This window comes from Apostichopus japonicus, chromosome 13, assembly GCF_037975245.1.
Source record: "Apostichopus japonicus isolate 1M-3 chromosome 13, ASM3797524v1, whole genome shotgun sequence".
NCBI classification, from domain to species: Eukaryota; Metazoa; Echinodermata; class Holothuroidea; order Aspidochirotida; family Stichopodidae; genus Apostichopus; species Apostichopus japonicus.
Window position 1 is genome coordinate 500307 of NC_092573.1, and position 231417 is coordinate 731723.

Below are 231417 nucleotides of genomic sequence, written 5' to 3' on the forward strand. Positions count from 1 at the left end.
CCATTTCCTTCGGTAAGCGTATCAAAACGCACAACAATAACATTATATAACAACCGTATAACACCACAATCACCACAATCACCACAACCACCACAACTACCACTATCGTATAAGGTACAACAAGTATTACAGTAACAGTGGTTGGAACAGTTACAACATTGATTACAGTTACGGCTTAGCGTTCTCTTTAAAAAAAATTTAAAAAAAACAGTAACAAAAGTAGCAACAGTACTACTCACAGTAATAACTGTACAACAACAGCATAATGCCACAAAGGACAGTAACAACAGTATTCACAACATCAACTGATATGTTTGTATTAACAACAGTATAACAACAGTATAGACGAAAGAGCAATAATAACACTGGCATCGGTAACAATGTTAAGAACCGTCACTTACCACTATAACCATATAGTCACAGCAGTGAAAGGTGTGGACAGGTGTACAACATGGACAACAATGACAACAGGAATTTGTGTCGGAACAAGAGTAACCACAGTTCTCACAGTATATACACTCTAAAAAACGGGCAAATGTTTTACCCAATGCTTGATATACGTATGTAACCAACCAAGTTTGGGTACATTTTTGCCACAAACAAATGAAAGTACTCTTGAATTGCCAACAGTGATTGGCTTGTCAAAATTGTCTGAATTTTACTTGTGTTGGGGCAAAACATCACCCAAAGTTGTTCGGATATAGATACCTATAGCGTTGAGTAAAATATTTGCCAACAATAATGTCAGTAAACGGTGTTAAGGGCTGTAAACAATATTCACAACAGCATAACCAGAGCTGTATCAACGGTAAATGCAACTAAAACAAAATGAAATAATTGACGCGGTATCCTCTCATTAATTAATTACCCGTGTCAAACAAGTAGTAGCCATTTTGTATATTTTACTCAACGTTAACAGGCCTACGTCTTTTTTAAAAGGTGTTTGATGTTTCTATTATCCGTAAAAAAAAAATATGTAAAACGATAAATCCAAAAGAATTTTGTACTTGGTAGGTTTGTTTTATCAATTCCATTTTTAATCATCGCCAGAGTTCTTCTAAAGACTCTGGCATTCCTCCTAATTGTTTTAACTGAGAAGTTTAGTTGTATTGTTTTTGTTTTTTAATAGTTTTCAAGTTTTTTATTATACTTTTTTATTAGTTTTTTTTTATTAAAAGCGTATGTACACCAGTATTTCTAATGCATCGTCTATATCTTAATCGATCTTCTTTTGAAATGTTAAGACTTCGTTAAATAAGTACGTAGTGAGATATCTTCATGCTTAGATTTTGATCATCCAAATTAACGATATTTTTGAAGTTAACGTTTTTAAATTTTCATACACTAGCATCCTTAACCACCGCAAGTACTTTTACCTCCTAATATACTGTTAGAAGATTTTTTTAACACATTGTTAACAAATTCATCAATGTAGGCATAAATCTCGAAAGGACTATTAGTAGAGGTGAACTGAGAGACCCAGCGTTGTATTTCAAGAAGGGTAGAATAGTAAATATGTTTGTAAGGTTGGTAGAAGCTAATTGGTCACATATGACGTCATATCCGCAATATGACGTCATACTGTGCTGGTCATTTGACTTATACCGTACATGATGCCCATCACTATAACAGCAAATGATATTGTGTTGTAGCAAAGCAGTTTATGTATTATCTAGGTAGACACTACAACGATGAACTTTTCTATGATAATTAAGCAAAATCAGTTTTGCTCCTGATATCTATAATCCAACTGTATACAATAAATTTGTAAAGGATTATCACATTGAAAATATCAGTTTGTGTTTCAATTATTTTCTTTAAATTTTTTCATAATTTTCAATATATTAAATCAACCACATATATGCAGCTAAAAGTTGTGTTCATTCTTACTCACGATTAATGTAAATTGATACAAAACTGGAAATATGACTATTATAACTAAAACTATATCATATACGTTTGGAGTACATCTCACAACACATAATAGTGCCAAATGACTACTGATAATTCCAACTGTGGCGTTAAATGGATATTGGTTAAGATGATTTTCTAACCATACAGTCGTTAGAGAATAAAAAGTTCATGTGCTTTTAACAATATGGCATCCCTTTAAGTGTGGGCATGCTTATAGATATCCCATCTTTTATGGCGGTAAAAAGAAATGTTTTATGCGAAGTATTGTATCTATTTTTTTTGTCGATGATAATCTAGTTTTATATTTATTTGTTATTTCTTGCTCTGTTTGCTAATTGAGAATGTTTCCATAGAAACAAGAAAAAAAATTACCTGTACTCTAGATTCTGTCAAACCAACTCGCATTGCAATTTCCTCTCTCATAAATATATCTGGGTAATGTGTCTTGGCAAAGTTTCTCTCCAGTTCATTCAGTTGTGCTGGAGTAAATCTTGTTCTATGCCGCTTCTGTTTCACAGGTTTGTCCTGGTCTTCGACCTTAGAATCATGATCACTTCCGGTCCCTTTGACAGCATTGTTTTGGTCGGTGTGTTTGTCGTTGTTGTTTAGGTTATAAGGTTTTCCGACACAATTCACGTCTGTTGATAAAAATAGAAGGAATAAAGTAAATAAAATGGAAAATTAATGACTTGCTAATTTTGATCATATATTTATGTAGATGGATTTATTAATAAATATCGCCCACGACGGGATTTCAAAAATATGGATTTCTGGAATCGAGCACGTCCGTTTGCTCGATCCCAATAACCAACAATTGTTGTATAGTCATGGAAAAGGGTGTCGTACAATACACAGGTCCATATACTCAGTGCAGCTCTAACGGTAACAGTATCGATGAAATGGGTTCTTAATATGAGGCCCGAATTCAATCGGCACACAATATTGATTGATTAGGTATGTGGGCCCACAAATCCTGAGATTGAACACCATGAAGCCAGTAGACAAAATTCTTAGTGGAGGGCAACAGATAATGTGTCTCGGCCTGGCTATACGGGCCTGTTGAGCACCCTACCGGAATATAACCCGCAAATAGTTTATTTTAGATGTAATGAGAGTTTGGTTCTCTATGACACTTTTTCTCTAAGCAAAATCCCTCATTGGCCCTGGTAGAACCGCTGCCCTTTGATATCTAAATTGTGTTTGTAATTTCATTTGAAATAATATCTAAATGCGATAGCTGTGACGTCATAAGCAATGCATTGTAAATTATTATGTAAACATGCACTTACTATGGGTTCTTCTAACAACTCTATCAACACCCTGGTTTAACTAAGAATTACTACACCTCTATGCGATCTTTTATTATGATCGTGTGTGCAACAGGTTTTTTTTGTGTACATTCTTATTGTAAACATTAAATGGCCGACGTAAACACCAATTGACCTATAGGAAAGGGTTGCCAATATATTTTCTTTTAAAAATGTGAATTAGTTTTCAGACACATTCCATCAATTTCAGCACCACAAGTGATTCTGTAAAGAAAGAAGAAGAAGAAAAAAAGCTACACAAAATAATCAAAATCCCGTCGTCTGTTGCCTTTTCTTCTTCGTCTTCTTCATCTTTACGACCTAGAGAAGTTTTCAGTGTGCTCTAAAACTCTTTAAGCTGAGTTAGATGTATTTATATTCACCGAATTTGTTTGACCACTTTTGCTTACAAAGAATGTCCTTCCAATCGAATATATTTATGGTCACCTTTGCTAGTGAAGTGTTAAGTGCTTGAGCTATTTCCAATGCTTGTTTACAACATTTCCACCTATCGTGCAATGATTTTCTTTACAGCTTTTTCTCATCACGTTAGCTAGCTGTGTCGCATTCCCCCATTAGGGCAATAAATATGATGTTGCTACAACAGCGAGAAGATTCGGATACGTCTGCACAGAATCCCATGCAACTTCAATATGACTTTATAGCCCTGTGTGTATCTTCAGATATATAATGTTTAAATATATGAACATTTGTTTTCTTTTCTAATCGATGAACATTTCATTAGGGGATCTCATAATTGTGATGTATATATATATATATATATATATATATATATATATATATATATATATATATATATTTATATATATATATATATATATATATATATATATATATATATATATATATATATTTATATATATGTATTGGTGTTTATGATCTTGTACATTTCGTTCTATTATTCTGAATTACGACCTGTTTGTTTGTTTGTTTAATTAGTAAGTTGGAAATAATTAAGAAAATCAAACACCGGTAATGTTGATGAGTCATATTATTTCGAAGTAAGCAAAGGTGTTTTTTCTTGTATGAAACACAACTTACGTCATGAACATGTTTACCATGTATGCCCTGGAATGAAATTCGGACAACCCTTAACAAGACTTCCCGAAAATTGGAGGCCTTCATTAGTCTAAATGCTGGTCAGACAAGATCACACGGAACTATATCAAGTAAGGATAATTTTTCACGATTAATTGTTTTTCTTTTTAATACGTTTTCTTTATCAAGTTTATCCAGTTCCTTGTAAAATTCTTTTTAATATGTAAAGCTAAATAATCTGTTTAATTAATCGATGACATATAGTATGTATTACATCCACATTTATAAGAAGTCGTAAAATGTATATTAAACATTTATTTTCATGTTTTGGTTTATAATCTAGATGTGTTTTCTCTTCTAAAGACAGATTTTAAGATGCATGATTTTGGTCCAAAAGACCGAAAGGTGATCACGTTATTAACTTTGGCATGAAATTTCTAGCAATAATATATCCAGATAGTTTTAAATAACAACAGTTTTCAAGTAACACATATAGTTTCTAAAGAGTTGCTAGGGTAATGTGCTTCTAACTAATGAGTTATGAATTTTCTATTGCATTAGTTTTTAAGTATTCACTGAGTACATTTATTAAAATATCTCCTCACATAATGATGATAGATGAGAAGGAGAAGGAGGAAGAGAAGGAGAAGGGGAAGGAGAAGGGGAAGGAGAAGGAGAAGGAGAAGGAGAAGGAGAAACCACCAAGTGATCTGAAACTATTCCTGGAGAGAATTTTCAGCTGAATATGGCGTCTGCTTGAACTTTTTTCTTCTTTCTTTGGATTATCTATTCTGTCCTAAAATATGTACGTCACGTGTATTTTTCGACTATTTTTGTAGAGCGTCTTCTGTATCAAAAGTAAATCACAATAATTAATCATGGCATACTCCTAATGTAGCGAAAACGTCATGGTGTGGCAAAAACATCCCCCTCTATATTGTCAGGCTCCCAACGCCACAAAGGGAAACGATTTAGAGGATATCAAGAAAGCTTACATGGTACATTGGCAGCGGACTGAGCCGCGGAGGAGCGCGAGGGAAAGACGAAAGATGGAGAAAATTTAGATAGATTGTCATTTGAGAAGATGTTGGAGGTTCCCTTCGGAATAAGAACCTTTTTGTTCGAGAAATTGATCCGATCAAGCAATTTAGTTATCATGGATGGGAGCGGGTTTGATGACAAGTAAAGTGACAATAGAAACAAGAAGTAACACATCTTTGTAATGCCTTTTAGATGAGTCCCGTTCACTCATTACTGCATCGCATAAAAACTTCTCGTGCATGAAAGAAAAACTTTCTACTTCTCTCAATTCTTATTTTATAAGGTTTACTAAAAGAAAAGAAAAAAGTTTTCATTTACCAATTTTATGCAGTTCTTCTTCAATTATTGCAAATCACTCTCGTAATAAAGAAAATATATTCGAACGATTTATTGACTTTAAAAAAGAAAGAAAGAGAAGAAAACGGTTGACAAGTTCTCAAAAATACTGAACGAGTGCCACAAATTGACCGTTAAATTACATATTTTGTTGTTGTCTTTATTACGGTGTATTTGTAATCTCTTCGGAATATGAGGCTAGTTCCGTCGATTTCAAGCATGGAAGTTTCATGAAAATATTAATAAAAACAATAACACAAGAAGAAAATCACAAATTTTAGCATTTTTACACGAAGATAAATTTGTTTAATGAATTTGTTGTGACGATTTTACCGTGATGAGGCCATCAGTTTCAGAGATTCACTAAGTGGCTTTATATCTTTTTTTTTTCTTTTAACACTTCTTACTCTACCAGAGGCTGCGTTTCTATTAAATCGCTAAACTGATACATGTACAAACAGTATTGATGGGGTTAGGCCTAGATATGTTATAAACAATCATGGAATAGCGTCAAACGATATATATAACCGCTTTCTTCTATATTCACCAATCAGAGTACGAGAGGGAACAGAAAGTATACGCGTTTTTGAAGCTGCATTATGATATAATTTTGGAATCTGATAAGATCATCTGAAAAAAGGGCCCCAAACTATACTTTTGATAGTATTATTTTTTAAACTTCCTTTCAATAAGTGAAACTGTAACTTGTTGCTTGCTGAACGCTCCTCTAATTGGGCATTAACGATGATTGCGTTAATTGAAAATGTGACACAGTGTTTGCAATATTATAGTGCATTTCCACCAAAACCATTTACATCGATTTAACAATTAAACTTTGTCGATATGTCTCATGCTGGTTGCAGGGGTAAACTATTTTTTGAATAATATGCTGAATATAAAACGCTATGCATTTTGCATTTGAGACAGACTTACTAGGGCAAATTTGTAAGCAATTGTAAGTGACAATAAGATAATTAGTATATTTTATAAATCGTGATTTTCCAATTGTTTGCAGTACCTTGTTGATGATGTAATCAATCTCATTTGTAAGGATTATCTCTAAAAATTAGAAGATTGATAAACAGAAAGTTAATAATATTAATCTAAGCTTACTCAAGATTATCCATATTTGACTCATTTGTCATAAATGTTCCAAATTAAATAATCATTAATTTAGTTCATGTTTTCCCATAAAGTCACATCAAAACTTTATTCAATGAATACACTTACATATCGTTGGCTAACAGTAAACTTGTTGAATACTTAGCAACGATCAACCGGCTTCTGCAACTAGACAATCCAACGTCTATGTCAGAATTGTAATAATAATTCTAAATAATCATAATCTATAATCAATTCAATATAGTTTTCCCACGTGAGGAATAGTTTCGAAGGTATTAAGAGCAAGTTTTAACTTCAAATAATAGAGATAAAAAACTTCATTTTAAATCAAATACATAATGGAAGAACAAAATAAATAGAATTTTAATTAACAAAAGCAATTTTCATCCCAGGTTATTATGCAAATTGGATGAATTCTGTTGATGAGATGGGGAATATCTGTTACCTTCAAAATTCGGGAAATTCATCTCTTTTGCAAAAGAATTAAAAAAATATTCCCAAGAATTAAACCTGAATACAATTAATAAGCAATGAATATTAATGATGTATGCTCAACTCAGGAAATGAAAATAGGGAACCCTGTTAATTATAATGATTTTAAGATTCGTTAACAATCGATTTGAATAACAATAACCTTTCAAGTTTGATGAAGCCGTTAGGCGGCGGTGTACCATGCAGCAACTTGAGATCACGATCACGCTCTGAATTTCAAGAATATATATTAAGTCACCTATCGATCGATTAAATGAAACTTGCAACATTGCTTACAACTAGCAGATCTTAGAGTTGTACATGTATAGACAAAAGTGAACTATACTTGTTCGAAAACATATATATAGGTAGATATATTTTATATATATTTATAGATAGATAGATATATATATATATATATATATATATTGTGTACGTTGTTTTACGAACAAGTATATTTCACATGTGACTACATGTACAAGTCACTATTGTCTAAATGTAAATGTATACGAAATAAATATGTTCATATCTTCCTTGGATGATCCTGATGTTTCACGATACATTTCACATCAGTATTCAAATTACATTGTTATTTCTTTAAAAAGATAAATTTAATACCTTCCAGCATGAAACGCAGTATAAATGTGATGTTATATCAGTAATTAAATTTAATTGAAAACAAGGTATTCCGTGATATTGTTCCTGTTTGTTAATTTCTCCTTGAAAAAGATATATATAAATACCATATCTAATTCTAAAGAAAGTTCCTCAATACTAGAAACAAGACCAAGACTAATATTTGAAGATATATTTCGTTTTTTTTTAATTTCAAGAGTAGTAAGTAATTATTGAATTAATTTGAAATCAAGTATTGTGTCACGTTTTAATCATTTACGTAGTAGAAACGTCTTTTATTTTATGCGTTTTTTAACGTTTTTTATTTTTTTTATTTTAACGTATATTGATGTCGGATAACAATGTATTAATTAATTTCCGATTATTAATTATAATTACCGAAACATCTCCTTAACTTTGGTAGATAACTTAAGATGCCCAGCATCTTTATTTATTTATTGACGATGATGATGTAGAATGTATAATATCTTCTTTGACAATTATACAAATAAATAAATAATAAATAATTTTAAGAGTGTTATCCATTATCTGGTGCTACCAAACTCGACCGTTAAACTAAAAATGTGTCCATCAAACTTGCACCAGTAATGTATGTAAGTATGGACAGAATAGTTTGCAAGAGAAACAACAAAGCATTAGGTTGAAATTTCCAGACCACATCATGTTCTTTAGCTTAATTATAACGGTTGGCTAATTAGAAAGCAGCTAACTGGTTGCAACCTCATATAGATCAATCTCTAATAGTAAGAATGAGGAGTATTCAACTATGCATTTGTGAATATATATATAAATAGGTGTGTGTGTGTGTGTGCATATATATATATATATATATATATATATATATATATATATAGATTTAAATGTAGATATATTTGTATACTTGAATATGTATAAATATTACTGTATTAATGGTTCTATCAGAATGATGCAAGTACAGTACAAGGCAAAATATTGCAGTAATACTTTTGCAGATAAGATTAATGCACCTAGAATGCCGCTATATATCTATATAAGTAAATTCTATTTTATTTACCAAACAATATTGTAGAATATTCATTATCTTGAGAGAAATTTGTTGTACCTCTCCATACAAGAGTAGGTGAAAGTATATGTAACTGATGCGTTAATGTTTATATGACATCACTCAGTCTTAGCTTAATTAATGATCCTAACTTGCATACTAATTCAACGGTCCTTACTGGTTGATTTGTTGGTGCTTTAGAGATGTTGAAATAGTGTAATTCGATGAAATAGTATGACGAAGCCATTATGCAATTTCTTAATGCTTTTTTTACGAAGATACCATAATTTAATTAAGTTTGCACCAATATACCGGTTAGAAAAATTGAATAAAATTCCTTTGTAAAGAATTCTTTATTATTTCTTTTAAATAATATCAGAGTTAGGTTCAACATCTTTTTGTATTTTGCCAAAATAACCACCTCAAATAAGTAGTACGGATAATATACACAGTTTTAAGCCAATGGAAACATCAACGAATATTAATGAAATATAATAAATGTGATATTTGAGTGGTTTTGTAAGCATTTCTGTGGATTGCAGTAAGGTATTATGCAGGGGAAATGCATGATTGAAAGTAATACAACAGTAGTTGGAACATATTATTTCTCAAGAAAAAACTGCTATGGAACGAATATTAGTGTAAAGATGTGAAAGAAACGTGTGACATAACAATGATCTAACAATACATATTAATATCTTAATTAGAATAAATTAATTGCTAACTTGCACATTTGTAGCAATAAAAACCCCTCCGCCCAGAAAAGTCACTCTTAACAAGAAGTGACGAAATGCACATTTAGCTTCAGCAATCGCAAACTATTTCCACCATACATTGTTAAAGAAAGAGTGAGATATATCATCTTGGGCACACTGAAAGAGAGAATTCACACTTTCAATAGTTAAGACTGATCATCGAATCAACCTTCTGAATCACTACAGTTGATTCATGGTTTTTACTAATGAATGACAACAAGCTTTCTTCAAACTTGACAATGATTCCAAACCATACTAGATTTGAGGAAAATCCTATTCACAAAAAAAGAAATTCCAATAACCCTGAACCCATACCTCCTACAACATAACCATATAAACACTAGCCCTATAATCCCATACCACATAACTCCCTTTGATTCAGTCATAAGTATTATATTCTCCAGCCAAACAGTTTACACAATTCATATAAATATAAAACTAAGATTTGTTTCGTCATCGCTCTTTACTAAAGGTTTAAATATATCTAAATCACAGACGAACTAAATGGGATAATCGATAGAATTTGATTTATGCCATATAAGAAGCAAATTGTTCTAATTATCAATGTCAACAACTGCTGCGATAGTTATGCAATAACATTTCCGCAAAAGGACGCTGTGGGAAAGAACCACTTATTTATAATATTTTGCTTACAGTACAGGGATTGTTTTTTCTGTTTTTGCTGACTGGTTACGAGTTCCTAATATTAGGACTGTTATTGATTAAGTCATACCATAAATTTACGTTAAGATGGCAACATTTGAATGTAAAGACTTGCCTTTGGAATATCGATCCGCGGTATAATTTTAGTTACCCTTTCATAATTTTAGTTACCCTTTCTCATACCAACCTATGAAAACCCATCTTGGTACAAAAATAGCCATCAATAAGGGCTTATAGATACAGTTAGTAATTGCTCACATAAGGGAAAAGCGAAAATGTGAAAATTAAAAGGCAGGTTTCTCTGTAAAGGTGTGAGGTAACTAGATTAATCAAATGTACAAAATTGATCAAAGTGATTGAACTGCAAGAGATGAACGAAATAAATGAAATAATTCATAGTTTTCACTTTTGGAAGAAGCACTCAATTTTATAATGTGTCCCAAAATATCAGGTATGAAAACTTTTATTTGCTCTATTCCTGCAGTTCCCATATGAGTTGAATTCATATTTTACTTGATCATGATTTTGATTTGTTAATTGTAATATCAACTAAATACCAATGGTTGCTTTAAGTTTGGCTATATTATCGATCTTTGGTTACGTCTATTTCTTCAGGTTTAATGTATTTTTCGTTTTTCTTTATTTTGTTTTTGGCAAAGGAAGTATCCTAATAAGATATGTTACGTCACATTGATGCAACAACTTTCAAAAGGTGTTTTCCCGTTTTCTTCTTCTATACCAAACACACACTCTGTGTCTTTGTGTGTCGAGGATATGGTAATTCTTCGTGTGAATGTTCATTCTCATTCAAATTTTGAATCATTGCAATCAATCGATGAATCAATCAGTCAATTAATCAATGTTAGGAAACGATGTGGTAGGGTGTGAGGGAGATCGAAGGAAAGTTACTAAATAATATTAGTGATGAAGAAAAACGTTTGTACATTATTGGTAGAAAAGCTGTAAAGAACGCAATTGAAGTAAATTTTATACAAACCAATCGCCCAGTTACGGTATCGAATATGATCATTTCCCATAATAGATATATTTTTATTTTTTATCAAATTGTACTATCTGAAGACTTTTAAAACTTACTTTAACAACATTAATAGAATCATCTACTGAAGACGAACTAACTTGAATGACACGACTCCTAGAAAGAAACATTCCTCTTTACTTTATTTTCAAATTACTGTTTTTATATCATATAAGTGAAACAAACGTCTCCATGTTGGTAACAAGCTTAACCATTTCAGACCAGACTTGCCTAGATATACATTTGTTAAAGAAGATTAGAAGTATATAGTTTTAGTGTTGATATTCATTTCAAAACCCTGTCAGGTTTCTCTAGATATGAAAGAATTGTCGTGATCATTTATGTTTCTGCATTGTCACTGTGGCTGAAGATGAAATATGCCCTATTCCTTGAAGTATATCAAGCTTACTATTATGTATGTAATTTCCTGCCTTTGTCACTTCATTATTATGTCACAAATTACGTCACATCCTATTCTTCTTCGAATCATAAAAACCTATAACAACCCAGACGTATCAAATAATAATAGAAATTCTGTTCTTTTCATTTATTTTTTACATTTCAAGCGACGGAATCTTGGGATACAAAATCGATCACTGTAGCTGATCAGGGTGATTATGCTAAAGAAATAAAACATTTTTTAAAGAATCAGAACAAGAATTAAAAAAAAGGAAATGTAAAATACCCTCAGGCAGAAATGATATTTTAACACCCAAGGACCATAAACCACTATGTCGCCCAATTTAAGCGATTTTATTTTTTGGGTGTCAGGATTTTTATAATTATATTAACCATGCCACGCGACATCCCATTCGTAGAAGTTGGGAAGTCTCTTGCATTATCCAATAAATAAAGGCATAACTATCTTCTCAGCACGGTTAATTGCCGCTCAAATCTCGCGTAACCATTACCGTCTGCCAACAGAGACCCCACCAGCCAATGAATCAGGCTGCTTTACAAATTGGTAAGTGTAAACAAAAATTTGTCAGCGGCATAAAACGTTGGCAGCACTTTGGAGTTTATTAATCTCACCGTTTCTAAATCACGTTGTTGAACGCTATCTTTCTTTCTAAAGCGGGGTTTTCGAAAGTATCATGACCTAATTTATGGTCTTCAAGAACTGACTCAGCCGTCCTAACTTTTTTTTATGGAGTAGATTGTAACCAAATGCAGTACTTAAAAGAAAGGACAGAAACTAATGCGTTACACTGCAAAAAGAGTGAGACATTAAAACAAAACTTCCACTCGATAGAATGTGATCACATTCAGCAGGTCAGTTTCAATGATTAAAACAAAAAATGTAAACATAGACAAATTGAGAACTTATTTTTGCTTCAAAACATTTTCTTACTTACTTTACAAGTTATTTACAAAACTGATCTGGTTAGTAATTTATCGCATTTAGGAAAGGGAGACTCTTTGTGTGAAACAATACCTGACTAAATTTTTGGGATTACTATTTTGAAACCGGAATTATTAAACGATTTGATTTGAAATCTGATAAAAACTGATCAGAGTCGAACAGCTGAAATTTGACACGGTAACTCGCCAAGTCTTATATAAGCAATGTAAAAGACATCTCCGAGATTAATTGATAACCTAACATAATCAATAGTTTCGATAAATAATTATTTCACAGTGACAATAATATTAATAAAGAAAGGACGATTTATGTTGTCAGATTAATTTTTAAAGGATTTGACGAACGTAAACGGTTCTTGAGAGATAATAAAACCTAACATTATATCATTGAACTAAATTCAAATTAACGGAAATATTGTCTATGTTTATACTTTTTGTTTTGTAAATAACCTAACTAAAAATTGGCAATAATTTATAGAACTGTGGTTAAAAAGGTGACTTGGATATGGACAAATGTATATTTATACGTGAATTAGAGAAATAAATAAATTTTAATTTTTAATAAATTTAGCTTTTCCTGAAGGAAACAGATTATATGCAATGAATTATCAAACTGTTACTCGTAATTGTTTGTGTAACATGATCTTCTTTGGAAGCAAATCTTGGATTTAAAGTTTAATGCTGTTATTTTGTGAGGTAAAGTTATGATCAATGTTTCATTAGCTTGTGACAAGTATTCTCTAGATCTAAATATAAAGAAGAAGTATATTTCAACACAAAAAGTAGATGTATACCAAACTCTAAATATTAAGAACATATATCAATTGCACGACTAACGATTGTTACATAAGGTATAGTTATTGTCACGTTTTTCTTTACATTTCGTTTTAGCTGAGTTCTGAGTGTATCGAAAGCTTAGTTGACTTGTCTTAGTGTCCCATTAAGTAATTAATATAAACTGTAAGGTTTGGCAAGTAACCTCAAGACGTCAACAATCAGCCTGATGCGATTTAACTCTAATAGTTTGATATTTGATTTTCATATTGGTGTAAGAATTTTTTCTGCTCCGCTGTGTTCTCTTTTATAATTTATTTATTTTGGTGTTTGCATTCCTTTTGGGGTTGCTAAACAAAGTTGATTTTATATGTTTTGCATATCGTATATCAGTAGTCTACAATAAAAAAAAATCACATTATACAGTCTTCAATTCCAAGTAACGAAAATTCACTTTTTGAGAGTGTCCACAATGGTGACTCTTCGAAAAGAGGATTCAGCCTTCTGAAATTAAGGTCTGATAAAGTTAAAAAACAAATAAAAAGAAGTACTCGTTTTAGAGCTATAGTGAACTGATGTCACACTTTGATACGATTTTTTTTAATTCTCTACAAGTGTGAGCATCCTAGACATTCTCACGGAGTGGAATCAACAGCGTAAGATTTGGTGAAAAGAAGAAAAGAAATAGAAAACACTTTTTAAACCTGACTTCTCTCGTTTGATATCGATCTGCTCATATAAATGCATGCGTATACGGGAACAAACAACAGTATACACACCGCCGCATCGACATCCCTATATTTGTACGTTGCATGAAAAACATTTTTGACACAGATTTAATTTGACATACTTAATAAGACGAACGAAAGACAGCCCGGTATACACAGGTGAAATACACAGGTGATTCATTCGTTCAGCCACACCGTGTCAGTAGCAGAGCTTGTATAGGACACTCAACATACACACTTTAATATTGACAACAAAAGAAAGTAAACTACATTTTGAAGATACTGCGTGGAAATATTCCCCCAAATAATATATTCCCAGCAATTTGTCAAAAGCAAATTTATAACCAGCGTAGAGTTTGAACTGGATTAGGGAACGGACTACACAACAGGTAATCAATTTTCTAATTATAAAGAAAAGAAAATTATGTAATATCAATCTAAACTTTCCTTTACCTTACTCAATTAACGTGGTGATATATATCATGACCAATTCTGTTGGAATAATCAAGACATTCTACACTGTTAATGAGATTAACAATTACAAACCTACTTATTTTATAACCTCCCTTGACTATGTTACTCAATAATTGCTCTTCTAACTTTCGGATTGTGGAATTGTAATATTCCAGACAAAACTATTTAAAGAAAGCACAACCAGGCTTACTTGATTGTATAATTTACAATACTGAGCTGTATCAAAATTCATAAAATGAAAACAAACAACGGTACTTACTAAAGCGTTTTCTCTGTGTTGTTCTCATTTTAAAGTACAATATTACCTAAATACTGTCAATTTATATTATTTTCCTTTCTGCTAAACTCTATTAGATGTTACCTTGATATTGGTCATAGATCGAAAGGAAAAGAATAGCTAAATAAGTACGAAAACTTCAAATACATTCTGGAGTACGGTAAAAAAAAATTCGAAGAAAATTAATTTTATCGAAAATTACGAAAGTCCATGAATTAATAACTAAATAAACAGTATACATACATTCTGGACTACGATATATATTTATTCAGCAAAAATAATTGAATTGCTCATCACTAAAATCTATGAATTGAAAGATACATTTGTGTTATATGTTTGTATTTCAGTTTTGAAATAAACATTTAATAATTTGAATGAATTGTTGACGTTTGTTCAATGCGAGAATTCGTTGTACAGTTTTAATAGCAAAGGGAATCAAACTTACCAGCATTCACGGCGGTGACTCGTTCATCGCCGCGGGCGGCATCCCCTCGGAGGAAGCCTATGTTACCTCGTCCATCGATATTTAGCTGGTCACCGGGTAAATTCATTTCTTAATATTAGGATTAGTTCATTTGATTAGAAAAGTTCAACTAATACCCAAATGATTTATTATCTTTGTTTTCGTGTTTTGTTTTGTTCCACTCTTTGCGTTCACAAAATGTCATGTCACAAGAGAGCGTACTTGCGAACTTGCCATAGTTCTTCCAGAGAGATGGACAAACAAAAAACACGTTTTCGAAGATTTGCACTTTCCTCCTTTTTGTTAAAGTTGGACTAGACTCTTCTTTAATTTTCAGTATCAGACAAAATGGAGAAGATTACTACGATATCTCCTTTTCAAAACGTAAAAATAACGTTAAATGACAGCTAAAATGAACGTTATTGATTAACTGCTTTCCAAAAAGAATGAAACTATTTCATTATCAAATTAACAATGCAAAAATGGCAATTTGAAGATGACAAAGTTTGTTTACTAAAGCGAAATAAATGTGTAAATAGTTGGAAACGATGACTTAAGTATTGATTTAAGATAAATAGAAATTAACGAACGAACAATTTGCTACTTTTTACCACACAAAAAAAAAATTGTTACAACTTGTTGCTCCTAATTTCCGAAAGACCGTGAAAATTTCGTAAGATGATGATCCTAACGTATGCTGGTAAATTTTATCCAACCTTTCCCCAACACGGCGAAGATTGTCTAATTCTAACAAATTGTATCACTTTGTCTTTAAGTCTACATAATCATTAACACTGATTTAAAATCTCTTACCTAGGACCAAAATTAAATATACAATTGCATCTACAATTCCCCTACGCTTTTTTCTTTTCTTTCGATATCACTATTCGCGATATGTTAACAATTTGTCCAATCAGAAGGTTCGTACCATGTAATTCATATTAATCAAGCCAATCACAGCCAATAAAAGAAACTCAATTGGTTGAAGTCGGCTTGCATGCTCAACAAGTGACATGCGCTTGTGAATACTCATATAATGAACGTCAGATAATCACAAAAGGTGGAAGACACGATATGTTGGTCCGAACTAGCAATCTTTGGGGGGAAAAAACAGCGAAGATCAGAGAGAAAAAATTGCTGTTGGGTATCCGTTTCGAGTTGTCAAGAATAATATCAAAAACAATCACACACGTGCGAATCACGATAGGAAAACTCATTAGACAAACCAACGAACTGAAATATATAGAAAGGAAAAAGTAACAAAAGTAAGAAGTATATATATATATATATATATATATATCTAAGGAGGGATTTTATATAACAATAAGAACCAATGCTTGACGACAGAGAGTTACATCAAAGTAATTTGAAAAAAAGAAACAAAATTAAACAAATAAATAAGCAAATAAAGTAATACTTTTAAAATAAAAGTGGGAAGAAATACATAACGATTTAAAGGTGTACTTATATTATATATATATATATTTTTTTTATACACACAAAACAGTTTTAATTTTATATACCTTACGTATTATGTTTTGTAGAGGTTCTTATAAATAGCAATAATAAAAAACAAATATTAAAACATATAGTGAACAAAACTGCTTAATTTTCGAGTTCCCAAGTCAAGTTTCTCCAACAGCAGCCTCAACCCCCGCCCCTCTTCGGTTCCCGATTCAAATGATTTATCAACCCATCAACTAACACAATATACAAAGTAGGACGCCATTTAGCGAGGAATTAAGGATTCAATCGACTTAAAAGAGAAAAAATATCACATGACACTTTTGTGTATTAATATTGATCACGTGCAATTAGCAAAACAGAAATGTTCAAAATTTTCTTTGTTATACTTTTTTCTTTTTCGACATAAAACGGGCTAATTAAGCTTTCATAAATATATGGTGCATGGGATTTTAATATAAAATCGCCAAAAGCTATTTTAAATGCATATTTTTCGAAACAAATATTATAGATAGACAAACAGACAGATGGATAGACAGATATATACAAACACACATATAAATATAGATAGATAGATAGATAGATAGATAGATAGATAGATAGATAGATAGATAGATAGATAGATAGATAGATAGATAGATAGATAGATAGATAGATAGATAGATAGATAGATAGATAGATAGATAGATAGATAGATAGATAGATAGATAGATAGATAGATAGATAGATAGATAGATAGATAGATAGATAGATAGATAGATAGATAGATAGATAGATAGATAGATAGATAGATAGATAGATAGATAGATAGATAGATAGATAGATAGATAGATAGATAGATAGATAGATAGATAGATAGATAGATAGATAGATAGATAGATAGATAGATAGATAGATAGATAGATAGATAGATAGATAGATAGATAGATAGATAGATAGATAGATAGATAGATAGATAGATAGATAGATAGATAGATAGATAGATAGATAGATAGATAGATAGATAGATAGATAGATAGATAGATAGATAGATAGATAGATAGATAGATAGATAGATAGATAGATAGATAGATAGATAGATAGATAGATAGATAGATAGATAGATAGATAGATAGATAGATAGATAGATAGATAGATAGATAGATAGATAGATAGATAGATAGATAGATAGATAGATAGATAGATAGATAGATAGATAGATAGATAGATAGATAGATAGATAGATAGATAGATAGATAGATAGATAGATAGATAGATAGATAGATAGATAGATAGATAGATAGATAGATAGATAGATAGATAGATAGATAGATAGATAGATAGATAGATAGATAGATAGATAGATAGATAGATAGATAGATAGATAGATAGATAGATAGATAGATAGATAGATAGATAGATAGATAGATAGATAGATAGATAGATAGATAGATAGATAGATAGATAGATAGATAGATAGATAGATAGATAGATAGATAGATAGATAGACAAAATCCGCGACATGAGCGCGCCCTGTTAAAGGTGTGAAAAACTATCCCTGGTGCAAAACGTCAAGACCAAAATCAACATTTGTTTAATATCTCTCGTGGGAAAAAGATCTTCCTTCTCTTAATGGAACAAGTACTCACAGATAATAAATTTACATTTACCGTAAAAGTTTTCGACAGCCAAAAGCAAGACAATTTGTAAAAAAACATATGGTTGTCTTGGTTTTCAATTTTAACAAATAACATGAGATCTTTTGTAAATGGGAATTTTAACTAGAGAATTTAATGGTAAAAACTAACAGCACATCGCAATAAATTAAGACACATTGCAGATTTACTAATGAACACAAAAACTGCCTCGATTATACCATCAGTTTACAATCGACAAACAAAGTCGACGGTTTTCTCTCTTTTCTTTCGTCAAATGTGAGAACAGTAAAATGACTTCCGCTTAAAATGGGTAATAATCGACAGAAGTTACTTAACCGATCGTAAAAGATAATGACTCCATTTGCGTAAAATGTTACACGAACGGGGAATAAGAAAAGTTCTGCCCGTAGAAACCCCACCGAGTTAAGCACCTTGGGTGCTGGGGTTTCATCTTAAAACCCATTTGATTAGAAATTTAACGAATTTTCCATTACGCTGGGAGTATGCTTAATATCATCGTCCTAGCGATCGTGAACTTCCACAGACTGCCTTTAAACTTCGGGCAATCTTTGATAATAGGTTTCATTTCACTTCTATTTTTTATTTATTTTGTTGTGTGCTTCTTTTGCCTTTAACTCTCCTCAAAATGTGACTTTATTTGTAAGTTTGTGCGAGGAAATGAAAATGCGGTATCATCTAAAATATAGCGATATGAGTATATGCTTTGTTACCAGGGAAAGTTAATTGTATTCTATCCCAATCTATTTTAAATTTGTCCAAATTTTCACTCTGAGGAAGATAACGGAAGGCGAGTCTTTGGGTCCTGAAGTTAAACGGAAATGAATCGTTCCTGGAAGGGTTCGAAATATCCTTCGGGAGAGACAAGTCGTCTCCGAATGTCACAACTCATACCACAGAAGATTTATCGATGCATTAGCTATCAGATCAAGGGAGAAGAAGGCAAAAAAAAAAAAAGCTTCTCCAGCTACTTTTATGCTTCTTTTTTTTTGGCTTTCGGTAATCGTAGAATTAATTTCGATACGGTCATATTCTAAAGGGAAAGGAAATCAAACGCATTAACTGCGCTGACATACGCCATCTTCTACAGTACTACTACGGTCATGTTTAAAAAGGGTTTGCATAGGGATAAATTTGCCAAAACAAGAAAACAAAACGACAACGATTGGGAATGATACATTGATTTCCGGCTGTGGCTGACAAGAGCGACTCCGCAAACAGAGAACGAGTTGGCTCGAGGCGATTCGGGAAGAGGAGAACCGAGCCGATGCATACACGTCCCTACCAAACAAGATCTACTTATTCTATGCCCTCAGGTGTTAACTGATAAACGTTGATCTAACTTTAAAACATATGCATCGTGTACCGCATTTCCACAAGTCTTATTTGAAATTTATCTTCTTCAAGAGAATATATATATATATATATACATATATATATATGTATATGTATAAAAAAAGAAGGAAAAAGGGCCGAGGTTATGGTTGAGGGGGGGGGGGATACAAAAATACGGATAAACGTTTTTATTGAGACGTGTTAAAGCGAAGAAGATGAACAGCATAAATCTTGCAGTTGAGTTTTTCCTTTTTTTTTTAACGTGAAAAACTGAATAAGAGAGAAACGAGGATGAAATAAGAAGAAAGGTCCTCATCTTTATTCATCACCCAGCGAACTGAATACGATTCCGTCAGTAAACTGTGAGTCTTATACGACGTGACACAAATTGGATACAAATTAGCCGGTTAAATCAAATAGAAAACATTCCGTCCATTTGAAAGAAACGTTTTGGAATAATTATCATTGTTTTAAAATAATTTAAAATCTCATTCAGCTTTGTTAGGGCATATACTTGATTTTAATTTGATAGTCACTAGTGGTTGCGTCTGTACATATAACTGACTGAAGCAGCAAAGTTATGTGTTTTTCCATGCAATAGTTCAATTACCATGGCGTTAGACTCTTCATCTTAGAGGATCACAATAGTCAGAATTTGAGTGGCGATATGTCATAGTCCAAGAAAAAAGAAACATATGAGTAGCTATTCAGCTTTTCAAGATATGCACCTTTAAAAAATTATGCTCAATCTATGGAATGCCCCTTTAAGCTTAAGAGATGATGTCGTCAGATCCTCAAAGCAGGCCTTAATGATAATGTTAATCCATTGTTTCATGAAATCTTACAAACTTAACCGAAACATGTTCTTTAAGATGCATACAAACAACAGCGGGTCCGTGGATGACAGTCAACACCATTTATGCTTGAAACACCTGTAACATGTATAAGCATATGTTATCGTATGCAATAACATTCTTGTATTTTCCAATTTTTGTGTTACACCTTCGGAACTGACATAATTGGTTGCATGTAATGTATTAGACTAAATACTCCTGTCACTTTAAATGATAAAGCACACCAGCTTCAAGGGTCATTTCTCATCAATTAAAAGCGTTGTCGAGATCTAACCTGGACTATTATGTTTTATAGGTCAATATTAAAATTTAATTTGGTGTCTAAAATCATCATTAAAAATATGGTTAACTAGCTATGAGATTTAGAGAAATATAATGAAGAGCTTGTGACAAGAACACATATTGATACCTTGTTCTGTTCTTGAGATATAAAAGGTTGTACGTTATTCACTTTATTTGGATAAGTATACATTGGACAATAACCTGTGATGTCATACATGCATGGACTGTTATTGCTTCATTTCTTCTTCTTCTTCTTAATGACAATATAAAAACCCTTGGAATATAATTTAACTGTGTGAAGATATGATAACTTATGTTGGTATTAAGTAGGATCGTGTGACTTTTCAAAATAAAACTGGTGATGGAAAGTTAACAAACCAAATTTGGAGGTTTTAAATAATGCATGGTCTGTTACGTCAAGTTTTATGTATGCGTTCGGGCGCTAATTGTTTAAACGGTTTAACGACTTGGAATAGGTGTACCTCTCGAGGGTGTGGTCCTATAGTATGTTCGTCCGAGGTGGCAAATGCATGGCTTGTTTCGAGTATCAAGCGTCCCCGATAAGATCACTGCAACCCCAGTAGAGATTTACCCCCCCCCTCCCCCTCACCGACCGGCCGTGATCCTATTAATGAACAATGTGAGAGCCGTCAATCATGGGTGAGATACCGGTATGAATATTCATCTTGTAAATGATGTCATAATAAAATCGTCATAAATATTGGTTACTATTTTCTTAATAATATATGCATATATATATATATATATATATATATATATATATATATATATATATATATATATATATATACATATACATATATATATATATATATAAACATAAATATATATATATATATGTATATTTATATATATAACAAAAAAATAAGTTTTACAATATGTCAGGCGTATGTACTTATGCTTGGTTTTTAATTTCTCAATATTCAATAAAAACCCGCACAAACTGAAAATATAACATAAACAAAAATTGGGGAAAGAAAGGGTTTTTCCTTTTTTCCGATGTTTTCAAAAGAACTAGGAGACAAACATAATTGATCCAAACTTCTTTTCTTTTGTTTCGCAAGTTTTTGTCTATCTGTGAATCATTACTCGCAATTTCCTTTGAAATTAAACACATCCATATTCGATTATATTATAACTTTGCCTCACTGGTCTTTATGCCGTACGCTGTAGTTTGCTTGTTGGTGTGTGGATCTTAATTTAGATCTAGTAAACAAATTAAAGTTACAGCCGGGAAATCAATCCAAACCTTTGTAATTGGCAAAAATCAACTTTTCCAATATCCGCAGTGAGCGAGTGCAATTTCCTCCCTTTTGCCGGTGTTTTGTATTCTCGCAACATTTTTTTCTCGGGTCCGGCCTTTTGTTGTATCATTGATTGTTTCATTGACTGATCATGTCTCGCTTCCAAAAAGAAACCAGCCCACGGGCTGAATTGGTTTACCTAGCTACCATTTTCTTTTTTCTCTATCCTTTTGGTTAGCCAAAAAAAAAAAAAATTGAAGAAAAAGGGTCTCTGATTTAATATGTTTTTTTTTCTCGTGACTTTCTATTGTTAGAAGTTCAAACAGTGTTTTGTTCGTTAATTCTTGTTGTGTTTGCTGAGTTCAGGTCGTTCTTTGAAACTGACAACCTGCACGTACGTATACGTATTTGTTCAGGTTTAGAATACAAGACTGATACCAATGATCGGAGGGCCAAAAGTCATATTACCGGAGATATAGTAGCGAGGGGGAAAAGAGATGTGTGTGTATGTAATGGAAATTTTAATTTAGGTTTCTATTCTGCACTTTTTCACCTGTATTTATGATAAAAAAGTTAGAAAAAGAGAAAAGAACTGAGAATTTGTGTAATTTTTTTTATGTTCATTAGTTTAGAGTACAAAAACCTATAGCTAGAATGTATCTTATAAATTACAAAATGATCGTTGGGACGGTGGCCTTTTTTCAATAAACGAGCAAAATTTATTTAACATAAGATGAACACCAAGACTCTAATCTACTATGTCTTGGTAGGAAAGATTAAAGAAGATGGAAAAAAAGATGATTAAAAAAAAAGACAAAAATAGTAATGATAAAAAGATTGAAGGAAAGAAGATTGAAGAAGAGAAGAGAGGAGAAGTGGAGAGGAGAGGAGAGGAGAGGAGAGGAGAGGAGAGGAGAGGAGAGGAGAGGAGAGGAGAGGAAGAAGAAATTAAACACATCCATATTCGATTACATTATAACTTTGCCTCACTGGTCTTTATGCCGTACGCTGTAGTTTGCTTGTTGGTGTGTGGATCTTAATTTAGATCTAGTAAACAAATTAAAGTTACAGCCGGGAAATCAATCCAAACCTTTGTAATTGGCAAAAATCAACTATTCCAATATCCGCAGTGAGCGAGTGCAATTTCCTCCCTTTTGCCGGTGTTTTGTATTCTCGCAACATTTTTTTCTCGGGTCCGGCCTTTTGTTGTATCATTGATTGTTTCATTGACTGATCATGTCTCGCTTCCAAAAAGAAACCAGCCCACGGGCTGAATTGGTTTACCTAGCTACCATTTTCTTTTTTCTCTATCCTTTTGGTTAGCCAAAAAAAAAAAAATTGAAGAAAAAGGGTCTCTGATTTAATATGTTTTTTTTTCTCGTGACTTTCTATTGTTAGAAGTTCAAACAGTGTTTTGTTCGTTAATTCTTGTTGTGTTTGCTGAGTTCAGGTCGTTCTTTGAAACTGACAACCTGCACGTACGTATACGTATTTGTTCAGGTTTAGAATACAAGACTGATACCAATGATCGGAGGGCCAAAAGTCATATTACCGGAGATATAGTAGCGAGGGGGAAAAGAGATGTGTGTGTATGTAATGGAAATTTTAATTTAGGTTTCTATTCTGCACTTTTTCACCTGTATTTATGATAAAAAAGTTAGAAAAAGAGAAAAGAACTGAGAATTTGTGTAATTTTTTTTATGTTCATTAGTTTAGAGTACAAAAACCTATAGCTAGAATGTATCTTATAAATTACAAAATGATCGTTGGGACGGTGGCCTTTTTTCAATAAACGAGCAAAATTTATTTAACATAAGATGAACACCAAGACTCTAATCTACTATGTCTTGGTAGGAAAGATTAATAAAGATGGAAAAAAAAGATGATTAAAAAAAAAGACAAAAATAGTAATGATAAAAAGATTGAAGGAAAGAAGATTGAAGAAGAGAAGAGAGGAGAAGTGGAGAGGAGAGGAGAGGAGAGGAGAGGAGAGGAGAGGAGAGGAGAGGAGAGGAGAGGAGAGGAGAGGAGAGGAGAGGAGAGGAGAGGAGAGGAGAGGAGAGGAGAGGAGAGGAGAGGAGAGGAGAGGAGAGGAGAGGAGAGGAGAGGAGAGGAGAGGAGAGGAGAGGAGAGGAGAGGAGAGGAGAGGAGAGGAGAGGAGAGGAGAGGAGAGGAGAGGAGAGGAGAGGAGAGGAGAGGAGAGGAGAGGAGAGGAGAGGAGAGGAGAGGAGAGGAGAGGAGAGGAGAGGAGAGGAGAGGAGAGGAGAGGAGAGGAGAGGAGAGGAGAGGAGAGGAGAGGAGAGGAGAGGAGAGGAGAGGAGAGGAAAGGAGAGGAGAGGAAAAAATGATATTCTTTGTACTATGACTGTTTGTTTTGGTGATGACCATTATCGAATGAACATCAACTTGTATGGTTAAGCTGTTATTATTTGCACAATATATTTGTTTTCCCTGATCAAGATAAAGAAAACAAAACTGATACTTATTTGTACTATGTAAACCTTCTGTTTGATAAAGACAACATTTTACAGTCAAATTTGTATCATTTGCACATAATTTGTTTCTTAATTTATCCACATTTTTTTCAAAAGCAAACCATTACCTTTGTCACGGTATCCATTGTCTGTTCGGTCATACACAGTTTATAACAAACTTGATACCAATTGACTGCATTAATAAGACAACAGATCATAAGACAATTATAATAATTTTCATTCTAGCTACTTTTATATACGGGTGATCAATATTTCCCATTTTTTTATTCTTTTACTAAACAGCATAATTTTGCAAGAATTAGACCGTCGTGTAAATGACATCCAAATACACTATGATCTTGAGCTTACAGGCGCGTATCCAGGGGGGGCGTTGGGGGCGCGCGCCCCCCGGGTAAGAAAAAGAGGAGAGAAAAAAAGGGAAGAAAAAGAGGGGGAAAAGAGGAGGAGAGGAAGGAATGGAAAAGAAAAAGAAGAAGGAGAGAAAAAAGAGAAAAGGAGGGAGTAAAAGAAAAACGCCAAGACACCGGGAAGAGAAAGAGGAACAGTGACATCATTACAGCGCTGATCCCTATTATATATACATGGCCGGGTAGCCAGTGACGGATCGAGGATTTCGGAAGGGGCGTGCGCCTCACCCTACCCCTTACACCGACAACTCCATTTTGACGTTTCCACTGATTTTTCCTCTCTCACTATATACTATATATGGTCAATCATAACGCGTGTGTGTGTATGGACGCCTTAAACAATTGTGCTATGAAACCAACTGTGGCTGGCCTCGAACTCGACCGAGTCGTCGGGGAACATGACGCATTTGAGCATATTTTTTATGATATCGCTAGTGATTTCAAAATAGAAAATGCTTAGATGCAACTTACAAGGCATGGGAAGTGTCATATCCAGCGATCTGGGAGGCATTTTCGGCCAAAATTTTCTTGTACGCTTCGCGCCAACTCGTGGTGGCGCTACGCTCAGATAGTTTGCCTACAGGCTTCGCCCCTCCCTTGGCAAATTATTCGCTACGCGCCTGTTCGAATTTGTAAAGCAAACAGCAGATATCACATCATATCAGTGAGCACGAAAATGGAGGTTCCAGGATGAACAGCCTCAAAACTGTCGATGTGTGTAGTTATAGGAACCCAATTTGATTTGGGGGGCTGTAACTACTTGCCCGAAAAATATAACCAAAATTTTATGACATCGCATGCCATCGTGTACCGTACGGTCCGTGGAAATTGCGCATTATACCGCGGGATGCTAATGTAAACAACGAAATGTCTTATGTAGATGGAGAAAAAGCATGGAGGTCCAATTATGTCAAATTCTCTTTTACATTAGTAATGGCGAATTAGTCGGCCAAACTTAGAACTTTATTTTAATTATCAAGGACATATTTTTAAACTATTCATTTCCTTTAGCTACATCATTGCAATTTATTTTTCTTTCAGTAGGAGCCCCCCCCCCCCGCCTCCTACGCCTATGTGTGTAGTGTTCGGTTTCGGAAATATCTGGTATTTTTTTCATTTCCTTCGACCAAGTTTTATCATAGCCGTTATAAGAGGGTTTAATATTTGTACACCAATAAATTAACTGTGTCTGAATTTTCGAAAATGTCCTTACCAACATTAATTCTTCATCATACTTCCCTCTACTCGTGTAATTTTGACCGGTCTGTTAGGGGTTCAAGGAGGTTTTCTATATTGGTTGTCCATAGATGACATTTTTCGCAACATTATGGGTATGTTTTGAAGTGAGTTTATTCACGAGAAATGTGAATTTTCAAATTCTGAACAAAATAATGGGCTGAAAACCTTGTAAAGTGGGGCTGTCGGGTATTGTGGGCCGCGACGTAGAATCACCTACAAAAGCAATGATCCACAGGACATGCGATGAGGTCGAACATGATGTGTGACAATCTTCAAAAAGGTTATGGATGGGGAAAAAACTATTGGGAAATACTTGGTTCTCAGGCAAAAGAGTACATCTGGTTGGTCATTTTCAAGCCCGAGAAGTGCCATTTCCGGTGATCTGGGGGGTATTTAAACCAGAAATTTTCTTGTACGCTGCGCGCCAACTGATGGTGGCGCTCCGCTTAGATAGTAATTCGCGCCCCCCGGGTTACAAAATCCTGGATACGCCCCATGGCTTATGTGACGGAGATCTTTGTGACAACTCCCCCAAACAGCTAAGGAATAGCTTATTCCTTTTTAGAGATATCGCAGTGGAAAAGTCGTTTCTGGAGCTGTCACGTTGGAAGTCAGTGACATCTGTGACAACCTGTTCACACTGAAATCACTTATGCCATCAATAGGTCGCGCAAGCATCTTCAATACAACAGATTTAACATTTTCAACTCCCGTTTCCATTGCAGAAGATAAACATTGTAAATTCAAGAAAAAAATTGCATTCAATAAAAATTGCATTATAATAAAGAAACTTAAAGCACGTGTGGCTCTGTAATGTCATATTTCGACTTGATCAAGTCTTCGCCTTGTGGTGGCATACTCCTATTAGAGTCTTTATCCATCCGCCCGATTGTTCTCCTGTTTCAGGAAAAGTGCCCAAAAGCAGCAGGAGAACATCTTTTTTGACCTGTTATCAATCTGGATCTAGTTTTTTGTGGCTTGCATGTTGAAGAGCATGAATGAAAGTACATGTGGTGCAAACATTGTGTCAAATGAGTCAATTTCAGACCCCTTTAGGCCTCCCAGGAGCAACGTACGAAAATTGTTTACTATACTAAGTGAAGAGATTTCTTTACAAGTGACGAAAACTTCAGGCTCTGATAGCAAAATAAATTGCATATAGTCATGATATGGAAAATTGATAATGCCATGAAAGGCTGACTTTTCAGCTATCCAGTGATGGGTAGCGTTTAGCTAGTGAGAACTTTTATCTAGACTTAGAGACCACAATACTTTTGTGATTCAGTGTGTAAGTCAATCGGGCTTTTAATGGGCGTATACTACCTTGTGAGCAAATTAAAGGTGACATACTCCTATTAGGAAAAGTGTCAAAAAGCAGCAGGGGAACATCTTTTTTGATATGTTAATCAATCAGGATCTGCTTTTTGTTGCTAGCGTGTCAAAGAGCATGTCTGGAAGTACATGTGTTACAAAACTTGGGTCAATTGAGGCAATTTTTGACCCCTTCAGACCTCCCAGGAGCAGCGTACGAAAATTGTTTACTACTAAGTAAAGAGGTTTGTTTACAAGTGACGAAAACATCAGGCTCCTATAGCAAACAATGTGCATGGTCATGATACGGAAAATTGACGGTGCCATGAACTTGTCAGCTATCCGGTGACGGGTAGCAGTTAGCTAGTGAAAATTTCTATCTGATCTTAGAGACCACATTACTTTTGCGATTTAGTGTGTAAGTCTACGGGGCTTTTAATTGGCGTATACTACCCGAAGCCGCATTAAATTTGTGACATCTCCCAGATGTAATAAGATCTCTCTTTATCTGTCAGGGAAAGTTGTCCATAACAGTTGATTTAGGGGTTTGTGTTTCCTTTAATGAATTGTAAGCCGTAAGTTATAAACAAATACAGATTATTATGTTTTTTTTTTTAAACACCAAACAGACGTTGTTTAATTGGTCGGGTTTCAATTATACCTTAATTTTTTTCTTTGTCATTTCAAAGTCTTTAGTAAGCAAGCTAGATCTAAAGTATAAACGGAGACGGATACAGTGCATGCAAAGACCTCATTAATTCTTGAAATTTTGTCTACATTCTGTTCTTAGTTGACATTGTTAGTTGACATTCTTGTTTGACATATTTTGTTTTTATATATCATTTGTTTGATATTTAGTACCAAGCCTTCACAGAGTAAAAATAGAGACAGTTTTAATGGCTAGACTGCAGGAGACAATCAGACAATAGCGTATTTTGTTGACTTTATTGATTATCGGATAAATTCGAAGTTGGAAAAAAAACTAACATATTTTCTTTGTATGTTTTTGTGTTGACAAAAGGTTCATTAAATATCGATTCCCCCTAGTTGTTTATCAGATTGCTGTTTTCTGGGAGAAATCAAAGGACCAAAAGAAAACCACAGCATAGCATGTTATTGTGTACGTCATCTAAATTGATTGGAACTTGAGCATGAATGTGAAAGAAAACCCATTAAATGCTGGCGAACATCTATATATAATGACGGGGGGGGGGGGGTACAATAATATAGTAACTAACAAGACGTAACTTCTAACTCCCAGCTTTATTGGTTTGTCTCGTTCCTGAGATGCACAAATATTTACTATATTTCCCATGTATTTGGTAAAATGAAAGAAAGATAAAAACATTGCACCTTTTTGTAACGTCACTATGAACTTTATTTCACCTTTGTTAAAGTGAACTGACAGCTTTGAAACTGCAATTTCTTTTTAATGTATATATATATATATATATATATATATATATATATATATATATATATATATATATATATATGCAGTTTTACTACTCAACTATGCTGATAGTAATGTTGGCTTGGGTTGTACAAATGTGTTATAAATGAAATGTCCTAGGACCCATAGGCCTAGGTGATAACATTTTACAACTCGCGAGGTAGAATATGGATGTAGTTTCAATCCAACCATGTTCATTTAAGCGATTTTTTCATCGTATTTTACGAGATGATCCCTTAAAGATGAAGTCCTAATTTCCTGGTAAAATCTAAAGAAATAACGAATCTGGAACCAAATTTCTACCATGTTTTGCGTTAGATTGATATTGTTTCCGAATAAGTTCGACAAAACCATCCGTTTGTGCTCAAATGAGGTGAGTGGGGTGGGCTATTGATTTTTAAAGGGTGTGAAGACTCGCGCAAAAAGTAACGTCTAATGCCGGTAATCTGACCTAGTTTCGAATGAGGTGTAACAGAAGTGTTAGACACCACCATCGATCCCAGAAAATACACACACAGCTTGCTACCGTCGGTAATTAGACACTAGTGTACAGTCAGTACATACAGCTGCGGTCAATACCCACAGCAGTGTATAAACGATACACATCTGAGGTCCAGCTAGAGATAACAAGGTATCACGTTTCATTACTGTCTGCATTTCGTAGCGACACGAACAAAACGTCACTTGCAAGCAACAGAAAGTTAACTTTTTCAGATGCCCGCACGCGGTTTGGGGGGAGTCTTCAATGCCTTTAAGCTTCCGATGGCCATCTCTGCCTCTATCACCGCGGATGCTCAAAAAAGCTGGCGCTCTTCACCTATCGAACGCAGAGCCGTATATACGGCTCTGATCGAACGTTCCCAACATCTTTTCCAGTCGTACAGTAGCTTGGTCAGACAACAATTCCATACTATAGAAAGTGCACGGCGACTGGCGGAACTACGATTGGCCCAGACATGATCAAAAACAAATTAAACTTGATTGCTCAAACGAAATACATCATGTTTTTAATGCATAAATTTTGTTAGTTTTATTCTAATTTACCCCAAAATTTCGAGAAAATATGTAAGATTTATTTAATAGCTCGAAATGTAGACTTAACTGATTCACAATTCGTCCCGTCTAGGCCACCATGGGGAAGAACACATATATACGTGTGTAAGCTTGGGAGATGATCTGAGGGTATACCGAGGTAAACATTGATTTAGTAAGGTTAAGAAAATTAAGGATCTCAAAATTAATGTTTATCACTTTTTAATTTCTTTGGAATGATATAACTGAGAAGTATAAATCATGCAATTTACTGAAGATATTTTCTCACACAAAACGGTACAATCAAGGTGGTTCATTTTTCTATGAAATTCCTCCATCCAATCACAAACTAGGTCCATTTACTTGATGCAGGTTGAAGAACACCAGTCAAAGGTCAATATCAATAACAAAAACAGTCAGCACTTTAAAATTTACATTAGACATTGCCCAGTTATACCATGAGAATGCTAATATGATGTGGTCAAGTGGTTTCAGTGATGGGGACTGTGGCCTTGAAGGGAACACCACATTTGCAAGGGAGAGGAAATCGGTGCCTTCCTCACCTAAGCAACACAATATTATCTTTAACGATACCAAATTACCAAAATTAATGAAAGAAAAAAGTTGTAAGAATAGCTGTTCTCTTTCCAATAAGGTATATCTGAGACAAGCACCTTTATTTCTTCCCCCTTTCCCTTCCATTCCTCCCCCCCCCCCCTCACAAAGACATCAAACAAGCCTGTAGACAGGTTTTCAGAAAGGAAAGTGAGGATAATTTTACATTGATCAACAAGTAAGTCAGGTTTTAAACATTTATTATTTTTCCGATAAGTCGTAGATTTATCTGTAAATTATATAAATTTAGCCCAATATATGGGAAGAGACCGAGGAAACTTTATTAGCTAGGAAACGTCTGGTAAATTACTGACCTTAAACCCTAGTACTTTGCGACCCAAAATGTACCCCCCCCCCCTAACTGCAGGTCAGTCTACACCATTACTAGACACCAATTGCCCAAAATATGCTAGACATTCCAAAGAAATGATCCACTGATTGCTGACTGGAAAATGGATTTTGTTGAATAATCGAACTGGGAAATCTGAATAGTGGAAATTTAAGCAATTAAATGTCAGTGAATTTCTTTGAAAAATTAAAGCCTTGCTTAAATGCACTTTGACAATCAGTGAGAATCTCTACTAACCATAGATAAGCATTGATAAGATGTTGCATCATACTGGTGGGTACCCAGGTAGATCAACTGTGTGACATAAACATAATTTGCATACAGAAAATAATACTAAGTTCAGCATGAATAATTCTCATAGCCTTGTAAATCTTTCACGATAAGATCCATGTAGAAAGACAAAGGACACTCGTGACATTGCATACTACACACTAACAGCAGAATATGATTATAGAAAGCCCAAGAAAATTATAAACAACAAGAGAGACCAGTGAGAAGCAAAGATTGTCTAAGAGGACAGTTGTTAAATTCAAACAAAAAAGGTTGATCTACTGTTTAATAGTTCCAATAACAGATGAAACTTAGCAACCTTTGAATTTTTTTTCCAACATATGAAATAAATGTTAACAAAAATCTCACGATCCAGCTTGACGACCAATGTAGGAGTTCATATACAAAACGATTTGGAATGAAGAATTATATATATATATGACCCCCAAAAAATGCTATTATGTAACAATATGTTGATGAATCTCAAAACCCAATAGCCAAAAACTCAAACCTAAACAAACACAATGGCCATCATTGTTAGAACCCACTTTTAATGAACGTAGCTATCATATTTAGACTGGACATCACGTTCAAAGCAAGGGGATAAAATAATGCAGGTGTTGTTGTCAACCATTATTTTTTATTATGCTCAAAATCAGACCATAAATAATGGCATGAAACGTTATTGGAATTTAGGTCATGTCTTGGTGTGATATGTAACTGAATTAGGTTCCTAAATTTCAAGCTTTCAATTCAGATCAGGCACTTGGATTCCATATTAGTGTTGGTAACTCCGTGACTTGATCTTACATACTCTTACGAATCTATATTGTTTCATCGTCCAAATTCATTCATTCTGCACCGGCAACTGTTCCATACAGTACTACTCCTGACCGGTCCTCCTCGTCAGTTCATCATATACAAAAGTTTAAGGCTTTATAAAGTATACAAACATCTCCAGCAATTTAATTTTTCAATTTTCTTCTTCAATTTCTGTCAATGGAGTCTTTCTAAACTGTTGAAGGACATGTTATTCCTTCAGAAATACACTAAGGTTGCATGTTACCCGCAAAATACACAAAGCACGACAAACAATGAAATAAAGAGAGATGAGAGCCCTCTATGTGGCTGGTACGTTAGCCTCGAGTAGCTCCAATGCCTCCTTAACCTCCTTGGATGCTAGAACCTCTGCATCAGTCTGGGCATCCTGTAAAACAGAAGATGGATTAAGGATCAAATTTGAAGACATTTAAATCAAGAGGAAAAAATCATTTGGATGATAATACTGTAGTCGTTTGAGAGAAGCTTTATTTTATTGGAAATGAGGTATCTCTAGTCGTAAACGATAGCAAAGTAAATATAGAGAGAAGAAAAGAAGAAAAAAGTTTATATAGCAAACTGCTTATCTACTGCAAGAAGGCCTGTGATGTAAATATGTAAAGTAAGTGGGCCTGACTTTCTGAACCTAGCAGGATCTTCTGAGGCTAAATGTGAGCCTCTGACGAAGTTAGTGTCTGAAGACTATCCTGCCAAGATTTAAACATCCGGCCCTTTAACTTTTACAATGACAGCTAATGAATGAAAACATGAATCCTGAAGTACAGTAACTTCCAAATGTCTGAATTTACATTCAAACACAAATATCAACCCTATCAGTAGCTTTCATATTGTACGGTAGGTGGCTAGGCTTACATAAATTTCCATAGCAGTTGTATCTTGGCAACTGTTAATTTGCACACAAAGCTCTAACGTGTAACTTGTTATTTATTCTTGCCATTAAGTGATAAGGTAAATTACCACCCTTTCTTAGCACTGTTTCTTTGAGGTTGCTGTGGGGTGGGGGAAGGGTGGGGAGGGGAAGTGAAATGCCTTAGTACAGTATTTCCACAGATACCTACCAGCTTCTTGAGTGACAGAGTAGAGTATCTAATGGAAAGTGTCATATGTCATTTGTGGCTTCACATTTCCAGTCGTGAAATGATAACACGATACTTCAAATTGCATGGAGAAACATAAACCACATTTTTATTTTTTAAATTTATCTAAGACACAACAAAGTAAATCTGTTGATGTCTGAAATTGCTAAACTAGTCTGCCCCATCGTCTCACCTATTGATTTACCTAACATATTTTCTTACCAGTAGATTCTTTAGCTCATGATATGCTGCTTTTATTCTCTTGTCACAGTCAGGTATCATCATCATTGATTCACCTAAAACTTCATGCTTGGATGGGGAAGAGACAGAAAACACAATCATCCATTTTTTAATTCTCAAAATGAAACAAAGTACAGTAAATGACAAAGTTCAAACTACTGATTTTCATATTCAACATTATTTCTCCTAATATTTGGATCTACAGCAGCCTATGTGGTGGAGAGTGGAGACCTTCCAAAAGAGTTACAAATGCTCCAACTTTCTGCATGGATAACGTTACTCAATGTTACTGTACCCATGAGCAATTCCATGATAAACAGATCTTGTAATGGAAGTACACCATGTTCAGTTTTTATAAAATGAATATAAGCAGGTGTTTGAGTTTGCTCTCCATCACAAAATTGCTGCATGACTTAAAATAAGACAACTGGCCAGTCATTGAATTTAGACAAACTAAGAGTTTAACATGTCCAAATTTTCCATTTGATTTGTTTCTGACCTGAGGATAATACTCAATATGAAAAAGAGTTTGACCGAAACAAGAAAACAAAAACCATTATGATTGCCTTGGCTGATTCCAGTAGCAGGAGAGCACAACTGTTTTTCAGCTTTCAAATGGGCACCAAAGAAAATGCCAAACCTTTGATAAATGTACCAAGGCATTTTTTTTCTTCAAAATGACAGAAAATAGAACTGATACATGAGTTTTTATACATAAACACTTGAGTTGTGGACAATCTTTAAGCACGAGTTAGTGTGATAGTTAACTTTAGTGATTGAGATGACAATGAGGGCACTATGGCAACCTAAATTGAGGGACAGAGCAGATGTTGCCATGGGGAATGGATGAGCTTGAGGAATGAGGGCTTTATGCCAAGCAGTAGGGGTGTATACCTGTTTCTTAATATCATACTCATCCTTTCCTTCTTGCTTCATCCTCTCTATTCTTGCCTCTTGATCTACTGCTTCCTTTTGGTACATTAACTTTTCTTTGCTGCATCTGTGTATGAAGAAGATACATTCACTACCTTATCAAGTATTGGCAAACATCAAAATATCACAAACTTCAATTGTAGTATTGACTACAGATGCAGTTTGCAATTGCACATGAGACCCTTGTTTCATTATTTAAATAAAGTACAATCAAATTAGTAATTTCATAGAAGCACTGGCATGTTGTTACTGAATACACTGGCTTATCCTAACTGTCAGATCAGAGAGCATTCGTTAGAATAGCCTTTACGTTAGGGCCATGTTTAATTCTGTAAATGTCATGATCTTGACTAGGCTACTGATGGCTACTACATTCTTCAATAGGCTATACATGCACTTCAAATTACAATGGCAACTGAGTTTTTGAGCGCTGATGAAAGTGTAATAATAGTGTTAACCCTACCTGCATATAAACAGAAGCTAGCCTCTGCATTCTGAGCCAAAGTGTGAACATTTCCTTATTATATATATATATATATATATATATGTTATGCGCTATCGACCGATTTGCGCAATCGATCGATAGCGCTGCGCTATCTATGGATCCGTCGTTAGCGCAAGCATCGGTAGATCGCGCTGCGCTATCAACCGATAGTTCGTGGGTCGTGTAGGATGAGATTTAAAGGGGAACTGCAGGCATCGTCTACGTGAATACCCTTGACATAGACTGAGTTCGTCTACGTGAATACCCTTTACGACATCGAACACGTTTTCAGCATTGACAACTCGCAGAAACTTTGCGCTTCCCTCAAGGCCAGGAAGGTCGACAATCTGAAAATTCCGTGTTTTGACCCAATGTCGGAAGTGCGAGTCCACCTTGATGCTTGGATGAAGAAGATGAGATTTTATGGCATCGTACTTCTCCGCGCTGATGACTGGGCTCTTTGTTGAAGCAGCTTGGTGGTCGACGGTCTCTTGCATGTGTTCTCGAAAAGCTGGCTCTTTTTCCATTTTTACGAATATCGTCACTATATATCAGTACTATATGAGGTCGATAGTCACTGTTGGCCCAATCACATCAGTAATTTAGCAGATTTCTTAGAACCAAGGCCTGAAGTGATATGATACAACCTGATATATATGTCTGATTCAGCAATGAATTTAGATTATCTCCGTGAAACAACCAACTTATTGGAACTCATTGTATCACTATCAATTGATAAAATTTTATTGAATTTATCATAAATATTTACATAGAAAATAATAATTAAACGGGCAATTTTTAGAAAAATCGGTGATGTGTCTATTAAACAGCACTTGGCGTCATCCTGAAGTTTAAGAAAAAAACATTGTCAATATCAAATATAGACATACAATCCGTCGATCTGCCTGCGCCATCGATCGATAGCTGCGCGATCTACCGATGCTTGCGCTAACGACGGATCCATAGATAGCGCAGCGCTATCGATCGATGGCGCTAATCGGTCGATAGCGCATAACATATATATATATATTAATCAACGTAGGCGGCACAAAACTGCATCCTAACGTTAGGGTCAACTCAATGAACAACGTGGAACATTATTGACAGTAACTAAGTAGAAGTAGCACTAACAACACTAACGTTGCAGCTGATAAATAATAAAGTTGAACATTTCCAGCTCTGTGCATTACCTTTTGAGAACGCCACTCTTTATGGTTATGGGCCTTAACTTTGGGTCTTTACTTGCCATTGTGAAGTTCTTCAAGGATCACAGTTCGGTCGTCGTTGTGATATTAGCCCGGGATCGGAACGTATTTGTTTAATCCACGATGTGATCATGTGAGTCACCGGCTTGAAGCTAGCTGATAGCTTCTAACAGGCATGTTGACATAAACATTCAGAAAGTTGATAAATGTAACCAGAAATCTATTAACAGTAAAAATAGCTATAGGCTAGCGGTTTTGATATATCGGTCAACCATATTAGCAAAACACGTTAGCTCATTCCGAACCTACGAAAATTAAATTACCCATTTCCGAAAGTAAGGTGCTCATGCGGGCTATTTACTCTTTCACTGACATTTTGTCATTCTGCAGGACAGGTTGCCTCCTGTCGACAGAATTTATCTTTCGGGTGCACTGAAAGGGACTTGTGTAGCACTAGTACTAATAACTAGTACTAGGCCTAAGTAGTATAGTACAGTAATACTGGCCTAATCCTAGGTGTACACAGACCCTTGTCTAGGCCTGTTACCGTAATTGTTACTTGTTAGGCCTAGGCCCAACTGCCACGAAAGTAACGAAACCCCGATCGACCACGGCATAGGAAATTAGTAAGTCTCTTTCTACTCAAACTTGATATAGGCTAAGTTAAATAAGAATGTGCAGCCAATCAAGTGTAAAACTAAATTTAACGTTAGGCATAGGCTAGATAAGTCTAGCCTAGGCAACCTAGTGTTAATATTACTTAGCCTGTCCTTAGGAGGATATGGACGGGCCAAAAAAAGGAAATTAGCCAATGGCGAAGCCTGCATAGGACCTATCTTAGGCACATAGTTTGCGCATAAGCATAGGCGTAGGAGCCTAATTTGATTTGGGGGGGGCTGTAACGACTTGCCCGAAATATATAACCAATTTTTTCGCGCGTTTCGCGCGCGTTCAACATGTCAATGTGCATATTATATATAGTCGTTAATCGGTTATTACATCACATGCCACTAACCGATGAATACTATATGATATGCACATTAAGATGTTGAACGCGCGAAGCGCGCGAAAAATTTTGGTTATATTTTCCGTCTTATTACCCTTCCATATTGGTTTTAATTATTGGGGAAGTCGTTACAATAATAACGATAATAACAATATCAGTTTAACTATTGAAAAACACATTGCAAATTACTCTTCTTTCAGTAGGTGCCGAAAAATTCTCAGCATATTGCCCCAATTTTCACACAAAAAATTGAAACACACAACTGCAAATTTTTCTTCTTTCAGTAGGTGCCCGAAAAATTCTCAGCATATTGCCCGAATTTTCACCCAAAATTTTGGTTGGGGGGCTGCACCCCCCCCAGCCCCCCTGCCTCCTACGCCTATGTGCATAAGCCTTCTCTGAATGGGTTGAAATTTGTTGGCATTTTTTGAATGATCATCAAATGAATTCTAAAACTTTTATTGGACTAGCCTGGCCTTTTATTTTATGTATGTTTTATCTACTGTAGTCTAGATCTAGCTTAGGTGTACAGCATGTCACATGTGTACTGTAACCCACACATACTGTATGTCTGGGCCCAAATTGATTAATATGGATAAACCTTGAAAGTTCTACTAGGATATTAAATTATTTCCAGCTGTATTTTTATCACCCTTTGTAGCAATGCCTACCATTGTGCTATTAGACGTTTCCCTGTCGATGAGTCGACCCCTTTCCAGTACTTCTACCTGTGATGCTCCATCTGAGTCTAGACTGAGCTTGGCTAAGACTGGATTGCAGACTTTCTTTGATTACACTGCAACAAATAACAGGCTGGAGTTCTCCTCATTGGTCATCTTTTCATCGTTATGGGAGGTGAAAAAAACATTTACTCGAGATTATGGACAGTTAAAGGTACAGTATGCCTACTTTCATTTATTATGATAGCTTGGATTGATTACTTGCAGGTTGAGTAAAGTAGTTTTTTTTTTTCAAGTTTGGAAAAGATATGTCAGAGTGGGATAAGGTGGATAAGGAGGATGAAAAAGTGTTCCTCTCCACCCTTGGGTCCTATGTATATGAGTTTTAATGTACTGTACCTCTCTCTACTAAATTTTGAAAAGTACGGTAAAATTATGTGCCTGACTCTCCCTTTCTTCATCCTACACAGCAAGCTCTGGCTCCTATTGACGTGTTTGATAAAACAAACCTTGAGATTGGTCTGTTTGGGCTGTCAACGGTTATTCTGGAAGAATGGGGCTCAGGAATGCCATGCCAGGTGAGAATCTTTTTCTAAAGAACTTCTTGTCACATTTATGTTTAACTTTGAATCCAACTTCTGTAATAATTCAAATACTGTATCTCTGTTGACAGAATAGTTTTACGTACATTATGGTAGATATACGATGGCTTTCTTTTAAACAGAAGGAAAAATGTTTCTTCATCTCAGTCCTTGGCTGAACAAACTCAGACTATAACAAGATGCATTAGTATTGGGAAGCCGATACTGTAGAATGATACAGTAGTTCATTTTTCCACTTCTGTCTCATTTCTTTAAATGAAACTCCCATTGGACGGTACTTGATTACATTGCAAACTGTGTGAAAACAAAACCATTGCAATTTAATAGTGAAGCAAAGTGCTGAACTCAAAGAGTTAACAGATCAATGCAGGAAATTTATTGTGCTGTATAAACTTATACATAAAGGAGTTACTTTTGTTTCAAACTGTTATAAAATTAACATTCACATCAGTTTCCGAGTGTCCTGTTGGTGAAGTTTATTAATCACAAATCCCTTCAAATACTGTATGGTAATCTGGACTGCTGTGTTAATTCCTGTGCTTTGGTTTTCAGGTAATTATTGTTACTGATGGCAGTCCAGGCAGCGGTCCAGGTTCCCTCACTTACCTGATGCAGTCAGAATCCACGGCCTTGCTCCCGCTTCCATTCGAACACAGCCTTCATGTGGTCCTTATGGCTTCTGCTAGTGAAATTCAAGATTCCATTCATCTTTACCAAGAACTTGTGAAACTCAACGGGAGAGGAACCATTCACACAGTTGAAGGTCAACCATCAGTGAAAAATGTGCAGAACCTCTTTCTCAAAATAGCTGAGAAGTGCCACGAACCGTTTAAAGTGACTCTAAGTTGTGGGAATTTGAACTCGGTAGTCCAGATGTTTCCACCTCCAAATTTTGACACATTTGCACTACAGTCGCAAACGTTTTGGGATGATTTTAAGATTTGCGGTTTCTTAAACACAGTAGATGTCTCCAGCCCGCCAACCTTATCAAGGCATTTGGTTCTTCCAGTGTCTGTTTCAGGTAAACCCCTGTAAGGGATTATTGAGTAGCAGATAATGTGACATATATGTATGGAAGAAAAGATTCATCCCTCTTAGATGGGGATATTCCACCTTCAAAGTTCAAACATCGCTCTGCAATTTAGACTATTTGTGTAACGGTTTGTGACTTTGTGAGGTCCTCATTAAACTCTATCAATTTAAAAAAAGTGACTCTTAGCCTTTAAAGGTCATCCATATCGCTTCCCAGATATGCTAGAGAATCAGATAATGGTCACCCTTGCTCAAAATCTCAACAAGCACGTTACTGTCACTCTCAAATGAGTCATCCACACTGAGGCACTAAATTGTCTATTTAAATAGACCTGTAATGGCTGAGAATAATTTGGAGGATCAGGGCCTTAGAGAAATTACTGTTGAAAACTTCTAGCAAGTTTGAGCATGCTAACATTTTGGGGCCAACACTAATGACATTTTTAAGTTGCACTGTACAATATAAATATAAGATAAAGTCAGTCACTCTATTGAATCTAACGTTTGACAAATTGTTCTGCAGAGAAGCTTTGAGCTATTCTGAGAAAACAAACAGAATTCTTGCATTGGATGTGTGGAAAAGTAGAGTGTTTCTTTTAATGGCATGCACTTTGAAAGTAATAACACATCTCTGCTGTGACTATGTTTCACCATCTCTGATGTTTGGAGTTTTACTCAAATCTTGCCTGGAAAGAGCATGCATGTTGGTTTCACTAAGTGTTGGCATTAGACATACATGTACAGGTAATAGCAAATCAAAACAGAAAACTGAATGGGCATTTTGAGATATAAGTGTAACAAACTTATCAATTGGGTTGATGGATTTTTGAACTTCCAACCTCAGGAATACAACTCCTGTGGTCAGCCATTTCCTTCCTGTCCGTGTCAGAATGCCCGGTATAGTTCAGTACCTTGCATGCTGTGTCACCGAGAGTCATGGGTTCCTCTTAAGGTCATATAATATCAAGGAAAAAAACGAGGATACTAATAAAAAAGTGGTAACTTTTTTTTAAATTGCAGACAAAAAGAAAGGAGCGGATGACTCAGGAGAGGGTGTAAACGAAACAGACAGCAATAATGAAGATGGAAGAGCTCCATCTTTCTGTGTCTTATTACACGGCAGTATCCGAGTAGAAAATATGGTCGCAGTCGTTCAAGTTGGGTGAGATGCGAATTGGATTCCTATACATTGTATTCACATTAACATCTTCTGCTATACACTTTTGTCCAGCTGATTGCACTGCTTGTGAAAGTATCGTTCTAATGCGTTGTGGAGGGGGCGGCTTGGATGAGTGTCTTGGTCAAATGATAGCTAAGGCAATGCACCTGCGATCTAAGGATAGCAGCTTTGTTTTAATGGCCAGAAACATATAGTACATTGTGTCCTTGGACAAGGCACTTTGTCTCCAATGCCTCTCTTTACCCAGATGTATGAATGGGTACCTGCAAGCTAATTAATATAGTTGCCTGCGCTGGGATGTGGCTGCACTCTAGCCCACAGAAGACACATTTATGTGGCCCACTGTAGTGCCCTGGCAGCAACTGTTTGAATCGTGCACACTCGGGTATTAAGTGGGTGTGACAAGTTACCAATGACCAGGGGTAAATGTTTCAAAGTCACATGTTGTAGAAGGCCTTGCCTTGATACAAGTCTGTAAACCTTGAAACTTTTAGTACTTGCAACATTTCTGACAATAGTCTCAAATTCATAGCAGCCTTACTTATGGTTTCATTCATAGCATTTCTGAAAGAAATTGGCAAATTCATGCTGTTTGACAATTTTGATGATATATAATATGAACTAATATTTGCATATATAATTTTTTTTTTTTCAGACCAATTTGGTATGGCATCATGTACTCATGGGCCGACACTAAGAAGAAAGCCAACTTAATTCTTGCCCTTTTTGAGCCTGGCCTTGATTCAATACCCTGGCTTGGTAAATTTGACCTGCTTGGACCCTGTTCAGGTAAGGACATCCTACTATACTGTACTGTGTGTAATAATGATCTAAAGGGCTCATGTGACAGGGGTTAATTAAACAGGGCAAGAGAAGTTTGACATTGCATTTTGCAAGGTTGCATATATTTTATTCTTCAATAAAATGTAGAGTTAGTCTTTACCGCTCACAGTAACCTCAGATAATACTTAAAGGTATGCTGTATTGGCCCCAAATATGTTAGATATTCAAATATGGTCACCTTGGTCAAAATTCCTAGACTGTTTTAACTTTTTATTACACCCTTTGAGAAAGTTTTGCTCACTGAGACATTCAGTTATGTTGTGTGTTCTTTAACAATGTCTGAGTACAATTTGGATAGTAAAGACCTCCAGGAAAGTACTCTTTGAAAACTTCTAGCAATTATAGTGTGCTATTAGTCAACTGTGCCTAATTGGTTTATCCAGATAACCCATCTTTAGTTCTCACTGGTTTGAATCATAAGTTTTATCCCAATTGCTAGTGTTTTCCTGATATGGATAGACATGCTGCTCGTGAGTTTAGCTAAATGATTAAAAGTGATCTGAATAACAAATACACTGAGGTTACAAGATGTTTCTTGGTTTTGTAGTATACAAATTTATCAGAGAGGAATTTCCAATTCCATTTCCCCCCTTATTTTTCCCTCTGTTTTCTTATTCTCATGTAACAGCATTTGAATTTAATCCATACGGGGAGAATGAAGCCCAACTAAGCCCATTTCCAGTGAGGCCAACCGATAAGAGGAGCTATTCCAGTAATCCTGTGGTGTGGATTAAATCAGGCAGTCTTCAGGTAAGCAGGTATCTATGCATTGATGCTTAGCAGAAGCAGGGGATGATGATAGGAGTTGGTTATGGGAGATCCCTCCTCCCCCACCCCCTTCGCTGGTGGAACCACTCATTGTCAAGAACTACATGCAGATCGTTGGCATTAATTTGGATATGATTTTGCAATCAATTAATCCCTATCACAGACTTGAAATGCTGTTGTAGTTAAAGAAATGTTATTGTTTATCTTTTTGTAATCTTGTTTCAGTCTGATATTCAGAAGGTCCTGAGATATGCTAGGAAGCTACCGGACAAGATGGGTCTGTTTTACAAAGTAGGTCTTCTTCATTTCAAATGAAAGGATAATTTAAATTCACTCCACTCTGTATTATTGATCAAAGTTTGAAAGTTTAAGAAAGTCCAAACATGTGTGTTGTAATTAAATATGTCTGGTTTAAGCATTTTGTATTAAGTAGAGAATTGGTCACATATCACAGAAACAGTATACCCAATTCATGTGAAATAGCTTGAAAGGAATACATCTTTATACAGTTATTTATTTATTTGTTTCATCACATAGCATAACAAGATGAACTAGACAATATATACTGCAAATAAGTAAACAAATGTGAAAAGTAAACTAAAAAGCCCAATTGGGCCTAATCGAATAGAGCATTCCCATAGTAACAGGGTCTGTTACAACAGTAACAGACCCTATATGTTCTGTATATGCAGCTACATGCACTTGGCATTTTAGCAAAGCACTTTGCATGAAATATGAGTCCTGAAGAAGCCTCATCTTGATTGGTATGTAATATCTAATGCCAAAAGTAGACATTGTAAAACTATACTAGGTATGTGCAAGTTTCTTGTAAATATCATCTTTGATCTCACATTATAATATTATGAACAAAAGTCGTTGAAATGGCTTCACATTCAAACTTGACAAAAGCTATCTCTCTCTCTCTGGTTTTCCCAGGAATTAAATCGTATTCGGAGAGCTGCTATGACTCTGAGTATGATGGATCTGCTGCAAGGGTTGTCCGAAATGCTGGAGAGGGAATGCACGTTACTCCCCGGTACCGCCCATCCCGATGCGGCCCTCCAACTTACCCATGCGGCTAGGATGATCACTCTGTCCTTCAGTGAGGGTTATAACTACAGTATAAGTGCACTGACTACCAACTTTACTTCTGGCACCTGAGAGATACTGTACCTTACAGTGAAGACTGTGAAGAGTTGTCATTCGAAGCTTCCATAGGAGGAAATGTTGCAACCTCCTGCCAGCAGTGATTGCAATGGAGGAGAAGATGCTGTCATACCACTATTGATATGACTATGATAGTTGAAAGGATGGTTTCTGAAGTTATAGTTTATTGCATAAGTGCCAAAAAATATGGTACCGGAATTTTTGCTCTGATAGATGTGTCACAGTGTTTATCTGTGATCTGATATCTAATAGATGTGTCACAGTGTTTATAGCCTAATGTTATAACTGTAACACTTCTACAGCAGATAGGCTGGGGTGTGTAACCAAAATTTCATGTGAGATTGAATGCCAGCATTGTGGTATGGCTTGGTTAGGCATGGCTTGAGTGGATTGTGAGTCTTTTGACAGGAAATACACTCCATGTGGAACATTGCAAATGTCAGTGGAGTGAAACAAAAAGGAAAAAAGAAGAAGTGAGAAGTGCTTTGGACTTGTATGTAGGGCTACCATATGTCCCTGACTAATCAGGATTATCCTGTTTTTGCATTGAAAATGTATGATTTCATCAGCAAAGGAAATTGTCTCGATTCTCATAAGGTCTTGTGACGTTCAAAAATACCAGTTTATTTGATAAGCAAGCTAAAATTGTTCACCAATTGTATACATCATTACTCATGACCTTTTTGGAAGCATATAACCGTTTTCAACACACAAATATGATTGGATGGTCGCATACTAGCCCCACAGGCTCAGCTGGGATTAGCTGCATTGATCTGCTTTAAATCTGAAGTCGAGGGAGGGATGCAGTGTCCCACTTTTCAACTACTGATCTATGTCAACACAAGCCAAGAGGGATGAGATTATATTCGGGAAATAAAAGGTAAAGACAACTGTATTAAAAGGCTAAGCAGAGTAACATGTTATTTACAGACTTTTTATTTCAATGATTAAAATTCTGAGATGGCTAATTCATGATGTTTGAGTGAGAAGTTGTTCATATACTGTACGGAGTAGTCCCTGGATAGTTACGAAAATTACCAAAGCATGCAAGTGTCAATGTTAAATTGAATGAGAAACAGTACCATGTAATATGAATAAACTCCAGTAAGTCCTTTGGTTGTTTTAAAGTACTGTATACTCAATTTTATCTTTGTCATCTTTTTATTTCCGTCCAGTTCCTATTTACTTCGTCTCATGAAATTTTGATTGATAAAATTTTTAAAGTTAGTGTGTAATTCATCGGTCTTTTATAGTTCATTTTCAAGTGAGGATTTAACCGCGAAAAATCAAAATGCCAAGGTCAAAAATTTTTATCCGGAAATGTATGTTAGTGTTGCAACTAGCCACTTCATTGAGTTCATCCATTGCCATTGATTTCACTGTATTATCTCTATGACTTGAATCAGGACTACTGCAGTGTGACCACTATGTTTTATAGAGGTGCGTTCATCTGATGAAATGTAGAGCATAACTAGAAAAATAACTAGGAAAAAAAAAATGAATGAGACACTGAATCAAACATTTTTGTTTTAATATATTTCCTTCAACTCTTTGGAATGAATTTTCTTTGAATTAAATGCTGAAAACATTAAATGCTGTTGTGTCTTGAAAATAGAGCAACGTTAAATTATCTAATACATATGACCAAGGTGAAATTGTCAAGGGTTTTTCAAGTGACCTGATACAGAGCTTGTTTTCATTAAAATGATACGATCCGAGATTATGACATGATATTGAACAGTATCAGTAAAATCCCAGTCACTGATATACAATTCATATGTATATCTTGATAAAGAATATATATTATCTACACATTATAGCAAATGACCTTAATCTTCGCTCTTGCTTAAGACTTTTGTTAACAGGAATGAATGACATTATCAAGCTTTTTGACTCCCGACAAATCTAGATTAGAAATTAATCATCAAAAAAATACTGACTTGATGGCAGACAAATTGTCAGTTTTGTCTCTATTTTTTAAGGCATTTTAGTATCCATGGTAACATTGATGAGGTAACCTTCTTGTAGGAATCCTTATGAAAGGTTAGGTTAAAAGATGTTAAACACTAAAAAGGAAGACTACAGCATCAACGCTGCAATATACATCGCTCAGGGTTAACTAAATAACCTTACAACCATGATAGGAACTTTAACCTTGGACAATACCCTATAAAACTAAAGAAAGTGTATCATCCTTCATTTTTGCATAATCATATCAATAAATATAAAAATATGTGTTTGTAAACTTTGTAATTGCCAACTGAGTAACCTCCATACAAGGTTTGTCACATGTATAATTAGCAAAGACCAAGAGAAAGACCTTAGCAACCACAGGTTTGAGACTAGGAAGCGGCTAGGAGATAAGACACATGTTCAGTGGTATTGAAATAATTGCTTGCCGGGACATCAAAATCTTGAAAATCAATGACGTGACAATCAATGGGCCATACCCTCCCCCCCCCCCCCTCTCCCTGTCCCTGAAAGATACCTGTGTCATGGGACCTGAGAATGAAGCATCAGGTTTGGGGCTAAACCAAACTTTATTTCCCAAATTATGAACATGTCTGTATCCATCTCTACAGCCTCAAGATACACTGTGTAGGTTACTGAGCTTGATTGTATTGCTGTGAATGTTGTTAGATAACTTATTTCATCTTTGCAATCAGCGATGGATATTAACCAATATTAGCACAAACAAAACTTGTATGAACTAGCAATGATGATTCAAGCAATTAATGTTAGAGAAAACTGGCCGATATTATATTTTGATAAACAATTGCTGGTAACCCTTCACGTAACAAAACTATCTAAACTAAGTATCCCGCTTTCTAGGCTAATCCTGTCAAAATCTCTCGTAGTAACATCATTTAAGTCGACGGGAGATCCAGGAACTTGGCTTTCCTTTTTCACTCCGACCAACGGCGATAACTTTCTCAATTTCTTTTGAGGCTTCTTCCCCCTGTGCAAAGAATTACCGGAAGTTTCTCGAGACGAACTGGCTGAACGTATACCTGTCGGTGAGAGACCATTAGTTCCTGCTGATTCGTGGACATTGGCTTCATCAACAGCTGTTCTTCTAGCAAAGTTCCAATTTCCATCTTTGGAATGATTAGAATGCGTCAACCTGTCCCGATCCTCGGGATGAGACAATAATTCATCAATTTCATTCCTATAGCTACCACTACTGCTTGATAATTTAGAGTTTCCATCTTTAGCTGATGACAATCCTGGAGGCCTAGATGGATTACAAACTTCTCTTTCCAAATCTGAACTCTTTGACCTTTCAGTGATATCACTGCCAAGTCCTGATTTGAGTTTTGACGTTTGCTTTCGGGACGAAGATCCTTTGGTGTTTCTTTGGTCCGTTTCTCTGTGTGGATCACGTTGATAGCGACTCATGGATGATGAATACTCTTTTGTATGTGTTGTCCGACCTTTGTCCCCTGCCGAGAAACTTCTAGTACCAGATCGGCTAGAAACAGACTTTGACTCCAGCAAACCATCTTTAATTCTTAGCTTTTCTGTCAGGTCAAGGATGAGTATCTCTTGTTGACTGACCTGGTTTGAGAGTTCAACGATTAAATGATTCCTGGGGTCACCGGAGGACGAGTCAGCCTCCTCGTCCTCTTTGAGAGCAGATCCAGACCTCTCAGAGGCAAGCGATGTAGATGAATGTACCTGGTTCTCTGTAGAGTAAATGATATGAGGAGGATGTAATGATTGAAGTGTAGGACATGAGCAGGGGTATTTACTTGTGCACTGGTTATCATTAAGAAATTTAACTCCAGGACCGAGCATCTCTATCTCGTGATAAGGATCTGCCTTTTGAAATGGTCATGATCTGATGGTTACACACTCAACCATCAAAGAAAAAACACAGTCTGTAATATTTAGTCCAACGAAATCAGTAGAATGATGAAATTATGTAAAAATGTACAATTAGACATTTTACTGAGACACACATTTCCTATGCTATGTTAAATAGTAATAACTTGGTAATCCTGAGTATTTAATGGGTGGGTGGTAACCACACAGATCTCAGAGTTAGATTGGTGGGGGGGGGGTGGTGTAGGGTAGTGAGGAAAGGGTGTTGTATCCAATCATGGTGTGATAATAACATGGCTTGACTAGAATCACTGAACGTCAAAAGCTTTAAAGAGAATTAAATCAAAGGAATTGATGGTGAATACTTCAAGAAGAGCATACATATAATGAGAAAATACATATTATACTGTATTGTGACTACAAATGGTCTATAATTATCATATTCACTATGACTGTAAGTTTTACATTCAAACATGACATATATGTTATGTACATTTCAAAAAAGCCAAAGATATTGCCGGCCATTGAGGCCACAGACCTGATAATTTCCTATTCTCGTCTTCCATCATCCTCAGTTCTTCTTTCATCTGGTAAATTCGCATGGAGTAGTCTTGTTTCGATTCCACTAATTTTGATTTCATAGCCTTCACTCGCTCTTTGCATTTTGCTTTCTGCAAAAGGACAAACATTTACAAGAATTAAAACGAGTATGTTAAAATACTCCACTAAAGAAAATTGCATATATTTTGTTAATATTCTTTTCACATGTATTGTAAATTTTCTCGATTATTGCCATACAAAATACATGCCTGCCTGATATAATAAATGATGTAATTTTTTGTGCGTGATACTTGAAGCTGAGTCAATCCCTGATTCCTTTATTCAATTTCTAAAATCCAATTTTTTTAATGACACATTACCATTTCACGCTACAAACTAAACTTAGTCCTATTTCTCTCTTTCATAATAATGAGATAGAACCTGAAAAGCAGATGAAAGTAGCAAAACAAAGAGGGTAAAAAGAATGTATGATATCTAGAATTACTATTCACAACCTACATGGTATCTGCAATGCCAACCAACCAGCAAATGTGTGATTTAGAATAATACACTCCTGTACTTCTCCCAGTAATGGAGCATAGCTATGTTGTCTTCATGCACAGCAGATATGACAATTAATTACAATCTTTTCTTTCCAGACAGATACCGGACACTGAGCACAAATAACCAGAAATTTATCCCAGAGTTTGGTTTGTCTGTTGCACTTAATCAGCTTATTCTATTTCAGTCTAATTTTACTGCACTAGATTTCAAAAGTTGGTCAAATTAGATCTATCATGAAGAAATAAAAACATACCACAATGAAAGAAAAAAAATACTTATTTTGACAAGAACTGTTTCAACGCAGAAAATAAAATTAATTGAGTAAATATCAATTATGCTGGTTTTCTCGATGGAAACTTTGAAATTTAATGCCTATCGATAGCTCTACGGACAACTGTTTCTTTTTATATTTTCTTTTCATACTTACAACAACTTTGATATCCCTAGTTAGTTTTTCCACGTTAGCTTGAAGACTTTCTATTTCCTGCAAGGAAAAATTAAAGAGGGGAAAGGTTAATGAAATGGGCCTCCCGGTTACCTGTGAGCAATAACTGTGGTGAAGAGGATCTTACAGCAGTTCAACTTCAACGTAATATATCAATAAGAATTAAATAAAAACAGACTCTAGCCTCTAACAATCATCCATCACTGAGACAGTTTATACAATAAAGCCCCAGTGAGATTATGACAGCATTTTGCAATGAATCTGAACAATGCTTTCATGTTATAATCTCAATAAAATGCATTTACATTAGCTCAACTGCTCAATTTTCACTTTAAAAACATAATTTAGAAAAAGTTGTACTGTCTTTGAATTGGGCTTTATTCTTTTGTCAGTTTAAAATATTATATTATAGTTGGGTTGGAGGGAACTTTGTATATATTGAATGGTGTCATATTTGGCATAATACCAAAAGATTTGGTGAAAATGCTGTTAATTCGCAATAACAGGCTTAAAGGCCACTTTAAGAGGTCCTATAGATCATTTCAATTTGATATACTAGTGCTATGGTACCAAAAGATTTGGCAAAAATGCTGTTAATGGCTATGACATGCTTAAAGGTCACTGTAAGAGGTCCTACAGATCATTTCAATTTGATGCACCAGTGCTAGGGTTGAGTGGATCAAAAAAAAAGCCACTTTAAGAGGTCCTATAGATCATTTCAATTTGATATACTAGTGCTATGGTACCAAAAGATTTGGCAAAAATGCTGTTAATGGCTATGACATGCTTAAAGGTCACTGTAAGAGGTCCTACAGATCATTTCAATTTGATGCACCAGTGCTAGGGTTGAGTGGATCAAGATGGTGGCATTTGAAGCAATCTGGGAGGCTGGGGGTTGGACACCTAGCCAGCCAAATTAAGTTGAGTTTTTTTCATTCAGTAGATATTCCAGGTATTTTTGCATCTGAAAGGGTCTTCCAAAAAATGTGCTGAAAGAGCTGTCAATTGATAGCCACCAGACGTGTAATTATATAAGCCATTCTGCTTCTCCCACAAGCCTGTGTGACTGGTTTAACGTCGTAAAGTAACTGCCTTTCTCTCCGACATTATTACAGTTCAAATATTTCATGCATCTTGTCATACAAACAGAACAATTTTTAGAAGTCGTTCTGTGTGTACATCAGAATTTCCGCACAGCTAATCCTGACATTGTCAATTCATTTCTGTAGTCTGTAAAATGCTTTCTTAGGGTTATCACAAAGAGTCACTCGCATTCTGTGTATATGTCACAGTGTATGACTTGTGAATACCCATTTAAAAAACAGGAAGAATAACCGGGTATTGCTTACTTGGTCTTTCTCTTGAATAAGCCTGGATAATTCCTGCGACGAGTCGGCCTCTATTTGACTTCGGAGGTTATTGATCTCATCCTCCAATTCCTCCATCCTATCCATGATTTCAAGTTTTGCGGATTCCGTCTCCGACAGCTGGCAGTGAACACAAAATAAAAAGAGATCTAAAGTATCAAGATATCCCAGATTCATATAAATCTGCCTGTAGTGTAGGGCAAAAGCAATCACATGTACAGTACAATTGAGAAAACTGATTGCTTTGTTTTCAATCAAGAAGAGCTCTTATTTCATGATGAAGAGCTCTTACATGAATTGTATTTGTACATTTTCATTTCTACGATTTTCAACTGGAGGATCATTTCAGATGGAAAACTTATTTAACCGGTTGCTACTGAACTTAAAATGCCAAACTATTGTGGCAGGCCAATGCGTGTATTCAGCTTCCAAATGATGGATTTTGGAATGCTGCCATCTTTATCTGCTCCAGCAGAGCAGCCAGTTGTGCAGATCAGCTTACAATGTGTATTTTGTCATAACATGATTGAGGGTTAGGAAAGGTAGACATAACTGAATTGCAACTTATTCTCCACTAAAAAATATTAATTTCACAGCCAATGATGTGGTGTTCATCTTTGTTGCTAACAGTGTTTATCAACTAATTGACAGTTAATCCCAACTGCTTTGAGATATCTGGATTTCCCCCAAAAAACTACTTTGTTTACCTCTTCTTGATTATTTGATGAGCAAACATCATAGAGCACATTAATGAAGTGTTAAACAATCATATAGTTAAAAGTAGATTGTAATTTACCAAATCAAGATGACACCCAGCCCCAGGGGTTTTTATTTAAATATTGAACTAACCTTCATAAATAAGTAAAATGAATTCATTCTGTCCTGATAACATTTTATCCAAACTCTTAACAATCAACATATTGATTAATTGATTGCCTCAGAACTGAACATTTCAAAATTCTACTATGTTTTATCACTTTATTTGAAATCAGACAAGAAACCTTCTGAGAAACCTGTTTTGAGTTTTAATGAATTACAATGTAAAACATAGGACAAGACATTTTTAGACAAAGGACAATAATTTATAAAGCACCTTTTCTGCAATCGGCACTTATTAAACATATCTTGCATTGAGAGTTTGACACTAAGAACTGAATGTTTCACTAACATAGTGTTGCTCTTGGTACTTCTATTAAATTCATTATACCTATAAGAAAATGATAAACTTACCTGTTTCTTAAATCTGTCAGCTTCCCTTTGTGCCTTGCCATAATTTTCTTCAGCCAGCTGCAGCAGGTCCCTGTATTCATCAACTTGTTGCTCTAATAGATCAACCTTTACAACGAAAAGATCAAATTACAGGAATGTTTATTTCTTTTCTTCAAATTTTGAATGACCTTGTTACATTTTCCCATGGAAATATAGCAATCCTAGAGCCTACAGCATTTTGTATTTTTCCCATGAGCTACAATATGACAAGTTGCTTTGAGCATTTAATACAGGTTCACATTTTCTGATGTCCTAACTAATTTTGGCCATTATGTTTAAACATCTGAAACTCTTCCCTAATGATTGACTTTAAGAATTGGTTTTTTGCTATGGGGGGGGGGGGGGGTGTTTAGGGGGGGTTGGTCGTAAGGGTACCAGTTTTCTCAACAGGGTAGCAACATACAGTAACTGGCCATGAGTATGATAAAATCAACTTGTATTGTTTTGCAAGCATATATCAAAGCAGTGTCCTATAAAAACTCTACTAAAGTTGCTATGTTGCAAAACATTCTTTGCTGAGTTAATCAATGAACAGGGTATCCACACAAACAATCTAAATTTATTGAAATTTATGCAATGTAATTAAAATTCTGGAAAGAGACACCTACTGTACCTTGGTTCTACTTGAGTTTAGCGTTTCCACGATACATCCATCTGAATTGGATCTGTTCCTGTAGGAGGATAATCATATTTAGATTGTTGTTTGTTGTTGTTTCTTATTATTTATTTTAAACATGCCACATTGTCATTTACACTTGATTATCTTTGATTGTCCCTTAACTTTGATTTATCATGGTCATTAGAACAGGTCTGTTAAGTTGAATTTGTTATTATATTATTGCTTTTAAGTCAATATTTACAGTTCTGAATATTGCAATTTGTTCTGATGTTGAGCCTATTTGCTATTCAGTTGATATCCATGTAAAAAAAAGTTATGTATTTGGACTTAGTACTGTGGCATTAACAGTTGAGTACGAAGCAGGAGATGTGAGCATATTCTCGTCGCTCCTAATAGCTGCTTCAGACTTCTGAGTTGTACATGATGGTGGAGTATTGTGCAATAAGTCAATTGGTGAAAGTAAAATACTTTCGGTTACAGACATTTATGTGATCCCACCCTCTACACAGTGACAAAATTTTCCTTTGGGTCGTAGTAAACTATGTCGTGTCTTAATATGTATCTACTGGCAAGTGCTTTGATAATGATATAATAATAATAGTATTACAGAGTTAGCATTCCCATAGGAGTATTAACCTCACAGTCACAGTGTAACACTTCCATGGTTTTACAGTACACACTTACTGCGAACCTGTGCTGACGTTTATACTAGTATTTGCGAGGATACGTTAATGTTATATCATGCTATCAAGGCCTAGCCTCAGTTGCCTATAATAGACCTTGCCTAAGTATTATTAGGTTCTGGGACTAAGCCGCGCTTACTGGAGGTAACAGTGTAAGAAGTTTAGCTTTAGACTAGACAAAAGTACAATAGATCGCTGATATGAAATATTACCACACAACATTATCGATCTGTGTAACATCGTTTGCTTCGATTCTAATTTTCTTTGTATCTGTGCTCGCCCCATGACCCATTTCATATGAATTTGCTCTTTAAAAAAAATGCAAAGTTTAACTTTAGCCTAGGTGACTATATTGTCTTTAAACCATAGTGCTAGACTATCCATGAAGTCACGGAGGTTATTTGTAATTTATTTATCGCTGAAGTTTTTAAGAACTTTAGATATGTATTTTATGATGTGAATAGATATGGCAGCATAATTATCTTCCATTTCCGAGGCAATATTGTTAAGACCAGACAGTTTAGATACCAATACGAGTTTGCTAAACACCGGAAATGGCCGTTCTAAGCATTCGCGTCTATTGCCATGGATTCAAGATTCCTCATGGAACGCCAAACAGGAATCCAGCCGAATAAGTTTTCAACAATGGCGATGAAGAGCACCAGTTTCAGTCAAAATTACATGTCTTCATGATGGATAGAAACTAACACACGAGTCTTAAATTACAAAATTAATACATTAGGAAAAACTTAGTAAGTCTTGTTGAAAGAAATTGAAAGGATGACACTGTCATTGTACACTGCTTTTAACTCGAAAAGCTTACGAAAATATAAGGTTCAGCTAAAGCAATTTACGATACAATTATATAAATCATTTTTTAGCCTCATATGCTCTTCAAGATTTTTCAGTGTATTAGTACTTTCCATGCTGTATTATTGCATTGAAGATTCCCACCCTGCGTTACCTCGTTCACACTTGCTATGTATAGGTGGTATTAAAGAAGCAACAAAAGGTAGCATCTGGGAGTGCGCGGGTTCGAGCCCTGGATATAAATTTACCATCTTTTGGCCTCATGTTCTCTTCAAGAGTTTGCAATGCAAATGTCTTGTCCATGTTTTATTATTATACCCCACTCCCTCCCACCCCGCCTTCCCTCATTCACACTTGCTATATGTCAGTGGCATTATGGAAGCGACAAAATCTAGCATCTTGGAGGACGCGGGTTCGAGCCCTGGTCACACAAAGTATAACTAAAGATAGGTTTGCAACCAAGAGAAATCCACGGTTTTTTCAACTGAATTATATTTTCGGATTTGCAAAAGAAAAACAAAGAAATAACCTAAGTGGGCTTAAACAGTGAATAGTTGGATAGCCACCCGACGTAAAGGTTAACTTACTTGCAATACGCCTTCTCCCACTTGCACGTGTGGCTGCTTAGCATTGTGAAATAAACGCTTATTCCAGACCAAATTCGTAAAATATGACGCTATATATTCAATCAGATAGCTGCCCATGTATTTATTGACAATATTAACGATCTAGTTTTTCGCAATCTATTTCTACCACTCCTCGAAATGCCTAAATCCCTTTTTGCTCTTGGGACGTGCTGGTGGTTTTTTTTTTTTTGCTCTAATTTCCTAGCACGAACATCCAAGCTTTAATGACGTAGGTATAACAATTAATTACTACAGCTTGCACAACAGGAAATCTTGTTGATTAGTCGCGATAGAAGTAAGGGTGAGGTGAAGGTGGTACAGCTAAGTTGTACTATACTCGTTATTCATTAGCTTAACAAGCTCCGACTAGGTAGTGCACAAATTGTCGTCTAATGTTACTCGTTAGAGAAACTAAAGGATCTTTGAGAATGTGAATTTTCTTTTAGTTCTTGAGAACAGTTTTTGTTTGTTACATATTCTCGTAAATCATGAGACAAGATATTATTTTAAAACTGAAAATTATAAAGGAAGTATAGTCACTGTCAGTTATTTTCGGAGTAAACTTTGTACCTACTTCTTCTCAACTAAAAAAACATCGATCTTCTTCGCAATACCTTTCAAGTGAGTTTGCGCTTCGGACCTTCAGGTAAGTTAGTTTAGCTAATAACATTAATCGTACATTTGGAGGGAGAGTTTATGAACATATACTTGTTTGTGTGTGTGTTAATTTGTGTGTGTGTGTGTCTATAGTCAATGCCAATACCGACGCTACTGCGTGAATGTATGTGTCGGGAAGGGAAGGGGTGGGGTGGGTGACAAGGAGCGGTGGCGAGAAACATACCTTTCCCCTAGATAGACCCTTTTTTTGTACTAGTATGTTGCCTCTATAGCGAACCTTGTCGTTTCCCTTCTTTGCCGAAAAATTTCTCTAAAGTAACTATAATCAACCTGCTGAGAAATTACAGACTCGCTGAAATAAATAGTTCTCAATTATTGGAACTATTGACTTGATGCTATTTAAAAATATCCTACCTACAATATCGATTCGTGCTATATGTACTATACTGTCGCAATATGAAGTAGTGATATACCACTCCCACCTCCCTCACACGCATCTTCCACAATTTGACAGTATCTAAACCGGAAAACAGAGAATCACAAAACCCTAAACATTTATCATATTATGCAAGTCGGCTCACGTTTCTAGGAATGTAACTCCCAAGAACAACATGTTTGAAATGTGTAATGTGTTTGGCGCTAATTCAATGCCACCTTGGCCTCATTATTAGACACGCCCCTAACACTCCTATCAACTTCGGAAATGTACCTTTATTTGACTATGAAATTGTAAAATATGATAAGGAAATTCTCCAATTTACTTGTTAACTCAAGTAATTGCAGATTTTAAAAAACAAGTTAACAATGCTCTATGATCAATTCCTTCATGTTATTGTTAACTAGCTGACTATAATTTGGCAATCAGCCTGACAAGACCAGGAAATGATTTCATTAAACCTGGAAGTGATTTCATTGGAAGTGATACAAAGGCTAAATATTGGATACAAAGGCCGTGACGTTTGCAACCTGCATCCTCAAGTGCAAGCTATTACTGACCTCTCATTAAATGTGTAAAATTTAGGTGGTCATGACGTTTCGATCCTATCAGGATCTTCTTTTATAGGCTAACTAAAACGACTTTTTCCCTCTCTTTTTATTGCACGTTTTCTTCATTTAGCTGTGTGTCCATCTGTCTGATTTTACACGTGTCCTTAGTTTCAATTTATCCAAAATTAACTGCAAAGAGAGGCATGAGGATAATAATATAAGCTTAGTAAAATGGTCGCCATTCATCATCGATTTATTATTTAACAGCTGAAATTTCTCAACATTTTACGTATACAATTAATGGTGCTTACGAAGATTCACAATGCGTATGTCCACAGCCGTATTTCCTCGTTATTGTATTGCATGAATAGGAAGCCTATAGGTGGCCCCGTATTTTCAGCCAATGTTTTTACGCTGGTGTATAATAGAGCCCTGGATATTTTTATAAAGCCAAGTCAAATTTGTTTCACATGAACGAAACAACAATAACTTGGCAAATTACCTAAAATATCTTGTTTTATGCAAGTGACACCTTCTGTAATGGGTTCATTACCTTTACAACAAGTATTATAACAATTATAACTTGTCTACTGACAGAAATGATGGCAGCTTCTGCAAGATTTACTCTCTTCGTGGTTCTCCTATCTACGATTTTATATGGTAAGCAGAAAAACATGCATTTGTAGGTGTTTTCATTTCTGACATTGTGATTTAGACATGCTCACGGTGTGCAACAAAACCAGAGAGCATTAAATCTTCACACTTGTGTTTGTAATAAACTTTGTACAACTGGTCGATGTGATGCCGTCAGTTTCACTAGCACCCGTATACGCTTATATAACGACAACGCGTCGAAGTATCGTTTCGAGGTATAGTTCAAAGTTGAAACGTAGCAGTTTAGTTGTTTGTTGTGCATTGAATGTCAGGGGGAAATTAGCATATGAAAAGATCAATGTTGTTCTAATTCATCGTCTTTTTTCAAATTCAAAACTGGAAAATTTTACCTATACTTTACTGTACTGTACTGGAGATGTCTACATCGATACCCTCAGAATCGATAGTATACTAGTGCAACTTAACATTGAGATAGTCAGACTCTTGACAGATGAATATGTTTCACAACAATGTCACTCTGGTATATTTACGTCACCATTCATCTGAAAGAACTTTTTATAACTCTACTTTAGCGGCTTATGAGAAGCAATTAGCATAATCCTAAAATTAAAGTCAAGAAAAAACATTCGATGCTTCGTCAGAATATCACCCTTAACCATCTTTCCTTCCACAATCCTCGAAAGAAGACTAATTCAAAATTAAAGACGTGATTGGTTATTTTTGACATATGATGTGCTAAAAACACCAAAGTTTTGTGTAATTAGGCATATATATAGTTTTGACTGTTTTATCCATTTTTCACCCTTTAGCATCAGCGATAGAATGCTATTCTCAGATAGAAGCTGGATGTTCACCGCCTGGCCTGGCATGCGACAAATTGAAGAACCAACTGGTGGTATCGCCCAAAACGTTAACACCCTGCCCAGAGGGTCGGACGATGTGTGCGTCTACCAATGCGAGCGCTTTGGGTAAGTACTATTGAATGACTAAAGTGATTCCCAATTAAAATGTATTTACAGGTGTAACAGTCGACTGGGTAAGTCTCAATATTGGTAAATTTTCCATATCCCTTTATAGTTCAATACCTCAAAAGCACATCCTTATACTTCCCATGCACTGACTAATCTCCCACCCTCACCCGACCCCATCCCACCCCAATTTTTCCTCGGAGGGTTATCTGCAGAATTGGTTTTCTCCCCCTTCCTCACATCCGTAAATAGTCGGTCTAACTGAATATTTTCACTTAGATATTAAGACTGAATATCAACAGATTTCATTCACACGATAACATAAAATAGGATCCACTCTGAAAATATTGTCCGAACGAAATGATTTATTTTAAACGAGAAGTGTATCAGATTAGACAAATTATGAGATAATTCAACGCTTGCTTATACTTTACTTGTCAGATTTATTCCTTCCTTTTTTTTGTATCTTCATGAATAACATTTCCAAAAAAAATGTCTTTCTTTTCTTTTATAGAACAAGGAGCCAGGTTAATATCGACTGTAGCTGGCTGTTTGGCGGCAGTAGAAAATTTCGGCAGTGGTTGCTACGGTAGGAAGGACCTAAAGAAAATCGATCCTGCTACTGCAAATAACTTACTCGAAGCAGAGAAGGCCCTTGGTATAAATTACGATTCAGTTGAGATATGTATCTGTAAGGGTAACTTGTGTAACGGTGCCGAAAAATCAGCATTAAATAGCCGAGCAGACGTTTTGTCGTTTAGTTCATTAGTGGTACTAGTTCCCATGGCAATATTTATATTAGCTTTTCAAAGTCAAATCTGAAACTCTCTTTTAAAGGCAGCTGTAGTGTAATATATTCCGTCATGGAAGTATACACATAATTAAGCTATGTATTGTTGCATATACACGAAAATCAGTTTAAAAAAAAAATTGATGATCTCATTTCTTGAAAAAACAAAATGTAATACTATGCGAACTAACTTAAGGCCAAGCCTTATATTAACATACAGACCATAGACAATACTTATTCATTTCATTAAGCTCCTCGATTTAGCATTTATCTTCAAACGTTGTCGTTATCTCAATTGCTTCATACTTGTCACTAAATTGAGTTCTATTTAGTTGATATATAATCAGAGAAATCACATGAATCAAGTCTTTTGATATCTGTCTTCGATCGTTTCGTGTAAGTTTTGTATTGATGTAAATATTAATATTTTAGATCCATTAGTGTTCTTTTTGCGTAATAAAGACATACATTGATTATACTACGTGTTAGCTTCCAAGCTGTAATGTAAATAACACTCCGTAATTTGAATAAAATCATGAAATGATCATAGATATAATGCTAGTTGATGATGAATGAACGTCTCATGTGCTGAAGTGTATCCATGTCGTATTTTATAGATAATCCCGCAGTGTTTAAAGAGCAAAAAAATAATAACAATAATAAGGGGAGGGGTGGGGTGGGGGGGTGGTTGGGGCAGATGGTGGTAACATACAGTCTGTTAAACTTGAAACTCTCTTATTTCCATGAAAGTTTTACAATTCTTTCAAGTTTACTGATTAATATTTCCATTTCAAATACAAAGAAAGAAAATCGCATTTATTTTGAAATATCTTCTTTTTTCTCTATTATTTATCTTTCTGGTCTGAATGTTATATATGTGGCATTCATTAGCAATACTACTGACGTGGTCAATGTACGGAATGTAAAGTCCGACGCTTTCGTTTTTCACTGCTGCGTTACGCTCAATGTAACATCTCTATGACTCAATTTCCGCCGGATCAGATATACTTCCTAGCTATTACAGAGCTGACAGTTCTGGTCACGGAAGTAATTATATATTTTTCCATGCAAGGAAGTAATTTAATTTACCCTAATTTTTACATTTCATTTAATCTTTCCTGGTGTTCTCTACACCTATAATCAACCTACACATCCAATATCCATCCTTGGTTTTATATATTTTTGATTTTACTGCCCTGTAGACACATATGTGATCAGGCCATAGTGGGGTGCGGTTGGGGAGGGGTTTAGTAATATACAGTCCGGAGACTGGGGTCAATGAAGGGCCCGGAATAAATAGTAATACATTATTTATTTTCCAAACAATTGTTGAAATGCCCATAGATGTACTAGGAATTTTTGAAAACTTTTAAAACGTGATGGGGGAGGGAACGATGACAAAGTTGTTCCCACTCAAACCACCTGTCTGTGACAGTAACCAAAAGCAGTTACCTTGCAGAACGTTCTAACAAAATTGACGAGTAGGGTGTAGTTCAAACAATGGAGAAGTCAATACGAAATATTGTATCTAATAGCTTAACCTAACTGTCTTGTAAAATCCATAGAAATTTGTAATTGTCCTCAGTATCGCAATTTAATGATACCTTCACTTTTCTTAGCAAAATTTCATACTTGACCGATAAATAACATAATAATAATAATAATAATACTTATTAATATAGCGCATTATATCGACGGTCTCAAAGAAACAAAATGAGTACAAACATACAGCATAGTAGAACAAATTAAAGATACACCGAAAAGATCGATTAATTACAAGGTCCAATGAGAGTAGCACGTGAATAAGTGAGTTTTTAAGACGCTTTTTAAAATTTTCTATGGTAGGGGCATTGCTAACGTTACAGAAAAAGTTCAGTTTCATAGCTTACTGCCCCACATGTCTCTCTGCCACACCCCTCATTCATTTCCCCACCCCCACCCTGATAGCTCCAAAAGAACAAAGTTCGTACCGTCACGCCATATAATCTTACATGGACACATTGGTCTTGCCGAGGTATGATTTCATATGGGAACATGTTGACGAACATTTTCACATAGTTTAATTAAAAAAGAGTTTTAATAAGTTTGCTTTACCTTCCTGAATGTTTACACACCGATATCAGAGGATTCGTTTTTTAATAAATACATATGTAAATGCATAATTTGGAAACTGATCTTTTATATTTTGCATACAACAATTAAGCCCCGCCCCCTTTTTTATACACCCCATCACAACTAGATTTATAATATAACAGACTCTCCATTGACATCCTGAACACTCTCATCTATTCTTGTTAGTAACATCAGGTAATTTGCAGGATATCGCCTTTCATTGATTCATGATTGTAAACGCCTTCTTCTACTAATCAATTTGTCACACTTCATTTCCCCCATTTTGAAATGTGCATTGTGGGAATACTATATCCGGAAAATCCTCATTTCAAACCGAATTCGTCTTTCAGTTCTTGTCTTAAAGAAATTGAATTTTCAAAGCGGATATTGAGACGGGATTCACTAATCAGTTAAACGCCTAGACTATTTAGAATTGACTCATCTACAGATCAGCAATGACTTACCGTACCTGAGCTTTGACAGAAATGATTAATTTCCAGAATTTCATAATTTGATATTTACGCTGCGTCTTATGTTAGTTCCCATTTCCAGAGTGGACAAACTGCGGGTGGGCAGTAGGTGTATACTATGGCTAGATCGCTTGTAATTACTGACCCAGCTACAAGTGAGCTGAAGGTCATAATATAACTCGTTCGAAATAGATAGTGTATCACTTCACTCCCTTCCGCTCCCCCTCCCCCAACCTGCCCCTATATTTTCCTCAATAGCCTCGTACTTATATATCAAAAACAATTTTATTTCTTGTTCACATTTGTACATTAACATATTTCGTCACAACAAGACATATGTTTTATATTGCTTTAATATTCAGATGATATTTTAGTAACGTGAGCTCTCCCGCCCCCCCCCCCCTCCCACCGGCCCGAACTACACTTTGGGAGGCTACATTCTTGTGTACTTTCCAACAACTGGCAGAATCTTCAGTCTTTATAGTGCTCACTTACAATGACCGGCTTTCCACGTTACGACGCTCGTGTGGAGACGGATCGCGTTCAGTTGGACAGTGTATACTTGCTTCACCTAGAACATTTCCATCAGTAGTTTTGTCAATCCATCGCAATGATCTCTTCTCGGCCTTTTGGCTAAGACCATGTGTAGTATCTGTTCCCCTTCGAAGGGAATCGTGATACACACCTGACGATGATGTGAGGGGACTGGGGTTGAGAGCGGATCAGTTGTTCGGTTGTTTGGTTTTTCTTTCCTGGGTGACTTTTCTTAAAAAGTATCCATCCAATGATGCTATGTATTAACTTGTCAATAGACTTTCCCTGCGTGTGCGTTAAAAGGTACACGGTAGCTGAATTCAGTTGATAAGGACGCTCTGTATTTCAAGTGTCGAGTATATTCGGATATATAAAGGATTTTATGACGGGACATTGCAAAGGCTATAAAACGAGCCACGCGGATTTATGGGCTGGAGTTGTCCACCTATGTTTTGGGGTGTCGCGGAGGAAGTGATTGATCAATTGCAAAGTAAAAATCGTCGTCTCACCCAGGACCACATATTTACAGTAAGAGTAGTTGATGCGTAAGATGTAGAATAGGCTCATATATACAAGGCGCGTATCCAGGGGGCGTTGGGGCGCCCCCCCCCCCGGATAAGAAAAAGAAGAGAGAAAAAAAAGAGAAGGAAAGATGGAAAAAATAAAGGGAAAAGAAGAGGAGGAAGGAGAGGAAGGAAGGGAAAAGAAAAGAAAATGAGAGAAAAAGGAAAAAAGGAGGGAGTCGAAGATAAACGCCAAGACACCGGGAAGAGAAAGAGGAAAAGTCATAATTACAGCCCTGATCCTTATTATATACACAGAGTAGCCAGTGACGGATCGATTTCGGATTTCGGAAAGGGCGTGCGCCTCACCCTACCCCTTACACCGACAACTCCATTTTTGACGTTTCCATTTTCCCTCTCTCACTAATGTTTATATATATATATATAGGCTATATATATATATAGGCTATATATATATATAGGCTATATATATATAAATATATATATATATATATGTATGGTCTATCATAACGCGCGTGTAATGGACGCCTTAAACAATTGTACAATTGTGTTATGAAACCAACTGTGGCTGCATGGTCTCGAACTCTAGTGTAATATATGCCGCTATGGAAGTATACACATAAATAAGCTATGTAATGTTGCATATATAATACACGAAAGTCAGTTTAAAAAAAATTATGATGATCTCATTTCTTGAAAAAACAAAATGTAATACTATGCGAACTAACTTAAGGCCAAGCCTTATATTAACATACAGACCATAGACAATACTTATTCATTTCATTAAGCTCCTCGATTTAGCATTTATCGTCAAACGTTGTCGTTATCTCAATTGCTTCATACTTGTCACTAAATTGAGTTCTATTTAGTTGATATATAATCAGAGAAATCACATGAATCAAGTCTTTTGATATCTGTCTTCGATCGTTTCGTGTAAGTTTTGTATTGATGTAAATATTAATATTTTAGATCCATTAGTGTTCTTTTTGCGTAATAAAGACATACATTGATTATACTACGTGTTAGCTTCTAAGCTGTAATGTAAATAACACTCCGTAATTTGAATAAAATCATGAAATGATCATAGATATAATGCTAGTTGATGATGAATGAACGTCTCATGTGCTGAAGTGTATCCATGCCGTATTTTATAGATAATCCCGCAGTGTTTAAAGAGCAAAAAAATAATAACAATAATAAGGGGAGGGGTGGGGTGGGGGGTGGTTGGGGCAGATGGTGGTAACATACAGTCTGTTAAACTTGAAACTCTCTTATTTCCATGAAAGTTTTACAATTCTTTCAAGTTTACTGATTAATATTTCCATTTCAAATACAAAGAAAGAAAATCGCATTTATTTTGAAATATCTTCTTTTTTCTCTATTATTTATCTTTCTGGTCTGAATGTTATATATGTGGCATTCATTAGCAATACTACTGACTTGGTCAATGTACGGAATGTAAAGTCCGACGCTTTCGTTTTTCACTGCTGCGTTACGCTCAATGTAACATCTCTATGACTCAATTTCCGCCGGATCAGATATACTTCCTAGCTATTACAGAGCTGACAGTTCTGGTCACGGAAGTTAATTATATATTTTTCCATGCAAGGAAGTAATTTAATTTACCCTAATTTTTACATTTCATTTAATCTTTCCTGGTGTTCTCTACACCTATAATCAACCTACACATCCAATATCCATCCTTGGTTTTATTTATTTTTGATTTTACTGCCCTGTAGACACAACTGTGGCTGCATGGTCTCGAACTCGACCTAGTCGTCGTGGAACATGACGCATTTCGGTATTAGACCAGGATCTACATGCGAACTGCACTAGACATATGTCCTTCGATGCAACACTACCATCCAGAGATAAAATGTTATACACTCCGACCTGAATGCTAATTGTTACCCCAAACCTAGTACCGTAACTCTTACAATGAATCTAAAAATAAAATTCCGCATGCGATTGGAGAATTAGCACATCTCCTGTAAATATCATGAAGTTGATCGAAGGGCGTATCATGGGAGGGGGGGGGGCGGACGCACCCATCACTTCTTGAGATTGTTCACATCTGAATGAAAACGCGCGCCCACAACCCTACGCCCTATCCCTCTAATCGCTTCCCGATGAGTTACGAAACTTAATTAATGACCATCGCCGTAGTACCAAGACCTTGACAAAATCCGGCAACACACCACTTCATCGATAACAAGTGATCGGGGTTGTGTATTAGTGACGTATAGAGGTCGTGCACTGACCTACATGGAGTGTGACCACTCCCGATTTTGCAATTTCCCAAGATCAGGCGCCGAAAAATCCCAAGAAACCCCACTGGCACTGTACTGTATGGATATCTAGCAATGTCTAGGGATGGAATCACGAGATCTTCCCTAAACTGATGGCAGATGGAGAATCGAAGCCTTCAGTGTGTAATGAACATAGAAATTTATTTCTATGGTAATGAACTTGAATTGAAACTGTGCGTCTTTCGAAATGAAAAGAATGTGGGGCACAGTAGCGTAACTCCTATGGGCTCGGACCGTGCTGAGGCGGGTTATGTATCGAGCTAGTTGTGTTATTTATTATTATAATGAAAACAAAGTATATAATTTAAAACCCAATTCCAGCCAATGTTGTACTGAGTACAACATCGGGACATGATCTTTTGAACAATTCTAAAACAATAACCCAACACACCACAGACTTGAAACTGCGTTCATTTGAAAAAAAGGCAGTGCTTTCATATAAATATAATAATAAAAGGTAAAAATAAAGATGCCTTCGGTGTATCTGGTAACTAAAAAAAGCACATGAAATTATGCTTATATGGAGACAAAGTTTCAGCCGAAGTTAGGCCTATGCTTAGATTACTGTAATTTGTACAGTAGTCTCCATTATACTCCATACAGTAGGGGAGGGGGGGGGGGGGAACAGATCAAACAAAAGTTAAGCATTTGACATTCCAAGGATTTCACCCAACCAACAGTTCTCTAGTTATGTTCATTGCATACGGACCCATAAGGCATTACTGAAATTATTGAAAGTCAGCAACATAAGAAGTTGAAGCAGAGACAGTGTAGATAAGGCGGCGACAAAATAAGTGCAGGCATAATGCGGTTAGACACTATGACATACGGCGGCATAGTATGTTGGCACAAAGAGGCGCCATACTAAGTTACAAACAACATTCACTGTAGCACAATGTCAGGTTATGTAACAGTTAGCCTACGGATGACCCGCCATGACACGAGTCGCTCTCGTGGAAGGCCAATTTAATTTTACCACTTGTCCAGCTATATGAATATATTACGTTTTTTTTTTGTGTCAAATTTGTCAACATACAGACTGCCTAACACATGATTGTTTTTTTCACCGGGCTCACTGTGAATAACGATGGGCATAAAAAAGACTAGTAAAAGATTTTTAATATTTATGGTATTCTTTGCTAAAAACTGTGAAATTCTTGTAAACAAAGTAACATAAAGGAATGTTCGTTCCTTAATCTCGGATCAAATGAACCTTTACAAAACAAAACCGAGAGAAAAAACACATTGCTTGTAATGATTTCATAGCTATTTCAGTATGTAAGATATTTTCAGAATTAAGGTATGCTAAGTCATGGCCCCCTGGTCACGTCACATAAGGGTTGTAGACAATCGCTGAAAGGTCGGGGGGGGGGGTGTAGTCGATTTTCAAAACAAAATTGTCTAAATAAGCATTTCGTAAAAATAAGTTGTCTTTATTTCACTGTTTTGTTTTTTACAATTTTCCATTTTCTCTTGTGTTTCCATATCCGTATTTTTTCCGCTTGAATTGGATTATGTTGTTTTGTTCAATTATAATTGTATATGAGAAAGTCAGATGACATATAATTTAAAAAAAATGTTGTACATAACGACTGTTCTAGACTGCGCGCTGACCGACAATGCACAGTTTATGTTTTATACGATCCGCAATATATGGTGCGCGACCCACATGTGGTTCGCCAAAAGCTTTTGCGGAAGGTCGAAAAGTATATTTAACAGTTTTTTCGGAGCTTGCAGATGAATATCAATTATGTTTGTACCATCAAGTCTAAGCAGTAGCTCATGAGCATTGCTTTTGTGGGATGGAGCTCGTGTGTGGTCGTCGCCTAGGCCTCATGGAAAGTCCTGAGTCGCTGATCAAAACGTTTGTAGACCGATGTCTTATAAAAAAAAATACAATACATAAAATGATAACGACATCGATAAAATTGCGATTTGATACTCGATACTCAATATTGCATACTGGTCGTGTAGGCTGTGGACCATACATGTTTGAAATAACGACGAGGCCCGATTGTGGTGTTCTGGTCGTCAAGACAAAGGCATATTTGGTATCGGCGGAAAGGTCACGAAATATGACCCGTTTATCATCTTCAGCTTCTTTATATAATCCCATGACTGAGATGACAACGGTTGATAAAGTTAATTACCGAATTGATTTTTTATTTCAAATCTGTGCCTGTTTAGTCCTCCTCTACCTCATTCTCTCAGATTCTTTTTCTTTCTTTTGTATTGTCCCCTGTGGCGTCCCGTATAAATTGGCTTAAGCTATAGCAATACGATGACGCCTCCTCTAGAAATACTGTATGTAAGGTAAAACGAAAAAAGAACAGAACAAGAAGTAAAATGAACTAATGCAGTGCTTGTTTACAGGGGTGTCAATCATGTGTGTGTGTGTGTGGGGGGGGGGGGGGGCATAGCCAACACTTTCTGAGTGGGGTAGACAATATCAAATGTCCTCCCCCCCCCCCCAAGTTTAGTGACTGAGTCGTGAAGGCGCTAATCCTATTAGGCTAATAATGTCGTTGCTGGCCAAAGTCTTCAGCTTTCAGTACCGTCTGGTATGTTGCCGTGTTGGACGGATCATTGAACTATAATGTATTTATGTAATTACCGGCTTTATTATTTATTTATTCATTTAACTTTGAGATCCGCGATTATTTAACTTTGCGATCCGCGTGGTAGTCATTGCTTAATTTGCAATCCGCCGTGCCCTTCACAAGTTGTCAAGGTCGGTAAAAGTGATCCCATAGTTTCCCTTTCGGGGAACCCTCACCCTCACCCCCCCCCTCCACCACCCCCAACATAAAAATGGGGGCGGGCAGTGTGTTGAATTAGGTCTGTGGTGTTGGCTGGCGGAGGCGATACTTAGTTCGAAGAGGTTGAACTGCTCTGATTGAAGACATAAAATAACCCAAATATTGTCTTCAAATGTAGTCTAAATGGGCAAAAACATGGCAAAATTTAAAGAACGAAAATTCTATTATGAAGCCCACTTCTCTGTTGGCCTTCCAACTATTCGCTATTTAATCCGGCATGTACATTGTTAAGCTATATGAAAGTGGGATTTTGTATATCCTCCATCTGTCCACCCAAGGAAAGAGGACAAAATTACAATCACAAAAACAGTAGAATACACTCAAAATGTTGTACGATCTCCGTGTAATTCATAATATATTCCTGATAGAATCTTTTATTAAGAAGCCGAAGTCTTCTTACATCAACATGTTTGACATAAATTTTGACCTAAAATCTGGCCTATCGTGTCTCTGTTTTGTCCGTAAAAATAAAAGTTCAATTTTTATGGTTTTGTCCGAAAAGTGACCTATTTTCCATTGATTTTGGCCGACGCCAAAATTGTAATCTAGCAGCCCTGGCCGATGAAGGAGTGGACACGGTCATTTCTGTGATGTAGGACTGTCCAACACCAAGCCTGTAAGCTGTTAGGCTACATTGTAAAAAGCATTATCTCCTTGTCAACGGGAAGCCACCACAGATAATTTGTATTTATCTCTGTGGAAGCCAAGCAAAATAACTTGTGACATTTGGACTTGGGGTCAGCGAAATTGAAGTGGATATGAGAGCGACAGTAGTAACAGTTGCATTATTTACCAGTTGAATTCACTGTAATCGTCTACAATTATTTTATTGATGTTGTAGCAGTCCCTAGCCTTACACAAGTTACAGTTACACTACTGTACAGTTCACTTACAGTAGCCGAGTGCAAACCATAGCAAAAGTCACAAGCCTATCCTAAGTTAGGCCAGCCTTAATAACACCCTTGGCCTTAATGAGGCTAAGCTAAGATAGCCTCATGTGAATGATACCGCTAGGCCGGACAATTAGGGACTAGCCTTCTCAGTTATAGCTACAATATGTATGACAAAAGAGCAGGCTTTGTGGTTGCCTTTCAGAGACAACTTAAACTTAGGCTTAATACTAGTTTCCAACAAAAATCAAAGTGAATCAAGTAACTGCAGAGGAAGTGAGACAACTAGCCTAGATGTTATCTTTAACTTTAAGTAATAAGTCTATAAATTAATGGTTATACATCCTTACCTAAGCCTGAAGGTTGTAGCCATGTATAGACTGAAGCTTACATCAGTAAAGTGAATTGTAACTGGTATAGTCAAGCCTTCATAATTGACGCACCCCTGTAATTGACGCACCTTCAATTATTACTAGCAACGATACAGCAGGCCACCTAAACTTTTTGCAGTCAAGCAGAATTACATATTCTATGAGTTTGAATCCATTTTAGCTATTTGCTGACTAAATTTCGGTATTTTTTAAGCTTTTAACACCCTCCCCCCAGTTTTGCACGTTTTTTGGGCATTTGGAAATCTTACATCCTAAAAATAACCAACAATACCTCAATATGATAACACTATTCTCTAGGACCTAACCTGTCTGAGCTTAGAGGCTCAGAGCATAGTAAACAGCATCTAAAGTCAATGGATGTATACTAAGGCCTAAACTACAGTTAGCTTATCGACGAATGTGTCAATTTAGGGGTATGAAAGAACTTGACACGGCAGACATTTTGTGGTCAAATTCTGCCCAATTGTACGGTGCATATAGCACAGAACCTTAAATATTTTGATTTCATAACATTTCTGAGGAACTACACATATGAAAAACACATACAGTTGAGTGATTTGGATTTTTCCTTGATAGACATCGTTGATCAAATCCTTAAGTGCGTCAATTATGAGCCCACCATGCTACAGTAAGTATAGTAAAGGCTTCATAATTGACGCACCCCCGTAATTGACGCACCTTCAATAATTACTAGCAACGATACAGCAGGCCACCTAAACTTTTTGCAGTCGAGCAAAATTACATATTTCATTAGTTTGAATCCATTTCAGCTATTTGCTGACCAAATTGTGGTATTTTTAAAGCTTTTAGCACCCTCCCCCTCAGTTTTGCACATTTTTGGACATTTGGAAATCTTACTCCGTAAAAATAACCAAAATTACCTCAGTATCATACCACTACTCTCTCGGACCTGACCTGTCTGAGCTTAGAGGTTCAGAGCATAGCAAACAGCATCCAAAGTCAATTGATGTATACTTAGACCTACACTACAGTTAGCTTATCATCGAATGTGTCAATTTAGGGGTATGAAAGAACTTGACACGGCAGACATTTTGTGGTCAAATTCTGCTCAATTGTACGGTGCATATGCACAGAACCTTAAATATTTTGAGATCATAACATTGGGGAGGAACTACACATATGAAAAACACACACAGTTAAGTGATTTGGATTTTTCCTTGATAGACATCGTTGATCAAATCCTTAAGTGCGTCAATTATGAGCCCACCATGCTACATGTAACTGTTGAATTATGAAGTTTATTAAGTAGGTCTATGGTAGGCCAGTACTAAGTTACCAGTGTCTAGGAGTAATACTAGTACAGCATCAAGGATCCCAGATTCATTCACCTCCTTATCAGCATACAGTGGGCCTAATAGTGTTTGGTACTATTGTGCTTGAGAAAGTTTTGATGAAGCACAACAGCATTTTTTACCATGACGTGTTAATACTGTTCTATAGCCTGCGTATGTAATATCTCTCCGTAGTTGTTAAAACACTCAACCTTTGCACACAGCGAACAGGCTCAAAAGTCAATGTGTAGGCTCCTGTATCGAGTTCATTCGGATGATCCCAACCAGAGTTGTGCAGTAACTTTCTGCAGTTTAAAAATCAAGCATCATGTGATTGGTCCATTATTACTCTCAAAAAGAATCCATCCTCATTAAGTAATGCTCAGAAATGACTAGTATTGTTCCAGATCAATAACTAGTCTTGCAGCTGCGCAACCATGAGAGAGAACTGGTTGGAAAGGAACATTCCTAGTTCAAGTGTATGATATTGGATGCTGTTTAAGGATATCTCATTAGTTTAGTTTAGTTAAAAGACCCAAGGATCAGAAAGCCTAACAGTAGCTTATTTGCGACCCTATCCGTGTTAGATCGTGGATGAACAAAGGCTTATTTCAAGCCTTCTCTTTTGCATTAGTGTTCAGAGGATAACGAGGCAGGGGTGTGAATTCGCTCCCATTCCTTCTCCCGGGACCACCATTTAACTTCCCAATCTGACAGACGAGAGTGTATGCCCCAGCATCTGACCACTTCCTCAATAATGAGGTAGGCAAAGGCACCCCATTCGACATCACTGCAGTGCAGAGTTAGTGATACTATTTGCACACGTTATGATAAAGGTAAACACTCTTTTGTGTCTGTATATACTGGAGTCAATATGTTAAGAAAAAATATGTCATGTATAAAGGAAACTGGTATCAGTGAGTAACCTTTACCAGTACAATAAAGTACAAATTTTTGTTTGTTGTTACAGGTAGCATCACATGCAATGTAGTCCCTGTATTCTATGCTATGAGTAAAGGGAACACCAAAGTTGTGATGACTTCAGTGTGAGTATTGATATTGTCAAGAGATACTTGTACAAATTTGACGAATTGTACTCAAGTCATGCCAGTGTGGTTGCAAACTCATGTACTTATGCAGGGTAATAATATTTGTGCTCAAATTTGTATGTCCAGAGTAGTTTTGAAGGTTCTGCAGTTTGTCTCCTATAAAATAATATATACTTCCTATCTAAAAAAATTGCTTTGACTATGTGCATCTTTGCACTTGCATAGCAATTCTTGCCCATTTCGTATAGCATTTTGCGAAGTGATACCAGATGAATTATTCCATACTTGTTTTCTATAGCACTTGATGACCAGTACTCTTACTTTATTTGACAAGCAACAATGACCCCTTCCTTCCAATGAAGTACGAGTTGACCCTGGCTCTAAAGTGGTTTAAGATTAAAAAAAAAATTTACAATTTGGCCTATTCACATGTGAGACAATGGAAGTTACAAGTGGTTGGTACATGCCTCATGTTCATATTTGAATGCAAGAATTTTGCTTAGAAGCCCTAATTAACTGTATTTTCTCTTCAGGGCTTATTTCATCAACATCAAATCAAGTTTAACAAAAAATGTGTTTTCTTTCAAGATGTCTTCCCCTTCCTATTTGTCATTCCTTTGTTAATCATTCCATTTCAAATTTTTGTAAGGATGTTTTATAATCAAGTCCAACAAAATTCCTTAGAGTTGACTTCATTTAAACTGTATGTTTTTCAGTTCTAGGGTAAGTGGCCACTTGATGGCTCTGGACAAACTCAACACCGGCAATTCAGAGGATCTGGAGCAGTATCGATATCTGACTGGCAGGATATTAGCCTGTGTGAAGGAGCATGGTAAGAATATTAGGAATATGGTTATGTTGGTTTGACTTTTGTACTTTGACTTGCGTACTGGTTTCCCCTCCCTCCCCTACCCATTGCAACAGCCCCTCGCGACATTCATAAACAAATGGTCCAGTATACTAAGTGAGTCACTGGTTCAATGGTAGGAATGACTTTGAATGACTGTGAGGTTTGAGAGAGTCACTGCACTGTTAAGTGTGACTTGGTTTGTGCTCACCCTGCCCCCCACCCCCACCCTCAACTTTTACTCCTTATCATAGACGTTTTGATGTCGTCATTGGCACCAGACTTACATATCGGTGACAGCATTGAGACTTAATATAAGTCAGTAGGTTTCTAATGGCATACAGGACTGGATACAAAGCTCAAAAGTAAATAAAAGGCAAACCTAGGCATTAAGAGCTCAAAAAGCAGCGAGAAAACTGAGTCCCTATGTACATCATAAGTAACAAATTACTTATATGTGAAGAAATGTAGTAAAAATATAATGTAAACTAAATCATTAATATTCATAAACTAACACAAAATGTACCACAGTAGCATGCTCAAGGTCATACATACAGGTCATAGACTGCTGCCGGCAATTGATTTGATTGGTGTATCAGAAGCAGGTTACAAAATCACATGTACAGTATGACCATGTATATACTGTACTAAGGTGAAATGGAAATACCAAAGAGTTGATATTACTATACTGTGTTTTGCCTTGTAGTGTGAGTGAAAATGTTTTTACTGTAGCATTGCAGCCTGTGGTAACTTCAGTGTGAAATGCTCTTAAAATTTATATTAAACAAAATATTGGGATATTTAGCTGGCTATAGTATGGTACAGTAGATGTTTTTGTTTTTTGGGGGAAGTAACCCTTATGAATAATGACTCTCATTAAAAACCTACAGAAAAATCTTGCAAAGAAGTGGCCTCAACACCGTATGATGGTATTGATATACTCTTGGCTACTTTGGAGGTAAGCTCTCTACTTTCATCTTATTAATATAAAAGGAAAGAGAAACCCACAGCAAAGCTGAATCAAGAAAAGCTGTAATTTTCATCTTCATAAATGTAATTTGGTATTTTCTCGGATCGACCGCGAGCAACCTCGGATCCCCGTTCATGATCACAAGCAGTAAGTTTGTTAAGCTGTTGGTCCAACTGCGATGGAAATTGCATTGTGATGCAATAGAATAAAATACAGAATGAATCTGATGATATGATCTAAGTCTGCCTTACAACCACAATGGAGGAAGCAAGTTATACAAAAGTCTTCCCACATGGAGAGATTCAGTACAAGCTTACAATCTGATTTAACGCTTCAGCAAATCAATACAACAGATCACTTTCTAAAGAAATTTCTCTGGTATTCTTTGTTTTTATTTTGTGGCTTCATTTCCAACCTTACAGTGATCAAATGCAGAGAGACTAAGGGGGACCACCAGAGCTCATCATTGCTACCAAACATGACAAATTAAGCATTATTTACAAATTTCAATGGCTGGAGGAAAATGAAATGTCAGGCCAAACAGCATTTTGGGGGCATTTTATTAATGGCCTTCCAATTTAAGGGAAGTGGTTGCTGAAAATTGTTAAATTCCCTCAAAGAATGTTGATTTCAACCATTTCATGTTGTTCAGTCCAACTCAAGGTTGTATATAGGCCTACACACCAGTGAAAAAAAGTGGAATTGTTTACCATGATTAATCCCTGTTAATGTTCATCTATGAGACCCACATTGCAACGAATTGTGAACCCATGCAGTTCTTATCCATATACAGGGTCAATTGTCATAAAAGAACAGCAACTTTGTGTTTGGCAATTTTCACCCATTTTGGCCTCCAAGTTGGTCCGTTGCACCACAGCAAAAAGTGGCAAACCTGGAACACCTTAAACATAGAATTGAGTTAAGTATTTAATTGACATAATGATAAGGAAAGTCATAATTGATACTTTTAGACAGTACAACATGGATTTCTAGCTGTTTAATTGTATTGCTTTTTGGTCACTTTTAGAGCTCCAATGACTCCCAGCTCTCCCTGAATGTGACGCACAGCCTCCTTGAAATTTTGAACCTTGAAAAGAAGATTTCCGTTTTGGTCTCTCGAGGGACAACCCAAATCGTATTTTCTGCAATGGGGGCAGCATACCGTGAGCAACCAGTCAGCGAATCCCTGATGAAGAGATTACATCAACTGCTGGGTAAAATTGGAGCCAAAGGTAGCTAGATAAACTAGAGAGGAGATGAATGGATATTGAAGGGATATAAATAGTAGTTAATTTATTCTGTTTTGGTAATTTTGCTATATTTGATCATAGCTAGGTGATTAATTTTGGTGTTCTCCCTTTAGTGCATCCTTTCAAAAGTAACCCAGATGTAGGTTTTCCAATCAACCAAGTAATCTTAATTAGTATATTTATTGAGAGGTTACACACTGTAACACACAAGTAAAAGGTACACCGAACAGATTTTAAAGAGCTTTGATTATCTGACGAACTTTTGTAAAAATAAAACTGCCAACAAGAAGATCTCATGAGAAGCAAAACATTTTGTATTCCTTGCCGAACGTAGAAGGAATCTATGCAATGGTGATGGTGTGTGTGTGTGACACTTTCTTGTAAACATGTACCATCAAAAAGTTCATGGTGGATTAAATTCATATGTGAGATGTGGATCCATCTTATTGAGTACAAGAACCCTATTCTTTTCTGTGAAGGTCAATGGTCATTTGGGGTCAACAGAGGTCAAAGTCTGAAAACTTTGTAAACAATAACTCAAATAGTAAATCTTTTGTTGAACTTCATACATGGTATGCAGATCCAGCTTGGTCAACAACAAACCTTTTAAGCATAATAACAAGTAATCTGTAAATTCTCCAATGCCATGATTTTGTTTTGGTGAACACAGTTTGGTGAAATTCAGTTAGTTTGGTTTTATGAAGGGGCTCTATACAGTAGGTCTGCAACAAAACATACAATCATCATGGAAATAAAAATCAGCTTCAGAGAGTTGATAGTCTTGCTTTAAACACACTCAAACTGGCTATTATCAGTTTTCACCCTTCAAGGGGTCAACAGGTTATCTCGGATGGTCCCAAAATTGGCCTTTTTCTCTGCGATTGATACTATATCACTTTTGCTTTGGCAGTTGGTTGTGAAAATATTTCACAGTGTATAAACAATGTCATGTAAATCTCATTCATTAATAACAATTAGTAAAGGGATGGTTGGTAGCAGAGTTGATTTGCCAGATCAAAATTGGTAAAAGAAAGTAATATCCTGTTATTCATACATCTATGTGTCTATATTGCAGATAGGAAGACTGTTCTTTGTGGATATTGAAACATTTTTAAATAAAAATGCTATCCTGTAAAATCCTTACCAGTGAATGAAATGGTTGATGCCACAAGGGAGTGCTACAAATTTGAGCAAGAAATCTCTGATCCTTTCTGGTTTTCACTTAATTCTTGTACAAATTTAACTCACTTGCTCTACATTAGTCAGATAGTTCTGTGGAATTTGAGCAAATTGTATGGCATGAATACATTTCATTTCAAGACTTTCTAAATGCAAAGAAATACAGCTAACTGTCACTTTTATGGTAAGTTTTTATCATTTAAACCAGATGCCTGCTCTAGTAATACAATTATAACCATGCAATTCATGAAATGAACATATAAAAAAATTAAGTTTCATCCAAGGACACTTTGATGTGACAAGTTAACCATTTATAGCCTTTGCATCAACAGCATATAATCCTAAATGAGAAATGAACTAGCAGTGACCCTTGTTCAAGTTCTTACCCTGCAATGTAATCGCAACGTAAAATTCATTATTCTACATAGCCTACTGATTTCTTCAATGGTTTTGTAGCTCATAGTTTATAACAGGATGCAAAACATCTTTAAACCTTGTTTGCACCCTTTCTCATCTTCTTATAATAGAAAATTAAAAATCAATTTTAAACTCACTTTGTCTTAAAAATTTTCCTCTTTCCCTCCTTTTCTCTTTCGTGTTGAAAGAGATTTTATAATTTGCTACTAATGTCGTTCTCTTTTCCAATAATTTCAGATCGAAAATTTGGTGTGAAAGCCCGGCTAAGTGGGGTTTTACCTATCACCCTTAGCCTTATCCGGACTAACTCAGGAAATTTTGAGTATCTCCTGCCTCTTCTTCAAGTCATGAAAATTTATTGTTCAAATTGTAAGTGTATGGCAGGAAATATGCAGTGGCTACGGTTTCCTTTTACCTCCCCTCCAATGAATAATACCGAAATTAGCCGATTAAATGGAAAAGCAAAAACAGTGGGAGAGTGGAGGAGTATTGAAAATTGACCAGCCAGAAATGTTTTGCAAGAAGAATCTGTTAACAAGGAAGCAGCAACTAGAAAGAAAAAAATTGACAAATGTGCAAACTACCAACAGTGAATAAAATAAAGATGCTTAAAGCTATGTTAAGCTTAGCTGCGATAAATCAGCAGAATTTGTTTACATTCTTACAGAATGTGTACTACTCCTACCTTTAGATTACTGTAACAATTCCTTTCTCTGAGGGTTCTGAAGGAACTAAGGTATTTTTTAATGCAAACCTTTTTAGGAATTTCCTTTCACTGTGATAAGGTAATGGAATTGGCCGGTTTGTTTTAGACCATTGGGTGAAATCAAAATAAAAAAAATCTAAACATATAGCACCCCAAGTAAATTTATACCCTTGTGTTTCTATTTGCAGCCGTCAATTCGTCCAATCTGGGTAAGGCTGGGGGCGTCAACTCCATGCTGAGGGTCATGGCGACGTGCGGTAAGAAACACCACACGATATGTAAACTGGCCATTGATACTCTGTGCTTGCTGACAAAATCAAGTAAGTAAACATGATTTTTGATTCCTTGGCGGTAGCCGTAGGAATCTATGCGGTCATGACTGCGCGTGTGTGTGTGTGTGTGTGTGTCTGTGTGTGTGTGACGCCAAGCTTGAAATTAGGTTTCTCAGCAATCCCAAGGTAGATTGATCTCATTCTTGGTACATAGGTTACCCATCATGAGTAGACGATCCCTATTTATTTTGGTGCTAATATCATGAATATTAATGAGTGGGCGGGGCTTAGAGTGATTTTCAACAAATGTCAATATCTTCGCAACCGTAAGATTAATTTTCATGGAACTTGGTTTGGTGGTACAAGAGGAAGGTCCTCTATATGAATATGGTGACAGTTTGTCCAATCTCATTATTATTCATGAGGGGCGGGGCTAAGTGTTGTTTTTTGCAAAAAAAGCTTGAAATTAGGTTTTCTCAGCAATCCCAAGGTGGATTGATCTCATTCTTGGTACATAGGTTACCCATCATGAGTAGACGATCCCTATTTATTTTGGTGCTAATATCATGAATATTAATGAGTGGGCGGGGCTTAGAGTGATTTTCAACAAATCTTCAGTATGACCCGGCCAGGAGTCGAACCCCTAACCTTCCAGCTGCAAGTCGGAATTCTACCCCAATACTATTAATGAGGGGGCATGAATATTAATGAGTGGTAGAGCTTAAAGCAAATTCTTTAAAATATCAATTTGTTCATCAAACTTGAGCTGATAGCAAGGAACAACATTTGTGTTGATGCTACATTAATATTCATAAAAGGTCGGAACCAAGTGTACACAATGAACCTACAGTAATATTTAGATGCCAAGGAATCTCAAAACCTCTTGGTTTTCTTGTTTAATATTGCAACGTTTCCATTAATTATAATTTGGGATGAATAAATTAATTTAGTTAATTACAATCAGATGTAATTGGGATTCAGTCCCCTTCGTGTATTAGTCACTGTGACACACAGTCTGTATTTGTCAACAAGCTTGCTTATTCCAGAGAGTCATTCAAGGAGAGTAGCAGTGTGCCTAAAATTACCTAACCAATCAGAGATATATAAATATTTATTTTTGGGTCATCAACTTTTCAGCCACTTGATTGACAAGTCATATCTTCATCACAGCTAATAGCATTGATTCACGCAACCACCCCCAACCCCCGCCCCCCCACTCCTCCCCTTATCATTTCCTGCTAAGTTGAGCCATTCACAAATTGGTAACACTGAGTTAAATCCATGACTGAAGTAAATGAAGTCACCATTATTGCCAACTGGACCTAGAGTAGAATTAGTAGCAAATGCCTGAACTAGAAATTCAAAGTCACTCTGATTTGTGGTAGAGCATGCATTGTGCTCCAGTATTTTTGAAAGAACAAGAAATTCAAAGTCACATTTATTTTGTGGTAGAGCATTCATAATACTCCAGTATTGTAACGAGAACAAGAAGTTCAAAGTCACTGTTATATTGTGGTAGAGCATGCATAGTGCTCCAGTATTGTTGAAAGTACAAGTTTATCCCTCTGGAATTTTTGGATATGCCATTCTAGTAATTACCCAAAAATTAGTCATTCAGTTTATAGTCAGTTTTATAGAAAATATTTACAACTTGCAAGGTGAATTCAGAAAATGGAAACGAATCTACAAGGACTGACCACTGTGTAGACATTTGCAATTTCTTGGCCAAAATGCACCAATACTGATATGATTATTATCAAGCAAGTTGCTCAAAATTACAAAGTCTCTTGGCTGTAACAGCTCCCTGGCAAGCTCAACATCTCCAGCTGGTGATTAATTCCAAAGACTTTACAAAACCAAAACACCTCTTTGTTTTTCAGCCGAGACGGATTTGTACTTTGTAAGCAATGAATAATTATGCTTGGTCAATAGTTTAATCTAGAGTGGTCTTCATTTTGGCAGGAAAGGTAACTTTTAGCAAATTTGAATATTCATTTTCAGTATTTTCAGTTTCTTCTGCTGATTTTAGGGGGAAAATATAAAAATTGTGTCAGTTGTTGTCATAAAATAGGATCATCTCCTCAGACAGCATGCTGTGTTAATGGTCAATGTGAGGCACTTCTCAAAATGGAGAACTCTACACATTTTTCCACTAATGGTTAACTCTATGCACTTTCTACAAACGGGTTAACACTACAGACTGTGATAATGATTACTCTTGTGTTCACTTTGGTACTGGTTAACTCTGTAAGTTGCCTAATAGGGAACCCCGCTACACTGTTAATTTGTGGCTCTAGTCACTGCGCTTTTTACGGTGACACTTCTCTCTTACCCTTGCAGAGAGTAATTCTGCTCGTGCCCTCGGCCAAGGAGGCATCGCCATCCTTCTGTCGTTATTCTATGAGTGGCATCGCCACGATACCAGGAACAGACACATCGGGATCCGTAAAGCAATTCTGGGTGTCATCAAAAATATCACTAACCTCAGTGAGTATGTTACCATGAATAATACCGAAATTTGTCGATAAAAAGGAAAAACAAAACAGTGGGAGAGCGGAGAAGGATTGACAAGCCAGAAATGTTTTGCAAGAATAATCTGTTTAAAGGAAACAGCAAGTAGAAGAAGAAAAAAAACGACAGATTTGCAAACTACCAACAGTGAATGAAAAAGAAGATGCTTAAAGCTATATTAAGCTTAGCTGTGATAAATCAATAGAATGTTTTACATTCTCACAACGAGTAGAGATAATCTTAGAATGTGTAATCGCCAGAATGTGTAATGTCAGAAATGGACACATTGGAATCGGTAAAGAAATTCTGAGTGTCATTAAAATTATCACTAACCTCATTTAGGTATGTCTTCATGAACGACTTTAATAAAAAGTGAAACAAACTAGCTCCAAATATGCTAGAACAACATTGAGTGGTCACCAAGTGCCAAAACTTCTATAGCACTGTTTTCTGGCAACCCCAGGACTTCTGTTCCTTTTGCTTTGTGAGATTAACCGGAGTGTGGCTTTACAAACGTGACGATAAGAATATTCGATAAGACCTAACCTGGTCACCCATCTCAATGAACTATTTTCTAATATGATAATGTGAGTTAGAAATGAGCCACTTCTTGAAAGCTCTCTACTGTTCCAGGGGAAAAGAATATCCACAAATATCCTCAGGTTTTCATTCTCTGCAGTTTTTTGTTTCTTTCTTTTCTTAACTCATAAAGGTATTTGAATTTTATCCTTAAATGGTGATACATCAATGAATGTAGTCTGACTTCAAAAGTTTCGTGGAATTGCGACACGGTATTAACCACACCTTCTACTTTGGGGAAAGTAAAGAATAAACTTTCCATATGCAGTTTGTGTAAACACTGCGATACCAATTACCATACAGATCAAAAAAAGGGAAATTCATAACATGAAATAATTTACCTTTTTTGTTCACTTTCGTAATACCGATTGAGATAAAGTCACCACTGGTAAAACAACCAGCAATTAGTTTAAATAACCATGTTCGTATGTGCAACTTCTCTTACTTTCTGTCTCTCTCTCTGCCTCTCATTTATCAGAATCCGGTAGAAAGGCCTTCATCGAAGCTGACGGGATTAAGATCCTGTACGGAATCATCTTAGATATGCCGAGTAGTTCAAGTGAGTTTGATACATCCATCAGACTTGTAGTTAATTCTGTATTGATGCTCGTATTCTAGCATAGTTGCCTGTATTTCTGTACTCGGGGGAATTTTGGCAATTAAGTAAAGACACCATACTACAAGATTATTAAGTTCTCGTTATTGTACTTAGAGCCTGGTACTCATTCCAAGGGGAATTCTTCTTGTACTCGTATGCTAGCATAGTTGTCTGTGCTCATATCTACCTCCATAGATTTGAACTTGTACCAGTACTCGAATTCAGGGAATTTTGAAATCTAGCACAGGTACCTGTGCAAGGTTATGTACTCATACTCTCAAACTTAGAGCCTTGTACTCATATTGGTACTCATACTATATGGAATTGTACTTGTTCACATATTCCTGCTGTTGTGCTGGTACTACAAGTCTGACACTACAGCTGTAGCTTGTTCATATGTCTTCTTTTGTACTTCCAAGTCATTTTATGAAATATACACTGATACCTCTGTACAGCTGTTTGGTTTTGAAATTATGCCACTCGTCTGGTACTGCTCTGTGACTCAAAATCCTGATCATGCAGGTTACTTTGTTATAGCACATCATAGCTTTGTTTTCTGCATTGTTGGTGGGTGTAAGAAGTGTGGGTTTAATGGGGCAGTGGGTGTGTGGGTGTGTGGGTGAGTGGGAGGTGCAGTAAAACCCTCCACACCCATCCACTTGTTTGATTTAGGGGTAAAACATGTATTAGAAACATGTGGCTAATGTGTCCACTAACGAGGATGTTCAAAACCTGTTTCTTATAGAACTCTCTTGAATGTAAAGTAACCATTAGACCTCTCATCTCTTGGTCTCCTTTTTTACCTCCAGCCAAAGATCTGGATGGTATCATCAGTCTCATCAGCATCATCCTTCGTAAGTGCTTTCCAAAGAATCGACTTCCAATCCCAACGATCAAGAGCTGCTTCCATTTCCCGATCCCAGACGGAGATGGAGGCTCCGTGGTTCTACCAGACGGTGAGTCAACAAGAAAAAAGAAAAAAATCGAAAATCCAATTGACTTTTTTTTTCTCACTACCTCATTAAGACTACGTGTTGTATCCTGTCCATCCCATTATGTTGACCTCCTTCCCTTCCACCAACATCAAGTTATTATAAAGTTGTCTCACCATTAACTCCAAAGTATCATATTGCTGACCCCTTCCCTCCCTCCCCCCTACCACCACCCCAAACCAAGAGTGTGTTTGGTTGTGTTGCTCATCATGGTATTTTATAGTAATATATGTTTAGCTATTTCAAATTTAATTAGTTTCCTGATAAGTAACATAATCAAACACTCCATCTATTCTTGGATGGGTTTTTTTTTCCACAGCGGCGGATGATGTCATCGACGACAGCGATGACGGTGACGATGATGTCAGCAGTACCGACGAACCACCTGCAAGCAAAGAGGTCAGAGGTCAATTTGTGTTTTCAATTACTGAGGTACCTTGAGGACTTTTTCCCCATAGTGAGGAACAGTTCATATTGTTTCTTTGATGGGTTTTATAATCCAGGTGATTTTTAGGTAGCTTCTAACGTAAACTACATGGGCAGCTTCTGTCTATAGGCAAAACAACAGAGGTGTGTTTCATCTGTTGGGTTTTCATTCTGTTCTGCATTAATGGCATTTTATGTAATATCTTCTAATCTAACCTCGTTAGATGATTGTCGTTCAATATTCCAGAGGTTCCTTAAATGTCCAAAAAAAAAAAAAAAATCCAGTGGAATTGCCACTATTATACATTGCTGAGAATTTGAGTAGGTTAGATTCAGCTTTCACGAAAAAATTCACGTCTATTAGAGAAAATGGACTTTGTAATAAATAAAAGAAAACCATTAAAAATTTCAAACATTTGTGGCTTTGATGATGTCATGTTTAATAGATTTGCTCTCAAGTCATTCGTCATTTGTGTAAAGGAACATTAAAACTGTGATATCTTCTATAAATGGAAGAAGATTTGATCTTAGCTGTTTGGGAAATTGTATCTCTACTTCAATGAGCCAATGATGATGGTTTGGATTCTCCCTTTAAACATATTCATCCCACGCAGGCTGATCCAGAGGAAGAGGATGAATCAGCCGATACTAGTCAAACACGGACAACTCAAGATCTAGCCATGTACCAAGATTTTTTCGTGGAACTTACCGATTTTGAAGAGGTAAACATTGTCTCAGTAATCTTAAGTTTGTATGCGTTGTTTTATGTGCATTGGTTTAGAGTCCTATCTCGCAGTGTGTGATGCATCCACATGCTTCTATCCAGGGTTATAGAACTAATGGTGGGAAGGGTGTAGGCCTGTACGTTTTAGAATGTCTCCACCAATGTCACTTTGGATAGCAATAGATCCAACTCTCTTTAATCTCTTTTCCCCTTCAAGGCAAAGCACTGCTGTAATGTGTTTTACAACCAGGCCCTTAATTGGATTTGCAAAGGTGTATTGTGGGAGATGATTTTTACACCCCAGTGTGTGAGTAGTGACAAACTGTGTTTCCGGGAGCTAGTCAAATTCTCATCAATGTTTTCTTGAAAAGAATAACTGACAAACACAACCTGCCTCTTTCCTTTGGTTCATATTAGTAAAGATTCACAAACTTTACTCACAGCTCTAAGAAATGAGGAGAAAGGAAAGAAAAGGGAAGGGAAGGGAAAGGTGGTTCCTCTCTTGTGTATTAGTTTTATTTTCACATGTTTTGGAAGGCCTGGCCAGCATCTAGTAACCATGCAGGACCATAACTTTCTCTCATAATTGGCCAGCATCTAGTTACCATGCAGGACCATAACTTTCTCTCATAATTGGCCAGCATCTAGTTACCATGCAGGACCATAACTTTCTCTCATAATTGGCCAGCATCTAGTTACCATGCAGGACCATAACTTTCTCTCATAATTGGCCAGCATCTAGTTACCATGCATGACCATAACTTTCTCTCATAACTGGCCAGCATCTAGTTACCATGCAGGACCATAACTTTCTCTCATAATTGGCCAGCATCTAGTTACCATGTAGGACCATAACTTTCTCTCATAACTGGCCAGCATCTAGTTACCATGCAGGACCATAACTTTCTCTCATAACTGGCCAGCATCTAGTTACCATGCAGGACCATAACTTTCTCTCATAATTGGCCAGCATCTAGTTACCATGTAGGACCATAACTTTCTCTCATAATTCTCCAGCATCTAGTTAAAATGCAGGACCAAAACTTTCTCTCATAATTGGCCAGCATCTAGTTACCATGTAGGACCATAACTTTCTCTCATAACTGGCCAGCATCTAGTTACCATGCAGGACCATAACTTTCTCTCATAACTGGCCAGCATCTAGTTACCATGCAGGACCATAACTTTCTCTCATAACTGGCCAGCATCTAGTTACCATGCAGGACCATAACTTTCTCTCATAACTGGCCAGCATCTAGTTACCATGCAGGACCATAACTTTCTCTCATAACTGGCCAGCATCTAGTTACCATGCAGGACCATAACTTTCTCTCATAACTGGCCAGCATCTAGTAACCATGTAGGACCATAACTTTCTCTCATAATTCTCCAGCATCTAGTTAAAATGCAGGACCAAAACTTTCCCTCATAATTGGCCAGCATCTAGTTACCATGCAGGACCATAACTTTCTCTCATAACTGGCCAGCATCTAGTAACCATGCAGGACCATAACTTTCTCTCATAACTGGCCAGCATCTAGTTACCATGCAGGACCATAAGATTCTCTCATAATTGGCCAGCATCTAGTTACCATGCAGGACCATAACTTTCTCTCATAATTGGCCAGCATCTAGTTACCATGCAGGACCATAAGATTCTCTCATAATTGGCCAGCATCTAGTTACCATGCAGGACCATAACTTTCTCTCATAATTGGCCAGCATCTAGTTACCATGCAGGACCATAAGATTCTCTCATAATTGGCCAGCATCTAGTTACCATGCAGGACCATAACTTTCTCTCATAATTGGCCAGCATCTAGTTACCATGCAGGACCATAACTTTCTCTCATAATTGGCCAGCATCTAGTTACCATGCAGGACCATAAGATTCTCTCATAATTGGCCAGCATCTAGTTACCATGCAGGACCATAACTTTCTCTCATAATTGGCCAGCATCTAGTTACCATGCAGGACCATAAGATTCTCTCATAATTGGCCAGCATCTAGTTACCATGCAGGACCATAACTTTCTCTCATAATTGGCCAGCATCTAGTTACCATGCAGGACCATAAGATTCTCTCATAATTGGCCAGCATCTAGTTACCATGCAGGACCATAACTTTCTCTCATAATTGGCCAGCATCTAGTTACCATGCAGGACCATAAGATTCTCTCATAATTGGCCAGCATCTAGTTACCATGCAGGACCATAACTTTCTCTCATAACTGGCCAGCATCTAGTTACCATGCAGGACCATAACTTTCTCTCATAACTGGCCAGCATCTAGTTACCATGCAGGACCATAACTTTCTCTCATAATTCTCCAGCATCTAGTTAAAATGCAGGACCAAAACTTTCCCTCATAATTGGCCAGCATCTAGTTACCATGCAGGACCATAACTTTCTCTCATAACTGGCCAGCATCTAGTAACCATGCAGGACCATAACTTTCTCTCATAACTGGCCAGCATCTAGTTACCATGCAGGACCATAAGATTCTCTCATAATTGGCCAGCATCTAGTTACCATGCAGGACCATAACTTTCTCTCATAACTGGCCAGCATCTAGTTACCATGCAGGACCATAACTTTCTCTCATAACTGGCCAGCATCTAGTTACCATGCAGGACCATAACTTTCTCTCATAATTGGCCAGCATCTAGTTACCATGCAGGACCATAACTTTCTCTCATAATTGGCCAGCATCTAGTTACCATGCAGGACCATAAGATTCTCTCATAATTGGCCAGCATCTAGTTACCATGCAGGACCATAACTTTCTCTCATAATTGGCCAGCATCTAGTTACCATGCAGGACCATAAGATTCTCTCATAATTGGCCAGCATCTAGTTACCATGCAGGACCATAACTTTCTCTCATAACTGGCCAGCATCTAGTTACCATGCAGGACCATAAGATTCTCTCATAATTGGCCAGCATCTAGTTACCATGCAGGACCAAAACTTTCCCTCATAATTGGCCAGCATCTAGTTACCATGCAGGACCATACCTTTCTCTCATAATTTTGACACTGAAAACCAAATTGATGTTATCTCTTCACTTTATTTCTGTGTCCAGTTCTTTCAAGATAGTCCTAACACTGAAGATGAAAGCTCTGATGGTTACATCGGAACGGATGCCTCGGAGGTCCATCACAGGAGTAGTAGTCGCGTCAGTTCCATTCTTCAGGGTAATCTGAGAGAAAACAGACTCAGCCTGCCTAACTTATCGTTGTATTCAAACTTTTCTGCCACGAAGCACTGTAATATGGAAGTCTCAGATTCAGAAATCCAACCAATCAGAGCACCCGGTGGTAAGTCCAGCCGTTGTAAGTCATCGTCACGGAAACAAGGCAGACATAAATCTAACGATAAAAAACCAACTGCATCGAAAAAGGCTGCGAAGAATTCAAAGTCGTCGCCGAGTCTAAGACGGAGCGCTCCTCCAACCAAGAGCGGGGGCGCTAAACTCTCAAAGTCCTTGACATCGTTAAGAAGTCTGGAACAAGCGGGTCCATTCAAGGCCGGGGCCGAAGAGTATTGGGACAGACTGGATGCTCTGAGGTCATCCATGAGTATATCGCAGATGACCATCCAATCACAGACTGAATCTGGACAGTTACCTCTGGGAACCACAGAGAATGTCTACCCAGATGTGGATAACGTGTCTCCAGAATTTTACATCACTACGTCAGCCAGAACCAAGAGGGTGCAACCCTTTCAGCAGATCGCCCATCCCGACATGCTTGGACACGTGTCCCCAAAATGGAAGGAATTTTTATATGAAAGGCCAGTGAAAGCTCAGAGGTGATTACTTTCGTAAACAAACAAACTAGTTGGTTGTCTTTGTCAGTCGCTAGAGGTTTTGAACAGAGATTGGAGGTTGAAGTGTGGCTGGTTTTTTACGTTCTTCAATTTACACAAAACTAATGTACCAATGCCAGGATGCAAGTGTGACTTTCCTAGTAGCTCATTTTCCTCAATTAAATAAAAACTGTTCATCTATGATCAGATTTGTTTTATGTACAGTAAGCTTCAAGTAAATAGTTTTCAATAGTTTTGGGTAGAAACCTGGCAATTTTTTATACCTTCATCTTTTCCAGAGCTTTTATATTTCAAGACATAGATAGATGTATACGGATGGAGTCCGTGTCGGATAGAGTTGTCTTCGACTTGGACGGTATGACAGAAAAGATTGATAAATCAAACTATGGAAACTTATCAGCGTCCCTCGTGGAATCAACTTTACAATCAAGTCTGTAAGTAACAGGCAAAGCCAGCAGATCACTCTAATATATTTGATCATCAAATTTTGTGTGCAAGGCTGACAACAAATCCATTACCTCCAGTTATCTGCAATGTCATACAACAGTAGTACTTGTATTGCATTGTATGGCAGTGCCTTGTATGGTATTGTGTGGCAGTGCCTTGTATTGCATTGTATGGCAGTGCCTTGTATGGTATTGTGTGGCAGTGCCTTGTATTGCATTGTATGGCAGTGCCTTGTATGGTATTGTGTGGCAGTGCCTTGTATGGTATTGTGTGGCAGTGCCTTGTATTGTAATGTACTGTGTGGGAGTGCCTTGTATTATATTGTATGGCAGTGCCTTGTATGGTATTGTGTGGCAGTGCCTTGTATGGTATCGTGTGGCAGTGCCTTGTATTGTAATGTACTGTGTGGCAGTGCCTTGTATTGTAATGTACTGTGTGGCAGTGCCTTGTATTGTATTTGTGTGGCAGGGCCTTGTAAGGTATTATGTGGCAGTGCCTTGTATTTTATTGTGTGGCAGTGCCTTGTACTGTATTGTGTGGCAGAGCCTTGTATGGTATTCTATTGTGCGGCATTGTATTGTGCCTTGTATGGTTTTGTATTGTATTGCAGTGTCTTGTATGGTATTATTGTGGGCAATGCCTTGTATTGTAATGAGTGGCATACCAGTGCCTTGTATGGTATTGTATTGTGTGGCAGTGTATTATATTGTGTGGCAGTGCCTTGAATTGTATTGTGTGGCAGTGCCTTGAATTGTATTGTGTGGTAATGCCTTGTATTGTTTTGTATTGTGTGGCAGTGTATTATATTGTGTGGCAGTGCCTTGAATTGTATTGTGTGGCAGTGCCTTGTATGGTATTGTGTGGCAATGCCTTGTTTTTGTATTGTGTGGCAGTGTATTGTATTGTGTGGCAGGGCCTTGTATTTTTTTGTATCTTGTGGCAGTGCCCTGTATGATATTGTGTTGCAGTGAACTGTATTGTGTGGCAGTGCCCTGTATGATATTGTGTTGCAGTGTATTGTATTGTGTGGCATTGTATTGTGTGGTAGTGCCTTGTATTGTGTTGTGTGGCGGTGCCTTGTATTGTGTTGTGTGGCAGTGCCTTGTATTGTAATGTGTGGCAGTGCCTTTTATCGTTTTGTATTGTGTGGCAGTGCCCTGTATGATATTGTGTTGCAGTGTATTGTATTGTGTGACATTGTATTGTGTGGTAGTGCCTTGTATTGTGTTGTGTGGCGGTGCCTTGTATTGTGTGGCAGTGCCCTGTATTATGTTGTGTGGCAGTGCCCTGTATTATGTTGTGTGGCAGTGCCTTGTATTGTATTGTGTGGCAGTGCCTTGTATTGTATTGTGTGGTAGTGCCTTGTATTGTTTTGTATTGTGTGGCAGTGTATTATATTGTGTGGCAGTGCCTTGAATTGTATTGTGTGGCAGTGCCTTGTATGGTATTGTGTGGCAGGGCCTTGTATTTTTTTGTATCTTGTGGCAGTGCCCTGTATGATATTGTGTTGCAGTGTATTGTATTGTGTGACATTGTATTGTGTGGTAGTGCCTTGTATTGTATTGTGTGGCGGTGCCTTGTATTGTGTGGCAGTGCCCTGTATTATGTTGTGTGGCAGTGCCTTGTATTGTAATGTGTGGTAGTGCCTTTTATCGTTTTGTATTGTGTGGCAGTGCCTTGTATTGTATTGTGGGGCAGTGCCTTGTATTGTATTGTGTGGCAGTGCCTTGTATTGTATTGTGTGGCAGTGCCTTGTATTGTATTGTGTGGCAGTGCCTTGTATTGTATTGTGTGGCAGTGCCTGTATTGTATTGTGTGGCAGTGCTTGTATTGTATTGTGTGGCAGTGCCTTGTATTGTATTGTGTGGCAGTGGTTGTATTGTATTGTGTGGTGGTGTATTATATTGTATTGCAGACCTGTCAACTCTCCCAGTTTCAACGGCAGTTTGCTGGTATTTTAGGGCAATCTCACAGTCTCCTAACTTTATTTGCTAATATCCCAGGAAAAATTGGTTTCTAATATGTTTCCTTAATTTAATCATTGTTTTTACCCAAGTTAAAACATGGAGACACCTATTTCCTGTTTTGGGAAATAATTGCATAATATGTGGCAATATGCTATCTTGTCCTGTAGCACTGATCTTAGTGTGATAACTAGTTTTTTGTAGCCTTTTTAATTGCAGAGGTGATGTGTTAAAACCCAAATTGTTTCTATGTGTTGATTTTGATATTGTTATAATGGTTTCTTCGCTGGATGTTTGCCTAAATTTCCCCCTATATTACCTTAATCTCTGGGAAGACAGGTTGGCAGGGAATTAAGTATTGTATTGTGAATTAAGTATTGTATTGTGTTGCATTGCATTGCATGGTATTGCATAGTATTGTATGTAATATGTGTTGCATAGCAACGTACAGCAATGTACTCTTATCCTATCGTATTGCATTGGTATGTATTCCATTTCAGAGTACTGTCTTGTATAACATTTAACAGGACTGAATGCATGTCCCTTAGAAATTTGGTGTTTTGTTTGGTTGTTAGTTAATACTGTATGAGTAGATAGATGAATGAATGCCTCTTCCTTTCATTAGGTGTATTACCGAATCAGACAAGATTCCAGAAGGACCACTTATATTTCATTCATTATTTGAATGTGGAAACCTCAGGAAAGCAGTGCAGGTAATACACAATAAATGAAATAATATAAATAAAAAAAAGCTACAGCAATTAAATCTATGAAAATGATAAATTTTGATAGCAACTCCTAACAGCTGCTCTTTTGACTTATTTGGCTAGTGCACTGATTTGTAGCTATGTAACGAAGTACATTAAAACCTGTGTTATCAGGACTTGTCGGAAATGGGTGCCAGGCTACGAATATTGGAAAATTCTGGAGAATAGAGTTATCCGCATCCTTTATGTAGTTGGTTATAATTGTGAAAGACTTTGCAATATGTTTCATAACAGATGTTCACAGAGCTGGACATCTCTGCTCATCTGCATATCTGATCATATCTATGGTAACGGTGAACAAACAAATACAAAAACGTTACCGAAAAAAAATAGCTGTGCAATATTACGCAAAGACAGAAAGGAAGGGTAGGGGAGGGGAGGATTTGTAGATGTTAACAAGGAGATGATGAAAAGAAAACCAAGGCCAGTTGTGGATTATACAGATTCAAATTTATCTTTGAATAAGATTTTTCAAGCGAATTTGCGTGAAAAATATTAAATTATGGACGGTTAGCAAACTCATGGTGTTTGTTAATTAGATCATTTAATGAATTAAATGCAACAGGCAGAAGCCCCCTCCTGGGCCCACAATGTTTCCATTGGTATTTTGTAAAGAACTATGAAAGGTAGCAGACCCCAGTGATTAGACTATAATTTGCACAGCCTCGTAGGACAAACTCTCATCTCTTAATGCCCTATCCCCTGCCCAAATCTGATTAGGAATTTCTTTCATTTGTAAGCAAGTAAATATTAACATTTTACTCCAAAGGTTTATATGAATTCTCTATGCTTCAACGTGAAAGGGCTCACAAATCTGCCTTGTTTCAGACATCTAACAGCAACCATCACCATCAGTGGTTTTAATACTTCTCTGTTTCTAACACCCAAAAATTTTCTCCCCCCCCTTTTACCCTCCCTCACCCAATCCCTTTCCTCCCCTTCCCTGCCCCAGTCTGATAATGACTCACTTTCTTTCATAAGCAGTGAAAGGTTAACGTACATTGCAACGATTATAAAAGAATTCTCTAAACTTTGTCAAGAGGCTGACAAAATCTGTTTTGTCTTCTTTTATAGGTGAGAAAGCATGAATATGATCTGATTTTGAACTCAGACATCAACAGCAACCATCACCACCAGTGGTTCTACTTCTCAGTATCCAACATGAAGGCAGGCGTATCGTACAGGTTCAACATTGTCAACTTTGAGAAATTAAACAGTCAGTTCAATTTCGGTAAGTCTCCAATTTACCAATCACAAATTATCGTTCTGCGATATGATTTCATACCTTTTTTATTTATTTTGTTTGTTTATTAACATGATTTCATAACATAATAGTCTAACCCTAAGAATTATGCCAATTTCCAATAACATGTTTAATTTGTGTGTGTATGTGTTGGGGCACTTGAAACTTGGTAGTCCTCAGACGGCATTTGAAAAGAATCACCACGTCCTCTGAAATATTCTATTGTTAAAGGGTATTGTTAAAGGTATAACGGAGACAGGGATCAAAGACAATTTATATTATTCAGTTACCTCAAAACCTGACGTCATCAATATGGAATTTCAGGCGTATTACGTAATCATTGGCGGCTTACTGTGAATTGTGGTGAGGCCTTAGGAGCCAATGTTCAAAGCGAGCGTATTTAGTCAAACAGGAATCAGTTAACTTAAAATTGCATATCAGAGAGTTTTTAGGTTGCTGAATAATATAAATTGTCTTTGATCGCTGCCTTTGTCATTCCTTGAAGGTTAGGGTACCTGGACTAGAATGACAGAAAGAAACAATGGAGTCCTCAGTCTGAATATAAAACACAATGGTGTGTTTGTGTATTTGTTAAAAAAAATATCTTGTGTGTGTTTTGATTTCAACCAAATTGTGACATTGACCATTAAAGGGTTAGGTAGCAGTGTGGAGTGTAAACAAAATATTACTATCACCTTAAAATTATTATTGCACTCAATGTTTGAACTCAGTATAACCTCAACATGGAAAACAAGCTATGAGAGTGCTAAGTTAGACTGTATGATAAATTTTCTATACTTTACTTTGATGTGGCATTGCTTTGAAATAGAAACTTCAGTATTCTTTAATATACATGTTACATTACTTTTGCCGATTTTAGTTTTCTTTCTCATATCCCCTCTTTTGATAGGAATGCAGCCGGTGATGTTTTCAGTGAAGGATGCCTTGGAGGGCCAGCCTCAGTGGGTACGGGTTGGTCATGATGTGTGCTATTACAAGAACAATTACGCCCGGAGCTTTGCTGCCTCAGGTTCTAAAGGGAAGAGTTACTACACCGGAGCATTCAAGATGGTGTTCCCATACCACAATGATACAGTCTACTTAGCCTACCACTACCCCTATACTTACACAACTCTCCAGGTATGTTTGCAAAAATTAAATTTTTGAAAAGAGTCAAAGAAGGGAATTCACCAGAAATGAGGGTCAAACCAGATTTCTGTGGGTGACAAAATTATATGCTTCAGCATTTAATCTCTCAGACCTTCAACAGGGCAAAACTGTTTAAGCCTTTTGGAAGGCTAATATGTCATTGCTCTCACTGTCTTGGTATACATCCATGCTCTCATCATCCTTAATTGGTAAAGGTTTGAGATGCTGTTTAAGATGTTATTTCTATCTTAGTCAGAAATGACTGCACAATATATTAAACAGCTGAATTCTCAATATTAAAGATCTCATGGATTTATCTGACAGACCACTTGACGGTATGCCATTGCAATTGCCCTTTAAGTGCTTGGAATTCCAAAAGGACATTTAGTGACAGATATTGTACAAACATTTACCCAGATATGGGTGCTGATGGACTGTCACTTGAAGTCTCAGCCATTCCACATGAATGACTTTTCTATGTCAGGATTTGACCTTTCCTCTTTTAAGTGGCTGAGAGGGTTTTCCACTTCCACTAATGACTGTTATATGTCATCAACTTTCAGAAGGGTCTTATCTTTGCAATGATCAAGAACTGATCTGGAACTCTTTTCTGATGTTTTGGTACTTGACTTTAGGACACATTTTCCTTAGTTGCTATATCAGTCAGGTGATTCCATGTACAGATAAGCCAATGAATCACTGAGCTTGCTGGATTTCTGTGTATTTTTCCTTCTTGAAATAACGGCCCAAGTTATGATTTAATCTGGAACGTTATATAGAGAATAATAGTATCTGTCAGTTTTCATTATCAGATTAGGAAACCTAGGACAGTCTGCCAATGGTTTATATAGCACATTATATACCACCATAGCCACAGCGCAATGTCTATGTAAATGAACAGGGTAGATATGTTCCAATCCAGTATTTAGAAACACACAAACAACTGTCTGTCCTGCAGCATGGATGTATTTATGTTTAGAAAAAAAATTCAAAACATTCCTCAAAAAATGTGTTATGATGTATTTTCTTTTCATTCAGGTCCATATATCCCGGCTTGAGAGTAGTCTAAGTGAATTCAGCCAGATCTACTATCGTCATGACGAATTCTGTGAGACGCTCTCAGGGAATCCTTGTCCTCTCCTCACAGTCACAGCTCGACCACTTTCATACGACTCTGAGGGAGTTACACAATTCAGTAAGCTTATTTATGACACTTTTAACATTTTGTTTTGTCTCAGCATCTGTTATTTTTCATTTTAATAATTGTAACAGTTCTGCCGACCAGTGAAACATTGTTTGAACAGAATTAGTGAAGAATGAAGTGCCAATTGCTTTCTGCTAATCATTTCAGATAAAAAGGTTATTCAGTATTTATCAGTTGGAGTCTATGCTGCCAAAAAAGTTACCTTGGAAGTCTTCCATATGATTATGAATTGTAGCCCTTATACTGCACTACTTAGGAGGGAAACCTCTTTAAATGTAATAAATATTCCACTGTGTGGTATAACTAACACTGTCCATATCTATCATCGTTCTTGTAGGAAGTCGTCAGTTTATTTTCTTGTCTGCCCGAGTTCATCCGGGCGAGACGAACAGTTCGTGGGTGATGAAAGGAGTCTTGAAGTTTCTGTTCAGTCTTCATCCGACAGCCCAACATCTCAGGGAAGTTTTCATCTTCAAGATCGTTCCTATGTTGAACCCAGATGGTGTTATTAACGGCAGGTAGGTTCAGATATTAATCATACTTTCATTTGAAATTGTAGTGAGATATTTTTTTTCTAATGCTGATAAAAAATCCTTCAAAAGTAGCACTTTGCAGTACAAACTGAAGTCTTATTTGGCAGAAATGCATGGTAGCAAATATTCTCTCCCTCCCACCCTCCCCCCCTCTTTCCCCCACCTTGCACCCTCCTCCCAGTGTTGTAATTTGAGTATTGATAGTATGTTTAGTAATATCGCTAACTTAAGTTTCCCTTCTCCATGTCACCCACCCAAAACTCCCCCTCATGTACCCTGCTCTTTAATATGGTTAAAAAAACCAATGTTACGTCAGTTAATTTGTCTTCCTTTAATCCATTCCCTGTTTCATATGAGTTGCGAGTTATGATTGTTAAATATGAAGCCCTGCATCAAATATATCCTTGGTATACTGCATGAAAGAATTCTTTACATACTTAGCTTGAATTTTACAAAGTATTTATGATCTGTTGTAAATCCCTAGTCTATTTGTAGTGCACTTCAAGAAAGAAACATTAATTTTAATTCTTTACTTCTAATAAAAATTATATATAAAAATATAGAAACGGATGGTTAAACAAAATAAAACAATACTAATTTGAGAAAAACAAACATTTTAATATTATCGACATGAGAAGTAAATGTTTAGGTTTCAAACATTGTAGCACTATTGGGAGAGGAAGAAGCGAGCACTTTCAAACTTTGCTCTTTACCGAAGTATCTGTAAATGACTCCCTTTCTTCATTACAGTCATCGCTGCTCGTTGAGCGGGGAGGATCTGAATCGTAAATGGGCCAACCCTGACCCTGATCGTCACCCTACCATCTACCATACCAAGGGACTGCTGCAATACATGGCCACAATAAACAGAAGACCACTGGTAAGAGATTGAATTTTGTTTTGTTTATCGGTGTTTGTATCTGTTTATTCTTGTATTTAGGGGAAGGATTGTTTCCGTCAATTGAAAGCGGGTATAAAAAATTTTCAATTAAAGGATTATTTTCACAATTCTTATGATGCTCTTTGCCCTGTTTGTTGAAAATTTGTTGATCTGAGGATTTTGAAAGAAATGGCTATTTCCGATGAGAGTGCGTACTGTTTAACATGACTTCTGATATTTTGGCAGGTATTCTGTGATTTTCACGGCCACTCCCGTAAGAAGAACGTCTTCATGTATGGGTGTAGTGCAGGCATGTCTTACACCCCAGAGGATATGGACCAGTACTCCTTGAACGGTAGAGATGGCCGCAAGGTCGAGGATACAAGTTACAAGGTAAGGCCAGCTTTTGTCACCCGCCCCCCCCCCAAAAAAAACCGGACATCTATGGGTGTCCTGAAAACTTACGATACCTCTTCCAGATCTTAAGGGTTCCTGTATTTACTTAATGACACTTGAGTTGTACCTTTTAAGAAGATTTTCCTGAGTTTGCTAGGTAATGATAAAACATTACACCTCAAATGTTTGAGTTCATCTACTAACCTATACTGATAAATTGGTAAAATGCATGCAACACTGTAGGGGGACAGGATGGGTTAACATATGCACGGATATCTCCCGACATATCCTCTCTTGCCTGTATCACCTGAGTGCCTATGGTAGATGTACACAATGTCTGAACTTTTAGTAAGTACCAAAAAAGAAAGAGAGATTTGTAAAATGAACAGTAGAAGAGCTTTCTTTTCCAACAGTAATTTGGCCAACAATCTACTCCAAAGATGCAAGCTGTTGATAGCATCAGACCTTCAATGAATCTGATTTTACAATACACATATCCCATTTTTAACTTCGCAAGTTTGATAGTTTTTGTAATTTAGGAACCCTTCAAAATCCTTTCGCCCACAAATAGAAAGGGAGAAATGGGAACCTGTAACTAAAGACCCCTTCCCAAAGCTGGAACAGATGTCCTCCCTTCCCTACTCTTAGGCATGTCTAAGACACCACTGTCTCATGCTGTGTCTATTTGGAACAACCTAATGACGAGGTCAGTACTATAGTGGGTTTCTAGCAGATAGAATTCACAAATTCCAGTCTAACTCCAGCCATGGTTAACATCTTTCTTGTGTCAGAGATCTCTCCATTTTAAGGTTGAGATTTTCGGACAGTTTTAAAACAAATTTTTTCTTTTGGCTGTAGACACTTCCAAGGATTCTTAGCAATCTGGCACCAGCTTTCTGTCTGTCTAATTGCAACTTTGTGGTAGAGAAATCCAAGGATGCTACTGCCAGGGTGGTAGTCTGGCGAGAACTGGGAGTTGCCCGCAGCTACACCATGGAGAACACTTACTGTGGCCTTGATCAGGGTCCTTATAAGGTAAGCGATATTCTATATGGGGCTCACATGTAATACAGCCCCGAAACATTGACGAATGCTTTCCTTCTATCAATATTCCGTGCAACATTTTCCTTGTAAGTCATTATGATGTTGTGAGAGGATGAGTCGAAGGTAAACGAGGGGATTGATTATTTGACATTGGACGAAAACCAAAAGAAGTATCCAATTTTGGGACGTCTAGTAGATTTAAGGGCACTATGGTTTTTACAATTTAACAGGCTGAGCAGGTTAGTGTAAGAGGTACATTGGTTTTGTGAAAATCCAAGAATTGTCAAAAGGCAATTTATCGGTAATTTATAATTTTGGTTACTTATTGGTAATTTTATTGCCAAAAATTGAAGAAGTTGGATCTTTTTGTTGATATTAGCAATATATGTTGAATTTATTTACATGGAATCAGTTTTATTGTAAAATCTTGTAGACATAATTTATTCTTTAATCTATTCAAGTGCATGGAGAACCTTGGAATCATCTACGTAACTGGAAGCATAACTTTTAAAGAGGATTTCTCCAAATATCAAACCTCATTTAAAAATGAAAATTCTGCCTTTCTTACATGTATCTCGTTCTTTATTTACAAAATCAAATACAAGGTTCAAAGTTGATAGTGGAATTGATCAACAGAAGTAGATGTTGATGTGAAGAAAGGCAAAAATAGAACTTTCCTCCTAACTTGTCATTTAATCTAATAAGTTTTTCATAAATGTGTTGCTTTATGTTAACCTATTTCAGTACTCATCATTCCATGCTTTGTTTCTGCATCTAGGGTCGTCAGGTCACCACGGAGATGCTTGAAGAAATGGGTCAGAAGTTTTGTGAAGGTTTATTGAAGCTTGCCCTCAGGGGGCAATCTCCGACACCAGGTGTGGTGAAAGTGCCGTCAGCTGGTGACCTGGAGGGAGGGAAGAGATCAGGAGAGTGTGAGAGGTAAGACAATAGGAAAGAACAATAGCTTGTTATGTTCTTAGAAGTGAGGAAGTCTTAATTTCATCTTCAGATGAATCCAAGTTGGTTTTTAAGGAAAGTGTAGTATGGTGAGATGACCAATGTTTTGTTGAATCAATTGGAAACTGTTGCTGAGTTAGTCTAATGAATGAACATGTCATTAACAGTAACTAAGTCACAATTCAAGTTCTACCAAGTCACAATTCAAGTTCTACCAATCACAATTCAAGTTCTACCAAGTCACAATTCTAAATTCTACTAAGTCACAATTCTAAATTCTACTAAGTCACAATTCTAAGTTCTACTAAGTCACAATTCTAAGTTCTACTAAGTCACAATTCTAAGTTCTACTAACCTGGCCACACTCTACATGGTTAAATGTTACCTGACTCAAGTTGACTATGGCTGAATTTGTCTCTATAGCCCTCAAGACCACTACACTCTGAACAACTGTTTTCTGCTATCAAATGTATACTTGTTTAGGTCACAAGCCAAAAAATTTGTTTACCCCAGTTATTGGTTGAAACTGCTAAATATTCAGTAAATGTGTCTGTTGCTGGCTTTAGACATTCTTTCCCAGACAATCATGAATGAACCACAGATTTGCCTCAAAAGCAGTAACTTGGGTTATCAAGCTATTCAGGATTCAGTCAGGTGTAAAATCTTGTAAACTGTAACTTTGAGTATGTCAACACAGTAGCATTCTAGTGTCCATGGTACTTAAAATGTATGTTGCAGTGTTAAATATGCCAATGAATGCAGGATCTTTGCTGTTACATGACGGTATTCATCCTATGGTGTTACAATAAATATATATGGAGAGTACCTTTAACTTTGGAGGGAGGGGGGGTGGCTGTCATTCAGAAACGTTAAACAGGTTATTTGCGTTTAAAATTTTATCCTAGAGGTCTGCAAATGTTTGCCTTTTTCTTGCCTTTACTTAATAACAGACCAAAGTGTTTCAAAAACAAGGTTTGCGTATCCTCGTGTTCAACTTGTCAAGTTACCATCCAATCAGCTTAAATACTGTTAGGTTACCTAGACACTTTGAAATTACCTAAGAGGTCAAGTTTAACCTATGCGTGCATCATACTGTTAGGTTACCTATATATCATAAGGATACAGTTGAGTGGCTCTACCAGAGATGTATTTCTTCCTTCACCGTTATCTTTCATCATTTGTAGATCTCTTCAAACCAAAGAAGATATTGACAGCTCCATCAGTGATGAAGATAACAACGGGGTTGACGCTACATCATCTCTCCACGATGGGTTAGATTACAGCATCGAATCAGCCTCGAATGATCACACACCATGCCCATTAGGAGGAGACAAGGTTGCTTGAATTAAGGAGGTATTAACACTCTGGTCTTATTGCTGATAAATATGTAACATGTTACAGATGACTGAAGTTTATTACTAGTGATTATCTTTGTTATTTGATTTTTGCTGGTAGTTAAAACTGAGTGAACCTGGTAGATTCTCAGAAATGACTAAGATCCGATGGAATATTATCATAGTGTAGATTTCTATCTTCATACTGTTTTCAGAGGACTGAGTCCTTCACACAGCATTGTGCTGATTTAATCTATCAGTAACACATAAATATTTATCATTAATACAGACAGTTATCCATGATTAATGATTCTGAACCAGGGCTGATCCAGCTATGAATGACTGGAATATAGTCACTGATTCTGATCCACCAGTAATCACATAGTAATTTATCATTAATACAGACAATTATCCATGATTAATGATTCTGAACCAGGGCTGATCCAGCTATGAATGACTGGAGTGTAGTCACTGATTCTGATCCATCAGTACTTACATAGGAATGTATCATTAATACAGACAATTATCCATGATTAATGATTCTGAACCAGGCCTCATCCAGCTATGAATGACTGGAGTGTAGTCACTGATTTTGATTCACCAGTACTTACATAGGAATGTATCATTAATACAGACAGTTGTCCATGATTAATGATTCTGATCCAGGGCTGATCCAGCTATGAATGACTGGAGTGTAGTCACTGATTCTGATCCATCAGTACTTACATAAGAATGTATCATTAATACAGACAATTATCCATGATTAATGATTCTGAACCAGGGCTGATCCAGCTATGAATTACTGGAATGTAGTCACTGATTCTGATCCATCAGTACTTACATAAGAATGTATCATTAATACAGACAGTTGTCCATGATTAATGATTCTGATCCAGGGCTGATCCAGCTATGAATGACTGGAATATAGTCACTGATTCTGATCCATCAGTACTTACATAGTAATGTATCATTAATACAGACAGCAGTCCATGATTAATGATTCTGATCCAGGGCTGATCCAGCTATGAATGACTGGAATATAGTCACTGATTCTGATCCATCAGTACTTACATAAGAATGTATCATTAATACAGACAATTATCCATGATTAATGATTCTGAACCAGGGCTGATCCAGCTATGAATGACTGGAATGTGGTCACTGATTCTGATCCATCAGTACTTACATAGGAATGTATCATTAATACAGACAATTATCCATGATTGATGATTCTGAACCAGGGCTGATCCAGCTTTGAATGACTGGAGTGTAGTCACTGATTTTGATTCACCAGTACTTACATAGGAATGTATCATTAATACAGACAGTTGTCCATGATTAATGATTCTGATCCAGGGCTGATCCAGCTATGAATGACTGGAATGTAGTCACTGATTCTGATCCATCAGTACTTACATAAGAATGTATCATTAATACAGACAATTATCCATGATTAATGATTCTGAACCAGGGCTGATCCAGCTATGAATGACTGGAATGTAGTCACTGATTCTGATCCATCAGTACTTACATAAGAATGTATCATTAATACAGACAGTTATCCATGATTGATGATTCTGATCCAGGGCTGATCCAGCTATGAATGACTGGAGTGTAGTCACTGATTCTGATCCATCAGTACTTACATAAGAATGTATCATTAATACAGACAATTATCCATGATTAATGATTCTGTTCCAGGGCTGATCCAGCTATGAATGACTGGAATGTAGTCACTGATTCTGATCCACCAGTAATCACATAGTAATGTATCATTAATACAGACAGTTATCCATGATTAATGATTCTGATCCAGGGCTGATCCAGCTATGAATGACTGGAATGTAGTCAATGATTCTGATCCACCAGTAATCACATAGTAATGTATCATTAATACAGACAGTTATCCATGATTAATGATTCTGATCCAGGGCTGATCCAGCTATGAATGACTGGAATGTAGTCACTGATTCTGATCCACCAGTACTTACATAGTAATGTATCATTAATACAGACAGTTATCCATGGTTAATGATTCTGATCCAGGGCTGATCCAGCTATGAATGACTGGAATGTAGTCACTGATTCTGATCCATCAGTACTTGCATAGTAATGTATCATTAATACAGACAGTTATCCATGATTAATGATTCTGATCCAGGGCTGATCCAGCTATGAATGACTGGAGTGTAGTCACTGATTCTGATCCATCAGTACTTACATAAGAATGTATCATTAATACAGACAATTATCCATGATTAATGATTCTGTTCCAGGGCTGATCCAGCTATGAATGACTGGAATGTAGTCACTGATTCTGATCCACCAGTAATCACATAGTAATTTATCATTAATACAGACAGTTATCCATGATTAATGATTCTGATCCAGGGCTGATCCAGCTATGAATGACTGGAATGTGGTCACTGATTCTGATCCATCAGTACTTACATAGGAATGTATCATTAATACAGACAATTATCCATGATTGATGATTCTGAACCAGGGCTGATCCAGCTTTGAATGACTGGAGTGTAGTCACTGATTTTGATTCACCAGTACTTACATAGGAATGTATCATTAATACAGACAGTTGTCCATGATTAATGATTCTGATCCAGGGCTGATCCAGCTATGAATGACTGGAATGTAGTCACTGATTCTGATCCATCAGTACTTACATAAGAATGTATCATTAATACAGACAATTATCCATGATTAATGATTCTGAACCAGGGCTGATCCAGCTATGAATGACTGGAATGTGGTCACTGATTCTGATCCATCAGTACTTACATAGGAATGTATCATTAATACAGACAATTATCCATGATTAATGATTCTGTTCCAGGGCTGATCCAGCTATGAATGACTGGAATGTAGTCACTGATTCTGATCCACCAGTAATCACATAGTAATGTATCATTAATACAGACAGTTATCCATGATAAATGATTCTGATCCAGGGTTGATCCAGCTATGAATGACTGGAATGTAGTCACTGATTCTGATCCACCAGTAATCACATAGTAATGTATCATTAATACAGACAGTTATCCATGATTAATGATTCTGATCCAGGGCTGATCCAGCTATGAATGACTGGAATGTAGTCACTGATTCTGATCCACCAGTACTTACATAGGAATGTATCATTAATACAGACAGTTACCCATGATTGATGATTCTGATCTAGGGCTGATCCAGCTATGAATGACTGGAATGTAGTCACTGATTCTGATCCATCAGTACTTGCATAGTAATGTATCATTAATACAGACAGTTATCCATGATTAATGATTCTAATCCAGGGCTGATCCAGCTATGAATGATTGGAGTGTAGTCACTGATTCTGATCCATCAGTACTTACATAAGAATGTATCATTAATACAGACAATTATCCATGATTAATGATTCTGTTCCAGGGCTGATCCAGCTATGAATGACTGGAATGTAGTCACTGATTCTGATCCACCAGTAATCACATAGTAATTTATCATTAATACAGACAGTTATCCATGATTAATGATTCTGATCCAGGGCTGATCCAGCTATGAATGACTGGAATGTAGTCACTGATTCTGATCCACCAGTAATCACATAGTAATTTATCATTAATACAGACAGTTGTCCATGATTAATGATTCTGATCCAGGGCTGATCCAGCTATGAATGACTGGAATGTAGTCACTGATTCTGATCCACCAGTAATCACATAGTAATTTATCATTAATACAGACAGTTGTCCATGATTAATGATTCTGATCCAGGGCTGATCCAGCTATGAATGACTGGAATATAGTCACTGATTCTGATCTACCAGTATTTACATAGTAATGTATCATTAATACAGACAGTTATCCATGATTAATGATTCTGATTCAGGGCTGATCCAGCTATGAATGACTGGAATGTAGTCACTGATTCTGATCCGTCAGTACTCACATATTAATTTAACCTTCCTGACAGTTTTCCATTTTTAACGATTCTGCTCGGGACTGATCCGCAGCTATAAATTGAAATTGAAAGTATTATGTGCAATGTTCCCTACACCTTAATCCAAAGACATGGCACCTCTGGTATGCTCACTTTATGAAACAAATTTAACCCTTTTTTTTATCTTATATGTATCTGACATGTATATGCCAATTATATGCCAAGTGTTTCCTTAGCTGTTCTTCATTAAGTGATAAATCTGAGAGTGCAGAAATTTGAGAGTAAGAACTAGCTGCCAAAGTGAATATTTACCTATGCAATGTTGTCAGTGAGTAAATAGTATCATGAAATCTTTCCAATTTCGTTTTCCATTAAAGCTTTACTGTTTTCGCTTTGACTATGCAAGTACTTTAATGACTTAGTAAACTGCCAATTTGTACCCTTTTTTTGTTTGTTTGAAAAAGCGTGCTTGAGTTTTTAAGAGCTTCTTTTGCCGTGAATGGTTTTGTTCACAAGGGAAAATTCTCTCTTTGGTTGAACTTCCTTTGATACTATCAGTAACTTATTTGAGAGTTCAAGTTGACTTTAGATATAACTGTAGAGTTGAACATAAGATGACAGGGAATTTTGTTTAGTGTAATATCTGGTTGAAGCAATCTTCGCCACTTCTGCTGACCTGTGATGACAAAAAGGACCGATGGGTGGGGATGGGGGAGGGGGCTTCTGTCTTTGGTGGAGCTTTGCTTTTATATTTTCAGCAACTTATTTGGGATTTTAACTTGTCTGTAGATGTACAGCTGGGTAAGAGAGGACAAGGAAAATTGTCTGGTGGGTGCATTGGTTACACTTTAGCCAACCGTCAGTGCTGAAAGGACCAATGGGAGTGGGGCATGGGATGGGTGAGGTGGGAGGGGGGGGGGTTATTGGACAGCCAAGTAGTGTCATTGTTGCTAGTTATGGCATTTTCTGCTTTAAGACTGTAAAATAGTTTCATTGAAAATTATAATTATTTCTACATGATACCCAGCAGCACTGTGTAAACTAAGCATCAAGGATTCAAGGTTATAGGTGAATCGGACAGATCATTATGAATTATATTTGTTTATTGAGATTTGCCCAATTTCTATCACTCTTGCAGAAATCGGATTTGATATGTCACTGCAGTCGAAACAGTGAAGTATCGTATCCCCAAAACAGAAGGAAAAATTGACTTACATAGTTGAAATACTGTAAAGTTGGAAATTGTGTTCAGTGTCAGGATTAGTCTAGAATATTGATCATTATTTGTAAGAAATATTAAAAAATAAATTATTAACCTAGTTTAGTCTAAATGATATAAAAAATTGGAACTAAAAATTATCATTTCTGTTTGAAGACTGTAATGGATATCATTTTTTTCAGAAAGATTTGAACTATTACTGTAAGATGAAATAGTGAAATATTGTACAGCAAAAAGAAGAATAAATTGACTTTTTGTATTGTAAACAAATTACATTCCTTTCCAATGTGTGTGCCTTAAATTTGTAAATCAAATGAAAATATTAAGTGTGCAAAATTTGTCCAAGATGTTTCTTTATGTTTCATGACAATGTATATAACATATAGATATATAGTCATTTTTTCCTTAGAATGTTGAGTTTTAGTTATCAGTTAAAGACTAAAAAAAGAAAGTGTATGAAATGCTGTCATATTGTGTGTTCAGAGGTGTCCTGCTTGTGAACCTTTTGAAATTGTATTTTGCTGTGAGCTTGGTTTTCATTTTCATTGCTTGAAGATGTTAACTATATCTTTCGCTTTATCTGTCAGATTTGTATGCATATTTTACTTATTTGTTATTAAGTTTGTAAGGTTTCCTTCCTTTTGATAAAGTGCTATTTTTTTTCATTTTTACTCTTTCCTCCATCCAAACAATCTCTAATTAATCTGTGACTATTCTGACTGGAACTTAAAATGAGGAAGAAAATTTACAGTGCTAAAAAATATTGTATTTCATGATGATATTTTATGCATTGTTGATTTACATATCAATTTTTCATTCTCAAAGAATGTAGATATTAAGTGGATCTCTTGTTCTGTGATGGTGAGACATGAATACTGTGTCGTTTGTGTACGTAATGATTTGTATGCAGCGTAGAAATAGGCGGTACAAGGACACATCTTTTGTTTTCTTTTTTTAATACCTGACTTTGGGACATTCGTTTCATATGCTGATATCAAATAAAACCCAGTTTGATTTTTGCTTTAATTATTAAAATGATAGATGGTTCATGTTTTCAGGCATTGTAGTCTTATGCATATTTTTTTTTATAATTTAATATGTAATTTAGGGGCAAGTCCTTCTGTCAATTGGAAATATTAATAAAAGTAAATAATGCAAAATAATACTGCATTCTTCATTTTGCATTGTAATATATCATTATTCGGGTACCTGGCTGTGTTGATTTATTGATGCTTTATTTTCAGACAAATCACCGAAGATAGAGAGCCTGAGCATGTGACAAAACCAAACAGCATGATGCCCCCCCTCAACCTCAGTACCCCCTCTCAACCCCAGTTCCCTCTCTCAACCCCAGTCCCCGCTCAACCCCAGTCCCCTCTCAAACCCAGCTCTCTCTTAACTCCAGTCCCCACTCAAACCCAGTCCCCTCTCAACCCCAGTCCCCTCTCAACCCCAGTTCCCCTCTCAAACCCAGTCCCCTCTCAACCCCAGTCCCCTCTCAAACCCAGTTCTCTCTTAACTCCAGTCCCCTCTCAACCCCAGTTCCCCTCTCAAACCCAGTCCCCTCTCAACCCCAGTTCCCTCTCAACCCCAGCGCCCCTTCTCATCCCCAGATCCATCTCAACCCTGCAGGGATGCTTAGGTCCCTAAATATGCGGTATTCCATGAAAACTGCGGAGTCAGCAGAGGTGTTTTGGAATATCCAGGCAACTTCACAAGCAACTATTAAAAAGATGTGACGTCACACGTTATACACCTTCTATCTAAGACTAACTTAGTATATGCATATAAATGAAAGTCCTTAAAATCAACGAGAAATTTGGTTTCTCATAAAACGATGATGACGTTAACATCAAAAAAGATACTCAAATGAAAGCATGTGAACTCACCTGTGAGGTCAAGGGTCAACCGATGGAAGAATCGAGGTCGATAAAGCCCAACCTCTCTTCTTGTTGTAAATTTGTCTCTAAGAAGTTAATCATCAATGATAGCAAATTAACTCTCTTGTTGAATTCGATCTTTGCGTTTCATTTTTTTTTGCTGAGAAACTTCTTTGCAGAAGGACCTTCCCTTGTCCCGGAATATTTATATTCTATCGAACTTTAAATGTAAACTAGCGCCTTTAAAGATGGATATAACAGTCGACTGAAAAGTAACGTCAAAATGAAGTGAGAAAGTCACAAGCTATATAATTTTGTATATGTTCTTACGTTAGAAGATAAGCTATATTGTTGGAATAAAAATATCGTTATTACATGATGCTTTCCTGCTGTTTAATTGCTGTTTGATCTGTGAGGATAGTTCTATAGTATGTCATTCTGGTCCATAGCCATATGTAAATCCTTTAATAAAATATATTATTAATGATGTCCATATTTTAAAATGCCGCCCTCTAATTATAAATTCCCCTTCGAACGTGAAAGCAAGTAAGTTAAATTGTGCTTATTCTGACGGATGAATCAAACTTTACGTGAACTTAACAGGCGATGGCTGTCATTTGACCACGTGTAAACCGATTCATCTACAATCTGTACCTATCGAATGTGAAAGAAGAATTCATGCTTATAATTAATGTTCTTATTTTATCAAGTGCGTGAAGGTTAGAAAAACAAAGTAGAAAAAAAAAGAAAGACGAGGCGCTGTTATTGTTCAAGTGGTCATTATTTCTAAGATTACCTCAGTTTACATGGATGTAACTGATACAATGTTACTCGTCAGGGTAAGATGGTTGAATTGGGGTCCCGGGAGGTGGTGGGAGCGTATCAGGGAGTCCGGGCCCAAAAAAGGGAAGCTTAATGAGTATGTGAGGTTGCTGGCCGGCAGAACACAAATATACGTAGGCTACCTCTAAACTCCCAATCAAATTAATCCTGTGGATTATTTACAAAAGTGGAAAAGGATACTTTCTTTTAACAAAAGGGGCACTTTTAAAAGTTTTCAAAAAAGTTGGGCGCCTGAGAACGAGCCTTCCACATATTACTATTAATATATATATGTTAACTATAAGGTTAGCCTAGATGAAACCAGTGGCGGAGCTAGGGGTATTGGTCAGGAGGGGCGAGAATGGTCTGTAGGGGCGTTTTCGACACTATCTAAGCGGAGCGGAGCGGAGCGGAGCGCGAAGCGTACAGAAATTTTTTTGAGTAAAGATACTCCCTAGATCGCCGGAAATGACCCTTTCTGGCTAATTTGCAGATAAACGAAGAATAAATAGGTGTCATCGCCAAATTACACCAACAAAATGTGACAAATGTCAATATGTAGATGAGAGCGCAATAAAAAAGTCAATAATCGCGAATAAGTAAAAAGTGGTAAAGAGCTGAAAAGGGCTCCATCAGTCCATTTGAGTCCGTCAGGAGGGGCATTTGCCCCCCCCTGACTGTATGGACGCTCCGCCACTGGATGAAACCTACAAATAATCACAAAACTACAAGTACACGAAGAAGTTCTCCTAGGTCCCTAAGCTTCCCTGTCCCTCCCTTCTTTCTGTATTTCTTTCTCACTGTCGCCCTATAGCAGGGTTGTCCAACCTTTTGCAGAGGAGGGCCACATGGAATGATTATGATGAAGGAGGGGGCCGCATGAACCCTACGCTCGATTTTTCGATTTTTTGCCCAAAGCCCAAGGCAACAAAATGTGAGCACTGCGCGCGGAGCGCACTGATTTATTTTCCTTCCTGATAAAACAGTTGAAGTCCAGCCGCCCCCCCCCCCTCCGCTTAGAGAGTTTCACAGAAACTGACCTGTATGCAGTTTTGTGGACCCACAAGGTTCGAATGATTGATTGTATAGCTTCAAATTGTTATCAATAAATCTGCTCACTAAAATTTCGCACCGTAGAGCATCTCGCGCGGGCCGGACGCAACCCTGCGGCGGGCCGGACTGTGGCCTGCGGGCCGTAGGTTGGACAACCCTGCCCTATAGGCTTCCAATGTCCCTCTGATTTTGTTGGCTCTCCCATGATATGCACTGCAACATTATCTCTTGATCGAGTTCTAGATTCCGTCAGTAGGCCTACTGTTTGACCGTTATACATAAATCTGGGTTTTTACGTTTTTAACCCTCCGACAAAGGGTACATAAGCACTCGACCCGTCGTCACCACAAATCAGTTTAGACTAAACTTGCTTGAAACGTTTACCAAGACAGATTCTAGCCACAGGCAATCCGTATTTTCGATATCTATGACAGACGTGTGTCTATTGCCACATGTACGTCACTTGTATATGTGGTTGTTTGTTTTTCAACTTCACTTCCGCATCAACAGAGCTAGCTGTACGTTATTTAGTCAAGATGGGCAGGCTGCATGTTTCATTCAATTAAAGACCAACGTTCATAGTACCTGTGATACGCGTTTGTCATGGATTGCAGAATAAAGTGAACAAAGCATATTGTTTTATTGAAACCGGAGGCATATTTGGTAAGGTTATTGAAGCCTAGACTTTTAAATGCATCGTATGTGATTTAGAAATAATGAAATTTAGTAAAAGGCCTACACTAAAAGTGATACAGTAACGGGGCTAAAGATAGACCTACACTGTTGGCTAGGCTAGCGATTGTGTGTAACGTACTTTGGCAAGTAGTTACTGTAGGCCAAGCTGTATGCCTGGTAATATATAGGTAACTAATTGTTAGATGTACCGTAGACTCCTAGGCCCCATAACAGGTCTGAGTAGGCTCTAGAAAAGAAAATATCAGAAGATCCAGTGAGGTTTGTTTATAAAATACACATGGAACGTTTGCAAGGCTAATCTATGCACTATGGAGAAAAGATAGACCTAGCCTAGTCTCATTTCAGCATTTGTATGTACAGTACTGATAAGTTCAATTTGATGAAAATAAGATTTTTAATTTACATTATAGGGTTGTGTTTGGGAGCTGGTGACAAATAGGTATACATGTAAGGAGTGTAATGTTGGGATCACCTCTTCTATTTTGTAGTCACTCAGGGATGATCCTGCCCATCCATTCCATGTCTGAAATTTGTGAACATGAGTGCATACAAATAGGCAGAAAATATGCTTGTTGCTGGAATCATAGTGTTGATCTATCAGCATTAAAGATCAAGAATAATGTAACCTACAGGATTTCCAGAGAAACTTTAAAATACAGTATGGTTCATGTCTGGCAGTCTATGAAGTCTTGTCATATCCCCAAGTCTTTGATGTGTCCAGGCCTGACAAGAAGGGGTTTTATGGTGATCAGGACAGAAAAATGATGGGATAAAGAGTAATGTGTTCTCATCTTCATAATAAAAGCCTACAGCACTAAGGAATAAAATTAATTTAAGCACACAAAAATTGGTCTGACACCACGCTCTACACCACAACAATTTAAGTTCTAAAGATGAAAATGTGCAAGGATCCTTTTCAGGATTTTTCATTCCTGCCATAACTCATAGCAAGCCTTTTAAATTTCATGCTCTAAAGCCAACAAATGTGTTAAGGTCCTCTAAGTCATTATGAATCTTGAGAGAGGCGAGTCTGGGCAACACTGAAATAACAAGAAGTGAAAATTAGTCGAAGATGGTCGTAAATATAATTTAATAGTGATTGCTATTATCACCTTTAACCAAAAAAGAAATGCTAGTTAAACTATATTCCTTTAAGAGTGAAGGCTATCATAATTTTTTGGTATATGCTTAGATTGAAATTGGGAAATTATACAAAGAACAGAAAAACATGACTGTAGTTAGTACCTCTACTTATCTCTACATAAGCAATATCGTTTGCAATTGCTTATTCTTGCCGGTATAAACCTTAAAGGATATGTATTTATTGACCAGTGATCACAGGGAGCCAGATTTTACTCATTGAAAATTCTGTACGTGGCTACTTTACATATTGACTATTGACAGGGTGTTGGATTTTGATTAACATATTATAAGCACTGGTCTGTTACATAATCATTTGCCTAACTCTGCAGTTTCTTATTGACTGGAACTGATCATATCATGGCTATAAACAAATAATGACTTCCTACAGTGTACCGTAAGTAATAAAAAGCTTGTCTTAAGGGAGGAAATTTGGCTGGAAAATTCACCCAGTCAGTTAGTTGTGTCACAAGTCACTTTAAAAGCATTCTACTCTATGTGTAATGGGACTGCCTGTGGTTTGGAATGCAGTGTTAAAAGAAACACTGTGAGGTTTTACCTGTAATGTCTATAATCTATAGTAATGCTGTACTGTACAGTAGTTGTATGAAATCATTACTTACAGTATTACAGATTGTCTTCAATATTCAGAGAGTAAGGTCATGTATTTAGTAAAGCACAGTTTTACTCTGTGAAGTGTGACCCTGAGCTTGACCTGTTTAATAATGCGATTGTCTTTGACTTATTTTTAAGGTTGTACATTATCTTCAACTTCATCTTAAAAATGATCGTTCCTATGAAACATGACAAAGATACGTTCAGAAGTAACAGAATGGAACTTTAAAACTGAATATTTAAATAGGCCTACATTTATATGCTGTACGTAGATATTAAATTAAAATATATTAAATTAATCTCTGTCGATATGGTCTCCCTGTAAATTGTGAAGTTTTTGATCCACTAATCTGGGTCTCAAATCTTAATGTGGATATTGACTAGTGAATACTGTACATTTAGAGTTTTAGTACAGATTCATTCCCTTATGACTCTTACAGTACAACCAGGGTACTACCCATTTCCTCTTCCTTCAGAATATATACCGTACCATTTTCAGAAGTCCACAGATCAGTGAAAACGTATCAGAGAGTCATAAGCAACTTAGTCAAGAGTAAAGCATTTCATTGCACTTGAAATGTTACACTAAAAGTTCAAAGGAACAGTCTCTTTCTTGGATTTCCCAAAAAAGTGGTTTCAGATTTACTGAAAAGCATCATCAATTCATCATCAATACAGTAAATATGTAGTGTGTATACTGAAGTCAATGTACAGTACAGTAGTCCCATTGTAAACGGTATCTGTGAAAAGAAGGTCCTGTAGAGAATCCCAGGGTCTAGGAGGTTTTTGATCATTTGGTGTTCACTTCCTCATGCTTCGTGAAAAGGGTTGAACTCCAGGAATTAATGGCATACTGTATTAGGAAAGTAAAGCAGGATATATATATATATATCATGAGATTGTACCCAGACCTGTGTGAAACAGGGATAATAACAATTTCTGCATGATTAGGTTCAAATGATGGTTGACGATTTTTTTCAATACGGCTCCAAGGGTAGAGACATTATTTTTCAGCCCTTGTACTGTAGTATAGAATGGCAACAGTGTTATTCTATAGTTGACATGTACAGTACATTAATTTTGAATGTAGATAATTCTGTTGTTTTCATGAAGCCAAGAAAACCCCTCAGTATATTTACTGTACTTGATTATTAATAATCATTTTGAGATCTCTTTAATATTGGTGACTTATTAAACATTTAAATTCTAATCCAGACACTTTTGTGTAGATGTTCAGTTACAGTAATGTCATGAACTTTGGTGTGTTTGCTCAATTCCAAAGTTTAAGTGATAATTTCCTCATCAATGATTGATATGTTACTTTGTGGACAGATACCACAACACCTTCATGGTCCTCATTTTATTCCTGGAAGGATCTAGTTCAACGGTTTTCAATGAACTTTCTTTGTATGGAGCAGAGGACTCAAAACCTCACAATATACCTACCAATGTAAGGGGAAAGCTGAAAGGTGATCCAGCATAAAGCTTTAAGGATTGTGAGGCTATTTTAGACGGCCCCATGACCCGATACAATGTTAAGTTCAGCTTTAAGTTGCTTAACTTACAGGATGTCAAAGTTCTTAAAAGTGAAAATTATCAGATTTCCGAGTGTTTCGTGTTCAGTGCCAGTTCCTGCTATTCTGTTCTGTGGTATAATGAATGCATCATCAGTGGCAATGATCCGGAAACTATTGGGAGTGACATAAAGATTAGGTCACCGAAATGTTTTGGTTTGTTGCAAGACTTTTAGAAAATTGATCTACAGAACATCCTCGGGGAAAGGGGGGGTGGGGTTTGGTGGTTCATGGCGCAGTCGTCATGAAAGATTGTGGGTTGTGGGTCTAATTATCCAATTCCATACTGTCATATTTCTAATAATTTGATACAAAGGTATAGTGTTTTTTCAGGTAAATAGGAAATATTTCAATTTTTGTTTCTTTGCACTGTATCTTTAAATGGGGCAAGTGGGGGAAAAAAGTCCAAGGTTGAACTGAAAAACAGTTTTGATGGAGAAAGTCTTCAAACTAAAGTTGCATTGTGTCCCTTATTTATGTAAATTAGCCTGATAGAGCCACTAGGAAATGGCCTCAGGTGAGTTGCTCATGTAAGTAGGAAATAGTGAAAACCTGTCAGCCATATTGTTTGGTGATCACTGACGGTATCCAGGTTTGAAGTTTTTCTGCTCAGTTGTACTACAGCAGTTTGCACGCACCTTTAATGATCTTTCCAGACTGATATATATATTACTGTAAAGTTATTTACTGCACCAATGAACTTTCTAATAATGTTAGAATAATTATGAATGTTTCGTTTCATCCACTGTTAACAGTTTACTGTACAGTAGTTATAATTATTTAGGTTACTTGGAGAAAATGCACTCTAGTCTGATCACAAGGATAGAAGCGTGAAGTGTGTTCAATCTACTATTTGGGCCAATGGGCCTACAGTACAGTGGTTACAGTGCAACATTTGTTGTGAGTTTGAACTGTTACTAGCACTGTGTTATTGCATAGTAATACCTGTACTCATACTACCACACGGCAGGCACTGTTACCGAGTAAGAGGTGGTATTGTCATCCACGGAGTTAGCTGCTTTCTAATTCCCTTGTACTATGACCTGCAAATCATGAAATGTAAACACTGGAGCCTATCAATTCTCACAACACTTGCCTATTCTCTATATATTATTCTATACAGTATATATATACAGTATTTGTGATAACAGAACCTGATATGAAACTTCCTTATTTATTTCTACAGTGTTTGATCTCAAGGCAGTTCGGCACCAGCCATCCGTGTTACCTTACCGCCTGGTAAAATTCAAGGCCAAAGCTTGGCAATTTTCTTCTCGCGGTAATGTTGTTCAGTTTAACCAGCCATGGAAAACTCATATTTTACATCTGTGGATCTATTTCTTAAATAAATTGTGAAATTTTATATCACAATATATCTGCTAAAGTTTCCCCATCAGTGATAAATTAATTAGTCTTGTCCTATTTTTTAATTTTTTAATTTTTGGAGAGCAAAAACTGTTTACCTGTACTCGATCATCTTTCAAAGACCAAAGTAACGTTTGGTACTGAACTTCTGTAATGGCCGGAATACTTCCAAAATTTAATAAAAAGGGTCCGAATACTGTTGGACAGAGGACCAATGATGATTTGTGGACAAGGACTGGGACCTTCATCAACAAACCTGTTCATGGCTGGCTACATCCAGAAGAAAAGTTGAAACATGGAGGGATATGTTACGGTGTCAGGGTAAGTAATAAATTATGATAGTAATATGCAGGATTTAAAAAGTGCAGCTATGTCCACCGATGACAGAGCTCAAGGTGCATAACAATATTACCCTGGTCAACGATAACCTGTCAAACATAGAGACAATCCCTCCACATGGCAGCAGCTTAACAGCGACCAACTGACAGTTTATCTCCTCCGGCCCCCATGTATACACCTGGGTGAAGAGAGGCAATGGTGATCCAGCTCTAAGGCCTCAACATAATGATCTGGCCAGGACTCAAACCTGTAAGCCTTAGATCACAAGTCCACTGCCTTTAACCACTTGACCACAACACTCTCACAGTATAATACATACACATATATTTAAGGTTAAGGAACCCTGAGCTTGATTTGTTGGAAAATTAATGGAAGGAGTCGCCACATCTCTACATCGGCATGTTGGGTTGTTAAGTCGCTTTCAGAGAATTCTTAGGAAATAGTAAATCTGTTTTTATGAGATTTACTTCGTTCTTCGCTTACGAGTGACTCGCTTACCTGTCTCCTCACAACATGAGGTCTGTGTTACAAATTATGTAAAATTATATTAGACAGGCAATTAAGAAATAAAACTGATAAAATGATATCTACAAACAGAACTACATAGTAGCTGTTACTGCTAAAGACTTTAACCTAATTGACCAGACAAATTTGGCCCTTACAGTATGAAAGCGGTTTTACTTTCCTTTTCAAATGGAAGGGAGCTGTACAGTAGATTAAATATGTGTAAAGAGTATTTTGAAATGCAATTGAAGAACTGTTCTAGTACTTTGAGGTGACTTTGCTGAAAAGAGTCCTATTATTGTTGAATATAATCCGTCATCTTTTGTTATGTAGGTATATTTATGTCGGTGTTAATACCATGAACCATAAAGGTGAGTATTGTACTGTACATTCAGTGATCGTTACAGCATCTATAGGCACTACATTGTGTATTCTACAGTACAATAGAAATACCTGGGCATGTTTTACAGAACAGAGGGTTAATTGTGCGCTTAAAACACTTTAAATTAGAGTTATGTATCGGGCTGTTGGGTACAATAAATCAGTTAAAATGCATTAGTCATCCCATAAATATGTAGGGGGGTTCAACTTGGTGGGTACAGTAGTCATTGAATGCATGAATGCATCAAATCTTCTAATATATTCCCAGATTCCCATGATGGTTCTAATCTAAACAATTTGAAGTGGTTTCTTGTTGGGGGAGGGGGGGGGAAGGGAGCTACAAACCCTGATTATTCAAAGTGGTCGGGACCGAAGTTAGTTCGAATAACGGAAAAGTTTGGATACTCGAATATTTTCGACTATAAAACAACCGTAAAATGCGATATTATGCCTTCTAAATGATGGTATATATTGTTTTTGTTAACTTACGTAACGATCAGCTTTCAGATTCATTTGACAAAGCATGTGTATTTTCATCCATTCTCCCATTGCTTTATATGTCGAATAGATAATCACCTACTGTACTACATAAATGTCTGATCGTTATTTGTACAAATTGTTGTAGATGAATGAAAGTACACTTGCTTTGGCAAAAGAATTTGAAAGTTGATTGTTGTGTACAAGTGAACAAATTTAAGTTGTACATTAATATGAGTACTGTACAGTTCTTATAAACAATAACACTAGGCATCTAGACTTTTTATTTATGAATGGATGGCCGGTTCGGATAAAGAGAGGCTCGGATAAAGAGGAGTTTTACTGTACTGTATAGAAGTCTGAACATCTGAGAGATCCAGTTGACAAAACAGACTTTGTATCATCATCATACTGCTTTAAGTGTTCCAGGCACTTTCAACTCAAGGTTGTACAGTTACCTCAGCCAGGTTAGCGTCAGCTTCGCAAATTAAGATCACTTTGGAATGCTAACGATGGATTCTTTTCAGATGGTTAGATACAGGGCGATGTATTTGCATAGTTACCGTGGACATCTCTCACAGGAATGAATATTTCTGCCTTGGATTTTGATTTGCTGCTATACTGTACGTATATAGCAGCATTGCTGAAGTGTCCCATGAGTTAAATGCATTACATAAAGGTGATTAAATGTCGTTCGAAATTTAATGAAGTCCTTGATGTGAATAAAGTGTTGTGTTGACATTGGTGTCAGTCTGTACTACAGTAAGTAGTGTCAAGTTGGTTGCTGTGAAGTGGTCAGTTGCTTTAGGGCCTGTTTATACTAGATGCCACTGTCAGAATCACTCCTCCCCCTCCTCCCCTCCTCGTTCCCCTTCTCCCCTCCCCCTCCCCCTCCCACCTTATCCCATTAAGTACTTTTCAGGAAATCACACAAAACCAGGAGTTTGAATGTAACATACTATACAGTACATTGTGTGTGTACAGTAGGTAAACCATAGGTCCAGATGTCACCTGCGGATCAAGTGCAAGTGGCACTTGTAAGGTCTATAAACCTTTCCATTATAATTAACTGAATGCAATACTAATTACTGTGTGGAAAATCATAGTGTTGTTGTTACTATTACTTGAAATTGTATGTTTTGTTGTCATTGAGTGACATTGACAGAGCTGTTTTTCTACTAGCTGAGATAACAACTTTGCTGTTTTTCTAGTGTCCTGCATATATAGTAACCTTCCTACTGTAATGTAATTATTGTATTAATCTTGTTTAAACATGTGAGAAATACATTTGAAATTGAAAATGAAAAAAATGGAATTGTATTGAGTGGTTTTAGGGTAACTGTACATACTGTATGGCTGACAGAATGCGACTACTCCGTAACTACGTAGTAATTGCTTTAGAAATGGCCATAAGGAAGCAAGACCTGGTTTTTTGTGATCAAATTTGTTATTCTCTGACAACTGTATATATGGTAGTGAGTACAGTAAAATGCACCCAACCAAAATATTGTATCACTTTAACTGTAGCTTTGACCAGAGCAGCTATTGATGGTCTTAGTTTAATGCTGTCTGTAGGTCCTGTAGGAAAATCATTGTGATCTGTAGATGTAAGAATCATTTCACCCTTAAAGAAATGTCAAAATGGAGACCACCTTTTTCATAATAATGCATTTCTCTAGAATACTGACAGGAAAACGAAGATTGGAATTATAATTCAAAGTACTGTAGTGGAGTAATTTTCGGCCCGCACTGGATTACTAACATACAGTATCATGAAACGTACTGTCTATGTTCTGGGTATTGTTTGCCTGAGCAACTACTCAAGTGTGGTACAGTATATTTGCTATGTAGTATGTTGTGTTTTCAGTTATTGTACAGTACTGTAGTACAGTAGCATCACATAAAGCAAGTGGCTCATTCTGTCATTCATCATCTTACAAAGTTTGAGAGGGAGAGAAGGATTTAAAATTCAGTGAACAATACCTATTGCGCAAAAGGTATCCTCTTCCCTTTGTCCAACTATCTATTGTAGTATAATACGTTACCATGGATACTGTAACAGCTCAGGGAAATGCTAAGTTCTGTCCTTGAGTATAGGATTTTATGAGTTTTTGTGGTTGTTGTCGTCATCATTTTAACTTCTAAGCAAGAGTGAGGGTAGGGGGTGGGGATTTAGGATGGATGGGCAGGATATGTACCATTTCATGGGTGCAGTAAAATGGTGAAATGATGGTCCGATTTTCTTTAATCATGGATCAAGCCATCCCCTGTATGCGGAGTCAAAACAAAATATACCTGGAATGCTGTATGTGTGTACAGTAGAGAATTTAAATTTAAGTGGACCCAACCTGTACAGTATATCCGCATATAACTAGTCCCTATGCAATTAAATTCAGATACCCACATGTATACTGTTAAGTTAAGCTCACTGCATACTTGTACTGTACAGTACAGTACTGTATTTGCTTGACTAATTACGACAGCTATATTTTTTTTCAGCGAGTCATAAAGCATTTCAGTGGAAATAATTGGCAAATAAAAGCAAATTAACTTAATGGACTGTATTAACTACCAGGCTTAGTTGCTACAGTAGATATGGTCATGTACCTGTACTGCACAACTTCCTTCACGTTGCAACATCTAAGATGTTTATTCTGAGTGTAGGATATATACTGCCAGTGATAGCCAGTAGCATCTGCTTATCTTGATTTATGATCTATAGGTCTACTTCACTCCTCTACCTATCTCATACTTACACAGCGCCCCAGAGCAGGTGGCTGAAGTAGCCGTGCATGCACGGAGTAAGCCTTTAAGCCTGACTCGGGAGGCCAGCCAGGAGGCTGAGCCGTCCCTGGATCACGAGTGGGTGGCCGAAGTAGCCGTGCTTGCACGGAGTAGGCCTTCAAGCCCAACTCGAGGAGCCAGCCAGGAGGCTGGCTCGACCCAGGACCTGGGTAGGCAGGAGCCAGGAAGCCTGCCGGTACCCAGGAGGGTCGCAACATGATCCAGAGCGGGTGGCTGAAGTAGCCGTGCCTGCACGGAGTAAGCCTTTAAGCCTGACTCTGGAGGCCAGCCAGGAGGCTGAGCCGTCCCTGGATCACGAGTGGGTGGCCGAAGTAGCCGTGCTTGCACGGAGTAGGCCTTCAAGCCCAACTCGAGGAGCCAGCCAGGAGGCTGGCCCAATCCAGGACCTGGCCCCCCGAAGCCGGAGCCAGAGCATGGAGAGACTCCCAGAGACCCGGGAGCCAGGACGACCTGGGCAGGATGCGGCTCTATCCGGGGACGATCCCACGGAAGACCGGGAAGACCGAACCAGCGATGTCTGGTCCGACCAGAACAGACAAAATGTCCGGTTGGAGGAGAGTGGTACACACACCAGAGATGGGCTCCGGGAGCCCGGGTCCAGTGAGACCCCGGGTCCGGTGAGACCACTGGTCCGGCGAGATCCCAGAGGGAGTGCGGAAGCGAGGTTCCACGTCGGATCCGAGACCGGCCCTGAAGCCGGGAACTGGAGCTACAATCGACTGCTGGGGCCCCAGAGATGGGTTCCAGAGGGCCTGGGTCCCACGAGACTCCAGAGGGAGCCCGGAACCGAAGTCCCACTCCGAACCCAGAGCTGGTCCCGGAGCCGGGAGCCGACGAAAATAACAACTGCTGGGCCCCAGAACGGGGTAGCAGGGGCAGAAGCCCGGCCCGCAGATCTCCTAACCGGAGCCGCGCCCGGTCCCGAGGCTTGGTGCGGATGAGAGTAACATCTGCTGGGCCAGCCCCGAGCCAGGTCCCCATGGCGAAGAGAGATATACTCATCCCCAAGGGGAAGGACAAAGACTGGCACTGAACACAGATATTGGGGCCGAGGAGCGATCGCAACCCACGGCCAGCCCGGCCGCGACACCACGATCAATCCCAGACCAAAGAATGGAACCTGATTTGTTCCCCGGAGAGGAAGTTCTGGTTTGCAGAATGCCGTTCAGCCTGTCCGGCCTAAACGACGAGGTCGACCCCTAGATTTCGGGGTTACAGAGGAGCGAAAGCCCTCCTACATCGGGGGAGTGTTGCCCCGGAAGTAGCAGCTTGAGCTGCGACGACAGGTTCAAATCAATTGCGGAGAAACACGGCAATCACTATACCATTAATCGCCACACATCCCAAATGTGTGTTTAACTGGTACCAGCGGAAACCAGGACATGACATAGATTTCCTGGGCATTCATGGGACATATTCTCCTCGCTAATTATACTCCTCTCCAATTATAATTCATCGAAATGTTCGACACTGTACATTTGTTAAGAGAGCATGGGGGCCAAGCAGCCACCTAGCAAACCTGGCTAAGTGCTAGGGAAAACGAAAACTTAAGAACCTGGGCAAACTGCCAGGAATGTGTACACGCTGTACATTTGTTAAGAGAGAAGGTGCCAAGCAGGCACCTGGCTTGCCACGTGTGAGCTCAACGTTTGCTGCAACGAGCTGTCGAATATGTGAGCTATCCCACGGAGTAAGCCTCTCTATTTCTTTGGTGAATTACCGAGACAAACGCGTTAGTAAGTTGGAAAAGGGGTAGGATAGAACCCCAACAAACTTCCAAACGATAACACGCCCCGAACATACAGTATGCGCTTCATGAATAATGTTCGATGTTCAGACATTTTAAGCAAATTGCATTTCGTAGCACCTGATGGCCTAGTCGTGACTATGCGCTAGGTGGTTTCGATAGGAAGTTAGAAACCTTTACTGAACTACGAAATGGACACATCTCTACATGAAGAGATTTGAAGTAACGGGTACGTTATCTTAACATTTAATACGTGTTTATTACGTTAAATGTGTTGTGTAAGAACGTCGACATAACGTGTCTATGAGATATTAATGTTATATCAAGGTTATATTAATATCCTAGCGAAAATTGTTTGGAATAATAGCCTGAAATCGTTTCGGTGACATATTTCTTACACCACAAATTAAGTTATCATGACAGAATTCGAAACGTTTAATAACGCTTTGGCGTTTGTTGAGTAACTCCCTGGGCTCGGTTAAGCAGCCAGGGATTATTGAGGTGGATTATCTACAAACCCACCCTCTCACCATCTCCACGGTCCCACTCCGCTGGCCGACGTGGTCACTTCAACGCACTGCAGGCCAAGGCCATCCTCAACGCTGTGAGAGCATGGCAAAAGGAGTTGAGGGGTCACGCAGTCTACGTGAGGACAGACAACTCAACAACAGTGGCCTATGTCAACAAGGAAGGCGGGACCCGCTCACGAACACTCACCGAGATAATTTGGGAGCTGCTCCATCTATGCGACAGCCTGAACATCTCCCTCACGGTGTCACACCTAGCGGGAGTAGACAATCAGCCAGCGGATATCCTCTCGCGAACCACGAGCCCGAACGAGTGGGATATAACCCAACACTGGGCGAACTGGACGTTCCAGATCTTCAATATCTCGATCATCAACCTCTTCGCATCAGCAACGAATTTCAAGATCCCAAAATTCTGCAGGAGGACATTTCACGCGAAAGCGTGGAAAGTGGATGCATTCTTGTTCCTGCAGGCGGACCTGTACCTGTACGCGTTTCCACCCTTCGTCCTAATTCGCAAGGTGCTGGCAACACTCAGAGACTCAGACGCAACCATGCTCCTACTCGCACAGTATTGGCCGAACCAAACGGGGTTTCCTCTGATAATGGAGCTGCTCGTCGACTACCCTCTCAGACTTCCACCCAGGGCAATCGTCCTGCGAGGCCAGACAGAGGCCGACAGATGGATCCCAAACATCCAGCTCTGTGCGTAGAAACTCTCCGCAGGGACCTACATCAGAAGGGAGTCCCTGCAAAAGCTGCGGAGTATGCAACGAGAGCCTGGCGCGAGTCCACAGTCAGGACTTGTGATCCAGGGATGGCTCAGCCTCCTGGCTGGCCTCCCGAGTCAGGCTTAAAGGCTTACTCCGTGCATGCACGGCTACTTCAGCCACCTGCTCTGGGGCGCTGTGTAAGTATGAGATAGGTATCGTCGCTCGTAGACCCTAAAACCAGGTAAGTTTTTGGGATTCAACTAAAACTGAGAAATTTCCTTTAAACAAACAAACAATGAAGGGTGGCTCCTTAGTACTTCAATAAGTGTGAGTCTACCTTCTTCAAGCAACTCCACCCCCATGCCCTTCCTCACCCCCCCCCGCCCTAAAGGAGAGAGGTGATAAGTATATTCAATTCAAAATAGAGGTATGTTCCAGTGTAAAAATAACCAAAAATTATTCCAAATATAGTTTGCCAGTTCTAAAAGTATCTGTCTGGAATATGATAAAGTACAAACATGTGTACAGCATATATCAGCACTATACAGTATACAGTAGTGACAATATCAGAGAGCTTTCATAGATTACGAGAGATCCACAGATTGAGAAGGTGTGATACGATCATAAAAGAAGGATTAGATGGGGGAGGGATTAGATACAGGATAAAGCCCCAGGCAAACTCTGAATCACCTGTCTAAAGCTAGAATTTTACTTGACTAACTTTTTGTAGACTACCTCTAGACAATTCCCTGTAGGGACATGTCTCACTCTAGACATGTCCCTACAGAGGATTGAATCCTTAGGTAGCTGTCCTGACCTACAGTAGTACCTATCAGCAGAGAGAGACTGTGGATGCAATGCCGTCGCACCATTCAACCTCATGGGCTCAACATTCAGGAAGGACATGACTAACCTTTCTTTTGCTCTGCCCTCCCCCCCCCCCCCCGTTCCATCTTCCCTTGTTTCCCCTCTGTCATCCCTCTTCTAGTAGCTCTCTTCAACCTGTTTTATTTTATTTATTTATTTTTTTCAACTCTTTTCTGTCTTTGTCTTTCTCTAGTTTACTCCCTATCCTCTTCCCTTCATCCTCTCTTTGTCCCTCTACAGTTTATCTCCTACCTCTACTCTTCCCCTGTTGGTTTCTTTCCTCTCTCCATCCCTAGTCAACTAATCCTCATACATCTATATCTTATTATGTTCACCATGCTCATTAACCTGTCTGTATTCTGGGCAAGTATTTGTCCCTTCTGTTACTGTAACTTGTCATTCTTGCTAGGATCGAAACGTCAGGCCCTCTTACTTTTACAAGTTTCTAGACTTTTTTTGTTACATATTTAGGATACTCGTGAAGGTAGTTTGTTGTCTGTCGAAATCAGTACCTGTCGACGTCACATGGCTCTTGATTCGTCATAAACTGTTCACGCTGCGATAATTGAACATGGGTCTTAACTTTCATTGATGCAAAAGAAGAAATTGAAGAAAATATGTATCCCTTAGTTAAGCGGGATTCAGGAAGTTCTCATAAACTTATTGAAAGAAAAAAAGCAAATGTTGTCTGGAGATAACATTTGGCAATTAGACATGAGAGTCTGCACCTGTTGCGGGGAAAACATTAATTAAGAGTGTAAGATATGGTGAAAGATGACATTACAATTGACTAGGTCATACAAATTACATTAGTTTTCATGTTTCATATTTCCTTTAAATGTCAAACATATTTATCAAGCCAATTCCTCTCTTATAGGTACTGTAGACCAAATTGTACTGTAGTGTACCTAATGTGTTATAGAATATTTTCTGGATAAAAAAGCCCCACTTTACTTTGGCCGGTCAGGGATTAAAACAACGATCTCCCAGATGCTAGGTTTCAATATTACTTCTGTAGCTGTCACTGCCTATACTGTACAGTCGACTATAGCACTTTTACGATTGTGTTAGATAGACTTAACCAGTTCTTAAATGAAACATACTTTTGCCCCTAATTGTTATGCAAATCGTCAGGTTACTGTAAAGCTTTGCTGACTATGCTGTAAAATTGTTGTACAGTAGTCGTCCCACACTTAGGATAAGTGTTGATGTTAGATAGCTTGCTGCATTCGTTATTGTTCATTAATTATGATGTAACAAAATTTATGCTTAAATTAACCAAACTATCTACAAGTCTTTTGTTTAAAGCACTAGCAGATGTATGATTGCTTGTGGTGGAAAAATAGATTATGTTGAATTTGACAGGGCTATGTGCTTCTATCTAGACAAAATTTGGTACTGTACCTTCACTGATTCAATTACAAAGAGAAGGAAATAAACAGGCAAGAAACTTGTTTCTGTTCACCATCTAGTTAGTTAGTACCATACAGTAGCTGTTGTATACATACTGTAGGTGCAGTATAATATGTACAAATTTACAGTAGAAGTTAAAGTAAACACAATAATTAAAAGAGCTCTGTTTTTTTTACCTACAGTATAACATGTACAAATGTGCAATAGTACTATAGTGTACATAATAAGTAACAGCTTGTTTTTTACCTACAGTATTCTGTAGGTGCAGTATAATATGTACAAATGTACAGTAGTACACACAATATAAATAACAGCTGTGTTTTCTTATCTAATACAGTAGTTGGTAACCCGGTACGGCATCATAGTCCGGTACTTATGTACAGTAGCTCTGTGTATATGTTGAGTTTCCTCTTCCGTACCTGTCCAGCTTGCTTGTTTCCTCTTTAAATGGACTGATGTCAATGTTCAGATATTTTGGGTCATTATTTAGAACTGTAAGTCAAAGTTAGCCGAGCAGTACCGTCAGAATAAACCTTGAAAATGAATGTATTTACTTATGCAATTAGTAACTTGCAGTACTACTGTATATACTGTAAACCCTACATTAAACAGCATACATTTTACAGTATAAACCACAGGAATATTGTCTCTAGAGCTAATTGTGAATACAAAGCTAATTTGAAACACTGAAGAAATCATAAAAGCTTTTAAAAAAGTATAATTTTTTCATTTATATTTCAAACTACAAGTTTTCTTTCTTTCCTTGCTTGTAATATATAATATATAATGTACATACCTGTACATGTGGATTTACAGTTTACTATACGTAGTAGCAAGTTCTCACTACAGCAATACTTGGTATACCCTGTCACTGTGTGTATAGCAGTTCAAGCATCATTTTCTCAGAATTTGGCAAAATGAAATATAAATGCCAACCATTTGGTATTTAGTTTGTCTGGAATTGAAGTGTGAATATTTCATGGCTTATAATTTGATTAAAGTAGAGTTGTGAACCGAAGTTTTTTTTTCATTTTTGTGAGACTTTTTTGTCAATCGGGTGAGAGTTGAGTTTACAAATATAGAAATGTGGCAATGTAGTTTGAATGTCCAGTGGAACATATTTACCAAATTATCCTCGATAAAACATTAATACAATATGCATACATGATAGTACAGTAAGTTGTAGATGTATGTTTAATAATGTGGATCTTTCATTATAGGCAGTACAGAATATCGCCACCTCACTTCCTACTGTACTGTATATGGTGAACTTCCTATGGTGGTGTATTATTTTATTTATTTGTTGGAAAAGTAAACATGAATTCTTATTAGATTTATAATGTTCATGATGAATATACATATATGTGAGTGGGAATGTGACATTATTAAGTACAATTCTTGTCATTTTTGTACTTAGTTCTGTACAGTACTGTACCTCTCTTATGGCGGTGAATATGATATTTATTTTATTTTTGTCTTACAGTATGTTGGATGTCTTGAGGTTAAGCAATCAACAAGGACACTTCCATTTGAAGTCAGAGGACAAGTCACAAAGTAAGTACGAAAGAATGTCTACATGCACGCTGACAGGTTTTCTTCTTCATTAATTGCGGTTAACCTTAATTAGCGATAATTGACAGAGGAACAGAGAGCCCAGCATAAAGGAGCTTTGGATGGATGTGTGAATCTTCTTAAAACACAGTTGATTAAACTTTAAGGGTACTAGAGTATCCCTCTTATACCTGTCACAGCACTAATCTCTTATATATCTAATCTACAAGTTGGTAACATTTTACCATTGTACTTCTCTATCTCTTTCTCCCCCCGCCAAACCCCCAATTTTCCAAACTACCCCTGACCTAATTCTGGCTGAATGCAACCATAATCTTCTGAATCTACCATTTGCCGAATTTTAAGAGGTCAACTTAGATCTACCTTTACACATCTAATATTTTAGTTTGCCGTTTCTTTGCATAGTACTAATTTTCTGCTGGTATTCTTCTTGTGTATGAATCATTGGAAAATGGCTGTTACCGACTCATGCATGATTATTCTTTTAGCACACATGATGTTAAGATTGCTGAGTAACAACCCTAGCCATTCTGTGGTACAGATTCGTTTCCAAAAGAACTCTACAGAAGATCAGTCAGGCGTATAAATGACTTACTCAGGGATGACTGGTCTATTAATGCACTGGTGTCTCTCACTCACTACCGTACACAATAACAGTCACAATAACTTGGGGGTCACACAAATCAGTCACAATTAATATACATAAAAACAGAAAGTATATATCACACCCAGGAGTTTTCTCCAAATGCATATTGACTAGATTAGGATATGAACTTATTTAACATTGCAAACTTTGCATAAAAACTGTACAGTGTTTGTTAGCCAGATACTATATAAAGATACACTAGTTATAATATAAACTTTGTGATTATTAAAACCCTCTCATACTGTACATTCAATTTCACATTGAAAAAGTGAAAACTACATCAAATCTTCATGATTAATATAATTCAGGGAAAAATGTAGGGTTCAAATTTTGTATAGCAGATTTGAAGGCTCTGAATTTGGTCTCTTATAAAATACTGTGGTTCCTATGTAAAATAAAATGTGCACTATATACATCTTTGAACAAAGCAATTTGACCAATTTGCATAGTATGTTGAAATGTGATACTGGATACATTATTCCCTGAAATTGTAAGAACATATTCCATTATTATTTCAACAATATGTGAAAATGATCTATAGTGTCGAAATGTATTTGGCAAACAAATAAATTCAACTCGAATCCGCACAGATTGGAACTGTAGGAACAGCAGGAATTGTTTCCACTTTTGCTGACTTGCATTAATTATTTCCTCAAATGTTGCTTCATGATATGAAACTTTACCCAGGTGGAAGCCCTTTTTCAAAGAAATATTATCAACTCTGGTTCTAAAGCAATTTTTTTAGTTTGTGATAAAATACACTGTTAAAAATAGAGGCATTCTTGAAATTGTGAAAGTGGAAGAACACATTGACTTGACTTAACAGTTACAAGATACGATGTATGTGTGCAGTTACATACTGTAGAAAGTGTGTGCACTCTGTAGTCTGTATGTCTTGTTGTGGTAACAGCTAGTACAGAGTACCTCAGAGCAGGGTGTTGTTACGGAAAAAATTCTGCTCCGAGCTCGAATACTGGTAAATGCAGTAGTACTGTACAGTAGTTGCTCGTAATATCATATATATAATTTGAGTCTAGCGTTATGAAATGATATTCGATCGGTCTCAACCGTCCCTCTGAAGATTCTTTGCACTTATGCCAGATCCTACTGATTTGATTACTCAGCCTACTGCACTGCTGTAGTACTTCACGTCTTTCCTGACACAGATCAATTTACACTTTGGACTGAGAAACGGTTGGAGGAGGAGCGATTTAGGGCACAAAACAATCGGGTCAGTCTGGTCCATGTACAACAGTACAGTCCTGTATATACCTTATTATATGTGGTGCATTCAAATACTGTGCCATAGTTTTGTGTGTTTCTATACATTCGGTAAGAAAGATAGTATTCTACTTCCTGCAGAGGTACTGTATCCTCAATGACACTGTGTAACTGTGATCAGATTACTGTAGATAACTTTTATAAACTGACCGGATTGTATGCGGATGCACCCGGTAACTACAAAGTGGATGAATTGAAAAATAATGTGAACAAGACAGAATACTAACTGTTTATCTCATTTATATGTTTACATATACAGTTTTACATAATTATTTAGAGCCATTTGAGAAGCTCTCTCCACTATTATGTACTACTCCATCAGTCCCAGCTGCCTGCCTGCCCTCCAAAGGTTCCTTTGCACTTAAAGTATTATCAGGTTACAGTACAGCAGATCATCGTCAATTGATATAGCCTAATTTTAGTTCCGCTGCTGGTTGAGATCGTTTTCACTTCAAAGAGTTTCAAGAGCAATATCATGGTCACAAAATGATGTGGTCAGTTTTGTCTTTGTGTTCTTCTGATATTACTTTGGGCAACTTAATTTTACTGTAGTTTTGTGTGTTTCTATGTAAATATGGTATATATTCTGTTTTGCACTGGTACAGTAATCGACACTGTGTTAACTGTAAGGATCAGTAAATATGTGTTAATTGTGGATGCACCATACACACTGTAAGGCTATTAATATAGGAACAGAGGGACACAGTTCTACAGACTATTTCAGTTTATGGATCTCATAAATATGTTGTTTAAATATGAAAATTACTGACAGTTGTTTGAAAAACCTCTCCTTATTATTGGAACTCCGTTTGAGAGTTGTCGAACAAATCAACTTTCGTAATGGTCTGTACTATTGGGAGGAAGAACTGAGGTTGAAGTCACTGGACAACAGATAATGGAAGACAGGCCTGTACACTGTTTGTTCCTTTTCATATCCCCAGGTAGATTTATCTCACATTTTGCTCCTGTCCTGGTTAATAGACTATGAATATTTAAAGTGGCTTTCTGATTTACTTTACCTGTCTCTTCACATGCCCATGTGGGTTTTCTCCAGGCTATGAAAACTAGAATTGCTGCTGGATGCACAAGGAGTTAGCGTTGATTGCCATCATCCCTTCTATGTGGCCTGGAATGATCTACTGCATATCCTTATAATTTAGGTATTCAAATTCACTCAATGACAGTACCTTTAAATCACCTACAATTTCTTAACCTAGCCTAGGCCCCTGCAACCCAAATATCTGCCAGTCCCCCCCCTTTCCCCCCCCCCCCCACCAAAACAAATATGGTTTCTTGTTGTAGAAAATAGGTCATGCCTCCCATAGAAAAGCATTGGGCCATTCTTAAAAACAGAAGTCTCTAGCTACTGTATGCCCCTGCCTGAGCATTAGCTTTGGAAATCCCAGGTACTGAAGATTTAAAAAAAGCAGATGTACAGTACTGTACAGTGTACAATATAATACCTTTGGTTTTCACGTGAGGGATCAATTTCAAAGCATTTTGGCATCGTGCCATGGTACCATATGATATTTATACAGCATGGAAGCATAATCTTTCAACATTGAATTTGAAGCAGAACCAAATCTAATACAGTTCACATGCACTGTATATATATACAGTAACACATGTATACAAAAGACAGCATTATTTATTGTTTATGTACTTCCCTGTATTAAACTAACATATATATGATATCATTGAGTTTCTGTGGCAAAAACAACCACAGGTGACAGTAAGTGTTTGTACAGGTTATCCTCAAAGTTTGCACAGTGTTTACTGCACTTCTGGCTTACCTGTCTCTTCACCATAAGTGTACTCTGAGCTTAGTTTTGCTGTAACTTTATGATCTGTGCTAGTCTGTAATGATATTTATAGTACTTCCTTCAATCCCATTCAAGATGACTTGTGTGTTAGCTAAAATTGGATTCTCAAATTTTGTTCCAGTTGTGGCAATAGCTTGAGATTTATTAACAGAATATTAGTAATTGATTTCGGTTGTTCCCTGAGGTCGTATCTATCCCAAAGCAGAAATAAATGTTCTCCATTTTAAACTAAGTCAATGCTACAGTATATGTTATGAATGATTACCAATTAAGTAATCATTAAGTCTATAGTACGACTGAAAATCCAAGAGCTTGGCTATTTCGTTTAAGTTTGCGAAACACTTTAAATATGCTTTTTCGATATACCAAAATCTTATGCAAATGCTAGGTATGAATAGCTAACAGTCTACTGTACTGTAGATATGTTGCATTTCGTAATAAAAAAACATTAACAAATATGGGCTGAAAATGTTTATTATTATTTGGTATTCTCATGTGATTAATTGGCCTTTGAAATATTTAAGTTAATTTAATTAATCACTTCTTAACCTCGTTTGATCAACTAACATTTTGTTGCAAAAACTATATTTCGATTAACCATCCGTGGGTTTATTTTTCTTCAAGTTTCCGTACCATTGGACGCCAAGCCCATCGAAAAAGACGCTTTAACTGAGTCAGATTAGTGTTTGTTTTGTAGCTACTTTACGGCCTTACATGGCTATAAACTTTTCATCCGTTCCACGTTCTCGTACAGTACTATGGGATGATCATTGTTAGTGTTATAGTTAATTCTGTTTATTTGTCGCCATGGAAATATATTGATAAGATAACTGTTCGTGGGAATTAAATAGGTTCCAGAGATCTTTTGCGCTACAAGTTGGCTTACATTGCTACCTAAGTGAATTATTTCCATTGAAAGTAGTAAATCCCTGTTTTTACAGCCTCTGGGTCATTATCTACTGTAACAGGAAAGTGCATAGAGAAGAAGATGGTTGTATAGATTATGTAGTACCCTGTATAACTGAACAGCAAGATTCTATAGTAATTCATACCTGTAGGCACAGTATAATTAAGAACTCTTTAAAAGCACACTTGCATGAACTTTCCAAGAATAATTTTGGAGATTTAAAGATGGATTTCATTACCTGTTTGGTACTGAAGGTTCGAAGTTTGAAGGGCCGCCATAATTTGTAATCTGTACCCAGAAGGGGGAAGCAAAAGAAGGAGGGAGTGGTGGGGTAGATAGATAGGGTTTATAAGGAGGAGGAGGGGGAAGGGGAGAAATGGAGGATGACAATTACTTGTTGAGATTCACTGAATACAAAGTGGTTCTAAGCATGCTTTTCCAAAGTGACTTCAGCCACATACTGACGTACCCTAGACATGTGCTACTAGTGCAGTGCTAGGACTTCGTGAAGATTGGCAAGGAGGAAATAGAGGACAATTATAGCTAATTAAACAGATATATGCTCTTGTTTTGAATTCTGACGGTATAACCCTTTCTGCATACATGAGTACTGAGTCTAGTAGGGCGATCGCAACAATTGACCTTTTCTTAGAACAGTTCTAATTGCACAGTACTACAGAATAGTTTCAGTAATATTAGTTGTGAATATTTCCTGTGGTTTGACATTTATCTTTCTCTTGTCTACTACTGTACACTATTTACATGTCTGGCAATGTCCATAGTTAAAAGCAAAACAAAAAACAAAAAAATGTAAATCACTTTATAGTCTGTAGTCATAAAAGCTTGTCATGAAATGTGACAAACAAATTGGTCTTAATTGAAAGTAGAGTATTTTTGTGCTTCATTAAATCCTTTACGTTTGAAAATTTTCTCACCGTTAGACATGTTTTCACTTTTGAAAACGTTTTGTGACTTTGTGAACTATACTGTAGGTATTGTACTAAGTTTGTCCAAGTCTGTTTTTAACATATTGTACTTACAGTCAGTTAACATGCACAGGAGCGCAATATTAGAAAGTAAGAGGTCAAATTATGGGAGAGATCTGTAAAACACAGATCATAGTCATTGCAAAAGCCAGAGTGTAAGGTTGTTAACAGTCTATAAAAGAATTTTAAATATAACATCAACATAACACAATATCAAATGCTTCTATTGATTTATGATTGGGTAGAATTCAAGTAAACGTATCCTGTTTATGAATAAACTGCAGCTAATGCTGCTTATACTGGCAATGTTAAAATAGTCTGAGGTTTGTACAGTAGCACAGTATAATGAAAGAATGTAAACAGATCATGAAAAGTAGGGCTGGTGCATGGCTGTCAAACATCACATAGCATCAACTGACCCACTGTAATTACAAACAAGAGTACTCAAACTGCTGATCTAGGGATGAAGGAATAAACTTTCACAAATGACCGACCAAGCATGAGTATAAACTGATGGTGCATGCATTGTGACATAGGTCTGTTTAATTTTCTTCACATCTTGCTGACCTGTCTCCTCACAACCTAACTGTACATAACTGCGGTACAAAATATTTGCACACATGTATGTACAGTATACAGTATACCAGGAGTAAATTGGAGACACAAACCCGAACATCATTATTGGTACAGTATAATTATAGAGCTTATTTATTGTGATTAACAGTTTCCCCCCAAACAGCTACAGTAGTGAGAATCTTATTCTGTCAGGGAGATATCACATATTTAATTCTTCACACACAAGGCTTAAGACTTGATCAAGTCTGAAGTATGGGAGTTGCATATTTATGCAGACACTCTTGAAAATATTGAGCACCTATTAACCATGCACTGCAGTAATCATGGCATTGGTTTTGGTGTCAACAGTTACCATACAACCATATTGTACTGTTACTTGAAAATATGAAAAGAAAATAATTACAGAAAAATATAAGGCCTTCAGAACTTAGTGGTAACGATGACATTAATATGCAAAATGAGAAAACAACAGCTACCAGAATCCCAGATGCAGTTTTAAAGTATGCTTTAAAATCAGAAATCCTCTCACCCCTCGCCACCCCCCCTCCCCCAAATGGAATAGGACTTTTCTTTGCTGTTTGGGGATTTTTTTCCATAATTCATAAGGATCCAGAGTATATAGTACTGTCATTATGTTAAACCTTATTAAGGATGATGATTGGGGTTGTGTTCTCCTCCTCCTTTGTAAAGTAAATTACTGTACATTCCCCACACACAGCTTTAGCGTACTGTAACCGTTACTGTACCAGAGCGATCAAGTTTCTGTGTTGCCTGTACACATGAGTTGTTGGCATTCATCATCCTTCCCATATTTAATATATGTTTTGGGAAAATAAGAAAGCTCCATCTTCCGAGGGATGAAATTGTGGTAAAATAATTTCACGGATCATTGAGTACTTCTCCCTCATATTAATGAGATGTTGGAAAATGAATATTTGCAGAGAAATATTGTTTTATTGTACATATATTATGAATTTAAACGTGCAGCCTCCCATGTACTGTACCTCGCCTCTCTCTCTCTCTCTCTCTGCCTCCGGTCTCATCCATCTCCTTACAGCTGTTATTATCATTCCTAAACTAAATGGCATTAGGAAGAGCTGGCCGTGATCATAACTCATTAGTGATATATTACCGTCAATTTGTAATGCTTGGCTGTTGATGATCAGTCAGTGACAGTAGCATTTGCTTTGCCGTTGTTGTGCTGGTATTTTTATGAAGTGCCTTGTCTGTATGAACTCACATCCCACTAAATATATACCAGGAGAAAATATTAGGGTTTATTCTTTGGTAGATTAAAAGGTTCGATGTGTAAAATTTGTTTCTAGGCTAGTTAATGAGAAGCAGTTAAAATAAAATTTATATTTCTCTGTGGCATTTTGGTTGTGGAGCAAATTGTATTGGCGTGTGTATGGTTGCGCCTGGGGTTGTTCCTACAGAACTTCTGTACCTGAATGGATGTAATTTTTGGTACTGTACACTGTATAGCATATTAATGTCACATATTTCATATACTCTTCTTGTAGGTAAAGTCTATTATCTTTAATGAAGTTCAAAGGTCAGTTGAGGTCGGGGATAGGTTGTAATAAAAGGTGTTACTTCTAGTGTACTAAGGAAACATTGGATAGTTAGATACATTTAATGAGGATATACTGCAGTATATGCCTTGATATTATTAATGCAAGATCCCTGTTGTTTTTAATGGAGTCAATGGTTATCAGCTGAAGTCAACAGAGGTCAAAATGAGACTTTTGAGCAAAAGTTTATATTATTCACTCTCATCTTACCTGCCTCCACTCAAGATATGCACTCCAAACCACCTAACCTACAACAAATGTTAAATATATTCTACAGTACTCATAGTAATACTTCAATCTCATTGAACTGGAAATGGCCGGCTTTCTTAATTGCAATGATCTCCTGATTTGGTGGATTTGGTTTTTCCATGAATTTTATCTGTGATCACTCCAACACAGGGAAAAGGTTCGACCATCAGTGCCCTCCTAGCTTATATCACAAATCTTTGAGAGTAGCCATTTCTATGGAACAGGGTTTGGCTCAGAATATGGACGAGCATCGCTGCTTTCTTACCTCCCTTTGCCCTCTCCCACTGTATTATTTTACCTAATCTATACCTGTGGTATCTGGATTAGCTAATTTAATGCACTCCTCTTACCTGTCTCCTCTGTACTATTGCACTACAATATCTCATCTACAGTACCTGGTCTACGAATTCATCAATACACCCCCCCGCCTGAATTACGTCTCGGTCAGTGATCACTTTCTCCTGCCTCCAAACCTAGTATTATGTCATGTATTTGCATGGATAATGAAGTGTGGTCATGGAGTGTAATTAATAGCAATGTATTTATAGTGTATGGTAGAGAGAACTACAGGACGTTGAGTAATTAGCCTGGCCTAGAGAACGCAATTTGAAAAAGATTGTCAATTAAACTGATCATAAAATATAACCAGACTTGTAAATTTTGGAGTTTCTGTCTTGTTGTTTCTTATAATTGATACCACCATAAATATTCAAACAGGCTACTATACTGTACTATAGGTGAACCTTGACAATTATTTAAGAAAAACTGAAAATTATCACTTGGTCAGTCTTGGTTACACTCAACAGTTAATAAGACTTTTAGATACTTTCATTGTTCATAGTGTGTGATTACAGTACCCCTACTTCTATACAGTACAAATTCTTCAGTTTGGTTCGTAAATTTAAGGGACACTAATTGATCCCTAGTTGCTTAGATATATGATTTTTTTTTTTTTTAAATTCTCTGAAAATTCACATTGGTGACGTACAGTCTGCCTTTAATTAAGCATTTATCCCCATTTTACTAAAATTTAAGTTTCCTAAAGCAAAATGTGACACTTTACGAAATGGTTAAATGTTCCAACGGATCAATGCATTCTTGTGCCTGTTAATTTAAAACATTTTGAAATCATGGTTGAGAGTTGAGACTACATATGCGAGACTAATTGACGTAATAACTTGGTCCTAACGGGAAATTAGGCTGGCATGATTACTCCATAATTATTTTCTCATTTTCCAATTATCTTCCTGGAAGTGCCCAGTTGAGCTACTGTATACCTCTGACATTTTGATAACCTTTCCTGTATTTGAGTTTCTCTGTGTCAATTACTTTGTCTGACTTCCCAGCAGCTAACAAAACACCTTATTACATTTCATGGTATTACTGTTCTTTAAAAAAGTACTTTTAATACCCTTCCTACAGTAGATAACAGATTTAACACATTTGGTGCCACAGTATATTCAATTCCAATCATACATTCACGTCTGGGCTTGTCATCGATATTATAATAAGCTGTCCTAACTCCTATCATAGGAACCTGCAGACACTGTGTGTACAGTGTACAATAGTACTGGATGTCTCAGTTATGTCTGTGCTCACAACTGACTTTCAATTGTCCCTAGTGAAAAGTTACTTCTCATTTTGATTCAGATACAGTGGAGCCGTTACGACCCAAAGATCATGTAATATAATTTACACACACAGTCAGTGTATTTTACTCTCCCACTCCCTACAGTACGTATGTATGTCTACGATAGACCACACACGTGCTGGCCACAGTCATGTTAATTCTGATGGAAGTGTGTGAATTGCAACCAAGAGAATTCATCACAGTTCATCGTTTGCAGAAGAATAGACTAACTTGGAGCCTGTAATGTTAAGAAGTGAAACTGTCTATATACAGTACCTGAATACCTGATGCATGTGGAAACAGAGAAAATAATCTGGTCAATGGATCAGATGCACATTCAAAATTGTTGAATTTACTTCACTCGTTGCTTACCTGTCTCCCCAGTAACCTCAGCACTCTCATTCTACCATGTCTAGAGTGAACTGGTTACCTTTCACACTGCGCCCGCCTATGACCAGACACCTCCGGTCAGTGCCATACCTTCTCATTCTACCACCCAAAGTGTTTAGATGTTCCTTTTGAGCCTCGGATTTCTTTTCGCTTAAATTTGTTCAAAACTATGTTTCTCAGGAATTTTTTGGGAATTTTTAGTAGAAAGGAATTATTTCATGAGATTTTTTTGTGCAGGACGATAAGCATCCTTTTTCCGAGCAGCCTGTTACCCGTTTTGCACACTGTGGCTATTTTGGGGTACCGGAATTGCTACCGATATGTTTCCTGCCTTTTCCTCCCATTGTGTACATGTTGAATTGTTGTGACCTTACTCATGTATTGGTGTATTCCCTTGTTACTTGTTTTCGGAATGTTTGCTGGCTTGTTTCTCTTGCTTTGTTCCCCGTTCGTCGGCCTTTATATGTTTGCATGTTGTGCAGGACAAAAACTCACACTCCTCAGATTATACTAACTCTTGTAATCAGAGACACATACATGAAGCTAATTGATATATGTGTGTACACAACCGTCCAGAGCATGACTTGATCCAGATGACATCAGTTAGATCTTTAGGTACTGTATCCACGATAAATTCTACAGGCAAAAGCATTGATCTTCCCTAATGACAATCTTTTGTCTGTTGATTGATCTGTTTTGCTATCTGGTTATGAAATCTTAGACGGTCTCGCTCCTCCTCACCAATTATACAAGAGCTTGGCAGAGTAATGAAATGTTAGATGTACATAGTGCAGTTGGTTGGTAACACAGATCATTTGTTCACCGTATAGTCTACATCCATACACAAACTTTCTGATATACTTTGATAATGATTTGGCGCTGTACGTTTCATGAGGAACGATATACGAATGCACTGTATGATCTTCCATTAGTTTATATGCGTGGCTGTAGTCATAGACCTGATATCATCATAGCTAACAGCCTAACACTGTAGAGAATACCAGATATCATCATAGAAAATACCTGATATCATCATAGAAAATACCTGATATCATCATAGAAAATACTTGATTTCACCATACAAATATCTAACATCGTCATAGAAAATATATGTGACATCACCAAAAAAATTCCTGTCTGATATCACCATGAAAATTTACCTTACAGTACATCACCATAGGAAATATCTGACATCATCATAGGAAATACCTGATATCACCTTAAGAAGAAGTAATTATAGTAAGTATAGTGTCTCCCTCCAACATGCACCCACTCCATCTATAAACTATTTCAAAACTTGCAGTGACCAGGCACATCATTTATATGAACAAGTACAGTACTATATTATTGCTGACATTGTCCTAGTTGATTGGAAAAATGAATTATTGAAATGATTTTTGGCAGTCAATCCATCAGTCACTTGGTGTAAAAGTTGTTGAAGGCCTCATTCTCACCCTGAATTTGTATTTTTGTATTTTTTTATACTGCGGTTTCCAACATTACAGGATTCTTACCTTGTGGGATACAAGCTGTTAAGTACTGTAAGGGAACAGGTTTTAGAATAGTTATTTGGATAAGCTATTTATAGTGATACCTTTACCATTGCACAATAATAATAATACTGTTGTGTCTGTTACTGTAAACTGTGTACATATAAAGCGAACATGAAAAGATATGATACCTTGTTTTCTATTTTTTTCGTTCACTCTTTATAATATAGCATGATTCTTTAGGACAACAGATTCGAAACTGAAATATTACTGCTGACAATGACAAGAAAAGACAGCCATGCATTATTTTACAAGTTTCATTACAAATCATCAGTAGCTGCTCTAATCTATTCCTGTTATCAGAAAGGACTTATAAAGATACAATGGGAATGACAGCAATAACTCTCAATGAATCTGAAAGTTTCTCCTTTTCACGGTGTTATCTCATTTCAATTAATTATCTGTATACTGAAATAGTTAATTAATTAAAGTGCTTAATTTTCATTTCACATGATCAGGATGAAGTGTTTAGTCAGTTGAATCAAACGTTGGAGTGAACTCCCACATGACCTTATACCAACGTGACAAAAGGCACTGAGCAAATTCGTCACTTGGATGGAATACTGAATGAATTATTAGATCTGAGGTCTTAGTTTGATAGATGTGAAAGTATCTTTAAGTAGTGTGATCAGTTGTCATGAATACAGTATTTTGGACAGTGTAACACTTCAGCTTTTTAGTTAAAATTGCTTCAATTGTATAGATCAAACTCAAAAGGCTTTCTAAATGTAGAACTTTTTATTAATGTGTATATACACACCTAAATATATATATCTATATATATATATATATATACATATATATATATATATATAGATATATATGTAAACATATATATTATTCTGTAGATAGCGAAGTCAGCTTTAATACTAAAATACTGATATTTAAGAGTCTTGTTTCCTACTTTTGGTGGGTAATCTTAGAAGCGTGTGGACTTGACTAGATTCTGTTACATTATGCATCCTTGGGAATATAAGACATCAGGAAATGGCTGTAACAGCTAGCTAAAGAAAGGAAAGTAACACTGTGGATCTAGTGTATATTGTACAACAGTACTGTAGTCGTCAGTTGGCACATGTGCCATGCTGTGTCAGTGACCTACAGTACTATATATATATATACACTGTTAGGATACACATATATATAGAGCTTTCACAACATATGGGGAAATTTGTTTCATATCCAGATTCGAAAAAAACTACTACACCCTAATAGAAATTCAGAATAATTCAAAGTGGTGCAAAATATAATCAAGGAGCAGACTTGGCTCTTGTTGTAGATGGCCTTAGAAGTGGTAGATAGCAAAGAAAGCAGAAATGGTCGTTGACCTAGTTAGTGGGTCACAGCTTGGTGCAGTACCAAAACATTTAATCCCCTTCCCTTCCATCAACATCTCATTGTGGACAATCTGGTTGTCCTGAGAGTCTGTCACCAGAAACATCCTGTCATAGGTTTTTATTTTTATAGGTAATTATTTCACTTTGTCCCCTTTCTTTTATAACAGAGAGGCGATTTTCAGAGTGTGTGATGCATCTGGGTTTGCATATGCCAGAAAGAAGAAGGTAAGTGTTTCCAAAGAACATATTTTGAACAAAGAAAAAGTGAGATATTTAAGATACCCTCCTAAAATGATTGCACCAGATATCCATTTAATTGTGTGAGTAATTTACACGGTTAACTCTGTAATACTCTCCCGAAGATTTCATCAGTATAAATCACATGCCAAAAACAGAGTACATGTAAAACCATTTTTTTTTTTTTCTATATATTACTTCGGTAGGATCAATACAAAAAAATTCAAAACAGAGGCGAATAATTCAAATATAGATTAAAGTGACAATGATTTTTTTGCAAAAACGGGAAGGGGGAAAAAAAAATACAATTTTGCTGTGTCATATTTTGTCATTGTGTGATGTAAAACTTGGCTAAGTGATGGTTCTGACAAAGCATGTTATGATGTGATTCTAGTATCTAACAAACATTTTAAGTTGATCATTGTTAATGCAAAAAGCTGCTTATACTACACTCTGGTCACTTACACATTTTTCTCCAATATTTATGTTCCCTTTTTTTGACCTACTGTAAGACTTTTCCTGTCGGTCATGAAACCATCATCAGGCAGGTGTTCAAACTTGTGAAAATAAAGTTCAATTTTAGTTTCACCTGCTCACTGCAAATGCTGTATACATTAGTTAAGATTCAGTGAAGTCAGTTGACATAGAACGATCATGTATGTAATTAGTCTCATCAGATGACTGACTTTAATTATCTACTGTACCTGGCTCGGTTGGTTCAATGACTTGTCTTTATCGGATAATAAAAAAGACACTTTTAAAGAGTTGTATTAATTTAGTTAATAGGTTAATATATTGAGGTCAGTCAGAGGTCTTGCTTGATTAGTCAAGGTCATAGTCTTTCTGTGTGTCATGTTTGATGGCTCTTGTCAATACCAAAGGTGTGATATAGTCTGGTCAAAGTACTGTGGTCAATTAACTACTGCGCAAAATAATTAAGTCAAAATTGCTGTGCAAAAAGATGTGCTACTACAAGTCAAAATATCTACTGTACTGTTGGTGTGATGTTTTTACCGTGATAATCAAACTAGCTGACTAATGTGTGACATTCAAAGTCAAATGGTTAGCTCACTAAGGTGTGATATTAGAATTGAACGCTGAATTGAACTGTCAAAGTCAATATGATTAACTAACTGACCTTGTTGATAAACGTTTGTCAAAAAATCAATCCAATAAAGTAAGAACTGAGAAATGGAAGTCAGCATAGATTACTTAGGTATGATATTAAAAGTCATAAATTGTTATTACAAGTACAATAAAAGTCAAAATATGATTTAAAAAAAAAAATTACATTTTATTTGTGAAGCTAGCTGACTAAAAAGTCACTTTGATCGACTCAAGTTTGACATTGGAAAAGTAAGTAGCAAACCATCTAATGTGTTGTGATTTTTTTATATAATTCATATTTGATCTCAGATGTAGACTGATTTGAAACTATGTGTCATTAGGTATACTTTTAATCAGTTGCAGAACAGAAAACCATCTCCTGGATCTTGGGCAAATGCCTCAATTTTCAGAGACCTGGGAAAACTATAGAAAGGATGACACAATATCAAAACAATATATCTGAAGCAAACAAACTGCACAACAAAATCATTTTTAGGTGAACTTTCTTTGGTCACATTGGATGACAGCGACCAGCTGATGGCGGCGCCCCCCCCACCTGGAAATACCATTGGTACCCTTCCTGTATGGTATGATACTGTAACGAGAATCACTGTCGCTTCTTGGTGGATGTTCACGTGTATATAGTCATTACAGTAGATTGACTTTGGATCAGAATGATAGACTGAAAAATGGTCACTCATGAAGTATGTTTTATCCAACAACCCCACCTCCGCCCCCTCCCACACCGTCCAAATTGTAAATCAAAACTGTCTATTGGATCCTGCTGATTGTGGAAAACATTTGTAGTACTGTAAGGTGATTAGGATTTCCATGGCAAAACTGTGAAACGCTTTTATAAATCTCACCCGTGAAATTTTGATTTACGGATGTGCATGAACTTTATATGTGAATTCTTATGTTTGGTTTTGAAAGTTCTACTTGTCATTTGCCTCACTAAAACTGGTGTTCATCTGTGCCTACAGTATACCGTATGCACCCTTTTAGCAGAGACTTTCTTTTTACCTTTGTGAGCATAGATCCTCTCTCTGACACCTTTAAGAGTTGGTACTGCTGATGATAACTGTCACAATTAGCTTCTGCACAGTACGGTCATTTTTCATGCTTGATTGATAAACTGTTGAAAGAATCAAAATGTGAACGAAATGGAACTATTGCCACATGTTTATTTGTCAGATGGCTTTCTGTTTGAGTGGACACTAAACACGACATGAAGTGTTTGTTCTCAGTCAGGCATACAGTACTATAGTTACAGTACAGTAAGCTATCGTATGTTAACCTACAAAACTACGTACCATTGGGCAAAGTCATCTCTCAGGGAGTAACAGAAATCTTGTACGAACACAACAACTACCATTTCTCTCCTGTTATTACATCAGTTTTTTTTATCTGATGATCATCTTTGCAAGCTTTACTGTGAGCTTTCATTGCCAAGCAATAGTAATAAAATTTACCACCAGTTGGTTTTCTGCAAATTCTTTTAATTCCATAATTAGGAAAGATGGAATCATCCTCTCTTTATGATTCATGTGTACATCGCATCTAGGAAAAAAAGAGAAACTTTTGTTTATTAAAGTCATTTTTGCATAATGTCTTCTTTAATTCCTTCAGGCTAACAGAAACATTGTCAAAGTACTCGGTGATGTACCTAACGTCAAGTTTGGAGGTGCTAACGTCAACCTCACCATTTCAACAACAAGCATCAACTTGACTGTGATGGAAACGGGCAAGGTGAGGTTACTGCACAGTAAATACTGCCCAGTAAATACTGTATAGTAAATACTGTACAGTAAATACTACACAATAAATACTGCACAGTAAATACTGCACAGTAAATACTGTACAGTAAATACTGCACAGTAAATACTGCACAGTAAATACTGTACGGTAAATACTGCATGGTAAATACTGCACAGTAAATACTGCACAGTAAATACTACACAATAAATACTGTACTGTGTGTGCATAGTGTAAATTTAGAAACCAGATGTTCACCTACAGTAGCTATACATTAAGACAGAGGACATTCTGTGATGTTTTGCTTCATGCCGTTGATAAACATCATGGCTGATAAATAAAATACTTAAACCAGAAAGACGGTAGTTTTTAAGTATCTAATTTTATTTTTGCATCGTAATGTAAGGATATCAAATGGTAGGAAACAATCAAATTCATAAACTTGCTGAATTGGTCTAATCGGAATTAGTTTCCTTTCTTTTCGTGGCATTTTGTTTTCTTTTTCTTTCTGGAATGTGGAACAGGATGAGGAGGAAATGGGCGATAACCAGGAAATATAGGTCATTTGGTAGCAATGCTATTAAAATGATATCTATTTATCTGGTTGGGAGTAAGGTGGGAACAATTCAATCAACAGAAAAGAGATAGTTACCGTTGGTACATTCACAGCTCATAAACAGAACATACCAATGAAGTTTGAGGTATTAGTTCAAAAATATGACAATTTACCATAGCATCATTTGGATATCACCATACTGTATACAACACACAAAATCCACTTTTTTCACTATTGTATTAGATAATAGATCTTTATAGGAGTTAATCCCACACTATATTGTCATTACTCAGAAATCTCTGACAGAATGTGTTAGAGATAAGAAAGCTGTAACAAATGTCACAAAATACCCCCCCCCCCTTCACCCCACATGCTTCACTCCCACATCCTCAATCGTCCCACCCTTCTGACGCCACATCCCATTCCAAATTAAATAGTCTGCACCTCTGAGGGGGAAATATCAGCAGGGCAACCTTTTTTGCTTTTATGATATTTGTTTTCAAGTTTTCAATCTGATGATCATAATCAAAACAATCTTCTCTCTTCTTCTCACCATGGAGGTAAAAACAGACCTCCATGTTCTCACATCCTCCTCCTTCTCCTTCTCCTCCTCTTCTCTCAAGTCTACATTGCTCTCTTTTGACCACAACTATTTCTTCTCTAATAGAGAAAGAATTTGATTCTCTGAGTCATGTCTGCAATTCCAACTGTATGCTGTATCCAAATTCATTTAGTGAAAAAAAAAAAAAACTTACACTAGTTTGCTATTCGGATGTTAATAACAGTCAATAAGTATTAATGTAATTACATCCGAGCCCTGCACTCCAGAGTTTCTTTTACCCAAGATATTATTAACTTGAGCAGAGTATTTGGTTTGACAAATCTCCATAAATGTCAGTTAGCGATATTACTCTGAGAAATTAACTGCACACAAGGAAAGGTCAAGGTAGGAATGTTGCATGTGTGGAGAGGTTTGTGACAGAGTAATTGAGTATTTTGTTTGGAATAGAAAGGAACAGCATTTTCTCCATGGATGGGCGCCATGGTGTGTTAGGTGAGAAGATTGATCAGGTCGGTAAACACAAGAATTTATTTCACGGTCTCACTTACCTGCCTCCACACAACTCTGGTACTCTTATTGTACCATGTCTGTAACCATCTGGTCTAAAACTGACTGACCCCAACATGGCAACCTGTCATTTGACCTCCGCCCTTTGACCTCCACCCTCTTTGTTATATCATGCAGAGTGTCTGTACGAGTCATCTTATCACATGTTTGTACCAAGATAGAACGTGATGCAAACGAGTGCAATATCCAAAGTGCAGACTGACAAAAAATATTTGTTTATTGTTTCTCTTCCAAGTTTTGCCAATTTTATTTACGTCCTGCATCTTATTGTGAATCGTTCAATAACTTCACAATCCCTTTTAAATGAAGTTAACATCCTTGTTATTCGAAGGTCAACAACAGGGGCAAAGAAATGCCAAAGAAAAACAATCCTATTTTGTTGTGTCAATGATATCACACCTACTTTGCTTCAAGGCTGCCTTTGGTACAAAATGTGACAACTTCAACAACATTTCAATGTCTCCAAAAAACAAAACAAAATGGAAAAATTTACGGGAAATTATACCAGTCTGTTTAAGATTAAGCCCTTTTAGTAACAAGTTAAACTTATATTGAGCACAGAACCTTTGTTTGAATGCCATAGCTAAGGTGGTCTCACAATAAGCATCAGTTTGGTTAGGCATGTGCAGTTATTAATTACATTGAATATTCATAGATTTCAATCAAATTTCTGTTTCTGCCTTCAACATAACGCAGGTCATCGCCAACCACCAAATGCAGGGCATATCATTTGCGTCCGGTGGGGATCAAGAGACGCCAGATTACGTTGCCTACGTGGCCAAAGATCCAGTCAACGGGAGAGGTAAATATGCCAAAAATATGCTGAAAGACCCGGTACTTGGGTCGTGTAGACTCTTGCGTGTTCGACTGGTCACATGTGATAAAGTTGAACCATAATATATTACTTGTATATTGCATTCATGTGACAACAGATTCTTGCGAAAGTTATCGTCCCTCTTTCAAAAGAAAATGTATGAATCGATACTCAGCTTTAATAGTCCTCCCACTGCTTTCATTTCAAATGTACGTAGATTAACGTAGGTAACATTTAAGAAGTGAGGCTGCTGTTATCATTGTCAGCAGTTCGCAAGGCAATGAACCAGCTATAAATACACTTTCTTTTTTGTATGACAAAAAAATGGCGTATTGAGTCGATAACAGATCGATTCACTAGTGGCAGGGATTTCTCACAGTCATGAGAAACATGTAAAAGTCATGGAAATTTGAAAATCAAATCTAGACATGGAAAAGTCACAACATAGGCTTTGGACATTGATGGCACATTTCCTATTTATTGGTTTATGTATGTTAAAGTTCTGAATTTATAAAGTCATCCTTCTTCCATTTGAGCTCATTTATGACAGGCTCATTCATTTGCAATGTAAATCATATTATAATCATTAATTTACTTGGCTCCTCTCTAACCTGTCTCCCACTCCACATCTGCACTTTCCCATCTACCTAACTACACACTGGAACGTTTTAGCACTGCGCCCTCGCTCCCTGAGCACCGCCCACTTACACCTCCTTCAGAATCTACCACTTAGGAAGCAACTACACCTTCTTGTCAGACACTTTTACATAACAATTTTCACCCATTTCTTACGAGTTTGGAAAGGCTAAAGGAACCGCGCTCTTAAGACAGTATGTGGGTCCTCGTTTTATGAAGGTTCAGTTTTTAGCTCCCCCTGTACCTGTTTACCTTAGAAGACAGCCTACACCCGGCAGTGCACTGTGTGTTTGTCATTTGCTGTTTGCTGCTTTTGTCTCAAGTTTCCTATAAAACAATCATTTCTCTTGCCCTTTTTCAGCATGTCACGTCCTAGAGTGTCTTGGTGGACTCGCTCAAGATGTTATCACGACTGTTGGCCAGGCATTCGAGATCAGGTTCAAGGAGTATTTAAAGAACCCCCCACAGGCATTGAATGCTCCTGACAAGTAAGGGTTTCATTTCCTTCAGTTTACAATATTTAAAAGCAAATAAATTCAAAACAAATTCTACTTCAAATGACCTTCAGAGCACCTGCTTGCATTCTGAAACTAATTTCTGAGAATTATTACCAGAGTTTTCTATACAGAAGAATATATACATTTGATCAAAACTAAACAAACTAAAGACACTCTCCTGGGATTTAACATTTTTCTTTGTCACCTGAATAAACAAAAAAAAATGGCTATGATATTGAAAGCATTTGATCAAATTATTAATATTGAATAAGACTGAAAATTTATGAAATGAATTCAAAATGAAACTTCCAGGGGAAGACTCCTGGAGAGTCTCAATTTGGACAAGGCTACTAATCTAATTAGTAAGTAATCTAATTAGTACATTATCAGTACTAATTGCCATTTGCCCTTCTTGTTTATTTCACATCGTTTATGTGGTGTTTGTTTTTTTGTGGTTTCAATTTGCTTGTGCAATATTTCATATGTCTAGTAGAGTCATTAAAGAGTGCTTAACCAAACTGAATGAGCCATTTACTGTCAAATTTGCTCTCATTACTTAGGACATGTACTACGGTTCGGTTTTCTTTAAATTTGCCTTCAAATGTTTGAAGAGACAAGATGAAATGTAATAAATGAATGGAACAAAAAGCTTCAAGCACTAATGGTTCAGTAAAAGCAACATTTAGAATTGCTAAAATATTCAAACTTTCATTCGGCTGATCGACCAAATTTGGAAAATCGCCCGATCAGAGAATTAAAGAAACATTTGTTCTTTAAGAGTGTCTTTCCTCCTAAATTGTGATGATATGTCTTCTTGTGGTCAAATGTGTAACATTTCAAATGGAAGTCTAAGCAATTATCTTTGATAGATTAATATTGTATCCTTGTAATTTATTGAAAGATTTTTATTCAGAGAAATTTCAAGTTCAATCACCTCCCCCCCCCCCCGAACCCCTCTCTCCATTCCTATATTAAGTCTTACGTATGCACTGACGTTGAGGTCTGTTTCCTTATGAGATACTTTCCTTTCTAACAGAAGCAGATTACACATATACAGCATATAAATATGAATATATCTATATATGTGTATTTTAATATTTTTTGTTTCATCTTCATATCCAGGTTTGCGGAACCCATCTTCGGCGAGGGCGACTCTGCCTGGGGAGATGATCCAGAGTATTACAATGACATTACTAAGCTAGAAGCTCACAGCGTAATAGATGCCTCGGCCCCACCACAGTTAGGACCGGGACAATACATGGCTGTTAATGGCGCTCTTGTAAGAAACCTCAGTTATAAAATTCATGGCATTGTCATACCTAAATTTTGTTCTGGTAACATTCTCTGTATTTGCCCCCAAAATGCTAGACAAATAGAAAATGGCCATCTATGGGCAAATGTGGTACTACTCTTGGAGCATTATGTCCCAGTGAACATTGCATTGCCACAAACTAACCAACTTCTCCCCTCCCACCCCACCCCTCCCAACCCTCCCACCCCACCCCTCCCAACCCTCCCTCCCCCACCCCTCCCAACCCTCCCACCCCACCCCTCCCAACCCTCCCTCCCCCACCCCTCCCAACCCTCCCACCCCACCCCTCCCAACCCTCCCACCCCCACCACTATGCTATTTAGATCACAGTAGATATGTACATGGATAAAATTAAACATTTTGAGCGAAATATTAAATGATATTTGTGAGTGGAATCAAATGTCTATGTCTAATTTGTGGTATTCTTTCACACAGCCTCCTAATCCATATGCTTCCCTAAAGACCCCACATTCACCTTCCGCGGATGTGGTGCCTTCTGCTCCTACCTACGATAACAGAGTCCCGGTGAGGAACACCAGGTTTCCTGGACAACATCCTGAGATGCCTGGCAGCCCTTCTCCAGTATACGACAGTGGACAAAACAGTCCCACCCCCTCAGGTGAGATATTTCAATTTCCCAAACAACCCTGCCATCAAGTGACAGATCTATCAGCTTGTGGCTTTAAAGGATCACTTCAAACAGAGTTGGTATTTTGTTTTTGCTGTGTATTGATGTGTCATAGTCCAACAAAAACTGAAAAAAAATCATATTTCTCCAGCAATTCAAGATATTCTTAGTATGAGGAATGCTCAAATTGGATTGAGGCTATGGATTCTTAATGGAGGCCTAAAATGTCAATGTTTCATACATTCTAGTAGCTCAACAAAACAATTTGACAAACATATAAGCCTGAGTTTCATAGCAATGCAACCTGGTCGGCTAGAAGTGGTTTCTCTCACGGCCAGCGAGTTAAAATCAAAGTTTGTGCCTACGGTCATCCTCGAACAAAAAACCGCAGATTTCTACAGTAAATTTTTTTGTATTCATCAATCATCTAATCAAATGCAAGGGCAATGTTATTTTAGTACCAAACTAATGCATCGCTCACAAGCAAAATTTCTGTGGGTCAGGAAGCAAGATTTTGTTCCTATTAAAGTTGCAGTCTTAAACATTGATAATTGGATAAAGATAAGATTTACTACTTCAGGAGAGTATTATGTTTCTGTTCAAGGTTGCTGGTAGAAAAAAACATTGCATTGCACAGTGCATGTATATAGTCCACAATAGATTGAAATAAAGTTAGAGGTATCCTGCGCACAAAGTACTGTAGCAGGGCAAATTTTTAACAGTCGTCCAAGGAGACCAAATTTCTGTTGGGGCAACCAAATGAATTTGCATAATTCATTTATCCCATTCAGCAGTACCATGTTACATCATGATGAGAGATTTAACAGTCGTAATTTCAGAGGCGATGTCGTCTATAAGGATATTTTATATATGGTATTATATAATGCTGAAGGTGCCCCTCCATTAATCATTATATATCTTCTATAGTACACACAGTATTAACTTCTGCGTAATTTTCCCTGCCACGTAATGCTGGCATGCTTCCACTTTACAGTGATTTATTTTATTTCTGTGTATGTTATTGTATATAAAAGTACAAACTTCATTACACAGCTTTATCTCTTTCAGCCATCCTACTGTACTGTACTTTACTTTAACTGTAATGGTCACCTGAGGTGAACCTAGCCAGTTTCCCTACATAAACCTATATATACAGATAACACTAGGTCTCGGTTCCCATGAAAAATAGGCAGTATAAGCATTACATGGACTTTTTCTTTGGTTATGTTTTCACACATGCTGTCCAATGTGCTAAGAGTCAAACCCGACAAGACTTGCAGGAAATGACGTTTGTGTTGCCTTGGCGAAAATAATAGGAAATAAAACGCAATTATTTGCTAAGTTGCAAAGCAATTCTGCTAAGTTAACGACACTGTTAGTAAGATTACTAAGTAAAGCTAAAATGCATAGGATATGATGATGAGGAATATATATCATCGATACTAAGCCTATTTCCTATATTTGTACATAAATTTGTGAGATCATTATCTATGAAGCATTTGTACCATTCATATTAAGTGAGCATTCCTAGAAAGCTTACAAGTGCTAGGTCTAAGCAATAGTAAAAGCGATAGAAGTTCATCTGTTATTGCCTATGTCGCATCTTGTCGGTGCTCTAGGCTGGTGCCAATGTACGTTGTAAATGTTTGTAATATAGCAATGATGTCCAGTTAAGTCGGTAATCTAAGGTTTGTTGAATATTATTTGATGATCGCATACAGTACGAAGCCAAAACGTGATGGTTGGGTTTGCTTTTCCATTAAAAGATTGAAAATTAGTTTCAGGTGTTGGTTGTTTAACATTGGTGAAGGGTGCTCTAGGGTGCCATTGTGATTTCCAAGCTAACGTCCAGCTATAATTTTACTGCCTAAGATCTTGACTCGGCAGCCAAGAGTACAGGATCTTCATCACAAGCAGCTGAAACCCCTGGTAGTCCACAGACGGATACCAGAAGCAACAACTCTACGAGAAAGACACCCACCCTCTACCAGACGCACAAACCGAGGCTGCCGACCTCGGAAACTGGAAGAGAGAACACCCCTCCTCCCTGGAGAGAACCAGGGAAACCAAAAGAAGGGAAAGATTGGGACAAAATGAAGGACAATGGTTACGATAACTTCCGGGTCTTACAGGAGGCCGAAAATGCCCGACTAGCCCAGAATCAACCACCACCACCCCGCAGCTCTAAAGGTGCCATTTCAAAGAGATATTCTGGGCGACTGCCGAGCTCTTTGCCAAATCACTAACAAACAGCTAGTATCGTTTTTATGCAAATGTTAACACTGCATGAGCGCCGAGTGCATGATCTCGCTGGGGGCGACATTAACATATATGGAAATATTACAGACCAGAGTATGGATTATAAAATTAATAGAATATCACTCCGAATGGTTTGGTACAATGAAAGGAACAGTTAAGGAAATGTTAAAAGTGACCGGCTGAATAAATATACTGTTACAAATAAAGAAACAAACAGTTTCAGAAACATGACAGTTTCAGAATCACGATTCACAAGTTCTGCTGAGTCCAAAAGAATAGTTTGCTTAATATTTAAATATTTGTGATGCTTTTGTTCTTCAACTCATTAAATATTAATGTGTTATGTCTAACTTTCATGGAGTGTGAAAATCAATTAAAGAAAGACTAAAAATATCACTATCAATAACAGTTGGGGGTGTTTGATTATTTATGTTTACTTTCATTTTGCACTTTGATAGGTTTCAATGACCTTTTCGTAGGGAATGATCGTGATGTTTTAGTGATATTTCATATTAAAGGAAAGCTCAAAGCTCTCCTGTGTTTGAAAATGTATTCAAATAATAAGATAAATATGAATAAGTTTTCTCCAAGGGGACCAAAACTTTTTTTTTTTCTCATTAAAGTTTAATGCGATACATCTTGGAAAAAGTTAATGCGATAAAATGATTATATAATATTCCCTGTTGCCTGAACAATTTTAAAAACTCTAGTGGATAAAGTAGTTTTAAATTTAATATTACCTGCTTGAAACACTTCTTACCCTCCTTCCTTCTCCTCTCCTCCCCTACCCTCCTTCTGCACGATCCCTCCCCACACTCCACTCTATCCTATCCCTTCCAATTATCTATTTACCTTGCTTTTATGAACTGTTACTAAAGCATTAATTTGTAAGGTAGAGATAGAACTGATCCCGAGCCAAACATGAGGAAATTGTAGAAACAAAGAAAAGCTTGTTTCAGCTACAAGACCCATCTCAGGAGCCTATAAATTTATTAAATCAAAAATAAGAATCTTAGGAGAAGGTTTATTGAGGAAATGATTTGCTTAAATTATTATTATTATTGTAACAACCGATGAATAATACTTCGGGTGAACCGCTGCTTTTTCAAAACTCAATGGTTAAGCCAACTTAGGCTTGAAAGAACCATTTGCAGGGTATACCTTGGTTTAATCTAATTTGTATATGAGTTTATGGGCAGAAATGATTGTTTTAAGTTAAGAAGTTAGAAAGCTACGGTATTAAAGCTGATTACACAATGTTGGACAGAGTGAAAGTTTTGTTAGAGCAATGTTATGAAAGGGAACTTTGGTATCATAGTTTGGTCCAGTTTCTGTTTATTGGAGTCAGCTACCTTCTATGCATGTCACACTCACCAGATGATCATGTGATCAACAAGCTAAAACAGGAGTTTAAATATATGTGTGCAATTCCCCCCACCCCCCATTCATTTGTGATGAGCATTTATTTATGCCTTTAATAACATAGTCATGCATATGCTTACTAACAATTTTGCAATATTAACACAGAAATTCATTCTTTTAGGAGAGCATGTATGATGAACTTGTTAACCATAAAAAGTAAAGTTAAGAGAATTTATTATTGCTTACAGTTGAATCTAGCCTCACCTCATTGATATAGCTGGGGGGGGGGGGGGCAAAAAACGGTATTACTTTCAACTATGTGTAATTCAAAGTACACTTTTTCACTCTCATCGCTGTTTTGGATGTGATAAAATCATCTTATGAAACATGATAATCTCTTCCTGGTTGAACAAGATTCAAATTACTGTCATGAGGACACTGTGAGCCCACTAAGGGCTATCTGGCTTACGTGAGCCCACTATGTGCTATGTGGCTTACGTGAGCCCACTAAGGGCCATGTGGCTCATGCAGGCGTCCAATGTAGCCTTCACAAGCTTTCGTTTTGGATTCATTTGTATCATGCATTACTAACAATCTGAAAACTTGAATTGAAAATGTCCATGTTGCAATACTCAATCTGAAGCCATTTTTTTGTTCAATGGCAGGAGTACCAATTAATCTTTCATCAGTTTGCCAGTTTTATGAATGTATAATAAGTATCCATTTTGAATGGTTACTTCTTTGTTTTTGTTTTGTTTTTTGTATTATTTTGTCTTTGAGAGCTGCAATTTACTGACTGTCACAGACAGGTATCTATACTAAGAAAAGTATTTTGTTAATACGCCACTCACCAACTATTTGTGTACTTTTTTTAAATTTTGGATCAGAAAGGAATTCTCTTTCAACCAACTATGCAGTTTACATATCATTGTTTTAACTACTAGAGTCCTAAATCCATGCATTACGTTACAATAATATTCCGAGTTCTGTATGGAAGGCGAGTTTCAATGTCCGTTCCGTTGTTATATCAGACTATTCCGTTTTCCTCCTGCAGGCGATAGTACTATTTACAATATGCCCAACAAAGTTGCCCCTGGTTACGACAACCCACCCCTACCGATGCCGAGGAGTAACCTCCCTCCCCCCTTACCAGCGGTCTACGGGGATCACTCCGGTATGGAAGAAGGTGTTTACAACTCAAGCCCCCATTCATTTAAGTCACCACCTGTGCCGGGTCAGAACGGAAGCGGTCACAGGACGGACATGTTCGATATGGGTAAGATACCATCATTGGAATGGATTCTTTAATTTGTTTTATTTCTATCAGGGTCTCGAGATGACGTTTTTAGACTGTCTGCTCATGTTTAAACGGATTTTCTGGTGATTGCTTCACCATGGAATTCCAAGTTTAGTTTAAAGAAGGTCAGTGGGGGCGCTGTGCTAACAAGCCTAACATGTTACCAACTGTGTGTAGGCTAGATGGATTAAGTGCAGTAGAATATAGAGACAGGGTAAGTATTGTTGTTCCCAAACCCCCAAACCAGTAAGTTATGGAGATTTAGTTTCAATTATTTTGATGGTGGAGAATTATTGTGAACCTCCTGGAGGTTTGTGTCTGTTTGTTGTGATTAATCCATGATTTGTATTTGACAGTTTGACAGATCGAGTATCCACAACAACGTGTCATAACTAGAGAATAACAGTTTAAACAGGGCCAATTAATATGTTCTTTAATATAACTTCTCTTACATGATGTACGTGCGAAATTTTTGTAACAATATTTAGGTCCTCTCCCACTCCCCCCACCCTCCCCCTTCCCCCAATTGACTTCACCTTCAAATATTAACTCAATCAGGAATGACCAAAATTGACAATTGAGTTGCTTTGAAGAGTCATCAGAAATGCTGTTGCATTGATTTCATTTCATTTGAGATAAAAAAAAGGAAAACCTGGTATGCCTATAGAAGGGCTCACATCAATTTGCTGACCACAGAAGTTTGAAAGTCCACTGCTCCATTAACCTTTTCAGTTTTTATTGTCATAAGAGTTCATTTTATTAACATATTTTTTTTTTACCCTCTCCTGTAGAACCCTTCAACCCATCGAACCAAAAGCGACACCCGAGGCAGCTGAGTGAGGAGGAGTGGTACCACGGGCCCATGTCCAGGAGAGAAGGGGAGGCACTCCTGGAGGAAGACGGTGACTTCTTGGTCCGGGAGAGCACTTCATCAAAGGGCCAGTATGTCCTCAGTGGGATGCAGAACGGGCAACCCAAACATCTCTTATTAGTAGATCCCAGAGGAAAGGTAACTCTTTAAAGAAAACAATGGGCAGTCACTATGGTGATGTCAAGAAACAATGGGCAGTCGCTATGGTGATGTCTCGTGTCATGTAAAACATGCTGCAGAGTTTGAAGAGGATCTCTCATTTGTTTTCATTGTAAAACTTCAAAAGAACCATTGCGAATGTCATGAAATAAATGTCTTGACGGGTGTCCAAAAACCAAAAAATTAAAAAATAGGTCTGCAATATTTTCAATGTGGGTTTACCTTAATGTTCAGACTGTTGCTATGGTACATGAGTCCTAGTTCCAGTTAACCCTGATGAAATGCAATATCAGTTATGAAGATGACATTTCAACATCCCATCAGTTTTGTCTCTCTGCTTTTCTCTGACTTTGCCTTTATGGAGACGGTACAGAACACTAAAATTTTCGGGGAAAAATTAGACACCAGTCCGTATGTTTGAAGGAAGTCTTCAAGAGTTTTCATTTCCCACTTCAACATATTTTGAGCTTCATTCTTGCTCACTGTCTAAGTATTTGTGGCATACAGTCAAACAGATTGTTTTATCTGTGTTTACTTTAACATGTTATGGAATATTTGTGAATGAACCAATAAATGAGATGTAGAAAAAAATATGTAATTTAAGACACGAACCACATCCAACTGTCACCTCTGTCATTTGTGATTGGAGATCACAGACACATATTTTCCTCAACAGATGTAGGTGCACTAGGAAACGATAGCCCAGTTGTGGGTATCTCCAGACTAAATACCTCAGTGGCGTAGGAAGGTACTTTTGAGTGGGGGGGCTGAAGACTGATGGACGGCCTGGGGGAGGGGTCTAATGGGAGGGGATGTCCCCCTCCCTTTTGGAATTTTTTGCATTTCCAGGTGGCCTCAGATGCAATTTGGTGCAATATAGCACACTTCAACCCACCCACTCCATTTTGTATATAATTTTGCATTTTCACCTGGCCTCAGATGCAATTTGGTGCTCCAAATGAGATTTTTTTCTCATTTGAAAATGAAAAAGGGGTTTTCTGACTTGCGAAGAGGGGGGGGCGGAATGATACTTCCGCCCCTCCATACTTTTCACTGGGGGGGCTTGCGCCCCCAGCCCCCCCGGTTCCTACGCCCTTGAAATACCTCCTCTGCTCTATGACTAGTAATGATACCTCATCAGTCAAGTCTTTTGCAATACCCAACTGGGCGAAGCTAGGTGTAACTAGAGGTCTGTGCTCTGTATAGAACAGTCCTTTTAATAGCCGGGGGGAGGGGGGGGTGGACAGCAAAATTGGAATGAGGGTCAAATTGATATACACAAATCATTAATTGGAAATAATCGGAGACAGATCTAAAGATTGTTTCAGCTTTACCTCAACAGTTCTTCTACTTCTTCTCGGTCTGTCTATACAGGTTAGAACAAAAGACAAAGAGTTTGAGAGTGTCAGCCATCTTATTCAGTACCACAGGAGTCAAGACCTACCAATCATATCTGCCGGCAGCGCCGTGTTTCTCAAACATCCGGTCCTGAATGCACGGGCAGCCGGTAACTTTGCCCATTAGAGGACGACGAAGAGACGCCAAACAGATGGAGTGAAAAAAGGGGGGATAATGTTGTATTTACTCTCAAAATAACTTTTTGCTCGCTGCTCAACGTGAATGCAACAAGTTACCAGATTCATAGAATGAGTACAACAGCATCGGAACGAGTACCTATAGTAGAACTTCCCTTGGCATGAGTACCCAGAACGAGCATCACTCTCTCAGTAAGAGTATGTAATCTTGCCCTACGGTATACCAGATATCCTCGAGTCATAAAGGTATACGAGTCCAGTCGTACAAGCAGGAACATGGCGCAGACTGCAGTCGACAAAATTCGAACGATGTGGAGTTTTGATCCAGATTTAGCATAAGGAATTTGTTGTCTTTTGAATCATGCAAAAGAGATGCTACAAATTTTTTTTTTTTTTTTCATTTTTCTTATATGGAAACAATACTTTCAGATTTAGAGATGTGTTGATCTTTAAATCATCGGGTTGTATATTTTGTGAAATTTTTTTGGTTATCTTGTGAAATATGTTATATCTTCCTATCAGTAAGAGCGCTTGGATTACTCTTATTTGGAAATTTTTTTGCAAGAAAAGTGACTTTTTGATATGAGCATTTGATTTTGTGCGTAGAAAATCTTTGAAGTATAAAACGGAGAGAGGGCGTGCTGCAAAAAAAGTGAAGAATTATGAATATTTTTATCCTTTGTATAGTTCTGTTTTGATTTTGCGCGTAGAAAATCTTTGAAGTATAAAACGGAGAGAGGGCGTGCTGCAAAAAAAGTGAAGAATTATGAATATTTTTATCCTTTGTATAGTTCTGTTTGGTGTAGCTCCTCATCTCATGCTATGATGAATTCAATGGATTTAAAGATGTACAACTGCTGTAAGTTAGTTAAAGAAACATGAAAAATGTTCTCCCTACTTTGCAGAAAATCCTCTTCTCTTCCATCATAATCTAATCTTGAGTATGAAATCTGACCTAAAAAGTTATAGTTGAATATTCTTTCGGGTTTTTATCATTATTTGCTTTTCAGAAAAGTTCTCATTTCATGCTATATATGGTAAACATTGTAATCCTCATTATATGCATATTTAATATTCATAATATTTACAGTTCTATCCAAGCCAGTTGAGATCATTTTTGAAAAATTTGAAAATGCATCCATTCATTCATGTAAGATGTCTGGGGAAATCTGGACCCTATGTTTGATACTAATTTAAACTGGCGTTTCTGTGGATTGTAAAAAATGCCTCAAGCTACGGTGGACACCAGTTGATATGGTCCAGGTAGTAGAACGGAGAGAGTTAACTCTGACCTACTTTTTTTATTTTAGTGTTAAGGATGCAAGTACAGTCTATCCAGTGTATCTAATATGACTCTAAAGTTATATATATATATATATATTAGACAAAAGCAGAGAAATAAGATATGACTCATAATTGAGTGTTATTTTCTTAAACAATAAAATAAAACAATACTTTCTCCTTATTTGTCAATTATAAGTCATTTCTTATTTCTCTGCCTTTGTCAAATAATATTTGCTTTTGGAGTACAAGTTTTTTTTAATAAAACATATATGTAATATAAATATACATATATGAGAATCATTTGAGACTAGTGTAACACTAGCTGTTGTCACTCAGAGTTTAACGCATTTAGCGATCATCAGACAACTATATATATATATATATATATATGCAGCAACAATATTTAGCTGTATATGTTCAAAGGCAAAAATATGATGTATATCAAGATCACAGAGTGACAAAATCATGAAATAAATCAAATTAGTTGAAGAAGTAAAAGTATTTTAAGCTGGAGTGTAACTGCTAGAATGAAATGTAAGACAATAAGTAGCCTACAGAGATATAACATTACAATTTGCAGTATTTGTCTGCATTAAGATTAAGTTTAAGATAGCTTGCACAGTTCTAACACAGGTGAATTAAAAACCTTTTTATCATATAAATGCAACTCTCATTGTATAAAGCTTCTGTTAAATATACGTGTAAAACTATAAGAAAAAAAATATGAAAATTTGTAAATTATGAGTATTTATGAAAATGTTTTTTTCTGTTGACTGCCGTTACCAACCATTAATACTCCAAATATGCCGGAGAAAAGAAAACAAGGTATAATAATAAACTTATACGTAGACCCATAGAAATTAAAATAGAATTCTTTAAGGTAATCAATTGATGGCGAATATTGGTCTACGCCAAATTTCACGTTCCCAAATTCGGATCCTGTGTGTTTAAACATAGACTTGCCGAATTTGAAAGTCAAATGGGTATTAACCACTGATTTTTACCGTTTTCAACTAATAGTGTAAAATATTTTTTTCTCTAAGAGAAGTGTTATATTGTCTACCACTGGGAATATCTCCTGTTAATTGTATACAGGTTTTAATTCCTTATAATTATGATTACAGTAACCACTTGGAGAGTCATCAGTCTGGTTTTAAGTCACACAGCCTTGATGATAAACAGTTCAAATTGCTATAGTGAAACATCAACTTAGTTTTTCTGAGGTGTTTTTTTATTGTATAATTTCACCCTTTAACAGGGAATTATGCTGAAACATCAACACATGCCCAACATTATGGAATATTCTCCTTGCTTCAGTGCTTATTGACAGACAAGTCTACAAAATTTTTCACAACAGATATTCTAAGGATATTGCCAAATTTTGCTTAAAAAAATCACGGCTGAAGTTTTCATAAGCATCAAGTGATTTTACTAATTATGAGGAGACAAGAGGAGGAATTCTTTATGATAGCGTTTGTGTGGCACAATGCAATAGTTTTTAATTGTAACCTAACGATGCAGCAAAAAACAAAACAGGAAGAGAAGAGAGGTTTTGGTTAGGCTGAGGGATGTAAAAATTGACTTATTGAGTAGTGGTGTGTAGACAGATGCTTCAAACAACCTCTTTGTCACATTTTTTTTTTTTTTTGAGCATTGTAAACACTAATTATTTTAATCGCTGGAAGTTGAACATTTCGATTTGTCTTATAACAGCTCGTTTTGAAATTGTGCCAAAAGTTATGGTGGTCAATAGATACCATTCTCCTTTTAAGAGAGGGACAAAACGAAGTGTTACACATTTAACGATTCTGTCGTTGTTTTTTAAAAATTACCAAGCCAATAGTTTGCTTTATATACTTCCACATGTACTGCTACTAAAAGGCAACAAGATGTTAGTATGAAGTTGTGAAATTTTTCTTTGGAACATAGAACGTCTATATTTGTACTTGTTGTTTACCTTCATTTTGTTACCGACAAAAAGCTAAACGTGTTTGTCATACTTTTTTTCTTTTTTTGATTAATTTGTTGTTTTTTTTGTAGAGTTTTAACAGCTTAAGTGTACAGAAGGGTTTGTGTGTTAAAAGGGAAACAAAAGAGGAGACGGCAATAATTGTGGCCATTACATGCTTCCTCAAAATGATTCTTATGCAAGATTTTAGAGTCGGAATGACCACGAGAAAGTTGAAATGTTTATAACAAAAACAAAAAATCAGTGGCTCAGAAATATATATTCTAATTAATTAATAGATAATTGTTTGTGTCTTTTTCATTTTTTATTTCTCTCCATTCAATCTTCCCTTTATTAAACATAGTAGACTTAACACCAAAGGCATAGAGCTTTACTAATATGCTTATTACAGTAAGTTGCGTACACAAAAAACTTCTCGTAGAATTGCAGATAACCCCCTGCTATCCCGTTTCCTTTCCCCTCTCCCCTTTCCTTTCTCCCCCATTCCTCTCTACCATTTCCCCAGGGGAGGGGGAGTTCCTCTTCTCACAGTTCAAAGATAACCTTTTGACTATAGCCTCATTCCGAGATTCATTCTCAAAAAGATTTAATGCTTCTTAAATTTTTCACATAGATGATCAACAAATAAATTCTTTCAGCTAAACTTGGATGGATTTTAGCTCCGATGGTTGAGACTTGATTAAGGTTCCTCAAAGCTGACAAGGCAAAGAGCCTTCCAAATCTATCCACTATTTCTGCATTCAAACAAGAAGCAGATAAGAGAACAAGCAAATTGAAACATGATCAAATTATGTGAACTAATTCATTTTTTCATGTCTTCCTAGAAGACAACAATTTTTGTCTTCTTTTTCTTTATCTTCAACTTCACATTATTACTACTGGTGGAAGGTTCTTGGTTAAAAGCATCTGCACTCTCTGTGCTTCCAAAGTGAAGGGTACCGACCTTGACTTCTTCTAAGTCTGCAAACATGAGAAAAAGAAGATGAGGTTTATGTCAAAACCTTACATAGTATCTTCAAACTTTACTGGGGAACAAAATAAATAGATTTATAAATTTATAAATGGACAAACATTGCATGGAAGTTGATTCTTCAATTAATCACACTGCATTGCATTAGTGCTGTACTATGAACTGTTGAGCAATAATGTCTATTGTTCAATTCAATCTGTGGACCAAAGTGCCCCTTTATATGTTGCACACCATATCAGATTTCTACACAATACTGAACAGCATAAAACCCTCAAATTAAATAAATTTGTACATTATGGTCATATGAAGTTCATATCACAAACCCCTTACTCTTTTACTATAAAAGCTATTATAAATCTTCTTGTCCATTTATCCTTAAAACCTGACACATCTGGAATGTTTTGCTTTACAGCTGTCAATGTTTCATGTTGTTAGAATTTCATCCAAATGCAACACGTTTGCAGAAATACTATTTTCAATTGTGGATCATTCTTTGAGATATGACGAAAATTAAAACAAACTGTTAGCAAACTGTTTATCCACAAAAGAGCCTGTGTAAGAGAATGTGTAAAAGTAAGCAGGCCTTTTTCGATCCTAGCAGTATCTTTTTCAGAGGCTGAATGACAATTTACAGTAACAGAAGGGACAAATAAAAGCGCAGAATACAGACATGTTAATGTCAGGGTGCATCACAAAACATCTTAATTATGGCATCAATTTACCACTCTTTGTCTTCATAAAATATGAGTAATGATGAATCTAGCTACTGAGTAGTTGACACATTGTAAGTTTTTAAATCTTTATTAAGTTTTGGTTTTCATTTTAATGTTTTTTTTTTTCCTTCTGTGTTTCCATGTAAAAAAAGTAAAGGACTAAACATAGATACCTTACCCTGAATAGACAGCTTGGTCGGACAAAGTTTAGTTTTATGCTCCACCGAGCCGCAATCCTTGCAGCAACCGCCTCGAGGATAAATACTTCTGGGGTTGTCCGGGCAACCCTTGACTTGGTGTCCACGTTCGTGGCAGAGAGGACAGGATAAATCCTCTGAAATAGGGCAAACAACATTAGACTTTTAACATTCGATTTCCATCTTGATAACACACTTAGATTCATTCATACATAGATACAAGGGGGCAAAAAATTTGCTTTTTGACTATTACTATGGACTATTACCTATGGAAACATATTCTTTTAACATCAACCTCTGATAGACTCAAATCTGTGCAGCATGAGTTTGCACACTCACACTGTTTCTCTGTGGTAGCTTTTTGAGTCCTGCCAAAATGTCAATCAATTTTGATTAAGGTTTGGACACGCATGATAGGATTCAGGACTCAAACATTTAAACCAACAAGAGAATCCTAGATTAGATGCAGCAACTGCCTAGTTAATTTAAAACCAACATGAGAATCCTCCATTTGACACAACGACTGCCTTGTCACCTTGCCCAAGTTACCGCAGGTGCCCTCATGATTACATTGAGTACTAAATTCATTATTAAACTAAATCAGGCTCAAAGCCTTTCCAAAACTTCAACCATGATATGTGTGCCAGAATAGATCTTTTTTTTTTCTTTTTTCTTTTTGAATTTACTTGCTGCTCTCAAACAAATTACAATGTAGATACATAAAAAATACATAATAAAATAGAAAAGTGTACATTCAACAATTGTAGAGGACAATAACAAAAATAAACCTTTTAGACTTGAGGAAAATCATCAATAAATAAAGGTAGCCAATTTTGCCAATTAATGTAAAAGTGTGGTAATTTTTTGGTTACACCACTAACATATTTTTCAATTTTCCACTAATTTTTTAACTCTGAAAGTAATGAACTAAGAGTAGGGTTAATACCCTTAAGTCTGCATTTATAGACATGGAACTTAAAAAGGATAGTGATGAAATTCAGTGCTAAAATAGATCTAGACATCCCGCTTTAACATATCGATCTCAAGAATCTTTTCTGTCTTTTTTCAGTTTGGTATACTTTATCTCTCATTTTGGCCAAAAATGCCCTTGCATATACTTGTAAACTGCTTTTTAAAAGCTGAAAAATATTTTTTTTTGCGGGCCCCTCTAGACTGCAGGAATCACACATTTGTGCGTCCTCATGCAAACACTTGACATAAGATATGGGGAGACTGCTATGCTACACGATCAGTAGAGCCGAATGTACTGCAAGCTCCTAAGCTAGTCTCTGTGCTACATGAAGAGTCTTCAAGACCTACCGCTATCTTCATCATCATCATTATCGCTTGATTCTAACTGACAGTCTTCTTCATTGTGTCCTTCTTGCTTGCATCTCGTGCATGTTTCAGTAATCACGTCTCGTCCCTGACATTCGCTAGCAACATGATCGGTAGAGCCGCATCGACTGCAAGCTCCGAATTTGGTCTCCGTGACACGGCGTGGACATTCACTGGCTGGATGGCCCTGCTCACTGCAAAACTCACACCTCTGTCCAGACAAATATATATATATTCATAAAGTGTTCTCTGCATAATATGCACATTTCAAAAGTACAAATTTCTTAAAAAGTAAAAATATATTCAATATATCTTCAAATCTGCATAATCAGATTGAATGGTTTCATACAGTATCTTGAACTGTACTTTCTGCAAACTCAAAATGCATAAATAGACATACAGTAGAGGACAACACGTTCAAATAAAGCTACAAGAAAGAAAGAAAAAACAATTAACTTTAGAATAAAGTGACGTTTCTGATAAAACTGTATTTGGTGAAATGTTTTTTGATGACGTTCACTTTTAGCGACTAAGAACAACAGGAAGGAAGGGGAGCAACATCAGGTTCTATCCTGAGACGCTTACTTTTACTTTTTAATAGGTACCAAAATATACTGTACTGTACATTCTTTGAACTTGAATCTGATGTTCACCTCAGTTATGCCTTCAAGACCTTCAGAAAGAACGGTCAGAGTTCAGAGGTGTTTTCAACCGAAAAGTGACTTTTTGCTACATGAATACAAGAAGAAACTTTCAATACACTTACAATGTTTGCAACTTAAGTATTGTAAAAAATATATAGTTTCAACGATGACTGAGGTCAATACTCAAGTGGTACAAGGACTTATGTTGTTTTGTTTTCTTTTTTCAGTGTGGAGTTTGTGAATGAGAAGTGTGATTCTTAAATACAATATGTTTGTTATGTAGTCCATAAGCAAGTTTTCCTTAACAAATGTGTGCGTTGATATATTACTGCACATCCTTGGATTGCCCTCATACCAACTGAGTTTGACCTCTGACATACAGTGTCTGCCGGTCATTCCTACCTTAGATTTCTCTTTCAGTCGGATTCTTTTGAGTTGCTTCTCAGCTCTTCTTCTCTCTCTTTTCTTTTCTACGCCAGTTTTCTGTGTCTTATCTTTCCTTGTCACTTGCACACTATTAGATTCATTGTGTTGAGATGAGTTTGATTTCTGATTGGATTGGCAATCTTTACTAACATGTCCTTGTTGGTGACACTTATGGCACGTCTGTCATGGAAGATAGGAACAAAAAATAAAATACTGATATCGAGTAAGTCATTTAGCAGTATCTGTGCGACATTTTAAAGAACTCATCTACAGTAATACAATTACAGCTTTAAATTGAAAAGGAAGCATTTCCCCTCTGCATGGTGTAGGTGATATGATATAAAGGAACATTTTCAAAAATAGGTCTTTGGCATTTTTTTAATGTGGGGGGCGGGAGGAGGGAGGTGGCATTTATGAATGATTCTAGACACTGGTCATGAGTTTGTGTTCCACCTTTTCTCATTTTGCGATAATTAATGCAACCATCATAACTGCCAACTGTCTATTATGAGAAGTAATGATAATTCTGTGAAAGTGAAACACAATAATCCTACAAGTTCTGTTGGTAGGACACCACTGCAGAAATGACAGCACTGAGTCTAGTCAGCAATTGTTAATACGAATTTCACGGTAACATGTATTTTTGGCAATTATAAATGTTTGTAACAAGATTGTAGGATGCATTTAATTTCTTTTGGACTCAGCTGCAATATCATCTAGAGCAACTAGGCAAAGTTTGGAGCAGTGTCAAAGTACACTACAAGTAACCACTTCAGTGTGCTTATAATGCTGTACTCATGCCTATACTCAGTATGTACAATAGTTGAGTTTGAAAATGACACATCCTATGTATAATTGATGTAAACTCTTGTGAAGTTGTTGGTCATATTGCAAAATTGAGAAAAATAATTTTGCCAAATAAAATACATGTATGGCAAAATCTATTTAGTCATTACTGTACCTGCCAACCTCTTTTGAGTTCTGCCCAGGAAGATGCCTCATGTGGTTTCTTAGTGGTGATGATACCACTTCTTGCAAATCTTGTCATCTTTAAACAAGAACCGATTAAAACATTTAGTTATCTGTAGTTACAGTATAAGTTGTAACTCATTTGATTGTGATCCAATATTCAATTTGATAATTTTGTTCTAGTAATTAGGGGAAAACTAGTTATTCTTTACAAATTCAGCAGAGAATTTCTTTTGCATTCCATAATGGGTCATTGGAAAGGTAATTATTTTAATCACTTGCAATTTGATTATTATTACAACAGTTTATACAACACATGTTAGGCTATATACTATTGCAAGAGTTGTTGCTACAGAAAGTCTGTGCTCCTTATCCCAGACAGCAATACCTAATTTAAAGCCTCATACTGTATCTACAGTACATACAGTACAGTACAGTAGGTTACCAATGAACAGTTTAAGTTAAAGATAGCTGGAGAATGATGTGGAAATTCATCAACTAGCAAACTTAAACATATAATGAACATCACAAATTATTTTGCACATAACAAAGCCAAATTTAGCTGCTAATGCTTTTGTGTTAAAACTAAGTTTGGCCTATTTTATTAACTCTAACAGCATTGATGATCATGTACTTTGATGATGATGTACATTACTGATGTTCATGTAAGTGCAACATTTCCAAAATATTGGTGAAAACATATAAGAAACTCATCGCTTCGAAATTTCTAACTGCGGAGGTCCGAAAACCTAAATACAAGCCCGTAGGAATCACAGCTTTCGGCACGTCAGCTGTACAACACAAGATGCCGTACACAGTGGGAAGTTTCTCGCTGAAGTAGTGCTCGTGGTAAAGCATACGCACAATGAATTCGCAACAGTTTCTAGAACCCATCGAACTGCTTAAGACCGATTCAGGTAATGAGAAAATAAAGTAATTTAAATTTAAGATAGGCAAAACAATGCACACTTGATCAAAAGGATATTTATTACCGTTCCAAGAAGATTAGTGTACCGAGAGCACAATCATTAAGAGGTATGTATGTTTAACTGTGACTGTTTCGTGGATGGGGTAGCATGAAACTAAACTGTAAGCATGTATAACGTCAATGGGTGTTAGTCACTGTTGTAATGGAAGTAAATATATATACGAAATTTATCAGCAAGCCAAATGCATGGGCCGCATAATCAATGATTTAATGTCTCTGGTTGGCTGTTAAGTCATAACATATTGACCTCTACGCATTATGTATTTTGTATTTTTTAATCCTCCTGCAAGCAGGAACTCGCGAAGAAGCCATCATAGGCTTGGTATCAAAGCCGCAAGCTGACCGAAGTCAGTCTCCTAGAATAGATTCATATTTTAATGTCCATGACTATGAATCATGTCAATTGTCAACAACTCTGTAACTGGACGACATTCATTAATCTTGGAGTGACTCGAACTGGGGACCTTATGATTGAAAGGCACCTGCGTTAACCACTGAGCTAACACTCCCTTTATGAGATTGTCGACGCCTAGAGGAATCAAGTAGTAAGAATATTGTAGTTTGCCTCGGCAGTGACCAGCTGTGTAGGCTGTCCAAAACTGTTTCGTTATAATTCCAGTCAATTATTGGACTAACTTTCCAGAATGTGTGCGATTAGAAGAAATCACTGGATAATATGACACAAGATTTTCTTTTCGTGGATGATGCGTCATTCATGCTTGATGATCTCAGTATTCTAAGCAATCTCCAATATACAGGGGTCACCATAGGCGTAGGAGGCGGTGGCTGGGGGGCTGCAGCCCCCCCCCAACTAAAGTTGTTTGTGAAATTCGGGCAATATGCTGAGAATTTTTCGGGCACCTACTGAAAGAAGAATTATTTGCAATGTGTTTTTCAGTGGTTGAACTTAAATATTATTATCATTATTGTTGTAACGACTTCCCCAATAATTATAACCAATACCGGTATGGAAAGGTAATAACACCCAAAATGATTGTATGTTATTGGCATGTGATGTAATAACAGTTGAATGAATGCCTAAATGATATGCACATCGACATGTTGGACGCGCGAAAAATTTTGGTTATATTTTTCGGGCAAGTCGTTACAGCTCCCCCCCCCCCCCCCCGCCAAATCAAATTAGGGGGTCACGACTGGATGTAACCATAATAATAACACCTTTTTTTCTTCAATTTTGTTTGACTTGCCTTTCATTTCTTTCAAATTTGATCAGTCTTAAGTCAACTTAAGACTAATCAAATTTCGAAGTAATTAAAGGTCATGACATTCACTGACGAATTGTCAGTTATTTCTATTTATGTCCCGTTCAGCATAGATATAGTACGTTGACCAAGCTCGCAAAAAAAGTGTGTGTGCTATAACTGCTATTGATCGGACGTGATGAGTTTCAGAACTTTACTCGAAGTATCCAAAATGTCAGGTTTTCTGCTTTGAAAAGGTGACAACGTCACCGGCAAGCAAACAAAACATAAGTTCTTAAGTTTCATAGGTCAAATTATGTTTAACGTAACATTATTATAATATCAGGAAGTAGTTGAAAATCGTTCCGTCTCCGCTTTCTTTGTCGCCGGATAATCTTATTCAAAAGTTAAGAGTTTAAATGTCAAGACTCCGTTTATAGGCACTGCCTAACCGGAGGCTGTCATACGTATGATATAACAATTAGTAATGCATTTTCGCCTTTAAGGTTAACCATTTTTTGGGGAGGGGGGGGGGGGTCAACTGAAGTGATTTTTCTGCACGTTGCATGTTGTTAACTGTAGCCATTTTTTGCGGTTTCCTTTAAATAAAGGGAGTGAAGACTCGCGCACAAAGAAACGTCTGATGCCGGTAATCTGACCTAATTTTGAATGAGGTGTAACAGAATTGTTAGAGACCACCGTCGATCCCAGAAAATACACACACAGCTTGCTACCGTCTGTAATTAGACACTAGTGTACAGTCAATACATGCAGCTACGGTCAATATACCCACAACGTTTACAGCGTAAAAAGCAATGATGGACATCTCAGCAGGGAGTTGTAATGGGATTCCATGATCTCAAGTCCAGATAAAAGATAACAAGGTATCACGTTTCATTACTGTCTGTATACTGTAGCGACAAGAAGAAAACTTGCAAGCAACAGAAAGTTAACTTTTTTCAGAGGGCGGCACGCGGTTTGGGGCAAGTCTTCAATGCCTTTAATGCTGAAAAGTGTGAAATAAACTAATGTTGATGTAAAAATCAGGGGGATTTGAGATGATTATAGGCACGTTCGAATTTTTTTTTGAAACTGATGATCATATAACGAGAATCTATAGTTGCTTCTAAGTACCGTATATTTGCTAAATTTCACATCCGTTAGCTCAAAATCGGGAAACTGTTTTGATGGGTAAACTTACAAATATAATATATTTCCATGATAGTACAGGCCACCAACTGTCCGGGTGACATGCTATAAATAATTACCAACTTTTATCTACCTAAGTGGTTCATATAAGAAGATAATTGCAAAACAATATTGATAGTTTGAGCTTAGTTTGTTGTATGAATATATACAGTTAAATTTATCACATTAAAGCAAATGGCAGAGTGTGCATGTTTGCTCGTCATAATCAAAGTTTTTCTTCTTCGCTTATAGCTCTATAGATCCTTTGCTTCCGAGTATCATAGATGAGTCAGCTTTCCATCATGACTGTTATCAGATTTCTATTGATCATGATTAATGCTCTCTGAACACCACCACCCCCCCCCCCTCAACCCTCCTCTGGAATTACCAAACTTTCCCTTTCAAACTTGTTGGCACACATATACTGTCAAACAGAGAAAATATGCTAGAAATTACTTCATCCGCCCTAATAGCATTTTTGCTCAGTAACTCGATACGACACTTTTAAAAAAAATCCCAGTCTATAGCACCATTTTGTATCTAATTACCCTCCACTTAACAAAACTTTCACATATTCCCTAAGGGGCGGTATCCCCTGGATGACTTAAAGGGAGTGAAGACTCGCGCACAAAGAAACGTCTAATGCCGGTAATCTGACCTAGTTTCGAATGAGGTGCAACAAAAATGTTAGACATCACCATCGATCCCAGAAAATACATACACAGCTTGCTACCGTCGGTAATTAGACACTAGTGGACAGTCAATACACGCAACTACGGTCAATACCCACAACACAGTGTACATAGCAGCGATGGACATCTCAGGTCCAGATAAAAGATAACAAGGTATCACGTTCTATTACTGTCTGAATAGTGTAGGGACAAGAAAAAACTTCACTTGCAAGCAACGGAAAGTTAACTTTTTTTTTCAGAGAGCGGCACGTGGTTTGGGGCAAGTCTTCAATGCCTGTAACATCGAATCCCCTCCACCAGACCGAGCCTCGTCGGTACCTACGTTATACAATGCAACTCCACCACCCTCCACCAATTAATGTAAACTTCGCTCTGCTTCATTTCAATTCATACAACAATGGCAACAAATTGACAGTGCGTAAAACACGTTGTTCCCGGGCATGGATGATAGTCTATCCTACGCAGGTGTTCCTCTCTTGTGCCAGACCCCTTCACCGTTCATTGCTTAGAATAGTGTGTCTACGCCATTCTATAATTTCATCATGTAGCATTATAACATGATATTATGCTCTCTAATGCCTTCCGCCACGAACGTACATCCAGGAGTTGAGCCGATATGTGAAGCAGGCCAGCAGGAAATACTGCGATGAGTCATAAATTATTTGACCAATTTGAGTTATGCAAATTAATATAGCTATTTCACTGAGTTTCTCGTCATGCATTATCCTTCTGGTATTTTCCCTTCTCCAAAACAATATGCAATTATGTGATAAATGGAGGCTTTTAATGTTATTTCACCACGAATTAAATTACTGCATCGTAAAAGATAACTCCAAACGTGCGCTGTGTTTGGATTAAATTTTATGATCAGTAACCACTTAGGCATTCGGAAAGTCGATCGCCAAAGTTTGAATCTAGCATTACTTGTTTGACGAAAACTGGCCACTAATTCAAGAGGCACAACTTACTTCCTGGTTGTCAGCTAATCCTCGCTCATGCACCGATAAATTCTGGAAAATAGCGAATTCTAGTGTTCCTTTAACTTCAGATTTTACTCTATCGTCGAAAGCAGAAGACTACTTGTGCAACAAAGAATCTGCCACTTGCTTGACGTGAATTTCATGGTTGTGATGTTTTATGTTTTCATTAGGTCCAGGTAGGGAAAGGTAATGTTCCCAAGCAATCACATTTGCTTTATTACTAATACTAGTAGGCCTAACCTTCTGTCAAATACCGTAGGTTAGGCATATACGATAGAATCTCAATTTCATTAATATAAGCATAGCCATTACACTACAAATGACACATGAGGTTGAGAGAAGATAAGGTTTAAGTAACAATAGGCCAGTGCAGGCATAGGCAAAACAGACCACTAATTAACTAAAACTTCCTTTTGTGTGATCATACAGTAGGCCTAGTAACACTAACACTAACAACAGTTACCACTCAATTTTGTTTGATATCAGTATCTCCAAATAATAATGACTAAATTTATATAACCCCTGATCCAGAAAAATCTGCCCTAGCACTTAACAAACCAAAGAAGAAGAATAAAAAATACAAACAAATGTACAACAAACAAAAATTAATTATTGAAATGTGAATTGAAAAAGGTAAGTCTTAAGTTGTCTTTTAAAAGAGTCAACTGATGGGAACTTTTTTAGATTAATGGGTGGTGAGTTCCAGACTTTTTGCACCGATGAAGAGGAGGAATTATTTCCATAATGGATATTTTTAAGAAGACTGCAAGGCTGTTGAAATTCAGATTCTATTTTTTGCTGAGTACACTGGCAAGTTAAATCACTCTATGGAAGGCATTTTCTTCAAGTAACAATATGTACTGAAAGTCCATGCACTTAGTGCCATGCTTTGAACTTTCAATTTTGAGCTAATGTGGATAGTTGTTTTAAGGAAGGAGAATGACAAGAATGTTTTATTTATTTGCTGCCTTTTATTAGTGAATCAGTTTTGTTAAAGGTGGTCTATAGGCCCATATCTCAGAGTACAACATGTTTCTTAGCATCATAAAGAAAATAACAAAGCCCTTTTATAATACTAGATAACTGTTCTTATAAATATCCAGTAAATCTGGTGTCCTCAGGAATTACAAGTTTCATCTTGAGCTAAGATTTGAGGTGGATATGCCAGGATTACAGCAACTAGCTGGATTCTTTTGGGGAAGTTAACAAACTCACGCTAAGATAAAGTCATAATATTGTTCAAATATCATCGATATTGGCAAAATTTGAACAATATTGTTCAGTAACCCATAAAGGTATGTACAGTATTTAGGTGATTGCTCTAAGGTATGAACTCATAATGGATGACTGTCAGCTTCCAAGTAATTTTTGATCTGTCCTAAACTGTTGAAGGACAGACATTATACATTTCCTATTTGTAATCAATAAGTATGTTGTTATTTTTGTTTGTTTAAATTGTAAATAATTGCCATACCATATATTGATCACTGATCAGCATAATTTGCAATATGTTACTGAAATGCAAACTGCACTTAACTTTCTTGTCTTTAAGTGGTTTGTATTAATTATATGACAATATTAATTGTTTTGCATCAAGTCATCCAAATTTTGTTTGCAAGGTCATATGGTGTAAATTGTAGATTGTATGTTGGCACTTTGGTTGTAGTGAGCCACATTGATCAAGGTAAGCATTACTAGTTTAAGTACTTAAGCCCAGCATTGCAACATATAGCAGATCTACGTCAAAGCAACAAGTATGCCTAGACTGATTGCCATATTATATAGTTCCTATTGCCATGTACTATTCAGCATGTGAATGATCACCTGCTGTTTCCATCATATCGGAATGAACAGAAATACCTGATGGGGTGTAGAAGTGATTGTACATGTACATGAGGAAACACTTGAGTAGCAATGGTGTATCACTGGTGTTTACCGGGTGCACTAGGTTTGCACACATTGTATGCCTTTGACAGTAATATGCAAACCAGCACTGTTAATTTGAGGTGCTGAAGAGGCAAGGTATATAAACTGGAGTCCATCATCAAAAGGAGAAGACATGGTTTTAACTGTGGTTAATCGATCATCAATTATCACATGGATAAGGTCTTTAAAATGAAAACTGTTGGCTCCCTTGCCATTACTTAACTGTAGTCGTCTGCCATTGTTACCGTGGTAACACTAACATGTACAGAAGAGATAAGGTGTGGTAGAAGCAAGCATTAATTCCTTATCAATTTTTGCTAAAATGCTTGACAAAGGTAATTACAATAATGTATGGCACCATGTTTTATTTTGCTCAAACGCACGATAAGTTATATCAGTTGTACACTTGTTGACGTCAAAATAAGTTTGTTTCTTTCACTTTAATATGGAAATAAGCTGTCCTGATGATCCTCTGGGGAGTGTTATTGGAGTGTCATAGAAGAGTTTTACATCTATAGGGATATGACTGAATGATGAATGTTAACCCCTCAAGTACCTAATACTGTATGATAATGAAACTGTTCATTCCCTTTTTGCATTTCCTTCTTCAAGAGATATATACTGTAGGTTGGAGAGGACAATCATGCCCAAGTTACACAATACTGTACACACTGATTCTACTGACTACAGTAGGAGGTCACCTTACATAGGAGACTTCACATTGAGTAATTCCTGTTTAAGAGAGATATTGCTTTTTAAAACGTTAACAGTTAAATTTTCACATAGTTGGTGAAAACTTCTTTTGTTAGTATGTTTATCAAGAAGAAAATGAATTTTATAAGTGTTTGTGCAACTTTGAGTGTACAATTATGGATTTTAATGAAAAGCTGAATGAATTAATATCAAACAATAGGGATTGTTTCTGAACACATGCAGTTCCTATTGTGTGGAACTGTGGAGCACAATAGACTATGAAAAGCTGCAGCAGCTTCAATGATCATACTCAGGTAGGATGAATTAATATCAAACAATAGGGATTGTCTCTGAATACCTGCAGTTCCTATTGTGTGAAACTGTGGAGCACAATATATTTAAATGTCCTACTGTATGCAGCCTGGATGTAGGATGCTGCAGTCCCCTTATCAACCAACTTAAATTGACAAAGTGCCCTAAGGTCAAATGGGCAGCTAAAACAAGCTCTCCAATATGAACAGTGTAAACCTTATTCGAAGGCCCATGGAGAAAGATTGTGAGCGTCTCAGGCGTATGGAGAACGCCTGCTGCGAGGAGTCGCATTGCAACAACACACACACATAAACTGTGATTCATATCCTGTTGTACTGAAGGGTTTATCTGGCTAATTAATAAATAATTTACCGAGGCTAAGAAACTTAATTAGGAACATTATTAGTATAGTTAGCAAGAAGACCTTACATGGTTTGGATTTCCAAATAACTTTGTGAAATTATTGTCATATTCCCTGTGATGGCTCTTCCCTGTAATTGACTTTTATTCTGTCCTGCATTCCATCGCATGGATATATTCTTCTTGGATAGTTTAAACCTACAGTATAAGAAAAATCTGTACAAATTCATTATACAGTTCAGTTACAGTTCAAAACTTTCAAAATTTCTTTTCCTTGTGTTATAATTTCCACAGTACAGTATTGCAAGGTTTGTAAACAGAGTAGTCTTCCTTTCAGAGATAAACCACACTACAGTGCATGTTTCATGGAACCTCTGTTGTAAACTTGCAGTAAATTCCTGATTTAAGAGATCAAATATCAGAACTATGTACTTTAAGAAATATTCCAACCTTTGCTGGTACTTGGCGAAGATGTAGTCTGTCGTAATTTTTATGCCCCTTAATATCCAGTACGAAACAGACAAAAGCATGAAAGTGTTATCTTATTAAAAGGAAGATACTGGTTGTGAAACATATATTACTGTTCGCAGATCTACAAAACTTACGTTTATACAACAAGTAGGTGAAATGATAGTCTTAGATGCGATTCACTGGCATAAAAAGACAGAGATAATTGTCAATGCCTGTCGCGGGATATTAATGTCCTGACAAACCCATTGATTGCTTCGTGACGCAGGGATTCTAAGTCGCTCAACTTTGTAATATCCAATAAATCATCTGTTCATCTGTATCGGAGGGGAGCAGTGTGTAACCTGCCTCTCACTACTGCAGCATGGTTATCATCTAATATCAAACGTTATCATCTCTACAGCAATAGTAAGTTTGCTTCACTCCTGTCTCACCTGTTACCTTTAAACTTATGCAGCTTGGTCTCCAGCTCAGGCACCAAGAATTGCTACCGGCACCAAGAATGAATTTGATCCCATCAATATCGTATATATATACTGTACCAGTCAATCAATACCCAGTTACCTCAAACATCGCTACAACCCAAGCTGAAGAGTATTATGAAGGGTTATGCAGGAATGGTATTCAGGCATCAGAATTGCTACGGGCACCAAGAATGAATTTGAACCCATCAATTATTTTGTATTTATATACCAGTCAATCAATTCCCAGTTACCTCAAAACATCGCTATAACCAGAGCTGAAGAGTAGGATGAAAGGCTATGTACTGGAATGGTATTCAGATATCTTTCCAAGAAAATCAAAATCAAATTAAACTGTTAGCAAACTGCTTATCCACTAGAGAGCCTGTGTAAGAGAATGTGTAAAAGTAAGTTGGCCTGATGTTTCGTTCCTAGCAGGATCTTCTTCAAAGGCTAAATGACAGTCATTTAGCCTCTGAAGAAGATCCTGCTAGGATGGAAACGTCAGGCCAACTTACTTCTACACATCTTTCCAAGAAGACTACACCGTTGTTTCATGATTGCTTTCAGTGGTCCGGAGTTATCTATTTGGACTGAGACTTGCAATTCTTCAGTGGACAGCCAAGACTATCCTTGACATTAACCTTCAGATGAACTTTTTTTTGTCTGTAGAAGAGAAAGGGAATGTGGTACATCAATTCTTGTCAGAAAATGTAATCCAACAAGCAATTGGAAAAGAAAACTAACATGATTTGAACCGAATGGTTTATTAGTCACTAATTAAGTTGTCGGGGTAATTTAATTTTGTGATTATAAACCATCGGGAGCCGTGTAATGATCTGTCGCAAGATTTACAACCCTATTAAAAGATGTTAATAATATTTGTTACTTGGTAAACCTTACTGGATTATTAATGACCATGTATTGCTTTAATTACATGTAAAGGAAATGTGTATTTTCATGAGATTCAGTTTCACCTATTTTGGTATCTTTTTTTTTCTTGCAGACATCTTTCATGAGGAAGGGAAGTGTTGTCATCTTTTGAAGGCAGGGACTTATAGAGAGCTCTTCAAAAAATGTCTAAACGAGTAAGTTTTTTTTAGCAATTAAATTTTGTTTACAATTTTTAGCTATTTTTTGTGGTCTACGAGAATCTGCCAAGCGAAGTGTAGTATGAACTAGAAGCCACATCTACTGGTAATTACATTAAACAGTAATGTAAAGGTATCGTTCTCCCATTGTATGTGTGTATGTATTTTAGATCCTCCGGCAAGCAGGAACTCACGAAGAAGCCATCATTGGCTTATCAAAGCCACAAGCTGACCTAAGTCAGTCACTTAGATTCATTTTAACGTCCATGATTATGTCAATTGTCAACAAATCTGTAACTGGATGAAATACATTAATCTTGGAGTGACTCGAACTGGGGACCTTATGATTGAAAGGCACACTGGCACGGCACAGGAAAGGCACATTCAGACTTATCAGTTCACTGCGACTTATTAGAACTGCAGGTTGATTTATGGTTGGTTTCATGATGATCTGATCACTATATCTGTATGGGTACACAAAGTTTAAATTTACATTTGGTGTCCATTTCAAATTAGATATAAATGTATATTTATAATGATGTAATAAAAAATTGTTTACATAATTATTTGGATATGAAGTGTGTGGTGCACTCTTGAACAAAAAATTGTTGCAGTGTGTAATATTCATTAAAGTGACAATCAACATAATATACTGTATCACTACCGGTGTAAAATTGTAGCAAGTTTCACCGTTCTCCCGCCGGTGGGCGGGGAGTACCTCCTTGGAAAGTACAATAAGTACAACAATCACTGCCAGTCTCTATCAAATCCCACTTTCATCATGCACTCCACATGCAGCCTTTTTTCTTTAAGATCATTATTGGGCACAGCTACTGTATTGACTTTCTTGTTTAAGGCGGTATCAAGCTGAACTTGTCCTTTATGTGATTATCTGGTAAACACTTAATATTGTAACATGACTCTTATGCTCTGTGTATGGAACAGTAGTTGTAAACAACTAATGTGCCGTAAGTTAACTTTAATTCACTTGCAATAACTCACAACATATGTCTAGATAAAGCCAGTAATACAACGAGCATCAAAGTACAGAGGTCGTACATTATTGAGATTTCTGCAGCTCATTGCTGCTTTGCGGTCGTTGAGAGACGTCTAAGCAAGTATCAAACAGTCGTCTGATCAAATTAGCCATTATTGCACTTCAGTTTCATTAACCTGCTGTAAGCAACCTGCTGTAAAATGAATGGAATCCCATGAGGTGTGGAACTATCTAATGGTACCCTCTACATCATGGTTGTTTCAGAAAAAAACCAATCCTTTGTATACTGTATATTGCTATTGCCACATACACCTTGTTGCCTGTGTATGTTTAGTGTGTTTTTGAGGTCCTAGGAATGAAACAAAAGACAGCTAGATTGTATGTGGTATTGTGACAGATGTGCAGTATCACTTCCTTGTTGCACAAGGCCACATATTTTTAAAGGCTTTTCCCTGCAATAGCGGTTTGAGTCATGAGGAAGTTGGTTGGCTAGTTTGACAGGTTGGAAACTCCTCGCAATGACGTTTGAAATAGAGTCAGATACTCCAGAAGTAAAGTACTAGTACTCGATGGTTTTAACTTCAGAAACCGGTTTGAATTGATCTTGGTCATTTATTTTTGTAGTTTCTTAACTATATATCCTATAAAACCAATTAAATGACAGTAATGATTAATTCATTTTCGTTTTCAACTTAATGAAGGAAATGTCCAAAATTGTGAAACTTTCCCAAAATTATTAAATCTCAAAATGTGAGTGAGGGTGCGTTAGGTTTGAACGATTACAGTCATTATTTGGAGTAACACTCTTGGCACACTACAGTTGGTATAGGTCTTGCAGTGCAGTGAATAGCAGTGTTAAGCAGAGCAGTGCAACTACAGTACAGAACTGTACAATGGTAGAGTACATTATGGTGTGGTATGGCACAGCATAGTATGGTACAGTACAGTCAGTGGTACAGTAATGTATGTGCAGCACAACAAAGTATATAGTATAGTATTTTACATACAACACATTACAGGTAGTATAGTAAGCAGGCCTATGGTACTGCACGTACAGCACTTAACAGTATAGTACTGCATGTAAAGCACAGCATAGTACTAAACATATAGCACAGTATAGTATACCACTGCACGTACTGCACATTACAGTATAGTATAGTACTGCACATACAGTTTAGCACAGTATAGTATGCTAATGCATGATTGCGACATAACCCACGCTCCTTACAGTACCTACAGTAATCACAACAAAAACCACGTTTGTATACAGATTAATTTCTTCCTTAATTTTTGGTGAAATTTCTTATAAATTAGATACTGTATGTCTTCAAAAACTCCTTAATCCGCCATATATGTACAGTAGATCGGTGGTTTCGTTGTCTTTGTGTAACACAAGATAAGTTTTAACAGCAGACTCTTCATTGTTTATACATCGCGCTATCCAGCTCCACGCGAGGAATGTTCGCATGTAGCCCACAGTAATCACAACAAAAACCGCGTTTGTATATACAGATTAATTTCTTCCTTAATTTTCGGTGAAGTTTCTTATAAATTAGATATGTTTTCAAAAACTCCTTAATCCGCCATATATGTACAGTAGATCGGTGGTTTCATTGTCTTTGTGTAACACAAGATAAGTTTTAACATCAGACTCTTCGTTGTTTATACATCGCCCTATCCAGCTCCAGCGAGAAGAATGTTCGCATGTGTAGGCTACTCTAACGTTTACAATCGGACAGTTCTGCGAAGCCTAAGCTTCTCTGTACTACATTCTGCTCTGACATCGATTCCGCCAAGTTTCATCTTTCGGTGTTCCGAATGCTTTTCAAGTTTCTTTTTACTGTAAATTTGATCCGTGAATTTTATTTTCAGCGATTTTGAAGAACAGTTTATGAACTGTGGTTTGAGTGTGAGAGTATATTTTGTGCAACGCTATATGTATACCAACTGGGCATGGTACAGTAGGGTATACACTCGCGATATGCACGTTATATAATAGGCAATCACATGTACGTTTACACGTGAGAGTGTATTGCTGCGGAAATGGGAGTGCTAACTTCAATTCGCCTGTTTTGCCTATTTGTCAGCACTACGTCAATCACCATATTGAAGCGTTCGAACAAACGGTACTTTTGGTGAGAAACTGGTGAATTTGAAAACCAGATTTCTACAAGAAGAAAACGTCGAATGTGGACAATTTTTACATGGTTAGAAAGAGAAAAATAATAACTACAAGGACAATGTATCAAAATCTTCCACCAGACAATTCCTTTAAGTTCTATGCCGGCAAACACTTTACCTGCGTCCTCTTCACTGCTAGGTGAAAATCACGTCTTAAACTACGATTTAAGAAACGGCTGTTTCAAACATCTCACTAATTCTTTCGGCGACTTTAATCCCTATTCATTGAGCACAATAGCATAACCTGCGTATAAACTCGTACAGGGATAATACTAGGTGTCTACGCGGCGTCTACGCAGCAATTTGATTGTCAACAAGTTTATACGCGATTGTACTTGCGTACACATGTCCAGTTATACGTGAGCGGTACTGTAGACTACTTATTTAGGAGTATTTATATCATTTCAGTTGAAAATTACCAACCTCCTTATTTTCTCCTTGTTCTCCCTATTTTTTGGCCCTGAAAAATGTGATTCTCCCTATTTTGGGGTCAAACAGGTTGACAGGTCTGCAGTATAGTATACTACTGCACATACAGCACAGTATAGTATGGTACTAAACATATAGCACAGTATAGTGTACTACTGCACGTACAGCACAGTATAGTATAGTACTGCACATACAGCACACTATAGAATAGTACAGTACAGTATACTGTAGTACTGCACGTACAGCACAGTATAGTATAGTACTAAACATATAACACAGTATAGTATAGTACTGCACATACAGCACACTGTAGAAAAGTACAGTAAAGTATAGTACTAAACATATAGCACACTATAATATAGTACTAAACATATAACACAGTATAGTATAGCACTGCACATACAGCACACTATAGAATAGTACAGTATAGTATAGTACTGTACGTACAGCACAGTATAATATAGTACTAAACATATAACACAGTATAGTATAGTACTGCACATACAGCACACTGTAGAATAGTACAGTAAAGTATAGTACTAAACATATAGCACACTATAATATAGTACTAAACATATAACACAGTATAGTATAGCACTGCACATACAGCACACTATAGAATAGTACAGTATAGTATAGTACTGTACGTACAGCACAGTATAATATAGTACTAAACATATATAGCACACTATAGTATAGTACTAAACATATAACACAGTATAGTATAGTACTGCACATACAGCATATTATAGAATAGTACAGTATAGTATAGTACTGTACGTACAGCACACTATAGAATAGTACAGTACAGTACTAAACATATAGCACACTATAGTATAGTACTAAACATATAACACACTATAGTATAGTACTGCACATACAGCACACTATAGAATAGTACAGTACTAAACATATAGCACACTATAGTATAGTACTAAACATATAACACAGTATAGTATAGTACTGCACATATAGCACACTATAGAATAGTACAGTACAGTATAGTACTGCACGTACAGCACAGTATAATATAGTACTAAACATATATAGCACACTACAGTATAGTATAGTACTAAACATATAACACAGTATAGTATAGTACTGCACATACAGCACACTATAGAATAGTACAGTAAAGTATAGTACAATATAGCACAGTATGGTATAGTGCAGTATAGTAGGTGTGGTCAAATTATCATAATTTTCAGACCAAACTGTGTAAATTGTTGTCACTTTCTGCGCTCTGTTGCGTTAGACTTCCATAAAGAACAATGTAGTCCAATTTGAGTGAAGTTGATCTTCATTTTGAGTCCAATACTTAAGAAAAGAACAATGGTTTGTGCTCTAGAAGAAAGAAGAAACTTCATATTCCATGTGTAAGCCCTTCATGCCAGAAGTACCATTTACTATATGCTGGTAAGAGTGGTTGATTGGATAAAGGCTGTGGCATTAATACAAGTAAATGTATATAATACAAGTAATGTAAAGTACTATGAACCATAGTAAGATCTGAGAGGTTGTGGGAACAGTGGGACTACTGTGAGCTACTACAGTACTGTACATATCTTTTCCATCTTCTATTCTGGGAGATTGATCCGGGCAGCTGACATTTACAATTTTCTTTGATATTGTTCATATAGTTTCCACTGTATACTAACTGTATGCCATAACACACAAGTGTCCTGGATGCAACATCAGCTAGTTGGTCTTCCGTAATCTTTTAATGATTCCCATAAAGTTTTAATATTGCACCGAAGGTAAGAGTGCCTGTTTCACTTCACAAGATACAAATCATGTTTGTAGGCGTATATCCTCTTATGGGCTCAAAAGTGAAAGTTGTTCTTCTACGTGACAAAATACTTGATACACAATGGTTGATATTGAGAGAGGACACAGTTCAATCAATTTAGGTTATGTGGTCAGCAGTAGAATCATTTTACTGTGCACATATTGATAGAACTATGTTCTTGAATGAAAGAGGTAAACTCATTTCAAAATTTAAAAAGATGTATCTAAACTTATTTTCACTCGGAAATTTAAGAGTGGAGCAAGAAGTGGGGGGCAGAGGGGATTTGAGCTGCTTGCAGAATCCCTAAGTTGATGTATTGACTAAAAGGACTTTCTCATCTTTTAATATTCTGACATAGACTAGTACTTTAAATAGCTTGCTCCCATATACGGTATGGGATGGATATCAAGTACTGCTTCCAAAGTTTATGAACAATAAAAACAATCCAGTCAGACAGTTGAGGGAGTGTCCCAGGATTGCTGATTTGAAATGGACAGATCCTCGAATCAAACATCCCAGAATAAGTAAATATTACAAGAAACAATACGTATATATCTAAAGATGACAAGCGTCTAGAAATTAGCTACTCCTACGTACAGTTACAAACAGTGGTGTGCTCAAACTATGGACAAATTCCAAATTTCCCTTGGTACTAACTTACTGTAGGTAGGAGCATCAGCACTTTATGGATGTGCCAGAGTCAAATGAAAGTTTCTATACAAGAAAGGTGTGACTCTGGAATGATGATGCAGGTCGGGTGGAATGAGGGCATTCCTCCAGACAAATATTAAAAACCTTATACCTCAAATGTTTGCTCTCTGAGGCAAATTCAGACAACATATTAGGTCTGTTACAAGGTCTAAGCACAATGTTTTGTGCTATAAATTCTCTTGGATTTTTGTGCGAGGTTGCAAAGGGAGTGAACATCCAGGCTTTAGGCTTAGATTACTCTTAACTACAGTAAGCCAGACCTCCCGCATGCTAGGTTTCATTACTTCTGACGATCCACAGCCTTTTTGATCCAATCAACCATAACGCTTGCGTGTTACAGTGTGATGTCAATTGACACACTGTTCTGTTTTGAACTGTTTAAGTTAAAAGATTGTGCTGAACTGAGATCGTAAGTTTTACTCAAGAATATATTTGTGTCAACCAAAAAAAAAAAACAACAGAAAATGCCATTGAAAATTTCAAACAGAAACCAGAGAAAAAGTGAGTACTCAGTTCTAGTGTGTCATGTACCGGCAATACTGTCAAAGTCATAAGAGAATATATAATACGCTGACCTGAACAATAGAGAAGTGAGACCTATGCGTTAAACGAATAAATTCTCATCCATTGTTGTCGTGTACTGTAAACTCCTGTTTAAATGTGCAGTGACCTCTGTGAATTAGCTATTTACAGCCAAGTACCTTGGGGGAGGTCAAGGGGAGCGCCTACACTATGACAAGTGGCCCTCCAGGAAAGGTACAGGTATGTAAGTTCTGTACCAAGTTTTTTGTTTTTTTGCTTGTGTCTGCAAACTTGAGGGAGAGGATGGAGCCAGCCTGGAGGACCCAAAGCATATTGTGATTTAGTGTAGAGTTCCGGAGGGATGTTGTGGTTTAGTGTAGGGTTCCGGAGGGATGTTGTGGTTTAGTGTAGGGTTCCGGAGGGATGTTGTGATTTAGTGTAGGGTTCCGGAGGGATGTTGTGGTTTAGTGTAGGGTTCCGGAGGGATGTTGTGGTTTAGTGTAGGGTTCCGGAGGGGTGTTGATCCCGTCACGGTTTGCACTCTCCCAGTGCCACTGGGCCGATTGAATCAGAATCGTTTACACACAGGCATTTAAGATTTGATTTGGAGCTTGCATTTCTCTTGTGTTTGAGCAGGATCTACAGAACTGATATGTGTAAACAGTCCCTTTGTGCCGTGCAAGGTTCCTTTTGTAAAGTATTTGTATAGTGTGCAGTAGTAGCATTGCAGTATCCATGAAACGATGTCATCTAATCTTTCCGACTAGCAGATAAAAACATTCAAGATAATTTGTCATTACATCAAGTGGTTTCTGCCTGTTCTTGAAGCTTTGCTATCAATCCCTAAAGGTTTTCTACATGCTCAAAGGTGCAAAGGTTTCATGAGAACGATATTCACCGGTTGAAGATTAATCTTAAACGGCTAAATTATTATCCTGACGTAGATTGTGAGGTTTGATTCATTCTGTTAGAAACTAAGAGGTCGATGCTTACTCTATGGTGCTTTCAGTTTATATATAGAAATATGAAGTGCCGTCGTCGAGGCAACTTCAACTAAGGGATTTTACTTCCTCGAGTATGTTTATCTTCTTAAATAGTTCATTTACACTGTATAGTACAAACATTCTCGGTCAGTATGTATAAAAGCTGCACACCATCATTTCATTAGTCTAAGATCAGTGAATAACTTACAGTATCCTGTAGAGCTTAGGGCAGGGGTGGGGGGGAGGCCGAAGGTGGGCAAGAAATGCAAAAAAAAACGGTATATACTCCTGTGATACATGTGAACATTAGTGTACATTAATCATATATGGTCAGATAATTGATTACACCGTTTCTAAATGTGCATTGTTTATCTGCTCTTTTGAAATATCCAATCACCAGTGGGCCATAAATGTTTATATAGCAAACTGTACCCCCAGATTGCGCATCTTTCAAAATATTCTTTGACGTTAAATTTCCGCATTAGTCATAGGATTTTGGAGACCTCACGGGCCATGGAAAATTTGACCCAATTGGCCGGTGGGTCGCACTTTGCTCAGGGGAAAATAAAGTTTTTTTGGGTGTTTTTCTAAATTAGTCAAATTGCTATTAAAACAGATTTCTAGCTGTTGTGTATGGCATTTGAGTAGTTTCTCATTTATGAATTATAATATACAGTATAATTAAAATTCATAATTAAAATTCAAAAGTTCCAAAAGTGCTCAGTAAGGTTGCAAACCATAAACTAAAAATATTCCCGGAAGAAATCCTCCCTTGTTTGAATATTGATAATTCAGCCATCTGCTTTCTGTATCCTGTAATGTTCCAAACTTTGTGTTTTCCCAGCCCTCTCCGATCTCCCTCCCCATTCATCCTATAGGCATATTGAATTTGTATATCATTTTGCCAACAAAGAGATTGCCCAGTGGAGAGATTGCAGTAGAATGCACACAAGTTACTTTCATGTTGAAAATAATTTTTTATTATATTTAGAGAAGAACCAAACAAATTTCTCTTTTCACAGTGGAAGAACACAACATACAATATACTGTACAGTATGTTCACATGGAAATTTTGGGTACAACAGAATAACTCATCGAAGTCTCATCGTGCATATTGGGCTTATTTTTGTTTTCTATTTTTTGCGTGTGAGTTTATTACGAATTGTAAACCTACTATTATTCTGCATTCTCCTACAGAATGTGCTCAAACTTAAACCTGGTTCTGAGGTGAAAGCCAAGCATGACTTCAAAGGCACGAGAGCGGACGACTTGTCGTTTAAAAAAGATGATATCCTGGTCATAGTCAGCGGAACTAGGGTAAGGTATTTCTCTAAACAAATATGTTCTTTGAGTTTAGGGTTCAAGATCCACAAGAGGAAAGTCACACAGGTATTTCATTTATGTTAATGAAGTGATATACTGGATGTGAGTCCAGTAGATGAGAAAGTATGACCATGAAAGTGGTTAGTGTGGGCAAACTGGGCATAAATGTTACCTGTTAACTTCACTAGGTATGGGAAAGTCACACAGGTATTTCATTTATGTTAATGAAGGGAGATAGTTGATGTGAGTACAGTAGATGAGAAAGTTTGAACATGAAAGTGGGTTAGTGTGGGCAAACTGGGCATAAATGATACCAGTTAACTTCACTCGGTATGGTAAAAGTCACACAGGTATTTCATTTATGTTAATGAAGTGATATACTGGATGTGAGTCCAGTAGATGAGAAAGTATGACCATTAAGTGGGTTAGTGTGGGCAAACTGGGCATAAATGATACCAGTTAACTTCACTCGGTATGGTAAAAGTCACACAGGTATTTCATTTATGTTAATGAAGTGATATACTGGATGTGAGTCCAGTAGATGAGAAAGTATGACCATTAAGTGGGTTAGTGTGGGCAAACTGGGCATAAATGATACCAGTTAACTTCACTCGGCATGGGTAAAAGTCACAAGGGTATTTAATTTATGTTAATGAAGGGAGAAACTGGCTGTGAGTACAGTAGATGAGAAAGTATGACCATTAAGTGGGTTAGTGTGGGCAAACTGGGCATAAATGCTACCAGTTAACTACACTAGGTATATGGGAACATGTTAGATGTGGGTAGATCTCTAGACTATTTATGGGAAGGTGTTTTAGAAGTGTGGAGATGGGTTTTAGTATTGTGACACTGGCAATAAAAGCTCTAAGCCAATGGTAGTTTAATAATTTTTTTCTTTTAAACAAGGCTAGGAAATACTACAAATTCAATATTGTCACCAAGTATGCTAGAGAGTCTAATAATAGTCATACAGACAATTTTACTTCCCCGGCTCTAGGTTGTTTCTGGGGGGGGGGCTGGGGGACGGGCTTGAAATTCAAACAAGTTTCTATACGGTCCACTTCATATTTAATGATGGATGGATATAATTCCTCTTTCTTTGAGTGTGTTTCTGGTTAGTTAACAGGAAATAAAAGTAAATACTACATTAGCTTTCACAGCTAATCATGGTTGTATCAACACTCACCAAGACGGAGTGCTATATATAGAGCACGCAACAGCGAGGCTGACGTCATCAACACTTAATAAGGGTATATATACTAAAGGAAATACTTCGCTGATTGTAAGATGAGGTTTCCTGTTCGTCATTCGTTGGAAAAACAATACCCCAGCACGCGTCTGGTCTGACTCTCACAGACTGTTGAAGGATTATTTTTAGTAGGACTTAATAATAACCACATAGTTTTTGAGTTAAATTGTTCGTAATGGTTTATGGCAGAAACTTTGATAAACTCACTGTATACTGCAGTGTGGGTTGGTTTTTAACAGAATTCATCAGGTTTTTTTTGCATTCAATTTGAACAACCGGTAAAGATAAAAGGTCATTTAATGTGTTTTTGTATGAACTTGTCACCATGCACATTTCCCCATATATAGTACACAAATTTACAGTTTCTGGTTCTATGGCACCTCACCTGTTGGAAATACTTTAGTTTTCAACCCAACTCACAGGTTTTCTACTACATTCCCCCTCCATCCCCTTTCTCCTATTTTCTGTTGAAACCTCATCTCGATAATCCTTCCCTTATGAATACTGTTTGATATTCCTCATAAAAGAAAATTGCCCACCTAACCTCATGGGAGCTTCATATTTTTTTCCCCTTATCCCCTCCCTTCTCCCCCACCCCACCCTCAACAGCTCTGAACTCAGATTGCATCAGTAGTAAAAGTACCTACTGTATTTGACTCACATTTCATTCCCCTAGTTCTTTATTCTGGTTTGGTACAACCCATTTACGTGCTAGTTTCTTGTCTGTTACCTGTCTCTGCCTGATCATTGCATTCTGACTCTCTGCCGTGCATAAATGAGCAAGTTTGATGATGCCTTGAATACCATCCTCCCTAGCACACCTCTGTACCATTCAGGGTTGAATACCCAAAGAAGTTAATCAAAGACCTCTTAGAGACAGAATATCATTGTATCTGCCCTTCTGAATCCTAATAGTTTTTAATCCTTTATTCTTGTAGTAAGGATGGCGGTGAAGTGAGAGTGGGTAGGGAGGGGCAGGGGCACTGGGGGGGGCACCGGGGGGTGCAGGATGAAGAGAATGAGGCGAGAGATATACAGGAGAATGATAACTTGAAAACTAGTGGTTTAGATGTCGCTTTTTTTTATTGATTTTTTTTATTGATTTTGGTATTTCTTTTTTTCCTACATGTAGGATCCTAATTGGTATAAGGCCACAAACTCAATCGGTGGCAGTGGTATGGTACCTGTCACACATCTAGGAATGATGAGAGAAGAGGTCAAGTTGTCCACAATGCCGTAAGTACACCATCAACTAGCCTGACTGTATAGTACAACAGCATAAATAGTATGAGTACCAGTAGAATTCCCCTTCGTATGAGTATGAGGCGCTAAGCCTCATATTGTTACACAGTTACCAACTACAGTATATTAGATTTCCAACATGCCTGTGGTATGAATACAAGTTCAGGAGCGTGAGTACCATCATGGGCAACTATTCTAGAATACAGGTACCATCATGGGCAACTATTCTAGAATATGAGTAACAGTATGAGCAAATATTTAGAATATGAGTACCAAAATGGGCAACTATTCTAAAGAATGACTACCATTATGGGTATCTATTCTAGAAAATGAGTATCAGTATGGACTAACTACCAATCGCCTTTTCAACCATGAGCCATGAAAAGAATGTTAATCAGACCAGACCTTGCCAACCAAACAAAGGCGCAAACAATAACATTTATGATTCCTGTCCTAATCCAGTGATGAGGTAAAACGTAAAATTGTAAATTCAGTCAACTGTTAGCCAACCACAAAGTAAAGTCAAAGTTGTTGAAGTAGTCAAAAGTCCCTGAGAGCAGCATCTCTGGCACCAATTTAGTCCGTTTATTCCGTTTTGGCTAATATTTAAATGAGTCATACACTAAGGGGGGACCAGAAATATGGTTCCCTCATCATACACTGTAATACTGTCCCGAATCGGCTAGTAGCAAAAACTGGGATTTGGTTACGGTGATAAGGAACCTTACAGCTTAAATTTAACTATGAGAATCGGTTAAAAGTTGAACTTTTCCATATGTGACTGTGTAACCTGGCTTTATTCCTTGAATCCCTTTCCCTGCAAGCTAACCTGACTTTTTTCCTTGAATCCCTTTCCCTGCAAGCTCCCATCTTCACCCACCTCCTGGTCTCCCCTCCCAACCCCCTCCCCCCTTCCATCCCTCTTCCCCTTAGGTTTCACTGCTGACGTTAGGTGTTGGCATCAACCACAGAAGTTTAATACAATATCACGTTTCTGTCCTCGTTCAGATGGTTTCACGGTAAAATAACTCGAGACAAGTCGGAAGAGATGATGAAGTCCAAACCAAGCGGTACTTTCCTCGTAAGAGAGAGCACCCATTTTCCCGGAGATTACACCCTCAGTGTTTCCTACTCAGGTTCTATAGAACACTACAGAATCTTATATTCAAAAAATCTCCTATCGGTAGATGAGGAAACATACTTTGAAAACCTTGTTAAACTTGTTGAGGTAAGTAACATTTCTCTAGTTTAATTGATGCATCTTTAAAGACCTCTTGTTGTATGAGGTAAATGGTCAAGTCCCACCCACTTTGGTAGCACTATTAAGGCCCTCCCTCCCTCTACCCATGACTTGATTTTGTACATGATATTCGTTGATTATCTGTCAATGTTTTAAGATATATAATGGCTCCCCTCTCATGGCAGAAACACAATCACAATGTTTCTTACGTCGATGTCAAAACTGTTCAATAGCTTCAAAATGTTCAATAGCTTCAAATGGTGTCTGTCCGTGTGCAAGAAGCTTCATGACCTTGGTTTTTACCGATCCGTCAGAGGAGCAAGAAAGATCTTGTGGATAGGTCGGCTTGTTTTAAATAAGCTTGAATTACAGATGCCACTCAAAACTGAAGAAGTTTAAGATTTGAATAAAAGTGTTCGGCTGTCGATCTTGTCCCAGGAAGACAACAGTCTCGGTAGCAAGCTCTTTGTCAAGATGATTCAAAACCCAAAAGGAAGATCAAAATAGTGTTAAAATCAATGGTAGATCCTGTATTTCTCAGAAGGGGGAGGGGGTTGCTAAGAGGCAAGCATCTGTGTATAGCAAGATTACTACCAGAAATGTGTCGCATGAAGAAAAATAAGAACCATAAGAAAGCACTGTACACGGCAAATTAAACAACAACACTTAAAAGCTGACCACTGTGTGCCCTTTTAATGATCAAAATGATATATTTGTAGCTAACTTTGGCAAACTAGAAAATTTACAATTGGGGAACCCCTGAGTACCATCCATGTGAGGCATGAGGTATTGATCTTTTCCTTTCATGTATGGTTTGAATATATTATTTATTACTAATGACCCTTGAGTGTGGCAGAGAAAGTGGGGGCATAATTTTGAATTTTTGGTTAACAATTCCCGGCGTTTTTACCAACCTGCAGAGTGTTACCAAAGTAGGATCGTTGTTGATGGCAATCATTTAAGGAGATCCTCTGTTAGTGTTTGTCGCCAAATATGTGAATATTAATTAGCTGGTAATTAATGATTCCTTTGGGTTCTTAACGATGTAAGCAAGCTAACTGTAAATTTGAAAAAGATTTGTCGACCTTTTTTTCTTTTGCTATTTGTAATGCTGTTTTGGGTGAGACTTTACCAGACTAAAGCCAAAGCCCTGTTATGTGAATAAAGTGTGCATAAAATAGAAAATAACCAAACGTAGTAACATATTTTCCATGCAGCAAAAAACACAGCAGAAATGTCGATTTGTTTCTTAATTTATATATATTTTTATCAAACAGCACTATCAAAAAGATGCTGATGGTCTTTGTTGTATGCTAGGGAAGCCACTGGAGAAGAGAGGTACTGTCAATGTAGCTGTGGATTCCGATGCTTTCAGGGAATGTAAGTACTAATGTAGTACCCCCTTCCCCACCCCCACCCCCTCAAAATGATGCTGATGGTCTTTGATGTATGCTAGGGAAGCTACTATATATATATATATGTATGTGTATATATATATATATAAATATATATATATATATATGTATGTATGTATATATATATATATATATATATATATATATATATATATATATTTATGTACACAAGTTAATGGTGTTGTTTTATAGTTTTAGAGTCTACAGAAGTTTTACACCTCTTTCTTTTCTCATCCATTTCACATTTTAGCCGGTTGGGCAATTGAGCGTAGCAAGGTAACAGTGACAAGAACAATAGCCAGTGGTAACTTTGGAGGTAAGTGGGACACCATAAACTTAACAGATTTAAAATGAATTTGCGTCTACACTTGAGACATAAAATCATTAGAACTGGATTTTGATCCATTTCTGAGTTCACCGGTTGGAATTCTGGTTTACTGTAGCCAAAGATTTCTTTCTTCTCGCAGTACGTTATCTTCCAGTCAGCTTTTCATGTCATCATTTGCTTAGTTTTCATTCACAAAACCGTTATAATAATGTCGCCTGATTGTATAATAACTTATCTTGTTGGGTGTCATCTGAACGTAATGTTTGTCTTACTACTTCTTTTTTTCATGATTTTTTCACCTCTTTATATTTTTTATATCCCCCCGAATGCAATTTTAAACCAGGAGTATTTTTACCACATAAAGGAAAGATTTTTGTGACATATCTTAAGAAGGTGTTCATCACAAAAGTCTCTTCTATATAATGATGATTGTTGGGTTTTTTTCCATCAAAAGAAGAACAAAAATATGGTAAAATTGAAAAATTAAAATTGGCAGAGTTCTACATTATTGAAAATGAGTTTGTCAAGCCACAGTCTGTGGAATTATAACAGTAGTGGTAGGGAGAAGAAATGTTTCAAAAATAATGGTGTGAACAGTTCCCCCCATGTGTACCAAACGACAACATCCTGTATTGAACACATCACAGAGGAACATTTTAACTGGACAATTGTTGACTTTCACATAAATAAAGTAAACATATATCACTAATTAGTTTTCCAATTTATTTAAACAAAATATATATTCGGGATTTATATCCTTGTAGTAGTGATGTCAAAAATCCAAGTAGCCTTATCTTATCGATGCAACTGTGTGAGTGGAGATAAAATCTGCAAAGGGAATTTCCCAAATGAATTGGGGAAAAATGATGTGATTGAAGCTTCCTTGTAGTTAACTTTGGGCTATATTTATCAGGGCAGCTAAATTGGGAGAGTAGGCATTATTTGAAACCAATATAAAAAAATGGTTTGAATCCTGTTCACCTCACAACAAACAAAGTCAAAACTGGTTTATATTTATTCAGTTTATGAAAAATAAATTCATCTATCATGTGGAATTTTGGTGAATATTTTTGATTCTGATGTATTCTGACAACTTGAGGACCCATTGTTGTTGTTGATACCTTTGTTTTTAGTTCTATGTGAGTATCAAAAAAGTGTCATATCAAACACATTGGAAATTCTCTATACCATTGGAAGGTATAACAGTTTTGTTTTTCCTAACTTCCCTCACACATACTGTTCACAGTACTGAAGTCTAAATATGTCATTTTGATGATAGCCACCACATATGCTTCACTTTTGAATAGTGGCAAACATGAGTTTATCAGACACAGTGTGTGTGCGACTCAGAACAAAACTGGGTTATGGTGCAGTGTACTATACTGCAGTATGGTATAATGTAGTGTTGTGTCTTGTACATTTACAGTGCAGTACAATAGTGTACTTCATAACACAGTGTTGTACTGTAAATATAAAGTCACTGAGTTTATCAGACACAGTGTGTGTGCGACTGAGAACAAAACTGGGTTATGGTGCAGTATATACTGCAGTATGGTATAATGTGGTGTTGTGTCTTGTACATGAACAGTGCAGTACAATAGTGTACTGTGGTTTGTTTATCGATAAAAACGAAGCGTAGAAACATTCTTTTATGTCATGAGTACACAACAGAACTTAGAATTCCCCGAAATGTGTTCTCATCACGACAGAGCCCTAATGTTAAGTACCCCATTCGAAAAGTTCTCAATAGTAGTTCTATACAGTAGTACCCATTGGGGCTTAACTAAACAAAAATTTAACATGAATCAGGGGAGATAAATACATATTATTGTGGAATTTAAAGTACTGTGAACAGAATTCATTTTTATTACATTTGTTTAAGCAGGAAAATTGGTGACCATATTGGCCTACTGTGCATAAAAGAATTGTTTCGTTGGACTAAGTAAAATCACAATTATTATTATTATTATTTGGTGTTTCATGTTTGATTGACTTCTCTTTTCAGACGTGTGTGAAGGTCAGTATCTTAACAGGCAAGTAGCCATAAAACAACTCAAAGACAATGATAAAGCTGCACAGGCGTTTCTGGCAGAAGCTTCCGTAATGACGTGAGTATAACGAGTCTTTGTTTTAAATACACAATAAGAAGATTTTTGTTTGTTGTTGATTCTTTAACTGGTATTTTCTTTGTCCTGTTGTTGATTGTTACATATATGTTATACACTGCTCTGGGAGGTGGGTGTTACGTAACATTGAAAGTGGATATGTGAAGCAAAATATGTAAAACTTGAAAAAGTAGGAATTACTCCTAATATTGGACTGTTGATGGTTTATGAATGTTTCAGTCTCTCAATGGTTATTATAATTATAATTATGATAATTATATATATGATTATATTTTTTTCTCTTTCTTTTCCAGTTCTTTAAAACACCCAAACCTTGTTGAACTGTTGGGTGTTGTTCTTGAATACCCACTTCTCTTGGTCATGGAATTTATGTCAAAGGTAATCTCCATCATGAGCGAAATATTTATGTTACCTTCAGTTTCGGTTTTAACCGTTGACATACTCGCCATAACCTCCTAACTCTTGACCCGACCCCTATTAAGTGTTTTTCTATTTTGAAAGCGCAAAGCAATAATTGAGTCATATGTAGTTTGAACCAGTGACCTGAAGCTTATAATTTCTGCCCTCTACCAACTGAGCTGTCCCTTAGCTTAAATATGTCGATCCCTCTATTACCATTCCCTTTGCTGTAGCTACTGTACCAGTCATGAGCCACAGTATCTTGGTTAAACTGTAGGCGGGAATCACATCCCAGTCTCATTCCATACAACCCAGAAAGTATACCACAGTGTGATTGGTACCACACCACTGTTGTGTGTAGACAAATATACCGCAGTGTGATTGGTCACACATGACTGTTGTGTGTAGACTGTAGACAAATATACCGCAGTGTGATTGGTACCGCACCACTGTTGTGTGTAGACAAATATACTGCAGTGTGATTGGTACCACACTACTGTTGTGTGTAGACAAATATACCGCAGTGTGATTGGTACCACACATGACTGTTGTGTGAAGACAAATATACCGCAGTGTGATTGGTACCACACGACTGTTGTGTATAGACAAATATTCCGCAGTGTGATTGGTCACACATGACTGTTGTGTGTAGACAAATATACCGCAGTGTGATTGGTACCACACGACTGTTGTGTATAGACAAATATACCGCAGTGTGATTGGTGACAAACCTATACTATCCAACTATACAAAAATCAGTCATGTTTAAACGATCGACCACGATGTTTCTAATGATAGCATTTGTCACTCTCAGTTTCTATTGGTGCTCTAAACATCTGTTTGTCTATTGTCTCCTTTCTCAGGGTAACCTGGTCGAGTACTTACGGTCAAGAGGTCGGTCTGTTGTAACACCAGATCATCTAGTTCAGTTCAGCCTGTAAGATTTAAAAAATTAATAAAACAACCGTTTTTATGCTACTCATGAAATGTTTCCACGATTCATCCCTGCTCTAGTATCGAATGGTATTATTGCGAAGGTTTGCACAAAATTCAGGAATCTGTTGCTGCTCTTACTGACTGTTAACATTTGTACACTCTTTATTGTAAATGCTTGAACTTCTAATGAATTATATATTTATTACACTGTACAGAAGTGATTTACCTTATTGTTTGTATCATAAGGAATAGCCAGGTTAGCTAAGTACTTGATTTTAGATGTTAACACTTCTAAAACAGACTCATCATTATCTTAAACTTAAAAGCTTCACAGGTAATGTCACTCGAAACACCCATGTCTTATATTACTCACAGAAATTTTTTTGTTTTTGTTAATAACATGAATATGCCTAATATTAACTTTTGTTACTGGTACATATTTCCCCATCAGAGATGCTGCAAAGGGGATGCACTACCTAGAAAAGAAGGGACTGGTACATCGAGATCTGGCAGCCAGAAACATTCTCATCTCGGAGGAAGACAGAGCCAAAGTCTCAGATTTTGGGTTAACAGCAGCAGAAGAGCATAATCAGTACGGAAAGGAACTACCAATAAGATGGACAGCCCCAGAGGCCTTGGATAGCAAGGTATGGGTCAACTCAGGTTAGGGGAGGGGGAGGGGAGGGGGAGGGCTGGTGGGAAGGTCATGTACAGTAGAGGGCGCAAGGGAAAGGAACTACCAATAAGATGGACAGCCCCAGAGGCCTTGGATAGCAAGGTATGGGTCAACTCAGGTTAGGAGGAGGGGAGGGGAGGGGGAGGGGAGGGTAGGGGAGGGCTGGTGGGAAGGTCATGTACGGTAGAGGGCGTAGAGCATAATCAGTACGGAAAGGAACTACCAATAAGGTGGACAGCCCCAGAGGCCTTGGATAGCAAGGTATGGGTCAACTCAGGTTAGGAGGAGGGGAGGGGAGGGCTGGTGGAAAGGTCATGTAACAGTAGAGTGTGCAAGGGAATGGGTCTACCTTCACAGCTACCAGAGGCTGGTATGGTTTCACTAAATTTAAGGCGGGGTATGAGAGGTCATCCAAGGGTGCATAGTACAAGGAGAGAGTCTCTACACAGGTGGCAGAAACCAATGGCCGGATAACGAGGGGGGGTGTGGAGGAGAGGTCATCTAAGGCAGGAGGGTGTAAGGGGAGGATCTGTACATAGATGGGAGGAACCAGAGGCTGTGGATAGTATGGTATGAGTAGACTAGACTGAGTACGGCAGGGGGGCGGAGGGTCATCCAAGGGTGGACGGTGCACGGAAAAGCTTCTAGACATAGATGAATGGGCTGAGAATAGATGGAAAACACTCAAGGTTTTTGGAATGGTAGGAATAAGGAAGTAATAGCCCAGGCTGAGAGGAGGAGCACATTTAAGGGTAGAGGTACATGAAGATGGGACTGCATATAAGATCAAAGACACCAGAGTCTTCTATGGTAAGGTACAAGTTAGGTAGTAAACAGGACCAAGGATGGGAGGGGGAAGGGCTGTGGTTGGAGGGTGTATGAACAGGGGGCTGTATATAGACAACAGTAACCAGAGGTGCAAGTAACCGGTAACAAAGTAATAAAATGGACTGAGAGTGTTCTGTGTTTTTGTTTTATGACAATGCTTCTACCAACGTGTAACTGATAAACATGAGACATTAATTTTATAAAACTTTTTTTACTTCTCCAGAAATTTTCAACAAAATCTGATGTCTGGAGTTTTGGTATACTTCTTTGGGAGATATATTCCTATGGCAAAGTGCCTTATCCAAGAATTGTAAGTTATATGGTTCTTCAGTTTAGTATGTAAAATGTTTTCAACCCTGTTTTGTTTATTTGTTTGTTACACATATATATATGTTTATTTAACATTTTTAAAGCTCAAAACTTGTAACACATTTGTTTCTATAATTACATCACTTTACAAAATTTAATTCTGTTCTGTTAAAATATGATACAGTAATACAACTGACTTTTTGATATTGATTGTAATTACTAAAGACAATAATTAAATTAGAAACCTATTAATAAATTGTTCATCTACTAGAAGTAGATATGTAAAACACCCCTAGGACCTGTTGCTTCCATCATTTAAACAAGTTTTCCGTTCAGAGACAGACAGAGAGATCCCAGATAAATGACTTCATGAAAAAAAAAATGACAGAAATTAATATCTGTATTATCCTTGGAGTTTACCCTTACACTTTAGAGAGGTTTAATGCCGCAAATTTTAACATGACAATTCTATTTTGTCGGCAAAATAACATGTTTGACAGAAATGTTTAATGCCTTAGGCACTTGTTACTCCAAAGTGTTGAACTGTACATCCCATTACCACTTTACTATAAGAGTTAACCTGTTACATGATTTGGAGGGTTCAATTGTTATCAATACCCAGGTAGAACTGAATCCCTTGCACCCAGTTGGGACAATTTTTTCTGTACTGTAGTGTCATGTCCAGCTTCATCGCACACGTATTGTCAGTACGAGCAGTATGAATATCATATTTCTATCAGATCAAGGTTAGGAACTGTTTGTACTGTCAATACCAGTGCTTTGAGAGCATGATATTGGAGTACAGGTTAGAGTGGTATTAGCATTAGGAAATTGTCCCAACTGGCTGATCCCTTGAAGCTTTATATGTGGTATTCCATCATGCAGCAGAAAGGGGAGGGAAAGTCATGAGCAAACATTTCCTGTTCTTCGTATAAATTCCTGTAACAGAATGAGAGTCTGTTGTTAGGTATTACTAAGTATCATACAAACATATTGCTGTGGCATCATAACCTTATAAACTGAACTAACCCAAATCTTGAACTGCTATACAACCTAACTGAACATGAATGTTAGTTAAAAACCAGCCTAGCTATAAAAAAAGACATTTACCATTTTCATTCACCTCTGCTATTTACTACAGCCATTGGCAGAAATCAGGAAGTATGTCGGCAACAAATATCGCATGGAAGCTCCGGACGGTTGTCCGTCCTTTATCCACAAATTGATGAAAGATTGTTGGAATATTTCACCAAAGGAGAGACCTTCCTTCCAATCGATAGAGAGAATTCTTGAGAGTGTCCAAGGATCCGTTGGGAGAAGCTAGTATCGACACACAGTGTTCCTCCATTTTGCTTTTGAGAAAAAACTGGAGCGTTTCCATGGCTGCAGCTGCCACCCAAGCTGCTTCGGGACAACAGCATTTATTTTACTTTCTCTTGTATCGATAAGAAACAATGGTGCCAAATGTTGCCTTAGTTTCTTAAAACTTCCTCTCTTTTTGGGATTATTAATTTAGAAATGCCTTAATGGGTAAGGTTTGCAACCTGCTCCTTTGAACTGCGAAAATGATTGGTCTTGAAAGAGTTTTTGTTCTTTCAGTAGTCGTTACAATAATTGGTGAACGCAGTTTGGGAGAGATTAAGCCACTCTTATATATATATAAATATATTTTTTATGTGTCCAAGGTACCAACAGATTGACAAGTCTCTTGTGGTTCTAATCCCAAGATAGGGTACCGCCAGGCCTCGACAAATACGGTCGCAATCCCGCCAATGGCGAGTAGAAATTTGCGACTGGCGAGCAAAAACTGCATTACGTTCGACATTAAGGCGAGTGGCTCATTCGCTCACTGACTTTGTACGATAGGTTTACTATTAACTTGTGAGCCAATCAAGAAAGGCCTATTGCCTAATGTTACACATCACAGTAGTATTATCAAGTGCACTGTTACAAGTGGGTCCTAAGGAACAGCTCTGTTCACCAGTTCGAAACTAATTTGATACTTATCGCTCAACAAAAACTCAAACAGGGGTACCTTGTGTGTACGATCGGTACAAATGGGAAAAAAATGGCGAGGAAATTTAACGTTTTGGCGAGTAGAATTTCAGACTCGGTCCCCAGTTGGCGAGTAGTTTTTAAAAAAATTGTCGAGGCCTGGGTACCGCATTAAGTTTGATTAGGAAATGAGTCATGCGGCATCTGTGTCCGTACTTGAAAGAAAGTGTAGGTGGCTGTTGATAGTTCTAGCCTGTTACCTTGATTGAAATTTTGTTTTCGTTAAGTTTAACTTGTCCAGCATATGCGAGTAAAAACATTTAGCTAGCACATGCCATTGTTAGCTTTTGTCTTTGACCATCACTTAGTATTACTATTGCTACTAGTTATTGCTTGACCAACAAATAAACTGGTGTTATCTTCACCTTGCTGGACAAACACCTTAGTTAGCTTTAGTAAGCTTTGCCTTTTCATATCGTTGTTGGGTTCTATCTTGACCTGCATGTGCAAGTATAAGCATTGCCTAATCCAGCACTGATTGGTGTTAACTTTACACATTTACGATAGTTTCCACATACCAGTATTAGCCATACCATGTCTAGAACGTGGGGGTGTCAGCATAACCTCATCCAACAGATGCAGGTGTCATAGTTAACTTATCCAACACATGCAGGTGTCATATTTACGTGATTCAACACATGCAGGAATAATCTTCACCTTGTCCAGTGCATGCAGGTGTAAACTTTACCTTGTCTAGCACATGTAAGGAGTGAGCTTTACCTATTCTAGCACATGCAGGTGATAGATTAACCTTATCCAGCACATGTAGGTGATAGATTAACCTTATCCAGCACATGTAGGTGCTATCTTTACCTTCTTCAGTACATGCAGGTGTAAAGCTTTACCTTGTCCATAAATAACAAGATTAATTTTTATATGTCCATCCAGGGGCGTAGCGAGCGGGGGGGTGTGGGGGGGTGTCACACCCCCCCAATAATTTGGTCGCTGTCGGCAAATTTTGGGTCTGTCGGCAAAAGGAGAAAAGGTGAAGAGAGCGGAAGGGGAAGAAAGAAGGAAAGCTGAATAGAGAAAAGGAGAACGGGAGCTTCTTCCGTGCCAAATTTGACTTAAAATATGCACCAGATTGCATTTAAGGACGTTTCAAAACTAAAAATTTTCCAAATGGGAGGGGTAGACCCCCTACCCTTAGACCCCTCCCCCATTTCAGTCACCACTTCCAGATCCGTCGGCAAATCAAATTTGACTTAAAATATGCACCGATTGCATCTAAGGACGTTTCAAAACTAAAAATTTTCCAAAGACCCCTCCCCCATTTCAGTCACCACTTCCAGATCCGTCGGCAATTCAAATTTGACTTAAAATATGCACCAGATTGCATCTAAGGACGTTTCAAATCTAAAATATTGCCGAAGGGGAGGGGGAACCCACAAAGGGGAGGGGGCACCCCCTCCCCTTAGACCCCTCCCCCATTTCAGTCACCACTTCCAGATCCGTCGGCAAATCAAATTTGACTTAAAATATGCACCAGATTGCATCTAAGGACGTTTCAAAACTAAAAATTTTCCAAAGGGGAGGGGGACACCCCCTCCCCTTAGACCCCTCCCCCATTTCAGTCACCACTTCCAGATCCGTCGGCAAATCAAATTTGACTTAAAATATGCACCAGATTGCATCTAAGGACGCTTCAAAACTAAAAATTTTCCAAAGACCCCTCCCCCATTTCAGTCACCACTTCCAGATCCGTCGGCAATTCAAATTTGACTTAAAATATGCACCAGATTGCATCTAAGGACGTTTCAAATCTGAAAAATTGCCAAAGGGGAGGGGGGCACCCACAAAGGGGAGGGGGCACCTCCTCCCTTTAGACCCCTCCCCCATTTCAGTCACCACTTCCAGATCCGTCGGCAAATCAAATTCTCCACACCCCCCCAACAAAAACCCCTTCGCTACGCCCCTGTGTCCATCAAATGCAGGTGTAAGATTTACCTTACCCAGCAGATACAGGTGTGAGCTTTACCTTGTCTAGCACATGCAGGTGATAGATTAGCCTTGTCCAGTACATGCAGGTGTTAGGTTTATCTCATTATTTGCAATGAAACATGACATGGTCAAGCTAATATACTACATGGTTACTGGATTTTGATTTTACATAGCATAGACACTTTATCAAAGTCACTCAGAAAGGTGCTGTAAGCATCCCTAGTGAGCTGAAATATTTATTTTATTATGCAAATTTATTCATACTTCTTCCTGGGATTGGTCTAGGAGGGTTGTTGTAGAATGGAGAGCAAACAGCGATTGGACCTTTTCAAGTAACTGATAAGTTTGATGAGAGATTTGAACAACACAAAGATATCTCTATCTTTGTCTATTTCTTTAAATCTCCAGAACATAAAGTCCACAGTATTAAACAACAAAGTATTGACAATGTGAATCTCTATTGTATGAAAATAACCCTAAGATTGTTGCCTTATGTTTCACCACTACTTCAAACTGTCTTTCTTTAAAACTCACATCACTGGTATTACCTTCAAACTTAAAAAAGTGCTTAAAGTTAATACAAAATTACTAAAAGTTTGCAAAAAACCACTTTTATTTGAAGTTTTAATACTCCAAATTCTTTTTTGGCATCAAGGTTTGTGAAATAAGACGATCAGATATCTCGGTGAGGTCAAAAGTTTTGAAGGTGTCGGTTTTATATATGTCTGGAATTGTAGGTATGATTGATTATATTAAGTTGTCTAGCATTCTTGGGGCCAATACTGACAGCCCTTTTAAAGCAGCTGGCAGGGTCCTATTTAGTATCACAAATCAAATTAAGAACCATATTCAGAGAAGACCACATCAAGCTGTAAACATATTCTGAAACTCCTTTAAAATCTAGTACACAGGGTTTTTAGTTAACTTGAACCCATGCATCACCGAGGCACAGCATCATCCGTATCAAATACTCCCCCCAAACATTGGGAAGGAATTATTTGTGAAAGTAGACCTAATTTAGTATGCCTAAGAATGCAGCATATGACATCTAAAACTTCAAGTTTTTGTTGAGGGCACCCCCTTACCCACCTCCCCCCCCCCCGTACCTAATACATGGGAGTTGGCTTCAACAACCAGGTCAGACTCCCTCCTCTTTTAAAAATCCTGGATTCCTGCTGCCCTTAGACAAGAGAACTTATATAAGATGACTTTAAGCCTGCTGTCATTATTGACCTTTAAAGGCCAACTACACACTGTCTGACCAAATCAAAATTGACTGTCTAATTGTGGAAAATTAGTGATAGTCAGGTGGTAATGGGTACTTTTAAGAATTAGACTGCCCAGTTTTAACAAATGTTAGTAATTGCAGGGACAATGAATTGGCATGTGACCTGATGTTAGCCCAGGTTTTAACGGAAAGCAGTCGCTTTGTGCTCTAATGAGGTCGTTTAGTGTGGGGTGGCTTAATTTTAAGACTATGGGGGGTGTTCAGGAGTGTCAAAAATTAGGTCATGATGTTTGAGTTAAAGTTAGGTCAAGTCGGGTCGCTTAATAACAGATTATAAAAGTCATCTGTATTGACTTACAGACTTTATTCTATCAACATAGAACCATCTCATCCTCCAATCCTATCCTTGCATTCTCATTCAAAACTGTTGTTGTGTTTATTTTCTCCATTTCGTGGTATTTGTTGTCAGTATTTGATTTCTTTCTTTCTCTTATTTGCAACTTTACAACCAGTCGATTGTAAATTAATGGCATACAGAATAGAAATTGCAATTCCATTTGTTATAGCAGGTGTATTTAATTGAAAAATTTGTTACGTTCCATATTTATGTTTTATACTTTATCTTAATAATTGAATATATATTTTTTGGTTTCTCTCTAAGCATTTGATTTCGACTGGCCAAGTTATTTTTATTTCATTTCATTTTTATTGTTCTATACCCCGAAGCATGCAGGCATGCTCGTATACCTAGCCCACTTCCGGGGGGGGGGGGGAGCATGGATCCAGGGAGCAAGTTTGTGGTAACGGTGGGGTGCCCACTATGTGATACAACTATATAGTTTGCAAGGGGAATATAAACCTTTCTCAAATGACATTATTTTTTGGTTTATAAATTTACAGGCTCAGATGTAATATGATATTGTATTGATATTTTTACACACATATACTTTTTCATTCCCAAAGCCCCACACCACCTCCTTGATGGTATGTAGTGAGATCAGAAGTACAAAGTAATATTGATTGCTTGAACTTAAAGAAATGAGAAAATGAGCAAAGACTAATGCATAATACATCAGGAAAAGCCAGAGATATAAATTGAAATTGTAAATGGATGGAAAGGGTATTTAGTTTTGGTTTCAGGGTAGACAGGAGCTCAACAACAAGTCTCAAGGAATTGCTTTAACATTTCTTCAAATTTAAACTACCCTCCTTGTTATTGTTCTAGAAATGTTGCTATTTTTCCTATGTAGATTTTTTTTAAAAGAAGCATTTTCTCTTTTTTCACCTCCCCCCCCCCCCTTTTAGGTTTTTTTTAAATTTTTTTTAATTACAAGTTTTTCTTGTAAGTTTGGCGGCTTGTTTACTTAAGTTTAGTACATATTTCAATATTCTGCTAAAAAAAAAATCTTTTTCCAGAATTCTGGATTCAAAATTGCCCACCTACTGCTTTTATGCAAATAATTTTGATAGAAAAAATATGCCATTTATTTTTTATTTTTATAAATAGCAAAACAAGAGGAATGAATCGGTTTATATTGACTATCTGGTAGTATTTGTATCATAATTAGTTTTATAGAATTGCAGTTGACAAAATTCATGTTATTACTGGTTTAAAGTTTTTCAACCTGAAATATCAAATTTCTCTATTAGTAGGTTGACAAGAAAAGACATATATCTGCAGTGGTCCATACACGATGATAAAACAAACTGTTGCATCCATCATAAGGTCTCGCACGACAAGGTTACATTTGTTCCCACTTTGCACTTTGAGCGTTTCTTTTGGGTAAAAATCTTTGTCATGATAATGTCACTAGAACAATAGACCTATAAGTAACAGGTGAGGCATTCTTAATGGACAATATGCTTTCATGTTTTGACCTATTTAAGTGTAATTTAAGTTTGTCTCGCTATCTGTGTTTGTGTTTACTTTTGAAATTTCACTGCAGTTAAATCCTCAATCTACTAGAGTCAAACATTTGTATTGTGTTATGTCCTGTTTATTCTCATATCAGAGACTTTGATGCTGTATGGGTGGAGTGTGATAGATGTAACCATTCTGCATGATAATGGACTGCTAGAGATATTTGCTATAATCTCTAGCCAACCAATCATTTAAAGACAAAAAAGAAAACTGATCTATTAACAGTCAGTGAGAAATTGTCTGGCTTTTTTTTTTGGTAAAAGGATGATAACAATGTCAGAGTGTTAACTAAAGAATGCAAAACTATCAAATAAAAAAAAAAACAGTATCACCGAAGGTTTTGTTGAAACCATATTGTGCCTTATAAACATTTTAGTAAGTTTTAACAGTGTTAATGACATGGAAGCCAATGCGATCATTGACACAAGAAAGAAAGTCAATTACCAATAATTGATTTTCATGTGCATCTCAGACAGTTAATTATTAATGTAAGTATTTACTAAAAAGGTGTGACTAATGAATCATAATGATATGGTGAGAAAGTTTCATCATATTCAAACCAAAATGACTACAAAATGGCAATTGTTTTTTTTAAATTTTGTTGAACTTTTCGATTGTTGTGTCAGTCTGAGAGGATATAAACTGAGAGAAAATACATAGGAATGTAGAATTAGACCTGTATGCATATATTATATGTGTATATATATGTGTATATATATGTGTATATATATATGTATATATGTGTGTATATATATATATGTGTGTGTGTATATATATATATGTGTGTATATATATATATATATATAAATGAAAGCATAATGTAGGAAAATATATATATATATTTAGATGTATATACATACATGTATATATACACACATACTTACACACACATTTATATCTATATATATATATATATATATATACATATACATATATATATACATATATATATATACATATATGTGTAACATGTAAAATATAGATGCAAGTTCAATGTATGCTAAATGAATAGGTAGAAGGTTGAAAACCAAGTGCTTCTTTTCTTTAAAGCTTCTCATTTATAGGTAGCTATACGTTTGGCAATGTGTTTCTAAGTATTGTGTTTGCCAGTACTTATACGAATCTTTGAGAGAATTAAGATGTATTATCTATGTTATTTTATCATTTGTAAATAACTTAACAAGTTTTGGTTCTTTAAGAAATGAAACAAAGAACTTCATGTTTTCTATTACCCTTGCACTTACAAAATATTTTCATTACAGTGAAAGATCAGAGTTCATACAGAAACAGCAACAAAATCTATTTACCAAATATTGCAATTGAACTTCTTTTCCACAGTGCAAGTATATTTTATGTACAAGTGCCTTCAAGTAATGGAAAAAAACAAATAAATCTCTTTGTATCAAATTATACTTTAAGCATTTTCCTTAACTCTGTTTAATCGCGAAATCATATTGTGTTTGTTAATCATTGCCATTGATGACGTGCGTGTGCATGTGTGTGTGCCTGTGTGTATGTGAGGCAAGTACAAGAACCCTGTTGTTTCTGTGGAGGTCTAAGGTTATGTGGGCCAACAAACAGCAAACTCCAAAAACTTTGTAATCACAAGAACTCCCAAAGTAGAATATGTAGCATGCAGGCTATTAATAAGCCCTAATGAGGTGGACAAAGGAATTGGGGGGGGGGGGGTGAGGAGTCTGAAGTAGATAGGGGAACAGCAGTCAAGAAGATTTGATTAAATTCTCCACTTTTCCAACCATCACTCCCTGCCAACCCTATCTCCAGTGATGTGCAAAGGGTTTCCAAGTTAGGAGGTGGGCCAAACTACAGATTTCCAACGACTAAGTGTGGTAGGGGCATGAACCTAAATTTTCGCATGAGGGGTGTGACTATGGTCGTTGATTGGGGCTTCTTTATAGGGTCCTTGCCGCCCCCCCTACCCCCACCGACAATGAAAGTGATGCATTCTGGTGTATGTTTAGACTATAATTTGTTACATAATTAAATAAGCACTTTCTAATTTTGAAAAATCCATCGACTGAATGTCTCCTTCCGACTGATGAGGATGGTGGGGGAATGTCCCCCTCCCCGCCTCTTAGCGTTGCGCACATGATAGTCAGAAATTTTATTAAAATATCATACAGTGCATAATCGTTGCATTTCTCGTTCAATGGAGCACGACGTGACAACCATACTTGTAATGTTGCATCAAAGGACATTAATTTACTACATACGTGGATGCCGTGCAGCTAGTCGAAGTTTTATCATTGATACATAGATTTACTATAGTTTCCAATACATGATCTCTTAATATTACAAGTTAGCCTAGATCTGTGTATCTATCCGTCTGCTTCCTGTATTTTAGTTGTGTGGTAGTGTGTGTGTGTTTGAGAGAGAGTCGGTGCGTGCGGTGTGCGTGTGCACTTGTTTTGTATTCTGACCGAAGACTTGAACAAAAGAATTCCAAAGTCCTCGGATGTGATGTCTAAAGAATCACCACGTCCTCGAAAGAATTCTATTGTTATGGGGTATTGTTAAGGTTAGGGTACGTGGATTTGAACAATGAAAAAAAAACAATGGGGTCCTCGGTCTGAATGTAAAACACACCTAAGGGTTCGTATGTGTGTGTTTCTTCCTTCTTCTTCTTTTTATTATTTTGTTTTCGTTTTTCTTTCGGCGATACTTGACGGAATTTTGTAGAATAAAATACAGGATTATCTCTTTACTGAGCAATGAGCTTATTTAACTGAGGGGATAAAATTACCCGAGAATAGCGATAAGTGCCTGATGTGCCCCCTTTGTACTCGTTGTGTCCCTGAACTCTCCTCGATTAAACCAGCAAATATGCAAGTGAAGAGAGCATCGGTTTACCTACTTGTAATTATTTCAAGTATATGACATACAAATAATAATCTTAACAAGCTGGTATATTTTTAGCTGTTGTTTTCCGGACAAGGCTCTAACAATTAATTAAGTCTTTGCGGTGGTCATTAATATATACCTAACTGGAGGCACATATAAACAGGATGGCTTCATTTATGATAGAAATATACTCTTTGCATTCTGCTGGCGTGGGGTCGGATGGGGATGGGCGGAGGTGTTTGATGACTAAATACTACTCGTGCAATAATGCTCACGTTTTAGTACCTATATGATATTAAACTATGGATGTTAGTATAGGGATGACAATACTATAGTGCCAACATATATAGCTTATCACAGACCCCAAACTGAGCCTCCCGCCTCCCCCTCTTCCCTCCCCCAACCCGACATCCTTCCATCCTTTTGCCGGTCTCAGCATGTGTTGTTAATGTCAGCATAGCTTCGGCATGCACTCAAGGGCGGCGGAAGCACTTTTAATCTGGGGGGGGGGGGGCGCACCGACATCAAAGGGCACTTTGCAGAAATTCGATTGGACTGATGCAGCCTGATATTTAGTACCCTTTATAACTCTTATTGTATTATCTTATTTGCGTATACACATCACTCCATCAACGCCCCCCCCCCCACCCTCAAGGAAAAAATGCATACTAGCACTGCAATATCCAATGTGTAAATTGGGAAACAAGGAACAAGTTTTCTTTGAAGACAGAATGAGGTGAAAATCATGCTAGTTGCTAATGTAGGAATCTTCCGAATTAGAGTTTATTTCTTGTCAATATCTTAATTTTTTTCCATTCGAAATAGCTTTCAGTTTGACCCACAGAAATTCATTAAAAGTCAGGGGCGTAGCCAGGATTTGCAAATTGTAAAGGCACGACTATCTGAGCGGAGCGCCACCATCGGTTGGCGCGGAGCGTACAAGAAAATTTTTGGTTTTACAATGCCCTCAGATGGCCGGAAACGGCCCTTCCCGAGTGTTCATTCTGGTTCCCTGGCCTCTTGCTAACTTGAGACACCTCAATTTTTATGTAGAAAAAGGGCACATTTTTAACCTGAGGAAAAGTGGGGGGCACGTTCCCCCTGTGCCCCCCCCCCCCGGTTCCGCCGCCCTTGCATGCACTACGAACGCTTTTAGAAGCAAATTCCGTGACCCTTAATTGGCCCTATGCAGTAAGTTGTTTTTGAATGTCAATTCCCTCAGTCCAGTGCGTCTCACAATATCTCGTGCCACGTGAATGCATTTAACTCATATCATTTCACATCCTATCCTATTCTCCATATCCTAACTGTTTCTGTAGTTCATGCATAATACTTCAATATATTTATAGCCTGGTATAGGCCTAAATTGTTTCTCAGTATGGGCGGGAAAGCAGTCGTATTTAATATTAAATCGAAGTCATTAATCTCCAACGAAGCTGTCAATTACGTTGTTTTGCTTTTTCCATATTATTAACTCTCTTGTTATATATCACAATTGCATGATTAGTGAATTTAACACGTTATAGCATGCTGTTACAAATATATGCACGTGACCACATATATCCATCGACACCTTTCAACACGCTATAACTAGATCCTAATATATGCGTGTTCACACGCCACTGTAGCGTAGGCCTATATTCAATCGTCTTGAAGAAACCCGGTTGCTATGACGACCCATCTACGTGAGATGATTATTCTTAAGAGAGAGAAATCTTCGACAATCGTCATTTCCGTTGAAAGGCAGCCGTGAGGCAGAACATGTAAATTCGTACCACTTCTAGCCTTGGATTCGTAAAAGTCGCATTTTAATTAGTTTCCGCGGTGGACGTAACAATACGGATCAGTAACGTGCACTTTGTCAGCGGATAATCTCTGTATATAGTAACCACTGCTTCAACTGCAAGACAATTATTCGGTTTAGGATACCTTTAAATTTCCCAAAAGATATATTCTCAATATGGCGGAACGCTTGGTTCAAGCGTTTGTTACCGTCTGTGTTTGCTTGTTAGTGCACCCTTCCTTGTCATATTATGATCCAGAATTTGAGCTGTACAAAGAAATGTTGGAATTAGATGGCCTTCGCGATCAGTATGTTGACAGTTCAAGTGAAGACTTTCTGGGAGATTATCCACAAAACTATGTATTCAACGTTGATTTGTTAATGCCAAATATAACACCACAACACGTGAGTATATAAACTATAGGCTATGATAACTAAGCCAAAAAATTATGCTTTGAGTGTTTCAGCTCGTTTGTTACTTTCTTTTTTCTTTTTTTTTTACATTTAAAGGAAATATAATATCCAACCCTGCAGTTGAGTTTCACTTTTGAGTGTGTTCAAGTGTGAATGATATGATTCGTAATAAGTTTTCTTAATATTATAGGACAAATAAACCATTTTTTTTAAGGTTTATAATGGTTAGTCAGCGGTATTTAAATATTATTGTGGCCTAAACGTAACGAGTTTTGTTGAACAGAACTGCAAACCAAGATAGCTTCCTGTTTTTAATGCTGTCTTGCTATTGCAGTTTTGTTGTAGCTTTGTTCTTTGTTTATCATTGTTTTTGTTGCTTTTGTTGTTGTTATGTGTTGTTTTTGTACTCAAAGATCAATAAGGAGTATCAAAGCACCCCACGTTCTGCTGGCAAATACGCTATATCGCACAATTAATCTTGTCATATTTGTTTCAATCGCAAGGACAGTGAGATGAACACTGTGTCAATAAAAACAAATTGAAAACTTTCTATTGCATTTGAAAATTTTAAAGCTAAACTAAATGCATATAATGAATTCTTTGTGTTGTGATTATCTGTGTTGCATTGGAATTAACTATACATTAACACTAGGATTAACTACATTGTATTGGGATACATTAAATTAAAGTAAGACAGTGAGATGAACACTGTATCAATATATACAAATTGAAAACTTTCTTTGCATTTGAAAATTGTAAAGCTAACTTAAATGCATATAATAAACTTCATTGTGTTGTGATTATCTGCGTTGCATGGGAATTAACTATACATTACACTGGGATTAACTACATGCCATTGGGATACATTAAATTATTTTGGGATTAACTATATTGTATTGGGATTAACTAAATTACATTTTGATTAACTACATTGTAATGGGATTAACTAAATTGCATTGGGTTAACTTCATTGTATTGGGATTTACCATGGCATGGAAAAATAATCTCTAGATTTAAATACTGCTTTTTTTTCTTTCTTTTTTAAAAACCTCGTTTGTTTTTGTTCCTGGTTTTTTGTAAATTATCCCAAAGATAATCATCTAAGTCTTTTCACAGTGGTTTAAAGTGGTTTAGGCGTTTCTAATTATGTATTCAGTCAATGTTTTGATATGAAGTAGTCGGTAATATAGATACAAGAGGCAACTTTGACCCCATGCATCTAGATTTGATTGATATTTTACACAATTGGAATGTTATTCTAGTAGACCGATTCAGATTTAAAAACAAAATGTGATGTTTCACCCTCTTATCGATATAGAACCTATACATGACATATTCAACCTTATAGTATTTGCAATCCCACGTGATCTTCCAATACACTGGTCGTTGAGGTTGCGAAATTTTGTGTAACTGAACTTTCTTGTAGAATACAGGTCCGACGTTTTTTTTTTTAGTGTTCACTGTGTTATGTTCACAGTAAGTTGACTGCAGTGTTCCAACGTTACGGCTGAAGTGCGTTTTATTTTAAATTAATTTATACATAAACATCTGGTTTTGAAAAAGAACCTTAGCCTACATACCAAATATGAAGACAACTAATATATTGATTCAATGTGCATCTATTAGACATCACATTTGTATTATGGTTAATAAAAAATGTTTATTCGATTATTAAATAATATTCCTATAATCTCTGTGAATTCGATCTTATGCTCTGCTGTAGCATATGGACACCCATTGAATAAATTGCTCCTCTTAGCTATAATATTCACTAAAATATGTTTTTTTTTTTTGTGCTTCATATAACCTAACTAGGTCTAACATATGGATCGAAATTGTGTCAGGTTAAAAATCGATATTGTTTTATACATTGACTTTATGTCTTTCAATAAGTTGTTTACTATTTATATCGCAGCACTGTTTGTCTCTGTGTCTATTGTTTCTATTGCCTTAGGCTTGTTTGACAAAATCTAAAGGTCTATTTCTACTTCGTAAACCAGGTCACGAAGTTTGTTGTTGTTATTATTGTTGTTGTTGTGTTTCCTGTTTGTTATTGCTATTGTTTTTGTTTTGCTCTTATAGTGTGAGAGCTTCAAATAATGTCACCTTGTATACAGTGAAATCAAGAAACAGGTGTATGTACACAGTATCTCAGTATTGTTGAGGGAGGAAAGTGTTGGAGAAAGTACTACGTGATAATCACGTGACTAACTACTGCTACAGAATACAAAATTAAATGAAAATCATCTTTCACAAACCCCATGCACCTTATTTGACATAAACACCATGGTGGTTTCAAAGATTTATTTAACCAGCCTAACTCACACGCCACACACAAAACGGGCTAGGTTTAACAAAAATTGTATCATATTGTAATCAGGGAGTTGCTATAGCAACATATTGGTCTGTTATTAGATTCAGAGATCTATCGTGTTTTTATAAAAAAAATATATATAAAAAAATCTTTCTAACACTTAGGTTTTACTTTAGTTATTGACTATCTTTACCATTTTGATTATCGTGTCCATGAACGTGACGTCATCCGAATGTTTACTTAGTAACCTTAGATACACATAATAGGAGGGTCTAAACTGCAATACAATGTGGTGTTAACTGTTTACTTATTAACAAAATGATTCAAATTTGTCGGAAAATGTTTTAATTTATTTCTTTGCTAGCGTCGGAATAATACATCCAAAATGAAGTAACCCAAGAAAAACCGTTGTCCTTCTAAATGTTATAATATGTAATGGACTGTATACATATCAAGGCGAAGGTGACTTTCATGTGGTAGTTATAACAGAACCTTCGGTGGTAATTAATTCAGTTTAATTATTAACTCCAAGACCGCTTAAAACAACATCTTGTGGAAGTGCCTTGTGCTTTAGTTAAGTGGACCGGATTATTTGATCAACGCGGGCGGGCTGGTGCAATTCTTACTTGATATCATGACCGCTTTTGTTGATTCTATATTCTTTCAAGTTAAATACTTTAAATGAAGAATTCATAATCTTATTCCCAATTTTTAATAATTTCACCCAACACGTCTAAATTAGAAAACAAGAAGTATTTTCAACGCGTTACAAATGTGTAAATAATTGAAGCTTGAGAAAATAAATTTACGTAAAATATGTTAATTTTTGTAGTCGGAACGACACGAATGACTAATACATGGATGTTCCTGGTCTACTTTTTTTTGGTATAAAAAAAATATATAATTTTATATTTTCACGTATTTTGAGAAATTAATTTCATTTGGATTAGGCAGATGATACATCATGCACTCAATAGTTTAATCTGTTTTAAAGCAACGTTTTCGGGTAAATTTTTAATAAAGTTTGTCAATGTTATTCGGTGCTATTCAATCATAAAACCCAAAAAATGTGTGATGTTCACATAGCTTGAATAGTCAATTTAATTTCAAATATTGTTTTCCAAGTCGAACATTCAAAAATGATCTCAATTTTAGAAGTCAAATATGAGTAGAACGTTTGCTTCTTCCAATGACCCAGGATGTTGTCTAAGTTTGGAAAACTGCATTTTTTTTTTGTATTAATATACAAGAGGTTTGGTTGAATCATCGCAGTCAAAACACACACACACAGGTGTAAGTGTCATGTTTTAGCTGGAACATAAGCAATACTTTATCAGTTGATGTTATGAACAGTTTTATACTATACTCTGCGGTCACAATAAATGATAAATTAGTTTCTTCCTTCTTTTCAACAAGGGACTGACTTTTACTTTAATTTATTTTATTTTTTGCTAGATTGATATTATTTTTGTGATTCGCCTATCTCCCCCTATCCCCCTGTCCATCCCAACTTTGTTTATATTTATGGTCTTAGAATCTACGTTAATGATATACAATCTACAAGAAAATATAATCATTGAAATGCAACTACTTCTGTAAATATATACTGTAAATAATAGTTTCTTACTTGAATGTTTATCACGTGATTATTTCTTCATCTGTCTTAGCAGTGATTCATCCCCTTCCTCAGATTTTTTTGTTGTTATTTTTTGTTCTTAAAATTTGTTATTAATTGAATTTGTATCACGTGATTATGTCTTCATCTGACTCCGCTGTGAATCAGAATCAGATTTTATGTTATTATGGTTGTTCTTAATTTTGTATATTTTAGTCCAGTTTCTAATTCCTTTCATCCCAGACCAACAGTAGGAAACTTCGGTAATCATGTTAATTCAAATCCTGTGATCAATTTTCCCTCTTTTTTTTTTGCTTCAGGCAAATGACTATAAATGTTATTCCGTTCCAACTCCCGAAGACACGTCCGTTTTTATAGGTACGTTTGATCACTGTTTACCTTTCTTTACTCATTTTATTTATTTCCTTGTTTTTTTTTCTTTGTTTTTTTCCCCTGTTGTTGTTGCTTTTCTTGTTTATGAGCTGAAATCAGGTTGTGGTTTCTATATATCGTGTTTCTATACTCAACGAGTTGGGCAAAATATTATATCGTACGTCATCTATGAGTCTACGTTTTTATTTATTCTTGAAAAAGTAACTTTTACTGTGACTAATTTGACATGTCTTCAACACCAACAACAACACCATCCACACTCAAACTCCATCAACACCAACATCACTATCACCACGAACAAAAGTAACGTCATTTACAACAACACCATCAACTTCAACGGCACCATTCACATCAACGTCAGCGACAACACCATCAACACCAACAAGTACATCAACGACACTGAAACAACACCACGTCTGGAAGAAAGGCACCAACACAAGGAACAACACTATCACGTTAGATGTGAAATGATTCATATATATCAGTACGTGGGTGGACGATATTATAAAACATACAAACGAAAATGAACAGTGTACTTGTCCGGTTTACCTTTCATATACACACTTGCAAATTCTTGCCATGAGGCGAGAAGAAAACACTTGAAAGCTTTCCTAAATGAAATATAAAGCCAAAACACTTGATTAAATATACACATCGGACGAGAATTATTACATTAGACCAGCCTTAATACAGCTGGTAATGTTTAAAGAGTGTCAGCCTTAAAACAGCTGGTTATATTTAAAGGGTCCATACGCTCTCCCGATTTGTGAGTTCATCTAGAACATTATCGTAAGTCTTGCAGTTACGTCACAGCAGATGTTAAACACAGCGTCATATGCATTATGTAATATACGTTACATACGCGATGTGTATATTATTATACTGTTAAAAGCTAACCGATCATCCGTCAGTGTTTATTTAACAAGAATGTGTTGACTTGTTCATGAATGAAACTTTAATGGGCTCATTTCATAACAAAAGGACTAAATTCTATGGCAAAGAAATTCCTCATCATAGTAATGTGATTTTAGGAAACCTGTCAAACCATGAAGAGATTATTTAGGTCGTCGGGGATGTAGGAATCTGGTTGTGCGTAATTTTTTTATGGAATGAAGAATGCGCCTTTAAAGTTTCTGGGAATATGTGGCTTGTTTTTCTTCAGACTTTTTCTGATAATGTCACAAGTGAATAACATTAAAGATAATGTTGTACCATAGATAGTAACACAGTGACAACATGACATGCTGTATGCGATGTAAAGTTGGTCCATGCAAAGAGCTGATTTTAAAATGCATTTTAAACTTAATGGAATTAGAGCGATAATAAATGTGTGATGCTGATATATCTCGGTTACCCCTCCCGCGTCCTCGAATTACCCCTCTCCCGTCCTCTGATACTTCCCACCACCAGTCAAATACTGTTGCAAGCGTACATTTCTAAACACTCTCTACTCCATTGTTTATGTCAAAAGCAATGTTTATATATAAAGAGTAATAATACACTTCTATAGAAAGCGCTAAACTATGAGGGCAAACGTTAATATTTAATATAACCTAAACAGATTATATAAGTAAAGAAATCATATATAGTGTATTGAGAAAGAAGGGCGGTTTCGAGAACTATTGTAAAAGTTAATAACATTGTTGATAATACTGAGACCATTTGTTTGTATCAATCACATTTTAATTACTCCATGGATTACCGGGAGGTTATATTTGTTTACCAATTAACTGGTTTAATTAGTAATTAGAAGTACTGTAACGACTATACTTGAACCATATGCATAAACCGATCGTTTTTATTATAAACTGCTTTTGATGATAAGTTGCATATAAACTGCATTGCGATTATATTACAGGATAATGGTATCAATAAAGATGCTAGTATTTGAATGGGTGGGAGGTTGAGAAAGGGGAAGGGGAAGGGGAGGAACGACAGAGGAGAGGAAGAGCACATGTGGCGATGATAGAGAGAGTTCACATCAGTCTAGATTTTTTGCCAAGGATACATTAATTGACTATTATTAATGTAACTATAGAATAATGCACCTGCAGAGCTTATCAGGATATGGAAACAGAAACTGAATCGTATATTAGTCAATAATCTCTTTCATTTTTGCATTCAACTTTCAGTTGGCCTATAATGTTGGTCGTTGTAGTTTAGCAGCTCCGTGTATTTCATAAATCTGGATTTCATTTTTTTTTATTTAACCAAAATCAGAAGGTCACGTGATTTAGACACGGTCGGTAAGGTATCACTCACATGATCTTTCATCAACCAATCAATAACGACTGTTGTATCTTACACCGTCTTCTTTTCACTCAGTTGAGTTCGTTGAAGTTTCCTTTGGTTGTTTATAAAGGACAAGGCCTTATAGGTGTTGGATCTATTTCAGTATTAAATGAATAGCCTGTAGGAGGAATGTATATTGTGGTGGTGTTTCTTTGAAAACAACTGATGATTTGTGGTTTTGTTATCACTTCAAACTGATCTGTTGCTGAAACCTTTTTAGCGACAGAATCCCCCCCCCCTTTTTCCCCTATCGTCTCTCTATCTTTCTTCCACTATTTCTACTCTGGTTATTTTAGGGAAAAGGAAAGATAGCATCTTGTAAGCAACTCTCTCGCTTCTCTCTAGTGAATTGTTTTATCCCAAACACACACGACAAACTGGGTTAATGAAGTGTTAATTTAAGATTCAGCCACGTACACTATTTCCTTGGCTACGATATAGATCGATTGATTGGTTGATTGATTGATTGTGAAAATATGATGAAACTTAAATAACCGCGATAATAACAACTGTGTTTCAATATATCTACCAAGCTATAGTTAGATATTCGACCTTTTCGCGAAGGTGATTTTATACTACTTTTGATATATTTGACCTTTTACTTTTTGTTTCATCTATATAAGCTGTCCTTCTGATTTCAAAGCATCTATTTTGAGCTTCAACATATACTACCTTTAAATACATAAACAAGCAAAGACGTCTGCAGACCAGAGAACAAAGTCATTTTGACTATGAAGCCATTTTGGCTGTTTTGTTTTTGTTTTTGTGTTTCTTTCTTTATCGTGCTCAGGTTCTATTCCGAACACTGAGGTAATGCTTGTTTCAAACAGATTAAAAACAAAGGCTTGATGACTATCATTGAATAATCAAATCATGGACAGTCTACCTAATATTTTGTTCGTCTTGTGTATGATTTCTTGCATTTCGTTGCCTTAATTTAGATTTTGCAAATGGGACCCCGACACAACTTTGAGATGGGTGGGGGGGGGTGGGCGGGGGTAGGGAGATGACATAATTCAGACCAATCACTCCATCCCACCCCAGGGCGGTGCTGGAGTCTTGTATAATATTGCCCTTCCTTCCAGTTTTTGTTTTTCGGGTTCTGCTTGCTGCCTGTGTGACATATTCCTAAACAAAAGGAACCAATATAACAACTAGTATTGTGTCTGTCGTTCTAAAACAAAACAGTCCATTATATACAAAACCTTATTATCCCTCATGAGTATGACTGTTTTCTAGATTTATTTTGTTGATGTCGGCTGATAATTATAAAGACAATGCGTTTTATAATCATCTCTAGTGTGTTATCTCTTAACGGGCCAGTAGCTTTTGATTATACTTTCTAAAGTTGTTATGGCAACGGTTAAATTATTCATTAAAATCTCACTTTACTGTTAATTGGGAGCCAGGGTGATGACTTCACTCAACACACATCAAACGTTTTATGTGTTTCCTGTGGATGAGTAAATCACATTTGTACTTGTTATATTGAACGATAAATATAAACGAAATTGTTGTAACGTTTCAAATGATTGCTCAAAAGACGTTTTTTGTTTTACCAGGAGAGTAAAGGAGTATCTAAGGGTAGTAGAAATGATTATTTTAGGGCTTTGAAACAAGGGCCCGAAGAAGGAATCAGAGCGAGCGATGAGTGTATGTATGTATATATATATATATATATATATATATATATATATATATATATATATATATATATATATATATATATATATATATATATAACTATATAACTATATATATATATATATATATAACTATATAACTATATAACTATATATATATATATATATATATATATATATATATATATATATATATATATATATATATATATATATATGTGATTCTTTGATTCTTCCTAGCCTACCTGACGGCAATGTAACGAACGTTAACTTTCGACCTTACCCGTTGACGCTTGCTATCAACATCAGTGTTATTATGTTTTATTTATTAATTTTGTATTCTTTTGTTAGTCGGCTTCGAGGCCCAGTCGTTGAAGAAAGCAGCCCATCATATTCTTCTCTTTGGATGTGAAGAACCCGGGAGTGACGAAGAAACCTGGTAAGATACAGCAGGCGATGAAAAAAATAAGTTTCATTTTGTCTATGATTATCTTATCACGATTATTTGGTTGATTTTCAAAGAAAGTGTGTTATTACGAATGTTATACCACTGTGTAAGAATTGTCATGTGTAATTCCGTATATATATAGTGATGTTAATCTACGGTAGACTATAAGATAGGGGCTATCTTTGAAAAGTATCGTGCAATCCAGGCAACTTACGTACTAATCAACGCATGCGCGTTGCTTCATGTTCTCAAATCGCATCGCCAACAGTAGGCATATGCAAAGCTAACATGGGAAGTTACTCATTGTTTACATTGCTAATGACACACAAAGCTCTTTGAATATTAAAGCTATGGTTGATGATAAATAAGGAGATTTTGCAAAGATAAAACCGGTTGCACCTCATCCGTAGGTGTAATTTTTGGCATGTGAAAAGAGCAATTCATTTAGAAAGTATAGAAAACACGTATTAATAATTAACACTACGACTTGTTTTTGCGAAATATTCCTACAACCTCTGAGTCTCATCAATTAAAGTGGCTGGACTATTTAGTCTAACGCACACAGATCATTAAAGCTCAGTTCCTCAGCCTTGAAACACAAAAACTGAATAGGAAAAACGAAAGACTTTTGTAACCTCAAATAACTTGTTTACAAAATGATTACAAAGTTGTCAATGACAGTGGCGTTGAAAGTCATCCAGTCATGCTCTATTGTTTATTAAAAGATCTTGTTTTGCTAGAAACAATGGATTAACATTAAATAGTTAGGCCTGCAACGAGGGACTGACGTCATCGTCACATTAACGTTAAAGGCGCATTCCAGATATTTAGCATATTTTAATGGTGACTATCTTGAAAACCTGAATAACATGAACAAACAGAAACATTATTATATTACTTGTTTTTTACAGTTTTCTTTGACTATGGCATCTCAAAACTGTAATTCTATCATCCTTCAATTCGGAAAGTAATTCATTTATCTCTTCTTTGACTTATTCCAGGGATTGTGGCGAGATGAACACAGATGGCAAAGGACAGAGTACCCCTTGCGCTGGTTGGCCAAGGATACTCTACGCATGGGCAATGAACGCTCCGCCCCTCGATCTACCTAAAGGTATTCCTTTAACACAAAATAATACTAAATCATACAAGTATACCAATATATTCAAGGACCGAAGTTCGGTTTATCTACCTATGCTCCCTTTCAGATATCTATATCATATTAAATGCATCCCCATCATCACATAGGCAACAATAGCTTTCGCAGATGCATTAAATATTTTATCAAAGAGAGTACTCCGGGTCATGCACGAACATGCTGAATATCTTCAAGCACTCCTTCATGTAACGAGGATACCAGATGTAAACAAGCGTGATAACACGGTGAGAGTTTCTCGGAGCTGTTATAGGTTAATAGCGGTTTTAGTTGAACCTCGATATGAGCCTCATGCGAAAATAGAAAATTAATGTCTTCGGTTCCGAACAATTAAACTTGTAATGTATTAATCTCTTCCCTTGGTTAACTATAGTGTGGCAGTCACGGTCTTTTTCTCTTTTTCACCTCACAGACGTCGGTTTTGAAATTGGTGGCGCCACAAGAATCCGCCATCTTGTTTTACAGATACACTACGCCTCTGTCACACCATTTGAAGGTATACATTTATTTGGATGTGTCTGCTCTTGCTTAATTTTGCTGCGATTATTATGAATTAGATTAAGCGATACATATAGGCCGTTACCCCTTTTTTTTTTTGCTTACTGGAGTTGGCTATAATTTACAAATCATCTTTTAGCCGTGAAAACACACAGAATCAACAGATCAAGCGAAGGCAAGGGAACTATATGGACGAGAGAACAGTGGAGATTTTTAGCACCCAGTTGGAACCATTTATTTCTATACTGTAGTGTCATGTCCCGCTTCAGAGCACTCGTATTGTCAGTATGAGCAGTATGAATATCATGTTTCTATCAGATCAAGGTTAGGAATTGTTTGTACTTTCAATACGAATGCTTTGAAGCATGACATGGGAGGACAGTTTAGCATAAGGAAATTGTCCCAACTTCCTAGCGTCAACACAAAGTATACATTACAGGGTCCATGCAGGGGGTGGTCTCGGACTAGGAATCCCTCTTCTGATACTTCTTTGTGATGAAACATTAGCGGCAAAAATAACTTCATTACAAACAAAGTAGATAGTATAAAACATAAATTCGCTTCACTCGGGGCTGTTCCTTGTTTTTTTAACCAATGTCGTCTTGTGCACTGCTATATTTCTGTTGTAAAATCAAAACTAAAAATATAGCAAATATAAGGATTTGGTGTTTAGGGATCGTAAAGTGCAAGAAAGGTAAGCGAATAGGTAGACTAAGATGTCATTAAGGAGATATGCTGACAATGGCAGTTCATTGTTCTGGTTCAAGTTTATATTTTTTGAATCGGTGCTGAAAACGTAATACAATAGGAAATATATGTCATTTTATGGCAATACTTCCTGTTATTTGGAATTTGCTGGAAGTTAACCTGCGGTTATTAAATGCAACCCTCTAACAATATTACGTTCCGGTATCATACAAGGTAGATCCAAGGGCTTTAGAGGTTTACTTTAACTAGATCTTATAAAGGCTTGTTCTGTCATTCCTGATCATAAAGTCACGTTTTTGATAACATGTTTCTTACATATATTAGGTCAACAGCTGATAATAATCTGAATGGACCGCTTACGGGGTAAACATGTTAAAGATATACACTATTGTCTATACACACACACACACACACACACACATATGTTTGTATTACATTCAGACCGAGGACCCCATTGTATTTTCCATTGTTCAAATCCACGTACCCTAACTTTACAATACCCCATACAATACCCCAACAATACCCCATACAATAGAATTCTTCCGAGGACGTGGTGATTCTTTAGAAATCACAACCGAGGACCTGAATTTCTTTTGTTCAAGTCCTCGGTCAGATAGCAAAACAAACGCACCCACACACACACACACGCACACACACACATATATATATATATATATATAAATATATATACCGGTATATATATAAGAAACTATGATATACGCCTATATCAAAAGAAAATCTTGCTGCTGCAAAGAACAAATACAAATTTATGTTATTATCCACCTTTTTAGCACTTCTGTCACACATTCGTGACTATATAGCTTTTAATATACCCTGAACTTAATCTCATGTATCATAGTCGGTCTTGCGACCTAAATTTTACTTGTTCTTTCCGGCGGTTGATCTCTTTTTCTATAGGTCATCTCAAGTCAGTGGTCTTTCCCACACTTTTGTAGGTTAAATCGCATGAACTTTGAGATTACTGCAGAGTTTGGCCAATTTTTTATTTTTACTCAAATTCTCTTTAAGGGCATGTGGTCCTTATTTGTTTTTATAATTACTTTATTTGTTTATTTTATTTTTATTTTTTTGATTTTGTTAAGCGTGGTCTCTTTTCTGAGAAAAAGTTCTTATTGAACAATGTATGTTTCTCTTTACAAATGTTTCGAACCTTAGCAATTCTATGTTTAACTAAAGTGAAGTTTTGCAGTGTTTTGCAACTTTTAATTTTGACTTTTCTGTCCCAGCAATATAATATTTATTTTCCCTTTGAACATCTATCAACTAGATAACTATAGGACAGTTATGTGGTTACAACCAGTAATAACAAGTTTATATTAAACATTTCAATAATATTTTCAGAATATCCCGCGACACACAAAATAGATGAAAGGTATAGGCCTATTACATTTCATTTGTAAACCTCCTTTTTCTGTGCCTTATTTCATCGTTTCAGGTGCGAGTTTGATTGGCTGGAGGTTACAGAGTATGCTTTAATGTATCATATGTCTTCCCTCTAACAGTCACGTGTATATGGTATCGTGTATATGGTATCGTGTACATGGTATCGTGTACTGGTACCGTGGATATGGTACCGTGCTTACGTTACCGTGGATATGATCACGTGTATATGGTCACGTGTATAGGGTCACATGTATATGATCACGTGTATATGATCACGTGTATATGATTACGTGGATTGTGACAAATGCAATATATATATATACAGCTTTCATGTGCCATCAGGTTCAATCCATATGGTTCAATGTGCTCTAATTTGTAATAAAAAACAATTATTTCTTCTTCTTTTTCTCAGACGGGTCCACAGATAATTCTGGACTAACACTTAAGGTGACAGACGCTCCGTAAGTTTTCCTTGGGAAGTCGAAAAATAAATCGAATTATCCATCTATACTGATATTGAAGTTAATTTATGTTGTTTAATAGTTTACGTGATCTTCGGCCTGTAAATCGAAGGAGTTCACATTATATATAACCTCATCTAATACTTTTGTTTGACAATGAGCTTTGCTTTGTAAAGCGCTTTGAAACGCTGTATTAAGCGCTATATTAGTTTAATTTATTATTATTATTATTTTTTTTTTTTTTTAAATTTCGTGTACCATCAAGTTCGTATTTCTTTATTTCAAAAAACAAATTCAAAGCTTATACGTTATAGAGCAGACCCACCATACAGATGTTCTACTACCTTAGCCTATTTTGCTTATGAGAATCGCGGATGATGTAGTCATCAGATCAAGATATACCTCTTAGAGGGCAGTAGATAAATATAATTTGGGGCCCAAAGGCAACCAAGACAGGCGTTGTGTTTACATTTTAATCCAGGTGCGCAGTTAATATGTATGTGTGTGAGTGTGTAGTGTAGGGACATTATGATGTATTGTAAAATTCTCATTTATAGCAGACCGATTTATAGTTCCCTTTATATGATATACGACAAGGAATAAACTTCTAATAGATCACTTTTCGCCCTGCTTTCATTGTTCCTATTCCTGTCTTCTGATTTTAAGGGACGCCGTTCTTGTCTAGTGATAAATCTAGCACGTGTTCATATTATAATTTCATTCAGTGATGAAGTTAAGTACCTACTGACTTCAACGCCTTGGAATAGAAGAGAAAAAATCATAAAATATTGATAAATATAAATAGCAACAAATAGTTATGGTTATCAGAATTTTTTTGGGAAAATAAACCAGCCGATTTATTAAAATAAAACAAAATAGAATAACGAAAAAAAAGAGAAAGTTAGAATAACAGTACAGATACGTCATGTTGGGAATGAATTATTATGTTGTTCTCAATAATCTTTCATAAATTAATCATGTTTCAGGCAAAGATACAAGGCAGGGACATACTTCATGGGAGCAGACGGCAAGATTCCCGCCAAATCTAAAGGTAATAATTTACAATAATAAAAAGAGCACTAATGGAATTCAACGAGGACCCTTTCTATTATGTAGCTCTTCTTTTTGCCGGCGTTTTGGTGGTTGGAGGGGTGGGGTTGGATGAGGGGGGACAAGGGCAAACACTGAATGAAACGCCTTGTTCCACAACCGCGTTTATTTCATCACGAATCGTCACTACTATTCCCACAGTTTTAGTATTGCTTGAAAGCCACAGTAAAGTTACATCGCCAAACTGACCTGATCCTGAATAATGTTTGTCTTTCTTTCAAAATAAGAAAGTCACTGTACATATTTGCTCACCTTAAAGTCATTACCCGAATTAATTACCCCTTGTCGGATATCCGAGTGATTCCGGACGAACTATAGTAATGTGTCTTATTTCACCGTCTGATAGTATGAGAACTACAGTACTTTCGAGTCAGAAGTGCGCCATTATTTTGATAATAATGGTCTTGACCATCGGCGTGATGTATCTGTTCGGAATCTGCTTTTCGCTGAGGATCCCTTTCAAAATCGATAATAAAAATATAGCTTAACAGTCATGACAGAATTGAGATGGCGATAAATTTGGTATATTATAGACCATATTTTGTGAAAACTGATATCAGTCTAAGTAGTGTTTCTATACTCTGTTTTTATTTTTAAGAAAATAATGACCTTTAGACATCTGAGGCTCATCAATTAAAGTGGCTGGGATGCCTTTGAGGTCAGTTCCTCAGACGTTACACAGGCATCCATAGTAGGCCTATACCTAGTTTCCCTCAATGCTTTACGAATATATGCAGCCAAAGGCGGCAAATTACTTGAATATTTGTATATAAGGCTGCTCTGTTGGTTTATAGAAAGTTGAAATAACATGTTCGAATTTATAAATTTATCTATTAAAGAAACATTAACGTCTGAACTGATAAGCGGCTGACGTCGTCACGAACGTAGCCTTCAATGAGCATTTCCATAAACGGCTACATTTTAAAGGCGAATAGGCAATCTTAAAAATAAGAATATTTTACAGAATCATATACTCTAGCCATCAAAATTCTCTTCCCTTATAGACTGTTTCGATTATATTTAATAACTTTATTTGTAGTATTTAATTATATAATATATGTATTGCTGCAGTCTCATATGATTGCGTCATTTATGATAATGGTTAAATGCGCATTATTCACGCAGAGGTATACACTCAGCCAAACTGTACATACAACAAAGTATTTAACAGCGAATTTCTTGTCATTGAATACGGTAGTCCAAGAATAATTCGATAGACATATAGATATATATGCATTAATTGATGAAAGCCAATCCACAGGCAGTGCAGTGAGCGCACACGACACAAGCTAACGTTACGATGAACACAATTGTAAAGCACAAAGAAATTTTAGACTAGAACGAGATTTGAGGTCACTGGTTCGAATCATGTTCTAGCGAAAAATATCTTTGAACTTTTCCAGGCTTAAAAAGTGAACCGAAACTACGCATCAAACCTATATAGGTTTGTTAGTTATAACTTTATGTTAGTCTTAATTTCAGTCGCTTTGATTATTACCATACACTTCATTGTGACCGATTGTATCATATGATGTATGCGGCATTCATATTTGTGTTATTCAACAGAGTTATTATAATTACGTACCGATAAAGGGCAAATGACATACAGAGTGCATATATAAATTGAGATAGTATGATATGCTTTATTCGCTTTTAGACGCCTTTGAGAAATTGTGGTTGCGGTTAATAGATTTCTGTATATTTCTGTTGGATATTAACAGATATTAAGAGATCTTGGAAATACTTTAGTTGATTCTGAAAACTGAGGATGAATCAGGGAGAAATACAAACTCACTAGATAAACGAGGATTGACTTTAAAACTTTAAAACTCTATAAAACGCAGATTACGACATCCGGTGACCTAACTGACATATAACATTGGCTTTTAATTAACGGGATTTTTCTAGAAATAACAATCTTGTCTGTCAGTTAGTGAATTCAAAATGAGAAATGACCGTAAAGTATATGATGAGTTCACGTCCTGTATTGTTATTATTATTATTATTATTTCGGTTTAACTATATTACTCTGTTATTTTTCTTTGGTGATAGTGCACCTGGAGACGGCCTGTAGTTATGACGAAGAACCGCGTCTGTTTCCGTTTGCCTTCCGAGTTCATGCCCACTCTTTAGGTAACGATAAATGTGTAGACGCACTCTTTTCCTTTCGAACATGGCTGACAAATTAAAGTATTACCATCCATGGAAGTAATACTTTCATGTTATTATCACAAGGAGAGAGAGAGGTTACTACCGGCTGGTAGCGACTTGAGGGAGGTAGCCTAGGGGAAAGGGTTTACGGGATGGATTTCTGGGGAAGGGGTAACAGGAGGGGATTTCTGGGGAAGGAGTTACGGGAGGGGATTTCTGGGGAAGGGGCTACCGGAGGGGATTTCTGGGGAAGGGGTTACGGGAGGGGATTTCTGGGGAAGGGTCAAGTAATATTTCTGGTAAGTGAATCGTACGGTGTTCTGCCATGTATGCCACCAACATATAAATAACGTAACGATCGAAGTATAATATGACTATGTTAAATTGTTTCCAGTCTTTGTGAAATTCATTACCCTGTGTGTGTGTGTGTGTATATATATATATATATATATATATATATATATATATATATATATATATATATATTCATATATATACAAAATGCTTACAAGAAAGGAATTATGTGTCCGTTTTGACTTGTTCATAAACAAACATTTAATATTCTCATTCCTACAGTAATCATAATAACTTGATAAGGTATTTGGAATAAAAGTGTTCCTCCAGTGACGTTGACAGTTATGGCAAAGAGAGAGCGAGAGAATAACATTTGGCAACTTTAGTCGAGAAACTGAAGATAATATAAATTATTAGTTAATATATCACATTTTCTTATAGGTGAAGTAATATCAGGCTACAGGATTCAGGAGGGTGAAGAATGGACTGAAATAGGGAAACAAGACCCACAGCTACCACAGGTAACATAAAACGAGACCGATGCTCTATACTGGTTATCAGAATATTATACATATCATTAAGAAGAGGTTACGAATGAGATCCATAAATGTTTGCGTCAGTATATACTAGTTGTATTTGTCCGTCTGTTGGTCTTTCTATCTAATTATATATTTTTTGTCATTCAGCCTCTGAAGAAAGTCCGGCTAGGATCGAAACGTCATGCCCTCTTACTTTTACACATTCTCTCACACAGGCTCTTTAGTGGATTAGCAGTTTGCTACACTGTAACAGTTTTTGTTTTATTTAATTTCTATTTATAAGAGATTAAACAGAAAAGCACTTTATCTGAAGAAGTGTATTTGGTACACATTTCATTTTCAATATGATGCGTCGATATCATTTTGTAATTATTGTATATCTCAGTTTACATTTTTCATCGCGTACGACGGGGAATGAGGGGCGCGGGGCAGGGAAGTGAAGGGGTGGAGAAGGGGAGGGAATTGGGGAGTACCGTATATTTTGAGGCTGGTGACAAACATGAGAGTATGAGACTTTTCTCTTGCCGCTGATAGACGCACCTTCTGTAATGTGAATGCAGACGTCCTCTTATAACATGACCTATGGAAAGAATACAATTCATGAAGAATTAATGAATGGGTATTCTATTGCTTTCTTCCTGCATTTAGTTGTTTGAGGAAGAAGCCGCTCGCATTAACAATGCATGAGCGGTCACTTTTTGACCATTAATTTTTTTTATAACCAGTGATAATATTACATGAAATAAATAGAAACCGATACATAAATTAGGCAGTTCATCGCGCTTTTAGGATATGATTTTATTCAACGAACGCCGGTCAACTGTAAAGGGTTATGATGTGAAACCGGCAAAGATCTTAGCAAACTTATATATCGTTCCTCTTTCACTCTTGATAATATTTGCAATAAATTAGACAACTTGACAGGAAAACTTAATGTGAAAGTTTGTAATTTCCCATTCAGTTACTGTAATTCATTTACGGACATATCTTAATCTACTTTTTAGAGAATTTATTATTACAAAATAATTCAATGATACAAAACCCATAGCTTAGGCAACTTTTTTAACATTTCAATGAAAATAACAGTGAATTGCGTCGATTTTCACGATCGCAGAAGTACTGTTTGCATAAGAAAGAAAACTTAATTTCACGCAACAATCTGACATATAGTTCCGAACTGTGGGAACACCATCACTTTCGAATTTAATGGTTATCAGTATTGAACTCAAATCCAAATTTGATAAAAATTAAAATTAAAAAAGGACTAAACTTTGATTGAAAGTGCATTCTTTTGTGCCCTGACTGTCGCATTTGTTTCCAGACACTGAGAAGGGTTATGCCAACTGATAAATTCACCTATTAAATCGCCCAATGAGGCAAAACGCTTTCCTGGTAGACATTAAATTGCTTGTTGAAATTGGTGTCATTTGACTACAAATTTAATCTCAGTTTGAAAGCACTATTGATGATGACCTTTAAGGCATGTTTTATCGATCTGTAATTTTTTTCATATGATTATCTTAAAATCGACAAGCAATCTCAGCTCATTTTATCCTGAAATGCATGGTGTCAGGAAAAACATGAACATATTATGGAGAGGGAGAAAAAAAGCACATTTTCACAGCCGGGATGGGACAAGGAAACCCAGAAAACAGACGAAATACTTATCACCGACAGCACTATGCATGGTAGAACTGTGACTCATCACGGAAGTTTATCTTACAAAGTCATGCAGATGATTGGAACTTCTAAATATTTTGGTTACCATTTCGTGCCAAACAAAGCTAATTACCAAAATCAGAAGCACAAATAGGTCGTGCGCTCACATTTGGGTTATTAGTATTTCAACATTGACACTTCTCTTTTCTCTATATAGTTCACGCTTTCTATATATAGTTCACGCTTTCTATATACATATATAGATCACGTTTTCTATATATAGTTCATGCTATACTACGTATGACGTCACTTAATCTCCTTTATTAATCACAGCAATACTACTACATATTTAATGGTGAAAACGTTTTAAGCGATTCAATGTTCTTAACTGTTATTACACTCTGTGGGTCTGTTTGTCTCTCTGTTTGTTGATATGTCATTCGGTCTGTTAATTCGGTTGATCCGGACGAATGAATCGAGTCACGGTGAATGAAATTAAGAAAGGTAGTACTAGTAGCCCTTCTCAGAGATATAGATTAATAATCACTTGTCAATATTCAAAAATTTGTATCGCAAACTTGAATGAACCTTGATATATTTCTTTGTTATATTCCATAGATGTTCTACCCTATTGAGGAGAAGGGTCTGGTCATTCAAGCTGGAGATGTTTTGGTGAGTTAATATTTACATTCATGTTACTTCATCTAACATTGTTCATCCGAAGTTCATTTAATTTTATATTTTTCAGAATATTTTAAACTGTATTATTTCACGTTATTAAAAGATGGGTTAACTTTAAGCACATATTAACAAAGTCACTTTAAAAGCACAATTAATAACAATTTATTTCATTTTGTTTACTAAATCACATGTCACTTAAGTACATAAAGGACACTCTTTTAAAATGTCAGTGGGGTGTTAATATTAAAGGCGAACTCTGGTCATGTATACTATCTGAAATGTTTCTTTTACAATGGTGACAATCAAAGAAACGAATCTAATGGTGTGCATTTTGCGTAGAAAATATTATTTTTTAATGAGAATACATTCTACCAAAAAGTTGGAACCAATTTGAAGTAAGATGAAATGTGGAGGAGTATAAACTAGAAATTATGTTTATAAGATGTCAAATAACACTTATTTGAAGAGCATATCAGAGCATATCAGAGAATTAGTTTGCTTTTAAAATTTGCATATAATGTAAACACAAAATTGTTATATAGAACCATATGCATTACCACTTAACTTATCCTTCTTTTTCCTTTAACTTTCACATACCAACTTTAAAATTCTATCAGCAAGTAAAATACTGTCCAGGACAAAATATGTATTTTAGATCCATTGTTTATAGTACAATCACTACTTCTGATTTGAAACAGAACTGTTATTGTAATTTACAACAGGACCGGTCAAGGTTGACCATATTTAATAGGCCATTTGCTTCATTAACAAAATACTGTCAACAATTTCCATTCTCAAATAGTTGCTTGCCAAAAGAGCCAATATATTATTATATTCAAAATAACATTTCGTTAGCTTCCACAATTATATTCAAATTGTTCTTTGTAATTTTGGAAGTGCACCTGACCTTATAATACTTGGGTATATTCTCAACCAATCTTTCGTGAAATTGCTCAGTTATGCAGGATATTATCGGATATGAACGGAAATATTTATGACCATTGTTTTTCTATGTCTGAAAGTATGATAAGGATACGAATTTGTAGACAATTTGTTCACAAGATTCTGTCATGAAAAGACAGATGAGTGACAATATGATATTCAGAATGTTTGTTTCGCAGACAGAGCGAAGATGGAGATAAATGTTGCGAGAATTAACTTATACATACCCCCCCTCATAACCTCTCCCCCTGAACAAAATTATTCAACAGTGGTTCCTGTTTGGTCTCAGTAGCCGTGATGCACATGTGTTGATGTTTAAGGCAATGAAGTGTAATATTTTAAATGATCTTACTTTAAAAGGAGAAAAATTCTGTTCATTCTTTCTCTCTCTTTCGAGAGAGTTGTTCATTTAAACACCTCACAGTATACACCATATTTTACTCGACCGTTAATTCAAACCTTACGGTGGCATTTTTATTTGATAAATGGCGTCGGTTCCTCGGGGCAGATCTAAAATATTAATGTTAATCCATTGTTTCATAAATTCTTATAACTCAACATAAACATGTTCTTTAGTACTTCAGATAAACGAAAGAGCACCTTTGGGTGACATTACATTCAATGTCATCTTGAGGCAATAGCAAAATTTTATGTTATCCTAGATTGAGATTTGTTTGGCTTCTTAGGAACTGAGCTAATTGCCGTTGTTTTCTGCTAGGCTAACCAGTCCCAGTCAATTACTTGATAAGCCTCAGTTGTTTAAAAGGGATATTTCTGAAAACAAGTACTTGAACAGACAGGATTATTTGATCACGGTCTATACGAGAAATCAAAATTAATATTGTGTCTCAAGTCTTCCTAAAATGTACGACTCATCGGGAGACTGTACTTCGGAATTGCAAATAAGCTGTTTCATATTGCCGATTGTAGCATGTGTCTGTCTTACTTCCGGGTAAGGTCAAATAATCACAAACAGAAGTAGGTCTTACATTATGTGCACATATACATATACATTACTGTATATATATATATATATATATATATATATATATATATATATATATATATATATATATATATATATATATATATATATATATATAGATATAGATATAGATATAGATAGATATATATATATATATATATATATATATATATATATATATATATATATATATATATATTTATATATATATATATATTTATATATATATATATATTTATCATATAGACTTTTGCAGCGATGATGGTCACATTTTGTCATATCAAAATGTTGTTATTAAGCATTATATTTAAATTTTTCCATTCATCTCCCTACTATGGCATAATTTCTTTAATTTCCAGGTCAGGCAAGGTTACCCTTGGTAACAAGCATGGCTTATTAAAATGAACGCCTATTAAGTTCATTTTGGATCTTGAACTCTTCTCACCAAGCAAACGAAACTTGGAATGGTTGAGAAGTACAACCCTTTCTTCAATTGCTTTTAATTTGCAGTACTGTGTAAAATTATCTTTGTAAGCTTATTCAGTCCTAAAATTTCTGACTGTCTATGGAGCTTGTGTTCACTTTTATTTACGGAAATGTTTGTATCAAGAAAGAGTAAGTTGTAAGACATTTGTTTCTAAATACATCACCATATATGTTTTTATGCATCAATAATGTGGAATTTGAAAAAAAAAGACATGAAATAAAAGCGATGCAGAAAAAAAAAGAAGAAATCTTACATCTTGGGCTGGTCTCGGGTGGAAATATATTTTCACAGCTGTAGAGTATCAAAGACTTACTTTGACCTTAGATTTTTGTAGACTGTTGCAATTCCTGACATTTTGTTATTATTAATTATGCTATCTTGTATTTATTGAAGAATCTCAGGCGAATTAAGGAAGTAAAACGTTATATTGAATAGTCTGGGAACTTTCGAAAATGAAAAAGTAATTATACAGTAGGCGCAAGAGTTAGGCTAATACCGGCAATAAAGATCATGTCGCAGGCGATTAAATACACTGGGATGGAAATTTTAATCGTTTTCGCAGGCTATTTATTATAGGTCAAAGGAAGTATCCTTCCTCTAAGAATGGTAGGTCTGTGGTCTTTAACTTGTAATACATTCTCTGTCACAGTCTGTCAAAAGTTTGATATCTTCCTTAGAAAACACATGGTTCGATATTTCAGAGTTTCTCTTCAGTTTTGACACGCCGTCAAAAGTACAAAAGTAGTGTCAGTAAAAACCACTTTACCACCACACTAGTCACAGGCTCCTTACCGACAAAGAAATATTTAATTTTAGAACTATTATATTTTCACTAAACCTGATTAGATGTGACAAGTAATGATCCCCTCACCCCTCCCCACCCCCACCCTCACCTTCTCCACACACATCCACAAACGTGCGCTCGGAACGGATATCCTCTTAATTTAACTTAGTACGATTTGAATCGATTGCAGAATAATTACTGATTACCTATAACATCTTGGCTAAAAATATTCATAAGGATATGTCGATGTGTCGATATGTCGAAGTGTCGATATGTCGATATGTCAATATGTCGATATGTCGATATGTCGAAATGTCGATTATTACATGAACGTGTCATAGCAGGCTACAACAATGTGGATATGTCAAAATGTTATTGGAGGTGTTAAGTATGTGCAATACATTAAACTGTTATAGAAGCATATAACCTGAAATATGTCAACATTGTATAGAATATAACTATGTGGATTATATGAAAGTCAAAGAAAGATATCATTTTGCTGATCAACATGTTATAATAAGATATACATTTTTTTCTACTTGGATAAATCAACATATAAATCGATATATTATAAAAGGGTACCCATTTGTTAATATCAACATGTTACAGAAGGCTATCGCTATATGTGGATAAATGTACATATATAGAAGGATATCACTATATGGTTTGTGAAATTGTTACAAAAGTATATCATTGTGTGAATAAGTGATCATGCAATAAAAGGATATCACCACGTGGATATGTGAACATGTTATAAAAGGATATCACTTTGTTGATATTGTCTTGTTACGGACGGATATCACTATGTGGATATGCGAACATGTTGCAAAAGGATATGTGCATTTAAACACTTTGATGTTTGCTATTCTCTGAAGGGTTTATGGAGTCAATAGTCAACCATAACTCCTCTTTTCGAATAAGTTACCTGACTTTATCTTGTAATTGTTGATGGTAGTTTTGAACTAAGTAAAATAATTTCAACCTCCTGCTGTTTAATTGGACAAAATACGTTTTGAATGTAATTTATCTTATATTTACCACATGGATAAGAAAGAAAGTATTCCGCATTAGAACAATCTGTTTTTTTTCCTTTCCACATTTTCAGGCAGCAAGATGCACCATGAACAACTACAAAGATAAAACGGTCATGATTGGGTAAGGCGAACACATTTCATTATTTCCCGTCTAAGGACGTGTGGGGGGGGGGTAAGGAAGGTAATTATAGAGGGAGGCACCATGAACAACTACAAAGATGAAACGGTCATGATTGGGTAAGGTGATATATTTCATTATTTCCCGTCTGGGGACGTGTAAGTGTGTGAGGGGGGGGGGGTGGTGGTAAGGAACGTAATTAAAGAGGGAGGAGTGAAGGGATGGCGAATTAACGAGGAATTTGCTAGAAGGTTTGAAAATAGGAGGAGTGCGTGTGTTAACTTGCATTTTTGAGTTACTTATTCAAGTTTTGAATTGGAAAGAAAAAGTTAGAATTATTCGAATTTTTGAACATTTTCTAACAACACAAGAACAAATCCACTTTATGACCGGACTTTTTGCTTTCTCCACCCCCCCCCCCGCCTCAACTGCCCCCACTCACCTCCCCGAATCCTACCATGCAATGTCTTATAGGGCGTGCTTGCCAGATGGAAAATACTTGACACAAAAATATATATCTTGCAGCTTAAATAGGATTATGTGCATTTTCATCAAATACAATCCTGCCAAAAATCACGTATAGCAGTTTTTTTTTTACCATCTGGCAATACCTTTTTTTTACAGACCAACAATGAGTGATGAGATGTGTAATTTTTACATGATGTACTTCACGGATTCGCCACATTTACCAGAGAATGACATCTGCTTCAACGGAGCTGGTTTCAAATGGAAGGATTATTTCGAGAACATCCCTGATAAAGAAGCCAGTGAATTGCCAGCCAAACAGGAGGAAACCGATGAAAAACCTCCTGAGATGAAGATGGATTCCATGGAGAAAGATGAATCATAAATTAAGAGGCAGCGAATTGTTCATTGTAATTTCAAAAGATTTTGGTAGGATTATATTAGAGTAACAAAATTTAAATCGTTTGTTTTTTTCTTGCGATTATTTTCGATAAATGCAAAAGGTAAGCGATGTCAAAAGTTGAGATATGTAATTCTGCTATTCTATTTATTTTGTCCTCTCGCCTTCAAACTTGAGAAGGATAGCCTGTCTAGAGCCTTAACTGCATTGATGTAACTTAATATCGTTGGATATACAGTAGTTCATAAACTCATATGTCACTAGTTTACATGTAAGCTTATGTTGAACAATATAAAAACGCTATATAGGAAAGCTGGTCCAAATTAGATATATGAACCCGAACCATCGTGTTTTACATTTCGCATACAATGAAATATTTTCTGGACATTCGTTACCCACTAAATTAAGTTGTTTTTAGTACGTTACCTTAACTTTATTGTATAATTGGACAAAACCTTAAAATAATATTATATTGACTGTATTTGAATGTACCGACAGAGCTGGTTTACACAAAAATATATATATCCTAGTTTTTAGAGCTTATTTTCTTTCAAAGTTATCCTAGTTCATACTTGCACCATAGTGATTCATACTACATTTGTTATCAAACTTCATACTCTATACAAATTAAAGAAGACAGTGTATAGTGAATTATATTCGACGACAACAGAAATTTGAGTTTGAAAGAGACGAAACTTATAGTTATGAAAGAGTTCATTTCATTTCACAAAATATTTCATAATAGCGTCCTCATTTTAAGCTACTATATATATTTTTTGGGGAATGTTATATTTAGATAACGACGAGCTTACAGAAACTTGATTGAAAATGGTAAATATGACTCAATTTTCAAACTAAACTTTAGTGACAGAATTATAAATACATTGTTATAGCTTAGATATTTGTCCTTTGTAGAGATGGAAATTTTAGTGACAATAAAGCTTCTAACTTGAAAACTAGAATTTTGTTGTGAACAATGGTCATTGTCGTCAGAGAAATGATATTATAACAATTAAAACTAACCTCTAAGTAACAATACATAACCATGTCATAGGGAGGATTAATAACCCGTCCTTTCTTTGTTTTCCCCAGTGGGGTTGTACCTGTGCAGATGTTTAAGGGGAAGCAGCACAACATGTTCTTTGCATTCCAAGTTAAAAATTCAGTCCCTTTATTCGTCCATCCAACTTCATTTGTCTCGTTGAAGAGCATTCACATCGATTATTGGTTTTAGAGATTCACATATTACTATTTTTTTAGTTCTTTTTTTTTCTTACTCTGCTAGAAGCGTTCTTAGCCAAAAAAAATACAACGTTCTTTTCTCTTATAAGTCATTTGTAAATCTAAATCAGCTCAGTTTTATGGAACGTTCTACTTCGCTAGTTAAACTATCCAAAAAGATCTTCTCATGCATGTGAAACAAATCTTCTGTTCTGAACCTAGCAGTTCTGCAGTGAAAATACGCAACTTCATCCAAATATGAAACGCCTATTGCCCTGAGAAAATATTTAGTTCTTTTTTTTTTTTGCTGTTGTGGTTTTCCTCAATAAAATGTCCAACTCTCAGAATATATCTTTCTCATTATTTGAAATGTATTTAATTGTAAAGTTGTGTGGGAAGGGTTAATTTCCGTTATTGATATCCGAATTACGTCTGTGAGAGGAGGTGGATTTGAAACGATTTAAATCTTAACCGCAAAGTCTGCCAAGAAATACAATTTATTGAAATGAAGGTGTTACATAAACGAAAGGAAATATTTTGATTAGCTAATTCGTTTACCATCTGAAATAAGCAGAGCTTAACCAATAATTCGGAAATCGTCTGTTAATCAATACAAGGTTTATACACAAAATCGTTTGATAGAAATGTAAAAGATAAATTGGAAACGGGGAATTCTCTTTATGAATACGTATATGCAGTAGCCCATACAAATCCTCGGACCTACAGACAAACCCACCCACGAACGAAATGCTTGATGGAACCTTGGCGACCTCAACTTGAAGAGGGAAAGTTGCAACATAGCATGTTAATCCGGGTTGAAATCTAAGGATTGCTGTTACGTAATATCGGGATTAGCAATGAGAATCGTCAAGGGATCATATGTAGATGACCAAAAGAATGAAACTTTCTTTGAAGATAAACACAGCGGTGTGCCCTCTTTTAGAATTCTTCATGAAAATGGTCAAAACAATCATTCTTTATGCCCATATTTCCCGGTCCCCAGGCCTGTTCCCCATCTGAACAGCAGTCATCTCCCCTCCCTCCGGTCAGGCTTTGATATGCGACAATAATATCAAATACAAATCATATATCTTCCTGATAAAGTTCGCACTGTGGAATTCTAAAGAGAATTATTCGTGCTTCGTGTGAGGTTTCTATAAGTTATAATTCAGTGACTAGAGAGCAATGTATATAGTAAACTTACCTTACTTTGATGCCACATGCATGGATTGGCATGTGAGTTGTAAGGTTGCAGGCCAAGTCACTGCATGTATGCAGGGAGCTGCCATTGCTTTCAGTGCAAGGGTCTCGACCTTTGACCTGTCGTAGCAGGTGAAAACTCGGGCGTGTACTTCGAATACGTCCGGCCTTTTGCTATCAATCTTTTGAACTGTGAGGTGATAAGTTGTTTTGACCTCAAATTTTAAAATGTTACAAAAGAAAGTTTCCAACAGTAATTTCCTAACATTCACACTGGTTTCTCAGACACGGAGATAATTAAATACCTCAGTGAGGGGGAAATTCCTTGAGAGAAACGATAAGCATATAGTATGTGAGAGCAATGCCATGGTCACCCGCATCTTATAATGGTTGTTCCTTCACAACTACATGCATGGTTTTCCAACCAAACAGAAGAACCTTCAAATATATGCAATTTATATGGAAATATTGCTGCATTGTTAGATACGATATTTATTTATGAAGTGCTATAATCCATTTAATATTATAACTCGCCAAACAATACCAATTTCAGAGACATTGATGAAATTGACAGCAAAAGTGAGAAAGTTTAAAAAGAAAAAGAAAACTATCAAAAAGATAATATGATGGCAATCGCAAGCGGTCATAAAACTCTCAGAAACAGACTCCAGAGTATGACATTAACCAATCAAATCAATCAAATAAATAAATAAATAAATCATTCAATCAAAGGCACATGTATCAAAGATAGATGGTCAGTATCTAACATTTTTTCAAAATATATTTAAACAAAAGTATAAGCGAGAGTGTCATTTTTTTCTTCTGTCCATAATCACATGATCCTACTTTCTATGAATGAATTTAGACCAATAAACCTTTGTTTTTAATTGGTTTTCATTATACGCAGAAGATGTTACTCCCATTTATAATGTAGTACATTACTTCACACAGTGATAAGATTACTTTGTTTACCAAATAGTTCTAATATAGTTCGCGTCACCAACAACAGGAAGCGCGAAGTAGACGAAGCATGATGATAATTTATTACTG

General features: G+C 36.7%; 10 protein-coding genes and 1 pseudogene across 19 annotated transcripts in view; 7 read left to right on the plus strand and 4 right to left on the minus strand.

Moving 5' to 3' along the window:
- Positions 1-16281, minus strand: part of LOC139978860 (homeobox protein orthopedia-like) — a 24966-nt gene extending 8685 nt beyond the window's left edge. The window contains exons 1-2 of the mRNA XM_071989391.1: positions 15422-16281; positions 2287-2552 (exon numbers count right to left, since the gene is read on the minus strand). Coding sequence (XP_071845492.1) covers positions 2287-2552; positions 15422-15527 — 372 coding nt within the window. The 5' untranslated portion in view covers positions 15528-16281. The remainder of the gene's footprint in view (positions 1-2286; positions 2553-15421) is intronic.
- A 14748-nt stretch (positions 16282-31029) lies between these two features.
- On the minus strand, positions 31030-36402 carry LOC139978311 (tubulin-specific chaperone A-like). Its single transcript, XM_071988385.1, has 4 exons — positions 36229-36402; positions 34516-34621; positions 33604-33690; positions 31030-32672 (listed from the first exon to the last, which is right to left on the minus strand). Exons 1-4 carry the CDS (start codon positions 36285-36287, stop codon positions 32586-32588), a joined length of 339 nt encoding a protein of 112 aa, XP_071844486.1. The 5' UTR covers positions 36288-36402; the 3' UTR covers positions 31030-32585.
- Positions 36403-36458: 56 nt separating this feature from the next.
- On the plus strand, positions 36459-44663 carry LOC139978309 (integrator complex subunit 14-like). 2 transcript variants are annotated; one of them, XM_071988382.1, is made up of 9 exons: positions 36459-36583; positions 37911-38143; positions 38400-38507; positions 39084-39552; positions 40584-40725; positions 41399-41532; positions 42215-42336; positions 42580-42645; positions 43291-44663. In XM_071988382.1, the coding sequence occupies exons 2-9, from the start codon at positions 37913-37915 to the stop codon at positions 43513-43515; spliced, it is 1497 nt and encodes a 498-aa protein (XP_071844483.1). In that variant the 5' UTR covers positions 36459-36583; positions 37911-37912; the 3' UTR covers positions 43516-44663. The 2 variants fall into 2 exon arrangements, with proteins under 2 accessions (XP_071844483.1, XP_071844484.1); XM_071988383.1 differs by having other exon boundaries at positions 36491-36578.
- A 375-nt stretch (positions 44664-45038) lies between these two features.
- LOC139978310 (uncharacterized) lies at positions 45039-53398 on the minus strand. Its single transcript, XM_071988384.1, has 7 exons — positions 53046-53398; positions 52145-52202; positions 51493-51597; positions 50245-50382; positions 48878-48934; positions 47885-48017; positions 45039-47207 (listed from the first exon to the last, which is right to left on the minus strand). The coding sequence occupies exons 1-7, from the start codon at positions 53123-53125 to the stop codon at positions 46312-46314; spliced, it is 1467 nt and encodes a 488-aa protein (XP_071844485.1). The 5' UTR covers positions 53126-53398; the 3' UTR covers positions 45039-46311.
- Positions 53399-54573: 1175 nt separating this feature from the next.
- On the plus strand, positions 54574-58911 carry LOC139978514 (uncharacterized). Its single transcript, XM_071988802.1, has 4 exons — positions 54574-54915; positions 56472-56534; positions 57299-57457; positions 57972-58911. Exons 2-4 carry the CDS (start codon positions 56474-56476, stop codon positions 58277-58279), a joined length of 528 nt encoding a protein of 175 aa, XP_071844903.1. The 5' UTR covers positions 54574-54915; positions 56472-56473; the 3' UTR covers positions 58280-58911.
- Positions 58912-61442: 2531 nt separating this feature from the next.
- LOC139979254 (U2 spliceosomal RNA) lies at positions 61443-61648 on the plus strand (annotated as a pseudogene).
- Positions 61649-67590: 5942 nt separating this feature from the next.
- On the plus strand, positions 67591-104191 carry LOC139978548 (cytosolic carboxypeptidase 1-like). Of its 5 annotated transcripts, XM_071988848.1 has the most exons (25): positions 67591-67822; positions 70224-70351; positions 70560-70635; positions 71355-71470; positions 72376-72443; positions 73483-73687; positions 75539-75670; positions 76196-76327; positions 78620-78766; positions 79848-79928; positions 80777-80923; positions 81279-81358; positions 82000-82107; positions 85195-85922; positions 86219-86374; positions 88977-89064; positions 90193-90349; positions 91272-91501; positions 92549-92705; positions 93052-93232; positions 93998-94127; positions 94374-94520; positions 95382-95558; positions 96346-96506; positions 97709-104191. In XM_071988848.1, exons 3-25 carry the CDS (start codon positions 70598-70600, stop codon positions 97866-97868), a joined length of 3726 nt encoding a protein of 1241 aa, XP_071844949.1. In that variant the 5' UTR covers positions 67591-67822; positions 70224-70351; positions 70560-70597; the 3' UTR covers positions 97869-104191. The 5 variants fall into 5 exon arrangements, with proteins under 5 accessions (XP_071844949.1, XP_071844950.1, XP_071844951.1 ...); XM_071988849.1 differs by lacking the exon at positions 70224-70351 and having other exon boundaries at positions 67591-67788; XM_071988850.1 differs by lacking the exon at positions 70224-70351 and having other exon boundaries at positions 67591-67785.
- A 2909-nt stretch (positions 104192-107100) lies between these two features.
- On the plus strand, positions 107101-156103 carry LOC139978205 (SHC-transforming protein 1-like). Of its 3 annotated transcripts, none has more exons than XM_071988144.1 (13): positions 107101-107432; positions 111981-112480; positions 123416-123486; positions 136621-136678; positions 139427-139546; positions 141934-142039; positions 143049-143175; positions 144307-144463; positions 144932-145115; positions 147012-147314; positions 149800-150021; positions 150834-151051; positions 152447-156103. In XM_071988144.1, the coding sequence occupies exons 2-13, from the start codon at positions 112313-112315 to the stop codon at positions 152594-152596; spliced, it is 1884 nt and encodes a 627-aa protein (XP_071844245.1). In that variant the 5' UTR covers positions 107101-107432; positions 111981-112312; the 3' UTR covers positions 152597-156103. The 3 variants fall into 3 exon arrangements, with proteins under 3 accessions (XP_071844245.1, XP_071844244.1, XP_071844246.1); XM_071988143.1 differs by having other exon boundaries at positions 107102-107432; positions 146997-147314; XM_071988145.1 differs by lacking the exon at positions 147012-147314 and having other exon boundaries at positions 107123-107432.
- On the minus strand, positions 153295-162262 carry LOC139978206 (zinc finger CCHC domain-containing protein 9-like). The gene is made up of 6 exons (XM_071988147.1): positions 162110-162262; positions 161110-161196; positions 160125-160328; positions 159061-159289; positions 157722-157877; positions 153295-156820 (listed from the first exon to the last, which is right to left on the minus strand). The coding sequence occupies exons 2-6, from the start codon at positions 161194-161196 to the stop codon at positions 156681-156683; spliced, it is 816 nt and encodes a 271-aa protein (XP_071844248.1). The 5' UTR covers positions 162110-162262; the 3' UTR covers positions 153295-156680.
- Positions 162263-166125: 3863 nt separating this feature from the next.
- Positions 166126-199718, plus strand: LOC139978209 (tyrosine-protein kinase CSK-like). Of its 3 annotated transcripts, XR_011796924.1 has the most exons (14): positions 166126-166353; positions 171394-171475; positions 180288-180407; positions 182795-182898; positions 183913-184132; positions 185422-185524; positions 185810-185875; positions 187893-187995; positions 188307-188391; positions 189276-189349; positions 189800-189995; positions 191076-191162; positions 192303-193954; positions 193986-199718. XR_011796924.1 is itself a non-coding variant. In XM_071988152.1 (13 exons), the coding sequence occupies exons 2-13, from the start codon at positions 171464-171466 to the stop codon at positions 192483-192485; spliced, it is 1353 nt and encodes a 450-aa protein (XP_071844253.1). In that variant the 5' UTR covers positions 166126-166353; positions 171394-171463; the 3' UTR covers positions 192486-199718. The 3 variants fall into 3 exon arrangements, 2 of the variants coding, with proteins under 2 accessions (XP_071844253.1, XP_071844254.1); XM_071988152.1 differs by having other exon boundaries at positions 192303-199718; XM_071988153.1 differs by having other exon boundaries at positions 166126-166343; positions 192303-199718.
- Positions 199719-202888: 3170 nt separating this feature from the next.
- Positions 202889-229218, plus strand: LOC139978701 (probable peptidylglycine alpha-hydroxylating monooxygenase 1). Its single transcript, XM_071989126.1, has 12 exons — positions 202889-203356; positions 207615-207672; positions 211974-212061; positions 213072-213184; positions 213639-213722; positions 216249-216297; positions 217284-217348; positions 219460-219540; positions 220294-220373; positions 222669-222722; positions 227035-227084; positions 227706-229218. The coding sequence occupies exons 1-12, from the start codon at positions 203129-203131 to the stop codon at positions 227929-227931; spliced, it is 1176 nt and encodes a 391-aa protein (XP_071845227.1). The 5' UTR covers positions 202889-203128; the 3' UTR covers positions 227932-229218.
- Positions 229219-231417: the final 2199 nt, after the last annotated feature.

What these genes read in the sequence shown, in the direction of transcription:
- LOC139978309 (XM_071988382.1), top strand. Translation starts at nt 37,913, where the DNA reads ATGCCTACCATTGTGCTATTAGACGTTTCCCTGTCGATGAGTCGACCC. An exon ending in GAGATTATGGACAGTTAAAG is followed by an intron (nt 38,144 to 38,399) that starts GTACAGTATGCC and finishes CATCCTACACAG; the next exon opens with CAAGCTCTGGCTCCTATTGA. An exon ending in CCTGCTTGGACCCTGTTCAG is followed by an intron (nt 41,533 to 42,214) that starts GTAAGGACATCC and finishes CTCATGTAACAG; the next exon opens with CATTTGAATTTAATCCATAC.
- LOC139978311 (XM_071988385.1), bottom strand. Translation starts at nt 36,287, where the DNA reads ATGGCAAGTAAAGACCCAAAGTTAAGGCCCATAACCATAAAGAGTGGC. An exon ending in AAGAGTGGCGTTCTCAAAAG is followed by an intron (nt 34,622 to 36,228) that starts GTAATGCACAGA and finishes CTTCATACACAG; the next exon opens with ATGCAGCAAAGAAAAGTTAA. An exon ending in AGTATGATATTAAGAAACAG is followed by an intron (nt 33,691 to 34,515) that starts GTATACACCCCT and finishes TCCCCATCCAAG; the next exon opens with CATGAAGTTTTAGGTGAATC.
- LOC139978205 (XM_071988143.1), top strand. Translation starts at nt 112,313, where the DNA reads ATGGCCGGAATACTTCCAAAATTTAATAAAAAGGGTCCGAATACTGTT. An exon ending in AGATCCAGTCAACGGGAGAG is followed by an intron (nt 142,040 to 143,048) that starts GTAAATATGCCA and finishes GCCCTTTTTCAG; the next exon opens with CATGTCACGTCCTAGAGTGT. An exon ending in GACGGACATGTTCGATATGG is followed by an intron (nt 150,022 to 150,833) that starts GTAAGATACCAT and finishes CCTCTCCTGTAG; the next exon opens with AACCCTTCAACCCATCGAAC.
- LOC139978548 (XM_071988848.1), top strand. Translation starts at nt 70,598, where the DNA reads ATGAGTAAAGGGAACACCAAAGTTGTGATGACTTCAGT. An exon ending in AAAGTTGTGATGACTTCAGT is followed by an intron (nt 70,636 to 71,354) that starts GTGAGTATTGAT and finishes TATGTTTTTCAG; the next exon opens with TTCTAGGGTAAGTGGCCACT. An exon ending in AACCACCTGCAAGCAAAGAG is followed by an intron (nt 81,359 to 81,999) that starts GTCAGAGGTCAA and finishes CATCCCACGCAG; the next exon opens with GCTGATCCAGAGGAAGAGGA.
- LOC139978514 (XM_071988802.1), top strand. Translation starts at nt 56,474, where the DNA reads ATGATGGCAGCTTCTGCAAGATTTACTCTCTTCGTGGTTCTCCTATCT. An exon ending in CCTATCTACGATTTTATATG is followed by an intron (nt 56,535 to 57,298) that starts GTAAGCAGAAAA and finishes TTCACCCTTTAG; the next exon opens with CATCAGCGATAGAATGCTAT. An exon ending in TACCAATGCGAGCGCTTTGG is followed by an intron (nt 57,458 to 57,971) that starts GTAAGTACTATT and finishes TTTCTTTTATAG; the next exon opens with AACAAGGAGCCAGGTTAATA.
- LOC139978310 (XM_071988384.1), bottom strand. Translation starts at nt 53,125, where the DNA reads ATGGGTCATGGGGCGAGCACAGATACAAAGAAAATTAGAATCGAAGCA. An exon ending in CAGATCGATAATGTTGTGTG is followed by an intron (nt 52,203 to 53,045) that starts GTAATATTTCAT and finishes ATCCTCCTACAG; the next exon opens with GAACAGATCCAATTCAGATG. An exon ending in TAAACTCAAGTAGAACCAAG is followed by an intron (nt 51,598 to 52,144) that starts GTACAGTAGGTG and finishes TTCGTTGTAAAG; the next exon opens with GTTGATCTATTAGAGCAACA.
- LOC139978701 (XM_071989126.1), top strand. Translation starts at nt 203,129, where the DNA reads ATGGCGGAACGCTTGGTTCAAGCGTTTGTTACCGTCTGTGTTTGCTTG. An exon ending in GGGAGTGACGAAGAAACCTG is followed by an intron (nt 212,062 to 213,071) that starts GTAAGATACAGC and finishes GACTTATTCCAG; the next exon opens with GGATTGTGGCGAGATGAACA. An exon ending in GCCCCTCGATCTACCTAAAG is followed by an intron (nt 213,185 to 213,638) that starts GTATTCCTTTAA and finishes TTCACCTCACAG; the next exon opens with ACGTCGGTTTTGAAATTGGT.
- LOC139978209 (XM_071988152.1), top strand. An exon ending in ACCTTGTTAAACTTGTTGAG is followed by an intron (nt 184,133 to 185,421) that starts GTAAGTAACATT and finishes TTTATCAAACAG; the next exon opens with CACTATCAAAAAGATGCTGA. An exon ending in TCATGGAATTTATGTCAAAG is followed by an intron (nt 188,392 to 189,275) that starts GTAATCTCCATC and finishes CTCCTTTCTCAG; the next exon opens with GGTAACCTGGTCGAGTACTT.
- LOC139978206 (XM_071988147.1), bottom strand. Translation starts at nt 161,196, where the DNA reads ATGACAAGATTTGCAAGAAGTGGTATCATCACCACTAAGAAACCACAT. An exon ending in AACTCAAAAGAGGTTGGCAG is followed by an intron (nt 160,329 to 161,109) that starts GTACAGTAATGA and finishes CTTCCATGACAG; the next exon opens with ACGTGCCATAAGTGTCACCA. An exon ending in TGATGATGATGAAGATAGCG is followed by an intron (nt 157,878 to 159,060) that starts GTAGGTCTTGAA and finishes GCCCTATTTCAG; the next exon opens with AGGATTTATCCTGTCCTCTC.